This window comes from Halichoeres trimaculatus, unplaced genomic scaffold (assembly GCF_033239565.1).
Source record: "Halichoeres trimaculatus isolate MK-OKI-2021-1 unplaced genomic scaffold, fHalTri1.1 fHalTri1_scaffold_18, whole genome shotgun sequence".
Taxonomy (NCBI): Eukaryota; Metazoa; Chordata; class Actinopteri; order Labriformes; family Labridae; genus Halichoeres; species Halichoeres trimaculatus.
Genome location: NW_027437196.1, coordinates 21,073,867 through 21,358,411, shown reverse-complemented (window position 1 = coordinate 21,358,411; position 284,545 = coordinate 21,073,867). Strand labels below are relative to the sequence as shown.

The 284,545-nt window shown below is 41.5% G+C and overlaps 11 protein-coding genes and 1 non-coding gene across 18 annotated transcripts; 8 read left to right on the top strand and 4 right to left on the bottom strand.

Moving 5' to 3' along the window:
• The first annotated feature begins 52,846 nt into the window (after positions 1-52,846).
• rps20 (ribosomal protein S20) lies at positions 52,847-54,704 on the top strand. Its single transcript, XM_074693891.1, has 4 exons — positions 52,847-53,004; positions 53,916-54,015; positions 54,190-54,263; positions 54,480-54,704. The coding sequence occupies exons 1-4, from the start codon at positions 53,002-53,004 to the stop codon at positions 54,660-54,662; spliced, it is 360 nt and encodes a 119-aa protein (XP_074549992.1). The 5' UTR covers positions 52,847-53,001; the 3' UTR covers positions 54,663-54,704.
• On the top strand, positions 54,058-54,126 carry LOC141807876 (small nucleolar RNA U54). The gene has a single exon (XR_012599873.1). It is a non-coding gene; the product is annotated as a small nucleolar RNA U54 (small nucleolar RNA).
• Positions 54,705-55,772: 1,068 nt separating the features above from the next.
• Positions 55,773-63,967, top strand: LOC141807715 (kinesin-like protein KIF20A). 2 transcript variants are annotated; one of them, XM_074693890.1, is made up of 18 exons: positions 55,773-56,115; positions 56,338-56,433; positions 58,829-58,948; positions 59,030-59,168; positions 59,245-59,429; positions 59,549-59,642; positions 59,808-59,978; positions 60,078-60,189; positions 60,271-60,333; positions 60,628-60,774; positions 60,865-61,030; positions 61,110-61,289; positions 62,382-62,521; positions 62,662-62,827; positions 63,035-63,155; positions 63,255-63,322; positions 63,404-63,523; positions 63,631-63,967. In XM_074693890.1, exons 1-18 carry the CDS (start codon positions 56,014-56,016, stop codon positions 63,844-63,846), a joined length of 2,406 nt encoding a protein of 801 aa, XP_074549991.1. In that variant the 5' UTR covers positions 55,773-56,013; the 3' UTR covers positions 63,847-63,967. The 2 variants fall into 2 exon arrangements, with proteins under 2 accessions (XP_074549991.1, XP_074549990.1); XM_074693889.1 differs by having other exon boundaries at positions 55,774-56,115; positions 63,252-63,322.
• A 690-nt stretch (positions 63,968-64,657) lies between these two features.
• On the top strand, positions 64,658-69,722 carry rgs9bp (regulator of G protein signaling 9 binding protein). The gene is made up of 3 exons (XM_074693938.1): positions 64,658-64,935; positions 67,847-68,153; positions 69,346-69,722. The coding sequence occupies exons 1-3, from the start codon at positions 64,840-64,842 to the stop codon at positions 69,720-69,722; spliced, it is 780 nt and encodes a 259-aa protein (XP_074550039.1). The 5' UTR covers positions 64,658-64,839.
• Positions 69,723-73,032: 3,310 nt separating this feature from the next.
• On the top strand, positions 73,033-115,723 carry prkdc (protein kinase, DNA-activated, catalytic subunit). The gene is made up of 87 exons (XM_074693099.1): positions 73,033-73,094; positions 73,171-73,364; positions 75,085-75,161; positions 75,243-75,347; positions 75,624-75,698; positions 75,850-75,958; positions 76,031-76,143; positions 76,334-76,433; positions 76,686-76,741; positions 77,396-77,426; positions 77,877-78,034; positions 78,115-78,261; positions 78,575-78,739; positions 78,869-79,037; positions 79,386-79,435; positions 79,544-79,654; positions 79,977-80,126; positions 80,328-80,437; positions 81,662-81,821; positions 82,436-82,522; positions 82,605-82,724; positions 83,384-83,543; positions 83,631-83,740; positions 84,565-84,652; positions 84,747-84,910; positions 85,023-85,175; positions 85,820-85,927; positions 86,045-86,271; positions 86,402-86,496; positions 86,712-86,814; positions 87,531-87,664; positions 87,775-88,005; positions 88,124-88,350; positions 88,429-88,637; positions 88,770-88,902; positions 89,312-89,470; positions 90,432-90,635; positions 90,885-91,073; positions 91,255-91,359; positions 91,481-91,648; positions 91,735-91,862; positions 92,849-93,056; positions 93,256-93,434; positions 93,515-93,683; positions 93,765-93,830; positions 93,909-93,972; positions 94,243-94,391; positions 94,778-94,918; positions 95,636-95,755; positions 95,838-95,981; positions 96,079-96,230; positions 96,549-96,680; positions 98,759-98,870; positions 99,048-99,172; positions 99,262-99,411; positions 99,530-99,703; positions 99,920-100,018; positions 100,290-100,500; positions 100,593-100,767; positions 100,867-101,070; positions 102,451-102,566; positions 102,705-102,836; positions 102,929-103,105; positions 103,283-103,491; positions 103,582-103,720; positions 103,805-103,993; positions 104,509-104,733; positions 104,868-104,976; positions 105,389-105,491; positions 105,623-105,785; positions 105,863-106,037; positions 107,140-107,333; positions 107,569-107,752; positions 108,024-108,184; positions 108,318-108,529; positions 109,930-110,017; positions 110,105-110,248; positions 110,475-110,682; positions 110,779-110,846; positions 110,929-111,149; positions 111,287-111,379; positions 113,232-113,318; positions 113,507-113,578; positions 113,681-113,882; positions 114,347-114,535; positions 114,672-114,811; positions 115,307-115,723. Exons 2-87 carry the CDS (start codon positions 73,217-73,219, stop codon positions 115,509-115,511), a joined length of 12,315 nt encoding a protein of 4,104 aa, XP_074549200.1. The 5' UTR covers positions 73,033-73,094; positions 73,171-73,216; the 3' UTR covers positions 115,512-115,723.
• Positions 115,724-117,905: 2,182 nt separating this feature from the next.
• Positions 117,906-130,999, bottom strand: garem (GRB2 associated, regulator of MAPK1). 2 transcript variants are annotated; one of them, XM_074693722.1, is made up of 6 exons: positions 130,643-130,999; positions 127,287-127,427; positions 126,197-126,327; positions 124,682-125,872; positions 124,001-124,155; positions 117,906-123,033 (listed from the first exon to the last, which is right to left on the bottom strand). In XM_074693722.1, exons 1-6 carry the CDS (start codon positions 130,761-130,763, stop codon positions 122,187-122,189), a joined length of 2,586 nt encoding a protein of 861 aa, XP_074549823.1. In that variant the 5' UTR covers positions 130,764-130,999; the 3' UTR covers positions 117,906-122,186. The 2 variants fall into 2 exon arrangements, with proteins under 2 accessions (XP_074549823.1, XP_074549824.1); XM_074693723.1 differs by having other exon boundaries at positions 117,906-123,030.
• Positions 131,000-131,033: 34 nt separating this feature from the next.
• ncf2 (neutrophil cytosolic factor 2) lies at positions 131,034-137,102 on the top strand. The gene is made up of 16 exons (XM_074693863.1): positions 131,034-131,094; positions 132,055-132,253; positions 132,468-132,550; positions 132,826-132,934; positions 133,187-133,321; positions 133,700-133,807; positions 134,118-134,177; positions 134,311-134,354; positions 134,558-134,699; positions 135,238-135,294; positions 135,432-135,486; positions 135,587-135,630; positions 135,941-136,089; positions 136,169-136,280; positions 136,600-136,717; positions 136,815-137,102. The coding sequence occupies exons 2-16, from the start codon at positions 132,080-132,082 to the stop codon at positions 136,901-136,903; spliced, it is 1,479 nt and encodes a 492-aa protein (XP_074549964.1). The 5' UTR covers positions 131,034-131,094; positions 132,055-132,079; the 3' UTR covers positions 136,904-137,102.
• A 141-nt stretch (positions 137,103-137,243) lies between these two features.
• Positions 137,244-141,744, bottom strand: dph2 (diphthamide biosynthesis 2). Its single transcript, XM_074693862.1, has 7 exons — positions 141,627-141,744; positions 141,096-141,262; positions 140,196-140,308; positions 139,842-140,062; positions 138,508-139,197; positions 137,692-137,871; positions 137,244-137,523 (listed from the first exon to the last, which is right to left on the bottom strand). Exons 2-7 carry the CDS (start codon positions 141,243-141,245, stop codon positions 137,393-137,395), a joined length of 1,485 nt encoding a protein of 494 aa, XP_074549963.1. The 5' UTR covers positions 141,246-141,262; positions 141,627-141,744; the 3' UTR covers positions 137,244-137,392.
• A 527-nt stretch (positions 141,745-142,271) lies between these two features.
• Positions 142,272-148,308, bottom strand: mcur1 (mitochondrial calcium uniporter regulator 1). The gene is made up of 9 exons (XM_074693649.1): positions 147,960-148,308; positions 146,445-146,561; positions 146,258-146,361; positions 145,542-145,643; positions 144,951-144,992; positions 144,614-144,685; positions 144,000-144,053; positions 143,680-143,794; positions 142,272-143,334 (listed from the first exon to the last, which is right to left on the bottom strand). Exons 1-9 carry the CDS (start codon positions 148,195-148,197, stop codon positions 143,279-143,281), a joined length of 900 nt encoding a protein of 299 aa, XP_074549750.1. The 5' UTR covers positions 148,198-148,308; the 3' UTR covers positions 142,272-143,278.
• Positions 148,309-150,693: 2,385 nt separating this feature from the next.
• arhgap29a (Rho GTPase activating protein 29a) lies at positions 150,694-193,027 on the top strand. Of its 3 annotated transcripts, XM_074693695.1 has the most exons (23): positions 150,694-150,857; positions 151,802-152,186; positions 170,243-170,386; positions 174,737-174,833; positions 176,675-176,747; positions 177,128-177,188; positions 179,017-179,163; positions 179,902-179,966; positions 180,064-180,174; positions 180,309-180,389; positions 181,193-181,375; positions 181,823-181,960; positions 182,046-182,236; positions 184,231-184,400; positions 184,947-185,075; positions 187,082-187,180; positions 187,361-187,524; positions 188,418-188,606; positions 188,974-189,111; positions 190,104-190,339; positions 190,504-190,819; positions 190,930-191,038; positions 191,131-193,027. In XM_074693695.1, the coding sequence occupies exons 2-23, from the start codon at positions 151,889-151,891 to the stop codon at positions 192,081-192,083; spliced, it is 4,092 nt and encodes a 1,363-aa protein (XP_074549796.1). In that variant the 5' UTR covers positions 150,694-150,857; positions 151,802-151,888; the 3' UTR covers positions 192,084-193,027. The 3 variants fall into 3 exon arrangements, with proteins under 3 accessions (XP_074549796.1, XP_074549797.1, XP_074549798.1); XM_074693696.1 differs by lacking the exons at positions 150,694-150,857; positions 151,802-152,186 and adding an exon at positions 156,551-156,681; XM_074693697.1 differs by lacking the exons at positions 150,694-150,857; positions 151,802-152,186; positions 170,243-170,386 and adding an exon at positions 172,734-173,045.
• Positions 193,028-195,279: 2,252 nt separating this feature from the next.
• abca4a (ATP-binding cassette, sub-family A (ABC1), member 4a) lies at positions 195,280-235,461 on the top strand. The gene is made up of 49 exons (XM_074693404.1): positions 195,280-195,345; positions 196,628-196,721; positions 196,830-196,971; positions 197,171-197,310; positions 199,719-199,846; positions 202,832-203,029; positions 206,797-206,886; positions 209,123-209,354; positions 209,608-209,747; positions 213,615-213,731; positions 215,674-215,871; positions 217,367-217,572; positions 217,681-217,857; positions 217,976-218,198; positions 219,721-219,942; positions 220,225-220,429; positions 220,533-220,610; positions 220,753-221,082; positions 222,570-222,747; positions 222,858-222,989; positions 223,092-223,231; positions 223,368-223,505; positions 224,278-224,456; positions 224,666-224,762; positions 224,938-225,143; positions 225,491-225,545; positions 226,510-226,685; positions 227,419-227,543; positions 228,134-228,232; positions 228,322-228,511; positions 228,749-228,843; positions 228,988-229,020; positions 229,286-229,391; positions 229,477-229,551; positions 229,639-229,808; positions 230,153-230,330; positions 230,524-230,639; positions 231,084-231,231; positions 231,318-231,441; positions 232,110-232,239; positions 232,401-232,521; positions 232,623-232,685; positions 232,771-232,877; positions 232,952-233,093; positions 233,578-233,712; positions 233,800-233,903; positions 233,977-234,069; positions 234,185-234,434; positions 235,342-235,461. Exons 1-49 carry the CDS (start codon positions 195,280-195,282, stop codon positions 235,459-235,461), a joined length of 7,011 nt encoding a protein of 2,336 aa, XP_074549505.1.
• A 3,546-nt stretch (positions 235,462-239,007) lies between these two features.
• Positions 239,008-252,143, bottom strand: tecrl2a (trans-2,3-enoyl-CoA reductase-like 2a). Of its 3 annotated transcripts, none has more exons than XM_074693511.1 (13): positions 251,989-252,143; positions 246,499-246,549; positions 246,194-246,245; positions 245,955-245,999; positions 243,572-243,675; positions 243,293-243,402; positions 242,764-242,869; positions 240,836-240,908; positions 240,361-240,404; positions 240,210-240,267; positions 239,566-239,654; positions 239,445-239,490; positions 239,008-239,372 (listed from the first exon to the last, which is right to left on the bottom strand). In XM_074693511.1, the coding sequence occupies exons 1-13, from the start codon at positions 252,091-252,093 to the stop codon at positions 239,263-239,265; spliced, it is 993 nt and encodes a 330-aa protein (XP_074549612.1). In that variant the 5' UTR covers positions 252,094-252,143; the 3' UTR covers positions 239,008-239,262. The 3 variants fall into 3 exon arrangements, with proteins under 3 accessions (XP_074549612.1, XP_074549610.1, XP_074549613.1); XM_074693509.1 differs by having other exon boundaries at positions 239,008-239,356; XM_074693512.1 differs by having other exon boundaries at positions 239,008-239,335.
• Positions 252,144-284,545: the final 32,402 nt, after the last annotated feature.

Here is a 284,545-nt window from a genome sequence, read left to right as displayed (position 1 = left end):
ATTTTGGCTCCAAATTTCAGGTCCGGCCCTTACGTTCTGGGCTCAATGTGGTAAAACCCGAAACAGAGGTTTTAGCCCTCAGACTTGATTCAGGATGCATTTTTCTCACCTGGGGTGGCATGGGCTTCCACGGGGGACACTTATTTCATGCAATTTCAGCCAAAGTGAAAATTTCAATTTTGGCTCCAAATTTCAGGTCCGGCCCTTACGTTCTGGGCTCAATGTGATAAAACCCGAAACAGAGGTTTTAGCCCTCAAACTTGATTCAGGATGCATTTTTCTCACCTGGGGTGGCATGGGCTTCCACGGGGGACACATATTTCATGCAATTTCAGCCAAAGTGAAAATTTCAATTTTGGCTCCAAATTTCAGGTCCGGCCCTTACGTTCTGGGCTCAATGTGGTAAAACCCGAAACAGAGGTTTTAGCCCTCAGACTTGATTCAGGATGCATTTTTCTCACCTGGGGTGGCATGGGCTTCCACGGGGGACATTTATTTCATGCAATTTCAGCCAAAGTGAAAATTTCAATTTTGGCTCCAAATTTCAGGTCCGGCCCTTACGTTCTGGGCTCAATGTGGTAAAACCCGAAACAGAGGTTTTAGCCCTCAGACTTGATTCAGGATGCATTTTTCTCACCTGGGGTGGCATGGGCTTCCACGGGGGACACATATTTCATGCAATTTCAGCCAAAGTGAAAATTTCAATTTTGGCTCCAAATTTCAGGTCCGGCCCTTACGTTCTGGGCTCAATGTGATAAAACCCGAAACAGAGGTTTTAGCCCTCAGACTTGATTCAGGATGCATTTTTCTCACCTGGGGTGGCATGGGCTTCCACGGGGGACACTTATTTCATGCAATTTCAGCCAAAGTGAAAATTTCAATTTTGGCTCCAAATTTCAGGTCCGGCCCTTACGTTCTGGGCTCAATGTGATAAAACCCGAAACAGAGGTTTTAGCCCTCAGACTTGATTCAGGATGCATTTTTCTCACCTGGGGTGGCATGGGCTTCCACGGGGGACACATATTTCATGCAATTTCAGCCAAAGTGAAAATTTCAATTTTGGCTCCAAATTTCATGTCCGGACCTTACGTTCTGGGCTCAATGTGGTAATACCTGAAACAGAGGTTTTAGCCCTCAGACTTGATTCAGGATGCATTTTTCTCACCTGGGGTGGCATGGGCTTCCACGGGGGACACATAATTCATGCAATTTCAGCCAAAGTGAAAATTTCAATTTTGGCTCCAAATTTCAGGTCCGGCCCTTACGTTCTGGGCTCAATGTGGTAAAACCCGAAACAGAGGTTTTAGCCCTCAGACTTGATTCAGGATGCATTTTTCTCACCTGGGGTGGCATGGGCTTCCACGGGGGACACTTAATTCATGCAATTTCAGCCAAAGTGAAAATTTCAATTTTGGCTCCAAATTTCATGTCCGGCCCTTACGTTCTGGGCTCAATGTGGTAAAACCCGAAACAGAGGTTTTAGCCCTCAGACTTGATTCAGGATGCATTTTTCTCACCTGGGGTGGCATGGGCTTCCACGGGGGACACATATTTCATGCAATTCCAGCCAAAGTGAAAATTTCAATTTTGGCTCCAAATTTCATGTCCGGCCCTTACGTTCTGGGCTCAATGTGATAAAACCCGAAACAGAGGTTTTAGCCCTCAAACTTGATTCAGGATGCATTTTTCTCACCTGGGGTGGCATGGGCTTCCACGGGGGACACTTAATTCATGCAATTTCAGCCAAAGTGAAAATTTCTATTTTGGCTCCAAATTTCAGGTCCGGCCCTTACGTTCTGGGCTCAATGTGATAAAACCCAAAACAGAGGTTTTAGCCCTCAGACTTGATTCAGGATGCATTTTTCTCACCTGGGGTGGCATGGACTTCCACGGGGGACACTTATTTCATGCAATTTCAGCCAAAGTGAAAATTTCATTTTTGGCTCCAAATTTCAGGTCCGGCCCTTACGTTCTGGGCTCAATGTGGTAAAACCCGAAACAGAGGTTTTAGCCCTCAGACTTGATTCAGGATGCATTTTTCTCACCTGGGGTGGCATGGGCTTCCACGGGGGACACATATTTCATGCAATTTCAGCCAAAGTGAAAATTTCAATTTTGGCTCCAAATTTCAGGTCCGGCCCTTACGTTCTGGGCTCAATGTGGTAAAACCCGAAACAGAGGTTTTAGCCCTCAGACTTGATTCAGGATGCATTTTTCTCACCTGGGATGGCATGGGCTTCCACGGGGGACACATATTTCATGCAATTTCAGCCAAAGTGAAAATTTCAATTTTGGCTCCAAATTTCAGGTCCGGCCCTTACGTTCTGGGCTCAATGTGGTAAAACCCGAAACAGAGGTTTTAGCCCTCAGACTTGATTCAGGATGCATTTTTCTCACCTGGGGTGGCATGGGCTTCCACGGGGGACACATAATTCATGCAATTTCAGCCAAAGTGAAAATTTCAATTTTGGCTCCAAATTTCAGGTCCGGCCCTTACGTTCTGGGCTCAATGTGGTAAAACCCGAAACAGAGGTTTTAGCCCTCAAACTTGATTCAGGATGAATTTTTCTCACCTGGGGTGGCATGGGCTTCCACGGGGGACACATATTTCATGCAATTTCAGCCTAAGTGAAAATTTCAATTTTGGCTCCAAATTTCAGGTCCGTACCTTACGTTCTGGGCTCAATGTGGTAAAACCCGAAACAGAGGTTTTAGCCCTCAAACTTGATTCAGGATGCATTTTTCTCACCTGGGGTGGCATGGGCTTCCACGGGGGACACATATTTCATGCAATTCCAGCCAAAGTGAAAATTTCAATTTTGGCTCCAAATTTCAGGTCCGGCCCTTACGTTCTGGGCTCAATGTGATAAAACCCGAAACAGAGGTTGTAGCCCTCAGACTTGATTCAGGATGCATTTTTCTCACCTGGGGTGGCATGGGCTTCCACGGGGGACACATAATTCATGCAATTTCAGCCAAAGTGAAAATTTCAATTTTGGCTCCAAATTTCAGGTCCGGCCCTTACGTTCTGGGCTCAATGTGGTAAAACCCGAAACAGAGGTTTTAGCCCTCAAACTTGATTCAGGATGAATTTTTCTCACCTGGGGTGGCATGGGCTTCCACGGGGGACACATATTTCATGCAATTTCAGCCTAAGTGAAAATTTCAATTTTGGCTCCAAATCTCAGGTCCGGCCCTTACGTTCTGGGCTCAATGTGATAAAACCCGAAACAGAGGTTTTAGCCCTCAGACTTGATTCAGGATGCATTTTTCTCACCTGGGGTGGCATGGGCTTCCACGGGGGACACATATTTCATGCAATTTCAGCCAAAGTGAAAATTTCAATTTTGGCTCCAAATTTCAGGTCCGGCCCTTACGTTCTGGGCTCAATGTGGTAAAACCCGAAACAGAGGTTTTAGCCCTCAAACTTGATTCAGGATGAATTTTTCTCACCTGGGGTGGCATGGGCTTCCACGGGGGACACTTATTTCATGCAATTTCAGCCAAAGTGAAAATTTCAATTTTGGCTCCAAATTTCAGGTCCGGCCCTTACGTTCTGGGCTCAATGTGATAAAACCCCGAAACAGAGGTTTTAGCCCTCAGACTTGATTCAGGATGCATTTTTCTCACCTGGGGTGGCATGGGCTTCCACGGGGGACACTTAATTCATGCAATTTCAGCCAAAGTGAAAATTTCAATTTTGGCTTCAAATTTCAGGTCCGGCCCTTACGTTCTGGGCTCAATGTGATAAAACCCGAAACAGAGGTTTTAGCCCTCAAACTTGATTCAGGATGCATTTTTCTCACCTGGGATGGCATGGGCTTCCACGGGGGACACATATTTCATGCAATTTCAGCCAAAGTGAAAATTTCAATTTTGGCTCCAAATTTCAGGTCCGGCCCTTACGTTCTGGGCTCAATGTGGTAAAACCCGAAACAGAGGTTTTAGCCCTCAGACTTGATTCAGGATGCATTTTTCTCACCTGGGGTGGCATGGGCTTCCACGGGGGACACTTAATTCATGCAATTTCAGCCAAAGTTAAAATTTCAATTTTGGCTCCAAATTTCAGGTCCGGCCCTTACGTTCTGGGCTCAATGTGGTAAAACCCGAAACAGAGGTTTTAGCCCTCAAACTTGATTCAGGATGAATTTTTCTCACCTGGGGTGGCATGGGCTTCCACGGGGGACACTTATTTCATGCAATTTCAGCCAAAGTGAAAATTTCAATTTTGGCTCCAAATTTCAGGTCCGGCCCTTACGTTCTGGGCTCAATGTGATAAAACCCGAAACAGAGGTTTTAGCCCTCAGACTTGATTCAGGATGCATTTTTCTCACCTGGGGTGGCATGGGCTTCCACGGGGGACACTTAATTCATGCAATTTCAGCCAAAGTGAAAATTTCAATTTTGGCTCCAAATTTCAGGTCCGGCCCTTACGTTCTGGGCTCAATGTGGTAAAACCCGAAACAGAGGTTTTAGCACTCAGACTTGATTCAGGATGCATTTTTCTCACCTGGGGTGGCATGGGCTTCCACGGGGGACACTTAATTCATGCAATTTCAGCCAAAGTGAAAATTTCAATTTTGGCTCCAAATCTCAGGTCCGGCCCTTACGTTCTGGGCTCAATGTGATAAAACCCGAAACAGAGGTTTTAGCCCTCAGACTTGATTCAGGATGCATTTTTCTCACCTGGGGTGGCATGGGCTTCCACGGGGGACACATATTTCATGCAATTTCAGCCAAAGTGAAAATTTCAATTTTGGCTCCAAATTTCAGGTCCGGCCCTTACGTTCTGGGCTCAATGTGGTAAAACCCGAAACAGAGGTTTTAGCCCTCAAACTTGATTCAGGATGCATTTTTCTCACCTGGGGTGGCATGGGCTTCCACGGGGGACACATATTTCATGCAATTTCAGCCAAAGTGAAAATTTCAATTTTGGCTCCAAATCTCAGGTCCGGCCCTTACGTTCTGGGCTCAATGTGATAAAACCCCGAAACAGAGGTTTTAGCCCTCAGACTTGATTCAGGCTGCATTTTTCTCACCTGGGGTGGCATGGGCTTCCACGGGGGACACATATTTCATGCAATTTCAGCCAAAGTGAAAATTTCAATTTTGGCTCCAAATTTCAGGTCCGGCCCTTACGTTCTGGGCTCAATGTGGTAAAACCCGAAACAGAGGTTTTAGCCCTCAGACTTGATTCAGGATGCATTTTTCTCACCTGGGGTGGCATGGGCTTCCACGGGGGACACTTATTTCATGCAATTTCAGCCAAAGTGAAAATTTCAATTTTGGCTCCAAATTTCAGGTCCGGCCCTTACGTTCTGGGCTCAATGTGATAAAACCCGAAACAGAGGTTTTAGCCCTCAGACTTGATTCAGGATGCATTTTTCTCACCTGGGGTGGCATGTTTTTCCACGGGGGACACTTAATTCATGCAATTTCAGCCAAAGTGAAAATTTCAATTTTGGCTTCAAATTTCAGGTCCGGCCCTTACGTTCTGGGCTCAATGTGATAAAACCCGAAACAGAGGTTTTAGCCCTCAGACTTGATTCAGGATGCATTTTTCTCACCTGGGGTGGCATGGGCTTCCACGGGGGAAACATATTTCATGCAATTTCAGCCAAAGTGAAAATTTCAATTTTGGCTCCAAATTTCAGGTCCGGCCCTTACGTTCTGGGCTCAATGTGGTAAAACCCGAAACAGAGGTTTTAGCCCTCAGACTTGATTCAGGATGCATTTTTCTCACCTGGGGTGGCATGGGCTTCCACGGGGGACACATAATTCATGCAATTTCAGCCAAAGTGAAGATTTCAATTTGGCTCCAAATATCAGGTCCGGCCCTTACGTTCTGGGCTCAATGTGGTAAAACCCGAAACAGAGGTTTTAGCCCTCAAACTTGATTCAGGATGAATTTTTCTCACCTGGGGTGGCATGGGCTTCCACGGGGGACACATATTTCATGCAATTTCAGCCAAAGTGAAAATTTCAATTTTGGCTCCAAATTTCATGTCCGGCCCTTACGTTCTGGGCTCAATGTGGTAAAACCCGAAACAGAGGTTTTAGCCCTCAGACTTGATTCAGGATGCATTTTTCTCACCTGGGGTGGCATGGGCTTCCACGGGGGACACATATTTCATGCAATTTCAGCCAAAGTGAAAATTTCAATTTTGGCTCCAAATTTCAGGTCCGGCCCTTACGTTCTGGGCTCAATGTGGTAAAACCCGAAACAGAGGTTTTAGCCCTCAGACTTGATTCAGGATGCATTTTTCTCACCTGGGGTGGCATGGGCTTCCACGGGGGACACATATTTCATGCAATTTCAGCCAAAGTGAAAATTTCAATTTTGGCTCCAAATTTCAGGTCCGGCCCTTACGTTCTGGGCTCAATGTGGTAAAACCCGAAACAGAGGTTTTAGCCCTCAGACTTGATTCAGGATGCATTTTTCTCACCTGGGGTGGCATGGGCTTCCACGGGGGACACATATTTCATGCAATTTCAGCCAAAGTGAAAATTTCAATTTTGGCTCCAAATTTCATGTCCGGCCCTTACGTTCTGGGCTCAATGTGGTAAAACCCGAAACAGAGGTTTTAGCCCTCAGACTTGATTCAGGATGCATTTTTCTCACCTGGGGTGGCATGGGCTTCCACGGGGGACACATATTTCATGCAATTTCAGCCAAAGTGAAAATTTCAATTTTGGCTCCAAATTTCATGTCCGGACCTTACGTTCTGGGCTCAATGTGGTAAAACCTGAAACAGAGGTTTTAGCACTCAGACTTGATTCAGGATGCATTTTTCTCACCTGGGGTGGCATGGGCTTCCACGGGGGACACATATTTCATGCAATTTCAGCCAAAGTGAAAATTTCAATTTTGGCTCCAAATTTCAGGTCCTGCCCTTACGTTCTGGGCTCAATGTGGTAAAACCCGAAACAGAGGTTTTAGCCCTCAGACTTGATTCAGGATGCATTTTTCTCACCTGGGGTGGCATGGGCTTCCACGGGGGACACTTATTTCAAGCAATTTCAGTCAAAGTGAAAATTTCAATTTTGGCTCCAAATTTTCAGGTCCGGCCCTTACGTTCTGGGCTCAATGTGATAAAACCCGAAACAGAGGTTTTAGCCCTCAGACTTGATTCAGGATGCATTTTTCTCACCTGGGGTGGCATGGGCTTCCACGGGGGACACATAATTCATGCAATTTCAGCCAAAGTGAAAATTTCAATTTTGGCTCCAAATTTCAGGTCCGGCCCTTACGTTCTGGGCTCAATGTGGTAAAACCCGAAACAGAGGTTTTAGCCCTCAAACTTGATTCAGGATGAATTTTTCTCACCTGGGGTGGCATGGGCTTCCACGGGGGACACATATTTCATGCAATTTCAGCCTAAGTGAAAATTTCAATTTTGGCTCCAAATCTCAGGTCCGGCCCTTACGTTCTGGGCTCAATGTGATAAAACCCGAAACAGAGGTTTTAGCCCTCAGACTTGATTCAGGCTGCATTTTTCTCACCTGGGGTGGCATGGGCTTCCACGGGGGACACATATTTCATGCAATTTCAGCCAAAGTGAAAATTTCAATTTTGGCTCCAAATTTCAGGTCCGGCCCTTACGTTCTGGGCTCAATGTGGTAAAACCCGAAACAGAGGTTTTAGCCCTCAGACTTGATTCAGGATGCATTTTTCTCACCTGGGGTGGCATGGGCTTCCACGGGGGACACTTATTTCATGCAATTTCAGCCAAAGTGAAAATTTCAATTTTGGCTCCAAATTTCAGGTCCGGCCCTTACGTTCTGGGCTCAATGTGATAAAACCCCGAAACAGAGGTTTTAGCCCTCAGACTTGATTCAGGATGCATTTTTCTCACCTGGGGTGGCATGGGCTTCCACGGGGGACACATATTTCATGCAATTTCAGCCAAAGTGAAAATTTCAATTTTGGCTCCAAATTTCATGTCCGGACCTTACGTTCTGGGCTCAATGTGGTAATACCTGAAACAGAGGTTTTAGCCCTCAGACTTGATTCAGGATGCATTTTTCTCACCTGGGGTGGCATGGGCTTCCACGGGGGACACTTAATTCATGCAATTTCAGCCAAAGTGAAAATTTCAATTTTGGCTCCAAATTTCAGGTCCGGCCCTTACGTTCTGGGCTCAATGTGGTAAAACCCGAAACAGAGGTTTTAGCCCTCAGACTTGATTCAGGATGCATTTTTCTCACCTGGGGTGGCATGGGCTTCCACGGGGGACACTTAATTCATGCAATTTCAGCCAAAGTGAAAATTTCAATTTTGGCTCCAAATTTCAGGTCCGGCCCTTACGTTCTGGGCTCAATGTGGTAAAACCCGAAACAGAGGTTTTAGCCCTCAGACTTGATTCAGGATGCATTTTTCTCACCTGGGGTGGCATGGGCTTCCACGGGGGACACATATTTCATGCAATTTCAGCCAAAGTGAAAATTTCAATTTTGGCTCCAAATTTCATGTCCGGCCCTTACGTTCTGGGCTCAATGTGATAAAACCCGAAACAGAGGTTTTAGCCCTCAAACTTGATTCAGGATGCATTTTTCTCACCTGGGGTGGCATGGGCTTCCACGGGGGACACTTAATTCATGCAATTTCAGCCAAAGTGAAAATTTCAATTTTGGCTCCAAATTTCAGGTCCGGCCCTTACGTTCTGGGCTCAATGTGATAAAACCCGAAACAGAGGTTTTAGCCCTCAGACTTGATTCAGGATGCATTTTTCTCACCTGGGGTGGCATGGACTTCCACGGGGGACACTTATTTCATGCAATTTCAGCCAAAGTGAAAATTTCATTTTTGGCTCCAAATTTCAGGTCCGGCCCTTACGTTCTGGGCTCAATGTGGTAAAACCCGAAACAGAGGTTTTAGCACTCAGACTTGATTCAGGATGCATTTTTCTCACCTGGGGTGGCATGGGCTTCCACGGGGGACACATATTTCATGCAATTTCAGCCAAAGTGAAAATTTCAATTTTGGCTCCAAATTTCAGGTCCGGCCCTTACGTTCTGGGCTCAATGTGATAAAACCCGAAACAGAGGTTTTAGCCCTCAGACTTGATTAAGGATGCATTTTTCTCACCTGGGGTGGCATGGGCTTCCACGGGGGACACATATTTCATGCAATTTCAGCCAAAGTGAAAATTTCAATTTTGGCTCCAAATTTCAGGTCCGGCCCTTACGTTCTGGGCTCAATGTGGTAAAACCCGAAACAGAGGTTTTAGCCCTCAGACTTGATTCAGGATGCATTTTTCTCACCTGGGGTGGCATGGGCTTCCACGGGGGACACATATTTCATGCAATTTCAGCCAAAGTGAAAATTTCAATTTTGGCTCCAAATTTCAGGTCCGGCCCTTACGTTCTGGGCTCAATGTGGTAAAACCCGAAACAGAGGTTTTAGCCCTCAAACTTGATTCAGGATGCATTTTTCTCACCTGGGGTGGCATGGGCTTCCACGGGGGACACATATTTCATGCAATTTCAGCCAAAGTGAAAATTTCAATTTTGGCTCCAAATTTCAGGTCTGGCCCTCACGTTCTGGGCTCAATGTGGTAAAACCTGAAACAGAGGTTTTAGCACTCAGACTTGATTCAGGATGCATTTTTCTCACCTGGGGTGGCATGGGCTTCCACGGGGGACACATATTTCATGCAATTTCAGCCAAAGTGAAAATTTCATTTTTGGCTCCAAATTTTAGGTCCGGCCCTTACGTTCTGGGCTCAATGTGGTAAAACCCGAAACAGAGGTTTTAGCCCTCAGACTTGATTCAGGATGCATTTTTCTCACCTGGGGTGGCATGGGCTTCCACGGGGGACACTTAATTCATGCAATTTCAGCCAAAGTGAAAATTTCAATTTTGGCTCCAAATTTCAGGTCCGGCCCTTACGTTCTGGGCTCAATGTGGTAAAACCCGAAAACAGAGGTTTTAGCCCTCAGACTTGATTCAGGATGCATTTTTCTCACCTGGGGTGGCATGGGCTTCCACGGGGGACACATATTTCATGCAATTTCAGCCAAAGTGAAAATTTCAATTTTGGCTCCAAATTTCAGGTCCGGCCCTTACGTTCTGGGCTCAATGTGATAAAACCCGAAACAGAGGTTTTAGCCCTCAAACTTGATTCAGGATGCATTTTTCTCACCTGGGGTGGCATGGGCTTCCACGGGGGACACTTAATTCATGCAATTTCAGCCAAAGTGAAAATTTCTATTTTGGCTCCAAATTTCAGGTCCGGCCCTTACGTTCTGGGCTCAATGTGATAAAACCCGAAACAGAGGTTTTAGCCCTCAGACTTGATTCAGGATGCATTTTTCTCACCTGGGGTGGCATGGACTTCCACGGGGGACACTTAATTCATGCAATTTCAGCCAAAGTGAAAATTTCATTTTTGGCTCCAAATTTCAGGTCCGGCCCTTACGTTCTGGGCTCAATGTGGTAAAACCCGAAACAGAGGTATTAGCACTCAGACTTGATTCAGGATGCATTTTTCTCACCTGGGGTGGCATGGGCTTCCACGGGGGACACATATTTCATGCAATTTCAGCCAAAGTGAAAATTTCAATTTTGGCTCCAAATTTCAGGTCCGGCCCTTACGTTCTGGGCTCAATGTGATAAAACCCGAAACAGAGGTTTTAGCCCTCAGACTTGATTCAGGATGCATTTTTCTCACCTGGGGTGGCATGGGCTTCCACGGGGGACACATATTTCATGCAATTTCAGCCAAAGTGAAAATTTCAATTTTGGCTCCAAATTTCAGGTCCGGCCCTTACGTTCTGGGCTCAATGTGGTAAAACCCGAAACAGAGGTTTTAGCCCTCAGACTTGATTCAGGATGCATTTTTCTCACCTGGGGTGGCATGGGCTTCCACGGGGGACACATATTTCATGCAATTTCAGCCAAAGTGAAAATTTCAATTTTGGCTCCAAATTTCAGGTCTGGCCCTCACGTTCTGGGCTCAATGTGGTAAAACCCGAAACAGAGGTTTTAGCCCTCAAACTTGATTCAGGATGCATTTTTCTCACCTGGGGTGGCATGGGCTTCCACGGGGGACACATATTTCATGCAATTTCAGCCAAAGTGAAAATTTCAATTTTGGCTCCAAATTTCATGTCCGGACCTTACGTTCTGGGCTCAATGTGGTAAAACCTGAAACAGAGGTTTTAGCACTCAGACTTGATTCAGGATGCATTTTTCTCACCTGGGGTGGCATGGGCTTCCACGGGGGACACTTAATTCATGCAATTCCAGCCAAAGTGAAAATTTCAATTTTGGCTTCAAATTTCAGGTCCGGCCCTTACGTTCTGGGCTCAATGTGATAAAACCCGAAACAGAGGTTTTAGCCCTCAAACTTGATTCAGGATGCATTTTTCTCACCTGGGGTGGCATGGGCTTCCACAGGGGAAACATATTTCATGCAATTTCAGCCAAAGTGAAAATTTCAATTTTGGCTCCAAATTTCAGGTCTGGCCCTCACGTTCTGGGCTCAATGTGGTAAAACCCGAAACAGAGGTTTTAGCCCTCAGACTTGATTCAGGATGCATTTTTCTCACCTGGGGTGGCATGGGCTTCCACGGGGGACACATAATTCATGCAATTTCAGCCAAAGTGAAGATTTCAATTTTGGCTCCAAATTTCAGGTCCGGCCCTTACGTTCTGGGCTCAATGTGGTAAAACCCGAAACAGAGGTTTTAGCCCTCAAACTTGATTCAGGATGAATTTTTCTCACCTGGGGTGGCATGGGCTTCCACGGGGGACACATATTTCATGCAATTTCAGCCAAAGTGAAAATTTCAATTTTGGCTCCAAATTTCAGGTCAGTACCTTACGTTCTGGGCTCAATGTGGTAAAACCCGAAACAGAGGTTTTAGCCCTCAGACTTGATTCAGGATGCATTTTTCTCACCTGGGGTGGCATGGGCTTCCACGGGGGACACATATTTCATGCAATTTCAGCCAAAGTGAAAATTTCAATTTTGGCTCCAAATTTCAGGTCCGGCCCTTACGTTCTGGGCTCAATGTGGTAAAACCCGAAACAGAGGTTTTAGCCCTCAGACTTGATTCAGGATGAATTTTTCTCACCTGGGGTGGCATGGGCTTCCACGGGGGACACTTATTTCATGCAATTTCAGCCAAAGTGAAAATTTCAATTTTGGCTCCAAATTTCAGGTCCGGCCCTTACGTTCTGGGCTCAATGTGATAAAACCCGAAACAGAGGTTTTAGCCCTCAGACTTGATTCAGGATGCATTTTTCTCACCTGGGGTGGCATGGGCTTCCACGGGGGACACATATTTCATGCAATTTCAGCCAAAGTGAAAATTTCAATTTTGGCTCCAAATTTCATGTCCGGACCTTACGTTCTGGGCTCAATGTGGTAATACCTGAAACAGAGGTTTTAGCCCTCAGACTTGATTCAGGATGCATTTTTCTCACCTGGGGTGGCATGGGCTTCCACGGGGGACACATAATTCATGCAATTTCAGCCAAAGTGAAAATTTCAATTTTGGCTCCAAATTTCAGGTCCGGCCCTTACGTTCTGGGCTCAATGTGGTAAAACCCGAAACAGAGGTTTTAGCCCTCAGACTTGATTCAGGATGCATTTTTCTCACCTGGGGTGGCATGGGCTTCCACGGGGGACACATATTTCATGCAATTCCAGCCAAAGTGAAAATTTCAATTTTGGCTCCAAATTTCATGTCCGGCCCTTACGTTCTGGGCTCAATGTGATAAAACCCGAAACAGAGGTTTTAGCCCTCAAACTTGATTCAGGATGCATTTTTCTCACCTGGGGTGGCATGGGCTTCCACGGGGGAAACATATTTCATGCAATTTCAGCCAAAGTGAAAATTTCAATTTTGGCTCCAAATTTCAGGTCCGGCCCTTACGTTCTGGGCTCAATGTGATAAAACCCAAAACAGAGGTTTTAGCCCTCAGACTTGATTCAGGATGCATTTTTCTCACCTGGGGTGGCATGGACTTCCACGGGGGACACTTATTTCATGCAATTTCAGCCAAAGTGAAAATTTCATTTTTGGCTCCAAATTTCAGGTCCGGCCCTTACGTTCTGGGCTCAATGTGGTAAAACCCGAAACAGAGGTTTTAGCCCTCAGACTTGATTCAGGATGCATTTTTCTCACCTGGGGTGGCATGGGCTTCCACGGGGGACACATATTTCATGCAATTTCAGCCAAAGTGAAAATTTCAATTTTGGCTCCAAATTTCAGGTCCGGCCCTTACGTTCTGGGCTCAATGTGGTAAAACCCGAAACAGAGGTTTTAGCCCTCAGACTTGATTCAGGATGCATTTTTCTCACCTGGGGTGGCATGGGCTTCCACGGGGGACACATATTTCATGCAATTTCAGCCAAAGTGAAAATTTCAATTTTGGCTCCAAATTTCATGTCCGGCCCTTACGTTCTGGGCTCAATGTGGTAAAACCCGAAACAGAGGTTTTAGCCCTCAGACTTGATTCAGGATGCATTTTTCTCACCTGGGGTGGCATGGGCTTCCACGGGGGACACATATTTCATGCAATTTCAGCCAAAGTGAAAATTTCAATTTTGGCTCCAAATTTCAGGTCCGGCCCTTACGTTCTGGGCTCAATGTGGTAAAACCCGAAACAGAGGTTTTAGCCCTCAGACTTGATTCAGGATGCATTTTTCTCACCTGGGGTGGCATGGGCTTCCACGGGGGACACATATTTCATGCAATTTCAGCCAAAGTGAAAATTTCAATTTTGGCTCCAAATTTCATGTCCGGACCTTACGTTCTGGGCTCAATGTGGTAAAACCTGAAACAGAGGTTTTAGCACTCAGACTTGATTCAGGATGCATTTTTCTCACCTGGGGTGGCATGGGCTTCCACGGGGGACACAGATTTCATGCAATTTCAGCCAAAGTGAAAATTTCAATTTTGGCTCCAAATTTCAGGTCCGGCCCTTACGTTCTGGGCTCAATGTGGTAAAACCCGAAACAGAGGTTTTAGCCCTCAGACTTGATTCAGGATGCATTTTTCTCACCTGGGGTGGCATGGGCTTCCACGGGGGACACTTATTTCAAGCAATTTCAGTCAAAGTGAAAATTTCAATTTTGGCTCCAAATTTCAGGTCCGGCCCTTACGTTCTGGGCTCAATGTGATAAAACCCGAAACAGAGGTTGTAGCCCTCAGACTTGATTCAGGATGCATTTTTCTCACCTGGGGTGGCATGGGCTTCCACGGGGGACACATAATTCATGCAATTTCAGCCAAAGTGAAAATTTCAATTTTGGCTCCAAATTTCAGGTCCGGCCCTTACGTTCTGGGCTCAATGTGATAAAACCCGAAACAGAGGTTTTAGCCCTCAGACTTGATTCAGGATGCATTTTTCTCACCTGGGGTGGCATGGGCTTCCACGGGGGACACTTAATTCATGCAATTTCAGCCAAAGTGAAAATTTCAATTTTGGCTCCAAATTTCAGGTCCGGCCCTTACGTTCTGGGCTCAATGTGGTAAAACCCGAAACAGAGGTTTTAGCACTCAGACTTGATTCAGGATGCATTTTTCTCACCTGGGGTGGCATGGGCTTCCACGGGGGACACAGATTTCATGCAATTTCAGCCAAAGTGAAAATTTCAATTTTGGCTCCAAATCTCAGGTCCGGCCCTTACGTTCTGGGCTCAATGTGATAAAACCCGAAACAGAGGTTTTAGCCCTCAGACTTGATTCAGGATGCATTTTTCTCACCTGGGGTGGCATGGGCTTCCACGGGGGACACATATTTCATGCAATTTCAGCCAAAGTGAAAATTTCAATTTTGGCTCCAAATTTCAGGTCCGGCCCTTACGTTCTGGGCTCAATGTGGTAAAACCCGAAACAGAGGTTTTAGCCCTCAAACTTGATTCAGGATGCATTTTTCTCACCTGGGGTGGCATGGGCTTCCACGGGGGACACATATTTCATGCAATTTCAGCCAAAGTGAAAATTTCAATTTTGGCTCCAAATCTCAGGTCCGGCCCTTACGTTCTGGGCTCAATGTGATAAAACCCCGAAACAGAGGTTTTAGCCCTCAGACTTGATTCAGGCTGCATTTTTCTCACCTGGGGTGGCATGGGCTTCCACGGGGGACACATATTTCATGCAATTTCAGCCAAAGTGAAAATTTCAATTTTGGCTCCAAATTTCAGGTCCGGCCCTTACGTCCTGGGCTCAATGTGGTAAAACCCGAAACAGAGGTTTTAGCCCTCAGACTTGATTCAGGATGCATTTTTCTCACCTGGGGTGGCATGGGCTTCCACGGGGGACACTTATTTCATGCAATTTCAGCCAAAGTGAAAATTTCAATTTTGGCTCCAAATTTCAGGTCCGGCCCTTACGTTCTGGGCTCAATGTGATAAAACCCGAAACAGAGGTTTTAGCCCTCAGACTTGATTCAGGATGCATTTTTCTCACCTGGGGTGGCATGTTTTTCCACGGGGGACACTTAATTCATGCAATTTCAGCCAAAGTGAAAATTTCAATTTTGGCTTCAAATTTCAGGTCCGGCCCTTACGTTCTGGGCTCAATGTGATAAAACCCGAAACAGAGGTTTTAGCCCTCAGACTTGATTCAGGATGCATTTTTCTCACCTGGGGTGGCATGGGCTTCCACGGGGGAAACATATTTCATGCAATTTCAGCCAAAGTGAAAATTTCAATTTTGGCTCCAAATTTCAGGTCCGGCCCTTACGTTCTGGGCTCAATGTGGTAAAACCCGAAACAGAGGTTTTAGCCCTCAGACTTGATTCAGGATGCATTTTTCTCACCTGGGGTGGCATGGGCTTCCACGGGGGACACATAATTCATGCAATTTCAGCCAAAGTGAAGATTTCAATTTGGCTCCAAATATCAGGTCCGGCCCTTACGTTCTGGGCTCAATGTGGTAAAACCCGAAACAGAGGTTTTAGCCCTCAAACTTGATTCAGGATGAATTTTTCTCACCTGGGGTGGCATGGGCTTCCACGGGGGACACATATTTCATGCAATTTCAGCCAAAGTGAAAATTTCAATTTTGGCTCCAAATTTCAGGTCCGGCCCTTACGTTCTGGGCTCAATGTGGTAAAACCCGAAACAGAGGTTTTAGCCCTCAAACTTGATTCAGGATGCATTTTTCTCACCTGGGGTGGCATGGGCTTCCACGGGGGACACATATTTCATGCAATTTCAGCCAAAGTGAAAATTTCAATTTTGGCTCCAAATTTCAGGTCCGGCCCTTACGTTCTGGGCTCAATGTGGTAAAACCCGAAACAGAGGTTTTAGCCCTCAGACTTGATTCAGGATGAATTTTTCTCACCTGGGGTGGCATGGGCTTCCACGGGGGACACTTATTTCATGCAATTTCAGCCAAAGTGAAAATTTCAATTTTGGCTCCAAATTTCAGGTCCGGCCCTTACGTTCTGGGCTCAATGTGATAAAACCCGAAACAGAGGTTTTAGCCCTCAGACTTGATTCAGGATGCATTTTTCTCACCTGGGGTGGCATGGGCTTCCACGGGGGACACATATTTCATGCAATTTCAGCCAAAGTGAAAATTTCAATTTTGGCTCCAAATTTCATGTCCGGACCTTACGTTCTGGGCTCAATGTGGTAATACCTGAAACAGAGGTTTTAGCCCTCAGACTTGATTCAGGATGCATTTTTCTCACCTGGGGTGGCATGGGCTTCCACGGGGGACACTTAATTCATGCAATTTCAGCCAAAGTGAAAATTTCAATTTTGGCTCCAAATTTCATGTCCGGCCCTTACGTTCTGGGCTCAATGTGGTAAAACCCGAAACAGAGGTTTTAGCCCTCAGACTTGATTCAGGATGCATTTTTCTCACCTGGGGTGGCATGGGCTTCCACGGGGGACACATATTTCATGCAATTTCAGCCAAAGTGAAAATTTCAATTTTGGCTCCAAATTTCAGGTCCGGCCCTTACGTTCTGGGCTCAATGTGGTAAAACCCGAAACAGAGGTTTTAGCCCTCAGACTTGATTCAGGATGCATTTTTCTCACCTGGGGTGGCATGGGCTTCCACGGGGGACACATATTTCATGCAATTTCAGCCAAAGTGAAAATTTCAATTTTGGCTCCAAATTTCAGGTCCGGCCCTTACGTTCTGGGCTCAATGTGGTAAAACCCGAAACAGAGGTTTTAGCCCTCAGACTTGATTCAGGATGCATTTTTCTCACCTGGGGTGGCATGGGCTTCCACGGGGGACACATATTTCATGCAATTTCAGCCAAAGTGAAAATTTCAATTTTGGCTCCAAATTTCATGTCCGGCCCTTACGTTCTGGGCTCAATGTGGTAAAACCCGAAACAGAGGTTTTAGCCCTCAGACTTGATTCAGGATGCATTTTTCTCACCTGGGGTGGCATGGGCTTCCACGGGGGACACATATTTCATGCAATTTCAGCCAAAGTGAAAATTTCAATTTTGGCTCCAAATTTCATGTCCGGACCTTACGTTCTGGGCTCAATGTGGTAAAACCTGAAACAGAGGTTTTAGCACTCAGACTTGATTCAGGATGCATTTTTCTCACCTGGGGTGGCATGGGCTTCCACGGGGGACACAGATTTCATGCAATTTCAGCCAAAGTGAAAATTTCAATTTTGGCTCCAAATTTCAGGTCCTGCCCTTACGTTCTGGGCTCAATGTGGTAAAACCCGAAACAGAGGTTTTAGCCCTCAGACTTGATTCAGGATGCATTTTTCTCACCTGGGGTGGCATGGGCTTCCACGGGGGACACTTATTTCAAGCAATTTCAGTCAAAGTGAAAATTTCAATTTTGGCTCCAAATTTTCAGGTCCGGCCCTTACGTTCTGGGCTCAATGTGATAAAACCCGAAACAGAGGTTTTAGCCCTCAGACTTGATTCAGGATGCATTTTTCTCACCTGGGGTGGCATGGGCTTCCACGGGGGACACATAATTCATGCAATTTCAGCCAAAGTGAAAATTTCAATTTTGGCTCCAAATTTCAGGTCCGGCCCTTACGTTCTGGGCTCAATGTGGTAAAACCCGAAACAGAGGTTTTAGCCCTCAAACTTGATTCAGGATGAATTTTTCTCACCTGGGGTGGCATGGGCTTCCACGGGGGACACATATTTCATGCAATTCCAGCCAAAGTGAAAATTTCAATTTTGGCTCCAAATTTCAGGTCCGGCCCTTACGTTCTGGGCTCAATGTGGTAAAACCCGAAACAGAGGTTTTAGCCCTCAAACTTGATTCAGGATGAATTTTTCTCACCTGGGGTGGCATGGGCTTCCACGGGGGACACTTATTTCATGCAATTTCAGCCAAAGTGAAAATTTCAATTTTGGCTCCAAATTTCAGGTCCGGCCCTTACGTTCTGGGCTCAATGTGATAAAACCCGAAACAGAGGTTTTAGCCCTCAGACTTGATTCAGGATGCATTTTTCTCACCTGGGGTGGCATGTTTTTCCACGGGGGACACTTAATTCATGCAATTTCAGCCAAAGTGAAAATTTCAATTTTGGCTCCAAATTTCAGGTCCGGCCCTTACGTTCTGGGCTCAATGTGGTAAAACCCGAAACAGAGGTTTTAGCCCTCAGACTTGATTCAGGATGCATTTTTCTCACCTGGGGTGGCATGGGCTTCCACGGGGGACACTTAATTCATGCAATTTCAGCCAAAGTGAAAATTTCAATTTTGGCTCCAAATTTCAGGTCCGGCCCTTACGTTCTGGGCTCAATGTGGTAAAACCCGAAACAGAGGTTTTAGCACTCAGACTTGATTCAGGATGCATTTTTCTCACCTGGGGTGGCATGGGCTTCCACGGGGGACACATATTTCATGCAATTTCAGCCAAAGTGAAAATTTCAATTTTGGCTCCAAATTTCAGGTCCGGCCCTTACGTTCTGGGCTCAATGTGGTAAAACCCGAAACAGAGGTTTTAGCCCTCAGACTTGATTCAAGATGCATTTTTCTCACCTGGGGTGGCATGGGCTTCCACGGGGGACACTTGTTTCATGCAATTTCAGCCAAAGTGAAAATTTCAATTTTGGCTCCAAATTTCAGGTCCGGCCCTTACGTTCTGGGCTCAATGTGATAAAACCCGAAACAGAGGTTTTAGCCCTCAGACTTGATTCAGGATGCATTTTTCTCACCTGGGGTGGCATGGGCTTCCACGGGGGACACATATTTCATGCAATTTCAGCCAAAGTGAAAATTTCAATTTTGGCTTCAAATTTCAGGTCCGGCCCTTACGTTCTGGGCTCAATGTGATAAAACCCGAAACAGAGGTTTTAGCCCTCAGACTTGATTCAGGATGCATTTTTCTCACCTGGGGTGGCATGTTTTTCCACGGGGGACACTTAATTCATGCAATTTCAGCCAAAGTGAAAATTTCAATTTTGGCTTCAAATTTCAGGTCCGGCCCTTACGTTCTGGGCTCAATGTGGTAAAACCCGAAACAGAGGTTTTAGCCCTCAGACTTGATTCAGGATGCATTTTTCTCACCTGGGGTGGCATGGGCTTCCACGGGGGACACATATTTCATGCAATTTCAGCCAAAGTGAAAATTTCAATTTTGGCTCCAAATTTCAGGTCCGGCCCTTACGTTCTGGGCTCAATGTGATAAAACCCGAAACAGAGGTTTTAGCCCTCAGACTTGATTCAGGATGCATTTTTCTCACGTGGGGTGGCATGGGCTTCCACGGGGGACACATAATTCATGCAATTTCAGCCAAAGTGAAAATTTCTATTTTGGCTCCAAATTTCAGGTCCGGCCCTTACGTTCTGGGCTCAATGTGGTAAAACCCGAAACAGAGGTTTTAGCCCTCAAACTTGATTCAGGATGAATTTTTCTCACCTGGGGTGGCATGGGCTTCCACGGTGGACAAAAATTTCATGCAATTTCAGCCTAAGTGAAAATTTCAATTTTGGCTCCAAATCTCAGGTCCGGCCCTTACGTTCTGGGCTCAATGTGATAAAACCCGAAACAGAGGTTTTAGCCCTCAGACTTGATTCAGGCTGCATTTTTCTCACCTGGGGTGGCATGGGCTTCCACAGGGGACACATATTTCATGCAATTTCAGCCAAAGTGAAAATTTCAATTTTGGCTCCAAATTTCAGGTCCGGCCCTTACGTTCTGGGCTCAATGTGGTAAAACCCGAAACAGAGGTTTTAGCCCTCAGACTTGATTCAGGATGCATTTTTCTCACCTGGGGTGGCATGGGCTTCCACGGGGGACACTTATTTCATGCAATTTCAGCCAAAGTGAAAATTTCAATTTTGGCTCCAAATTTCAGGTCCGGCCCTTACGTTCTGGGCTCAATGTGATAAAACCCGAAACAGAGGTTTTAGCCCTCAGACTTGATTCAGGATGCATTTTTCTCACCTGGGGTGGCATGTTTTTCCACGGGGGACACTTAATTCATGCAATTTCAGCCAAAGTGAAAATTTCAATTTTGGCTTCAAATTTCAGGTCCTGCCCTTACGTTCTGGGCTCAATGTGATAAAACCCGAAACAGAGGTTTTAGCCCTCAAACTTGATTCAGGATGCATTTTTCTCACCTGGGATGGCATGGGCTTCCACGGGGGACACATATTTCATGCAATTTCAGCCAAAGTGAAAATTTCAATTTTGGCTCCAAATTTCAGGTCCGGCCCTTACGTTCTGGGCTCAATGTGGTAAAACCCGAAACAGAGGTTTTAGCCCTCAGACTTGATTCAGGATGCATTTTTCTCACCTGGGGTGGCATGGGCTTCCACGGGGACACATAATTCATGCAATTTCAGCCAAAGTGAAAATTTCAATTTTGGCTCCAAATTTCAGGTCCGGCCCTTACGTTCTGGGCTCAATGTGGTAAAACCCGAAACAGAGGTTTTAGCCCTCAAACTTGATTCAGGATGCATTTTTCTCACCTGGGGTGGCATGGGCTTCCACGGGGGACACATATTTCATGCAATTTCAGCCAAAGTGAAAATTTCAATTTTGGCTCCAAATTTCAGGTCCGTACCTTGCGTTCTGGGCTCAATGTGGTAAAACCCGAAACAGAGGTTTTAGCCCTCAAACTTGATTCAGGATGCATTTTTCTCACCTGGGGTGGCATGGGCTTCCACGGGGGACACATATTTCATGCAATTTCAGCCAAAGTGAAAATTTCAATTTTGGCTCCAAATTTCAGGTCCGGCCCTTACGTTCTGGGCTCAATGTGGTAAAACCCGAAACAGAGGTTTTAGCCCTCAGACTTGATTCAGGATGCATTTTTCTCACCTGGGGTGGCATGGGCTTCCACGGGGGACACTTATTTCATGCAATTTCAGCCAAAGTGAAAATTTCAATTTTGGCTCCAAATTTCAGGTCCGGCCCTTACGTTCTGGGCTCAATGTGGTAAAACCTGAAACAGAGGTTTTAGCCCTCAGACTTGATTCAGGATGCATTTTTCTCACCTGGGGTGGCATGGGCTTCCACGGGGGACACTTATTTCATGCAATTTCAGCCAAAGTGAAAATTTCAATTTTGGCTCCAAATTTCAGGTCCGGCCCTTACGTTCTGGGCTCAATGTGATAAAACCCGAAACAGAGGTTTTAGCCCTCAGACTTGATTCAGGATGCATTTTTCTCACCTGGGGTGGCATGGGCTTCCACGGGGGACACATATTTCATGCAATTTCAGCCAAAGTGAAAATTTCAATTTTGGCTCCAAATTTCAGGTCCGGCCCTTACGTTCTGGGCTCAATGTGGTAAAACCCGAAACAGAGGTTTTAGCCCTCAGACTTGATTCAGGATGCATTTTTCTCACCTTGGGTGGCATGGGCTTCCACAGGGGACACATATTTCATGCAATTTCAGCCAAAGTGAAAATTTCAATTTTGGCTCCAAATTTCAGGTCCGGCCCTTACGTTCTGGGCTCAATGTGGTAAAACCTGAAACAGAGGTTTTAGCCCTCAGACTTGATTCAGGATGCATTTTTCTCACCTGGGGTGGCATGGGCTTCCACGGGGGACACATATTTCATGCAATTTCAGCCAAAGTGAAAATTTCAATTTTGGCTCCAAATTTCATGTCCGGCCCTTACGTTCTGGGCTCAATGTGGTAAAACCCGAAACAGAGGTTTTAGCCCTCAGACTTGATTCAGGATGCATTTTTCTCACCTGGGGTGGCATGGGCTTCCACGGGGGACACTTATTTCATGCAATTTCAGCCAAAGTGAAAATTTCAATTTTGGCTCCAAATTTCAGGTCCGGCCCTTACGTTCTGGGCTCAATGTGATAAAACCCGAAACAGAGGTTTTAGCCCTCAGACTTGATTCAGGATGCATTTTTCTCACCTGGGGTGGCATGTTTTTCCACGGGGGACACTTAATTCATGCAATTTCAGCCAAAGTGAAAATTTCAATTTTGGCTTCAAATTTCAGGTCCGGCCCTTACGTTCTGGGCTCAATGTGATAAAACCCGAAACAGAGGTTTTAGCACTCAGACTTGATTCAGGATGCATTTTTCTCACCTGGGGTGGCATGGGCTTCCACGGGGGACACATATTTCATGCAATTTCAGCCAAAGTGAAAATTTCAATTTTGGCTCCAAATTTCAGGTCCGGCCCTTACGTTCTGGGCTCAATGTGGTAAAACCCGAAACAGAGGTTTTAGCCCTCAGACTTGATTCAGGATGAATTTTTCTCACCTGGGGTGGCATGGGCTTCCACCGGGGACACTTATTTCATGCAATTTCAGCCAAAGTGAAAATTTCAATTTTGGCTCAAAATTTCAGGTCCGGCCCTTACATTCTGGGCTCAATGTGATAAAACCCGAAACAGAGGTTTTAGCCCTCAGACTTGATTCAGGATGCATTTTTCTCACCTGGGGTGGCATGGGCTTCCACGGGGGACACATATTTCATGCAATTTCAGCCAAAGTGAAAATTTCAATTTTGGCTCCAAATTTCAGGTCCGGCCCTTACGTTCTGGGCTCAATGTGGTAAAACCCGAAACAGAGGTTTTAGCCCTCAGACTTGATTCAGGATGAATTTTTCTCACCTGGGGTGGCATGGGCTTCCACCGGGGACACTTATTTCATGCAATTTCAGCCAAAGTGAAAATTTCAATTTTGGCTCAAAATTTCAGGTCCGGCCCTTACATTCTGGGCTCAATGTGATAAAACCCGAAACAGAGGTTTTAGCCCTCAGACTTGATTCAGGATGCATTTTTCTCACCTGGGGTGGCATGGGCTTCCACGGGGGACACTTAATTCATGCAATTTCAGCCAAAGTGAAAATTTCAATTTTGGCTCCAAATTTCAGGTCCGGCCCTTACGTTCTGGGCTCAATGTGATAAAACCCGAAACAGAGGTTTTAGCCCTCAGACTTGATTCAGGATGCATTTTTCTCACCTGGGGTGGCATGGGCTTCCACAGGGGACACATATTTCATGCAATTTCAGCCAAAGTGAAAATTTCAATTTTGGCTCCAAATTTCAGGTCCGGCCCTTACGTTCTGGGCTCAATGTGGTAAAACCCGAAACAGAGGTTTTAGCCCTCAGACTTGATTCAGGATGAATTTTTCTCACCTGGGGTGGCATGGGCTTCCACCGGGGACACTTATTTCATGCAATTTCAGCCAAAGTGAAAATTTCAATTTTGGCTCAAAATTTCAGGTCCGGCCCTTACATTCTGGGCTCAATGTGATAAAACCCGAAACAGAGGTTTTAGCCCTCAGACTTGATTCAGGATGCATTTTTCTCACCTGGGGTGGCATGGGCTTCCACGGGGGACACTTAATTCATGCAATTTCAGCCAAAGTGAAAATTTCAATTTTGGCTCCAAATTTCAGGTCCGGCCCTTACGTTCTGGGCTCAATGTGATAAAACCCGAAACAGAGGTTTTAGCCCTCAGACTTGATTCAGGATGCATTTTTCTCACCTGGGGTGGCATGGGCTTCCACAGGGGACACATATTTCATGCAATTTCAGCCAAAGTGAAAATTTCAATTTTGGCTCCAAATTTCAGGTCCGGCCCTTACGTTCTGGGCTCAATGTGTTAAAACCCGAAACAGAGGTTTTAGCCCTCAGACTTGATTCAGGATGCATTTTTCTCACCTGGGGTGGCATGGGCTTCCACGGGGGACTCATAATTCATGCAATTTCAGCCAAAGTGAAAATTTCAATTTTGGCTCCAAATTTCAGGTCCGGCCCTTACGTTCTGGGCTCAATGTGGTAAAACCTGAAACAGAGGTTTTAGCCCTCAGACTTGATTCAGGATGCATTTTTCTCACCTGGGGTGGCATGGGCTTCCACGGAGGACACATAATTCATGCAATTTCAGCCAAAGTGAAAATTTCAATTTTGGCTCCAAATTTCAGGTCCGGCCCTTACGTTCTGGGCTCAATGTGGTAAAACCCGAAACAGAGGTTTTAGCCCTCAGACTTGATTCAGGATGAATTTTTCTCACCTGGGGTGGCATGGGCTTCCACGGGGGACACATATTTCATGCAATTTCAGCCTAAGTGAAAATTTCAATTTTGGCTCCAAATTTCAGGTCCGGCCCTTACGTTCTGGGCTCAATGTGGTAAAACCCGAAACAGAGGTTTTAGCCCTCAAACTTGATTCAGGATGCATTTTTCTCACCTGGGGTGGCATGGGCTTCCACGGGGGACACATATTTCATGCAATTTCAGCCAAAGTGAAAATTTCAATTTTGGCTCCAAATTTCAGGTCCGGCCCTTACGTTCTGGGCTCAATGTGGTAAAACCCGAAACAGAGGTTTTAGCCCTCAGACTTGATTCAGGATGAATTTTTCTCACCTGGGGTGGCATGGGCTTCCACGGGGGACACTTATTTCATGCAATTTCAGCCAAAGTGAAAATTTCAATTTTGGCTCCAAATTTCAGGTCCGGCCCTTACGTTCTGGGCTCAATGTGATAAAACCCGAAACAGAGGTTTTAGCCCTCAGACTTGATTCAGGATGCATTTTTCTCACCTGGGGTGGCATGGGCTTCCACGGGGGACACATATTTCATGCAATTTCAGCCAAAGTGAAAATTTCAATTTTGGCTCCAAATTTCAGGTCCGGCCCTTACGTTCTGGGATCAATGTGGTAAAACCTGAAACAGAGGTTTTAGCCCTCAGACTTGATTCAGGATGCATTTTTCTCACCTGGGGTGGCATGGGCTTCCACGGGGGACACTTATTTCATGCAATTTCAGCCAAAGTGAAAATTTCAATTTTGGCTCCAAATTTCAGGTCCGGCCCTTACGTTCTGGGCTCAATGTGGTAAAACCCGAAACAGAGGTTTTAGCCCTCAGACTTGATTCAGGATGCATTTTTCTCACCTGGGGTGGCATGGGCTTCCACGGGGGACACTTAATTCATGCAATTTCAGCCAAAGTGAAAATTTCAATTTTGGCTTCAAATTTCAGGTCCGGCCCTTACATTCTGGGCTCAATGTGATAAAACCCGAAACAGAGGTTTTAGCACTCAGACTTGATTCAGGATGCATTTTTCTCACCTGGGGTGGCATGGGCTTCCACGGGGGACACATATTTCATGCAATTTCAGCCAAAGTGAAAATTTCAATTTTGGCTCCAAATTTCAGGTCCGGCCCTTACGTTCTGGGCTCAATGTGGTAAAACCCGAAACAGAGGTTGTAGCCCTCAGACTTGATTCAGGATGCATTTTTCTCACCTGGGTTGGCATGGGCTTCCACGGGGGACACATAATTCATGCAATTTCAGCCAAAGTGAAAATTTCAATTTTGGCTCCAAATTTCAGGTCCGGCCCTTACGTTCTGGGCTCAATGTGGTAAAACCTGAAACAGAGGTTTTAGCCCTCAGACTTGATTCAGGATGCATTTTTCTCACCTGGGGTGGCATGGGCTTCCACGGGGGACACATAATTCATGCAATTTCAGCCAAAGTGAAAATTTCAATTTTGGCTCCAAATTTCAGGTCCGGCCCTTACGTTCTGGGCTCAATGTGGTAAAACCTGAAACAGAGGTTTAAGCCCTCAGACTTGATTCAGGATGCATTTTTCTCACCTGGGGTGGCATGGGCTTCCACGGGGGACACATATTTCATGCAATTTCAGCCAAAGTGAAAATTTCAATTTTGGCTCCAAATTTCAGGTCCGGCCCTTACGTTCTGGGCTCAATGTGGTAAAACCTGAAACAGAGGTTTTAGCCCTCAGACTTGATTCAGGATGCATTTTTCTCACCTGGGGTGGCATGGGCTTCCACAGGGGACACTTATTTCATGCAATTTCAGCCAAAGTGAAAATTTCAATTTTGGCTCCAAATTTCAGGTCGGGCCCTTACGTTCTGGGCTCAATGTGATAAAACCCGAAACAGAGGTTTTAGCCCTCAGACTTGATTCAGGATGCATTTTTCTCACCTGGGGTGGCATGGGCTTCCACGGGGGACACATATTTCATGCAATTTCAGCCAAAGTGAAAATTTCAATTTTGGCTTCAAATTTCAGGTCCGGCCCTTACATTCTGGGCTCAATGTGATAAAACCCAAAACAGAGGTTTTAGCACTCAGACTTGATTCAGGATGCATTTTTCTCACCTGGGTGGCATGGGCTTCCATGGGGGACACATATTTCATGCAATTTCAGCCAAAGTGAAAATTTCAATTTTGGCTCCAAATTTCAGGTCCGTACCTTACGTTCTGGGCTCAATGTGGTAAAACCCGAAACAGAGGTTTTAGCCCTCAGACTTGATTCAGGATGCATTTTTCTCACCTGGGGTGGCATGGGCTTCCACGGGGGACACATAATTCATGCAATTCCAGCCAAAGTGAAAATTTCAATTTTGGCTCCAAATTTCAGGTCCGGCCCTTACGTTCTGGGCTCAATGTGGTAAAACCTGAAACAGAGGTTTTAGCCCTCAGACTTGATTCAGGATGCATTTTTCTCACCTGGGGTGGCATGGGCTTCCACGGGGGACACTTAATTCATGCAATTTCAGCCAAAGTGAAAATTTCAATTTTGGCTCCAAATTTCAGGTCCGGCCCTTACGTTCTGGGCTCAATGTGGTAAAACCTGAAACAGAGGTTTTAGCCCTCAGACTTGATTCAGGATGCATTTTTCTCACCTGGGGTGGCATGGGCTTCCACAGGGGACACATATTTCATGCAATTTCAGCCAAAGTGAAAATTTCAATTTTGGCTCCAAATTTCATGTCCGGCCCTTACGTTCTGGGCTCAATGTGGTAAAACCCGAAACAGAGGTTTTAGCCCTCAGACTTGATTCAGGATGCATTTTTCTCACCTGGGGTGGCATGGGCTTCCACGGGGGACACATAATTCATGCAATTTCAGCCAAAGTGAAAATTTCAATTTTGGCTCCAAATTTCAGGTCCGGCCCTTACGTTCTGGGCTCAATGTGGTAAAACCCGAAACAGAGGTTTTAGCCCTCAGACTTGATTCAGGATGCATTTTTCTCACCTGGGGTGGCATGGGCTTCCACGGAGGACACATAATTCATGCAATTTCAGCCAAAGTGAAAATTTCAATTTTGGCTCCAAATTTCAGGTCCGGCCCTTACGTTCTGGGCTCAATGTGGTAAAACCCGAAACAGAGGTTTTAGCCCTCAGACTTGATTCAGGATGAATTTTTCTCACCTGGGGTGGCATGGGCTTCCACGGGGGACACATATTTCATGCAATTTCAGCCAAAGTGAAAATTTCAATTTTGGCTCCAAATTTCAGGTCCGGCCCTTACGTTCTGGGCTCAATGTGGTAAAACCCAAAACAGAGGTTTTAGCCCTCAGACTTGATTCAGGATGCATTTTTCTCACCTGGGGTGGCATGGGCTTCCACGGGGGACACATAATTCATGCAATTTCAGCCAAAGTGAAAATTTCAATTTTGGCTCCAAATTTCAGGTCCGGCCCTTACGTTCTGGGCTCAATGTGGTAAAACCCGAAACAGAGGTTTTAGCCCTCAGACTTGATTCAGGATGCATTTTTCTCACCTGGGGTGGCATGGGCTTCCACGGAGGACACATAATTCATACAATTTCAGCCAAAGTGAAAATTTCAATTTTGGCTCCAAATTTCAGGTCCGGCCCTTACGTTCTGGGCTCAATGTGGTAAAACCCGAAACAGAGGTTTTAGCCCTCAGACTTGATTCAGGATGAATTTTTCTCACCTGGGGTGGCATGGGCTTCCACGGGGGACACATATTTCATGCAATTTCAGCCAAAGTGAAAATTTCAATTTTGGCTCCAAATTTCAGGTCCGTACCTTACGTTCTGGGCTCAATGTGGTACAACCCGAAACAGAGGTTTTAGCCCTCAAACTTGATTCAGGATGCATTTTTCTCACCTGGGGTGGCATGGGCTTCCACGGGGGACACATATTTCATGCAATTTCAGCCAAAGTGAAAATTTCAATTTTGGCTCCAAATTTCAGGTCCGGCCCTTACGTTCTGGGCTCAATGTGGTAAAACCTGAAACAGAGGTTTTAGCCCTCAGACTTGATTCAGGATGCATTTTTCTCACCTGGGGTGGCATGGGCTTCCACAGGGGACACATATTTCATGCAATTTCAGCCAAAGTGAAAATTTCAATTTTGGCTCCAAATTTCAGGTCCGGCCCTTACGTTCTGGGCTCAATGTGGTAAAACCCGAAACAGAGGTTTTAGCCCTCAAACTTGATTCAGGATGAATTTTTCTCACCTGGGGTGGCATGGGCTTCCACGGGGGACACAAATTTCATGCAATTTCAGCCTAAGTGAAAATTTCAATTTTGGCTCCAAATCTCAGGTCCGGCCCTTACGTTCTGGGCTCAATGTGATAAAACCCGAAACAGAGGTTTTAGCCCTCAGACTTGATTCAGGCTGCATTTTTCTCACCTGGGGTGGCATGGGCTTCCACGGGGGACACATATTTCATGCAATTTCAGCCAAAGTGAAAATTTCAATTTTGGCTCCAAATTTCAGGTCCGGCCCTTACGTTCTGGGCTCAATGTGATAAAACCCGAAACAGAGGTTTTAGCCCTCAAACTTGATTCAGGATGCATTTTTCTCACCTGGGGTGGCATGGGCTTCCACGGGGGACACTTATTTCATGCAATTTCAGCCAAAGTGAAAATTTCAATTTTGGCTCCAAATTTCAGGTCCGGCCCTTACGTTCTGGGCTCAATGTGGTAAAACCCGAAACAGAGGTTTTAGCCCTCAGACTTGATTCAGGATGCATTTTTCTCACCTGGGGTGGCATGGGCTTCCACGGGGGACACATATTTCATGCAATTTCAGCCAAAGTGAAAATTTCAATTTTGGCTCCAAATTTCAGGTCCGGCCCTTACGTTCTGGGCTCAATGTGGTAAAACCCGAAACAGAGGTTTTAGCCCTCAGACTTGATTCAGGATGAATTTTTCTCACCTGGGGTGGCATGGGCTTCCACGGGGGACACTTATTTCATGCAATTTCAGCCAAAGTGAAAATTTCAATTTTGGCTCCAAATTTCAGGTCCGGCCCTTACATTCTGGGCTCAATGTGATAAAACCCGAAACAGAGGTTTTAGCCCTCAGACTTGATTCAGGATGCATTTTTCTCACCTGGGGTGGCATGGGCTTCCACGGGGGACACATATTTCATGCAATTTCAGCCAAAGTGAAAATTTCAATTTTGGCTCCAAATTTCAGGTCCGGCCCTTACGTTCTGGGATCAATGTGGTAAAACCTGAAACAGAGGTTTTAGCCCTCAGACTTGATTCAGGATGCATTTTTCTCACCTGGGGTGGCATGGGCTTCCACGGGGGACACTTATTTCATGCAATTTCAGCCAAAGTGAAAATTTCAATTTTGGCTCCAAATTTCAGGTCCGGCCCTTACGTTCTGGGCTCAATGTGTTAAAACCCGAAACAGAGGTTTTAGCCCTCAGACTTGATTCAGGATGCATTTTTCTCACCTGGGGTGGCATGGGCTTCCACGGGGGACTCATAATTCATGCAATTTCAGCCAAAGTGAAAATTTCAATTTTGGCTCCAAATTTCAGGTCCGGCCCTTACGTTCTGGGCTCAATGTGGTAAAACCTGAAACAGAGGTTTTAGCCCTCAGACTTGATTCAGGATGCATTTTTCTCACCTGAGGTGGCCTGGGCTTCCACGGGGGACACATATTTCATGCAATTTCAGCCAAAGTGAAAATTTCAATTTTGGCTCCAAATTTCAGGTCCGGCCCTTACGTTCTGGGCTCAATGTGGTAAAACCCGAAACAGAGGTTTTAGCCCTCAGACTTGATTCAGGATGAATTTTTCTCACCTGGGGTGGCATGGGCTTCCACGGGGGACACATATTTCATGCAATTTCAGCCTAAGTGAAAATTTCAATTTTGGCTCCAAATTTCAGGTCCGGCCCTTACGTTCTGGGCTCAATGTGGTAAAACCCGAAACAGAGGTTTTAGCCCTCAAACTTGATTCAGGATGCATTTTTCTCACCTGGGGTGGCATGGGCTTCCACGGGGGACACATATTTCATGCAATTTCAGCCAAAGTGAAAATTTCAATTTTGGCTCCAAATTTCAGGTCCGGCCCTTACGTTCTGGGCTCAATGTGGTAAAACCCGAAACAGAGGTTTTAGCCCTCAGACTTGATTCAGGATGAATTTTTCTCACCTGGGGTGGCATGGGCTTCCACGGGGGACACTTATTTCATGCAATTTCAGCCAAAGTGAAAATTTCAATTTTGGCTCCAAATTTCAGGTCCGGCCCTTACATTCTGGGCTCAATGTGATAAAACCCGAAACAGAGGTTTTAGCCCTCAGACTTGATTCAGGATGCATTTTTCTCACCTGGGGTGGCATGGGCTTCCACGGGGGACACATATTTCATGCAATTTCAGCCAAAGTGAAAATTTCAATTTTGGCTCCAAATTTCAGGTCCGGCCCTTACGTTCTGGGATCAATGTGGTAAAACCTGAAACAGAGGTTTTAGCCCTCAGACTTGATTCAGGATGCATTTTTCTCACCTGGGGTGGCATGGGCTTCCACGGGGGACACTTATTTCATGCAATTTCAGCCAAAGTGAAAATTTCAATTTTGGCTCCAAATTTCAGGTCCGGCCCTTACGTTCTGGGCTCAATGTGGTAAAACCCGAAACAGAGGTTTTAGCCCTCAGACTTGATTCAGGATGCATTTTTCTCACCTGGGGTGGCATGGGCTTCCACGGGGGACACTTAATTCATGCAATTTCAGCCAAAGTGAAAATTTCAATTTTGGCTTCAAATTTCAGGTCCGGCCCTTACATTCTGGGCTCAATGTGATAAAACCCGAAACAGAGGTTTTAGCACTCAGACTTGATTCAGGATGCATTTTTCTCACCTGGGGTGGCATGGGCTTCCACGGGGGACACATATTTCATGCAATTTCAGCCAAAGTGAAAATTTCAATTTTGGCTCCAAATTTCAGGTCCGGCCCTTACGTTCTGGGCTCAATGTGGTAAAACCCGAAACAGAGGTTGTAGCCCTCAGACTTGATTCAGGATGCATTTTTCTCACCTGGGTTGGCATGGGCTTCCACGGGGGACACATAATTCATGCAATTTCAGCCAAAGTGAAAATTTCAATTTTGGCTCCAAATTTCAGGTCCGGCCCTTACGTTCTGGGCTCAATGTGGTAAAACCTGAAACAGAGGTTTTAGCCCTCAGACTTGATTCAGGATGCATTTTTCTCACCTGGGGTGGCATGGGCTTCCACGGGGGACACATAATTCATGCAATTTCAGCCAAAGTGAAAATTTCAATTTTGGCTCCAAATTTCAGGTCCGGCCCTTACGTTCTGGGCTCAATGTGGTAAAACCTGAAACAGAGGTTTAAGCCCTCAGACTTGATTCAGGATGCATTTTTCTCACCTGGGGTGGCATGGGCTTCCACGGGGGACACATATTTCATGCAATTTCAGCCAAAGTGAAAATTTCAATTTTGGCTCCAAATTTCAGGTCCGGCCCTTACGTTCTGGGCTCAATGTGGTAAAACCTGAAACAGAGGTTTTAGCCCTCAGACTTGATTCAGGATGCATTTTTCTCACCTGGGGTGGCATGGGCTTCCACAGGGGACACTTATTTCATGCAATTTCAGCCAAAGTGAAAATTTCAATTTTGGCTCCAAATTTCAGGTCGGGCCCTTACGTTCTGGGCTCAATGTGATAAAACCCGAAACAGAGGTTTTAGCCCTCAGACTTGATTCAGGATGCATTTTTCTCACCTGGGGTGGCATGGGCTTCCACGGGGGACACATATTTCATGCAATTTCAGCCAAAGTGAAAATTTCAATTTTGGCTTCAAATTTCAGGTCCGGCCCTTACATTCTGGGCTCAATGTGATAAAACCCAAAACAGAGGTTTTAGCACTCAGACTTGATTCAGGATGCATTTTTCTCACCTGGGTGGCATGGGCTTCCATGGGGGACACATATTTCATGCAATTTCAGCCAAAGTGAAAATTTCAATTTTGGCTCCAAATTTCAGGTCCGTACCTTACGTTCTGGGCTCAATGTGGTAAAACCCGAAACAGAGGTTTTAGCCCTCAGACTTGATTCAGGATGCATTTTTCTCACCTGGGGTGGCATGGGCTTCCACGGGGGACACATAATTCATGCAATTCCAGCCAAAGTGAAAATTTCAATTTTGGCTCCAAATTTCAGGTCCGGCCCTTACGTTCTGGGCTCAATGTGGTAAAACCTGAAACAGAGGTTTTAGCCCTCAGACTTGATTCAGGATGCATTTTTCTCACCTGGGGTGGCATGGGCTTCCACGGGGGACACTTAATTCATGCAATTTCAGCCAAAGTGAAAATTTCAATTTTGGCTCCAAATTTCAGGTCCGGCCCTTACGTTCTGGGCTCAATGTGGTAAAACCTGAAACAGAGGTTTTAGCCCTCAGACTTGATTCAGGATGCATTTTTCTCACCTGGGGTGGCATGGGCTTCCACAGGGGACACATATTTCATGCAATTTCAGCCAAAGTGAAAATTTCAATTTTGGCTCCAAATTTCATGTCCGGCCCTTACGTTCTGGGCTCAATGTGGTAAAACCCGAAACAGAGGTTTTAGCCCTCAGACTTGATTCAGGATGCATTTTTCTCACCTGGGGTGGCATGGGCTTCCACGGGGGACACATAATTCATGCAATTTCAGCCAAAGTGAAAATTTCAATTTTGGCTCCAAATTTCAGGTCCGGCCCTTACGTTCTGGGCTCAATGTGGTAAAACCCGAAACAGAGGTTTTAGCCCTCAGACTTGATTCAGGATGCATTTTTCTCACCTGGGGTGGCATGGGCTTCCACGGAGGACACATAATTCATGCAATTTCAGCCAAAGTGAAAATTTCAATTTTGGCTCCAAATTTCAGGTCCGGCCCTTACGTTCTGGGCTCAATGTGGTAAAACCCGAAACAGAGGTTTTAGCCCTCAGACTTGATTCAGGATGAATTTTTCTCACCTGGGGTGGCATGGGCTTCCACGGGGGACACATATTTCATGCAATTTCAGCCAAAGTGAAAATTTCAATTTTGGCTCCAAATTTCAGGTCCGGCCCTTACGTTCTGGGCTCAATGTGGTAAAACCCAAAACAGAGGTTTTAGCCCTCAGACTTGATTCAGGATGCATTTTTCTCACCTGGGGTGGCATGGGCTTCCACGGGGGACACATAATTCATGCAATTTCAGCCAAAGTGAAAATTTCAATTTTGGCTCCAAATTTCAGGTCCGGCCCTTACGTTCTGGGCTCAATGTGGTAAAACCCGAAACAGAGGTTTTAGCCCTCAGACTTGATTCAGGATGCATTTTTCTCACCTGGGGTGGCATGGGCTTCCACGGAGGACACATAATTCATACAATTTCAGCCAAAGTGAAAATTTCAATTTTGGCTCCAAATTTCAGGTCCGGCCCTTACGTTCTGGGCTCAATGTGGTAAAACCCGAAACAGAGGTTTTAGCCCTCAGACTTGATTCAGGATGAATTTTTCTCACCTGGGGTGGCATGGGCTTCCACGGGGGACACATATTTCATGCAATTTCAGCCAAAGTGAAAATTTCAATTTTGGCTCCAAATTTCAGGTCCGTACCTTACGTTCTGGGCTCAATGTGGTACAACCCGAAACAGAGGTTTTAGCCCTCAAACTTGATTCAGGATGCATTTTTCTCACCTGGGGTGGCATGGGCTTCCACGGGGGACACATATTTCATGCAATTTCAGCCAAAGTGAAAATTTCAATTTTGGCTCCAAATTTCAGGTCCGGCCCTTACGTTCTGGGCTCAATGTGGTAAAACCTGAAACAGAGGTTTTAGCCCTCAGACTTGATTCAGGATGCATTTTTCTCACCTGGGGTGGCATGGGCTTCCACAGGGGACACATATTTCATGCAATTTCAGCCAAAGTGAAAATTTCAATTTTGGCTCCAAATTTCAGGTCCGGCCCTTACGTTCTGGGCTCAATGTGGTAAAACCCGAAACAGAGGTTTTAGCCCTCAAACTTGATTCAGGATGAATTTTTCTCACCTGGGGTGGCATGGGCTTCCACGGGGGACACAAATTTCATGCAATTTCAGCCTAAGTGAAAATTTCAATTTTGGCTCCAAATCTCAGGTCCGGCCCTTACGTTCTGGGCTCAATGTGATAAAACCCGAAACAGAGGTTTTAGCCCTCAGACTTGATTCAGGCTGCATTTTTCTCACCTGGGGTGGCATGGGCTTCCACGGGGGACACATATTTCATGCAATTTCAGCCAAAGTGAAAATTTCAATTTTGGCTCCAAATTTCAGGTCCGGCCCTTACGTTCTGGGCTCAATGTGATAAAACCCGAAACAGAGGTTTTAGCCCTCAAACTTGATTCAGGATGCATTTTTCTCACCTGGGGTGGCATGGGCTTCCACGGAGGACACATAATTCATGCAATTTCAGCCAAAGTGAAAATTTCAATTTTGGCTCCAAATTTCAGGTCCGGCCCTTACGTTCTGGGCTCAATGTGGTAAAACCCGAAACAGAGGTTTTAGCCCTCAGACTTGATTCAGGATGCATTTTTCTCACCTGGGGTGGCATGGGCTTCCACGGGGGACACATATTTCATGCAATTTCAGCCTAAGTGAAAATTTCAATTTTGGCTCCAAATTTCAGGTCCGTACCTTACGTTCTGGGCTCAATGTGGTAAAACCCGAAACAGAGGTTTTAGCCCTCAAACTTGATTCAGGATGCATTTTTCTCACCTGGGGTGGCATGGGCTTCCACGGGGGACACATATTTCATGCAATTTCAGCCAAAGTGAAAATTTCAATTTTGGCTCCAAATTTCAGGTCCGGCCCTTACGTTCTGGGCTCAATGTGGTAAAACCCGAAACAGAGGTTTTAGCCCTCAGACTTGATTCAGGATGAATTTTTCTCACCTGGGGTGGCATGGGCTTCCACTGGGGACACTTATTTCATGCAATTTCAGCCAAAGTGAAAATTTCAATGTTGGCTCCAAATTTCAGGTCCGGCCCTTACATTCTGGGCTCAATGTGATAAAACCCGAAACAGAGGTTTTAGCCCTCAGACTTGATTCAGGATGCATTTTTCTCACCTGGGGTGGCATGGGCTTCCACGGGAGACACTTAATTCATGCAATTTCAGCCAAAGTGAAAATTTCAATTTTGGCTCCAAATTTCAGGTCCGGCCCTTACGTTCTGGGCTCAATGTGGTAAAACCTGAAACAGAGGTTTTAGCCCTCAGACTTGATTCAGGATGCATTTTTCTCACCTGGGGTGGCATGGGCTTCCACGGGGGACACTTATTTCATGCAATTTCAGCCAAAGTGAAAATTTCAATTTTGGCTCCAAATCTCAGGTCCAGCCCTTACGTTCTGGGCTCAATGTGATAAAACCCGAAACAGAGGTTTTAGCCCTCAGACTTGATTCAGGATGCATTTTTCTCACCTGGGGTGGCATGGGCTTCCACAGGGGACACATATTTCATGCAATTTCAGCCAAAGTGAAAATTTCAATTTTGGCTCCAAATTTCAGGTCCGGCCCTTACGTTCTGGGCTCAATGTGTTAAAACCCGAAACAGAGGTTTTAGCCCTCAGACTTGATTCAGGATGCATTTTTCTCACCTGGGGTGGCATGGGCTTCCACGGGGGACACATAATTCATGCAATTTCAGCCAAAGTGAAAATTTCAATTTTGGCTCCAAATTTCAGGTCCGGCCCTTACGTTCTGGGCTCAATGTGGTAAAACCTGAAACAGAGGTTTTAGCCCTCAGACTTGATTCAGGATGCATTTTTCTCACCTGGGGTGGCATGGGCTTCCACGGGGGACACTTATTTCATGCAATTTCAGCCAAAGTGAAAATTTCAATTTTGGCTCCAAATCTCAGGTCCAGCCCTTACGTTCTGGGCTCAATGTGATAAAACCCGAAACAGAGGTTTTAGCCCTCAGACTTGATTCAGGATGCATTTTTCTCACCTGGGGTGGCATGGGCTTCCACAGGGGACACATATTTCATGCAATTTCAGCCAAAGTGAAAATTTCAATTTTGGCTCCAAATTTCAGGTCCGGCCCTTACGTTCTGGGCTCAATGTGTTAAAACCCGAAACAGAGGTTTTAGCCCTCAGACTTGATTCAGGATGCATTTTTCTCACCTGGGGTGGCATGGGCTTCCACGGGGGACACATAATTCATGCAATTTCAGCCAAAGTGAAAATTTCAATTTTGGCTCCAAATTTCAGGTCCGGCCCTTACGTTCTGGGCTCAATGTGATAAAACCCGAAACAGAGGTTTTAGCCCTCAAACTTGATTCAGGATGCATTTGTCTCACCTGGGGTGGCATGGGCTTCCACGGGGGACACATATTTCATGCAATTTCAGCCAAAGTGAAAATTTCAATTTTGGCTCCAAATTTCAGGTCCGGCCCTTACGTTCTGGGCTCAATGTGGTAAAACCCGAAACAGAGGTTTTAGCCCTCAGACTTGATTCAGGATGCATTTTTCTCACCTGGGGTGGCATGGGCTTCCACGGGGGACACTTATTTCATGCAATTTCAGCCAAAGTGAAAATTTCAATTTTGGCTCCAAATTTCAGGTCCGGCCCTTACGTTCTGGGCTCAATGTGGTAAAACCCAAAACAGAGGTTTTAGCCCTCAGACTTGATTCAGGATGCATTTTTCTCACCTGGGGTGGCATGGGCTTCCACGGGGGACACTTATTTCATGCAATTTCAGCCAAAGTGAAAATTTCAATTTTGGCTCCAAATTTCAGGTCCGGCCCTTACGTTCTGGGCTCAATGTGGTAAAACCCGAAACAGAGGTTTTAGCCCTCAGACTTGATTCAGGATGCATTTTTCTCACCTGGGGTGGCATGGGCTTCCACGGGGGACACTTATTTCATGCAATTTCAGCCAAAGTGAAAATTTCAATTTTGGCTCCAAATTTCAGGTACGGCCCTTACGTTCTGGGCTCAATGTGATAAAACCCGAAACAGAGGTTTTAGCCCTCAAACTTGATTCAGGATGCATTTTTCTCACCTGGGGTGGCATGGGCTTCCACAGGGGACACTTATTTCATGCAATTTCAGCCAAAGTGAAAATTTCAATTTTGGCTCCAAATTTGAGGTCCGGCCCTTACGTTCTGGGCTCAATGTGGTAAAACCCGAAACAGAGGTTTTAGCCCTCAGACTTGATTCAGGATGCATTTTTCCTCACCTGGGGTGGCATGGGCTTCCACGGGGGACACTTAATTCATGCAATTTCAGCCAAAGTGAAAATTTCAATTTTGGCTTCAAATTTCAGGTCCGGCCCTTACGTTCTGGGCTCAATGTGATAAAACCCGAAACAGAGGTTTTAGCCCTCAGACTTGATTCAGGATGCATTTGTCTCACCTGGGGTGGCATGGGCTTCCACGGGGGACACATATTTCATGCAATTTCAGCCAAAGTGAAAATTTCAATTTTGGCTCCAAATTTCAGGTCCGGCCCTTACGTTCTGGGCTCAATGTGGTAAAACCCGAAACAGAGGTTTTAGCCCTCAGACTTGATTCAGGATGCATTTTTCTCACCTGGGGTGGCATGGGCTTCCACGGGGGACACTTATTTCATGCAATTTCAGCCAAAGTGAAAATTTCAATTTTGGCTCCAAATTTCAGGTCCGGCCCTTACGTTCTGGGCTCAATGTGGTAAAACCCAAAACAGAGGTTTTAGCCCTCAGACTTGATTCAGGATGCATTTTCCTCACCTGGGATGGCATGGGCTTCCATGGGGGACACATATTTCATGCAATTTCAGCCAAAGTGAAAATTTGAATATGGCTCCAAATTTCAGGTCCCGACCTTACCTTCTGGGCTCAATGTGGTAAAACCCAAAACAGAGGTTTTAGCCCTCAGACTTGATTCAGGATGCATTTGTCTCACCTGAGGTGGCCTGGGCTTCAACTGGGGACACATATTTCATGCAATTTCAGCCAAAGTGAAAATGTCAATTTTGGCTCCAAATTTCAGGTCCGGCCCTTACGTTCTTAGCTCAATGTGGTAAAACCCGAAACAGAGGTTTTAGCCCTCAGACTTGATTCAGGATGCATTTTTCTCACCTGAGGTGGCCTGGGCTTCCACGGGGGACACATATTTCATGCAATTTCAGCCAAAGTGAAAATTTCAATTTTCACTCCAAATTTCAGGTCCGGCCCTTACGTTCTGGGCTCAATGTGGTTAAACTCGAAAAAGAGGTTTTAGCCCTCAGACTTGATTCAGGATGCATTTGTCTCACCTGGGATGGCACGGGCTTCCATGGGGGACACATCTTTCATGCAACTTCAGCCAAAGTGAAAATTTCAATTGTCACTCCAAATTTCAGGTCCGGCCCTTACGTTCTGGGCTCAATGTGGTAAAACCCGAAACAGAGGTTTTAGCCCTCAAACTTGATTCAGGATGCATTTTTCTCACCTGGGGTGGAATGGGCTTCCACGGGGGACACATATTTCATGCAATTTCAGCCAAAGTGAAAATTTCAATTTTGGCTCCAAATTTCAGGTCCGGCCCTTACGTTCTGGGCTCAATGTGATAAAACCCGAAACAGAGGTTTTAGCCCTCAAACTTGATTCAGGATGCATTTTTCTCACCTGGGGTGGCATGGGCTTCCACGGGGGACACATATTTCATGCAATTTCAGCCAAAGTGAAAATTTCAATTTTGGCTCCAAATTTCAGGTCCGGCCCTTATGTTCTGGGCTCAATGTGGTAAAACCGGAAACAGAGGTTTTAGCCCTCAGACTTGATTCAGGATGCATTTTTCTCACCTGGGGTGGCATGGGCTTCCACGGGGGACACATAGTTCATGCAATTTCAGCCAAAGTGAAAATTTCAATTTTGGCTCCAAATTTCAGGTCCGGCCCTTACGTTCTGGGCTCAATGTGGTAAAACCCGAAACAGAGGTTTTAGCCCTCAGACTTGATTCAGGATGCATTTTTCTCACCTGGGGTGGCATGGGCTTCCACGGGGGACACTTATTTCATGCAATTTCAGCCAAAGTGAAAATTTCAATTTTGGCTCCAAATTTCAGGTCCGGCCCTTACGTTCTGGGCTCAATGTGATAAAACCCGAAACAGAGGTTTTAGCCCTCAAACTTGATTCAGGATGCATTTTTCTCACCTGGGGTGGCATGGGCTTCCACGGGGGACACTTATTTCATGCAATTTCAGCCAAAGTGAAAATTTCAATTTTGGCTCCAAATTTCAGGTCCGGCCCTTACGTTCTGGGCTCAATGTGATAAAACCCGAAACAGAGGTTTTAGCCCTCAAACTTGATTCAGGATGCATTTTTCTCACCTGGGGTGGCATGGGCTTCCACGGGGGACACATATTTCATGCAATTTCAGCCAAAGTGAAAATTTCAATTTTGGCTCCAAATTTGAGGTCCAGCCTTTACGTTCTGGGATCAATGTGGGAAAACCCGAAACAGAGGTTTTAGCCCTCAGACTTGATTCAGGATGCATTTTTCTCACCTGGGGTGGCATGGGCTTCCACGGGGGACACAGATTTCATGCAATTTCAGCCAAAGTGAAAATTTCAATTTTGGCTCCAAATCTCAGGTCCGGCCCTTACGTTCTGGGCTCAATGTGGTAAAACCCCAAACAGAGGTTTTAGCCCTCAGACTTGATTCAGGATGCATTTTTCTCACCTGGGGTGGCATGGGCTTCCACGGGGGACACATATTTCATGCAATTTCAGCCAAAGTGAAAATTTCAATTTTGGCTCCAAATTTCATGTCCGGCCCTTACGTTCTGGGCTCAATGTGGTAAAACCCGAAACAGAGGTTTTAGCCCTCAGACTTGATTCAGGATGCATTTTTCTCACCTGGGGTGGCATGGGCTTCCACGAGGGACACTTATTTCATGCAATTTCAGCCAAAGTGAAAATTTCAATTTTGGCTCCAAATTTCATGTCCGGACCTTACGTTATGGGCTCAATGTGGTAAAACCCGAAACAGAGGTTTTAGCCCTCAGACTTGATTCAGGATGCATTTTTCTCACCTGGGGTGGCATGGGCTTCCACGGGGGACACATATTTCATGCAATTTCATCCAAAGTGAAAATTTCTATTTTGGCTCCAAATTTCATGTCCGGCCCTTACGTTCTGGGCTCAATGTGGTAAAACCCGAAACAGAGGTTTTAGCCCTCAGACTTGATTCAGGATGCATTTTTCTCACCTGGGGATGCATGGGCTTCCACGGGGGACACATAATTCATGCAATTTCAGCCAAAGTGAAAATTTCAATTTTGGCTCCAAATTTCAGGTCCGGCCCTTACGTTCTGGGCTCAATGTGGTAAAACCCGAAACAGAGGTTTTAGCCCTCAGACTTGATTCAGGATGCATTTTTCTCACCTGGGGTGGCATGGGCTTCCACGGGGGACACTTATTTCATGCAATTTCAGCCAAAGTGAAAATTTCAATTTTGGCTCCAAATCTCAGGTCCGGCCCTTACGTTCTGGGCTCAATGTGATAAAACCCGAAACAGAGGTTTTAGCCCTCAGACTTGATTCAGGCTGCATTTTTCTCACCTGGGGTGGCATGGGCTTCCACGGGGGACACATATTTCATGCAATTTCAGCCAAAGTGAAAATTTCAATTTTGGCTCCAAATTTCAGGTCCGGCCCTTACGTTCTGGGCTCAATGTGGTAAAACCCGAAACAGAGGTTTTAGCCCTCAGACTTGATTCAGGATGCATTTTTCTCACCTGGGGTGGCATGGGCTTCCACGGGGGACACTTATTTCATGCAATTTCAGCCAAAGTGAAAATTTCAATTTTGGCTCCAAATTTCAGGTCCGGCCCTTACGTTCTGGGCTCAATGTGATAAAACCCGAAACAGAGGTTTTAGCCCTCAGACTTGATTCAGGCTGCATTTTTCTCACCTGGGGTGGCATGGGCTTCCACGGGGGACACATAATTCATGCAATTTCAGCCAAAGTGAAAATTTCAATTTTGGCTTCAAATTTCAGGTCCGGCCCTTACGTTCTGGGCTCAATGTGATAAAACCCGAAACAGAGGTTTTAGCCCTCAAACTTGATTCAGGATGCATTTTTCTCACCTGGGGTGGCATGGGCTTCCACGGGGGACACATATTTCATGCAATTTCAGCCAAAGTGAAAATTTCAATTTTGGCTCCAAATTTCATGTCCGGACCTTACGTTCTGGGCTCAATGTGGTAAAACCCGAAACAGAGGTTTTAGCCCTCAGACTTGATTCAGGATGCATTTTTCTCACCTGGGGTGGCATGGGCTTCCACAGGGGACACATATTTCATGCAATTTCAGCCAAAGTGAAAATTTCAATTTTGGCTCCAAATTTCAGGTCCGGCCCTTACGTTCTGGGCTCAATGTGTTAAAACCCGAAACAGAGGTTTTAGCCCTCAGACTTGATTCAGGATGCATTTTTCTCACCTGGGGTGGCATGGGCTTCCACGGGGGACACATAATTCATGCAATTTCAGCCAAAGTGAAAATTTCAATTTTGGCTCCAAATTTCAGGTCCGGCCCTTACGTTCTGGGCTCAATGTGGTAAAACCTGAAACAGAGGTTTTAGCCCTCAGACTTGATTCAGGATGCATTTTTCTCACCTGGGGTGGCATGGGCTTCCACGGGGGACACTTATTTCATGCAATTTCAGCCAAAGTGAAAATTTCAATTTTGGCTCCAAATCTCAGGTCCAGCCCTTACGTTCTGGGCTCAATGTGATAAAACCCGAAACAGAGGTTTTAGCCCTCAGACTTGATTCAGGATGCATTTTTCTCACCTGGGGTGGCATGGGCTTCCACAGGGGACACATATTTCATGCAATTTCAGCCAAAGTGAAAATTTCAATTTTGGCTCCAAATTTCAGGTCCGGCCCTTACGTTCTGGGCTCAATGTGTTAAAACCCGAAACAGAGGTTTTAGCCCTCAGACTTGATTCAGGATGCATTTTTCTCACCTGGGGTGGCATGGGCTTCCACGGGGGACACATAATTCATGCAATTTCAGCCAAAGTGAAAATTTCAATTTTGGCTCCAAATTTCAGGTCCGGCCCTTACGTTCTGGGCTCAATGTGATAAAACCCGAAACAGAGGTTTTAGCCCTCAAACTTGATTCAGGATGCATTTGTCTCACCTGGGGTGGCATGGGCTTCCACGGGGGACACATATTTCATGCAATTTCAGCCAAAGTGAAAATTTCAATTTTGGCTCCAAATTTCAGGTCCGGCCCTTACGTTCTGGGCTCAATGTGGTAAAACCCGAAACAGAGGTTTTAGCCCTCAGACTTGATTCAGGATGCATTTTTCTCACCTGGGGTGGCATGGGCTTCCACGGGGGACACTTATTTCATGCAATTTCAGCCAAAGTGAAAATTTCAATTTTGGCTCCAAATTTCAGGTCCGGCCCTTACGTTCTGGGCTCAATGTGGTAAAACCCAAAACAGAGGTTTTAGCCCTCAGACTTGATTCAGGATGCATTTTTCTCACCTGGGGTGGCATGGGCTTCCACGGGGGACACTTATTTCATGCAATTTCAGCCAAAGTGAAAATTTCAATTTTGGCTCCAAATTTCAGGTCCGGCCCTTACGTTCTGGGCTCAATGTGGTAAAACCCGAAACAGAGGTTTTAGCCCTCAGACTTGATTCAGGATGCATTTTTCTCACCTGGGGTGGCATGGGCTTCCACGGGGGACACTTATTTCATGCAATTTCAGCCAAAGTGAAAATTTCAATTTTGGCTCCAAATTTCAGGTACGGCCCTTACGTTCTGGGCTCAATGTGATAAAACCCGAAACAGAGGTTTTAGCCCTCAAACTTGATTCAGGATGCATTTTTCTCACCTGGGGTGGCATGGGCTTCCACAGGGGACACTTATTTCATGCAATTTCAGCCAAAGTGAAAATTTCAATTTTGGCTCCAAATTTGAGGTCCGGCCCTTACGTTCTGGGCTCAATGTGGTAAAACCCGAAACAGAGGTTTTAGCCCTCAGACTTGATTCAGGATGCATTTTTCCTCACCTGGGGTGGCATGGGCTTCCACGGGGGACACTTAATTCATGCAATTTCAGCCAAAGTGAAAATTTCAATTTTGGCTCCAAATTTCAGGTCCGGCCCTTACGTTCTGGGCTCAATGTGGTAAAACCCGAAACAGAGGTTTTAGCCCTCAGACTTGATTCAGGATGCATTTTTCTCACCTGGGGTGGCATGGGCTTCCACGGGGGACACTTAATTCATGCAATTTCAGCCAAAGTGAAAATTTCAATTTTGGCTCCAAATTTCAGGTCCGGCCCTTACGTTCTGGGCTCAATGTGGTAAAACCCGAAACAGAGGTTTTAGCCCTCAGACTTGATTCAGGATGCATTTTTCTCACCTGGGGTGGCATGGGCTTCCACGGGGGACACATAATTCATGCAATTTCAGCCAAAGTGAAAATTTCAATTTTGGCTCCAAATTTCAGGTCCGGACCTTACGTTCTGGGCTCAATGTGATAAAACCCGAAACAGAGGTTTTAGCCTTCAGACTTGATTCAGGATGCATTTTTCTCACCTGGGGTGGCATGGGCTTCCACTGGGGACACATATTTCATGCAATTTCAGCCAAAGTGAAAATTTCAATTTTGGCTCCAAATTTCAGGTCCTGCCCTTACGTTCTGGGCTCAATGTGGTAAAACCCGAAACAGAGGTTTTAGCCCTCAAACTTGATTCAGGATGCATTTTTCTCACCTGGGGTGGCATGGGCTTCCACGGGGGACACTTAATTCATGCAATTTCAGCCAAAGTGAAAATTTCAATTTTGGCTTCAAATTTCAGGTCCGGCCCTTACGTTCTGGGCTCAATGTGATAAAACCCGAAACAGAGGTTTTAGCCCTCAAACTTGATTCAGGATGCATTTGTCTCACCTGGGGTGGCATGGGCTTCCACGGGGGACACATATTTCATGCAATTTCAGCCAAAGTGAAAATTTCAATTTTGGCTCCAAATTTCAGGTCCGGCCCTTACGTTCTGGGCTCAATGTGGTAAAACCCGAAACAGAGGTTTTAGCCCTCAGACTTGATTCAGGATGCATTTTTCTCACCTGGGATGGCATGGGCTTCCACGGGGGACACAGATTTCATGCAATTTCAGCCAAAGTGAAAATTTCAATTTTGGCTCCAAATTTCAGGTCCGGCCCTTACGTTCTGGGCTCAATGTGATAAAACCCGAAACAGAGGTTTTAGCCCTCAAACTTGATTCAGGATGCATTTTTCTCACCTGGGGTGGCATGGGCTTCCACGGGGGACACATAATTCATGCAATTTCAGCCAAAGTGAAAATTTCAATTTTGGCTCCAAATTTCATGTCCGGCCCTTACGTTCTGGGCTCAATGTGATAAAACCCGAAACAGAGGTTTTAGCCCTCAAACTTGATTCAGGATGCATTTTTCTCACCTGGGGTGGCATGAGCTTCCACGGGGGACACATAATTCATGCAATTTCAGCCAAAGTGAAAATTTCAATTTTGGCTCCAAATTTCATGTCCGGCCCTTACGTTCTGGGCTCAATGTGATAAAACCCGAAACAGAGGTTTTAGCCCTCAAACTTGATTCAGGATGCATTTTTCTCACCTGGGGTGGCATGGGCTTCCACGGGGGACACATAATTCATGCAATTTCAGCCAAAGTGAAAATTTCAATTTTGGCTCCAAATTTCAGGTCCGGCCCTTACGTTCTGGGCTCAATGTGGTAAAACCCGAAACAGAGGTTTTAGCCCTCAGACTTGATTCAGGATGCATTTTTCTCACCTGGGGTGGCATGGGCTTCCACGGGGGACACTTAATTCATGCAATTTCAGCCAAAGTGAAAATTTCAATTTTGGCTCCAAATTTCAGGTCTGGCCCTTACGTTCTGGGCTCAATGTGGTAAAACCCGAAACAGAGGTTTTAGCCCTCAGACTTGATTCAGGATGCATTTTTCTCACCTGGGGTGGCATGGGCTTCCACGGGGGACACATAATTCATGCAATTTCAGCCAAAGTGAAAATTTCAATTTTGGCTCCAAATTTCATGTCCGGACCTTGCGTTCTGGGCTCAATGTGGTAAAACCCGAAACAGAGGTTTTAGCCCTCAAACTTGATTCAGGATGCATTTTTCTCACCTGGGGTGGCATGGGCTTCCACGGGGGACACATAATTCATGCAATTTCAGCCAAAGTGAAAATTTCAATTTTGGCTCCAAATTTCATGTCCGGCCCTTACGTTCTGGGCTCAATGTGGTAAAACCCGAAACAGAGGTTTTAGCCCTCAGACTTGATTCAGGATGCATTTTTCTCACCTGGGGTGGCATGGGCTTCCACGGGGGACACATATTTCATGCAATTTCAGCCAAAGTGAAAATTTCAATTTTGGCTCCAAATTTCAGGTCCGGCCCTTACGTTCTGGGCTCAATGTGGTAAAACCCGAAACAGAGGTTTTAGCCCTCAGACTTGATTCAGGATGCATTTTTCTCACCTGGGGTGGCATGGGCTTCCACGGGGGACACTTAATTCATGCAATTTCAGCCAAAGTGAAAATTTCAATTTTGGCTCCAAATTTCCGGTCCGGCCCTTACGTTCTGGGCTCAATGTGGTAAAACCCGAAACAGAGGTTTTAGCCCTCAAACTTGATTCAGGATGCATTTTTCTCACCTGGGGTGGCATGGGCTTCCACGGGGGACACTTAATTCATGCAATTTCAGCCAAAGTGAAAATTTCAATTTTGGCTTCAAATTTCAGGTCCGGCCCTTACGTTCTGGGCTCAATGTGATAAAACCCGAAACAGAGGTTTTAGCCCTCAAACTTGATTCAGGATGCATTTGTCTCACCTGGGGTGGCATGGGCTTCCACGGGGGACACATATTTCATGCAATTTCAGCCAAAGTGAAAATTTCAATTTTGGCTCCAAATTTCAGGTCCGGCCCTTACGTTCTGGGCTCAATGTGGTAAAACCCGAAACAGAGGTTTTAGCCCTCAGACTTGATTCAGGATGCATTTTTCTCACCTGGGGTGGCATGGGCTTCCACGGGGGACACATATTTCATGCAATTTCAGCCAAAGTGAAAATTTCAATTTTGGCTCCAAATTTCAGGTCCGGCCCTTACGTTCTGGGCTCAATGTGGTAAAACCCGAAACAGAGGTTTTAGCCCTCAAACTTGATTCAGGATGCATTTTTCTCACCTGGGGTGGCATGGGCTTCCACGGGGGACACATATTTCATGCAATTTCAGCCAAAGTGAAAATTTCAATTTTGGCTCCAAATTTCATGTCCGGACCTTACGTTCTGGGCTCAATGTGGTAAAACCTGAAACAGAGGTTTTAGCACTCAGACTTGATTCAGGATGCATTTTTCTCACCTGGGGTGGCATGGGCTTCCACGGGGGACACTTAATTCATGCAATTTCAGCCAAAGTGAAAATTTCAATTTTGGCTTCAAATTTCAGGTCCGGCCCTTACGTTCTGGGCTCAATGTGATAAAACCCGAAACAGAGGTTTTAGCCCTCAAACTTGATTCAGGATGCATTTTTCTCACCTGGGGTGGCATGGGCTTCCACGGGGGAAACATATTTCATGCAATTTCAGCCAAAGTGAAAATTTCAAGTTTGGCTCCAAATTTCAGGTCTGGCCCTCACGTTCTGGGCTCAATGTGGTAAAACCCGAAACAGAGGTTTTAGCCCTCAGACTTGATTCAGGATGCATTTTTCTCACCTGGGGTGGCATGGGCTTCCACTGGGGACACATAATTCATGCAATTTCAGCCAAAGTGAAGATTTCAATTTTGGCTCCAAATTTCAGGTCCGGCCCTTACGTTCTGGGCTCAATGTGGTAAAACCCGAAACAGAGGTTTTAGCCCTCAGACTTGATTCAGGATGCATTTTTCTCACCTGGGGTGGCATGGACTTCCACGGGGGACACTTATTTCATGCAATTTCAGCCAAAGTGAAAATTTCATTTTTGGCTCCAAATTTCAGGTCCGGCCCTTACGTTCTGGGCTCAATGTGGTAAAACCCGAAACAGAGGTTTTAGCACTCAGACTTGATTCAGGCTGCATTTTTCTCACCTGGGGTGGCATGGGCTTCCACGGGGGACACATATTTCATGCAATTTCAGCCAAAGTGAAAATTTCAATTTTGGCTCCAAATATCAGGTCCGGCCCTTACGTTCTGGGCTCAATGTGGTAAAACCCGAAACAGAGGTTTTAGCCCTCAGACTTGATTCAGGATGCATTTTTCTCACCTGGGGTGGCATGGGCTTCCACGGGGGACACATATTTCATGCAATTTCAGCCAAAGTGAAAATTTCAATTTTGGCTCCAAATTTCAGGTCCGGCCCTTACGTTCTGGGCTCAATGTGGTAAAACCCGAAACAGAGGTTTTAGCCCTCAAACTTGATTCAGGATGCATTTTTCTCACCTGGGGTGGCATGGGCTTCCACGGGGGACACATATTTCATGCAATTTCAGCCAAAGTGAAAATTTCAATTTTGGCTCCAAATTTCAGGTCCGGCCCTTACGTTCTGGGCTCAATGTGGTAAAACCCGAAACAGAGGTTTTAGCCCTCAAACTTGATTCAGGATGCATTTTTCTCACCTGGGGTGGCATGGGCTTCCATGGGGGACACATATTTCATGCAATTTCAGCCAAAGTGAAAATTTCAATTTTGGCTCCAAATTTCATGTCCGGACCTTACGTTCTGGGCTCAATGTGGTAAAACCTGAAACAGAGGTTTTAGCACTCAGACTTGATTCAGGATGCATTTTTCTCACCTGGGGTGGCATGGGCTTCCACGGGGGACACTTTATTCATGCAATTCCAGCCAAAGTGAAAATTTCAATTTTGGCTTCAAATTTCAGGTCCGGCCCTTACGTTCTGGGCTCAATGTGATAAAACCCGAAACAGAGGTTTTAGCCCTCAAACTTGATTCAGGATGCATTTTTCTCACCTGGGGTGGCATGGGCTTCCACGGGGGACACATAATTCATGCAATTTCAGCCAAAGTGAAAATTTCAATTTTGGCTCCAAATTTCAGGTCTGGCCCTCACGTTCTGGGCTCAATGTGGTAAAACCCGAAACAGAGGTTTTAGCTCTCAGACTTGATTCAGGATGCATTTTTCTCACCTGGGATGGCATGGGCTTCCACGGGGGACACATAATTCATGCAATTTCAGCCAAAGTGAAAATTTCAATTTTGGCTCCAAATTTCATGTCCGGCCCTTACGTTCTGGGCTCAATGTGATAAAACCCGAAACAGAGGTTTTAGCCCTCAAACTTGATTCAGGATGCATTTTTCTCACCTGGGATGGCATGGGCTTCCACGGGGGACACATATTTCATGCAATTTCAGCCAAAGTGAAAATTTCAATTTTGGCTCCAAATTTCAGGTCCGGCCCTTACGTTCTGAGCTGAATTAATCAAGGATTCAATTGATTATATGGGTTTACTTGAATGTTCTTTTTCACTATTTTCAAAAATATATTTCAGCAAGTTAGGATTTTTTTGACAAGTTTATAACCATTTTTTGACTTCTCAGGTTAGTTCGGGCCATGGTTACTGTTTTTTCCTTTAAAATAAGGACATTGTGAAGGAGATTTTATTTAGGGCTTTGTCAAGACCATTTTGAATGGGGTGGCCCGACCAGGGCACAAATTCATGCAGGGATGACAGGACATATTCACAAACATCGTGTGGCGAGGGCAAGAGGGCTGGGGCATGCACACTGCATGCCTGGGAGTTTCACACAGGAAAATATTCAGATACAACCTTAAGGCATTCAGGTCCGTTCCACAAAGGAGATCATGAGACGTGGTTCTTATAGAAATCCCAAAATACTTTATTTTCAAAGGTTATTCAAATTCATTTCTCTTAAAAGACTCTCACTCATGCAAAGGGCAGAAAAGGGGGCCTGGCAGGGCTAGAGCTTACCAGTGGGAGGACTGGGGATCACAAGGAGGAGGAGAACCTCATAAGGGGAGCACCCGGGTCTGTGACACACCCACACACACACTCACTAGTGAAGGGAAAAAAGAAAACTCAAAACCACAGGATCCACGGCGCACAGGGAAGGGACACCACCACCAGAACACCAGAACCACCACCATATAGCTCCAGTCCTGTAGGGAGAGGGAAACTCAGTGGGGTTGGACACAAATCAAAATATACAATCCCCAAAAAATTAAAAATAGAAATATTTAACTAAGGCCACATGTGGCAGGAAAACAAAGTATTTGAAGAAATGATTAACCCAAAATTAAGCCTGTGAAAATAGCAGAACTCAACTTGCCAAAAATAACAACTATTAAACAAGACAATTTACCAAAATTGTATTGCAAACAAAAATCCCAGTCTAAAAAAACAAGAGAATTTTAATTGTAATTAATCGCAAGTTGATAACTTAACAAACAAACGAAAAATAAATCAAACAAAAGGGAAATTAAGGAAATAAAACCTAATGTTAAATCAGGCTGTAACAGTAACAGAAAATTACGGTGGGCCAACCCTGCTACGTGTAAACATTTAAAATGAACGCAGGCCTATCAGATGACAGCACATACACAATTTCCAAAGGCTACACTAAATATCTGTAGCTGAGCCGCACCATGCAGAGCACCACTGAGCCGAGCGCAGCTAAGCAAAGCGGAGTAATGCCGGGTGAAGCGAAACAAGAAGTGTTCACAGCAAAAGTAACTTGGTTTTTACTTGCCTGTTTTGGGCTACATTTTATCTTCCTTGAGGATTTATCTTTCATTCTTGTGGATCAATGTCGTTTTGTGTTACGGACTTAAGAGGATCAGAAAAAACAGGATTAAAGGAATTTAAAATAGTGTGAAGAATGACAGCTTGTATTTTTTCGTTAGATGGGAACTTTTTCATGATTTTTGGTTTATGAACATTGAGATTATTGTTTTATTTTGGTTGTGATTTATTTTTGAACTGGGAATATGCACGGGCTGCGCAGGGGTTTAATTTATTGAATAAAAGATTAACGTTGAGTCCGGCTCCTGGGTATTTTTCTTTAGGATTATAGAACACACATACACACACACACATACACACTCTGCAAATGCGCAAATGGGCGCTCCTTACCACAACAGAATTTAAGTATATTTCGAAACTGTAAAAGTTTGATGTTATGGATAAATCAATATTATCTCCTTTGTAAATTGCTTCCTGCCTGTCAATCTGCTCGTGACTGATTAGATGGTGATTTTACATTATGTTCATGCCATGCTTTAAAGTGAAGTTGAACAAGAGCAAGCAGCTGCCGCTGTGAAGAAGTCCTCTGTGCAGCTCCTTTAAATGTCACGTGACAAGCGGCCAAGGCGGCTAAAGTATTTAGCCTCTGTCCACTTTCTCGGGCGGGCTTGCCGCATTTGCCTCTTTTGGTGTGAACGCATAGTAAGGCAGGCACAGCAAGACAAAAGCCAAGATAAGGCGAAATACAGCAAAGCAAAGCAGCAGTGTTTCAATCGTTCCCACGATCCAGCAGTCTTTAATGGCACACCAGATCACATGCAGGAACGCGGACAGAAGAGCGGCCTGCTCATGTAGCTTAGCCACAAAACCCAGCCGGAGTATTACCGTAGGCAATTTTTTTTTCCCTAGGATGAAATCGCCTCATTTCCCTCGGAGACCGGTGGTGGCGCATGTAATGCACTCGACGTCAAATCAGCAGCATTACACAGAAGAAGAGGAGACTTTGCAGGAACCAATCACATGGGTTGGGGGCGTGGATTTCTCGATTTCATCCTAGGGAAAAAAATCTCACGCACCGGTACGGCTTGAGGGCAGAAGTGAGGCGACCAAGGAATGGACTGACCCCAGAACCAGAGAGAGAGAACGACCAGCGGGATAGTGCCTGACTATATAGAGTCGCCGCATGCGCTGATAGGCTAATGAGCAGAGGCAAGAAACAGTCACACAGGAGCAGAGGTGAGAAAGCACCTCCTGCTACAATGGGCTAAATCCTCTAGTCTTAAGTTCAAAAAGAACAATTGTGCAAAGGAAAAATTAGAGTTGCCTCCAGTCCACAGAAGACTGCAGCAAGCTCCTACATATTAACAGTGTCTCTATGCAACATTATGCCAGTCTACAAGAGTTGGCTTATATAATAGACTAATCCCTTTCTCACACACCTGTCCTATGAAAGAGGTGTGTAAATTATTGTTCTGCAGTTTAAATACTAAATAAATGTTAGACATTTGAGTGGGAAGACAAAGGTAACAACCTGTTTGAATACAATTTCCTGAAGACAATTTTAATCCTGCCTTTGATAGAGAAAATAGCTGATCCCCCCCAGAGGTTTTCTGTCTGAAGTGACTAAAAGCGTATATCGTTATTCTTTCTAAATTACTCCAGGGGTCATGAGCAAGAAACCAAAAAGACTAGTGTCACACTTTTCACCTGCATTGCTTCTTTCAAGATTTTAAAATTTTGATCAATCACTTTTGATTCCAAAATGATTTATACTCTGTACTTCATGTTTTACTCCTCAGAATTAGTTTTCCCATTAAAAAAATGGGACAAAGGGATGATATACCCCCACCCATCAACCTATATCTGTTCTCACCTATTCTAAAAATATGATATTTAAAATAATAGAAGTTAAAACAAATTAACAGCCTGATTAACATCTCTGCACTTGGGGTGGGTAGCCATTGAGTCATTCAGCATCATGAAGGTTTTTTTAATGCATGTGAACCTTAAAGGACAGTCATCAATCATGACACCCAGATTTCAGGCTGAGTTTGTGGGCACAAGATGATTGGGATCAAGCAGGAGAAAATAACCATGTTAATCTAACATAACTGACTGGGTTGTTTTAAATATATAAATAAATATTAAATTTAATTTTGTGTGTGTGTGTGTGTGTGTGTATATATATATATATATATTAATACACACCAGATAAACACAAATATGTTTTGATACGCGTATGTAATCTGGGCGCGCTCGTCTGTGCGTGTGTCTGTGTATAAAACAATTCAACCACTAGTTGGCGATAGTGCACCTCAAGCTGGTTGCCAACTACCAATATATCAAATAGAAGAAGAAAAAGCACTCACCCGATTTGAAATGGGTAGAAAGGAAACTGTGGTGATCACAAGACTGAGGATAGGGCACTGTACTTTAAATCATGGGCTGGCAGTGATTGGTAAACATCCTGATGGAAAATGCACCTGTGGAGAGGTAGAAACTGTAACTCATGCTCTAACAGCATGCAACAACTATGACTCAGAGAGATCAATCATGTATGCATTCCTGGAAGCATCTGGCATTAAAGACAGATCGTTGAAGTCACTCCTCAGCTGGGAACATCATGAGTCGGCAGAAGCCCTCATTAACTTTCTTTACTCAACCGGACTGTATGGAAGAATTTGAAGCGCTGATAAGCCTGCGCTAAAAGACCAGTGGAGGGCAGCAATACGCCTTTGCCGCGTCTACACTGCCGGAAATTAACAAAGAAGAAGAAGAAGAAGAAGCACTTACCCGGATGAACAGCTTCCACTCGTTCTTTCTGTGAACAGCTCACCACGAGTGTGGCGTCCGTTCCTGGCTCACCGCTGTTCGTCTGAATTTCTCCCGAATAAGTCGGTCAGGAATAATCACAATGGTATGTACTAATGAAGTATAAAATATTATTCATCTTTATTATCTTTTTTTGTATTATATTCGTGAAAAAGTGCTCTTAGTCGTTTAAAATTTAGTGGTCGGCTAGCTCGTTTAGCATTTGTCGCGTTGGGTCGACGTCCAACCTCGGAGCTCTCACCCACCACAGACAGATTAAAGTCACAAACTGGAGTCTGGCAGAATCCAAATCTAGTTTACTCACAGTGAGGTTATTAATGCTTATTTCAAAGTTTTGTTTAATCTTAACAATTTATTTTAATTGGAAATTACCGGAATACTGTTTGCATTGCATGCGTGTAACTGGTTAACAAATTATTCTTTGACGTAAGCATAAATCCGTGTTAACTTACTTTGACTAGAGTTAAGATATACGTTTGACATATGCGGGATAAAAAATGAAGCTTAATATGTCTATGTAAAAAGTTCTAGACCAAATGTCTTCATTGTGTTTTGAACGGATTTCCTCTTTAAATTAAATGTTAATAACTAATATGTACTCCAAGGAAACTGTTTTGTGAACTTAAGGACATGTTTTGGCCATAATCATCCCTTAATCATTGAGTAACAAAACAGATAAATTGAAGTTCAGCCATTAAGAATACGTTGTACATTGAAATGTACTTAAGATAAGTTTGTTTGTTCATATGTTAAGAACCTCAAAATGCTGTTAAAAAATAAAAACAGTACCATCAGCATTTGCCACAAAGTCTTTGTTTCCATGATTTTAGGAAACCATAAAAACACTTTAAGAATACTCTTTGTTCCTAAATCATTTGCAGGCCTTCAAAATTTTAGCCCTTAAACTTCCTTTACTGTTTACACTGTAAAAAAAAAAAAAAATCTCAGGTGTCTTATCTCAACGCTCGATAACATTTTGGTTCTCCTCACCTGCAGGCTTTCAAAGACACTGGTAAGGCACCTGTTGAAACCGAGGTCGCCATCCACCGCATCCGCATCACTCTCACCAGCCGCAACGTCAAGTCTCTGGAGAAAGGTGTGTCACCAGCTTAACTTAAGGCTGAGGATGAGACAGATCTGAGCTATGAGGATAAAGTTCATACCTGATGCACCCTGTTGACCATATACGCTATTCTGAGCTGCAGCTTTCACAAAGCCATGCAGAGAATTCTTGTTTTTTGGTCTTTAAGTTGGTTTTTGTGTTCCCCAGTGTGTGCTGATCTGATCCGTGGGGCCAAGGAGAAAAACCTGAAGGTCAAGGGACCTGTCCGTATGCCAACCAAGGTAATGATATAAATAGACCTGTGCAACAAGTATTCAGGTTAGCTGGTGTAATCTCAGAGAAGCAGACACACAAGGGAGTTGAAGAGTGAACTATGAAATATCTACACCTGTATTGAAAACAAAGGTGTGTGGATGCTGAGAAGCCTTTTTGATTTAGATTTGGGGGATTTTCACATTGGTCTGGCCTTAACCTGTGATTTACTCCTCCCCCTGCAGACTCTGCGTATCACCACCAGGAAGACTCCCTGTGGTGAAGGATCCAAAACCTGGGATCGCTTCCAGATGAGGATCCACAAGCGCCTGATCGATCTGCACAGCCCATCTGAGATCGTCAAGCAGATCACCTCCATTAGCATTGAGCCTGGTGTAGAAGTGGAGGTCACCATTGCAGATGCATAAACAACACAAATGAACCAATAAAGAGAAAAATAAGGAAACGTATGCTGTGTGTTGGCTCATGTCCTTTATTTTACAGCATAAATAAAAGGCATAACTTATAATATAAAGAAGGTAATGATGTGGAAAACATCCTAGTCCCACTCACTGAGCTAGAAATTATCTCATCTGAAAAAAAAACTAACAGAAGTACAGAAAATTTATTTGGGTGTAGCTACAGAATTATGCCACCTGTAGATTCATCCTGCCAAGTCAAGTCCACAAAATTACATCAACTCATTGCACATTAAAAAAAAAAAAACTTTTCCAGACCTCTAAAATACTGATTTTGGCTCAAGAACCCTGAAAATCTGGCATTGGTGTCTCAGATTATCAGAATGATTCACAAGAATAATCATTAAAACATATTTAGGTTTCAGAAATTTTTTACTTCTGCAAAGTTCGATCTATACTCAACACAAGATTGGGGCTCTTCACCATGAGGCTATTATTGGCCAACATGTTTAAAACCCCCAAAATGCAATGTTTAAGCATGAGCCTAGAAGTCCATTTCTGACTTTCTTAAATTGCTGGTGAAACATATTTTTTATGTTTGGGTCAGGGTTCTTTTTAATGTTTTTAAAACTAGTTTAGAAGTGCCTGTGAGTCAGAAATCATGGCATGTTATTGAACATGTAAATGAAAGACACCTAAAGGGGGGGAATAATTTTAAACATGACTGCTTGTTGTCCTTTATCTAGAGCAGATTATGCTGAAAATTACTCTTTGGGGAAATATATATGGTGTGAGTCTCTATCATGCTACGATCTCTTTACTATTCATTAACCTGTGGTGATTATGAGTGCAGCCCATGTGGATCTTTTCTGTATCTCTTTAATCTGACATGTGCATTAAGATTAGAGCACTATTATGATGAGAACACCTGAAATTTTAAAAGCTACAATGTAATATTCATACCGCAACTCATTGGTGTGTTTGTCTTAACCCAGACTAAACAACTCTACCATAAACCATCAAACTGATTTCAGGACACAGACCACTCATGTGTTTCCTGATCAAACCTGAAGCTGAACTGTTCTCAGCTCAGTGACCTCTGATCAGAGTCTGAAGCTGTGCGCTTTGATTTGTTTGACTTCACACCTGATCTCACTTAAACCTGATGAAGAGCTCTGTGATGGTTTCAGTGGGAGAACATCAGCAGGTCCGCACGGTACTCAAACTAAAGACAAAACATCCTTGAAACTGTCTGTTTTTTTTTTTTGTTTTTTTTTAAATAGGGGCTGGTTAAGTTTTAGGTGGGAACTTTTGTATGAAGACATCGGCACATGAATTAAGGGACACTTAGGAGCTGAAGATGAGTGAAGTTATTGATCTGACCCATGAAAGAGACAATATGGAGATTGTGGACATGGATATTACGTGTAATGATCCTTCCTTCAGCTCCTCATCCCAACAGGTAAAGCTTTTTTTTTCTTTAGCTGAATGTTTTTAAACTTACTACTTAATGACCCATTTTGGGTTTACTGAAAGGCTTTGGTGTAGATATTTGTCATAAGACCAATGACTAAAAGAAAAAAAAAGTCAGTTCACTGACTTGAAGACTAATTTTTAGTCAGTGTGTTTAGATCCTATTTTGGTTGATCTGACTTTTTGGTGGCTTGATGGTTGGTCTCTGCAGGCTGAAGCTCCAGATGTTGCAGAGCAGCAGACCATGAGGGTTTACCTCAGAGTCAGGCCTTTCTCCAAGGAGGAGCTGTCTGAAAACAAGGAACAGGTACAGAACTGGATGGGTCATAAAGGCTTGATAGCATACCACGAGCATCAAGTGTTTTTAAAACCTTAAAAATACACAAATGGTCCACAGGTGCTACAGAGGGAGCCTGCTTCTTTAAAAATTTGAATAATCAAGTTTATTCTCTAGATTTTTCAAACTCCCTGCTGTCCAAAGCCCAGAGGTGTCTGTTTTTATTTGCAAAGCTTACTCTGTTTTTAAGCAGCAACAAACAAAAAGCTCTATCTGAATTAGTTTCTCTCCTTGTTGCATTGCAATGAATTTTAGTGATCGTACTTGTTACTGTAAAGCGTAATTTTCCTATAATTTGCTCTTTTGGATCGTGTGAATTTTTAAATAATGTCTTTTTATGAGCCCAACATACTGTAAGCGACGTGGGTGTAGGTGTAGGAATAAATCAGTCCAAACACGTTCTGGGTCTTTCTCATAACTTTTAGTTAGCTTCTCCAACGTACCGAACCAACCCAAAAGAGCAAGGCTGTGTCCGAAATGGCATACTAACATACTACATAGTACATGGTCGTTGTGTATATACTGTATACTACATACTAAAAGTATGATTAGAGTGCCAACCGTTTACACCGTAGTATACTACTCGATTTCCCATGATGCATTTCAAAACCTCCGACGACAAAAATTGGAAGCACACATAAGTCTATGGAAGCACACCAGGCTATCAAATATCTCTGTTGATTCGCCACATTTGAAAGTTTTAAGAACATTTTATGCGAGAAAGTCATCACGTAGAAAACCAAAATGTGGTCATTTGGGCCACAAAACGCACGGATACAAATTTAATTTCGACATTTCGGACATTCTGTTAAGAGCGCCAATATGCTATCGAAGAAACTTCCGGTTCGCTCCAAAACAAGAGCCCAATTTACAAAAGCGTTAAAGAACTTAAAGGAGATAAACGGGTGCTTTTATTTTGAAAACGGGATAGTGGATGATTTTTAGCTAACACCAGTCTCAAGACGGATTCATCACTCTTCAAAAAGTGAAAAAAATGTTTACTGCTCGCAGACACCGAAGACGATCCGTCCGTCGCCTCAGGCACTTTATTTCTTTGTACTTACGTTTAGGTTTCCCTGTAGAGCTAAGTCCATTTTAGTTGCTTCTCATCTTGTCATCTCATTCTGTATTTACGTTTATAAATACGGGGTTCGCAATGCATTATGGGGCGTGTCAGTACGACTAGTATGCCCACCTCCCATACTTAAAATTTTTACCGATATAGTATACATCCGGGTATTTCTCGCGCACACAATCTTTTCATACTATTTAATGTGAACGCACTACATACTATTTTTGACGTCATACTTAGTATGAGTAGTACGTTAGTATGCCATTTCGGACACAGCCCAAGTCTGCCCTCTCTCCCTCACTGCTCTTCTTCTCCTCTTCTCCCTAAACCCCCTCCAGTCTCCACAGCGCCCACTAGAGGGTCAGATTATAAACATGTTATTAACATTACTGTTAGCCTTTACAAACGTCATTTGAAACAACACATTTCAGTTTTCTCTAAATAAAGAGGGAACATAATGAACATGTTTCTAACTTAAACTTTCTTTAGTATCCACTTTTTGACTATTACAATACTATTGTGCGCCCCCTAGTGTTGGGATTTCGGGTCGCCCGCTTTTGATTCATCATATCCGTGCTATATTGCGTGAAATTAAGTCCGTTTTCCACGATAAAGGGTTATTTATTCTTGTGGTATATCTGTGAGGGCTTCTATATTTAATATGAAACATTTCTGTTGCGAGATGAGTTTTCTGCAGTTGAATTTTTCAGCTCAACAGGTCATGATTTATTAGCTTCAACACTCCATGTTGTAGCAATGCTAGCACACGGTTAGTTCGACTTGCTAAGTATGTTGAAACATTTTGATGAGCTTGCAGCGATAAAAGTTGCCGTTAGAAACCAAGTCTGTCTTTATCAGATAAAATAACTTTGAAATGGAGCTTAAAATCAATGTTTATGTCGAATTGAGAAAACTAGCAAGAGCCTCCTGAACATCTATTTATAATTCGCACATACTGTTAAAAATTGTCACCTCTGCTAAAAAGTGTATTTTAGTTGCCTTTATTTTTAGATAAGGTAATAATATTTTGAGATGTTTGCTACAGCCATCATATTTTATACCAGTTCCTTTCTATTATAAATCTGCAGTAAAAGGGAAAGAAAATAAAACGGCACTCCTCTACTCTTCCATCTTGGATTTTAAAGCACCTTGCTTTTTATTTTTTCCAGTTTCACATACATTTATTGCTACATTCAGTTTGTCACCACGTTTTGCTTAACACCAAAAAACTTTCTCTTATTTATTTATTTTTCTTTGTCCAAGGCAATTTATTCATTGTTACTTCTTTTTCAGGGCTGTGTAGTGATTGAAAACAGCCAGACTGTTACCCTGAACGCACCAAAAGGTTCTGCCACCTTGAAGAGCAGCGAGAGAGGCATCGGCATGTCGATCCACAAATTCTCCTTTTCTCAGGTCAGAGACCTCTGAGACCGTTGTGCTGTTTACCTGGATGTTTCTCCTAACACAGAAGAATATCCTCTTGTTTCATTTCAGGTTTTTGGTCCAGAGACGAGCCAGTCTGAGCTGTTTGAAAACACTGTCAAAGGTCAAATATCTGATTTCTTGGATGGAGAAAATGCTCTGATATTCAGCTATGGAGTCACAAACGCTGGGAAAACCTACACTATCCAAGGTGAAGATGCAAACAGCAGTGTTTCAGTAATGCCTCTTAACTTCCTGCACGTACAAGTGTGCTTAAAATCTTTCAGGAAGTCAAAAAGAGCCAGGGATCCTCCTTCGAGTGCTGGACGCCACCTTTCACCACATCAGCGGGCGTCAGTATGAAGCGATGGACCTGAAACCTCACCTCAGGAATGACGCAAAACAACTGGACACTGAGCAGGTCAAGCAGGAGAGGAGCACTAAAGCTGCTGTGTTCGCTTTAGCCAAAGATGTGAGAGAACTTCACTTTCCTCTCTGAATGTTCAGACACCATAAGAATACAGATGAAATCACAGCTAAACCGTTTCCTTAGATAAAACTTAAATGCAGTATTTCTCTGCTTCAATCCAGGATTCTGATTCGCTCAGAGTCAGCAGCGGACCAGAGTCTTTATCCTGCTGCAGTCCAGCTCTGTCAACCTCTGCTTTGTGCTATAACCAGTCAGGTAGTCCAAATCAAGCTGATAGTTTCCTTTATATTGTTCTGAATGTTGAGTAGAGCTTTTTTTCACAAGTAAAAACAATTGTAACCAGATAGGTGACATGATCCATTTTTCCTCCGGTATCTCTTCTTTACATCTCTACCTTTTCCTCTGTGTATTCATCTTTAGTATCAGCAAGCAACCAATCAGACTGCACCCTGTTCGCCTTGTGGGTTGCATTCTTTGAAGTCTACAACGAATGTGTGTATGACCTGCTTCAGCCTTCACTGTGTTCAAAATCTAAGAAACGTGCTTCTTTGAGAGTGTGTGACGATGGCGCTGGAAATGCTTACGTTAAAGGTAAGAGCCTCACTTTATCCCCTGCAGAGTTCGAGAATCATCAGAGCTTTAAAGCCATAAATAAGTATGGATCATATAATGTTTGATTGTGCTTTTTAGATCTGAGATGGATTAACATCCAGACTCTGAGCGAAGCCAGCAGACTGCTTCAGTTTGGAAACAGGAACAGAAGTGCAGCAGCCACAAAGATGAACCAGTCATCCAGCAGGAGGTAGAGGGATGTTTCATTGCACATTTACTTTGAATCTGTTCATTTACTGTTCAAAACTCCCCACTGCTCTCCTCCCCACAGCCACAGCATTTTCACCATAAAGTTACTGAAGATCGACGGCAGCACAGTCAAAAGGAGCTCAGAGTACGTATTGCACTATAGCGTTACCTTTATCTGAGCAGATCCAGACTCACGTTGAACATCTGGAGTGAGTGGACCACCTAATTTTTATTAAAAATAAAACCGAGAATAAATCAGAGATTAAATAAACTGTTCAACAACCTTCAGACAACTGGTTACAGAGGGAGAGCAGCTCCTGTAGAGGGCAAATTGTAAATAATTGTATTTGCTGCCTGAAATTTAAACTTTCTAATCTCCAGCTTCATAAAAAGAATGTAAACACAGATATCCCCTGTCATAAAGTGAATTCTGTTTCAGGTTTTCTCTGTGCGACCTGGCCGGCTCAGAAAGATGCAACAGAACTAAAACATTTGGCGAGAGACTGAAGGAGGCAGGGAACATCAACAACTCCTTGCTCATCCTGGGGAAATGCATCACGGCGCTCCGAAACAATCAGACTGACAGGTACAGGTAGCAAGATATGTTGACGTGTCTGTCACCCTCTACAGATGTTCATGAAACCTGCTTCTTGTTCTGCTTCCTCTGTCTCACCAGGATGAAGAGCAGCTACATTCCCTTCAGAGAGAGTAAACTCACCAAGCTGTTCCAGGCGGTTTTCTGCGGTAAAGGACGAGCTTCAATGATCGTCAACATCAACCAGTGTGCCTCCACTTACGACGAGACGCTGCACGTGATGAAGTTCTCTGCAGTCGCCAAGCAGGTCAGTCTGAGTGTATGGTGGCCACAGAGCACCTGAAGCAGCTCCCTCTCACCTTCTAACGCACCTCTATCGTCTGCAGGTGATTCAGGTGATCCCAGACAAACACCTGGAGTCTCTGGCTCCCTGTTTGGTTGGCAGAGATGGGAAATCTCTGGTGAAGAACGGGATGATTGACAGCCAGGCCCTGGAGAGCTACCTGTCTGAGGACGAGCTGCTGGATGAGGAGGATGAGGCTGACATGACAGTGCTGCCTCAGCAGGTAGACTTTAGTTAATAGGTCCAAATCAGACTATTTTATGATTCTCTCAGGTTGTACATTAAAAATCCCTCGGATTCAGTCAGCTTTGATCTTTAGTCTCTGAGGTTAGAGAGTCAAAAGTCAAGCTTTGTCAGGTCTGGCCTCAAGAGGAGAAGGAAACTACTTTTTCAATGTTTGTTTGTTTGTTAAATGGAGGTGGATCATTATTTCTGATGCATTCAGGAAGTCAAGAAATCTAACCACTGACAGTCTTTAGTGACTCAGTATCAAGCAGATTTGTGTCTTAGTGTAAATGTTTGTTCTAGGACAGATTGTTAGCTGCTCTTCATGCAGATATCTGGTACATAACACTCAAACACAGGGGTTCCCAAAATTTACTATTGCCAAGGCCCCCCAAATAACATTTGCTTCTGGGTGGAGACCCCCTTTGGAAACCAACAGACTATGCTACAAAATATAAAAAGAAATGTCACCTTTAAGAATGTACTTCTAAACTTTTATTCACTTTTCAATAATTATAACATTTGTTAAGAATAAGAGAATATAAAAAAATGCCAGCAAAAGTCAGACTCACAAGTAGGTTATTACAAAAGAGAGTTTGGCATTTCAGGGCTCTGTCAGCCAATGTGGGATACTCCTTTCTTATTTGTAGTCAGTAGTTAGACAGGGAAAGAGCCTCAAAGCTCAGTTCATTTTTTTGGATAGCTTATTAACAGGTTCAAACCACCAGGTCAGCATGGATCATGATATTGTCATGTCACTGCAGCTGTCACCTGAGGTGTGGTCAGGTACAATCAAAAACTTAAGGATCCGACAATTACGGCACTTTACGAGTTACATGTTCAGGACAAATTGTTATAAAAAAAAACCCAACCAGTTTCTATTTTTTCCTTTTCCTCCAATTTTCTGAGGCCACCCTAGTGCCTCCTGGCAGCCCCCACTTTTAAAACCACTGCTCTAACATCAGCATGTTGGTGCATGGTTGTTTGAGGAACCACTGCATTTAAATACTCATTCACAGCGCTTTCTATAGTCTGCTGCTTTGATTTTTCTAAATCTTCTCCAGTCAATGTTTACTTCCAACTCTTCCAGGACCTTGTAGGTATGATTGAGAGTCTAAAGACAAAACTTTTGGCTGAGCGGAGAAAAAATCTAGTTCAGGAGATGGAGATCCGCAAGGAAATGGGAGACGCCATGTTACAGCAGATCATGGAGAGTGAAGAACTGCGGAGGTAACTTCAACTTTAAGTTTGCATTACAAAGGAAGAAACCACTTCAATGATAGATTCCATTTTTGTTATTTTGTTTTGAAATTTGGTTAACCTTCTGCAATCATATCTCAAAGTAAATGTGGTTTAAATGTGAACTTTAGTCAAGAGATTGAAAAGCTGAAGGAGAGCTACCAGGAGAAGCTGGAGAACACGTTTGAGATGTACAAAGACGCAATCAAAGAGCACGCCTACCAGAGCGCCATGAACAACCTGGAGGATGACTACGTACCTCTGGATGAGTTCATCGCTGAGCAAGAGAAAGTAGAGGTTTGTCGTTCAGTCTGCTGTGAAGGGATCAGGAATAACAGACAGCCTCAGATACTATAACCTCAGATGTCTCGGGTCAGGGCTGTGTTCGTCCTGTTTTCACTGTATGATTAATGTTGAGGTACTTTGAAGCAACAAACTGTCATTTTAAATCTATCATCCCCTGTTTCTACCACTGAGCTTTACGTTTTATTAATTACTGTGTAGACCCTGAAACGTAAAGTGTCTGAGCTTGAGACCTTGGTGTCAACTGACAGAGGAGTCTGTGCAGCTTCCCCAGTGGGCCCTTCACGCCAAACTCAAACACAGACTGTGACAGATTCAGCAGGTTTGCACTATGTGGGCTGTTTTCTGTTCATTGCCATATGATTTGTAAAATTTTGCGCTTTTCTCACCAAACCAACATCTCACTGCGTCCTGACAGCAGATGAACGATGCAATCGACTGTACAGAGAAAAATGTGCCATGGAGACAATGTGTGAGGATAAACAACAGGTAACGAGCACAGAATAAGAATCCTCTATCAGTCACACCTGCGTTATCACATGCTTAGATTTCTGTCCACATTTGGTTCAGTTGATTCTGTGTCTGGAGAGACGGCTGATGGAGCTCAACGGCACTCTGCAGAAGGTCAGAGATGGATTCCTGGAGAAATCTGCAGACCTGGAGGCTCTGCAGAGAAAGGCTGATGATCAGGTGAAAAATAAATAGATTAATACCCAAACACATTTGACTGTATCTATGCACAGTGAAGGAAGTTATTGTGTCCTGCAGTTTGACCGTGCACCTCGTTTTTCTTCCAGGCCAAATCTTTGGAGGATGTCCTGCGGCAGAACGCCGAGAAAGACCGTGAGATTTCTTCACTGAAAGCTGAACTCTCAAAGCTCTCCCAGAAGTCTCCTGTGCAACCAAAGACCAAACGCAGCCTGCTGGCAAACATCAGGGAGGCTGTGACTTCTCCTCGCAAGACAACGACCAGCCGAACGCTCAGGAAGACGCTCAAGACCCCACATCAGTGAAAACTGGGCATCATGAGGGCTTCTTTAAAGTTTTAACTACAAACTGTGCAGTCAATTAGTCTGTATTTATATTTTATTTTACTCAGCTGGATTTTTGAAATATTTTATGTGTTTTCTTTTAATAAAATCTATGGTGTGGAAACTTTTGAGGCATTTGTCCTTTTGAAACATTGTTTCTGTTCACCATTGCTTCAAGGTCATGTGGCCACAACGCACTCAGATATTGTCTCTTTTCTCGTGCAATGCTTTCCCGCTGTATACAAATTCACCACTATACAAAGTCACGCTCCAAAAGCACTGAACCTCAAATCAACCTGGTCAAATGAGGCCGTCCATTATCTGGAGCCTGAGGGGAAAACCACAAAAGGCCCCAATGGCACAAAGAAATCACGTGTAACGTTTCCTTTTCCTTAAGTGCATTACTATTCACAGTTTGCTTATTAGACTTGGTTATAAAATTCAAAGGTTTTCATCAGATGTAAGAGTATTTCCACTTTAATGATGACACTGTTTTGTGTTTTGTCAACCAGTGGAGAGAGTGTGCAGTGTTGCTGCAGAGTGCAGCCTCCTCCCAGTTATGGGTCATTGTGGCAGAGACAGCCAGCTGCTCATCTCTCTCTGGTCTCAGTGATACTTAATGAGATTAGCTGTTGGTGAAAGCCTGCGTCAGTCCAAAGGGGTCAATCACAGGATTAGCACCTTGCTTAAGACTTACATCAGTTTATTACACTTTTTCCTCCTCACTTTCTCCACATTTCTGGCTCTTTGTGTGATGTTTTTCAGCCCTTGAAGCATGTTCACCTGTGATTCTGCTTCAGTCTGTGGAGAGAGGCTTTCTGATGCAGCATGTCGCTCTGGGACTGAGTCTGTCTCTACCTTCAGCTACTGAATGAAGCATCTTCCAGGGGACGAAGAGGAGCAGGGGCAGGCGGAGAAGTGAAGTGGTGAGAATCTGGTCTACTGTGAGTCTGAGACTCTGGACCGGTCCTCCTCATGCCGCTGGTAAACAACAAGGTGGGCGATGGATGCACGGTCGGCACGGAGAAGGCTTTGGCTGATGGAAAAGCTCTGGTGGATTCTCTGGTGAAGGTGAGCTGCTGCAAGTTTTGACTGGCTCTATCCATGTTGTAGCTTTTTAACAAGAAAACAACTGCAAAAAAATATATTGACATCATGTGACATGAGACCTTTTCCTCATACCTGTGCCCTGGTGTCCTAGTTTGACAGTTGGGAGGAGGTAAATATGGCAGTGTGTTTCTTATGTAGTCAGATTGTAACTGCAAAGTATCCCCAAATGATAAACAGCACTCAAAAAATTGTACTCACATTATGACTGTTCTAGAAAACAATAACAAACTTTATGTGCTGCTGAGCTTTGCTGTTAAAAAGTTTCTCTTGAAGAAGGTCTTTGCTGGTTGTCAAGTGATGTTTCTTGAATTTTCCCCTTATTCCGCTTCTTTTGCAAATTTGTGTCCTTCACAGAAGAGTTTACAAAGTTTGATTCAAAGAAAAACATATATATTTTTTATTTTCAGCTGTAATGACTAAACCATCATATCTAATAATTTTTTAGGAATTTGGTGGTGTTATTCCTCAGACCAAACCAAAACAGGACACAACAGCATATTTTCCCCCTGCAGCTGAAAAAGCACTCTGACTGAAAAGATTTCTTTGCTTCACTGCATCTGTATAACCCTCTACTGTCTATGTTAAAGGTGCAGACTTTATTCTGCATTACAGGCCTGTTTTCTGTAGTTTGACCCACAATTCTTTGCAGTATTTTCACTCTAAACAGCGTGTAGTTAGTCTATTTATAGGCATAGTCTTTACATGGGAGGGTAAAACAAAAGCAAAAAAGCTGTACCCACCATCAAATAATCTCTGTTCAGTGTGCATGAGCAACACAAAATGAGACATTTTCTGTATAAAAAGTCTATATAGGAAAATGATTGATAAATATGACTCAGACAAACCAAAGCTAATTAAAAGCAAAGGTTACACGCATGTTCATAGACAACATCAAGAAAAAGGAGCGTATATAAAGTTTGATCATTGTTTTTAGGTAAATGTGATTTTCCATTTTCTAAAGCTCTGATTGTACAAGATTCTTGGGCTTATCTAGGAAAAGATCATTCATGATTAGATATTAAATTCATAAATACACAATGTTTTCATAAAAACTATACCTGTCAATCCGTTTGTATTTAGCTAACACTCAATACATAACTGAACCTTTCCAGATATTGTTTCAGGTTGTTTTTCATGATATGTGGTTATTTGTCATATCTGTTTAGCATAACATTCAACTTAAAAAAACACTTTCTACAGCTTTGATGTGGTTTTAGTATTTCTTCAACCACTGAATCCATGAAAATGTAGGCCCAATACAAAAAACGCAACTGCTGCTCCACTGAAGGTCTGTGCTCTACATATGCATTATCTAGCTGAATCAAAACCATCCCTCCATCCAGTCCTTTCATAGGTCTCCTCAGAACCACTCTGTTGTCAGAATCAGTAGTCTATCATGATACAGATCATTTGGCTCAGATCAGCTCTCAATGGCTCTCTGTTCCCTTTTTGTTTTGTGTTAAATCAAACATTGCATCACTCACAGATTTTCATAATGTTAGTGTTAAAGCATCCATATCATATCATTCCTCTGAACACTGATTGCCTTTTCCCTGCATCTGATTGGCTGTGTGGACAGTGAACAGAGTTAGGGAGTGGCCAGAGGTGACCATCTCAAAATCCCAAACCATGATTTTTCTTTTAGTCTCATCTGATATGGCACCTGTACTGAAATCAGTACTACTGATTGTTTTTTTCAAGCAGCAACCTACCCCCTAGGTCAGGAGTTCCCAAAATTTTTAGCCAGCAGCCCCAAAATAGCCAGAGACCAGCTGGTCTCTGCTGTGGGAGTGCACTGACAGACCATGATTCAAGATGGCTAAGGCTTCAGATGCTAAATTTGGCTGATATGTATAAAACTTTAAAATCTAAATGCACGTTGCTCCGTTTCCTCAATTATGTGCCTCCACTGATACTGTCATTATCCTGGTTTAGTCACATCAGGGATCTTTAACAAAGAAACATGTCTGAAGGATTAAACATTTTCTCTTTAGGTGTGTCACAACCTCAACTCTGTGCACCATGGTGCTACTCCTCATTGGTTGTCCACCTCTTTGTATTTCAGTTTTGAACATTTTCTTCACTTGGCACTTTGATTTAACATCTCTTTAAGTCCACAAAGAATGAAGTTCATCTGAATGATCTAGATGTTTTCAGCCTGAGTTATCTTTTTAAAGTTTAATCAACCTGTGTTTGAGTTCTATTGTATAAGAAGTTTAAGTAGATGTGTTTAGTGAAGATAACTCTCCCACGTTTGTGGTCATTACCTATTGGCCACCTTTACAGAAACCTATTTTAAAGTTTGCCTGAAAAATGATGTTTTGTTAATGTCATGCACTCTGATTATAGAGAGTGATGTAACATCTGTGTGTGAAAAAGAATCGTCCTCCTCTGTAACAAAAAAACCTCTCTGTAGACGTCATTCTTTGACACTTTTATAATAACAATATTAGCCTGTCAAAGACAAACACAAGAACTTAAAGATGCCAGAAACATCATTTATTGCGCTTCAAGGAGTGTCTTTTATTGTACAAGGGAAACTTGATCAGAGACATGCTTTATATGTGAATATGCACAGACTGAAAACCTGGGGTTGTCACATTTTTGGAAATATGCAGATTCTGCTTCCAGTCTGTAAATGGAAAAGTATCCATGTCTAAGTTTTAGAAGCGCAGCAGCTCCCAGGCGACTTATTGTTCATTAGGTAATCTCCTCCCTGACATACATTGACGTCAAGGACACTGGAACACATAATGGCCATATTAACTCTAAGCAGCTCGACATGTGTCTCAGTTCTCAGCACTTGGCTTCAGGTGCTCTGTGCTCTTTATGAGCACAGCTAACTCTTCCTCTCCTCCGTCTTCTAACACAGGTAGTGGCGTGTTACCATCACCTGGCCTCGTGTGTTGGTGGCTCCACAGACAGTTTGCAGCTTCGGGATGAGCTGAGACAAACACGAGAGAAGGCCCAAAAGTTGGCTGTGGACATCTGCAGTCACCTGACCTCACACCTCAGGAACAAGAGCCTCCCAGAGGAGCAGCGGAAGGAGATGGAGCTCCTCTGGGTGGCCTTCTCCTCCAGCCTGGAACTCCTCCATGTTGACATGTGCAAGGTGTTCAACATGGGAGACACTTTCTGTCTGGCCAACACAAAAAACCTGGTGAAGACCGGCTTACAAGGTGACTTACTCAGACTAACAGCAATGAGATGGTATTATGGTGGTCATTTGAGTTTTGACCTCTTTAAATCGACTTAAAACAACAGACTTTAGTGGGATCTACACTCCGTTAAATGAAATGCTCCTAAAGCAGAGGAACTTAATGGAGCTAAATGTTTTCTTATTTTCTGGGACCTCTGACTGTAAATCAGTTGCTCTCCAGTGAAAGCACGTGTTCTTTAACAATGAAAAGACAAAATGTGACTTTAAAAAATAAAATAACACCACAATGAGTTTTATGTGGGTTAGAGGGGAGTTAAAGCTTTATTCTGGTGTCTCTCTCAGATACCGCAGGAGATGATGTGCATGTTAAAGTGCCACTTCTCTGCACAATTGCTGCTATCTAAAATCTCAATACAGCTATAAACAGGGCAAACCAAAGCCATCTCCACAGTCTGTCTCTCTGTCTGCCTGTCTGGTAACAGTGGAATTAAAGGGCACTTATTGACTGGCCTAAGCTACAACCTCCAGAGCCGAGTGATAAAGCGTAACTGCAGTTTCTGTGGTGTCCATTTTTCTAACCAGGCTTTGAACATGTTCATTTCTGCTGTAATTTTGCCTTTTTGAATGGCTGAGTATGTGGTTTCTAGTGTTTCTGCTGCTGGCCTCAAGTTCACACTGAAGGAACTGCAGTTATGAGCACTTGCAGCTTGGAAAACAGCCCATCTCTATGTGTCCTTTGATGCTTTTCATTACAGAGCTTTACTGCCAACCACTGGTCCTGCATTTCTGGAATTTTTTGGGAACCAAGTAGAAGCGATCCTACTCACAACTTTGTCCCATAAATTTGCAAAGGAAGGACTTCTTTCATTTTTTAATGTGGCTGCTCTTGTTAAACAAGCCTAGAGGTTATCTCCATGTTTGGTACTTTATAGCTTTATAAACTTAAAGCTTGTGAAAAAGCTTTAATCAGATAATATTAAAGTAGTCTGAGATGTGTATTGAGGGGAGGGTTACAAAAAATGATTTTTCTCTTATGATTATTGTTGCCTTTCTGTTATTTTCACTTCCCTCACCAATATAAATAGATGATTTCTTCATCACTTGTCTGTTGTGTTAGTTACTCTATTTATGTGTCAATAAAAAAACACATTGAACCCGTGGAACTGACTCAAGAAGTCTTTACAATAATTTAATGATTCTCGTTTTTCCAGGAGGTGGCAGTGAGGTTGCAGCTCGGGCTCTCAGCCTGCCAGACCTGAACCAGGCTCAGACCTCCTCCCTCCCTGCAGGTCTGGAGATCCAAGAGCGCAGCACCATGGAGAAGGAGATCAGCCGAATAGATCACATGATCGACGACATGGAGATGAAGGTGAACGTGCTGCGCTGGATGGTGGAACCTCGTGGGCCCAAACAGGTGGACCAGCTAAGCGGCTCAGACAGCATGTCACTGGCTCTGATGTCTGTGGACGAGGAGCAGCCTGAGCAGCGGTCTCTGTGTCAGCGCAGCCCCATCTTTGTGCTCTTACTGCTGCTGGTGGTGGTTTTAGTGGCAGCTTCACTGTCTGTCAGTATTGTTCTTTTTTCCTGAGCAAAGCCTCCAAACACTCAACCCACTGTGTTCTGTAAAACTATTCATAAAAGAACGAAGAAATAAATAGTTTACCCTGCAACAAACTATTTGCATAATCATTCAAGAACAGTTTTGAGTTTGATTCAACAGTGAAATGAGATTTAGTGCAAAGGGTTGACTATTTTATGCTGAAATGTAAGCTAGCTAATTACTGTAATTGTATCCCCCAGAAAAAAAGGTTTATTGTGTCAAAAATGAATCTTTGTACTGTTCAGGATTAAAGAAGCCTTCAGATGTGTTGGCTTCCCATGCCATGGACTATTCAAATTCCCAGACTATCAAGGATGTTGGCTTTGAACTGTGAGTTGATAACAAGCTGGGTGCTCCCTCTCCTGTTTAGAGTGGAGGACACAGCCATTCATGATTCAGATTTATTAGACCACAGAACAGTTTTTCACTTCCCTTCAGTCCATCTGAAGCAAGCTCAGGTCCAAAGAGGTCTATGATGTCTCTGGTTTTCCAAAGTTGCAAGAAAAAATATGTGATCCCTTTGGAATTACCTGGATGTCTGACAAACTGAAAATGTCTTCCGTGCAACATCTAAGTCACAACACTAGACAAACATAAACTGCTTAACCCAATACCACAAAAACATTTCATGTTTTGTACGCGCAATGTTAAGATTTCACAGTGCAGGGAAGGAAAAGTCTATGAACCTTTGGATTAAGTAACTGGTTGACCCTCCATTGGCACCAATAACCTGAACCACTACACCAGACATTTCCTGGAGTTGCCGATCAGACCTGCAAAAGAAGAATTTTCGACCATCCCTCTTTACAAAACTGTTGCAATTAAACAATACTCTTAGGACGTCTTTTTGAATATTTTTAGCCTGATTTTTTTTTCAACTTAAAAGCCTCGACTTTCCCATTGTTCTTTCATGACGTTCTTATCTATTCTGTGAATCATTAGGAGAAAACTTGTCACATTTGTTCCCTGTTGCCATCCAGAGGTCATAGGTGCTAAAGCTTTGTAACTAATAAGATTTAATAAGAATATACTAATAGTAACTTTCTTAATGAACCTTTTCTGTATATAAACTCTGTCATAGAAAGCTGACCTTGCTATGTATTCTAAATAAATGAACCTTGACATGAGGCTGTTTTGTTGACACTGGTGAGTGTGTTTTTAGACTGTGGTAGGAAGCAGGAGAGAACCAAAGCATCTACAAGGAAAACACAGAGAGGCTCCTTCTCAGCCAGGGTATCAAACCAGGAACCTTCTTGATAGGAGGCAACAGTTCTAACAAACCTCTGCAGAACTCAAGATTCTCAAACTATGCAATGAGAGAGATGTATAGCAGAGAAAAAGTCAGATGGAAGGGTGAAATTCTTCAAAAATGTACTTATTGCATATGAATCTTTTATCACATAATTCTGACTTGAATCTGTTTTTCTTTAACATTAAAGTTCTTTTAACTTATCCCAGTGTTTTAAATTTTTATCACTTTTTCATGAATAATCGTATTTTAATGACTAAAAACTGGTTGTATTTATCTTATCTGTCAGGAATCATTGATTATATTCTTTCAACTGCAGAAATGGAATTAATCATGTGAAACCATCGTTTTAACATCAGGTTAAACCTCTGGGAAATGTCAACATTGAGCAACATGACAGAAATATAAAAGTGTTTTTCAGTGTATAATCAAATATTACATTTATTTTTCATTTCATGAGAATGTTCAGTTTAATGATCATCAGACAACAACAATAACATTTTTATTAAAAATAAATAAACAAAATGACTTTCTGGCTTTGTTCAATTTTGTTTATTTGCATGCAAATTAAAAACAGTAGTAAGCACTTTGGCTTTGTGCAGGGAGGTATGTAGCCCCCCAAAAGTGCAATGAGTTACAAAAAACAGCAAAACAGATAAATTTAAAGGAATGGCAACAGTTCTACATTTGTATAAAAAGGCATTTCACTGGGACCCAAAAGGCTGTCCTGAGAATGGAATGAAAGTCCTCTGAATGTCATTAATACTATAAATTAAAGACTAGTTTTTTTTTTTTCTTTGGTTACAGAAAATCTCATTCAGAAAGCACGAACAAACATCTGCCCTCACAGCCTAAAGGTACAAAGTGCAAAGAGAGTAAACAAGTATAAATCAAAGTACAGGAATGATTTATCAGTGAGCATATTTCCTCACAACCGGAGCTCACTTCAGCTTTCAGCACACTTATATGGCTGAGCTTTGATCCATTAAAAGTAACAGTCAGTTAATGGACTGGATTCAAGTTCTTTGAATACCCTTACATTATAATCTGTGGATATTTTGGCTTTTCTCTTGCCCATTTTTTTATTTTTTTATCTTTGTCACATAATATCATAGAATTTTATTTATTCATGTTGAGGGAGAGTTTGTTTTCCTCGGAGAAAGCTTGTAGATGGATTACGTATTACAGAAATGACAGAGGTCAAAGGATGAATTAGCGATACCAATAGTTTTTTTTTTAAGATCACTTGGTACAGCACCCTTTCAGGTTGTTTTTTTTCTAATCAAATCAGCATTCGCTGACTTTTTATTTATTTATTTGTTTTTATCTATTTTTTTTTATTTGCAAAGGTATACATCTGAACAAGTTCTATTATCATCATGGCGTCGATTGTACGGTGGGTCAAGAAGAATCCTGGTAGGTTTAAATTTTGGACGACAAATCAGATAAACGATCAATGTAATACTAGAGCTATTTGTTTAGGTCTACATAAAAATAGACTATTAAAGTCATCCCTCAATTTTACCCTCTTTTTTAATAACTTTAAATTGTACCTCGATTAGTAAAAGGAAAAAATAGCTGAAACAAGTTAAATCCCCAAATTAATTTGAAACAAAGGAAAACAATTCACAAAACGCAAACACACAAACGCTACACGAAAAGCAGCACGTCATTCATGAAGCATTCTTTTTGTGGAAATTTCTGTGAATACTGAAATAATTTCGCGTTTGTGAAAAGTTTGATGGAACGTTTCGGTATGATGAAACGAAATTAGCTACATTTAATGACATAAAAACCTGAAAATGAGAAATTTACTTTAATGTATATGATAAAGCCCGTGCAGCCTACCCGAGGGCCGAAAAATCATACCGGATACTTGTTTTTGCTTAATGGTGGCATTGCTTATATTCATAACTTAACTTTAAACAAGTGTAATTGTCGAATTACTTGACATGTATTTAACCCATGGTCCTTACAGGAGTAAATAAAACACATTTGCGATATCAATGCAATCTCAATTAAAGCGAGGACTTTTATTTTGGAGCACATGCAGTGTGTATCCGGTCCCGGCTCTTCCTGATGTGCGTGGGGATATGAGATTCAGTGCGCAGGCAAGTATAACTCAAAGGAATTTATTTTGTGTTGCCTATCCGTCTGAGACTTTTGTGGTTGTGTTTCATCATTCAGGGCACAGCTTGTGGTGCTAATGTTGGCTTAGCACAAGGTTGCAGTCATGTCTACAGGAGGGATTCATGGGCTCCTCCTCAAACTTCATGAATCACTTTCAGAAGAAGACTCGAGAGCTGCTGCGCTCAAATGTCACGATATAGTCGGTGACTTGGGGCAGGAGTGCATGCTAGCACCAACCGAGAATGATTTAGGTAAGTCCTCAAAAATATCACGTCTTTATAATAACTTTAAAAACTCATGGAACGAGCACCAAACCCCATTCACAATCTGGTGATTCTAAGTAGCTTATACGCGTGTGGTTGACAGGCAGGTTGAGCACGTGCAGATTAAATTGGTCAATACTCCAAGAAGTTAATGCTTAGATCGGCGTGCTTAATTCACCCTTATTCTATCGGTAGTTGTTTTTTTAAATTCAGTTTTGGTATATTGGGACTGCATGCACCGCCAAAACTGGATCATGGTGGGCGTTTCGCTCTGCAGAGCATAATAAACAAACCACGTGATACTTTCAGAGTTTACTAAATGCATCTTACTCAGACCGACGTGATTTTACTTTCAATATATCCCCCCAGAAGTACAACCAACACCAACACAGATAGTTTTGGATTTCATTTAACTACATGATCGCCCCCCCTCCCTCCATTCCACCTGACTCTCTCTGTGGTTAAAAAGACACCTGCAACTGCTTGTAGAAATGTTGTCTGTGGTTTGGAAAAAAATAGATACAGTGCCTTCAAAACTATTCTTTAAGATCCTGTATAACCCAAATTCCAAAAAGCAGGACGTTTCTAAAACATTTGATGGTTCAAAGCCTTCTTAGCTGATAATAATGCAAAGACAATAAAATAAATTTTAAGAATAAAATAATGATTTTTTAATCAAATTTGATTATATTTACAGATGTGTGTCAACAGCTCTTTTTTTAAACAGCACTGTATATATTTATGAAGTTGTGAACCCAGGAGACCTGTTTCCGGAGTTTGAATGTAGAATGTTGTTTTGTATTGCCTGATAGAGGATTTTAGCTACTCAACATTTCAGGGTCTCCTTTGTCCCTAAACCTGTACCTATTGATTAGAATTAATAAAGCATCCACAGATGTGTAAGTTCCCCACGCTACGGACTCTTATGACCCCCAAAACCATCAGGGATGCTGGTTATGAACTATGAGCTGATGAGAAGCCAGTTGTTCTCTTCTTTTTAGAGAGAATGACACAGCATCCATGGTTTCCAAAAAGAATGTCAGATTTGGATTCATTAGACCACAGGATAGTTTTTCACTTCCCTTCTGTCTATCAGAAGCGGGCTTAGGTCCAAAGAAGTCTGGTGTTTATGGTTTATGTTCTTATGTTCTTTGCAATTTCGCTGTACTTGTGCAGTGACAAATAAAGTTCTATTCTATTCTCTATTATCTGGTTGCATATCCTTTGGATGCAGTCCGATCTTGCATTTGTGTAGTAAATGTAGTGATAAACTGTGTTCACAGGCAGTGATCTTTGAAGTGACTTTGAGTCCATGCAGTGATTTCTACTACAGAAACATGCCTGTTTTAAATGGAGTGCTTCCCAGGGGCCTGAAGGTCATGTCTGTCCCATTATTGATTTTAGTCCTTTTCCTTTTTGTGCAGTGATTTCTCCAGATGCTCAGAACCTTTTAATGATTTGTTCAATGTGCCGTTCTCATTTTACTTCAAGGAACCTTATTCTCAAACTGGTGAACTATTTCCCGGCATTGAATTTAATATTAGTATATATTTTACATCAAAAAGTAAAAATCCCTTTCTACAAACATTTAGCACAGTCTCACTTTACTGAAGACTGAGGCATGTATATTTATTTTTTCTATTATTGTTAAGATTTAAATATGGGCGTTAAGATGTTCTCTTTATCTGATTCCATCCTTATTCTTAAGCTTTGCAGACATCCTTATTGTTCTCAAAAGACCATGGACTGCTCGTCTTCCTCAGGAAGTCCCTGCCATCAGATGAGGTAGAAATGATATAACATTGAATGAACGGTAAAGCCAGAGAGCAAAATGAATCCATATTGACAGAAACTTCTCTTTTCCAGCTGCGGGACACCAGAGTCGACATCTTGTGTTTTATGGAGAAATTCTTGGACAGAGTCTCTCCAAGAGTCAAAGGATGGGAGAAGACATATGCCATTGACATCAGAGTAGGTTCTACATGTAGAAATCGGTGCAACTGTATTTTATTAGCTTTCTTTGCTTAGAAAATTACAAATTGTTCCGTGGCTTATGACACATTTGTATGTGCATGAGGAAGAATTTGAAAAGTAACCGAGAAGTAGCCTCTTATTTCAGATTTATTTAATATTATACCCCACAAACAACACTTTGATATATTACAAGAAATACCCTAATAATACTGTCTTCATAAAAAGTCATTTAAACATTTTGTCATTTATTTGATCCTTTTCTTCTTTATGCAGGACACATGCATGGCTGTGTACACAAAGGAGAAAGTGGCCAAATGCAGGACCCCAGCTCTGGAGCTCCTCATTAAGGCTAGTCTCTTTGCACCACAAGTGCCATTTTAGAGCAGTGATCCACCGTCCACAAAAGTTCTCATTTACGTGATTTATTGAGAGACTTTTTTGTTTTATTAGTGTACATTTTATTATTAACTTACATGCTAATTGGACCTTGTTTTTGCAGGTTCTCTATACCACGAAGGTGTCCACTGTGGCTGCAGAACTTCGAATCTGTGACATATTCAATAGATTTTACAGCGAGCTCTGTCAGAAGAGTAAACTGTCAGATTCAGGTGAGTCTTTAGTTCTAAAAAATAATAACAATTAAGTTAATTTTACTCACATTTTCCCATCCTTTCCGACAGTCCTTGGAAAAATCTATGAGCTGCTGGGAGTTCTTGCTGAGGTTCATCCCAGCGAGATGGTGAACAACTCTGACAAACTGTACAAAGCTTATCTCGGAGAGCTGAAAGAGCAGGTATGTTCACAGGGGACACAGCAAAGACAGCGAGAACTTTCTGTTATTTTTTTTTATTTACAGGCAGTTCACTGTTCTTCACAGGATTTTTTTTTTCTGTTGATCCTGTTCTGGGTAAATGCAGCCAGTTTAAAAATGATAGTAAATGTGTGAGTTTGATGAATTTCAGGATTTATTTTTCATGTTTCAGATGACCTCAGCAACGAAGGAACCGAAACTCCTTGTTGTTGCTGGATGTTTAAGAGGAATCACAGCTCTGATGGTCAACTTCACTGAAACCGTGGAGGATGGTGTGTGTGTGTGTGTGTGCTTGAGTGTGTTTGTGCATGTTTGCGTGTGTGTTTGTTGTTCACATATTTGGTAGTCAATATACCCATATATGAATTTGTCAATGATGAAATCTACTAATACCATGTATTGAGGACAGAGTCAACAAGTACTTGAAAAGTATATAAATAAATATATTTGTTTTGCATTTACAAAAAAAATTAAAAAGCTGTTTTTAAGTCTGCATGTTGACTGAACTAGTGCTCCACTCGCAGATCCAGTCATGTCTAAAGACATATTTCAGTATGCAATGAAGGCCATCAGTCCCCAGGTAAATGTCATTAAATTTTACTTTACAGCCCAGGCTTTCAGTTAACATAAAAACAAGCATTTGAAATACTTCCGCAATCCACAAAAAGCTAAAAATTTTCATGGGCACAATAAGGGTTTGAAGTATCTCATGCATAAAATCCACAAAGTTGTAAAAGTGTTTTTGTGTTTTATAATTTTTTGGCTTCAAGTTTTGTTCTGCATTAAATATTTTTGTTTTTTGTCTATTTTTTTTCAGTGTTTTATTATATATTTTTTAGTACAACAATTGAAATTTCACAATTTTTTTTTTCATTTTGAAGAGGTTGAGCTTCATGTAATACTTTGTCAGACTTCTTTATTATATTATTTTTTGTGCTTAAATTTTGTTTCTAATGGAGTATGTTTAATTATTTGCATTGTATTACTGTCTTAGAATTTTTTGCAGTTCAAATGGATTTTTAGGTGATTTGATATTTTTCAGTTTTTCAAATGTGTTTTTTATCATAGCAGCTAAAACTATCTCTATGTCTAAGCCAAGGAATGCTATTTAAAAATTTCCTAAGGTCTTTCAGTTTGATAAATATGTTTATTGCCGCACTTAACGTAAACCACTTGTGTTTACTGACCCTGTCTTTGTGTTTTAACATGGCATGTTCTTTCTGTTCTGTCGTAGATGGAAATGACTCGCTATGCTGTCACATTTGGTAAGTTTGACCTCCAGCAGAATAAAGACAGATGCACTGTTTAAAAAAAACAATGATAATTCTTTGACTGCTGGTTTAGTTTGCTATACAGTCGTCATCCTGAGTAACGCCACTTGTATCATGAGCCATGTGCAGTTTTATTGATCACTTTTCATCATCAACAATTACGTTAAGCATCTTATTTTGCTGCCAGAGGAGAAACTGGGCAAAAAAACTGCTCTTTAATTTTTCACCAACATCCAAATTGCACTAACTTTTACAGCTGTTCTTTGCATCTTTGCACCCAGCATTCATTCCCTTTAAACATCATTGTACCCTGTATATGTTTTAATATTTAATGTGTACTTGTTCCCCTTTTTGTTGCTCACATTTTGTGCAGTGAGCTTGTAGCCATCTGTCCCTAAAACTTATTAAAGATTCTGTGAGATGACATCTTCTCTCCTCCCACAGCCGGGCTGCGGCTGTTTGCCCGACACGCTGCCCAGTTCAGCAGCTGCCTGATGGATCACTACAGAGCTCTGTTTGACGTCATGTCCAAGCTCTGTGGACACATCAATGCCGAGATGAAGAAGACGAGTTACAGCGCACTGGAGGCCTTCCTCAAACAGGTCAGGCTGACAGGCTGTTTGTCTCACCAAATATGTTTGTCTTTCCAAATAAACCTCACTTTTATTCTGTGATCATTCAGGTTTCACTGCTGGTGGCTGATAATATCGAAGAGCACAAAAGCAAGTTGAAGTTCTTCATGCAGAAGTTCTGTGGCATCATAAAGACAATGGACTCGACTCATAAGGAGCTCTCCATTGCTATACGTGGATACGGATTCTTTGCAGGCGTACGTTTCATTATCTGCTTTGCTTTAATAGTGACACCAAAACTTGCGTCATGGTTTTTCTAAATCAGAGAATGGACCGTCAGATCTGTGGTTCAGTTTTCTCCATCCTGACCTTTCCAGGGATGTTTGCATTTTAATTCTGGGTTGAGATTACCCACTCCTGTAGTGTGAGGCTCTTGGATCTGTGTTTTTATCAGTTAGTTTTTAAAAGTGCTTGGTTAATGTAAATATGTCTTTGTGTTTTGCTGTTTCTGTACAGCGTTGGCAAATTATAGGATTATAATTTGTTGAAAATCATTTTTTTCTCCTTCAGCCGTGTAAGAAGGTGTGCCCACAGGACGTGGACCTGATGTACACGGAGCTGATTCAGCGCTGTAAGCAAATGTACCTGACTGAATCTGATGGAGAGGACGACAGCTTCTACCAGCTGCCCAGCTTCCTGGATTCCATCGCCAGCGTCCTGATTCACCTGGACAAGGTGAGATACAAAACACACACAATCTGACAAACTTCAAGGATTTCCAGCCTTTCAACTTCTGCAGAGAAGCATCAAAGACTCTCCTCTTCCCAGTGACCATCTCTCTCTGTTTTGTGTCCATGCTCTCAGGTCCCAGAGGTGTACACTCCTCTGCTGGAGCGCCTCCTGGTGGTGCAGATCGACAGCTTCCCTCAGTACAGTGAGAGGATGCAGACTACGTGCTGCAGGTCCATCCTGAAGGTTCTGGTGGCCATGGCCTCTAAAGGACCAGTTCTGTGGAGTTTCATCAGCTCTGTGGGTGAGTCCATCCCAGGTCCTTGAAGCGCTAATTTAGAAAATGAAACATTTAACAAAAACAGAGCATCCCCTTGCAGTGCTACATTAGCTGTAAGAAAACAAAAGAGCCTGCAAGAGATCCCTCACACCTCACAGTTTGACAGTGGTAAAGTTCACAGGGACAGTCTCACTTTGCAGGGGAGGATTTTCATGCACATCAGGACCAAATCACTGAACATATTACCCAGCATTGAAACACTTACAAGCTTTGCACAGGAGCTACATTCATTTACATTTATTTTTCTTTCATAGATTTATTGTAAACTTCTTGCTCTTCATGCTTAAAACATTCACTTTGTCCGCCTTTCAGTGCACCAGGGCCTGATTCGCGTCTGTTCCAAACCCATCATGGTGTCTGAGGTCAGATGGATGTTTCCTTCACTGAATTCACACATGTATATTTAATCAGCTGTATTCTTTATTTTGGTGCTATGCTGATTAGAAAAATATTTATTTCTCCCCTCTCAGGATAAAAACAGTGCTCCTTCCTCAGAGGTTCGAACTGGAAAATGGAAAATTCCCTCCAGTCAGAATTACCTGGCCCTGTATAAAAACCTGCTGGACTGTGACCGGCTGAAGGTGTGTTGTTAGTTTTTTCATACATTTGTTTATTATATAAAAAAAGCTGTGAACATGCTCTATGTATTTATTGACTAGTACAACTTTAAAATCATTTATGGGGATTAAGCTGCCTCCTCTATTAATCTAAATGTTGCAGTAGTGCTTCAAAGGTTTTCATGCACAGATATTTGAAGGATTTGAGTTGGTAGTCAGCATTATACTCACTAAACTGGAGCAGGAAAGATAGTTTCATCAGTCTTATTTTATGTGCACAGTATTTCTTTTGTGCACTCAGAGTAACTTTATAATTTCTGCTCATGCTGTGTTTGATCTGCTGCAGCACTCAGGGTTTTTGGACGGAGCTTTTGAAAGTCAGAACGCTGCTCTCCTCGCTCTGAGTCGTCTCCTTTACAACGAGCTGGTGAAGTCAATTCTCAGGATTGTAGAGAAGTTGGACTTGTCTGTGGAGAAGGTGACTGCAGGAGAGGAGGTGAGGAGACTTCTCAGATCTCACTGATTACAAAGTCGATGTGAGGAGCACATAACATCCAGGTCGGCTGGTAAAAACTACATGATGATCTGTCATCATGATCATGTCCATAAAACTCCTTCATTTTTCAAGGGAGTTTTTTTTAAGTCTTATGAATTTTTGCATTTGGAACATTTGAATTGTTTCCTCCTTGTCTTTCAGACTCCAGATGATGCAGCTCATGCCCTGCCCTCCTCAGACCCCACAGCTCACCTGTTACCCAATAAGATCAAAGACTTCACTGCTTTTATCAACCTGGTCGACTTCTGCAGGTAAAGTTTTTTAACTCCTGCTTCATGATTAAAATCTAAAATGTTCTCTAAAGTTTTCCGCTTTAAACAGCAAGCATCCACACCGCTCAAACAGATTTTTAAAATAGTCTCTTGAAATAATTTGTAAAGTGCTGGAATGATTTGTATTACATGATGATAACAAACATGTTAACATGCTTTGATAATTAACAGGGGCCAGCTGCTAAGTGAACACTCAGCTTTCTGTTTATTCCTTCATGCAGATGTTTGATTGGGTGTGTATTTGAGTGGGTAGTCATGTGACGCATCAGGGTTAAGGCAATTTATTTTAGTACCCACTGACCTTAAAGGTCAGATATGTCTGACCTGCCTCCACTTTTTTCATTATAAAATATGTCTTTACTCTTTTTGTGATCACCACAGTATGAGAGGTTTGTTCATTGTAAGGGTTAGAACAGCAGAGACTTACAGACTCCCTCGTTGTTGATTGTTTTTTAAACAGTCCAGCTTTTAACCTTCATGAGGTCATATTTCTGTATTCCTGTCTCACTGTGGTTGAGTAACACTTAAAGTCACTCATCCATCACAGTTTGGCTGCAGCTACTGAAAACTAATTTAAAAGAAAAATCCAAAGCTTTTGAAACCTTGACTTTGCACTTATTTATTTTTTTATTTATTTTTATGTCTTTTCTACATTCTATGGATTTGAAAGACTGACAGAGTACAAAAAAGTACAATTCCTTGAGTACAGTGGTCCAGTCCAGTTGTAATTTACCTTGCAGAACACAGAGGACGCTCATATTCTATTTTAGATTCAAGCTGTAAGATGTATCACAGCTCTTATATGTGCGAAACACAAGGTTTTATGATCTGCTCAGTGATGAAATGTGTGACCATGAAGTAAAACAGATCAACCAGCGATAAATCTCTGTGTGGACTCTAAGTTAAAATGAAGAAGCCTGAGTAAAGGCGTCTGATCAGTTTATCAGACAGAGATAATCACAGAAGAGAATTAGGTGAACTTTTCTGCTGGCTCCAACACAACATGCAGCTTCCTTTTTATCTCCATTTTTTGACTCTCCAGTCTTGCAGTTTTAAAAATCTTTAAATTTGCAAAAGAATTCAGTTTCTGAGCAGGTTTTGCTCTGGGATATAATGTTCACATCAATGACGTTGAAGTAGTGTCTGTATACTTCCGTCCTGAAAATGTCTGTCTGAACACTTCTCCTTTCTTGCTTTTTGCAGCGAGTTGTTGCTGAATAATCACGTAGAGTACTTTCAGTCCTGGGTCTATCCTCTAAGCCATGAGCTCATCCTCCACTCCATCAGAAACCCGCTCGTCAGTGGATTTTACAAACTGCTCTCTGTCAGCATGAACATTTCCAAGAGAATCAGATACTACCAGGTGCATTTTATTTTCCATTTTAAGTTTGTCTCTGCACTTTAGTCGAGAGGATAGGACGCTGTTAGAGCAGGAAACTGCAGGTGACATGATAGGTCTGCAGGTTCGATTCAGACCGGGGTGTAGACTTCAAGGACTGTAGTCTCTTTTAGCTTCCTAAATGGGGTTTGTGATCCATACGTCAGGCCAAAGTGATGCTCCAATTCATATTTTTTACATCACATTTTAAAAAGTGGTTGACGATACCGAACATGGGAAATGTGTGTTATCCCAGGATGAGACCACAGGCTGCTCTGAGAGGCTTGTTTGGAAAATAAATTGAGTATTACATGAGAGGGATACAAGATGAGCCTGAATCAGAACATTTCCATGTGGTCATTCTAATCCAAAGCATAATAAACATCATATTTAACATACTAAACACCCAACAGACTGTTATCTTCAGACTTTGTAACACAGCAACAGCAAATGAAGGTTTCTAAACACAGCAGCCTGAGATCAGTAAAGGATTTAATCTGTGAGGCCTACAAATAAAGAAACTCAGAGGAAAAGTAGTCACATGTTGTGCTCTCTTCTTAAACATCAAATAAAATGATGAAATCTTCTTCCTGAAACAGGGAGTCGGTCTGCAAAGCTCCTCGCCCCCTGAGGTTGACTCGGTGAAAAGCGCCAGCTTCGCTCTCTTCTCCAAGTTTGGAAAAGAGGTAACGTTTCTCTTCAGTCTGTCCTGAAGATGTAATAAATGTGAATGTGGTTAAAGATGTGACTGACGTGGTTTTCTTCTAGGTGTGTGTGAGGATGAAGCAGTACAAAGACGAGCTGCTGGCCTCCTGCCTCACCTTTGTCCTCTCACTGCACCACAACATCATAGCCCTCGACATCAAGGCCTACTGCCCAGCTCTGGAGGTGGGATGGGTTTTACGTGTTTCTGCACAAAGCAAGCAAGATGTTTGGAGATGTTTCATTAAGAAAATCACATGGAGTGAGTCAGAGTCTGTGAGCAAAAACAGCAGAGCAGCAGTCACTGTTAGCTTGTGGTTTCGTGCATGGTGTCACCCAGAGATTGTTTTGGATGAGCTGAAACCTCGGTCTGTTATGTAAGTTAAAAACAAAAGGTTGTTCTGCACGAATGAGCAGAAACATCTCATCCTTCATGAAGTATAAAAAGAAAATTACAACATGGATGAGTACAAGGAGTTGAGACACCAAAAAAAAAAAACAGGAAATATTCAGGCTACACAGTGAATTTTCAAACTGGGTAAGTGAGCTGCTGTCACCTTTTATCCTTGCAATGCAAAACGAAGATTTAAGATCTGTGCAGATTAGACAGACACTGATTGATCTGTGAGAGACGCTCATCAACTGTTCTGTGTAGTAATGTCATGATAAAGCGTGTCTTCTTTAGCATTTTCAAACATCAGTGTCAGCCTCAAACGTCTGCATATGAAACAGAGTAAAGAGAAGAAGCTGTCAACATGTGAGTGAGTTTAAATGGAAACCTCAAAGAGCTGATGTGGTGAAGAAATGTGTATTTTTGTGTATGTGTGTGTGTGTGTGCACTCCAGGCAGCTCTGAAGTTGGGTCTGAGCCATGTTCCACTCGCAAACGTAGCCCTGGATGCCCTCGAGGACTGGTCCTCCCACATCCCCCCGGAGACGATGGCCCCGTGCTACACCAACATCCTCCCTCTGCTAGACGGATATCTGAAAACCACGTCCACTGACAGTAAGACCAGAGAACAGAGTTCACTTTACTTATGAAGGATACCAGAAATTTGATGCTCTGATGTCTCATGTTGTGGATTCTCTGCAGACAAAGACGACAGTAACTGGGAAGTGATGTCCTCTGTGTCTTCAAGAAATGATCGAGGATACAGCAGAGTGTTGACGCGACTGCTGAAAAAGTCCAAAGAGCTCACTATGGTACAGGACATAGGAGAGGAGAGCATAAGGGGCTTTGTATTGAAGTTCTAATTTTTAACCTTCGTGAGGTCATATTTCTGTATATACTTCCTGTCTCACTCTGGTTGAGTAACACTAAAAGTCGCTCATCCATCACAGTTTGGCTGCAGCTACTGAAAACTCATTTATAAGAAAAATCCAAAGACTTAAAAAATTGACTTTCCTTTTATTTTTAATTTATTTTTATCTATCTTTTCTACACTCTATGGGTTTGAAAGGCTGAGCAGCCTGTGTAGAGTCTAAGTGACAAGGAAGCAGTGTGAGTAAAGGTGTCTGATCAGTTTCTTAGATGGGGACAACAGCAGAAGGGAATAAGGTCCAATAGAAAGTTAATTCTGGAGTCCAGATGGACAATTACTTTATAATCTGAGTTATTTCTATTTTGACTTTTATCTTTTTTTTTTCTGTTGGCACCAAAACAACACATCACTCTCTCCTCATTCTTTGATTTTGCCCCACTGTCACACCTCTATGCATTACAAGGCGCAATAGTGCCGTAATATCCTGCCTGAAATGATGGCATATGAGAAACTAACAGAACTCACTCCTGCAGATTCAGATTCAAGTCATTTATTGAAGAAATTTAAAAACTTTTGCATCTATCTATAATCAAAAACACTCACAAAATTAGAAAACAAGGTCAAGATTAAAAATATGCAAAAGGCCTCGAATTACATCTGCAACAACAGTGAATAGAGTCATATTTAATGTAACTACAGAGAAAAGCTGTGCTGAACTGAGAGGTCCTGTGCTGAAGCTCACCTGTTGCTGTTGTGTGCTCGTAGGAAGATGCTCCTCTCGTTGCGGTGAGGCTCAGGGTGGTCAAGTTACTCGGCCACCTGGGAGGGAAGCTGAACAGGAACCTTGTGGCTGGTGAGGATTAATAAAACTGATGGTGTTGTGCTATGAGAGGACAGATGTTTAGGCTGAGAGCTTAGAAATGAAACAATTTGTTTTTGTTCATCAGTGGTGTCATCAGAGGAGATGATGAAGAAATTTGTGGCATGGGACTCAGAGAAGAGACTCAGCTTTGCTGTACCGTTTGCTGATATGAAGCCAGTCATCTACCTCGATCCATTCCTCCCTCGGATCAGTGAGCTGGCTCTGTCCACCAGTGACCGACAGACCAAAGTATGTCCTCCAGTCTCAATGAGGTTTAACTACATGTGTGAACAACATAAGACTGTTCTCTGGGTGTAAAGATTAGTGACATTTGTAACCAGCCTGTCTGTGTTTGCTGCAGGTTGCAGCCTGTGAGCTGCTGCACAGCCTGGTCGTCTACATGGTGGGAAAAAGTGCTCAGATGGTTGAAGGGACAAACACTTTACCCCCCATGTACAAGCTGCACAAGAGGCTGTTTCCCGTCCTGCTGCGTCTGGCCTGTGATGTGGATCAGGTAGAGTGTTAACATGTGACTGATCTAAGGTCTAATAGATCAGAAGAAGCTTTGTTTAAGAAAATATAAATGCTTATAGCTGAAGCATAATTGTTTTCAGTATTTTTAGGCCCTTTTTTTTTATCACTTGTTTCAGAATAATTGCAGTATGTTTCTTAAACTGTGTGGCGTGAAATAGGTTAAATGGCTGCATTGCAAATTATCATCTACTGCAGCAGTTTAAGCAGAACCACCTGGACATCCCTCTCCCCAGCTCCAGTACCAGCTCCTCCTGTGAATCCTTAGACTTATATTTTCTCTTTGGCTACTTTGCAGCTACTGTCTTAGTCAGAATCGATGCACTTGACGTGAGATCAAGTCAAAGAGTGAGCCTCATTTGAGACTAACGTGCGATTGATTTAGTTTACACAGAAACGGTGCATTTAGACCCTTCGACTGTGATGACTAGGTAGAATTTTATCTTTCTTTTCTTTTACACATGTTGGATCTAAAAAATAAAGATAATACATAAAACAAAATAATACTTCTCTAAAAACTCAGACATCACCTTCATGAGCTCCTGTTGTGTTGATTATATTGTCATCAGCCTTGGTCAGAGAGTAAATAATGATGTTTAATGTTGTGTACTTAAACGTCCTCCCCAGGTGACCCGTCAGCTCTTCGAGCCTCTGGTTATGCAGCTGATCCACTGGTTTACAAACAACAAGAAGTTTGAGAGTCAGGATACAGTCGCTGTCCTGGAGGCCATCATGGTGCGACTTTTTTTGGGAATTTGAAATAAAACTTGATGCTCTATTTGTGTTTTTTTCTGACTGCAGTGTTGTTTTTTCTTTCTTCTGGTTTATTTATTTGTGTTTTCTTTCTTCAAGGATGGGGTGGTTGACCCGATGGACAGCACTCTCAGAGACTTCTGCGGTCGCTGCATCGAAGAGTTTGTCAAATGGTCGATCAAACAGACGACTCAGAAGCAGCAGGAGAAGAGCCCTACGAACATGAAGTCTTTGTTTAAGCGTATCTACAGCCTGGCTCTGCATCCCAACGGCTTCAAGAGACTCGGTGCAGCTTTGGCTTTCAACAGCATCTACAGACTCTTCAGGTACCATAGGTTTATCCCTCTGTTTTGTCTTTGGATGATTACGTTAAAAGATGAAACCTTTCAAATCAGTTCATATGAACAGTGAGTTGTTTTTGATAAACCAGCTCATATTGTTGTTTTATTTCTGCAGGGAAGAAAGTTCACTGGTGGAGCAGTTCATCTTCGAGGTTCTCGTCATTTTTGTTGAAAGTCTGGCTCTGGCACACTCGGACGAGAGATCCCTGGGTAAATGTGCTCAAACTTAAGATTTAAAGGCAGGACACTCAGAGTCACATGTCAGATGTATGGACATGGAGAAACAGTTCTTATGTTTTTTAAAGAACCTTATTTTCATTTTGATGGACTCAACAAACAAGGATGTAAACCTTTAACAGATGGTTTTAAAAGTAAAATGATAGATATGGTAAACAGTGTGTCTGAAGCTTTTCCTCTGTTCTCAGGTACGCTACAGCAGTGTGGCGCTGCCATCGATCACCTGAAAAGAATCATCAAACAGAAAGCTCCCAGCCTCAACGAGCCAAGTGCAAAGAGAAGAATCCCCAGGTCGGGGCTCTGCAGAGATAATTTGTTGCTTATCAACAACATCTTCTCATGACAAACATTAGCGGACCTTTGATAAACATATGGATAGTTTTTTTAATAAGATGATAAGGACATAAAAATGACAGTGGCAGGCAGCCGAACATCCAAAATTCATGTTTTTCTCCACTGTGGGTCTGTTCTGTTTGTCCGTTAGGCTGAGTTCGTTAGCTGAACATTCAAAGTGTTAACTTTGTTTCTTACCTGTAACAGGTTAAGCTTGGGTACAAGTTCTCACTGCCTTCATGCCAATTTCTTGTTTTCATTGATCCTTTCTTTCCTTTTCTCCTCGCAGTTTTAAAAAAGCAGCTTTTAGTTTAGTTAGAGTTTAATGAAAACTTTAACTTGCTGATAGCAGCCTCTCTAGTTTTTGAAATATTTCAAAGAGAAAAACATCAGAACAGCAAGCATTAAAGAAAGTTCAACATCAAGTGAAAGTCTCCTGATTAGAGAAATTATTTGGTTCAGCAGGTTGATGGCACAGGTATAGAAATATTTAGTAATGCATGTTGGTGCAGTGAGCTGACACATGAGTGATATTTTTGAAAGCTCAACCAGCTACAGTAAAGGTAAAACTCAGTGTAGGCACAATGTGTGCTGCTTCATGATACTGTGATGTTATAATGATCCTATGAAATGCTGAATTGCTCAAAAACACACATATTTTCCTCTTCTTTCAGAGGCTTTCCCCCCGATGACAAGCTGAGCCTCTCTGACGTGGTTTTATGGCTGCTGGAACAATGCGGCCGGCCTCAGACTGAGTGTCGACACAGATGTATGGAGCTCTTCTACGAGTTTACACCTCTCCTCCCAGGTGAGCGATCCGAGCAGGTGCTCCAGCTTCACACACATATCATTCACCTACACTCTGTATGACTGACCTGAAACACACACAAACTCATTAATGTGTGTTTGTGGCATCAGGGAAGAAGTCTGCTCCTCAGTGGATGGACGGCATGCTAAAGGAGCAGGGTGTTGGATTCCTGATCTCGCGGTTTGAGGGAGGAGGTCTCCTCTCGCAGCCCACCCTCAGAGACCTGAGCGGTCCTTTCAGCGTCAGAGCCACCCTGCAGTGGATGGACCTGCTGCTGGCTGCTCTGGACTGCTACAACACCTTCATCAATTTACACATTGTCAGGCCTCACCACTTGATGAGTGAGTCCTGTTTCTTCAAGTGTTGCAGGATAAACTGATAAAATATGGGTCAGTAAGTCTGGGTTTTTTTCTGACAGTCTTGGTAGTAACAGTAGTTTTTTCTTTTTGTGTCTGAAAGATTTGAAAGAGAAGTCGACATTCCTGAAAGCTGTGAGGTTCTTCCTGACTGAGCTGGCAACTCGTGGCCTGGCAGCAGCAGAGAGCTGTTTCCCTCACGGAGGGAGGATGTCTCACTTCAGCCCGAGAGAGGTTGATCAGTACAACTTCAGCAAGTGCTCCATCATCGTCCGCCTGCTGGAGTTCTCCACCATGATCCTGTTGAAAGGAGAGCAGGACTTTTGGAAGGTATTGCTGAAGTTAAAGACACTCACAGGTCAGAAACACTCTGACTCTTTGCTCACTGTTTGCTGTCTTAACCCTCAGCTGCTGGAACAGGACGTCTTTGTCTCAGCGCTCTTTGAGCTGACAGCGCTGGTGGTGTGTGAGCCGTCATCTGTTGGCTTCAACATGGCCGACGTAGAGGTGATGAAGAACCTTCCAGAAGTGTGTGTGCCTTTACTGAAGGCGCTGCTGGCCTCACCTTACAGTTCTCGTATTGAAAGCAGTCTGCAGGCGAAAATCTCACGTAAAAAGTGAGTTTGTCGCCGCTGTGTGCCTCAGCTGTGCAACCGTCATTTAAGATCTTTTTTTTAGACATGCCTCTTGACTTCTGAGCCTCTTCTAATAAACTTTTCAAACTCTGATCACTGTGCTGTTTCCTGCAGTGTGGAGGAGCTGTGTGCTGTGGACCTCTACCACTGCAGTGCTGTGAGCCATCAGGACAAGATGGAGATGATTCTGTCCTCCTGCAAACAGATCCACAAAGCAGGCCACCTGAACTCCGTCCTGCACAGTCAGGTAGACAAACACATATGATCACGTTTCATCAAACTGAATACACTCTGCAGTCAGCCATGATTGAAACAGACACACAGATATTTGAAATGTAAAATATAGTTCCAGTCATCTCATGTCTTACTGCTTTTTCCAAAAACAAAGACCTTATTTGCCGATATAAGATAAAAATGGTCCCACACAGTGGAAACCAAACTTTTCTTTCGGGCTTCGTATCACAGTGGCTTGAAGGATAGAATTATGCTTCACTCTATGTGCTCGACACACGTGCTGAGGCATCAGTGTTGCCGGACCCATCACTACTAAAAGGTTATAGACATTAGGAGTTTCCTTTGTGAAGATGTTTGTTTGCAGAGTGATGTTTCTTTGAGTTCTTGGTACAAACTCCTGTTGTGTTCTTACTGAATTAAAGGATGCCGTCTATTCCAAATCCCTGGGCTCCAGACTTCTGATGATGGTGTATAAAGGCATCGCTCCAGGTGAGGACAGGAAGGCGCTTCCATCTTTGGACATCAACACCAAGAGGCTTGCTGACGGCCTGCTGCAGCTCTCCTTCTCTCTGAGTGAACAGGTGAGTAATACCTGATTAGAAGGCAGGTCATGTGACTCTTTATCCCTTTTGGGCCATGTCCACACGTTGCCGGGTATTTTCAAAAACGTATATCCCCCCCTCGTTCGTTTTTAAAAATACTTTCTTCCACACGCAGCAGGTGAATCCGCCGTTGAGTGCAGCTCCAAGCGTGCCAAACCCATAATGGGCAGTATTTTCCTGACGTAAAACCCGTGTCAGCCAATCAGAATGAGCCCCCGTTATTCAGCTGTGATGTTTAAGAACTGAAAACTCTGTTTACCGGCGTCTACACAAAACCATGAAACCGGAGTTTTCCAAAATCTTCACTTTGGCCGGAGTTTTTAGAAAACATCGTTTTCGGTGACGAAAAACTGCGGTTTCGTGTGGACGACAGGCGTAATCGTATAAAAATGCATTTTCCTAATTACCCGGCTACTTGTGGACATGGCCTTGAAGTGATTAGCTCTGTGTGTTTCTGTTCTCAGTGTGTTTGGTACTTTTAGTGTTTTGTATTGTTTTAATTCACTATCGGCTGTAAAACACATCGTTCTTCAGGGTGGGCTCTACTCTTTTAATAAAGCTGCTTAATAACTTTGAATTTAAAATATTTTTGGTGAAAGACAAGGTCAACTGATCACAGCAGAAAACATTGGATTGGAATAAAATCTTGCTCTTTATTATTTCTGAAACCATGTGAGGGGATGATATCAGACAAGTGAAGCATACCATTTTCAAAAACAAGTATTCACAATGAGTGACACATGTGAGTGTTAAATAATAAGATGGAGCTTTATGTCAGAAAAGTCATGTTTGTATGCTAAGAACAATATCAGCCAAACTTCAAAAAGAAAATGGGCTCAACTAAAATTTCTCCACAGCAGACCACAGCGTTACTCTACATATTTCACCAGTTCTTCTAATCTATGTATTTTCTGCTCCCGTGTGTCTGTGTTCTCTGCAGAGTGAGCAGCTGGTGGAGTTATTGTTGAACACCATCATGCTTTCTGTGCCCATATCTGGGAGTCACAGTCACAACTTCCTGAGCTTCTCACACGGCGAGTACTTCTACAGCCTCTTCCAGGCGACGATCAACACCGAGCTGCTGAGACATCTGAACACCACTGTCCCTCGCCTCATGAAGGCCTCATCTCAGAACCCCAGCATGGTACTCAGGCCCTCGCCTTGTTTCCTACAAAACTTTAACAAATATTTCTGTGAAGGAGTGTCAGTGTATGCAGCAGCTATTAGAGTGAAGTTCCAGCATTTTGCAGTCACCTGTTTAAGAATCATTCTCAGCAAGGCCATTACTTCACCAGATTTAAGTGAAATGTGAACATTTACAAGCTCAGGAAAATGATTCTTGCTCCATTTTCTATCCTTGACTCCTCGTTCTCTGTTGTTGGTTTGTCATCAGGTGAGTGTGTTGCTGAACGGCATGCTAGACCACAGCTTCAGAGAGCGCTCTGTGAGGAAGACTCAGGGGAAGCAGCTGGTGGAGGAGGTGCTGAAGAGATGGGACAACCTGAAGTCTTGGTGGGAGGGATCGTCCTCGACTGCTGAGAGCAAAACAGCCACTCTTCTGCTGCTCTCCAAACTGTTGCAGGTAACTACTGCCTGGTCAAAGGAGAAACAGCATGGTTTTAAATACATGGTTTAATGATACAAGTAAAAATGTTTTAATCTGATTTATTCTCGTTGAGTAAATCCCTGAGTGTTGCCATTATTCATTTGTAGTTTGATGGAGTCTAAAAACTTTTCCTGTGCCATGTTTTCCTCCTCGTCAGATCGACTCCTCAGTCTGCTCTGATGTTAACCACGAAGCCTTCAGAGCCGTGTTTTCCACGTTCACTCTGCTGTTGGTTGACATGACTCTGCCTCTCAACCTGAAGGTAACAGAGTGTCTGTGTCTGTACTGTACAGTCTTAACCTCTTCTCTCTGTTTGTGTTATGTTACAAGTTAAAGCTGAAATGTGATTTTTTCTCACAGTGTGTTGTCTCCTCCCTCCTCAGAGTCAGGCCCTGCTGGTGTTGCCTTTTTTCACCGTCCTCCCCGAGGAGCCGCTCGCTGAGCTGCAGAGAAATCTGGACGCTCTAGTGGCCTCTCACTTCCCCATGACGTCAGACGAGTTTGCTAAAGGCTCGCTGCACAGAAACAACTACATGGACTGTGTCAGGAAGGTAAAAAGCAGACTCACCTGTCTTTCTATCAGATTTCTGTAACATCTTTAACCAGGTTATCCCTCTCTCTTACTGTTTTGTTTTAGCTACTGGATGCTCTGGAGCTCTCTCAGAGTCCTCTCCTGCTCAAACTGGTGGCAGGAATCCTGTGTCGAGACAGAAAACACATCATGGAGGAGAACTTCCAAACCTGTTTCCAGAAGATTGCTAAGCGGTGAGTAGCATCTGCAGTGCTTCATTCATGAAGTCTTTTATTCAAACATGAATTTACTAGTGCTGTCAGGCAATTGAAAAAAATGATCTGATAAAGTACAGGATTTATAATTAATGAATCAAATTAATCTCATTTTAATGAAAAAAAATGAAATCCAGGACATTACAAAATTGTTGTGTGTGACTTATCAAATGAATATACAAAGAAGGGTAGATTTTTAAATCCACATTTTATTGGTGATTGAATAAAGCCTAAGTCAGGGTATCTTGTCCAAAATATTCTATATTCTATAATGATATGTCAGGCTGGAGCAGCTTTGGTGATATGAACTTTTTTTTTTTACACAAGCTAAAAATAGCTGTGTTTTTGTTGACTGCCTGCCTACCACTACTACACTACTACCACGTCATGTCTATAGACGGCAATTCGATTGCAACTGTATACTGTGTCTATTGAAGTAAATTGTGTTTTGGCTGCGGGAGGCGAGATTTGGCAGAGCTTGTCGAAATCATTCTGGTAAACTACTGTGGGTAAGAGTGGTGTGCTCTTTGGATGAGACATCAGCATGGATATGAGGAGAAGATGTGAGATGACAGAAATAGCAAATCGCTGCAAGTCAGAAAGTTCAGACAGCTCACGCTCTAACTGAGGATGTGTCACAGCAGATCAGAGAAAAAGAGTGGCGCGATAGTGACAAAAGATGAAAGAGATCATGAAGGGGATCAAAGGGTGGAGCGCCCGAGATGAACCATGCTCCATCCTTTGATCTTTTATCAAAAACAGGAAGAGAGGCGTAAAAGAAAACAATATTATTTGGGTCTTGAAAGATCATTCAAGATGCTCTGTAAATGGCTGGCAGCCAATGAGTCAATCTTGCATTAATCTTTATGACGCCCTAACTTGTGGTGTAATTAATTAATCTAATTAACACGTTAAAGTGACAGCCCCAGAATTTACACCTCCTTCTGCTGTCCCTCTGTTTGCAGGTCGAGCCCTGAGCGTCAGCTGCAGCTGCTGTGTTCGGTCTATCAGACGATCCAGGTGGGTGATGTGCCGATGAGCTTCATGCTGCAGGGCATGATGGACCGAGTCCTGCTGCCTCTGGCATCTCACTGCAGCACCAAGGCTCTCAATGATTTCTTCGTGGGGAACATCTCTGACATCACCGCTTTCATGCTCAGCCGCTTCACCAAGGTGTGCTCCTTCACTTTGTTAGTTTGGGGAAAATATTTGAGTAAAGGTCGGAGAGATGATCACAATTTGAATATGATTTAAAATCAAGTCAAACTTTGTGAGGTGTGGTGTTCTCTTTTGGATGAAGGATGTCAGTTTAATGGATCAGTTTAATTTTTCTTGCACTGCGAAAAATAACTTTTGATTCATTTTATTTCAGTCAAACGACACAGCATTTGAGACTCAGCTGCTGAAGAAGAACGGCTGCTTCAAGCTGATGGAGCTGCTTTATTCTCGCCTCCCTAAAGAAGAAATTTACTCCAAGGAGTCTCGCATCAACCAGGCGTACTGCGGCATACAGAAAACTGAGGGCAATGAGCTCTCCAAGATGCTCATCAAGTACGACTTATCAACACCCTCATACCCAAATATCCCATGACTGTCGTTCACTTTGAATTAATGATGTTTTTCTCCAACAGGTCCTGTTTTGAAGCCTTCACCGAGAACATGGCAGGTGAGACTCAGCTGCTGGAGCTGAGGAGACATTATCACTGCGCTGCGTATAACTGTGCCATGGCCGTCATCAGCTGCAGCTTCAGCGAGCCCAAGTTTTATCAGGGCTTCCTCTTCAGCGAGAAACCAGAGAAGGTATCGACAGCGCTGTGTAATAAACTCTACATAAACACATTTCTTCTGGTGCTGGTGTTCATGTCCATCTCTCCTGTATAGTCTCAGTTCATCCTGGAAAACATCATTGACGTTGGAAGGACCTACAACTTCCCCATCGAAATCGAGGTGTGTGTTTAATTTAGACGCACTTGTTGGTTAAACAGATTATTTATGATATATTCATTTATTTCATCATCCTTGTAGGTGCCACTGGAAAGAAAGAGGAAGTACTTCATGATCCGTAAAGAAGCTAGTGAGGAGAGCGGAGGTATTTACTGCCAATCATGTCACATACGACTTCATCAACCTTCAGGACTAAATCATAAGTCCTGCACTTTAACTGAAGGTTTAGTCTATATCTTTTTACAGGTGTCTACATACCTGTAGATATATTCATTAAAGTCATTCACACCTAAAGAGCCAGGGTTGAAAAATCTCAGGCTTTATTTGAAATGAGGTGGAACTGACCTTAATGATCCCAGCATCACAGAGCCTTGTTCATGCCTGTTGATGATTTAGTTCGTCGTGGTTTCCACAGAAGCTCCGGTCTATCTGTCCTCTCAGTCGTACATGGCCGACAGCAGCCTGAGCGAAGAGATGAGTCAGTTTGATTTCTCCACTGGAGTCCAGAGCTTCTCCTACAACTCCCAGAATCCTGAGGGACACAGACGCAACGTCGCCAAAAGAGTCAGTAAGATTATAACTTTTATTTTCAGTTTGTGTTTCAGATGTTTGTCCAACCTGCAAAGAAGGCAGTCAATATGTCTTAGTGAAAGGTTTTTATTCTAGGCTTTGTTTGGAGGTGGGGTACAGTCAATGAGTGTAACACACTGACAACCCATAACAACAATATCATGGGATAATACATCACCATATCTGATCAAGTGATTGAAACAGAATACTTGTAAAGAGCAGGATTTCAGTGAAACAAACTGAAAAAAATCTATTGAAAGAGCCTTTTTAAACTCTTTTATTTTAAAATGTAATTATTTGGAGCTCCCTTTATGTTTTCTCCTGCCCTGGTTCTCGACATTGATAGGGAGGATGTTTTTTTTTTTTTTTAATCCGTCCAGGATCCCGAGGAGACAAGCCAGCATCAGGACGCGATGGTGGATCTAGAAATGGATGAACTGAATCAGCATGAGTGCATGGCGTCTATGACTGCTCTCATTGGACACATGCAGAGGAACAGCATCACCCCCAAAGTTGAACAGGTCAGTGCCACGCCTTCTCTAGAACTTTTCTAGTTGTGTCCACATGTGAGGAGACCCTGAGTAGTCTCAGAGCTCACCTGGAAGGATTATTTATTTTATTTAACCCCACTGCTATAGGATCCTCCAAGAGGAGCGGGAAAACACCTCAGGAGAGACATGTTTGATTTTTTGGTCTGCTGCCTTTGCTGATTAACCACATTGAGTAGAAGGAGATGGATAGATGGAGAATGGAGGTGTGGTCATCAAAGTACTCGTCACATATTATGAAGAGCTTCAGCTACATTTTCTAGCCGGATCAAACTCTTCAAGTTTGATCCAGAGGTAATTTATATGAATCAATCAACTTTAAAAAACAAATAAAACAAAAGTTGCTCTATGACTAAACAATAACAACCCAACCTGAGAGGCCCCTTATTTCAGCAGATTAAAGAATAAATGTTATCTCAGCTCTTAATTTAAAAAAAAAATCACAGCTATTTAGATAAAGCCTGCATGACCCAGCAAATATACAGTCATAACATTAGACATTTAATCAATTATCAGCTTGAAAAATTGCTCTTTTTTCAGGAGAGCTTTGACCAGGAGCAGCAGGCCAGATCTGATTCTTCACATCATTTGAAACGCCAGTGTTGGCAGGAGCTCAAACAGAGAGCTGCTCTGACTCAGTGCAGCAGTCTCTAAATTCAGAGCTTGATTTCTTGTTTTTTGATCAAACAGGGAAACACATCCCCTGACCTCCCTCCATGGATGAAATTCCTGCACACCAAACTTTCCAACCCAGCGACGCCTCTGAACATCCGACTCTTCATCTCAAAGCTGATCATCAACACAGAGGAGGTTTGTTTTCTTCTCTGCTGATGTTTTTCTCTCACACTCTGCTTATTTTATTTGTCATGGGTCTTTGCTGCTGATCTTCCAGGTGTTTCGACCGTATGCTAAACACTGGCTGGGGCCGCTGCTGCAGCTCGTCGTTTCTGAGAAAAACGGAGGAGAGGGGATTCACTTCATGGTGGTTGAAATTGTGGTCATAGCGCTCTCCTGGACGAGCATAGCCAGCCCAAAGGTATCTGATGACAAATACATTTAAAGAGAGCAAACAGAAATCAGTGATGTGTATTTTTATGGTTTTACCATGATTTAACTGTGGCGTTGCATCTCAGGGTAACCCCAGAGATGAAGTGCTGGCGAACCGTCTGTTCGAGTTCCTGATGAAGAACAGTTTTCACTCTAAGAGAGCCGTTTTCAGACACAACCTGGAGATCATTCGCACGCTGGTGGAGTGCTGGAAAGACTGTCTGCATGTGCCGTACAGGTAATGTGTGCTCACTCGCACTGAGCAGGTGATGACTCAAGCCTGAAACACTCTGAAAACAATCTGTTCAGGTGCATGTTTGCTGAAGGTAGAGCTGGATGCAGAAACCCAAAAAGATCTTTGGTGTAGGTTGTTCCTCTGTTGAGCATGTTGTCGTGTTTTTTTGTTTTTGATAAGAGCTCTTTGTTTGTGGCTTATCTGATGGTTGAATAAGACATTTTTTGAAGTGCAAGGGCTCTTATAGCAGATTAAAACCCTGCAGTACAGCTTCCTCTTTATCAACCACCCTGATCTGTATGTCTTTGTTTTTCCTTGTAGTTTGATTTACGAGCGATTTTGTGGCAATGATCCGAACAGTAAAGACAACTCTGTGGGACTCCAGCTGCTGGGAATAATCCTCGCCAACAACCTCCCTGCTTATGATGCCACATGTGGCATTGAGTACGACAGGTAGGAGCAGAGGTTACGCTAGATTTTTTAATTGTCTGTCATTTTGACAGACGGGATTGTAAAAATTTGTCATTACAAATAATGATCCATCAATTAAAAAAATTGATGTTGATATCTATGATTTATATATTTTAGCATGTCATCACAAAAACGACTCAAATACAACTTGTAACTAGGGGTGCACCGATCACAGTTTGCTGGCCAATCACCAATCTTTAAAAAGCCTGACCTGCTGATACAGAGTTAGGCCAAGACCGATTCTTATGTTTTATTTTTTATAACTGACAGCATATACCTTCAATGCTCCAATCTTATTTTATCTTATTTTATCTATCTTATTTGAAAGTCATTGAACAATACCTATAAAACAATAAAATCTTTATGTTTTATGTTTAAACAACCAATAAAGTGCCCTGAGTTTTAGGTCTCAGAGCAAAAAGCAACAATGGCTGGCTGTCAGACCTTCCTGGAGGTACATAAGATCAGTTTCATTTGTAAGAATGGGGCGATCGCCAACCCCCCAAAATTGAGGAAATTGGCATCAATTGATTGACTGACCGATCGATTGGTGCATGTTTACTTGTAACATTAATTATGCAGGGCTAGGGATAGGTACCGAATTAGGTAGTTTTATAGGTACCGACCTAATTCAGTCAAAAGTATTGGGTATTGATTCATGTAACATCAAAAGGTACCATGTTTAGGTACCGAAACGCATCCTTGTGACTGTGAGGCAGCGAGGAGTAGGTTATTTTCCATGCTGGTCATAAACACAGCATTGCAAGGTTATATACTGAAGAATAAATATGTCAAATTGAAAAAAATCTATACTTAATCATTAAACAAATTGATATTTTTCACCACATAAACACAAAAAAAGTACCGAAAATTGGTACCGTTGAGTACCGGTACCGATGGCCAGGTACCGGCCATCGTTACCGTATCGTTTTAAATTTGAAAGGTACCCATCCCTATGCAGGGCAATTTTATTGCTTATAGGCAGAAAGAGGAAAAATAATAATGATACGGACCCTGCTGTCGACAGCTTTGTAAAGCAAAAAAACACCCTCACAGTTGGCAGAACGCGCTTTTATCAATTAAACAGAAAAACCTGAGAACTGTTTTCACAATAAGTTTCAAGTTGAGTTTTTAGCCAGTTTTTTTTTTGTGTTCCAATTTGCCTGAGCTTATACTTTTCTCCTGGGCCTCATGGATTGAAAGTGGATGCACATTTTAGCGTAATTGAGGTCATGAAGCAAGAGTGCTGCAAAGGAGATCAGCATCAGATTATGTGATTTTGCCTCAGACAGTCGACTTCTTGCATCTATTTTGTTTTTATAGAAGCCAAAACCTCATTCTGCTGCTACACTACAGACTGGAATGAGCACTGCTGCTTCAGTGGGTGTTTTTTTAAGTCTGAAAACATTTCACCCAGTGGAGTAATGAAAAGTCGGTGCGACTCCTAGAAAGACTGGTTTCCAGATCCTGCCAGAGCCTGCTTCACTAGGAGGAAATCCTGATGTATGAGACAGGCCGCCTCAGAGTCGTAGTGGTCACCGATGCCCCCCAACGCATTATCTCTATAGATCTTAAGCACACTGTTATCAACAACCCGTGGCAACAACATAACATAATACCTAACTAATTAAGCACACTCGCCATCAACTGGACAGAGGGTCAACTGCAGGTGCTGTATGTGATTATTGAACGGTTGTGTGACAATGGAAGTGATGGACTGGATCGCTTTAGGGTTTTCTAATCCGTCAAAATGACAGACAACCTTGAGATTTTTCCATCATTGCTCAAAAAATTCTGTTAAAGACGGAGAATAACCAGTTAAAGTGACCCCTGGGTAGGAGTGTATGTTGTCATTAAATAATCAGATACTGTGTTTGTTTACTGATACAGAGATGAAGGTTTACATTAAAAAGGCTGCAAACAGGGAGGAATCTAAAGTTGTCTCTGTGACAATGCTGCCATTAGCTTACACTATATCGTTTGTGTGTGTGTGTGTGTGTGTGTGTGTGTGTGTGTGTGTGTGTGTGTGTGTGTGTGTGTGTGTGTGTGTGTGTTTTCAGGTACATCCAGTCTCTCACCAACAACGTGTCTTTTGTGAGGTACAAAGACGTTTACGCAGCTGCTGCTGAAATAATTGGCCTCCTCCTGAAGAGTATGACCAACATGGAAGACGTACGAGTCTTTCCTTAATTTAATTCAGTTCCTTTTCATTCATTTTGCAGAGAACCTAAGATACATTCTTGATTGTTGTTGTTAAATTTTGCTATTTTTTGCTGTATTTTACTGTTTTGGATTCACTTGTTTTGAAAAAAACGCCCACTTCAGTCTCATTTATCTTTCTCTTCTCAGCATCACCAGAAGCTTTTCAGTCTCACTGCAAGTAAAATAACAAACCTGAAGAAGAAAGAAATGGATGACAAGTTCATCGTGTGTTTGAACAAAGTGTCCAAGCACTTTCCTCCTTTCATGGATCGGTCAGTTTGTGGCTCTTTACAAAAAACTTTTACAAAAACTTGGGCTGAAATAAATTTATTTTTGAACTTATCTCTGTTTTTCCTCCTAGGTTTGTGAACTTTGTGTTCACCTTGCTGCCAAAGCTGCATGGCATCTTAAAGACTCAGTGTTTGGAGTGCGTGCTGAGCCGAGCTGAAGTTATTCCTGAAATCTTCATGAGACTGAAAACCTCAGGCTTTGTTCAGATGATGAGCCACAGGTCAGACTGTGACTGTGTTTTTAATTACTCGTCAGATAAAACCCTGCATCGGTCGAGTTGAAACACTTTGACATTCTCGTGTTGGAATCATGTTTTCTTCTCTTCCCTGTTTCTCCAGGGATGAAGCGAGGCAGAGAGTGTGTCTGGACATCATCCATAAGATCATTGCTCTGCTGACTCCAGCTCAGCTTCAGGAGCTGCTCGGAGCTGTGACGCTGTTTGTCTCTCATCCCTCTCCTGTGTGCAGAGAGAGGATGTATGACATCCTCATGTGGATCCAGGACAACTACAGGTGATTTCAGCTTTCTTTAGCTTCATTTATCAACCAGATCATCAGCTGACTTCAAATTCACACCAGGTGCTCAATGCTTGTCAAAAGATTGTCACACCTACTCAGAACTTTGATGTAACCCACTGCCTGTACCCAATGCGCTGACAGGTGAGGAGTTGGTTCTATTGCTCTGTAACTTCAGTGAGTAACTACAGTTTCTGTTTTTTCATCTTGCAGTGATGCAGAGAGCATGCAGGACAACACGTCAGTGGAGGTTTTGAACGCAGCCAAAGAGACACTTCTTCAGGGACTGTCTGAGGAAAACCAGGGACTCCAGTAAGAACATGATGTTTAATCTTGATCAGAGTAACTGAGGCCAGACCCAACTTGTGTTTACTGCATAATTTTGCATCGAGCCTCTTTCAGGAGGGTTCATACACAATAATGTAGATACTCTTTGTAGAAACATTTATTTAAATCTAATGTTTTATGGACCAAACACTGATTTCATTCATTTCTTTATGTTTCTCATATTCCGCAGCTCAGTGGGATGCCAGTAAATGATGAATAGAAAATGAAGACGTTGTCTCTGTTGTTTCTTTTTCAGGCTTTATGTTCGTAACTTCTGGAGTCAGGAGAAGCGTCTGCCCACTGCCACACTGGAGCGGATGCTGACTGTGCTTCGCTCTCTCTACTCCTCTCAGATTGAGAGATGTTTCTTAAGCCTGGCCACAAACCTGCTGCTGGAAACCACCTGCCAGAGCCCAGACTTCTCCAGACACATGTTTGAGTATCCTCTGTCAGAGTGCACCTTCCAGGTTTGGTATCCTGCAGTATCTGTTGCTCTGCTCTCACCTTTTTTATTTACGCCGTGTTACTGATGATATTTTCACATCCATCCTCTCTCCAGGACTACGTCATCGACTCTAACTGGCGCTTCAGGAGCACAGTGATGACTCCCATGTTTGTAGAAACTCAAAGCTCTCAGGGTCCAGAGAGCATGGCGGCGTCACAGTCTGGATCCATGAAGGGGAAACTCAGGGCCACTCAGACCACACTGGAGTTCTCTCAAACCCAAACAACAGGTACCGCTTAATGTGATACCATGATACGCATAAACCTGAGCTCTTCCTGCTTCATTATCAGCAGCTCTTATTTAGTGTATTTGTCTGATTTATCCTCAGGTCGGAGCACGACTTATAACTGGCTGACAGGCAGCAGCGTGGATACTCTGGCAGAGTACTCACTGGGCTCTGAGTCTCTGTCCTCACTGATGGTGTTTGAGAAGAAAGCAGAGAGGCAGACCTCAGCCAGGAGACCCGTGGGAGAAGGATTCGGCCTGAAGCGTCTGACGGCCTCAACAGATGAGGTGGACAGTCGCACCAGAGGTGAGTTTGACCATGTTTGCTCCTTTGGTAAGCAGCTCACTCCAACTGTCACTAAAAGCATTTTCAGAATTTTTCTGGGCAGCTGATGTTCTTAGTTGGTTGATGAATTGTAAGTGATTCCTGAAAAAGTAAACCTTTTAAATTGCTGCAGCATATTCATGTGGATATAGTCTATGCTAGGGTTTCTTCCCGGGAGACTGGATTCCCGGGAAATCTGAAAAATCTGTTTCTCAATTCCCAGTAAAGGTAAGTCGGGAAACAGGGAAAAGAATTGCGCCTCCATTATAGTGTTACGGTAATGTTAATGCAGGCTGCAGTGCCTTGCTGTAGTTACTGTTATACACAGGCTCGCTTACACAGCAGATGTCTTGTGTTAACTTTGAATGATACCTCTTGCAATATAAACAGCAACAGAATCGACTTGGGCTATATTTTGCGCTATGTTTTGGTAGAAAGTAGATTTTAAAAAGCAGATTTAGTTAGTTTATATAATAGAGCTCTAATGTGTATCTTTAAATGGTTTTCTTCAACAATTTATATGAAGTTAAAATTGCAGCCAGGGTGTTTTTTTCTGTTGCAGATGTGCAGTTGTGCCGTTTTTTTTTTTTTTTCTTTTACACAGTAAAATCAAGACTAAAAATTTTTTGTGTTTAAAAAAAACGAACATGTGGTGTTTTAGTTTTTTATTTTTTGATAAATTTGCAAATATTCAAAAGTAAAGAAAATGTGTTATATAAATTTCATCAATTTAAAAAATTGAAGAAATTGCAATAAGTTGCAAAATTTTCAAAAAATTGCAAAATTTGGACAAAAATTCAAAATTTTGAAATTGTAATAAATTTGCAAAAAACAGTAATTTCAGAGATTTACTAATTTTTCAAAAATTGTTAACATTTAGAAAATCTGCAATTTTTTTGATTAATTAAATTCAAATAAAATCTTCATTTCAATTTTTTTTAAGCTGCAAGGAGCCACTGCAAAGTAGTCAAAGAGCTACATGAGGCTCCAGAGCCACAGGTTGAAGACCTTTGGTTTAGTGTAACCTCTAGGTTATGTGTTAAAAAAAAGAAATATGCATGCCCTGCTCTAAAAAGGAATATTTTGCTAACTAATGATTATAACTGTTTATTATTCCTGTTTGCAGCCCTTCATAGCCTGTGTTGATGAACAAAAACAGTTTTCGTGCGCCTAATGATAATTATAACATACAAAAAGTGTTATCTTTGGATTGACATAGAACTACTGGCCTAGCTGCAAAAAAAAAAAAAAAAAATGCAATTTACCGGGATTCTCGGAAAATTAATTGTATTTTCCGCGGATCTGATCCCTCTAATTTTCAGGATTAATATTAAACCTTAGTCTGTGTCTGTATCTCAACAGCAGCGAATGAGCAGCGTACAAACATCCTGAGACTGAGACGCCGATTTCTGAAGGATCAGGAGAAAGTCAGCCTGAACTATGCACAAAAGGAGATCCAAAGTCAGCGACAGAAAAAGGTATCAAATGTGCAACAGTGTTAAATACTGACACATGTTCAACCCGATTGAAGCACATGAACTTTTGAAAGTGCTTGCTGTGTCCAACCTCTTAAGACTGCGTGTGTCTCTATCAGCCAAATGTTTTGTCTGCTACAGGAGGAAAAAGCTGATCAGCGGCTGCGAAAAGAGGCTCAGGTGACTCTTTACCGTAACTACAGAGTGGGGGACTTTCCAGACATCCAGATCTCCTACAGCAGCCTCATCACCCCCCTGCAGGCGCTGGCCCAGGTGAGACTGCCTGTATCTTTTTAAGATACTGGACAGAAGACCAGAAAAAAATTACTATCTTTGTTCAATCTGTTTGATCCCATTACCCTCAGAGAGATCCCATCTTAGCCAAACAGCTGTTCAGCTCGTTGTTTGCTGGCATAATCCAAGAGATGGAAAGACAGAAACCCAGAGAGAGTGTCGAGATTAAGGAGGAGCTGCAGTCCAACATGAACACGTTCCTGAGCAAGAGCACCACCTGCTTCCCTCCATTCATAGCCTGCATACAGGTAACACTGTCATCTGACCATCTTAACTGCATATTTCATATTTCAGCCAGCACACCTACAGTGTGTGTTTTAGTCAAGCAGCAGTAAAAAACTGGCTGTTCTCCTGACAGAAACTTGGATAGAGTAACTTTAAACTCTAAACCTGAAGGCTAAAAGTGTGACTTTTTGTCCCACCAGGAAATGTGCTTCCAGCATAAAGAGCTGCAGAACCTGGACCCAGCTAACATCAGCTCCACCTGCCTGGTGAGTCTGCAGCAGCCGTCAGGGATCCTGCTGCTGGAGGAGGGTTTGTTACACGATCTGGGACACGATGAACCACCGGCAAAACGGCCGAGAGGACGCAGAGAAATACCCCCAGACACCAAAAAGTGGATCCACCTTGCAAAGTAGGACGGTTCAGACTGAGCAGTATTCAGCCTCTGAGGATAAAACTGTGAAAACGGTGTTGGTCACTGAGCGTACTCTCTGTTCTGCAGGCTGTACAGATCTTTGGAGGACTATGATGTTGTTCGCGGCATCTTTGGAGGTAAAGTTGGGACCAAGTCGATCACCTGTGCGGCGCTGCAAGCTGAAGCCAGCTCAGACTTTGCCGAAGCTGTGAAGCTTTACAATGAGGTATTATTCTATTCACTGTGGCACATCTTTATTTGGCAGTGAGTGGAGGAGAAGCTGTAAAAATAAATCCTCTCTTACCCTCAGGCTCTGAACACTGAGGAGTGGAGCGACGGTGAGCCCACAGCGTCAGAGAAGGATTTCTGGGACGTGGCTGCCATGGAGGCGTACGGTCATCTGACAGACTGGAAGTCTCTGGAGTACTGCTCCACAGTGTACATCGATGACAACACGCCACCCAACCTGGACAAGATGTGGTCAGAGCCGCTCTACCAGGTGTGTGGTCTCATGTTGGCTTTTCCTGTAAGCCTGCTGTGGCTGTTACTGATTGGGGTCTCCCCCCTCTGCTGTTTGTGTTTTTAAAATTCCCAGACTGCATGAAAGAACAGCAACCTAACAACTAAAAATCTAATAATGGCAAGTGCCAGTTAAGATTTGGATTATGCAAATAGGGAGCAGTAAGGTTGTCTATTATTACACCAAAAGTGCATGATTTGGTGTCTTATCTATCCTTGTTTGTTACTCCTTGATTCCCCACGAGTTTCCTCCTGATAATATCTTGCCAACAGCCCAAGAACTGTGACAATTTGAAGGGCTACAAACAATTAAGAGAGATTTAGAGAGACACGTATAGCAGACTGGACATTTCTCCTGCCTTTGGTTTAGGCAGGAAGAGTGTAGTAAGAGTAAGAAAGAGCCGACATCCTCCAAAAAAAGTTGAATGTTGTTGGTATGGAGGCCGTGCACTGAGCTGTTGTCCTTTTTTCACACGTTTTGTGTGTCTGTGTCAGGAAATGTACCTGCATCACATGATTCGCAGCATGCTGAAGCAGCTGCAGCTCGGAGGGACGGACCAATCTCTGCTCAGCTTCGTGGACAAAGCCATGAGGGTGGAGGAACACAAGAAGCTGCTGGAGAGTGAATACAGCCAGGAGCTGAGCCTGCTTTACATCCTGCAGGAGGACTACGACCGAGCAAAATACTACACCAACAACGCCATGCAGCTCTTCATGGAGGTCTGCTCTGAATCCTCATCATCTAACAACAAGAGAAAATATTTAAGTCTTCATACTGCTGTTAGTGTCTCATTTTTATCCAGTCAAAGACAGAACCGATTTGATACCCCTCATCTTTTGTGTCTCTCTCATAGAATTACTCCAGCGTGGACTCTCTGTTGACTCAGAGCCGGCTGTCCTCTCTGCAGTCTGTGCAGGCTCTGACTGAGATCCAGGACTTTCTGCTCTTCATTAAAGGAGAAGGTGAGCAAAGCTTTAATAGCTGAACAACATTAAACCTTGGCCAAGTTTAAGATTTCTAGTCTGACAGGGACAAAAAAAGTATTTGAACTGCTCCTTTGTAACAATTATAATGATGGCTGCATTATAACTCCATGTTTACATGCATTACGATGTGTTTGTTACTATTGAACCTTCATCTGATTGGCCTTCGATGGTGCTCACCATAACAACCAACAAACAGCTTAGCATGAGGCTAACTGGTTATCTCAGGATCTTTCTACATATTTAAGCTGTTTCAAAATCAGCCATTTAAGACTGTGTCAGAGCTGCAGTCTGGGGCAGAGTAATAAAACAGTTTAAAAAAGTGTACACCCTATATTCTTTCAAATGTTGGCCGTGTTAAAAATAAAATGAAACATTTTCCTTGAATTAGTGTCCATGAGCTCTTTAAAGCGGCTCATCAGACTCTGGACCGAACGCTATCCTGACACCAAAGCAGATCCTATGAACCAGTGGGATGACATCATCACGTCACGGTGAGAGGAAAACTGTTAAACTTTTTTAAAGGTGCTGTTTAATAAAGTTGTTATTTTCATCTTTAGATTATTTAATCCCCAGGTTTCTTTCTTAAAGTAGCTCAGTGTGAAATATGTCATCTTGGTTTCAGGTGTTTTTTCCTGGATAAGATCAGAGAGAAGCTGCGAGGTAACGCTCCTGATGACAGCATGGAGGTGGACGATTCACAGGACGCAGCAGCTGACGTTGACACGTTAGTGAACAACTGTAAGTTCAACATGAAGCTGCAGATGGCCGACAGCGCATGGAAGCAGGTGAGGAAACAGTGAGAGGTATCTTTAATACACTGTCATACTTTTACCACAAACTCATCTTAAACTGTTGCTTTCAGAATAACTTTCCCGTGGCCACCAAGCTGCTGAAGGAGCTCCACAGAGACGCCAAATCAAACAGACGCTGGCTGCTGCGCTGGGTCCACAGCTTCAGCAGATTCAGCCACAGACGCAGCCAGACACAGGGAGCTGTGGAGCAGATCAGCACCATGATGAAGGCCATCCCACTGCTTGGTGAGCAGAGCCAAGAGTCCTGCAGATTATCACCTGGATTACACCGCTGAGCAGTGACAGAGATAAAGCATCACAGAGAGTTAAACATGTGCACACAGTTAGTTGTCTTTTTTTTAATTAAGCTCAAACCAAGAGAGTCGATCAGTCAATCATTTAAACTTTATTTATAAAACACTTTTGATGCACAACAGTGGCAACACAAAGTGCTAAACAAATGAAAACAAGAAAAAAAAAAATTAGAAAATGATAATAACCATAAGTGACCTGATAACCCCCCATTAACACACACATCAGTGTACAACACTCTACATCCAACCCACACCCTAAGACCACCACAAGATAAACACAATTTAATCAAAATCCATGCAGATGACCTGAGGAACTGTAGAAGCACTATCTGGAGACCCTAATGAGGAAAGGGTAAGTAAAATGTTAAACTCAAAATAAGAAAATAAAACAACCAAATCAAAAGAAACAAATAAGATAATAAAATATGAAAGGACTAAAGCAGTAAAAGAGAAAATGATGTAAACCTTCAAGATACAGAATAAAAAAAGCTGAAAGGAGCAGTGCAGTAAATAGGAAGATAGATAATTAAGGTAAAACAGATAAAAAAGAAAAAATATATTAAACTAAAAGACTAAGATTATATGCCCTTAAGAAGAAAGAGATCCAAACTTATTTTGATAAATAGATGAACAAATAAAAGTAAAACTCAGTTTAAAGCTAGACTAAAAAGGCAAGTTTTAAGAGAAGAGTCCCCAAACTACAGAAGTAAGTTGTGAAAAAATCTATTTTAGCCAAACGGGTATTTAAAACCTCTCTGTAGTGCAGTTATATAAGTTATCTTGCTGTCTTTCTTCTCTCTTCCTTTTGATGATGCACAACTGCGACGCAACTGCACCAGTTTATGAGCTAAATAACATGAAACCACCTCAGGTTATGGCTCCTATAGGATAAGAAAACTCCACTCTGGACTTAAGAATGTCAAAAGAAATCCTCTGGGTTTAAAAATTCAACATAAAGATTTCTAAGTCCAAACAGGCTCATGGTTTTGATTCTTTTTTTTTTTTTTTTAATGTGAATGTCTGATTTCTTACAGACGACCTGCAGGCTGACTGTCAGAGCGCCTCCTCTAAAGTCTTCAGAAACCAAAAGATCCTGCAGGGTTCATCGTTCCACATCCTGGCCTCAGCTGTGAGCAGGAGTCCCTCGGTACTCGGAACCATCGGTGCTGATAAGGCTGAAAAAGTGGTGAAGCTGTCTGGAGCTGCCTGGCCAAATGCAGACCCAAAGGTTCTTCAAGTTCATGATCTGTAGCTTGTAACATTTTCAAACTCATTTATAACAAAAGGAGGAGGAGGTGAGAGGGTGTTGGAGTCCAGGAGTTCCTGTATGCTGTAATGTGACATCTGAATGAATGGACTGAATTCTATCGAGTGTTAAACCCTGATCTGTAGTTTTTTTAGATAGATATGTAGGATGAGTCTTCATAAATGAACAAGAGGGTTTTTACTTGTCTTTGCTGCAGACTGTGGAAGTGGGACTGCAGATGAAAGCTCTGAAGCTTCTGCGTGAAGCCTCCAGAAAAGCTGATGAAGAGCTTCAGTCGTTCTCTCAGGACTGTGTGGAGAGCAGCAGCATCATCGAGACCTACATGGCTTTGGCCAACTTCTGTGACAAGATCCTGAGAGTGGAGGAGCAGAGGGAGACAGGTGAGGAGCCTTCTGTCATCAACCTGTGAATGCAACTTAGAAAAAGTTTATTTAACAGAAGAATGCTTCACAGAACTAAAACACACCCCGTCTTAGTACTAAAGTTGGGCCTGCTCAAAACGCATCAAACTCTCATGTTTTATGGAGACTTTGTTCCAGTGATGCAAGCTTTAGTGTTTAAAATATAAAGTCTGACCTGGCTCAAACAGACAAGTTGTATGTTTTGTGCAGATTGTTGTGGGGTAGTTCACTCCTTCATGTGTGTCCACAGAGAGCCAGTTCCCAGACCTGATGTCGCTGCCCGTCCACGTGGTGGAGACCATGCTGAAAGCTCTGAGGATGAACTCTGAGGAGGCTCGACTAAAGTTTCCTCGTCTGCTGCAGATCATCGAGTCGTATCCATCTGAGACTCTGGACCTGATGACCAGAGAGGTTTGTGTGTTAAGAAGATGAAAACTGTTGGTCTCAAACAGTGTTGACAATTCTAGGATATGACAGAAATTATAGGAATCTGCTTTGGAAAGTAAAAAAAAGAGAATCAACACTTCTGTGTTTTCACATCCAGATGACGTCAGTCCCCTGCTGGATGCTGATTGGTTGGATCAGTCAGATGGTGGCTGTGTTGGATAAACCTGAAGCAGTGGCGGTGCAGCACTGCATCCAGCAGATCGCTGAGTCTTACCCTCAGGCTCTGGTATACGCTCTTATGATCAGCAGCGAGAGCTACTGCTTCGAGGACTCAGCTACAGGACACCAGCAGCAGCAGTTTGTCGACAGGTAGACTGAAGATTTAGGAGCCTGATCTCCTGGGTTCAAAGAGCAAACTTTTTTTTTTCCAATGGAAGCAAAATCATACCAATAATATACAAAACAAATATTGAAAAATTATATGACTATAACTTAAACTTTCTTATTGAAGACCAACTTCATAAATATCCGATTATTTTTATTTTCAAGGCTTAATTAATCTCAATCTTTATTTGTATAGCAACATATCACAACAAATGCTATGTACCTCTGATTGGGTGAGCTCGCAATCTTAACATCCTCTGAATGGCCGAGTCAGAAAAATATTTACCTTCCCTACCAATAGTAAATTTAGTGATTCAGACAGGAGATGTTTTTTGAACCAGGCTGTAAATAGGTGAATTTCTGCTTTGAAAACGTCTTTTTTTGGCTTGGTGTGTATGTGACTTCCGGTACTTCTGGAGCCAGCCTCAAGCGAGCACTCGAGAAACAGCAGATTTTAGCTCTTCCTCAGTGTCTCATATTCTTAAACTGGAGGTTGTTGCTTGGAGTCCAGTTGTGGTATGTATACCTATAAATGTTATCATGGGACGAGTATTTTGTATGGCAAAATAGTGCCCCCTGCTGGACACAGTTGAAGGTTGTGTTTCATGTCATATAAATGAACAATACGCTCGTGTAATATGTGATTGGGTCTGTTTCTCTCTGTGAAAGTGTTATTTTAACCTGGTGGAGTGTCTGTTTGAACCTCCGACTTTAATATCAAGCATTTAAATCATGAAATAGAGAGATCATAGCAGCAGCATTGATTTCAGTGGGGGCAAAGATCTTTTACAGTTAGATAAATCAAAACTTTTCATGTTCATCTTTAGCTCATGCCTATAACAGAGTGGCCTGTGAGACACATGTTCCTGTTGTTACCAGATTAAACAGCTTGATGGAGCCAAAAGTGAACATCAAGCTCTGTTTCAGTGTCGTCTGATTGTAAAACAGGCTCACCTTGCTATGTTTAATGATCACCTGACAGGCTGTCAAATGAAGATTAGCTGCTTGAATTTTTGCGGCATGAGTGATAAATTGGCTCATAACAGCTAGCGACAGACGGGTTGAGAGTACGCTGAGATGAACGACCCTTTCCTTTTTGTGTTGCTGCTTGATGGATTAGCTTTGTTTTCTTTGGTCTAAAAGATATAGCATCTTTAGTTAACTATCAGTCATCTTTTTCTGCCAATTAAAGACATAAATTATAAGAATTCATTTGGAAGTTCAGAATTATCTTGTTTGCAATTTAACAAAAGTGTGGTGTTTATTCAGACCTTTCAATATTAGACCAAAGTGATATGTTTCAAATTTGTGTGCTTATTAACAGTCTTATTATTAATATTGTTATTATTATTATTATTATTGTTTGTGATTGTGTGTGTGTACAGGCTGAGAAGCATGTTGGATAAAGGCGGAGCTCTGAAGAAGTTTGTGGAGGCTCTGCAGCAGCTGACAAACCCTGACATGATATTTAGGGTAACATTTGCAAAATTCAGGTTCTGACTTTGACGCCTGTCAGCGTTACCTGTCGCTGAGTTTTGATTAACATTTTCATTCAAACAGGATTGGTGGGAGGGTGTGAGGAACGAGCTGGAGAAACCAAGCTTTAATAAAGAACAGATGATCCACATGTACGAAGAGATGTACTCGTCACTCGGGGATCAGAAGGTGGAAGGACACGGGATGTTTCGCAAGAAATTTATCAAGGTTTGTTGAAAAGTTGCTCAAAATCAGATATTCATATCGTGATTATCCTTACTAAAATACTGACATTGTGGAAACTATTGTGGCATCTGTAAAATTAAAAATCCAATTTTGATCAACATTGTGATTAACTTCAGTCATAAGCATGAGTTTGAGTCGTATTCAATGGTCAAAGATTGTAGTTGAAACACATTTTATGGGCTGTAATTGTGGATCGCTTTTTTTGCAGAACTTTTCCAAAGAAGTGGAGAAAGTGCTGGGCCCTGGAGGCAGCAAGCTGTTTGAAAAGCGAAAGGACAAAAACATGATACAGCAGGTGGAAAAACTGGTGGCATCTATGCGAGAATCCCAGAAAGAGCCTGGGAACCTGAAGGAGTACTCGCCCTGGCTGAGCGCATTTAAAGCTGATGCTCTCAGCAATGAGCTGGAGATCCCAGGTCAGCAACTTCTCATACTGAAATCATCAGAACTATGGAAATTTTGTCATTTTATGCCAGTTTACTCAGGTTTATGTGGTATTTCATCTTTTACAGGACAGTATGATGGCAAATCCAAACCATTGCCAGAGTATCATGCTAAGATTAAGGGCTTTGACGAAAGGGTACGTCTACTATAAACAACAGGAACGTTAAAATGCTCTGACAGCACACAGGTCTGTAAGCCAGTGTGTGTCTGCCCTGCAGGTTAAGGTGATGTCCTCCATACGTCGCCCCAAACGTCTGACCATACGAGGGGATGACGAGCGGGATCACCCGTTCCTGGTGAAGGGTGGAGAGGATCTTCGTCAGGACCAGCGCATCGAGCAACTTTTCTCTGTCATGAACATTTTGCTGAGTCATGACGCTGCCTGCACGCACAGAGGCCTGCAGCTTCGCACCTATCAGGTCATCCCCATCAACACCAGGTACAGAGGCACGGACACCACGCAGAGAGTTGGAGTAGAAACACATGAGGAAAAATAAGGGCATTGGTTACTGATCATGCAATCATGGTTCTATGATTTAGAAATTTACCCAGCATGTGATTTTCACTTCCTTCCAGGATCGGTTTGATTGAATGGATGGAGAACACCTGCACCCTGAAAGAGTTCCTACAAAACACCATGACTGCAGAGGAGAAGAAAAAAGCTGAGGGGTACGCTTTAAACATCTCACTATGATTCTTACTATGATTAAATGTTTATGGGACTGTTCCTTTGAATCTCACTTTTTAAAACTCATTACCACAGCTCTGAGTCCAATTAAGTTGGGATTCTAAGTGAAATGTTGATTAAAACAACTAATTTTGATGGTTCATTAAGAGCATATCAAATGATTAAACTGGAAAATCAAATTGTCTTTAAAAAAATGTATGCTTACTTTTGATTGCGAGCCTGGTACGAGGAATAAAGAAATACAGGTTAGCCAGCATTGCATTAAAAACAGACTCTGTAGTGGAAATCACTGCATGAGCTCAAAACACTTACAAAAACATTACTAGTGTTTTACAGTGTGAACATTAGGCTGTCACTTCAACACTTTAATTAGAGTCATTAATTACACCACAAATTAATGCGTAAAAAAATAAAGTGATTAACTCATTGTCTGCGAGCCATTTTCAGCACATCTTAAATGATCTTTCAAGACCCATATAATAATGCTAAAAATACCTAAGAAGGGTGCATGATCTCTGTCATCTTTTCTCATGATTGCGCCACTCTTTTTCTAAACTACCGTGACACATCCTCAGCTGGAGGGTGAGCTGCCCGAACTTTTCTGACTTGCAGCGACTTTCTGTCATCTCACATCTTCTCTTCATATCCGTGCTGATCTCTCATCCAAAGAGCACACTGCTCTCACCGACAGTCGTATACAAGCATGATTTTGATTGACAAGCTCCACCAGACCTGACCTCCCCCTGCAGAAAACATAATTTACTTCTGTAGACGCAGTAAACAGTTGCACAATACCAATGGCAGCAAACAGACATTTTAATATTGACCAGTTGAAAAAAATCTGGATTTATAAATCTTCTTTTCCTCGTGTACTCATTTGATTAGTCATGCACAACAATTTTGTAATGTCCTAGAATTCAAATTCTTTATTTGGGTGAGGACCTTCAGCAGATATGAGATTAAAATGTTATCAATTTGATTGATTAATTACAAGTCCTCTAATTAATTAGATTAATTTTTATCATCTCCTGACAGCGCTAGAGAACACTGTTCATCACTGGATCCATAAATGCAGGTTCAAACTGAAGCATGGAAAGAGGAAACCAGATTTACACACAAACCAGAAATACAGGCTTTATATCTGGACCTGAGCCCGGTGTACTGAGAAGAAGTTTAAAACTGTCCTGTGATCTAAAGAATCTGAATCTGACATTCTTTTTGGAAATCATGGACGCTGTGTCCTCGACTCTAAAGAAGAGAGAGGGCATCTGGCTTGTTATCAGCACACAGTTCAAAACCAGCATCCCTGATGGTCTGGGATCATAAGAGTCCATGGAGAGCCCATGCATAAATGCTTAATGATAGTTAGAGGTTTAGTAGCAACATGTGCTGTCATGCAGACAATGACTTTTCAGAAACAACTTCCATATTTCAGCAATGAAGACGACAATCCTGATCCTGGACAGAGCCCTGTCTTCAAACTTTTAACTACAACATCAACATCTTACATTGATATTATTTGATACAGGTTGTTTTTCTTTTATATTTAGGCACATTTAGGCTTCAAAAACCATCAGTTTTAGTTTCTGGCTTTCTGTTAGTGGGTCTGTGTGAGAAAAACACTTAATAGATTTCAGAAGAAGCTCTGAAATAAATGTAGTGCAAAGAAGTGAATTAAAGTGTTTAAACATGTAAAAACAACATTTCTGCAGACATGATCCTCTTGTTTACGTGTCGTAGTGTCAGTTACATTTTTAATATTTAAGCCTTTTGCAGATTCTCACTAATGAATTATTATGCTCTGAGTAATGCTGGTGTTTTTTTTTCTTTCAGGTCTGTTGATAGCTTTAGCAAATGGCTCTCAACATACGCTTCACAAAAAAATCAAAACTTGGCAGGGATGTACCTTCCAGCTTACAAGTAAGCTTCTGTTTTCCACAAAGAACTGCTGATGGTGAATGTGACAGCTCATTGAATGTGTTCTTGATAGTTTGAGTCTCAGCCCATGTTGTCTGCTCAGAGGTGTTTTTATAGTTTTTGTCTACCATCGAGTTACGGTTGCCGCAGAAAGATAAATCAGGCTTGTTGTGACATTTTAATTTTTCCAGGAAAGCCAAACGCACAGAAACAGTCAACAACTTTTTGAAGGTGATGCAGTTCTGGCCCACTGACCTGCTGAAGTACGCTGAGTTTCTGTATAAAGTGATTAATTATTCAGAGTGTATTTTTTCTTTTTAATCTGTAATGGAGCATTTTGAACCTTTGATCCTCCTCTTTTTCAGGCGAGCGTTTCTGAAGATGTGTAACAGCCCAGAGGCCTTCCTCTCTCTGCGCTCTCACTTCACAAGCTCTCATGCTCTGCTGTGCGTCAGTCACTGGATCCTCGGGATCGGAGATCGACATCTGTCCAACTTCATGATCAACATGGAGACCGGAGGAATGATCGGCATCGACTTTGGTCACGCCTTTGGTTCAGCCACACAGGTGAGTCCTGCTCACTGATGGGAAACCCTGGAAATGATGACAGCTTTTATTCTCTGAAACAAGGAATCATCCTTCCCAACCTTTCAGTCAATGTTTTGTGTCAGCCTGCTTCATACATCTGAGCAACCGGTCAGACATTTTTACACTGCTGTGTGAAGTAAAAACACTCTGACTCTGACACCTGGCACAAAAGCAGCTTTATTTCTGTTTCAGATATTTGCAAGCATAAGAAAACCTCTGGAGTCTGAAATGTGGCTCATTACTGTTTCAGATCAGAGTTATTAAAGTGTTGGAAATTATATTAATAAATATAGTTTATACATCCTCCAGCCTCCTTCAGCAGACATTAAAATTATTATTTTTTCTTTGCACTCTGATCTCAAAACTTTCTAAAGATTATCTACTTGATAAAAGTTAATGTGTCTTCTCAGATCCTGTTTTGACTCCTCTCTCTGTCCTCTCAGTTCCTCCCCGTGCCTGAGCTCATGCCTTTCCGACTGACTCAGCAGTTTGTGAATCTGATGCAGCCGCTAAAGGAGTCCGGTTTGATCCAGAGCGTCATGGCCCACTCCCTCCGAGCGTACCGGGCCGAGCCTGACCTCCTGCTCAACACCATGGACGTGTTTGTGAAGGAGCCATCTCTGGACTGGAAGGTAACGCCCCTCTCTTTTCAGGATCCTGAAGCAGAAAATGTGTTTTTACTGTCACAGATAATTTCTGTCAATGATTTATAAAATTTTAAACAGCTTTAACCTCTTCATTAAAATGCATTTCTAATCTGTGTCTCAGAACCTTGAGCTGAAGCAGCTGAAGAAAGGAGGAACGTGGACTGAGGACGTGAACACTAAAGAAATTAACTGGTATCCTCTCCAGAAGGTCAACTTCGCCAGAAGAAAACTAGAAGGAGCGAATCCATCAACTATAACCAGGTACAACTTCAGATTACCAAACATGAGAGAAATCTACGGGATTAGACCAGGCTGAGGGATTTTAGTCCAAGATAACCAGATAAAGAGCTGCACAGTTAAAATGATTTAAATTTCTCCTCTGTTGGAAAATTTGCAGTTAAAAGTGTTATGGTCTTTTTTGTCAGAGATCTTAAACTGAACTCGATCATCACTATTAGGAAATAAAAAAACATGTTTACCAGTAAACAGAAGATGTTGAATTAGCAACTAGCAAGATGAAGGTGGTGTAAGATGAAAACTTCAGCCTTAGCAGAAACAGGTTATGATGGAGGGACAGTAATGAGATTAGAAAGGAGTAAAGATGATGTAAAACAGATTGCAGTGGTTTTTATTTTACAAACCACATCAGGTTGATTATTTCTTTAAAAGAAAAAAGTGTTTTCTGATTTCTCACAGAAACTTTTTTTTTAGCCTTGACTTTCGCCACTCTTATTTGAATCAATGTGTTTTTATCAGTGAGGAGCTGAAGCTGGGCTTTGAGAAGACCGATGCTTTCCCGGCGATGCAGTCTGTAGCTTTGGGGTCTGAGGAGCACAATATACGAGCTCGTCTTCCAGCTGCAGGCCTGAGCGTGGAGCAGCAGGTGGACTGTCTGCTGGACCAGGCCATGGACCCCAACGTGCTGGGCAGGGTGTGGGTGGGCTGGGAGCCGTGGGTCTGAGACGTAATCAGTCACAGTGGTTCCATAAAAACAAGGCTCATTAAGGGTGGAGGTTCATATTTTAAACTGAAAATGTGTAGAATAAAGAAAGGTTAGTGTTTGCTAAGTTTGTAACTCTTTTAAAAACTCATGAAATGTCAAAACGTTCTTTTTTCTCTTGTGAAGGATCTGCTGGTCAAACATAAAAATAAACTAAAATAAAAGTTTCTGGGCTGGGAATGAAGAATGCCTACGTGTGATATTTTTTATTAGAGTGACTCTAATTCATCTTGTAAACAAATATTTACAGTTCAACAGTTCTAAAGTTTCATTTAGCAGACGCTTTTGTTCAAAGTAACATACGACAGGCAAGAATTTAGACTGAAGAATAACCTAGTTAGTGCGACAACAGTGCTACAAGTTATTTGGCTGCAGGTGCTGCATTAAGTGCAGGATTTATTTTTAGTATTGCAGAATAATCAAGCCTATAAAGTAGAAAGCAACTCTGCGGATCGTATAGAGTTTGGTAATTCATTCCACCATTTGGGCACAAGAGAGGAGAAGAGTCTGGCTAGTGATTTGGAGCTGTGTCTTGCTGGGAGCACCAGGCGTCTCTCACAAGCAGAGCGTGGTGGGCGAGGAGTGTAGCCCTGAATGAGGGACCCCAGGTAGGCAGGAGCCATTCTTGTCGATGTTTTGTGAGCCAGAAGAAGAGCTTTGAATTTAACCTAAGTTTCAAAACATTTCTTCAGCATTAATCCAGATATTTCTCGGTGGTTTGCAAGTTTATCTCAGCAGTGAAATCTCCAAACACAGGCTATAGTCCCCCAAAGCAGGCAGCTGGGGATTGAATCTAACAATACTTTGCCCCCCCTCTTCCAACATGCATCAATAAAGGCTTGAAGAGCCACAGAAAGCCACTATTCAGTTTGAAGGAGTTCTTTGGTTTTAAACAATAATGATCATTTTTGAGCTTTAACCTTCAATTTTTTAATGAACTCATGAGAGCTGAGAGCTGAAAGCAGAAGTGGTGTATCCTCTGAGATGTGTTAACCTGTTGATGTAAGGCAGGAAGCAGACGCTGCAAGAGCAGAAGCAGAACTAAAGAAAGAGCCCAGCTGCAGAGCTCTGCTCTTATCAAGTTTCTAATTATGTCTTAATCTGACTGATGGTTACAACCTGAAGTTCTACAGTTCAACAGTTTCATTTAGCAGACGCTTTTGCCCAAAGCGACGTACAGCACAAGCAAGAATTTAGACAGAAGGAAAACCTAGTTAGTGCAACAACAGTGTTACAAGTTATTCGCCTGCAGGTGCTGCCATTAAGTGTAGAGGTTTTTTTTTCAATAATTCAGAATAATCTAGCCAACAACCCACATTTATTTGCTGCAACAATATTCAACCTTCAACAGCATTCAGTAATAGTGCTGAAAAATCAATAAGAGCTAGGTCTTAGACTTTCTGACTCATTCTACCCCTGAAGTCTGTAATGAACACAACTGTTGTAAAATCAGAAGATTACAGATCACTTTCATCAGAGGTTCCCCAAACCTTTCAGCCAGGAAAATATAAAACAGTGCGGCTAAAGGCCAGCAAACCCCTGCTGTGCCACCAAAACAAACAAGCCAATCCAAAAATGTTATTGGATGAAATATAAAGTGGTGAGTAGTTCTTGATCTTGGAAGGCATGCTGTGATCCCCTCCACTGGGAACCCCCGTGTTGACTAAATCAAGAAACATTTTGTTTAAATGTCCACTCCGAAGAGGAATGTCGCCCAGCTCCCGTTCTAGTTCACTTGATAGTTTCTGTTAAGAAAGGTGGAGCTGGGGCAGTGTTGGTGCCTTTTTTTTTTTTTTAAGGTAAACCCTGGACAGGTCATCAGCCTAACACAGGGATAACATGTAGAGACACAGAAACATTCACACCTTCTGGTGAGCATTAGCCTGTCTTGGGACTACGGGAGGAGAACTGAGAACATGAAAACCAGAAAGTCTGATTCTTTTGGACCTGTTCTTTCCGTCATGTAGCCTACTTTTTTTTTTTTTTGCAGTGCATTGCTTTTTAATGAACTGGCTTGGTTTCAACAGTTTTCTGAGTTTCTGGAACATCTCTGTTTGCTTTTACATTGGGTTTATGGCCAAGGAAGACCTCTGAGTATATAAGTCCACGCTATGGCTTGTGTTGCTTTTGGGTGTTTGGTTGTTTCATGTAGCTGAATATATTCTTAATGATTTTGTGCTCAATTTCTACAAGGTTTAGTTTTCAGTGTATTTTGGGCTTCAAAATGTGTTACCAGATAAAATGACAAAAAAAGACTGGCTTCTGAAAATAAAAAAGTGACTGAGCTTGCAAGTATCAATCAGGCTTCCGTAGGCACAACTGATTTACTATTTTACCTCAAACAAACTCCACAAACATCAGTTAATCCATTTTTAATAGATTATACAATCAAAAAAACAGGAAACAGGAGTCAAAAGACGACTGTCGGCCAGTCCAGAGTTCAGTGATGCTGAGAAATGTCAAACCCAGTCACAGAAATTCAGGTGAGCCTCAGTCCAAGTGTACAGGCGTTAATAATGTCAAAGATGATGTTCACAGTTCAAATCTGAGATTTATTCAGGTTCAACCACGGATCACGAATCCTTTGGCTTTTTATCCCCCCTTGTCAAGAACACTGAGGCTTATTTTGACACAGACACAATACTTTCTTTTTTCAACTTTTGGTCTTCTTGCCTTGACTTTGCATAGGACATAAACCCCTTTACAATAAGAGTTAAAGAAACTGTTGAATCTTAAAACACGATACTGAGACCACCGTACAGTAAACCTGCAGTTACCTGGACAAAAGGTGTGTTAGCGTTAATGTTTGGTCACTGTGCATGTAGTGTGACTGTAGTTTAGTGTTATTTTAATGCATGTAGTAAGAAACCCAAATACAACCCCAGTTATACAGAATCATACACGATTAACAAAAGACAGAAAATTTGAACATGAGCTTTTCTTCTCAATAAAAATAATTTGAACATTAGTGATCACTCTCTTTTAAAAAAATTACATTATATCTGCACTTACATCAAAAATAAAAATATCAAGTAAAAGATGTAACATCCCACTGCACAAAGAATCAGAGGGAACAAAACCAGACAACAGATCAGACCGGAGTCTGCAGCTGCTGCTGAGGCACCTTCATAAACCAGCCACACTGACACCAACACCTGCAAACTCTACATCCTGTTTCATGTAGCTGCATAAATAAAATACTTCTGAGTTAATATAAGAGTTTGGTACCATCGAAAAACAGTAATTCATTTGAGCAGGTCAGGTTTTTTTTCTACCTCTCAGGGAAACACACAGAGTGTTGTTCAGTTTGGATCAAAAGCGTCTTCTAAAGATGCTCAGAAGGTGTCAAACATTTCATCTGTTAAGGTCTCTGGGTTTAAGGCGCAGACATGTTGCATTACACAACAGTTATAAATCGCACAGGGAAAAGAGGACGTACCTTTTTATAAAACATGCTTTCACACTTTACAAACACTTTTATAACTTCAGATTTAATGACCTCTGTGTTTAACTACTTTGAAATCTACCAAAGTGCTTGATGCATAAATCAGATTTCTGGAGAGTCTGTTCCTCTGGAGGATATCTGCATGTTAGTTTGAGAGTTAGGTACGGTGGCCCTGAAGGTTGTGTGCACAAACATTTCACAAAGCAAAAAAACTATTTACTGAATGCCAAGAAAAAAAATCCTTTACAAAACACTTTACAAAACTCCAACAAAAAAATACAATCAGACTGTCAGAATTTTTTTTTCTGCACTTCACAAAATATTTACATCTCGTGAGATGTTTTTGCAGTCAAATATTTATATAATTTTGACTTGTTTCAGCTTCAAGGTAATACTTTTTGTTTCAAATGATACAAATGTCTTACACTCATGTAATGTTTGTGCATTTGACCTTTAGGGCCACCGTAGATATGACATAACTATCTTAGCCCAGTTTGGTTAAAGCGTCCATGTCTTTAGTTAAAGCAAGAAGAAAACAGGTTAATTTAACTTCTAGAAGGCTTCGAATAGAAAAAATATTGTTGCATAAAGACAAAAAGTGACATCATGTTAAACACAAAGACACTGATGAGCGTTTCAGTTTGCACAATCTCACCAGCAGAGGTCGGTAAAATCACTGAGTGCAGAGTCAAACAGGTTAACGAGCCCACATCAGAGGACAGACGCTTCTTCACTTTAAAACTTCTGTTTTCACGTCGATATTATTATATTCATCCATAAATAACCATAAATGTTCAGGCTGTCGACCATATACTGACTGAAAGTTAGTGTTCATTATTCTGACACAACAGACTCTCAGAGAACTTGAACTCCTGTCTGTGTTTATCAGTTACTGATGCAGACTCAGCTCTGAGACAAACAGCTTCAAGCTTTTTCTTTTTTAAATAACACAAGTACATCTCTGAGGGTATTTCTGTATGTTTCAACCTGCTATTTTTAATAACTTGAGGTTTTTAATATGTTTGAATTGTTTTAATGTTGATGTAATACCTTAAGGATCTAATAAAAATGTATTTTGGTCACTTGATGTGCATTATGTATAAGTTCAGATTAGGGCTGTCAAAACTGACGCGTTAATTCAAACTTCTCTTAATGCCACTAATTTATTTGATGCGCAATTCATGTGCATGCGTTCTGTGTACGACCCTCAGCCTGCCCCATAGGTTGGAAAATCAGGAATCCATACAGCACTAATATGGCCAAACATACAGGGGCTGCAGACACAGTGTATGACAATTTTTTCAAGTGTGAAGTGTCCAGGGAATTATCTTTTTTTTCCTGACCAAAAGTACTTGTTAGACAATGCGTCTGTTGTTGTGATGAATGAGCTCTTTCCGTTTGTGTTTAGCTGCAGAAAAAAAGACTGTTTAGTTTAATAACTTGAAAATTATCCTTTTAAGATACATTTGGAAAAGATTCAAATAATGTGTGATCAATTTGAGATTTATCACCAGTTAGCTATGAACAATCATGCAATTATTCACGATTAAATAGTTTAATCGACTGACAGCCCTAGTTCTGATGTGTAAAATAAAAATCTCAGTTTTAGACTTATCTTGCAGTGAGCCTTGAGCTGTTTTGAAGAGGACTAAATTATATCTTTGAGTTGTCTTTCTATTCAAGCACTTTTACAATTTGAGTTTGCTTTGAGAGACTAACCTGAAACAAAAGCTGCGTTTCCATGAAGCAGACTGGTTTGTTCATCTCGGTATGGCGCGTATTTTGTGGCGTTTCCACTGACTTATCCCGGACAGATCCCCAAACAACCGAGACATGCAGTCCCACTTTTTGGGACCCTTTCGTATGGGTGCCAGACTGAACCGATCCGCTCTCGGAAGATGGGGCTACAACACTGTAGAATGTTGATTGGTCGAAAGAATCGTCACTTACTCCGACAGCGGCATTTCTCCTGGCGGCACACAGACTTCTATGAAACAAAGCTTGATTGCGCTTTGTATCAAAGAGCTACATGCCAATCACAGAGAAGACGAAATGCTGCATGTCTTCCATCTATTCTCTTTGTTTACGTCTCGTTTTTGTTCTTCGTTGGATTTATTCGCGGGGTAAACTGTGTTGCTCTGCTACGGCATCACGCCATTATTTAACAGCTGCGGCTTTCGGCATACAGCTTACATGCCGCCTACCACAAGAGGGCACAGTTTTACTATGGAAACACAAACGGGATCAGGGTCAACTGTACCAAACCGTGCCAAACTGTCCTGAACTGAACCAGACTGCTTGGTGGAAATGCTGCTTAACTCCAATCCTAATCTGAGATGTCGGTGCGACGAGTGCCTCAAGATAACAAAACAATCTAGCACACCAGGAACTGAGTCTTTGAGTCGTTCATGCTTTGAACTGCAGGGGGAAGTTATTTCTGTGCATAGAGTCCTGTGGGTTTGAAGAGTGATGTAACTCATGAAGAAACAGTTCTGTCTCTGTAACGACTGTATATGTCACAGCCTGATGCTTACTTAAACAGTCAACAAGAGCTATTTTTAACTGCTGTGTCTATAAATCATTAGTCCCCAGAACATGAACAAAAAAAGCAGTTAAAAAATAACAGGTCACCCTCAGGATCGTCTCGCCTGGTTGAAGTTGTAAGAGAATACCAGTGAGCCTTAAGCTGTGTCTGCTGTGGGTGGGGCTTTGCTTCATTCAGGAAGAAAAATGATAGTGATGTTCAGAAATATGTCAGTAACATCCTCTGACTGTCTCTGTAAACAGGCAGCAGGAATCAACCCATCTCCTCATTATTAAGCTTCTTTTATCCGAACAGTCCTGTAGTCTGACATTATTTTAAAATCCTACACTGTAAGGGAAGTTGTGATCAGTATCACAAGTCCTCCACTGATCTGTATTTCTGTCATTGCAGCATCACTTGATGGTTTGATAAATGTTGTGAACACTTTTGGAGAAAATAAGAAGCTGATGTGAAAATGATTTTAGGAAAGTGCCAAATGACTCCGTTCAGAGAGTTAAGAGCCGTCTGAGACTCAGAGACCCACATCACTGCAACAAGGAACAGTCCACTTTAAAAACAAACTCTCTGTGGCTTAGTGTGCATAGCATATCAACTGAAGGCGTACTGTCTCTGCGTGAACACAGAGCTGACTGTCACATACTGTGAGTTAGATTTTGGGTCTCCACCCGTTTATGAACTGCATCAGTTTCTTCACCTGCAGCTTGCTCAGTTTGAAGTCTTCAGACAGAATCTCCTCCGTCAGCTGCAGGAGTAAATTCCCGTCAATCTTCTCAGACACAAACAGAGACACAATGTCGTCCGTCAGGCCGATGAACCTGAGAGATTTCGAAACCTCTTCGATGGACAGTCCAGCCAGACTGGACGGAGGCTGCCAGGACGGACATCCAGGAGTCAGTGAATTAGAGATGGAAAATATCTCTTGAGGGCCGGGCTCCTGTTGAGTCAGTGAGCTGCTGGATGTTTCCTGTGTGCTGTCACAGGTCGATCCTGGCAGTACATCTGTGCACTTCTTTAAAGTGTTTGATTTTGGTGTCCTCGGGGGTAAAATGGGGCAAGAGAGGCTCTGTTTAGTGTCTGATTCTTCAATCCGTTTGTCTCTGTACATTTCTGAATTGTAACTTGAAGATTTGGTGCAGATCTGGTTCAGAGAATCTTTCTGCAGCCTGAACTCTTTACTGCTGTGTGCAAGCTCTTTACTGTCAAAGTCCACCAGGCTGGATGTGCAGGTCCTCGTGGTGCTCGGGGTCCTCTTTCTGGGGTAGCTGTAGTAGCTGCGACAGCTGGCAGGCAGGAATTCATCCATGCCGTGGGAATCTCCTCCGCTGAAGTTATTTGGCCAAGACAGCCTGGAGGACATCCCATCGGACGGCAGGCTGCCGCTGGACAGCGTAGTGTTTGGTTCAGTGCTGCTGGACTTCCCCCAGTTACAGGGGTAACACACAGGACTCTGCTCCTGTGGTTCAGCAGCTGGCTCCTGCTCACTCGTTCCGCTGCTGGAGGAAAAGTACAAGATTAGATTGCAGTACAAGAACAAATCCAGGAAGTTTTGAACTGTGGGAGGAAGCCAGAGAAAACATGCAAACCAGGATCCATGTGGCGCTGAGGAGTAGACCTTTTCAATAAGAACCAAGTTTTAGGAGGCTGTCAGACACGAAGAAAAAATCTGTGTTCTGACATAAAACTGCTCCATCATGTCTTTTAATGTATTCAGCCTCTAAAGCAATCCCTCTGTGGTCTCCAAAGAGATCTTTCAGCTCTCATTGTTTTTTATTGCAGCAAGACAAAACCCATGGTGCTCACAATGTTTACCTTCTCAACATTCACTGTGTCAAATTCACAATAAATAAGAGTAATGGGCAAAGTAAAGCTGATCAGAGCCCTGCAGGCAGAGGACCATGCATGTATACGTATGATGTATCTATGAATAGCACTGAAACAAAATGACTTTCTGACATCAAAGTAAAGTGCTAAGTGGATTGAACACTTAGACAATGTTAGTGTTTGTGTCAGAGTAAGACTGAGTGGCAGACTTGACCTGTCTGCAGCTGTTGTTAGCTCAGCTCCTCTGCTCTGGTTCCTCTGCAGGATAAAATGATGTTTTTCCTGAAAGGGGCCCTAAAAGGAGGAATACATCTGCTGCCTCTGGATGATGCTGTATGCAGCTGAAATTTACGAAACAATTTTAGATCTTTCTTTTGTCTATTTTTCAGGCTTTTTAAGCCTTTTTTGAGAGTATGGGACAGTGGATAGGAGAATTAATGTGGGGAAGGTCAACTTCAAACCCAGGCCTCCTGCTTGAGGACTACAGCCTCTGCAGACTGGGTAGGTAACTTACTCTCTATGCAAAACCAGCAACAACACCAGTAGCAAAACTTTTTATACTTGCTGGTCATTTTATCCCCAAAATATGTTGATCCTATATTTGTTGTGCTGCTTGAATGAAGAGTTTGTAGTTCTTACATGTTGTGGAGACCAGAGGAGTAATAGGAGAGCGTTGGACTTGGAGACCGGGTGTCCTGCTGCCGAGGCTTGGACAGGACGGGGACTGAGGGCATCTGTTTCAAACTGCGTGGAGGGATCGGCGGGGCGTTCAGAAGACGACACTCTTCCTTCACCTGGCCAAAAAATAAAGAGTTCAAACCAACAGAATCTTTTCTCTTCAATTACATCTATTTCTAAAGACGTCCATCAGATCACATGATGTTTTTGATGGTTTTTAGATTCCCTCTGCTCAAAGAATTCAAAGCATTACCAGCCTTCAGACGTGTCAGTCATATCCATAAGAGGAGGGTGTCAGTGTCAGGCTGCCTCAACATAAACATGGTCATATCATCACTGTTTATCACCAGCAGAGATTTTTAGAAGCGTCTCAGAGTTGAGAAACAGAAACAGAGAACCCACACTGCAGTCAGGTAACAAATTTTAGACGGTTGACATTTTACTTCAGTATCTTTTCTTCAAACAGTAAGTCTGCCTGGTGTTGTAACCTGAAACACTAACTCTCTCTGCTGCTCAGGAGTGTTTGCTTAAGTGTTTAACTCCTCTTCCTGTTGCAAAAGTAACCATGGGTGTTACCAAACCAACCAGGACTGAACCCTTATGATTAACTCTTAAAGCATCACAGATCACAGGTCTACTCACAGCGTCAGACTTGGGTGGTACAGGTGGTGGAGTGAGAGAAACCTCTGAGCTGAGGGGACAGGTGACAGGGAATGACAGAGCTGCAGTCGAGGAGCAGCCGTTGTTGATGCCTCTCAGCCCCTCACTTAAAGACGGTTTAGTGTTCTGACTTCTGAGGTGATCTAACCACAGCTCCTCGTACGGGATGTCAGACTTGTTGAGGGCTGTTTGTTGGTTTGAGGTCTCCATAAGCTCAGGGAAAAAGTGTTCATTGTCTCCAGAGTCTGAGGGGATGCTGTCAGACGGCAGAAGAGTCCAGTCTCCACACAGCGTCATGCAGCCCTGCAGGTTCACCTCACTGTTACCGTGCAGGTTGCTGCCGTAGACACACACAGAGAGTCTGTGGAAGGACTGTGTGAGTTCATCACGGGCGTAGGTTAAAGAGCTGGGGATGTGCATGTGGTTCGGACACCCATTGGTGCTGTTGCCCCCTCCGCTGTTTCCACTGCAGCTTCCATTCCCGCTGCTCTTCTTTGGACTCTTACCCTCTTCGTTCCAGTCTGTCCGTACATCCCTGACAGCTCGAGAGTAGTCATCGATGTCGAACTGTTCCTGACAGTAAGAGAACCAGCGGTGCACCATGGTGTCCAACCACAGCTCCCCCTGCAGCAGCTCCTCTGGGATGATGAACCTGGGCATGGCCAAGTGGAAGGGGAAGTGGGTGGGGATGATTTTGTTGCTTCGCAGAATGCAGCACACAACCACCGTTTTGGTTTGAATATTGACCAGTTTGTAGCGATGACCCTCACGGATGAGATGGAGGTCGTGCTGGTTGCGGGGTGGACTGCTGGGGACTGTGACGTTGACGGGGAGACGTGTTTTCTCCACGATGTTCCTGATGGTGTGCTCGCCGTCCTGCATCTGGAGCTCCAAAGGACTACAGGTGCTGAAGCGGCCTTTGCACTGGAAGGGCAGGCTGATGCTCTCGTTGGTCCGATGGTTCATGCAGATCAAACAGGGCATCTTTCCTCTACCGATCTTACTGATGGAGTTCAGCTTTCCAATCTTCTTAAAAATGGTGTTGAATCGTGATTTCTCTTTGGACGTTTTGGCATAGAGGATCTCAGCCTGACCCATCAGTGTCAGCTCATCCCCGGTGCTCAGTGTGATGTTGTAAACTTCAGTGTCTTCATTACATTCTCCTGATGCCATCTATGAAACACAACATGTGGGAAGCATTAAACTAATAGCTTTTGGTTTTAAATCACTTGTCTAGAATAAGGTTGGTGTATTGATTAATTCATCTTTTGTGTGGTGACAATGAATGGTTTTAAAAATAAATATTATATACATTGAACTTCTTGAACAATCCTTCTGTGGTCATTAGGTGAAATCAGTTTGCATTTTCAACATCTCTTTGAACTTAGAGAGCATGTCTTAAAAATAACTGACTCATTTCCCAGCTCTGATTTTATTTCATTAAAGTTACAGACACAACAACAAACCATTATGATCTCTTTAAACGTTTTGATATACCTTCACATTGAAAGTGATTTCTTCCATGACGTAAACCCTCTCAGGGAATGCTTTTGCAACTTCCTCCACACTGTTGAAGTACTGGACCGGCTCCTTGACATCTCGGTCCTGCTCCAGAAGCTTAAACTGACCTGAAGAAGAAAGAATGACTCAGAGCCAGCTGTGCATACAAACACAAAATATTTAACATCCATGTTTATCCATTAGGATGTGTAACTGAGTCTGGAATGATCCTGTACTGACGAGGGATGAGAGTCCACACAGGATGTGCTCTGTGTTTCTGTGCCAAGTCTACTTTAATGCATGACTTACTGCATGTCTCCACATACTAAAGATATGATCGTGGGATGTCCCCGCGGGCGGGTAATAAAAGTTATAATAAATCAACATAATGGTGATACTGATGCTTGATAAGATGATCTGTGTGAGTAACAGAGACCTCAGTGTGCTGTGTAGTTTTTACATCTATCTGATAAACCACAGATATGTAGAGGAACATGAGGCTCCTAGACCAAATAAATTTTAGTATCACACTGACACCATTATTTCCTTTTCCCTCAGTACAACAGAAAGCTTAAAAATATTTGGGAACATGAGTACTTTTTTACAGAAATTGATTCCGCGGCAGTATCCCTAATATTTAGGCAGTAAGTTGCTGTTTTTAAAGAGTATAATCTTTGTAAATTAATGTAAATATAGTAGTCATTTATAGGGGAACAGAATCTAAAGAAGGTGTCCAGTTTCATTAATTTTCTTCATTTTGAAAGGATGGAATATGCATCATTTTTGTTTCATTAAATTACATACTTGTATGAGTATCTGTTTTGCACAATTATGCTATAGGCATATTTAATATCGTGCACTGCAACGTAAATGTTTGGGCACCCCTGATTTAAAGTCTAATGAAGCTTTGTCTTTATTTGCATACAAACAGAGAGTACTCACACACACACAAGATCAGATCACTGAGGACAAGTTCATTAACCAAGTTTAAACAGGGTTTCTGGTTTTTGATTTATATAGAAAATAAAACATCCAAAAGAGCATCAAGCAAATCTAAAAGCCTCCAGCCTCCACAGTGGACCCTCACCTTCATAGTGAACTGGAATCTCTATTTTGGGCCCGATGACGTAGTGTCCCTCCTCCAAACTGTGAGCAGTGATCGTCGTCCACTGACGGCAGGAATGAATCAAGAGGTAGTCGTTGTCCCTGAGCCCTTCAACCAGCTGACCTACAGATACGAGCACAGAAATAACACCTTAAGATACACTAGACAATGATACACTGCAGAGTGCACTAGACAAAAATACCAAATGTCAAGTCAATACTGCAAATTTTAGTTTGTTAGCTCTCCAAATAAAGAAACCTTAATCGTTATTAAACATCAACATCTGTCATGTTACGCACTGTGCGCCTGTTGCTTCCTCTCAGATGAAAATGAAACCAACTGTTAAACCCACTATTAACGGACAATTACTTTATCAAACTGAGACCAGCTGGCACTGGAAATGATTCGATACTGTGGATAATCATATGAAAACTGCTGTGAAACTTCCAGTTTATACATATTTTAAAGGTTTTTTCAGGGATCTGGGAAATCATCTTGGAGGAATGCTATAAATACTGCTCAGTCTGTGGCTGCTCCACTCATGCCAAGGCATTGGATTACTCAGCACACTCCAGCCACTATTCTCCCCGGACAATGACTAATACCTTAATCCATACCTTTCTAAAAGCAAGCACTACTATTTTAAAGTGCAATGCACCATCACAACCCTGCAGCAGAGGCTCAGCAGAGTGTGACAGAGGAGGATAGAGCACAAAACATGGCTTCAAGTCATCGTGCACGCCAAAGTAAACATGCTTTAATGAAGGTGGATAACCATAAAGCAGTCATCTGAAGTTTTTATTCAAAGTTCACCTTTAATATCTTTGCTGCATCATGTTGAAGTGTTCGGTTCGACCAGTCATACTTTGCTTCATGGGTGAGACTCAAGTTACATTTAGCAAATACTGATGCTTACAGCTCTTTCAATTTTCTTTTCTTTTCTTTCAAAGATCAAGATTCATTTGTCACAAAGGGCTACACTTTAACAACTGTATGACACATGGACAAGCTCCTCCAAAGACTAAACACTATCATGACTGCAGAGTGAAAGCAGAGAAGTTACAGGACATCTCGTACTAACACTGGCTTTATAAACATTCATATTAAGAAGTATTTGAGGGACAAACACAGAGCTTAAAGGATAAGTTCGGTTTATACAGCTTTTACATTGTTTATAGAATGAAGTAGAACAAAATACTCACCCAGAAGGCTTTCCTGATCCAAGCAGTGCTTCAGGAGATATTTAGATCCAAAATCGTGCAGCGGACGTCCGTATAATGGGATCCATCGGGGCATAGACAGCGCTGCTCCTAAAACTGCATCAATCGTCCAAAAACTCATGTTTTTCCAATATTCCATCATGGTCCGCTCAGGGTCAGTCCTCTGCTGCAGTCTGTGTCACTCCAGACAGCGCTGTGTGGCTGTAATGACCTCTGAACTGACGAAGACTTTGTTTACATTTGCCCCTCGGCACGTTGTCATGTAGCCTGCCGTCTTCCCCTGAAAGGATGAGCCGCACTGCACATGCGCGGAGGGGCAATCGTAAACAAAGTCTTCGTGAGATCAGAGATCAGTACAGCCACACAGCGCTGTCTGGAGAGACACAGACTGCAACAGAGGACTAACCCGGAGCGGACCATGATGGAATATTGGTGAAAAACACGAGTTTTTGGACGATTAATGCAGTTTTAGGAGCTGCGCTGTCTATACCCCGATGGATCCCATTATATTGATGTCCGCTGCACAATTTTGGATCTAAATATCTCCCGAAGCACTGCTTGGATCAGAAAAGCCTTCTGGGTGAGTATTTTGTTCTACTTAATTCTATAAACAATGTAAAAGCTGTATAAACAGAACTTATCCTTTAACTACAGGGGGATAGATTTCATAGTTGGAGCTTCTGAAATGTTTACTAGATAGTGTGTTGAGAGAAAAAGAGATTTGCAGAAAAAAAATATTAGCAGCACAATGTTTAGGTTATTTCGCAGCTATAAATACCCATATCAATAATCATAACTGCAATATACCCTTTATTACGTCACTACTGTCAATATATAGACTTTATACCAGGGGTCACCAATGCGGTGCCTGCTGGAACCTGGGCACCTGCAACAACCACTAAAGGCATGTTCCAAAAAACGGCACTAGTTCCTTCCAGAAATTTCCTTCAATAATGATAATCATCATGGAATAATTAACATTGACATGTGAGCAGTGTCTTCCCATAGTATTCCTACTTCTTGTATTATTATTGTTATTAAAAAGTGATCAATGCAATTTTGTTCAGGAGGTTTGTTTCAGACCAGTAGCCCTTGGAATCACTCAAAACCCTTGAGATAGCCCTTGGTCTCAAAAAGGTTGGTGACCCCTGCTTTATACTGTAATAAATTATCAAAATGGCTTTGTATCATGATCCTGACTTCTGTGATACCATCAGTTTCATCAGATTTCAGTACTTTGGTTCAAAGCCAGATTTCCCCTCCAGTATGACTCACTGTGTCCTTCTTCATGGTTTCTTGTCATGGCACTAATGAAATAAACACATGCACTTTAGCTTCTACAGACATATTGATGAGTCCTGCGATTTTGCTTTTGCGTTACTGGTGAAAACCAAAATTAAATTTGAAGAGTGTAAGTAGTTCTGTGTCCTCATGTCAAGAGATGAGAGAGTAGATAAGGTGACAGACAGGTAAATTACAGCCACATGGTAGTCACTTACACATTAAGGAATAAGAGTCATATAAGCCACTGGTCAAATCATAAACAAAACACAAATATCGCAACACACACTTAACCTCAAACACACAGAGGTACTGTCATAGTGTGAGATTCTGAGACTGCTACTGTTGTTGACATAACCTGCTGCTATTCATCATACTTAGTCACTTTTCTCATCACTCCTAAACTTTAAGCTACTAAGAGGAGCTTTATTTTGATTTAGACATCCTTTGGACACAGTTGTTGGTCTGGTATCTCTTTAATTTTGCTCTGCACATGTGCAAGCAAAAAAGTTCATCTTCTAGTCTGTTTGGATGCCAGATGAAAATTCCTCACAGTGACTCTTAACTGCACGGTTTTCATTCCCACATGAAGACCCGTTAATGTATACACCTTAGTTATCTAATCTTAGTTTATTTGCATGGACTCGTGCTGCTGTTTGCTCCTTGTAGCAGCAATCTTAATTAACCCCCTGGGAACCAATGAAGGTTAATCTAATCTTTTTTCATAGCTAACATCACTTAAGTAAAACAAACGGGCAAGTGTACCTCAGCTAACAGCTAACAAGCACTTTAGCAGCTATCATTAGACACAGTTAGCATTGAAAGGGAGTTACTAACCGTTATCCAGCTTGACAATCTGCGGCAGCCTGTAAGCACTGACCAGTTGATCTAACGGCAGGGACGTCGTGCTCCAAGTAACGTCTTTTAAATTGTTGTACAACATTGTTCCAAGGTCCATCGTGCTAGCTTACTTTAGCCAACCTGAGTTGTTGGCGATGTGTAAACACGGTCACAAAAGGCTACACGAAGGTAACAAACACAATAACACACCCGCTCTCCATCTACACCTTCGTGCAGTATGTATTAAATAAACTGTTGCATATTTTCTGTGCAATATGTCTACGTATCAAAAAGGTCCGATATCTGATAAAGTAGCAGAGCCATGTTTGTTTAGCTCGCGACGGCTGCATCAAGGCGACTGGTCCACATCAATAACGGAAATACGTCATTTTCCTTCAAAAATAAGAGCACTATTTACTTTGCGGTACATGTGAGGTAGTTTGAGACTGGTAAGTGTCAAAAACTTTTTATATTGTTTCTCTAAATAGTTCAGTCGTCTTGAAATAAACAAAAAGCTAGCGTTTCCTTGAGTGAACTGTTTTGACCAACAGTTAACTAGCTTTGTTTGCGTGTTTGAGCCAAAGCTTTGGTTAAGCGTTGCACTCACTGATAGCAAAATATTTAATTGAACAACAGAAAAAGATGCGTTTTCCGGGTGTTTTTATGATACTATAATTACAAGAGAGATATCTCTAGTATTTTATTAATCTGCTCAGAATTTATGATCTCATTTTAGGATTTAAAGTTTTGGTACTTTTGGTAGGAAACCATTCTTTTTCAGGACTGACTTAATAAATAAAACATATGCTCTTAAATCCAAACAAACACAACCAAGAAGGGTGAACAGCTGTTAACTTTTTCCCTTTCAACCTGTAAATTGTCTTTGTTTTCTGAGGTCTATACAGAAAAAAAATACAAGGAGTTTGTATGTCCAAAGAAACCTATCATTTATTTTTAAAAATACATTGTCAGTTTGATTTATTCACACAGACCAAACATCAAAATAAGATAAGTGGTAAATGTTATGAAAAAAGATGGGAGTCAGCTTTATCTCATCTAAACCCGTGAGTACAGCACTTTGCAGCATTAAGCAAGTTACAGTAACAAGGACAAACTTCCATTGACAGGCAGAAACCTTGAGAGATGGCCCAGACCAAAGCCAGCTCAAACTAAACTTTATCTAAAAGGAAAATATTTGGGTCTGCTCTTTAAAGTAGGAGAGTGTCTGACCCTGACTGGTAGATGAATCTAAAGGAGAGGAGCTTGCTAACTAAATCTCATTGGAGGAAATAATTTACTGTCATCATGCCTGAAATCTGTGACGGTATTGAAATACAAGCACCATCAGTGACTCACTTCCTGGGTCTCCCTGATTTAAATAAAGGCAACTTCCTTAATTTTCTCTACAGCTCTGTGTGCTCTCAGACTGCCGACATGACTTTCCTGGACACTCTGCGTCAGTGGGACGAGGCTGTCACCTGTGTGGACAGAGGAGAGCTTTCAGAAAGTCTCAGGATTTTCCTTTCCATCCAAGAACCAAACTCCAAAATCTATTTCAGCATCGGCTGTCTACACCTTCTCAACCAAGACCTGGAAGCAGCAGAGAAGGTAGTCCTCTTAGACATCACATACATACTAACTGAAATTCTATTTGTTTATTATTTTTTTTGCGCTGTCATAAAAAGTTGTTAAATTTTGATGCTGAGATAAAATGCTGCGATATTTTGGAGTCTGAAAGTTGAGGTCACTAAAAAAGGAGAAGTAGAGTTTGCCGTTTCTCTTTTCCTCCGGAGGAAGTTACATTGTTTCTGATATTTCACAGGCTTTTGATTGCAGCATTGGAAAAGATGAGCATTTGGCTGTCGCCTTCTTTCAGAGAGGAGTCACATTTTACAGAAAAGAAAGGCAAGATGCACCCGTCATCCTACTAAATGTTCACATTTGTTCCTTATTTTACCAATCTGGTGTCACAGATGGTGGTACATTGCTAATTTTTTTTTTACAAAAACAGATTTTGTAAGTATGTCAGTAAGTAAGACAACATATCAAAAGTTGAAAGTGAAACATTGTTGCTTAGTAATAATACTGTGCAGAAGACACCCTGGGATACATCCAATCCTTAATAACCACTTTTCTATCAGTCCACCAGAGGTCTTTGATTGTATTGTTTATTTTCAAAGGTACGAGGAGAGTTTAGGGGATTTCAAGCAGGCCTTTAAAACACTGCGAGGCAACCAGCTAATTGATTACAAAGCTCTTGGTCTCAGATATAAATTATACGCATGTGAGGTAAGATTTTAAAAGCATATATTTTTAATGACTACTGCTCTTTATCATGACTTTTACTAAATTCATACATTTCTGAACACTTCAAATTCTGCTCCATTAATGCCCTGATGCACATTTTAATACTGTTTCTCCTTTTAAAATTTAATTTAACGGAAGTTCATACATGTCAGTGAATTGTATGGTCTTTTTAATACATTTTAACTCCAAACAAGTGAAGAATTTAAACTGTAACATGGATGTTTCCTGCTTCAGGTTCTTCACAATGCTGCTCTTTGTGAGGCTCAGCTGGGCAACTGGGAGAAAGCTCAGGAGAACCTTGTGAAAGCTCTCGACTACAAGACCGACACCAAGCTCAATGCTATTGACAGAGCGCTGCAATCAACACTGGTCAGTGAACACATCACAATTTTACCTTAACACACAGACTGTGTGTTGGGCTGCTAAAAGAAAATAAAACAAGCTACACGGAATGTAGCAAGTGTAGTGTGTTGAGGGAAATTTATATGTACAATACAAAATTATAGTTTTACAGTTTTTATACAAATGTAATTTTAGTCTGAACGGATCAAACTGAAACAAAACAAATTAATTAGTAACTTTTGATAAGATAGAATTTTGGAAAAAGGTGATGCATTTACCCAAGTCGGAAACAAAAGAAGATTTTTTAAAGAGTACTTCTGGAGCGTTTACTGAAAGAATGGCTGATTGTCAGGAAATACGGAAAGTCTGACATGTCAACATTTTGTGTTTTCATTTCCTCAACAGAAACAGAAACTTTTCAAACTGGTGGAATTTCCGTCAAAAGTTATTTTCAAGCCGAATAAGCACTATGTAGCTGAGCTGGAGAAGAAGGACTATCTGGGCAAAGCAAAGGTAACACTTGTAGTGCAAGTACTGAGCAATGAAACACAATTTGAATTTAAGCAGAGATGCAAACAAGCTTTAAGATGCAGGGTAAAGTGGAGCAAGCATTGATAAATGGAAGTAAACAAGTAAACACAGGATGCGCATAACAGCAGCACATGAAGGAGACTGAGGATGGCTCTGCAGGGTCAGTAAAATGTCAGTCCAGCAGATGATCACTGATTTTATTCTGTTTTGTTTTGTAGGATTAAAAACTTGAAGAGAAAAAGAATGCAAGTTTTGACACAGTAACCCTAATTTCTTTCTTGGTTATCTTTAGGTTGTAGCTTCTGTGGTTCCTCAGGATCAGTTCTCTGGTTTTGCTCCATTACAGCCACAGGTGAGCCTTTTCTTGTCCTTCATTAAAAAAAAAGGGTAATCAAACTTTGAGTAGAATCAGTCATCACTGATGAAAATCATAGTACTATCATGTCTGGAGCTGCAGATGACATGTCTTTGATCACCCCTGACAGGTAGAAGATAATCCAGTTCGTCCAAAGGAACCTGAAGTCCTGAGGTAGTGCTCTCACTGTGGAGCAGTAGAGACCCGACACCAAAAGATTATCAGAATTATTAAAAAACTATAAACCCTTTAAAGATGCTTTTGTTACTGAAGAGCTATAAACCTCAAGATGAAGTAGAAATGTTGGCTCAGCATTGAAATATGAACAGCAGGTTATCCATATAGTTATCATATTTTTAATATTTGTGTTTCTGCAGGGCTTTGGAGGGAGAGCCTCACACAGTCCTGTTTGAGTTTATTCCTGAGACCAGTGATGAGCTCGCTGTGGTGCCGGGAAACATCGTGTTTGTGCTACAGAAAGGAGCTGACAACTGGGCCTCTGTCATCTTCAATGAAAGAGTAAACGTTTTCTTTTTCTTGGTGTTCACATATACCCATGAATCACATTTTAAAATCTTGTCCTCTTGTGCCCCTGTTGTAGCTATACATGATTTAAAGCTACAAAAAATCTGAATTTTAGAAAAGCCCTATTTTAGCCTCAGAGTGAAATGCTTCATTTTATCACTTTAGCTCTCTGAGGCCCCCTGCTGCACTAACCCCTTTCTCTCTAATTGGCCAGGAGACCTGTCATGGGGCAGAGCTATGGACAGACAGCTGTAGTTTAAGTCCCACCCCTCCAACATGTCACAATCCTTATGTAATGACCTTATAATTTCAGCAAGTCTTGTGTGGATCTTGGGCTATTTTTTTTTTTAGAACAGAGTATTTTAGTCATTTTACAGACAGATTCAGTGATTTCCTCAGCATTAAAATGTATAGAGGTTTGAAAATCTGCAAACATTAAAAATGAACACTCAGAACTGTTACTTTATATCAATGTTGACGATATGAGAAGCAGAATACCCTCTTTAAAGTCAATAAATCGTTTCTGTTACAGAGAGGACTGGTTCCTTACAACTACCTGGAGCGTTTGGAGATCTCGTTAGCCTCTGAGGTGGGGAATAAATTTATTTCTCATTTTCTGGATAAAATCTGGTTGCTTTAACAATATTTTTTAAGAGATAAATTTTTCATCTTGAGATAATAATCTTGTATTTGTGAAAGCATTTGTACGCTCTTCACCAACTGCAGGGTATCACTATGCCTCCAACCCGAGAACCACCGACCAGACCTGAGAGGAAACAAGGTTTACCCACTGAACATGACTTTATACAGACTTTGATAAACATGCACTGACTCTGTTATAAGATGGTATCACTTTTTTTCTTTCACACTTTGTCTTTCAGATATGACTCACAATGATAAGAAGAATGGAGATAAACAGCCTAAGGTACGCTGACTCTCATCCTTCATTTGTTTACTCACTGTACACCTTTGATCCTCTGACCATGATGTGCTGTTTGAGGAGGATTTTTACTGACTGTCAGAGCAGAAGTGCTTGTTTCAGTTTCAGTATTATTGTGAAAAAAGCCCAAGGTCGTATTTAGTTCACAAAGTCTTTAGACATGAGTTGTTTCCTCTGAGTTAAATTATTTCTCTGCCTTTTCCAAAGAAGTCTGGGTTTTGTGCAAAGCATCAGTATAAACTTAATTTCAGTGATTACATGAGGAACCAATCTTAATGACTTTCATTATTTCCAGGACTCACCCCCTGCAGATGATTTGTGTATCGTGAAAGTCCGCTTCACCTTCACCTTCGCTGTCTCAGTCCCGGTTGGATTCACGTATGAAGTACTGGTCGATAAAATCAGCAAGAAACTGAATCTCAGGAGTACCACCATCACACTGAGGTGAGGAGCACGTTTAGATAAAAGAAGTTTTTGTGTATACAGTGTTTTAGGCAGAATTTGACCCTCCTGTTTGATTTAGTCTGACCTCTGAGGTGACAGAAGAAAGCCTCATTGATGCAGATTCAGAGATGGAGAGTGTGTGGAGTCGAGTCAAAGGTGGACACATCACTGTGTGGTGTCACGCCAAAGAGGTGAGAAGAAATCTGGGTCTGAGCAAGCTTACTAAAGGGCTCATTCCCAGTTGCTCTGCTATTTATCAGGTTGTTATGAAAAAGATCTGCGTATAAATATCAGGATATAAATTAATGAGCTCCTACAGCCGGCTCAGTGAATCTACCGAAACAATTGTAAAACTCTGTTCCAGAGCTATGATCAGGCTCCATCCAAATCCCTAAATGATCATCTTGGACATACTAAGTAAAATAACATAAAATCAAACCAAATCTTTTGTTTCAGCTTGTGTTGTGAGTAATTCACATCACAAATTCATTTTGTTCTTTTTGTTTTCAGCAAACTGACTCAGAGCCTCAGTCTGAACTTTACTTTGTTGCTCTTCACTCCTATGAGTCTGTGAATCCAGAGGATCTCAGTTTCCATGAAGGGGACAAAATTGCGTTCCTCTCCAGAGGTAAGACTCAGTCTTTTAGGGGTTATTACTATAAACAAATTAATAAAGCGTGATTAATCCAAGTATACATTTTTTATCCTTATTTTCTTCTTTTTAGTTAACCAGGACTGGTTGGAGGGTCAGTTGAACGGGAACACTGGAATATTCCCTGCAGCCTTTGTGGAAGAAGTTCCTCTCAGCGCCTAGTAGTTTCAACAAAATAACATGAACAGAAAATGTCATAAATAAAGCCAGTGAAAGGGTTCAATGGGTCAGCATAGAAAAGATGGCATGTACCTCAAACCCACAGCTAAACTTTGAAAAAACTGTTGCCAACTTTTTTTTTGTAAATCTCTCTTTTTCTCAGAATTTAAACTCAAATCTCAACGTTTTGAAAATAAACAAACAAAAAGGGAAAACTTTGACTTCAAGGTCAGATGATAAAAACAAATATGTAATGAAAATGCTGTACTCCTCTAAAGAATGATGAGCACATTATTCGTTCATAAACTGATCTGCTGTTGCAGCTCTAAGGTATTTTCTTTTTAAGTGATGCAGGAACAAAAAGCCACCATAAGTTATATGAAAAGGTTTAATTATTATTTAAATCCGACAATAATCACAAGCAATAAATCTGTAACATGAGAGCAGACAGGCATCATTAAATAATCAGCTGTGGACTGCATCAGTGTGAAATTATGATGAAGATGTTCCCTCCTCCTCGTAGGCGATAGCTATACCTCTCCTTCCCTTCACCGCCTTCACCACCGGGGTCTCTCCCAACTTCTGCTCCAGACCCCGCCAGCTCCGCTCTGCCAGGAAAGACGCTGAGAACAAAGACACATGTTAATAAAATTGGGTGTATGCTGTTCAGACTAATGCTAAAAGTGGAACAAGTACTGTGTGTGTTTGATATTCTATAATAAAGATGTATTTATGCAAAAAGCGAATCAGCCTGTGTCCTTTCAGCAGCAGGGTGTTTGTGCATCTCGTACCGGCTGAGTTTGTGTTGGCTACAGTCAGAGTCTGGTTCCTGAGGACCACAGAGGAGTCAGACGAGGACTCTGCAGGGTCACTGATCAGCAGGTTGCGGCTGCGCAGAGCTCCCGTGATCAAAGAAACGTCTGTCTCATCCTCTTCCTGCTGATCGGCCAGAGGAACATGACTCCGCCCACCTGGTGTTGGTTTTGATGAAAGAAAAAAAATCGAAAGTCAGAAACAATCAAATAATGATACAAAAATAAATCCCATTATAGTTATTGATTCAGAGAGGAGGGCTTATCAATATTTTCAGGGACCTTTAACTGAGCAGAAAGAAATTCCTTCACCTTTAGAAAAATGGAAAATACACATAGAATAATGTATTTACGACTTAAAAGAGAAGAGTGTATTAAAGGGACAGTGTGAGATCAATTATTAAGTGTAATGTCTGTTCTCTCATTTATAACCCAGCAATCTCTCTGTGTAATAAACACACAAGAAAGCTGATGTCTCATTACACAGATGTGCTTTCTTATTGTTAAAATCACCAAGAGAAAGGCTGAATTATGAATTTGGGTTAAACTAGAAATAAAAATATCCTTCACAGCTCAATAAAATTGATAAGAAAATATTCAAATCAAAAAATGTTTTAATATGACTGCATGAAGATTTTAATCTAATATTAGAAATTTGAGGCCTTTAAATCTTGATCCTTGGGTGTAAGAAAGTCTGACAAATGTGAGAAAAATGTAAAAACAGCCATTCTGTCCAGTCTTCCTCTTTAATTTGGATTTAGTTTCTAAAAACAAAACGTGTGCGTTCCCTCTCACCTGGCAGCAAGTGTCTAAAGTCTGTGACGTATTCTTCTGACCACTCCCTCTTCCTGTTGCAGGCCACCTCCATCTCAAACGGAGTCACCACAGGTTTATAAAACTGACTGGAGTACAGCTGGGAGTTCTCGGGACACGCTATCAACACAAAAACATCAATCTCCAGGAAGTTGGCTAGTTTAGGCACGTTGAGTTTGCCCATGGCGAACATGTAGCTCTTCTTCCCGGCTCGGCGGATCGTCTCCTTCAGCTGCTGGATGACGCTCAGGTAGTCAGCCACACCTAGAGTGCCCACCAGGATGCCAACCACGTTAGCATCTTTAGCTCTCTCTATGGCGTAATATCGCTTCATCAGTGCTCGGTTTATGGACACTGACTCAGTCCTCCCCGTCAGTGTTATGGGGTCAAAAGAGGAAAAAGAGCAGCGATTCCAAGTCATCATGAAGTTACTAAGGGTGGGCCCCTCCTGTCCCACATAAAACACACTGTAGTCCTTCATGTTTAATCCACTTTTTAACAAGAACTGGCGTCCAAACTGACAGATCACCTGTCTGTTGTCTTCCTCTGACTTGCTGCTGTGTTCCTGCCGTGTTTTAATCCAGCCGTGACTGTAACACTGCTCCCCCTCCACAACCAGCTCTGAGACCACCAGGTTAGGATACTCAGGTGAGAGCAGGGCCTGAAGATCCTCTGGAAACAAGGGAAAAGATATGTTCAGGTACAGAGAAGAAAAAATATGATATATATATGAAGTAAGAAGTTAGAAAACAAGTTTTAAATTCTTTCACTCCTGACAATGAGTATACAGCAGCGTTAAATTAGAAGCCCAGCTACAAAAAAACTCATCTTTCTTTCTAGTGAATCTACAAAATCTCTGATTTTGATATGAAAAATTAAAAATCAGAAAGTGTAATTGTGTTTGGATTATGTCCATTTCAGTCTGACAGCTCACGTTTCGATGCTTTGAATGCTTATTGCAGCAGCAGTTTGTCATTTGTGTTTGACATCCAGGCTCCCCCCTCATCACTGTGTGCAGATGTATTTCATGTGCCTAAATGTGACCAGTTACTTTCTAAGACCCACTGCAGACAGCACCAGAACAGGTGAATTCAGGGAGGTGATGGAGCTGTAAGCTTATGGGTGCAGCATGTGCAGAGGCAGGGAGCAGAAATCTGTCAGCTCAATTAGACCACCACACTGGGAGGATATATTTTTAGGATGACAGTGAGATGACACAAATCGGTGAAGCTCAAAATACCCTGAGCTACCTCACGCTTTAATTTAACATTTAATCTTCATACTGTTTTGATATTTCAGATTTGAGAACAGCTTACCCATAGCGTGAACATAATTGACGTCGTAAAGGATGATGATGTGACTCTGTGTGTCCGGGTAAAGTTCTCTGAAGGCAGACGAGCACTTCTCCAGATCTATGGCTCTCCTCTCAAACACGTACATCAGTGGCAGCCGCGTGGACGGGCTGAGACAGGCGCTACCATAGTGAATGATGCAGTCAGCTCCAACATGCTCTGCAGCGACTTCATCCACACAGCAGCTGAGAGAGAGTTCAACAAAATTACTAACTGCACAACAAACAATACAACACTTAAATCAAAGTGTTTGTCACAGAAAACATCAGTCACATTTATGTGTAGTTTATTATCCCTGATTTAAATGTGTCATGTTACCTGCCGTAGGATGTGTCTCCTAAAATGAACGGAGTGGCTTTACTGTTCCTCTCGATCTCTGCTGCGACTGCAACTGAATCCACCAGCAGGTCATCAGGAAACTGCAGAGTGACCTGTGAACAGACAGGATCCCGGACATTAGGCAACCACAACACTCACCTAATGTTATTTAGTGTTTTTTTTATCTTATACCGTGCTTTCTGTCCTTGTGTAGCTCCTCCATCTAATCTTTCTCTCATTTGTTTAGGTCTGCAGCCTAAGAGCTATATGGTTCAAGACAACACAATAAAAAAGTAAAGCAACTAACTTCCCAACTAATTAAACAGAAACATGGATTCTAACTCCCAAGCCAAATAGTCTACAGGTAAACAATGTCAAATTGCTTAGGAGATTATGGCTAACACAAGCAGAGCTAGCTCCAGTAGCCTTCAGTTCTCCTTGCTGGTTAATATCCTTTTACCTATGCTCGTTACTCATTGCTCAGGTCGAGTGGTTATGTCGGTTTAACCAGACGCACAACCTACATGCAACTTTAACTCTGTATACTAAATCAGCATACTGACAAACCATGCCACGGTGCCAGATAATATCTGTCACCTATGACCGTTTACATCCAGGTAGTGGAGCAGTATAACTTAGAAACAACATGTGACCAACATTTCAGGCCTGCAATTAAAAACATACCCTCTATAGGACATTAAACTTTGATTTACTCCCAGCATCAAAGCCACGATGTGTTAGTGACATTTAATTAATGATGCATAGTTCACATATAGAAGCATCTCAGTACAGTCCATAGCCCACTTAGAGTGACAGCAGAGGACCTGTGATGTTTGGTATATGACAAATAGGGGGCATACAAACTGATTGCATTGGACAGTAACAACGATAATTGCTCACCTTTTTGAATTGACGCTCATTGATGAAGTCACAGGTCTCTCTGATCTGATACAGCTCTTCAAGTTTCTCCTCAGGGGTGTTTGTCTTCAATGAAACATCGACAAGACGCTGCAGCACCGTTTCCGAGCTGCTACTGAACGCATCAGCCATGTTTTCATAGATACAACCTGAAAAAAATCTCTTATTAAACAGAAATTCAGAAAGTAGTGACAGAAAAAAACAATCTAAAAGACACATTATGAGTCACAAACATTTGCACGTCCATCCCAGATCGCCAACGTTTTGAATTCGGGAAGGTCACGATTAAACGTGTCGATAATCTTAGTTGCAAGTACTATTAACCCTGATACAGAGAATGACGCAGTGTAAAATGTACAGCTCACCATCATTACAGAAATGGTTGTTTATGCTAACGTAGCTTCGAGTTAATCTGACTCCAGTGGTCTTTTTTGACCAAAGTCATCCCAAATTATTGTGTTTAGCATAGAGCACTGTAAATCTTTTTAGAGAAGACAGTAAGTAAACACTTACTTCGATATCATGTGGATGAGTGTTTCTTTGACAGCTACACACGTGTAAGTGTGGAACTACTCACAACGCTCACAAATGAGCCGAAGTTCAACCCGGACGATCATTTCCGGGTTGAATTTTTTCCCAAGTTCCGGTTCAAGCTTTTAAAAATAAAAGCACGGTAAGCCTTTCGTTATTTCTAGAGGGATAAATATATATATATATATATATATATATATATATATATATATATATATATATATATATATATATATATATATATATATATATATAATTTCAAGTTAATGAATATATGACAAAAATAGCTACAGTACGTAAGGAAATCGGGGTATTAATGTAATAAGTTTAATATATCAAAAGGAAATTACTATAATCTTAGCAGGATACTGTGCCCCTCTGCTGTGCCTCAGTGTCTTAAAGACAGAAGTTCAAAGACGTGTGGTCCCTTGACCACTGTGATGACAAGCACTGTTAACAATTACACCCCTTCACAGAAAACCCACCAGGAAAAGACAATTTCTTTAATGACACGGCATTGATATTGGTTAAGATTTAGTTTATTTAAAAATAAAAGGTCAGGTTCAAACATTTCTCAAAGTAAAAACAGAAAATTTTCATGTCTGTGATAATATACAGGAGTGCAGTGACCGTATTTGTTTTTATACCAGATTTATTTAGCTTGATTAGCACATTTAAAAATAGCTTATCAATATTTTGATATATGTTGAAGTCCTGTTTCAAACACTTAAAAAAAAGGCACCCCTCAAATTCAGACATTTTGACCTTATATTAGGGTGTCTATAATATGTATGTTATACAGAACAGCACACTGGATTTATAAACGTCAAGGAATTTGAAATAAAAAACTCACACATTTGTGGCCATCTTGTGCAACATATTCTGGGTAGTAATGTCAAAGGGTTACTGCACCTCTTCACTTGGGTTGAAACAAAAAATAAATAAATAAAAAAAAGGTGAATTTATTCTATAATTTTACTCAGTTTTTAGTGTGCATTAAGAAGACACATCTGTCTATCTTTAGCGCCACTCTGTGGACAAATGTTTCTTAGCTGATTTCATTCTTACATGAGCTCATTATGTTTATGTCAAAAATTCTCATCTTGCCTTCTTTTACCAGTTGTATGGAGTATTGTCTAAGATTTTTTGATGCAGAAAATGTATAGAGAAAATTTGTTCATCAGATCTGACTCCAGTCCTCCTGGCAGCAGATTTGGTCACAAGAGATAACTTAGAAAATAAATCAGTCTTGTTGCTGATAGTCTTTTTTGCTTTTGAAGCTCTTATAAATACACAAGTATTCAGTTTATTCCATGTCATTAAAAGCTAAAAACTTATCACAGGATCTTTAACTTGAATGTACTTCACTTTGTTTGATTGTTCAGTTTTCTCTTAATTCCCTCGTGAATAAAAATCGTTCTACAAGAAAAAAAAAGAAAAAACAAACCAGGCAGCTTTAAATCATCGTCCTGAGCCCCTGACATAGCATAAGTCAAAACCTGATTGTTAGAAATCTTCCTTCAGGGATACGACAAGTGCAAACTTATACTTTCATTTTAACACGGCACCTAGAAATGTAACTGAAACTTCAAGTGTTCCCAGAGTTTATAATAAAATTAAAGTTTCAATGGAGCTCACATCCAAATACGATAGAAACCCAAGACCACTGTGAGACAGGTGAACACTGAGCCTGGAAAACAAAAACAGAAAGGTCAATCATTTCTCTGCTGGATTAAGTCACTATCAGATATATTTATATTATTTTATCTTTCTTTATTCAACATGTAATGATGCCATGGAAGTTCATTTCTAACAGGTTAAAAACAAAAAAAGGAGACTTGGACTTAATGAAAAGAGATCACTATATCAATTCATGATAACGAAAGAGTAAGTGAAAATGACAAGAAAAGTCATTTTAGCGAGATAAATAAGCCAAAAAAAGATAGAAAATGATAATAAGTGGGGAAAAAAGTAAAACCTATGATTTAAAAGTGAAGTTATGAAATTAAGAATCCAGTTAAAAGAAAAAGTTCACCTGCAAGGTATTTTATAGTATCCAGCTTATGAGACTCCAACATGGTTTTCAAACCGGCCACTTCAGTGTCTATCTTCATGTTGGTCTGAGTTAAATAACGCTCCTGCTCTGCAGTCTGTGACAGAGGAAACCAGAGAGAAGCATTAAAAATGATCTCACTTACAGGATATTTGCACTGACAAACCTTTACTTTTCAGAACTGTACCTAAAAGTATTTCTACGCAGGTGTCTGCCCTGTCCTGTGGATATTTTTAACAAATAACAAGATAATGCAGAAATCAGATGGGGTTAGATATTATAAATACTGAGTGAGTACAAACCATTTCCATTATGTCAGTTCGGGTTTCTAAAAGCTTCCTCTCATGTTCTGCTTTCTGTAAATAAAAAAGAGGTTCAAATTTTGTGCAACAGAAAAAGTTTTAATCTTGTTTCCTCAATCTCCTTGTCCCAGCTTTTCAATATCACATTTTAACACAAAATGCAAGAAATCATCACCTGACAGTGCATAGACATTCAATTCAACAGTCCTTCACATGTCCTGATCCACAACAGCACTGTGCCACCTCTTAACTTCTAAACTGATCCCACAGACAAGGCACAAAAGACCTGATGTGCAGACTCACAGCAACAGCTTCAGGAACACACACAAACACACACACATACATATATATACACACATACACCTAGTAATGTTCTGCTCTGCTTGTTTTTATGCTACAAATTGTCACCAGCTTGCTCCTGCTGCATCTGTCTCTACCTCTGCTGCTGAAATAGTTGCAGAACAGCTTCACCCAACTACTCTTCTCTGCGTATTTCACACTGCAGATGAGAATAAAGAGAGAATAAATGTCCCACTTGGAGAAGATTTAGGTTTAGGAAGGACAAGACTGAACTAACTAACTAAATTTATGAGTGATCTACTGCAAACACTTACCAATTCTTTGACACGACTTTTCTCCAGATTCATGTCCAAAATAGTATCTGAGCGCACTTTGTTCATGACATCCTGCAGAGGCAAAATAACAACAAATCAATTAAAAGTAAGTGCAATTTAGAAACAATTGAGTTGTGTTCTCATTTCGATTATTGCAATGCACTGTTGTTGCAGTAATGGAAACCTGCACTCTGTATCCTTTGGTATTACTGTGAATGCCTCAGCATAAAATTCAGCTGATTTTATGTAAGACAGATTTTTTTTAAGTGTGTGTATTGAGTAAATACAATTAATTCAAGTAATAAATTGATTTGATTAAATGGAAATAACTACTTACGGCCAGTTGGACCTTGAGCTGCAACAGCTGGGTCTTGAGTTTCTAGAGATAAAGTGAAAATGTTGAGAAGATAATGTCATTTTGAAAAAAACCTAAACAAAGAGAAGATACTAGAACTGTTTACAGTAAAATGTCATCAATAATAAAATTTCACTATTATGTTTTGTAATTGTAATTTTTAATGTGTGGATGATTTGAACCTAAAACATCCATATCAATCTAAAATGTTCCTCTTGTCACTTGCATGTGCAGAAAAACCAATGGATTCATGTGTGAAATATGTCCCTGCCTCTGACTAATCTTGGCAGTTTGTTGTTTGTGCCACCTTAAATGTGTAAATCTGTTTGTGGTTTTTCTCTGTCAACAAGGGTGAAGAAGAAATTGATCTCTTCGCTGATTCCAGCATGCTTGTTTCAACACGTACCACTGGCAGGTTGATAATTGTGTGCTACAGTTCTAGTGGATATAATTGAAACTGCAGATTCCAACTGGAATTGAAACTGCAGATTCCAACTGGAATTGGAGAGCAGACATTCAAAGCAAGAAAAAGCTCTGAATTAATTTTTGGATTAGGACGTGGAAAACACAAACCTCGTTCTCTGCCAGGAGAGTAGAGAACTCGCTCTTTTCCAAGATAATCATGTCCTTCTTTACAGCTGCGATTTGAGACATCACTCGCTGCAACATGATCTCCTGAAAAAAAAACACACACAAACACGACCATAAGTTAGAAAAATAAAATAAACTTATTGGGACAAAAACAATCCTCAGACACCAGGAGAACCTGTCATTATGACACATTTCATATCAGTGCAGTTTAAAAAGTTGCTCTCTAAAGTATTTAAAACTTTGAGTGACTTTGTTTCTGCTTCTAAACATAGCAAAGCTCATAATTTGCAGATTAGTGACACGTGCTTTGTTCAAAGGGAATTATCTGCATGTGTTCTGGGGTTGTTCCTTAGTGTTTATTGTATTAGGTAAATTGAAAAATATACTCCTCTGTTTGCAAAGAAGTTTGATTTTCCTGTTTAAAGAGCTATGACAACTTGGCCCGGAAGGCGCTGCAAACTGAAAAATAAGAGCATTTTGAGCATTTTCTGATACAAGTAAGACAGTGTGCAGTCCTTGACCTGATTATGGAGGCAGTGGTTCAGGAAGAGCGTCAGAATTAGAGCTAAATTTTGCTTTACTCTGCAATATCTGCAAGGGTTTCTCACAACTTACCTGCTCGGACTGAAATAAAAAGGCTGAAAATCAGCTAAATTTCCTCTCGGTAAACATTTTGGTTCTAGACAACAAAGTCTCACCTGCTGCACTTTGGTCACCATGTCCCCGTAGATGACCTCCATGTTGGAGTTTGTCATCTGCACCAGAACTTTCACCATCACCTCAGCCTGCTGAGTTGTGAAGCCTGAGGAGAGAATGTGTTTGTTATAGGAGGAAAATCCACAACCTGTTACAGACATTTTTTTAACTTAAGAAAAGATGTCAAACCGTTTTCCTCAAAGAGTCGAACCACTGCGTGTGTGTCAAACATCAGTCTGCCGGCCTCTGGAATTGATGCTCCAGGTTTCAGATCGTACTGCAGAAATTTGGCAGAGAGACTCAGATCTGAAATCAAAGACAGAGAGGAGAAGTTATTTTCTCCAAAGATGACAATATGTCTCAGAAGTTCAAGGTCTTTACAAAAATTTTCACTGAATCAATAATCAAGATTTTTTTGTGCTCCTGATAAACATCAGCTGTTCTGTTAAGTTATAGATGACTTCATGAAACATTTGTATTTATTAGAATAACCCTGACACAGTCAGTGACCACGCACTCTGTGGGGACACGCCTGAAAATATGAGGCTGTGATGCATGTTGTGTAAATACAGACGAGATGAGGGAAAAGGTTTCTGTTGAAAACAGGACCAAAGATCAAGGCCTGGCTTAGAAATAAACATTGTGATAATTATGTTTGAAGTCAGAATTGTTTTTTCTCAAGTGTGGCCCTTCTTGTCTTTTGTGAGTTTGTTCTACTTGTGATGTGATAGTTTTAAAGTCTCTGTTAGGATCTTGTAGTTTATGTAGATTTTGGAGCCCCCCATATAATGTAGTAGCAACAGTAATCTATTAGCTGATTGTTCCTGTACATTTGCAGAAAATGTTCAAGGGATACAGTACTTTGTAAAAACAATCAGTCCTGTTACTGAAAATCTTGTTTTCCTCTATGAAGAGGAATCTTGATACATTTCAGTCTGTTTTATGATTAACAAAACTCCTCTCACAATAGCTTTAGCTAAAAAAAAAGGGGAAACAACACTATCAATACCTGAGTTTGCACTTCAAAAAACAAAAAATCTATTTTCATGAAGTTATACTGGGTCATCTTAAACTTTCCAACAACAAAATATTCTGATGATCTAGCAAACTAAACAATAGTCTAGTCACTGTATTAGGTTACACCACAATATGCTGCTAAAGTAGTGAGTTTCTGACTCTTTCTCTGTGTTATTCTCTCAAAGTTTAGGAGAACAAGTTACAATCATCTAGTGCCCAGATCTCAAGGGGAAAAAGCTTTATTAAACACAGAGCAAATTAAATGCATGGACACATGTCCACTCAGGGCTTCCATACACAGGCACTGTGATAACAACACGCTCGCAACATGTGTAATAAGCCCCTAAATAAATACTGGTGAATTAAATCTGACAGCAGCAACTACATTTGAACTTTCCATTCTCTTATTTTTGTCTTTTACGGTCATGAAAACAGAGACTAAATCAAAACAAAAATCAAACGCCCTAAGAGACAACTTGGAGGACTTTTAATGCAAACCTACAGCTTTAACTTTCAATGCCTAACAATGTCATAAGAAACACTAAGGTCACAAACTCTCAAGAGAAGAAAATGGCTCCATTAGACATAATTGTGCAAACTAACATCGCTGCATCCAAGGACAACAGGTCATTACAGAGGAGGTTAATCTGTTTGTTGCTATTCGACTGTTGATAAGCTCAGCATTACCTCTGGTGGGTATTTGTCCCATCTTCAGTCCATGAGCTCGTCTCTTTCTCCATGTCGGCCTCTCAAAGTGTCTGTATGGATCAATTACACGCCGGGTACACGGTGATGTGCTGACAGCTGCCGTCACCGAGGATCGTGACAGCACAGAGCTGTCATAACTATGGGAAGGGTCAACCCATTTTTCAGGATTCTTTACACAGAGGAGTTTAAACCGAGAATAAGTCTGTTTCAAGACCATTTTCAAGGATGTTCCCCTCCGGCAGAGAGGCTAGACTTCCGCCTGTTAAACCGCGGACGGATTTTCTGTCGTTACGGAGGCAGTTTGTCAACTTTTCACCCGGTTTCCACCATCAAGTCAGCTCCAATGAGAACTCACCGTTACACATCCGGTTAACTTCAAAATAAAGTTCAACTTCAATCTAATGCTTGACAATAAATAAATAAATAAATACATACATAAATAGATAAATAAATAAATAAATAAATAAATAAATAAATAAATAAATAATAAAAAGGGCGGAAATTTCAACTATTTCTTGGCGTATTATGGTTCTGTTTGTGTTTATTGAATAAAGATTTTTTGTTTATTATCATTTTTTTTCACAACACATTTGAAATTTTAACAATATGGTATATGGCAGTTTTGAATGATAATGGCCTTCAGCCTGCACCTCTACCTGAATAGTGAAAGAGAAATCTTCACCAAAACCATGACAAAAACCATGTTTAAAAAAAATGTAGAAAATTATTAGAAAATACTTTTTTATGATTTCTATTTTGATTAACATTAAAGAAAATATAACACAATATGTGGAAAATAATGTTTCTTATAGTATAAATAACTTTAAACCAAACGTTTAAACACAAGAAAGAAATTGGCAACATTTACCACCAGGCCTTTAACTGGAGTCATAAAAATATTTAAAGGTCTGGCCCTACATTTCAATAATAAGGATTTATAATTTGTTGTGAAGGGAATTTTTAAAAATTCAGTTTAAGACCTTTAGACAAAACCATGTTTCCTAATTTTATGTCTTCACTGCTCAGTTAATTTGAACATTTTGAAACCCCATTCCTAATAAATGCAAACCATAAGGTTGCCCCAGATATTCAGTTTCTGCTAGAAATGAAGTGATTAGACTAACTTGCCCTATTTCCTCCGGGTGTCCTTTATGAGAGGCAGCTTTCACCGGCTGCACTACCTTTAGTTTACCAGCAAGTGTCAGTCATGTGTTGTACTCAAACCCTGCTGTCATTTGACTGTATATATATATATATATATATAATGATCACTGTATAATTTAATTTATTTAACCCCCCCCCCCTTCCCACTGGAATGATAATCTAAGACAAGTCTTGCATGTGTCAGTTTCTCTGTACATGGATTTAATGTTGCTATTGGATAACAATAATGCAGACAACTCATTTGTGCGGACAAGAGCTTTGACTTTATAACACAATCTTAATAAAACAGGCAGATTACCTTTGGTTTTGAATGATAGAGATATGAGTGTGATTCCAGTTTCTTCGTCCATAAGGAGTTAAAACTCCGACAGAAAGTAAACTGAGGCTACATCACAGACTGCAGGGATTTATGATCTGAACAAACACATTAAAAAGTGTTTTCTGTCTGGGTGCTTGTGTGTGTGTGTGTGTGTGTGTGTGTGTGTGTGTGTGTGTGTGTGTGTGTGTGTGTGTGTGTGTGTGTGTGTGTGTGTGTGTGTGTGAAATTACTGTACAAAGCACACATGAACAAACTGCTTTTTGGCACATATGAAAACACCCGTCTGTCAAATTTCACTTCGATATTTTTCAGAGTTCCAGTTGGTGGAGTCCGTTCTCATGCCCGAGAAAATACCGGAAGTAGCAAAACACTGATTTTCAAAGTAAATGCAAAAATTCTCAAAAAAATTCATTAAGATAAAGGTTTGGTTCTTCAAACTAAAACTTCTCTTTAGATAAAGATTTTATGGTTTTCAAGTCCGCCTGTAGTCTTTTTGCCATGTCATTGAGATACATGATTGTTCTTGAAAATCTGATAAAGTTGATTTGAAGCAAACTTTAATGTTGCTTATTTGTGCGACTCCTTTGTCGTTACTAGTTCTGTTATTATAATAAGAAACACCAAGAACAAATGACAGGCCCTTGCATGTCCTAACTTATTTTCAGCTGTAGTATTGGGACTGCACCAACCTCTTTTATCTATCAGTTCTGTACATATCTTCCTTTGGACAACCTAATTTATTTTAACAAATTTTATTGTAATGTTCAGTAACAACTTTGCTGCTGTACCACTGTGAACTTCCTAGTTGGGAAATGAATAAAGGATAATCTCATGACTAAAGACAGGTATCAAAGAATCAGCATAAAGATCAACTTTTTGTGCATTACTGTTTTAATTGTGTGACACTTTAGATGTGAATAAATCAAATCCCAGCTGATGAAACAGTTCATTTCCTGTTGATTATTTGTAAATACAGCTGTTACAATTACATTGTTTTAATTAAAGTACGTTACAGAAACCAAATAAAAATGTTTAACTCTGTTCATAACTGGTGCTTAAATCGTCACATTAAGAAATTTTAGTAATAAGGCTTTGAGGATTGTGTGGACGCCATAGCATGCATTTTATTTTGAAACCCTTAACCGGATGTTAGATGTTACGCTTTGTATGCATTGATGTTTAAAACTCCGGCACCTGTTGCCGGGAGGTTTACACACACAGGCACTAATCACTAGTCACAGCTTCATCACATGGAGCGGAGCGGAGCCGGGAATCAGTGGATCTGAGTCGGGGACTGAGAGGGGTCCGCCGGGTCTGGGACGCGCGCTGTGGATGTGGATTAATTTCTCTTTCTCAAGATTACTTTTGGACTACTTCCACTGAAATGTTTCAAGGTATAAAAACAGGTGTTATCTGTCTGATAATATGTTACATACCGTGCGTCTGAGTTGCTATGAAGCGGTACGTAGTCTAATTTTGCTACTTAAATAGCTGTCTTCTGCGAACAAAAAGTTAAAGGTGACTTTTTTCTGATAGTAACTGGTTTTTGACTGGTTTTATTTCACCGGAATCATCATTGCGACATTTAGCTTACAGCTTTTAAGTATGATGTGTCCGTGGGTCACTTCGCTGGGAGACGAGTGTAGATAGTGGGCTCGACCTGACAGCAACAAATGTTTTCACCGTTGAAATTGAATGACTTAAAGGAGGCTCGGCTGTTTTTTTAAGATGCTGAATTAACTACTTAAACTCCTACAATGGTTATGAGGGTTATTTTTTTTTTATCTTCTGAGTCAGTAATAAACAAGAAGAAGCAGCTTTTTGCGACTTTATTTTCCCGGTAATTTCATATAGGGGAGGGGAAAAAAACGCATATCCTCCTGTTTTAGCACGTTTCTCTTCGTGTTTCTCTTTATTGAGTAGCTTTAAAAAAACTCCTTTAGTGTTTGGTGTACATTTCAAATAAAATGTTGTAAAAATGTACAGCACATAGTCATTTGATATGTTGGAAAACACCATATCCTGTGTCAGATGTTGGATGTGGGCACAGAGGAACAAACATATAGTTAAATCTCAGTTACAGACAGGTTTCTCTGTTTGATGAAAAAGATAAAAGGCATAAAGACTCATTTAAGACCACTGGAGCACTGCAATGCTGTCTCTAAGCTGACCTCTTAAATTTAAATGCCATGGACTTGTTTAAATTGTCTGCAAAGCTGTTAATGCCATCTTTGCGGGAAACACAGAGAAGTAAAGTATTGAATTATGTCAACAAAAGCCTGAAAGAACCCACTCTGAGTCACAGCCTATTATTAACAGTGGTCCCTCTCCTTCCCAGCATCCTCCATCCCTGTCGTGGTGTGGTTCTCGCCCTGAGATCTGAAGGATATCTGTGACCACCCTAAGGGACACTGGACTATAAGACATGCTGGCTGCCATGCTGCGCCAGAGCTCTGGTGGAGGATCAGGAGGTGGAGGTAGCAGCAGCAGTGGGACAAAACTCCCTTTAGGTATCTCCAGACTCTCCAGCACTGGCTCGGGGTCAGGGAGCCCGGCCAGTGTGGGCCCCTGGGGGCCGGGCAGACTCTCTAAGAGCAACTCAGTGAGCTCGGAGAGTCCGGATGTTCCCGCCTCAGACCCCAACTACATCATGCAACTGGTCAACGATGTGCGCAAGTTTGCTGATGTGCTTCTGCAGCTCAAAGAAGTTTTTAACTCCAAAGGTAAGACTGGACAGAGATCAAACAGAGCAAACAATGTCTTCTTTCTTTATTCTGATCTTTTTACAGAAAATAACAGATTTTTTCTTTACTTTGACACTGTTCTAGATTCATGCTGCACTTTAAGCTCTAACTGGGGCTGTGGGATAGCATTTATCCACTTAAGTTTTATGATATTGTATTTACTTGGGAGAGATCTGCCAATATTTTAATAGACAGTTTACATACAGGGTTCTTTTTTTGCTGATATCACTTATATCTTTGCTGTGAAAATGGTGCCTGGATGCTGTATGTTACAGGAATAGACAAATTGCTAGATCCCACTGTTTGATGATATGATCAAATGTTACCTCAGATTTTGAAAAATCTTAATATCTTCTTATTTATGTGAAGATCTCATAGAATGAATCATAGTCTCTGTGTTGTGAAATGACTCATATCTCCAGATTTAGGACAGTTTATACCATAATATCAGCTGGTGTTTTAAATATCTTTGTGTGCAACCTTTTAATGATCAGTCTTGCTGCTTGTCATGTAGTCACACTGTGTGTCTGCCTGTTGTGTCATCTTGTTCTCTGCACACTCACATCGCTGTTTAAACTTGTCCTCTCTCTTGTAGTAATTTTTTACTTGTGACATTTATGAAATCCTGCAGAGTAAAAAAAGTCATAACATCCCTTTAGTTATGTGGAGATCTCATGTCATCCCTAGTCTGTGTGTTGTTAAATGATATCTGCAGATTATCAGCAGGTAGAAAAGGTAAAACAGCGCGGAGGGTTTATAACAGTCTGCAGCTGCCTGTCAGCTTCTGTGTACACACTGTTGTTTTCAGCACAGTGTACACAGTCCCATGGCTGTCTACCTGTTTTCTGCTGCAGCGGCCTTGGCTGCTCGGTCAGTCAACCATCCTTATCTCCCTGTCAGCTGGATTCTTGCCCTTCTCCTCATCTCTTTCTGTGAAGTGGAAACATCCATTTATTCATTATTTATTTTTAAAACTTTTATTAAGTGGTTTAATGAAGTCCTGCACATCAAAAAATACAGGAAAGTATATATTTATGTTTTAGGTGAGTGATTGATTACCTTCATATTACCTAAATAGTATTCACTGATCAAATTGCACAAGATGTTATTTTACACAGATGAGACTTTTTTTTTTTTAAATTTCAGACCAAAACACCTTTTTTGTTTTTTTACATGGCTCACATTGCAGTAGAAAACTCCTGACACGTCCGCACAGAGCCTCCAGGTAGTGCATCTGATGAAGGAAGTGTGAAGGAGAATGGAGTAGTTTTTCACTTCTTTTAGAATAGAATAGAATAGAATATTCTTTATTGATCCCCCTCAGGGGGAAATTTTTTTTTGCCACAGCAGCTCACAAAAAAGGGCGGTAATGCAATAACAATAAAAATAGAATAATGATAATAGAATATAAAATTAAAAATTCTAAGAAATATAATGAATAAAAGAAGTAGAGAAAAGTAGAAAAAATTATTACTATTTACATATTTATATAGGAGTGAGGTATATATACAAGATTGGCTCTGGAGAATGAAAATGAAAAGCACTTAACAATGAGAATTTACAGTGAGTATTGAATGCGGTGCAGAAAGGAATGTGTTTATTAAATGCTTGATGTCATGGTGTGAGTTCAGGTTTGTGTGTTATGAAGTCTTATTGCAGAAGGGAGGAATGACCTGCGGTAGCGCTCCGTCTTGCAGGGTGGGAGTCTGAGTCTGCTGCTGACTCTGTCTGCTTTTGTGATATTCTTATTTGATCTTGGGTTAAAAACATGTCTAAATGTTTTTTGAAATAAGTATTTTTAAAAAGTTTGATGCTCTTTTCTTTAGATAATTGACTAAATATGTAAATGAAAGAACTTCCCCTCATAACTAATGAGTCACATCATGTAAAGTCGTGTTGGAGCGTCGAGACAGAGTTCAGGCTCGCTTCTGTTTGTGTCGATCTGTGTAGGCAGTTCATAAATTCCTGAAATGTTATTATCTGCGGTGGTTTTGGATCAGATCCAGATTTGTCAAATCTAAAGCCTGCTAAGGACAGAGTGAATGAGATGCTCCATCCCATGACTCCTGGGCGTCAGAGAAAAGCATTCCAGGCTTTTTTGTGTCTACAGAGGTCGGCAAGGTGCTTGACCCGGCTGGACATGTCGGCCTTACAGAGAGGAAGACTTGCAGTGGGCACTTTTGAAGCTTGAGAGACTTTTCAGTGACCTGCCAGCGTGTCAGGGATCAAAGCAGTAAATCATCATGTGCCAGAGATCCCCGTCTGCAGCCGTCTGAGGCAGAAAGCTAGAGACATTCACCTGTAATGTCTGTCTGTGGCTTTTAAAAGTGTGATCAAACAATGATCCAGGTGTTATTTTTTCTGCTTTGTTTAATTGAAAGGTGATAAATGTATGCAAACAGTCTTACAATGTAGGGAGGTTGCATGTCTGTCGTTGTCGACGTCTTGCCCTCGTCATTAAGAAACCGGTTTGTAATCTTTTGTCTGTCTTTATAACAACAGAGAGCAGAAATCAGAGCCTTAAACAGGCTTTAAAACAAACTTCAACTAGCAGCCCTGTGCCCTCTCTGCTGTATCCACAGGTTCAATAAGCTCAGGCTTATTATGCTAATGTCGTCACTGAGATGCTGACACGTGATTGTAAAGCACAGTATTCCCATCAGAGGCTTATTTGGGCTAAACACAGGAAAGGGCAGATTTGGGGGAGTAGGCTGATTAGGATGTAGAAAACAGAGCTCCGAGGAGCAAAGAGCTCATTGTGTCGCAAAGTGCACACTCACAGAAAAGGTGAAGATAAATATCACATTTCAAACCATGGAAATTTCCTTTTTATACTGAGAGTCTGAATGAACGGCAGGTACCAGAGTTTGGGAACCTGTACTTGCATCTTCACACTGATGCCACAGTGTGTGTTTGTTCCTCCCAAGGTCTTATTTTTGTCCTTGACAGGCCCAGACTTTGGAAAAATCATTCCTATAGAGACAGACCTTTCTCCCTGCAATTCTGCAACAGCGTCTTATTAGAGTTTTACCATCACTGTGTGCTTGTACCTGCACTTTGTACATGAAATGTCGTATTATTGGTGGAGGGTGTGATTTTGCTTCACATTTTGGAGGCGGGGGTGCACGGCTTGAAAACACACAGTGGCCCCCCACCTCACACACACACACACACACACTCAGAAATGCACACAGCATTGTTCTTCAGGTGCCAGTTCCATCACTACAGTTCACCTCCGTCTTCCTCCATTCCACCTCTGTTACAGCCTCAGAGGATCACAACACGGAAGTTGCTGGTCTACCCCTGTACAGATGTTGTTTTTTTGTGTCGAGAAATGAACCAACCTTTTGGAAAAACTCAGAAACACAATTTCACCAACAGCTAAACCCACCCAGGTTGAGGTAGATCAACAACTCCTGTTTGCTGTGAGGTAAAATCACTGTTTCGTCTTTAAGGCCAAAAAAGCAACACATTTGTTGTTTTCCAAAACCTCAGTTTCTGTAGAAATCTTTTCTGTGATGTTTTTTAGACTTGTGGATTAAAATTATGAGCTCGTCAGCGAACAAACAGGAACTTTAAGTGGATAGTTTTTGATTGTGTGCAGGATTTCATCCAGCCTGATTTTTGCTACTTACTGAAAACTTTTGTAACTTTGACTTATGTAGATCCCAAAGTGAGTGAGAATGAAAAAAGAGCTCTTAAAATCAGCAGAATTCTTCTTTGAACTTAGTAAAATAAAAATAAAAATGACCTCATAACTCTTTGGTTTTCTTCTGGTTGTCATTAAACATCTTCAGAGTGTCATTGTTGAGGTCTAACACTCTGAGGCTTTAGCAGAGCTCTGCTAACAGATTGTTGTGAGTCACTGACTTGTGCTGTGATTGGATGTGATTTAAATCCCCCCTCTAATTTATGGCCATATTGTCTCTGCAGGGCTTGACAATAGTTCAAACCTCTCATTACCCTGGGCTGCTCACTGAAACCTCAGTGAACCCTCCTCCACCAGAGCAATATTCAGCTTAGAGCCCTCGCAACACTGACTGCATTCACAGTCAACGATGTGAGTCTGACACCCATTGTGCTGGAGGAATCTCCAGACTAGCATGCTGCTGCTAACTGGCAGCTTCTGCAGAAATGATACTTTCCCAAGTCAGGAATAGCTGCAGCCTGTGGGATCGCTCCCAGGGGAGGGCTTCTTCAGGCGGGTCCATTAAGAGTGTTTTTGAAGAAGTTTGTTTTCCTCCCAATGCACATCATCCTTAAATGGTAATTATAGCATGCTGCTGTTCAGCTGGGCTCCATGACGCATGACTGAATCTTGTTTTTTTACTACCAGAAGGAACTGTTGATGTGCCGTCATTGTCTCTGCACAGTCTGAGGATGAGTATCTTCATTCTTCTTTAAGGTCGTGACCATGTCTGCTGGGCACTCGTGAAGGACATGTCAGTAATTGGAGGGGATTATTATCTTGAAGGTGGGTCTAAGCTGGGGTCAGAGAGGACGTTTGGAGACCAGACGAGCTGTATCCTTTGTGGCGCTGAGCGGGGCCTCTGAAGCCCTCCATCATAAGATTAGTGAACATTTGGTTCTGCTGTTGTGAAGCGGCCGTGTTTTGCAGGAGATGATTGTGCCTCTAGTCATCTATTTTAAGCTTGAGGGTGTTTGTTGTGATGGGACAGGTGTGTCATCAGTGTTTTTCATGCTTGGAGGCTGCCAAGCAGAATGATGGCCAACTTCTGTGCGTCAGCTCCAAGAACTGCATGGGCAAGGTACCCGGAGAGGTGAAGCAGGTGTCACTGAAGAGTTTTAATGAAGGCTTATCTTCAGATACAAGACAGGCAGTTAATTCAGCCTTTAGCTTCTCAATGTGTCTGTTTGATGTTTCATTTGAACTCAGTGATTTTAACTTCAGCTGCCTTCGCTTTGTGTATCAGCTCCTTACAGACGGTCTTTGCTACTCCTCCTCGTCCTCATTGCTGTTGCACACACACCTCTGATGTCATAACAAGTATGCTAAGTATACTTCCTACAGGTGATTAAAATCTTTGCGCACAGCTTCACCTCTTTTCACCGACCCACATTCCCTCCATACTGAGCGAACACACACCCACATGCTGCTTTACAGCCTCTGATTCACAGCCCAAATAAGCTATGAGCAGATATAAATCATGCTCTGTCAAGCTGACTGAAGATTGGCAGGTCATCTTTTCAGCCTGCAGCGAGAAAAGAGGTCATAAAAACTACAAAAACATCCTCGAAGGCAGAAGGGCATCCTCTAAAAGTGTGTGACAGAAGTTGGGAATCTGCAGAGAAAGAGGCGGCTGCGATCTTCAGGCATGTGTCAGCTCTCCGTCCTCCGCAACAAACTCTGAACTTTGAGGACAGAGGCTTCAGTGTGGCAGCCTTCACACTCAGGAACTCCAGCTTCCTCCAGTTAAACACATTCACACATCTCAGGGAATGAAAAACAGCTTCAACCTCGCCTTTTCAACAAAGCTGTTTTGATGTGGAAGCTATCGTCTGTCAACAACTGTTATGAGAATCTCTAATATTAGTATTAATCACTGATTGAAGTGTGGGATGAATTTTTTTTTAACTACAAACTGCAGTTAAAATATTATGGTTGCAGCTGCCAAACTTTTGTTTGTTTGCAGTTAAAATATACTCTTCAAAGCTGCCAAACTTTTGTCTCAATTCTCAAACTGATTCTAACAGACTGATCCACTGAAGCAGAGGTAGAGCAGCAACTCCTCCGTCCTGTGAAGTAACATTTTGTGTGATGAACGCTGGGTGGCTTTTGAGAAAGCAAAGCAATTGCTGCTGTTTTTCTCTCATCCTAAAAGAAGTAAGAGATCAAATTTTACTTTGCAGAGTACAGGAGTTGCTGCTCTGTCTTCCTTAGTTGCTGCATTAAGATGCTGTGTTATCATGTGACCTGGGTGTACTACGTAGTCCAGATCCAATGCAATACTTGTGCATTGAACAAATTCTGATAAATGAAGTCAGAGGCAGACACACTTTGAAAGAGCAGAGTCCAAAGGGAGAACAGGAGACAACCAACTCCTAGGCTCTACCAGGTTAAGGATACAGCATGTGGAAATTAGAACAGTTAGTGATATCTAACTGTCTCCTTTGCTCACTTATGTTGATGAAATGATGGTGGCCTTCAACGACAGAAAGCTCCTGTGATGCATATTCAATCTGATCCTTCAGATTGCAAATTTCACCATGAAAAACATCCATCGAGATGAATTAATCACACAATAGCAACCACTCACTTCCTCTTCATCTTCTTTTCTGCCTTCATGGGACCACAAAAAATTAAAACATGTACTAATTTGATTGTTCTGTGCTGCTGTAGAAACATGGCAGGGCTTATAATTAAGGGAATACCGATCAAATTTTCTGGCCGATCACTGATCACCGATCTTTAAAAAGCCTTACCTGCCAATAATGATTTGGGCCGATACCAATGTGTATTTTTTATTTTTTGTAACTAACAGCATATACCTTGAATGTTCCAATCTTGTGTTATCGAAAATCATAGAACAATACCTGTGAAACAATAATATCTTAATGTTTCAACTTAAACAACTGATAAAGTGACCTGAATTTTAGGTCTCAGAGCAAAAAGCAACAATGGCTGGCTGTCAGACTGACTGATCACCGATCCCCCGAATTAAGGAAATCACATGTCGACTGATAATCTTGATAATATTCTACACACTGCATCTTTCAATGACAGTTTCTGTCAGATGAATCTGGCTGCTTCAAATAACTTTGTGTTTTTGTGTCATTCATTTAAGTCTAAAAGTGCAATCAAATTAGTTTAATTTGAATGCAGCTCATACTGAGCTATGAAAACCTAGTCAGGGTGATAACTCCGAATCAGTGAAAGGAAATGCTTCTCAGTCTCGGGCGAAGAAAAGACAGGGTTGTGTGTTTGCATCAAAGCTCATCAAAGTTCCTTCATCATTAGTCAGACTTTAATCTAAGAGTGTGTGACTCATGTATCCGCCTTCTTTTTTGTCAGCTGTGTGTTTTCCTTTGAGTCATAAGAGTCCTCAGTTAATCAGTGTGGAGTGTGTGAGCTCTCTGCTCACTCTGAGTGTGTGTTTCTGGATTGTAATCATTAACAGGATCCCACTAAAATTGTCCTCAGGTGTTGTGTAACGTTCAGTGTCACACTGTAATGCACCTGATCATTCACTGAGTCGTAATATTTTTACTGCTGTGCCTCTCTTCGTCAGAGAAATGTAACAGTATTGTCATGACTGTTAAACTCTATGTGCTGGTTTTTAGTGAATACGTGGGAAAGGAGCTTATTTTCTCTATTTTGAGTCTGTGGAGTGTTCTGCTGTGACGCTGGAGCTTTGTGGGAAAGTGACTCTGTTCTGGGTCCTCAGAGAAAGCCTGAATGCTATTTCAGTGATTTGTATCCTAAATCACCCCGTGTGAAATACCAGACTAAAATTAGCCCTACTTGGGCTTTTCTCTGACCATTCCCAACTTTCTTAATGGCTGTAACTGAGTGCTGTGTTTAGACAGACGATCCCACAGGGTCTGGGATGCACTGTAAAACACTCCACGCTGCGTCTTCCCTCCAAAACGTTCCTTTTATGGTTCTTTTTACTGAAGCCATATTTAAAGTGACTGTAAATAACCCTGAAGCACAGGACAACCTGCTCTCCTCTCTTTAAAGTAGACTCTTAAAGATCAACTTCTTGAGTCTGAGCCTAAAACTGACGTTCCCAAAGAGCTCGATTTAATCATTCAGTACATGATCTGGATATGTAAGCCTCCTAGCGGGATTAATTAGCTTGATTGTTTCGGTCATTTTACTGTAAGAGCAGAGCGGTTGCGTGCGAGGGCGTGTGGATTGTTCCCCTCCTGGGATTAAAATGCACAGTGTTGGACATATGGCACTCCATTTATCCTCCTTAGGGAAGAAAACATGAAATCATAAAGTGTGCAGTGTCGCAATAATGTCAGATTAATCTCACTTTGTCGCCCCCTGTATTCAGGTGTACTCCCTGCTGACCTGTGGCGTTTAAAAGAGCGACTACACGTGAAGCTTTGTGAGTTGTTTTCAAGCTGTAACCCGAGGGAGCTCCTCTCTGTGTCTCTCCTTCCTTCCCTCTGGTTGAGATTTATAGTTATGGGCTCTGTTTTTGCAGGGACAGCTTTGTTCCAGGAGGCTGTCGATGTCTGCCACACACTGAGATAAAGCTCCCACAGTACACACCAGGAGCAAAGCATTGTGGGCCCTGAGGGGGCTGCAGTTTGGAGGCTTTTTATAAACACAGTCGAAGCTTTTTGTCCAACTTAGAGTATTTTGAAGAAAGTCGTATTGTTCCAGTGTGACACATTTAACTAACACCCGTTTGGTTGCGTGACCACGAGACCTCCCCTCACCCTGCCTGGATTAGAGCTTTGAAACAAAGAAGGCAAATTTATCCTCAGAATAATCTTCAGTAACCCCTGAATCTGGGGTCTCTACCCCCGCATGGGATTAAAGTCATGTGGAATTAGGCAGGGTGGCATTAATTTGAGATCCTGCACTTTGAAACATGCAGTGAGAATGAGTCCTTTGCTTATACTGCCTGCAGATTGGGAAACCTCTACAAGAGGGAGTATGTTTACACAGTTTATCTCCCTCCTGTCTGTGATTAATAATTCATTTAACAGATAATCTTTATATGAGTTATGGACATGGGTTTGCAGGCTTTTGCAATCACATTCTTATTAGTTTTCCTTGACAAATGAATCTAAACATTGACTGAAATATTATTCCATCAGTCCAGTTGCTTCCTGTCTTATTCAAAGATTGAACGCTCCTCCAACAAAACACTGGATGCAAAAAAAAAAATGCAATACTGGTTATGTATGAAAGGGGAAAAGCAGCTGCTGTCTTCATCTTTACTTTTTGTAACTTCAGAAGAAGAGTCTTGAAGAAACAATGATCTAGCTTGATGTGGAAATAAACACCTCAAGTGTGAAGCAGCCCTGGGACCAGCTGGGGTCTGCCACTCACATCCATTTCCTCCGTTAGCTTCTCTGAAGTGATACCAGCTTCCAGGAATAAATCTTTTCAGCTCAAAAAGAGCTCACAGAATTCACAAGCTTTAGGATCTGGATACTGCAGAAGATGAAGCCCCTTTTGCATCAAACAGTTGAAGCCTTTGAGGAGACTGGCAGGTGGGTCAGCACCGCCTCTGAAGCACCTGTAAGTCCATAACCACCTGGTTAGAAAATACAGACCCTTATTATCTACAAGCTTATCATTTTCTACAGCTAAAATGTGCTGAAGAAAAGGTTCAAACAAGTAAAACGTTCACAGACACATGGAGGGAGGGAAGTTTGTTTTATTCGGACATCAACCAAAATAAAGGTTCTGACAGTTATGAGGCTGAGCTTCAGTTTAGCGCAGACATTCTTGCACACAAAGCCCATTCTGTCAGGATTAGGATGCTAGTAAAGCTAAACAGTGTCCTCTTGTTCTCAATGCTGTGTTTGCCCCCAGCCTCAGCCCCCTCACCTCCCAGTTCAGCCTCTTGACAGGTGTACTGAAGGGGCCCATCTTTGTAGTGGTGGGACAGCTCTGCCGTCTCTGCGGCCCGCTGATGTTCCTTCAGCTCTGAGAGCAACTGTAGTCTCTTCTAATGCCTGAGTGCTTTGGCTGCCAGCTAGAGGTTGCACGGTGGGGGGATTTGCAGTTTTTCTTAAAGAAAGCATAGTTGGAATGCCAACCTTCAGAGCTTTGCATCAACAGTAGGCGGCGGAGGTGGTGGTGGTGTGTGTGTGTGTGTGGGGGGGGGGGGTCAGGAGAGAAAGGTTGCCTGTCTTTCCTGGCTGTGACAGACAGCTCCAAAGAGAAATGAAAGAGGGGGAAAAACAAAATTCTTCACTCCACACTGAGCGTCTCATTTATATGCGAAGGACTAAAGGGAGAAATATCCTAGGGTTTGTTGACTTGAAAGAAATCCTGGAACATTTGGCTCCTTTGGGCCCGGATGTGTCCTCTTATCAGATCTGAATTAACTGACAACACATATATCAAATGTCATCCTCAGTCAAACTTAATGTCACACGTTTCCTCCAGTGCCCATTGAGCATATATTTCATTCACTTCTGCTTCCTTGAGCTAACAGCTAACAAGCCCGACAAAGGCCGACGCCTGCAGAGAGGCAACATAAAAGCCCCCCACCTAGGTGGAAGGTGCTGTGTGTCTAGCCCGGGGCTCTTTTTTAAACGCCGGCTCTTTGTGCAGGCAGTCATGGGAAAAAGAGCTTCAAAGGTGAAGCTACAGGGAACGCCTCGGTGTGAGCAGAGAGGTCTGGGATGGCAGAGTTCCCCCGGCCTTTTACCAGCTGCATGTAATCTGCTAATCCGCAGAGTGGACCGCCGGTGGTCTGTCGACAGAGGTGGACCAGGGCCACTGACCACAGGAAGTCCTTGAGGGAGGGGGGATATCAAGGCATGTATGGGCCACCCATTGCACTGACCCTGCCCGAGTGTTAAAGGTTAAGTGGACCCATTTTGCGAGGTCCAGTTGTGGTTGGGCATTTCTCACATTGCACATAAATTGAAGATGTGGTGCTGAGAGTAATGTGAAGAATGTGACATTTCTTCTCCCAACTGAAGAGGAACAAAACAAAAGGTTACTGAGTCACGCAGTGATTGATTATTAGACCTACGTTTGGTTGCTTTCTTGAAGAGCCTCAAAGAGTCGTTGAAGCCTCACTCAGCCGTAGCTTTTGATGAATCCTCAGTCTCTTTGAAGCACTGCCGCGGTTTGAGTGATCTGGGTGAGTCGCAGGAATGTCCAGCTGTGGTCTGACTCAGGAGCTCACATTCAGAGGTTTGATTGACACTGGTCATGGCGAACCTGTCCAACATCCTCTCCAGCCCCTCCGCCCCTGCCTCCATTTGATCGGACCTCTGCAGACTCAGTTGTGACATGTTTAGTGATTTCACACTTGCTTTGTAGCAATAAGCACCCCTCTGCTCCCTCAAATGTTTTGAACCATAAATAATACATTGCTCCCAACGTTTGCTATGCATGACTGAGCATAGCTAGGGTCAGGGCGAAAGGAATGTTGCCAAGTCATTTTGTGTCAGGTCCGAGTGCTTTAAAGAGTCAAGCAGTTCATGTTGAGCTAGAAAAAGTTACCAGGGTCAGCATCAGCATCTGTTTCAAACACTTACTAGTGGATTTATGACACAGCAGTCCACACGCTGCAGACAAACATAAACCACTTCAGACTCGTGAATTAAAAGTTTGATGTCAACTTTTGTAAAATACTGAACTGACCCAACAAATGTTTCAATGACTCAAACACTCAGCATTTGTTTTCTTTGCACAGCTTTGATTAGAAAGAAACATTGCAAATTTGACCTTACATAAGACTCATCTTATCGTCACAAAGATTCGTGTGTGAATCAAAGTTCAGGATGGATCAAGCTCTTTCCAAATCTGTGACATCTCCTGCAGGACACTGTTAGATCCAAATCTGTTGTGACGTGAGCAATCTTGGATCTCATGAGCTTTTTCCTGATGACGATTAAGCCTTTCAGGGCATCGGGCAACATTTAACAGCTTACAATGATGCCAGCAGATATTCGGATAAAGCCAAAAACAGGCTTGAAATAACCTAAAGACCAAAAGACGTGGGAATGGAGTGCACACATGGATAAATCTAGTTATGGAAATTAAGAAAAGCAAAGGTACAAGAGGTCCAAGGTTGCAAATAGTGATTTTTTTTTAACATCTTCCTTTTAGTTAAATGTGCTGTTTTCTTTAGTTTCACGTTGTTTCAGCCATCTTTCGCTTCTTCTTCTCATCGTTTGACGAGTTAGCTGTCCATATTTGAGTTTTCATTTTAGGGATGAAGAAATAAGACGCACAGAGCATCTCTTGTGAACTACAATCAATGAACGGTGGCATCATGTTTTCTTTAAATCCTGCTAATCATATCAAAGGAATAATTAACGTATAACTGGACAAAGTGAAGTAAAGCTCCCAGCAGGAGAAAGTCTTTATGATAACGTAAGTATATGATCAGTTCTGATGTTTTCCTTCTGGACTGAATGTTATAAGAATGGTCTGTGGTGCCCCATGTATGTATGGATGAATGGATGAAATTAGTCTGTCAGATCTGCTCTGCGTCAGAGTGTTTTGGTATTTAGTTGTCATCTGGACAGCGAATGATCCGACAGTGTTTTCATTATGGATCCCCCCTCACCCCTTGCTCCTGCGTCCCCCATCCCCGCTCCCAAACAAGAGGCAGGAATGTTGGGTTTCCATGACGCTAATGAAGTAAAAACCTGGCAATGTGTTACTGGCAGCCTCAGAGCGGCTCCTGATCCGCGGCCTCCTTCTCATCAGGATCAGACTCTGATCCCCCTGCAGCCTTCATTCAGCACGGCTTATTATGCCCAGGAATGTCCCTCTCTCCACCTCTCATAACCCCCACTGGTGCAGGGAAGTGGGGTGCAGGGGTAAATTTAGGACAAATCCCAAAGGAGAGTAGTACCCCAAATAACACCCCCACCCAGCAGAACTCCTCCCCATCACTCCTCACAATCCTCCCACCGCTGACCATCACACACGGACAAAGACACGTACTCAAATCCCTCTTTCCCGTGCAAAGTGAAAAGCTGCCGTTGTGATTTATTGTTCCATAAATGCTTCGTGAGGCAGGCCCATGAGGCGACCGGTTCCTCTGTTTGCTCGCGGCCCCCGGGACAATAGTGAGTTTTCTGCTCTCAAACAACTCCTGAAGGAAAACTCAGCGGCCTTCCCAGGAGAAAACAGAACTTCCCTCAAACCTGTTTGTTTTCTCCAGTTTGGTCAGGACTAATATTTGCATTCTGAAACACCTTCTGTTATGCAACTTTAAGCACCGAAAACTTCCTTTGAGACTTTCTGTCTGTTCCCGAACACAACAAAACCACAGCTGAAACAAAACCCACTGATCAGCTGTTCCCTCTAATGGGTGGGAATGGGTCTTCTTCCCTTTGTGTGTGTCCCAGAGTGGCAGTGGAGGGGTTAAATAATCACTCTCTGTACATTATCCCGCATCCTGCTGGGCTGGTGGATGCAACCATAATGTCTTGCTAATTAGCCTCCATTTAGGCTGGTCCAATAGGCCACACAGCCGCCATTGATTGAAGACTGAAGCCCACGGAGCTTTGCAAAGGAAGAGCCAGTGTCTCGTGGGCATTCATGGTTCAAACTTGTCCTTAATAAACCTCCGGACTGCCGGGTCTGATGCCTGCAGGACTCAGGGTTCAGATGCTCTGTCCATGAATGGGTGCAAAGCCTGAGCAGGGAAGATTTAGGCCATTGTGTGTGTTTTGTCATTGAAAGGATAATGTCTATAAATGGGATCTAAACTGACCAGGACTGATTGACGGCTTCAGTTTAAGGCTGCTCATTGTAAACCGTGAACCTCATCGAATTATTGTAAGACGGGCTGTGAGAGGGAGATCTCTTCTGAGGATCAGCTTCTGTCAGCATCAAACAGGCTGATATTTCAATTCATTTTACAACATTTGAAAAAACTTTACTACTCTGGAAGTTTGGCTGTTTTTGTTTTCTGTCACAAACATGATGTCTTTGTTCGTTTACCCTCCAAAAAGGTGGAGAGGTGACACTGAAAAGTGTGTAGGTGTTCTAAAAGTTGAACAATTTTCTATGGCAAGCCGTTTTAACATTTAAAGGTGTTAGACTGGATATTTGGTGCAGATATCTGTAGTTCAGTTTTGCCTTGACAAAAAGAACATTCCAGATATCTGAAAATACATTCTGCCTTGCCACAACTATCATTTCAGATATCTACAACACCATTTTGTCACTTTTCGCCTTTCATGTGTTTCTCATTCAAGATACTTACTATGTCATTTTGAATATCCAAAACGTGAATTACGGATATCTGCAAATCAATTGTAGATATCTGTTCTTCCAATTCAAGATATCTCTAACAACATTTTTACTTGACAGAATAAGAATTACTTTTTTTAAAATTAAAGTTATCTGTTTTTCTAATTCTAGTCTAGGCAAAATTGAGCATTTAAATGTTGAAACAGCTTGCCATAATTTTCAACCAAGAGCGCAGCGACAAAAGCACAGATGATGCTGAGGGGTTTTGGCTTTTGGAAACACTGAACTGTGATGGTTTTGTAAAGGAAAAAGGTGCTGGCAGCACAAACGACACAAGCTCTTAGAAAAAGTCCAAATAATGAGCACTCAGTTTATACCAAAGCCAGTTTAGGCACTTTTTTAAAGTTTGTTTACATGACAGATTACATGATTGAAACACCTTGAACTCTGCTAGGAACTCACTGGAAGTCTAAATAGTTGAGTTTAATCACACCTGGAGTGCTGAGTTGTGAGTAATATGTTGTGTCTGTTTTTTTTAGTTTCACTTTCAGTTTTGTTCTCCGGAATATTTTCTAAATTCATTAAAATTTTAAGACAGATGTTGTCAGCACTTTGTATATCTTTAGTGACAGAAATTTGAACAAATTGTTTTTGATAAATTCAGTTAAAAGTGTGAAGAGTGTAAGAATGGCACGAGGGAGCTGTTTAAACTCCATCAAGTCAAAGAGAGCTGTAGAGTAAAGCAGACTTCCTTCACATTTTACTTTTTCCCTATTTGTGTCAGATTTTCTCCACTAGCAGTAAAACTAAAAACACTATATTCAACAGTATTGTTAAGAGAACTCTCAACGAGTCACATCAGCGTAAAATAAGCAGATGATCCTTTTCACTCGGGATTGTTTACGGTCATTTTTCAATGACAGAGTACTCTGAGCTCTTCTGTGTGTCGGCTCTATGGGATTGTTATTGAGTCCCAGACCGATGTGTGGCAGTGCCAGGGCTCAGCACCGGCCCTTTTCCTGCCTCGTGGGGAGCTGGGCAGCCGAATAAAAGGACGAGGAGCTTTCGTCATCAAAAAGCACTCTGTCCCTGGCACGAGGGAGCTGTGCATGACATGTGATGAAGATGGATGAAGGTGGTTGCCATGGTGGAGGAAAGGACTCTGCAGGTCCTGTGGAGCAGCTCTCTGCCGGCTGGGAGCGAGTTGGCAGAGAGGAGTTCATGTAGAGAGGGACAGTCTGCGATTTGTGCACATCTTATGTAATCATTTCAGAGTGTCGGTGTCTGTGTCTGAGTCTGTCTGGGACTTACAGGCGGCTGTTTGAGGTGATGTGTTTCTGTGTGGATCTTTTCCCTCTCACCTGGAAATACCTCTGACCTTCCTCAGGTGTTATTTTCTCAGCTGTATTTCCACTAACACAATCAGTTCAGTGCTCTGAGTTGATGTAAAGTGGGTCATTGTTGATGATCAGAGAGTCCTGATTGGCTGCAGTGAGGTTGTCAGTGAAGCAGCTCATAAGTTCACATTATGGTCTCATAATAAAACTTACTTTCTGTCAGCTGATTGATCCAAAACACACCTTTACCTTGTCTTTAAAGAGTCGTCTTTCCTTAAGGTGTCTCCTCAGGTGTGTCCAGTCTACAGCAGATACAGCTTATGTGGGTTTGAAGAGTACACTCGTGGTTTCAGATCATACTTTGTTGTTTTCAGTGCAGTGTTTGATAACCCTGTGCTGTGGAGACCTGCTGGTCAAAGTGAACTTGTCACTTGCTGCTCCGCTGGCTGGATTTCCGGGTCAGGGCCTCAGCTGGCATTGTGACGGTGGACACACAGACCCAGAGTTATTAGCCACGCTGGCGGCACTGTTTGTCCCGCTCCAAAAAAGAGGGCTAATGAATAAAAGACAAAATGGGAGACAGCTAAAGTCTTTCTGATCCCTGCTTCCATGAGGGGGTAATCCAGGGCTGATCGTCAGCACAAAATGACCGCCTGTGTCCATTCTGTCTGTGTGTTTGTGTGTGCGCGTGTGTGTGTTTGCTCCTGTATTTGCAGGGGAGTTGCAATGAGACCAGGCCTAAAATAGAACCAAATGCTGCACGTGAATATGATTACCACATTTAAAGCATGAATTACAACAAAGTGCCAAGCAGCTTACAACATATTTAGTGTGATTACAGCTGAGCGGCCTCACACTTTAAATGTGTGTCTTAAAGTGTGTGTGTCAGAGCTGTGTCACTCCTCTGCAGTTTTCCTGTAAGTAGTAAAAATCATCAGAACTGTTGGTCATGACCTCATTTCTTAATCATTCAGGAGTAAAGATGTCAAGGTTAGTGGGTAGCAGAAAGCAGCTCGTCTCTTTGTGAGCGGTGGTGACTCAGGGTGAGTAAAGACCTGTTAAGTTCCCACAGCCACATACCTGAGATAAGAGCTCCTCACTGACCAACTAACTGTTAACTGAGAGCATGAATAAACAGAATTACTGTCAGAAACTCTTCAGTTCTGTGTCAGAGTCTAAACAAAGCTTCACTGTCACTCAGTAATCCTGTTTGCACTTTTGTTGCTCTGTTCATTGAAGGAGAGGATTGTTTAAAAGCTGCTCAGCCTTTTGGGCACATGATTGTGAAGCTTTGTTGCTGCAATACAGAAAACCTCGATTAAAGCTCTGTGGGAAATGAGGGCATGAAACAGCCTCAGAAAGGTGGGATTTTACAGCCTCTGCGGATATCTTCATGTTTAGCAACTGCATGTTTGTATCTTTGGACACCAGAAGATACAGATTTCCCTCTCACTAGTATCTTATCTGTGAAAGGATAAAAAGGTTGTGGGATCATTCTGTCAGAGATTTGAGAGATGTTTTGTCATCTTATGTAAGATGATGTGCGAGTCTGATAAGTTAACACATCATTTTAGTTTAAATATTTTAAAGCATGAACACTTTTTCTGGTATTACGACACAGAATAACCAACACATACATGAAAAGTTGAAGACACCTGTCCAGGGTGTACCCCACCTCTCACTCAGTGACAGCTGGCATAGGCTGCAGCTTTCTGCCACCCTACAAGAAGAAGTGGTAAAGATAATATCAGTTATCCCACAGCTAATAGTTTGAGAGCAGGTCACCTGACTACATATTATGTTGTTGGATCTGAACTAAAACATTTAAAACACCTAAATCACAAAATGATACAACCAGCGTCCCCTGAGTAAGATATGGTTACTGAAGTCCAATGGCTTTAAAGAGAGGACGAAACAAAGGGAAAATCATGAGTCTACTTTTTTTACAGTGCACAATAAGCATTTCTGCTCACTTTCTGCACAGGAAAATAAACTTTTCCAGTTGTTTTAGAGACCAATACCCAGGTTCAAAGACTAAAACAACTCTTTTACCTCCGCCAAGGGGCTTTTGGGAGAGTTTGTCTGTTTGTCTGTGAACAACATAACTCAAAAAGTAACAAATAGATCTTGATTAAATTTTCAGGACATGTTCAAAATAGGACAAGGAAGAAGTGATTAAATTTGGGAGGTGATCTGGATCTCTATCTGGGCCCAAGATTTCTTTAAAGGATTCTTTATCATTGTGAGATTGGGCTGTTTTCACCATATGTGTATATAACTCCACAATAAATGGTCGGATTACTTTGCAAAACAATATAAGACAAGGTCACAATAATTTCTGACAGATGTAAAAGTATGGTCCAGATCCTGGCAATAATCTGGAAACTAAGATCTGGAATATGAAATATGTACTGGGTCATCATAATTTTCAACACTGTCAGGTAACAAATTATCTTACAGACCTGAAACTAACAGCAAGTTGTAGCAGACAGTCTGCTGAAAGGGAGTATAACATTAAAGTAGGACTAAAGTGTTGCGTGACAATCACAATATGCTTGGAGGAGGTCTGCGCTCTCTGAGTGCTTTTCTAGTTTTTGTTTTGCTTTCAGTATTTCACTCAGAAACAATAATGAAAGAAGATACCTTGTGTTCAGTCTTGCAAAGTAAGTAACCTGCTTTGAGACTCCTGCATCCTGCTGCAGAGCCTTGCTTTGTTTTTTATTCAGTTGAATGGAAGTTAATGAAAAATCAGAGCATTGTGACACAGGAAAGTTGGCTGTGTTTTTTTCATGTTTTTTTTTTAATCTTTTCAGAGCACCAGGACTGCCTCCACCAGGCGGTCCACGAGCGTCTGGGCGAGCTACTGCGAGTCCTGAAAGCCATCATCAGCAAACACCAGAGCCTGAACTCGGTGGACATCCTCAGTACAGCTGGAACCGTCATCGCCACAGTCAAAGGTCAGCCATGATGAGCCGGTCTCCTCAAACACACAAACACACACATATAACTCACAGCTTTCCTGTAAAACATCCCAGCTACTCCTCCACTCCTCATTAGCTCTGTTTTCTGTCTCTTCTTATCGAACCCCCCTCTGCCCTGACAGTTTTATCTCCTGGACGTCCACTAGGACTCTGTCCTCTCTCTCACACCGTCCTCCCGAGCCCTCCTCCCAGGGAATGTTTCTGAAAGCTCTCATTCAGCTTCAAAGTAATGCAGCTCTTCAGAAGTCGGTGTTTAAAATGCAGCAGCATGAGTTCAAACCTCTCACCAAACAGAGTCAGAAAATAATATTTGGAAGTCAGATTCAGGAGCGGGAGACACGGGTGTCCTTTGTCTGCCGGTCCCGAGGGAACTACACAGAGGCATCCTTTTCTCATTCCCTGAGATTATGATCTGGCACGCAGGTCGGTTCTTAACTTGGCCAGCACACAAGAATCCCCCGAGTTTACCTCGTCTCCGTTTGCATCGCGGAGACGAGCTGCACAGCTTTCTGCAGAGCGCTCACTTAATAAGAACAGTGACATGGTGAGGAGAACAAAGCACGAGCAGGCGCGGTGTGTGAATGAAGCCTACCTTCACTGAAATATTTGGAACGAGTCCACACACATACACACACACACACACACACACACACACACACTCACACACACACACACACACACACACACACACACATGCACACACAAATGGGTGTGTACATTTGTGCGGTATAAACAATTATTAGTTGCATGAGAGTCTGGTCCTTCGTGCAGCAACATGACGATCATTCAGACGTGTTTAAACACTGTGAACACTTCAGGATAACAAAGCCTGAGCTTTGGCGGATTATTATTTGGATTTATTGCTTTAATTATGGATTCTAAAGAATGCAGATACATAACTAGGTCTTTTCCCAACTTGTCTCATAAAATAGGTGCAGTTTAGCCTGGTCTCTGTCTCTAATACGGCCTAAATGAAGAGTAAATGCGATTGCAGGTCACAGCTGAGACACACAGGCACAGCAGAACTTTTGCTTGATTGACTGTTCAGTCCAGGTGAGCTTAAATAGTTTTATTAGGTAATGAGGATGGGGTACTGTGTGCAGAATCAGATGTCTTTGTATTGCTGTTTATATCACCACACCTTAGCAGTTACATAAGCAAGAATACAAGCAACACAACAGCAGAAAACAAACAAACAGAAAACATCTCTTACTGCTGCGTTCCCTCATCACCTCAACTACAGACAAACATTTTCAGAGTTAAAGTCAAGGTGCTTGGATTTGGTGTTTGCATTAATATGTCCAGTCCATCTTTGTGTTGTGAGGGCTGTTCTGCTCACCCTAAAAACTCTCTGCACACTGTTTCAAGAAAAGATAGATATATGAAAAAGAGTCCAAATCTTTGGATTGGAAAGAATTATTTTATTCATGGTTTTACTGTCACATGTTTTCAGCAAATTCTGTTAAAGAAGCTGATTTTTTTTAACTTTGATACAGTCTCAGTGGTTTTTAATTTTGCTGTTTTTTTCTTTATTTTTAATTTTACAGCTTAAATGTGAAACAAACGTCCATTTTATTAAAGGTGTGCAGTGGAGCATGTTGTATCACCTTACTGCGGCCACCAGGTGGCCAGAATTACTCATTTCCTGACCCTCACTTACACACACACACACACACACACACACACACACACACACACACACACACACACACACACACACACACACACACACACACACACACACACACACACATTCATTTGACTTTTTGTAAAGTAAGTTCAACATGTGTCCCTGCGTCTGTGGGTCATGTGACCAGGAGATCAGCTGTCTTCAGAAACAAAGGATTAAAAAAGGACTTTCTGTAAGTTCAGGTGAGGTAGTACAGTGAATGTAGACCTTTTTCCTCCTCCCCCCTCTATGAACATCCAGAGGGAGATAACTGCAGCTGTTCATGCAAACTTTGGTCACATCCTTCCTTCTGTGATGCTTCTCTAGATTTCACTCCTACACTGAGTATCTTCCCCTTTAGTTGCTCTGTATCAGAAGAAAAAGTCCCTCTTCGATGTGACTTCTGCGTAGGACCGTGCACTTGGCGAGTGTTTCGAGTGCGTTGGGCTTTTCCACTGAAACAATACCATTTTTCCTCGATGATGTAACTTCCACGTTTGGACCTCTGGTTGGGGCCTGAGCGAGTTCGAGCATTGTGTTCCAGCGAGCCTCAGGATGTCCTGTTGGAGGTGGGGGCTTGTGGGGGTGGAGGGACAGAAGAGGTGGAGATGTAGCAACACAGGAGAGCTAGGAGATTTGAATGGTGGAGGCTACTGTATGTGACCTGGGTTAGGAGAGGCTCCAGGGCCCCGGGGACAGTGGACCCCATCACACTCCTCTTCTTTTTTATCTCTCTGACCTCTTCTCTTGATTTGGTCATGGTTTGATTCAAAGAATTTTTATTCTTGGATTATTTTTCTGGTTTCTTCTGCTGGACAGAAGAACACTCTGTTGGATGTCGCAAAGATTCAAACTTTCACAGCAGGATTTTAAAAAGTTTTCAGATGAGGAAAACAAGATTAAGCCAACCAAGACTCATGATCAATAACTTCTGTTAATCTGTGGAGAGGATGGAGACACTTTGAGGTGGGTATTAAGCACTTTATTCTTTAGAAGATGTAAATGTCACCTCTTCAGAAAGCCTGGATTGAGTGCAGCTAAAGAAACATCCAGGGATTGAGTAGGTGTTGGTCTTTGGAGTAAATCTTGCGTCAGACAAACAGAAAGGTTGCTTTCCGAGTCAGTAAATGTCTCAGGCTGGATGGAGGAACAGACTAATGGTCTTATTAAAGACCTGTAACTTTTCCAACATCACTTTGAGAGTTAAAGACAGAAAAGTTGACTGTTAGCAACTATCAGTGGCTTTTCTTCTGCTAACCAAAAAGTTTCAGAGGGAGTTTTCTTTTTTTGTAGTTTTGCCATTTTGAAGAATGTTTACAGCTTTGGAAAAAGATTGAATTCAATGCTTTATAATCACTAAAGAAGTGTTTGTAGTTTTGTGTCTACAGTTTAAATTTGGCAACAAACAGTGCCTGTATTAAGGTGGATAAAGTAGCTTGTGTTTGTTGAATTTGCTCTGGGAACCTGTGAAGTTTTTATGCTGGGGACAGGTGAGATATTTGGCCCTCCTTAAAGACCTGAAACTTTCAGTTCACCATGATGAAGGTGTTGTAAAGAAAAGTTGAACTCCAGTCACTGAAGAAGAAACCCTTTGAGGTATTGAGGGCTTTTTAATTTTTATGTAGGCTTAGGAGACTATTGAGGGGCGCAAAAGGACCTAAATGCTTCAGCCATAAAGCTGGTGTTTCGACGTACGTCTGTTATACTTTAAGGATAATAACTGAAAGTGTCAGTGAAACTTTGTCTGCTGGGATATAGACTTCTGAATCAGATTTCAGTCAGAGGGAAGAAATGAGAGGAAGATAATTCAGAGAGTTTTTGATTGGTTGAAGTTCTGTATGATATGGATGAGTTTTCCTCTTGTGTGACTTTTTGAAGGCCTGTTAAGTTAGAAGAGGTTTTAAATGAGAATTACCGAGGATTTGATATAATGTCATTCTCTTCTTCTGCTACAAGTGCAAACATTTGGGTTGAAAAACTTTCGGGTTAAACTCCAAATAAAGCTCTGACATCAGGTTTCTCTGGAGGATCATCTCCTGGAGGATCTGAACTCTAGAAATACCCATTGTTCTCCAGAAAAGGAAAGAGGGAGGAAATGATGGAGGCAGCAGATCGCTCCGTGACATCACTGATTTATTGCTCTGAGTTTGGGCTTGTTTTCTGAGCATCTCTCTCTGCTAGTTTATTTTCTCCTCACGCGCTCAGAGCAGGAAGTTTACTGCAAGGACTGATTACAGCCGTATTTACTCTGCTGTTTTTCTCCCATTCTGCGCTCAGTCATTGCTGTGTTTGGACTCGCAGCAGGAAACTACTGGCTCTCCAGATTACAGCCAAACGTACACACTCTCAGTCTGTGCTTATCTTTTCTGATTTAAGGTACGGGGTTGTTTTTGGATTCCTCTGAGGGGCTTTTCCAGTTCCACATGTATAAAAATACAGAGTGAACAGTCCCGGAGCGCTCAGTGTGGTTTAAGGAGTACTGTATGACTCAAATGAGAGTTTAATTGACGTCATGCACAGGATGATGAATCACAGCGCCAGATTCATGCCTCAAAATGTCTGTTTCAGTGGCGCCAGTGCAGGATGTCTTCAGAATGAAGGGTTTGAGTTTGTTTCTAAACTCTGACTCAGAGGTTTTCTCTCTCTTCATCTGACAGGAGTGAACTTTAAAGAGGTGAACGAGGAGAACAAACAGAAGCTCTTTGGAGAGATCTACACAGCTATCGACACCTTGGCGTTCACCTTTGGAAATGTGTAAGTATTATGTACTCACCGTTACTCCCATGGATCATCCGACTTTTCTGGAGGGAAGTTATTTATTGCACAATATAAAACTTTGCCCATATTTCACTGTCTGCTGGAATCTTTGGAGCAGGAAATATGAAACATGAAGTTTAAGAGCTGATAAAATAAGCTTTAAAGCTCCTGTGAGGGAGGTTGAGCTGCCAACTAAACAGACTAAGACAAATGATGATGCCTCCGTTTGGCTTACAGCCTAAAGCAAACCAGACCATCAGAAAGAAGACTGTTATTTTTCTTTTCCTCTCACCCTCACCACAGCGCAGGTGTTTGACAAGGCCATTTCAACATTATACTTTCTTACAGGAGCTTTAAAGGTTCAGTGTGTAGAAATATGGACTTTTAGAGACACCTGACAGGTGGATTCTAGACTAAAATCCTCCCTTGCTCATGCTTGCTCCCAGGGATGGGTACTTTTCACATCTGAAACAATATGGTACTGATGCCTGGTACCTGCCAATTGGTACCAGTACTCAACGGTACTGATTTTTGGTACTTTTTGTGTTTATTTGCTAAAAAATATCAATTTGTTTAATGATATATTATATATATATATATATATATATATATATATATATATATATATATATATATATATATATATATATATATATATATATATATATATATATATATATATATATATATATATATATATATATATATATATATATATATATATATTTTTTTTTCAATTTGACATATTTATTGTTCAATATATAAACTTGCAATGCTATGTACATGTCCAGGATGAAAATATCCTACTCTTCCACTCCCTCACAGTCACAAGGATGCATTTTAGGTTCCTAAACACGGCACCTTTTGATTTTACCTGAATCGGTACCTGGTACATTTGACAGAATTTGGTTGGTTCCTATACCAAATTCAGTACTCCCTGCTTGCTCCTGTTTGTGAAGTTACGGCAGGCTACAAGGACAAGAAGCTCCTTTGATGCAACACAAGACTTAATCAACAAACTCTTCCTCTTCTCCTCTGTTCATCACACACAGCCTCTGAGTAAATACAAAAATATGTGTGTTACTAGTTACTAGTTACTGTAGAAACATGGCAGTGTGAGACGGCTGCCTCTGTGAAAGCAGGCCTGCTCCTCTCTAGATATAGGAAACTTCCTCCATGATTACTCTTCCTTCTTCAGCCTCTGTTCGTACACCTCTCAAAGAAGCTTTGATGAAAGGAAGCAAAGGATTTCTTGATTCAGCAGTAAGTTAGAGACCAAGTGTTAGCTCAAAACAAATAAAAGGAGGAGTATCTGTCCCTTATTGACTTAAAGACACACTTTCATTCAGCTTTTCTGCTTCACTGATTGGACTTGTAAAAACAACAGTAGCATTCAGTAGGACAAGACTTTTGGATGGTGGGTGATGCAAACTGCAGCTGCATGTGAGCCACTGGAGTCCTCAGATTAAGATAGACCCTCTCCTGACAGCTGGGATCTCTGCTGCTCCTCAGTTAGCTCAGGAGCTTCCTGAATCTCTTTCCTTCAGTGCAATTCATCACCTTATCCTCAGTAAGAGGGAATGAACCACAATAAATGACACATCGTTGTCTCTGTCATACTTTCACTTAGTTGGGGTGTATTCTGGTCTCTGTGCTGAAACTCTTCTGAATTTTGAACCCTTAAAGTTTCAGAGATTTTAAATCCTGATGCTAAAACTGGAGAGTCTTTCTGAACCTTTAAATTTTAAACACAGATGATATCAGAAAGTTGCCCTTTTTTACTTTCCTTATCAGCTTAAGTCTTTCTTTCTCAAACAGTGAATCTGTTTCCTTCTCAGAGTGTCTGACTTCCTTATGGGAGATGTAGAGAATGGATCGGTGCTGGGGCTCCCCCTGATGAAGAGGAGCAGGGTAAGAACTCTCTGTTACATCAGCATTTATCGATCACTGAAGGTGTGTTTGCAGTGTAAAGCACATTCATCATTAGTTAAATCTGTGTCTCCAGGATGTGCCCCACTGCCCCTGAATTGTTAGACTAAAGATATGAAACATTACCAAGCAGACTGCAGAGGTCAAAGGTTAAGCCAACACTTGCAGGTTGACGCATGTTCCAGAAATGGACCCTACTGGTGATGAATTGATGTAACGTTTTGTTGTTTTCCTGCTGAAGGTTTCATAACAGCTCGACAGAGGAAGTCTTGTTTAAAATATGATAACAGAGTGTGTCAGGCATTAAGTGGAGAGCACATCCGCCTGAATTAAATTTTGTTTTCAATCTCTTTGTAATTCAGTCTTTTGAGAACGTCTCTGTGGAATCTGGAGGATCCGGTCCAGAGAAAGATGATCCGCCAGGTAAGACGCATCTCTGAAACACACAGCTGCTCCTGTTCGCTGGTACAAATCAAAGGGTGGAGTTTGAGAACTTGGATGTTTTGACCTTTGTGTAGTTTTTTAACCTATGAAGATTTGTTGACAACTTGTTGGAGTAGATTCAGATATGGGCTCCATCAGAGTCCTTGTTTTTGTTCCTGATGGACTCAGATTGTTTTAATTTTTGACAACATTATGTAGAGCATCCCTGCAACGATAGATTAGTTGTTTTTAAGAGGAGTATGATTTCCTTCAACAAAATACAGATTTTAAATCCGTCTCTTATAACTCAGTCAGAATCTACTGATATGTTCAGTATTTTTGCCTCACACAGAAGGTGCTCTGCTGCTTCTCCATTTGGTTGGTTTGTGTATTCTGCAGTTTTTCCTGCAAGACAAAGATGTGTGTCCTGCCCTTTTTGATTTAGTCTTTTACATGCCAAGGCAGGATATTATTTTTTTGTGACAGCTTTTTTTTTTTATTCAATTTTGACTGACTTTGCATATTGTTAATTGCCAGAATTATGAATTTATTGCTACAAATAAATAAAATGAAATAAAAACAAAGCAGTTTATTTATTGATTGATTTACTTACATATTCAGGCCCAACCTTTAAATGAAAATAAATTGACCTGCTCTAATCCTCTACTACATGTTTTGTTTTATCCTGGTAAATGGTTACTCTGTCTTATGAGTCTCAGCCAAGGTTATAATAGTTTTGGATTTGTCATTATAGTTTAGGTTTAGTTAGTTTTGATTTTTTTTCCCCATTACAGTTTAGTTTTAATCAGTTTTAGAGCAGGCATTCTAGTTTTTATTTAGTTTTGATTTTTGCAACGCGGCATTAACCAGGTGCAGGATTCAAAAAGGTCAGAGTAAATATTTTGTAATACTGTTTATTTTCCAGTCCATCATAGTGCTCACTGCTCAGTCAATGCTGATACTGAACTGTTGGCTGCTGCCTTCATCACAAAAAAATAATATAAACTTAATATAAAAAATATAAACATAAATTATATGAAAAATAATGATAACCTAAATTACATAAAAATAATATAAACAAAAACTATAAAAAACAATATAACATGAGCTTAAATCTTTAGAAACTTGGACTCTAACAAGAAAGACAGACTTAAAAACAATTAAAGTCAGACTAACACGCAATTAACCTATTACAGATGCTCTAATTCATTGTTCCTCTATGTTTTGTCGCAGCACAGCGCACAGCGCGCAGCGCGCAGCGCGCAGCGCAGTAAACAAGTATGTCCCAGTACGTCACTATGATGGTGCTGTGCAGCTCTAACAACTGCCTAAAACTGTTGTAAAATTGGATGGGAAAATGTGTCGGATTAATTTAAATCCTAAAGGCTATTAACATTGTCAGAAACTAAAACTAAGGGCATTTTCTCTATAATTTTAGTTCGTTTCAGTTAGTTTTGTGAACACAAGATACAGTTTTAGTTTACTTATCGTTTTTGTTTTCTTTTCTAGTTTGTATTAGTTTGAGTTAACTGCAATGTATTATAAATTTTAGTTTTCATTTTTAGTTTCGTTTTAGTTAACTATTATAACCTTGGTCTCAGCAACCTATTCTTTCATCTGATGACCCATCACCTGTGAGAAGAAAATAACTTCAGATTGTTTTCATTCAAATAGCACTCAGCTGAAGTGTGGGCTTCTCCCGCTGACTCACACTTACAGATAAAGACATTGTTACGAACACGTAGCACTCTCAGGATGACTATCTGAATGGGCTTCTGTGGAGTGTGTCTTAGCATCATCACTGAATTCACCTGTATGCATCTCTCAGGGCCGTCTCCGCCCATGCGAGCAGAGGAGGTGGACCGTACGCTGCAGCAGCAGGATGGCGGGGTGGAATCAGCGCTTCTCTACGCCAAGGCCTGGTCCAAATACACCAAAGAGCTGCTGGCCTGGGTGGAGAAACGCCTCAGTATGGGTTAGTTTGGAATTTAAATGTTCTCTCTCAGACTACTCTAAATGCAACAGTGTGTTGATGAAATCATGGTTTTATTGGGTATGTTTAAAGTGCACAAGTTAAACCAGGCATGTACATCACTCTGCAAATATTCCACCTGTTCTCAGACTGAGCCTCGTCAAACATTTTTATCTTCAGTGAGTCATCCTTTTTTACTTTCACAGCACTTCACAGTTTGGCTCAGTTATATATAAAAAAGGATCATTCCTGAAGCTTTTTTTAAACATGTACTGAAATAAAGCCTCCGGCAGCGACAGGTGTTTAAAAATTTCACATATTAGATTAAACTCCACGCTCAGGTTTTTACACCTTTATTCCTACGTAACGCTGAGCTGAGAAGAACGGGATTAAGACGGGATTAATCAGGATTCAGTTTCCTGAGAAAATGTTCTTACCTGAGCTGGATTTGAAACAATGCAGTTTTATTCACGCTGTGGGCTGAGTGTGCAGTGTGAGGGCCTTTTGTTCAGCACACCGGTTAATGAATACTTTCAGTTTAATACTTAATCACTGAGTGAGTCCACACAGTGACACAGAGCGCTCAGTCAGCCTGTACAGCGGGTTTGTTTTCAGGCAAACATACATGTTAGTTTAACACGCCTGCTGTGGTTAAAGCTTTCTGCACTAAATAATTTCATAGGTTTCTCTCAGATGCATTGACTGATCTTTTAAAGTAACTGAAGCATGCTATTTTTGCAGATATCGAGTGTGCAAAGAGTTACGCCAAGATGGCTGAATCAGCCAAGGCACTCGCAAGCCAACAGGTGCGTGGATTCTTCCAGTGATTACAGGGATTGCAGATTTGCTGCCTTCCAGTTAGAGGTTAGGATTAATGTAAAGGCTTTCTCCTCTTGGTTTCAGGAATTCATGCCTTTCTGTGAGACCTACATGACTGCTTTTAAAAACGACATTGAGTACAGCCAGCTGGTACTTCAAACTGCAGCGATACTCCAGAGCAACAAATTCATGCAGGTAATCCAACGAGACCAAGGACCCATTTCTGAAATGAGACTTTAGGAGTATAACAAAGGACTCACTGGCTGTGTGTGTGTGTGTGTGTGTGTGTGTGTGTGTGTGTGTGTGTGTGTGTGTGTGTGTGTTTCCAGCCTCTCCTGACCAGAAAGAATGAGCTGGACAAACTACGAAAGGAGGTCAAAGAGCAGTGGCAGAGGGAGCAGAAGAAAATGGTGAGTGAGCTGAGTACCATTGTAGAGGTAAACATAGTCTGAAGATGTTTACTCACCTGGGGGCTCAGATCAGGAACACTCTCGAGATGCCTGAGGGTCATGATTACATGCATGTGCACCGGAAAACACATACTTTTTTTTCCACGACTTGCAAGAATAGTTAATTTGTATCACTCAAGACAGAACAAGCATCAATAACTGAAGTTAAGATACTAAACTATTAAAACTCTAGATTCTAAAGACTTCTGGATCAAATCAAACGCTGAACCATGTGTTTCTTCACCTCTCCTTTACAGAAGCCTTCACTCTTTTTCTGATGTGCACCACCTCAAAACTTTAATCATGCATCATAAAAAGCAAGTCTCAAGCCCTGTATCTGCATTTGCAGCATCACAGTATTGTAGAGTGACCTTAACACTCTGATGCACAAGGATGTTGTGCTCATATCGGCATAGTCCACGATGGTTACAAACCAGCGCAGACTTTAAATAGTGGTAGTTGAATTCATTTTTAAATGTTGAACAGTTTTTAATGTACATTGGACAGAGTAAAGCTCCTTCACTTGGAATCAAATAAAAAAGCTCATGACTTATTTTAGGCTGCCTTAATTCATGCTTGTGCCAAATGTCACTTTGGTCAAAAGGGTCTGATAAATGAAATTGTAGAACTGTAGACTGTTTGATATTCATCAAAGGATGACTGTGACATTTTCAACACATTTTTACACACACTATGTTCACACTGTGTTGGGTGTAATGTCTGTTGGTCGGTTTGAGTCTGAATTTGTGTCTGCACGCTCACAGAACGAGGCAGACAGCGCTCTGAGGAAGGCCCGGCTGCTGCAGGCTCAGCGGCAGGAGGAGTACGAGAAGGCCAAGGTTTCCACCAGCAGGCTGGAGGAGGAGCACATTGGTGGAGGAGGAGGAGCAGCAGCATTCAAACAGCTGGAGAAGAGGCGACGGCTGGAGGAGGAGGCTCTGCAGAAGGTACAGCACCTTCACTGGCGTTTCATGTTTTGATACGTTTTTTCTCTCTGCAGAACACAGACACATTTTCAGTTGCTCCATTATCACAGCAGCAAATTAATTGAATACTGTGCTTACATGTCCCTTTCTTAACTTCTAAAGTAGTGATACATTGCAGAATTCACATGCCCGATGGGTTCCAAAAATGAAACTGCACACGGAATACACTGAGTTAGTTTACTAACAGCTCTCAGATACACAGCAAAGATTTGCGTAAGGTTAAGTATAGAAAGAAAATGTCAGGGTGGAGATGAGAGTTCTGCTGCAACACCTTATCACATGTAGTTAAGAGATTCATGAGGGATGAATCAGAGTTTCAGAAGTTCAAGATTCACTTCAGAGTTGTGTTGTTGTTACCTTTGGTTGAGATATAATTATTGAGAACCATTTGTCTTTCCTTGTCTGCAGGCCGAGGAGGCCAAAGAGCACAGTGCAGCCTGCCAGCTGGATGTCAGCATGAAGAGAGTGGATCTGGTGAAAACTAAGAGTGTGATAATCACTCAGATCAGAGAGATGATCTCTCAGTGTGACCTCACCTTCAAGGCCGTAAGTCTCGATGTCTCTGCTTTGAATGTTTGTGTCAGAAGTAACGAGGACAGAGTGATGAGGAAGAACTTGTTTCTGGTCTCAGGTGACGGTCAACTGGTTCCAGCTCCAGCAGGCCCAGGTGGTTTCTCTCCCCGTGAACCACCAGACTCTGTGTGAAAATAGCAAACAGTACGAGCCAGGCCAGCGCTACATCGACTATGTGAGGAGTCTCCCCACAGATGCGCCTCGCCTGGAGCCTCACTCCTTTGACTTTGCTGTCACACAAAACGCAGGGTGAGGCAACAAAACACTGCTGAGAGAAACACCAGTCCCGTGACACACTGAACCAGCACAGGCTGGTTCGAGTAAGATTCACATCAGACAGTCATTTTCTAGAGTTTATTTTCCTTTGAAGGGTGACAAAAAGATGGTAAATTAAAGTGCACAGTTACAGAAAATCCACATTAAAAAGCCATTATTCTTATCTGAGTGTCAGCTCTCAATTCAGCTGGAATCTGATGCTTTCAGCTGAAGTCTAATTTTAACTGCGTCAGTCCACTGAGTTATCAGTGTTTATGTTTACTCTCAGATTTTATCAAGGAAGTGATGGAGTTATTTTTGTTGGATAGATAACAAGCAGCTCTTAGTGGAGCTCACATTCTCAGACAAAGTTTCTTACTATTAATTTCACTGGAAAAATGTTTCAGTTTCACCATTTTTGGTGTTAAAGTTTTAAGAGTCATGAAAATATCAACAGATTGAACCACAAGGACATGGAGCCAGCTTCGATCATATTTGGCACATGATAAGCAAATGTTAGGTCGTCTGTTGAGACTTAAAATAAACGACAATTATTTTGGGGCTGAGTGTAGAAACTGTAGAAGTCTTCTCGGACGATCTGTTTGTTGAATTCGGTGCACAGACGGACAGATAATTCCTCAAAAGGCTCCAAAATCACAAACATGATGCCCAGGTTAAGTTCAGGGGCTTAATTAGCTGAGGGGACATTTAGCAGACAGTTAGTTGCTCCCACCTGTCAATCAAACAGGCCACGCCCCTGAGTATCTCTCTTTAACCCTTAATCTGTCGTTAACAGGTCAGTTGTTTATAATTTCAAGTGTAATTTTGTCATGGAAAGAGAAATGAACTATAGGGAAACAAACTGTCTTAGTACCAGGATGTAAACAGGTAAAGTTGGACTTTTTAACCCCTGTGGGAACTGACTCAATGCTTCAGTGCCATCTCTGATTTCATGACTCCTCTGTGTAGCTTTCAAACCTCGGTGAGTTGGAGTTACTGCAGCAGTCTTTGGTGGAGTGATAGAGGGTGCAGCTTGTTATGGAAAAGTTAAAACAGTGTGTTGGTCAGAGCTTCCTGTGGAAATGGCTACGGTCACGGGAGAAAGGAGAAGGGGCAGAGGGCTGATGACATGAAAGTTTTCAGTAGCTTTCAAACTAAGTATGCAGTATGCACTAACGTCACATGACCATCGATGGCTCTTTGCTCCTTTGAAGCCCTTAGTCAAAAAGATTTGGTTTCTTTTTTTACAGGGCTGTTATTAGAGGTCTGCAGTCACACACACACACACACACACACACACACACACACACACACACACACACACACATACACAGATAATAAGAGTGAGCTTTGTTCTTGCTATGACCCCCCCACCCCCTCACCTGACACACACACACACATGCACGCACACTCTGATCCCTCTGATCAAAGAATTCGGCTTTCAAAACAGGAAATGAAACTTCACACTCACATTCACATGCACACACACACATACACACACACACATACACTGCGTCAATCCTGAAAAGGTTAAAATAAGCCCACTGACCTACTTTCTTTGTTTCTGAGAAACTGTGATTAACAATGGTCTGTATGGTTGAAACATCAGACATCCACAGTTCTGTCTGAGTCGTTGGTTGGCGTTAATTATAACAGTCTGCTGTTTTTAGTTTAAAGCTTGGTTGATATTAGATATTATTCAGATATACTGATGATATAGTCTTCTACGCTTCAGCAAACACACTAAACGAGGGTACTGAGAGATTCTCATCATATATGAACAAGGTTTGTATGTGGCTTTATCAAAACAAGATCACTTTGAAACTTTGAATACACGGAAATGTCTCAGCTCTTAAGGCCGTAAGTCAAAACATCAAACACGAGACATGAGGACCCCAAAACTCACAGTGTCTGTATTTCTGGTGTTAAAATATCTCTTAAACCTATTTTTTCAACTAATCACGGAATCATCTCTTTTTATTCCCCAGAATCCCTCTAAACAAGCGCTCTCTGAGTGCCAGCCACTCCTCCCACAGTAACCTGTCCCAGGGGTCCGTGACCTCTGACCCCCTCTGTGCAGAGGACGTGGACAGTCCCGTTAACGCTCAACACGCCAAGATTGCAGAGAGGCGCTCCAATAGCAGCACTGACATCCAAGGTATGCAAACTGAACCAGAGAGAATAAAGGTATTTGTAAATCATTGTGCAGCTGTGAAGCTAATGGACTAGGACAGATGGAAATTAAAAAAATGTTCTAAGTTGTAACAAAATATGATAACTAAAAAATACTTTAGGCCTCAAACTGAAGGCCTGTTTCTCATGAAGTTGTCTTTTTTTGTTTTGATCATCTCAGGTGGCATTAAGCTAATAGGTGCCTCAGTGGCTAATGGAATCACAACTTAAAGGCTTGTTTAGCTCATGTAGGCAGCAGGAAGCCCCATTGGTAGACAATAACAACGCCAAATAGGAGCCAACTGGCCAGTGGCCAAGGTTGTGTGTCCACCTGTGTGTACTTTCATGTGATGTTTTGGAAATTCAACACAAGCATCTGATGGCTGGAGATCTTTTATCAGCCTGCGACATATTGTTGTCTGTGGGTCTTGAACCAGAAGATGAATAAAAGCATAAACAGGAGAGTGCTCACTATCTCAGAAATAAATCAGCTGTGATTGAATCTAAGTTCATGTAATGTGTTTTCATGCAGCCCTGAGGATTCAGGCCTCTTTTCGTCCCTGGGCTTCAGCCAGTCAGGGTGGGGGGATGTGCAGTGACTCAGAAAGTGCTGGAGGGAGCAGCGAGTCCAGATCCATGGACTCACCCACCGCGAGCCCAGGTATGACTGCACCCTCAGACAAATAACATTGTTTCTACATGACAGTTATTTACCTAAAGTTTAGTTTAAGTTAGGGTTGGGGTTTTATTTCTCTCTGCAACATCTTTCTTTGACTTTCTGTGGTCAGTGTTTGGTTTTAAGTAACATCTAACTCACAGGTAAGTTATCTAATAACTTTAATCTCTCGAGGAATCTCTGTGATGTGACATCCAGGGAACTTAAAACACCTGAACTTCCTCTTTTCTTTCATGTTGATCACTCAGGCGTGAAATCAAACTCACCTGGTTGCCCTCAGCTGTTACACAACACAGGTTTCTTAATATCAGGTGTATCAGTGTGATGTCACTGATAAAGGAACCAAAAACAACGGTGATAGACAGCAGGAACATTCCTCAGCTCTGACTCCAACACTCTCTTTGAAGAGATGTTCACTCAGCTTTGTGTTCGCAAATTATCTCAGAGTCAGATCACAAAGTAACCACTGACATTAATGCCTCTTTGTTTAACATTATGTAACTGTGTGTATCGACACAAAAACAGACTAAATTAGTGACTGGTACAGGTGAGGCTGAGCTCTGTGTTACAGAAGGATGTCTTTGTAAACCAGCATCCTTAGACCCTTGACACATTAGCTACAAGTTGGCTCCAGGTGTGAACACAGAAGATCAACTTTTGCACCCCACCTTCAAGACGACTTTCTCCTGCTTGCCTTCTTGTAAAACATATGCAAAAAAGGGGCAAGCGTTCACTCAGACAGGCAACAAGCCAAGCTTTTACTGGATGTATTGTCACTGATGCTTAATCTGCACATGTACAAGAAAGAGAGGGGAGGTGTGCTCTTCTCACTTCAAGCTTTGGCATGCCATGTAGGCAAGTGAAAGGGCAGGGAGCTCCCAAAACATAACCATGCTATCGCATCTAACTAATGGATGCTGTGTGCCGTGAGAGGCAAGGTTATAATAGTTAACTAAAATGAAACTAAAAACTGAAATTTAAAATACATTGCAGTTAACTCAAACTAATAAAAACTAGAAAAGAAAACAAAAACGATAAGTAAACTAAAACTGTATCTTGTGTTCACAAAACTAACTGAAACTAACTAAAATGATAGACAAAATTCCCTTAGTTATAGTTTCTGACAATGTTAATAGCCTTTAGGGTTTAAATTAATCCGACACATTTTCCCAACCAATTTTAAGACAGTTTTCAGCAGTTGTCAGTGCCGTATGGCACCATCATAGTGACGTACTGGGATGAGCTTGTTTACTGCACTGACTGGCTGTGCGCTGTGCTGCAACGAAACGTGGTGAAGCTATGAATCAGAGCATCTGTAATAGTTTAATTGCATGTGAGTCTGACTTTATTGTTACATAGTCCAAGTTTCTAATTATTAAAGCTCATATTTTATTGTTTTACATAGTTTATGTTTATATTTGTTTATTTAAATTTATATTATTTTTTGTGTTGAAGGCAGCAGCCAACAGTTCAGTATCAGCATTGACTGAGCAGTGAGCACTATGATGGACTTGAAAATAAACAGTATTACAAAATATTTACTCTGACCTTTTTAAATCCTGCACCTGGTTAATAAGGTATGAAAAAACTAAAACTAAACTAAAACTAAGCCTTGTTGCAAAAATCAAAACTAAATAAAAACTAGAATGCCCGCTCTCAAACTAATTAAAACTAAACTGTAATGGAAAAAAAATGTCAAAACTAACTAAAACTAAACTGTAATGACAAATCCAAAACTATTTTAACCTTGGTATGAGGTCCTGACTGAAGTCGGGGATTCACTGAATACATCTTTATACATGTAGGAGTGTTATGAACACAGAAAGTGGAGCTGCTGCTGAACACTCCCACACTCTAGTAAAGGAGTTTTTTTTGGTGCTCCTGTTTCCCATCACTGTGTTTTGAATAAGAGAAACATAATAAAAGGTAGATTTGACTTTGAGTAAATGGGTTGATTTGGACTCACGAGAGTGTTGTGCATCACTGTGCAGGAGACTTCAAGAGGAGATTACCCAGAACCCCCTCCACTGGCACCATGTCGTCTGCTGATGACCTGGATGACAGAGAGCCTCCCTCGCCCTCTGATACAGGTGAGTCAAACTGAACCCAAAACTTCTGTGATTGTGAAGAGTTTGTTGTGCACTAGCTTAGCATCATTTAACCCCTTTATTAAATGTTTTTTATGTTCGACACAAATATTTTCCTGGAAAAGAAGTAAAGACCCGTCTAATGGCACTCATAGTCCTTTTATTTCCCCGTCCTCTCTGCAGGTTTGAATGAGATGATTATTGAGACAGCCAGCTCCCCAGGGCCCTTCAGAAACACACAGATGTCCAAAGCTGCTCAGACCCACAAGCTGAGGAAGCTCAGAGCTCCATCCAAATGTCGGGAGTGTGACGGCCTGGTGGTGTTTCATGGAGCCGAGTGTGAGGAGGTAACCTTGGTTTCTTTTCTTCTGCCTTTGCTTAAGAAGTAGTAGAACAAAACGCCAACCAACCATAATCCTCTGTTTGGACCTTCAGTACACACAGCGAGTCCAAAGCATTCACAGGGCGGCATGTCCAAGACGGACGTTGCCAAAGTTTATAATGGCGTCTTTATCAGTCATGGTGAGCTGGAATCAAACAAAAACAAAAGCAGGAGACCACCTCTGCCCTCATCAAACCTCTGAGCTAAAGGAAAAACTTTAACCAGCCAAAAGTCCTCCTCAGAGACCAAATCCAGCGACTGGTCTCAGTCGGGAATGGGCCGTGGAAACTGAAGACCTTTTGTTATCTTCTGAGGAGTCTCCTCCATCACCCCAGTGCCCCCCGCTGGTTTATTTCAGATCCAGTTTCTTTCCATATTTATAAAACGTTCAGACAAAAACAAAACAGAGCCTGGAAGAGGTTCAAAGTTATGTAATTCTGGTGGATGAAAAAAACTTGAAAATGCAGCTCTGCAGTGTGCTGGAATCCATCTTCTTATCAGTTCAAAAGGTCTTAGACATAAGGGTTTCTTTGTTGACTTTTAAGCATGAATTTCTTTTGTTTTCCCCCCTTTTTTATACTATTATTAGGTACATTATCTATGTAAACATGATCCATGCAGGTAAATGCATTTAAGCAGAGTTTGTCCCAAAAACTTCCTGTTAGCCGAGCTTTATCAGCCACATTTACCCAGAAAATTTGCTTCACAGCTTTAAAAGGCTGTTGTGCTGCAGACTTGAACCAAAACACTTCCATTTTTAATCCCTCTGCTCTGTTTGAATTTTCTCTTTTGAACACACTATTTCTCATTTTTCACTTGTCCCCTCAATAACTGAGTTTTGTGATGATCTCTGTGCAGTGTTCATTGGCCTGCCATAAGAAGTGTCTGGAGACTCTGGCCATCCAGTGCGGTCACAAGAAGCTCCAGGGGAGGCTTCACCTCTTCGGCATCGACTTCACTCAGGCGGCTAAGAACAGCCAGGACGGCATCCCTTTCATCATCCGGAAGTGTACATCAGAAATCGAAAACAGGGCGCTCAATATTAAGGTAACTCCAGTCAGATATTAGGATAAATTCATCTGACTACAAACTGTTTAAGTCAGGTCAACACAGGGTTTAAAAGTGAGTAAAAATCACTCCTCAGGCAGGAAACTATTGTTCTTGAATAACCACAAAAACACTTTTTTATTGCGGAATACAGAATACAATATCGCTTATTGAGAAATAATATAATATGCTTCCTTGTTAACACAGAAGATAAAAAGAAACGTGGCTTTTTAAATCTTCAAATATATTTCACTTTGTTGTTTCTTTAAATTAATTTTTATTCTTCTGTTTTAATGGTGCATGTTTTGACACAGTAAAACTTCACTTTCCCAAGCTCAAAGCATGATGTTTTTTCTTCTTTCTGAAGGGTATCTATCGTGTGAACGGTGCAAAGTCAAGGGTGGAGAAGTTGTGCCAGGCATTTGAGAATGGAAAGCACCTGGTGGAGCTCTCAGAGCTTTATCCCCACGATATCAGCAACGTACTCAAACTCTACCTGAGACAGGTGAGCAGCTCTTTTACCTCATGGATGAAAAAACAAATTAAAACCTTGGCCCTGTTTCGTCCTGCGAAAAACTTTTTTAAATTTCTCTAGTAGATTGCTTTAGCCTACCACAGTGACACAGTCTGTAATAGCTGCAGTGTAATCTTCTGTGGGAAATGCATTCAATCACTCAAGATGCTCTGGTTATTTACAGGCTGTGACAAACAGTAGTTTAATAATGAACTTCAAAGTGCCCTTTAGGTGAACTGTTACCATCCTGCAAAAGGAGTTGGGAATCAGTGGTTGGAATTGTGACTGGGAGAGATCATATTTGCTAGCATTTGTACCAAAATCAAGCTTTATATGAGAAATTATGAGTTATTTCGAAGTGGCCAAAAAAACATCAACTTTTATTTTGAACTGTGTGCAAGTTCATTGTCTCACTGCAGTTTTCTCTGTAATAATGCTCAAAAGTATTATTTTAGGTCAGCAACTATCATCTGAAATGTCAAAATAACTCATAAAAAACAGCAAACTTGTAGATTAAGGTGGAGATAGACTATTAAGACATGGAATTGGAAAGAAAAAGAAAGAAAAATGTTTTTCTTTTTGTCTTGTATGAAAATTAGGAATATGGCAATTGTTGAAAATCAAAACCTGCTCAAAATATTTTCTAAAAAATAAGATAACTGTGGTCCAGATTAAAAGAGATACTTTAACATATTGAATATGAAGTTTTGTTAACACATTCACATCTGCAGAAAATGTTATCCAAATAAGGAAGTTGATCGGTTAATTTAGTTCTCTGCAGAACAAAGCAGCTGTGATATTTATTTGTCTATGTTTATTTTGGAGCATAGCTCCAAACTCTCTCCATCTCATAGTTAAACACATTTCTAATTCTGTCACCGATGTTTATTTACTCACATAGTTCAGCCGCCTCTGTTTATTATTAACTTCCTCTTTTTATTTTTTTCCTCTCTCTTCTTTTTTCTCTTACTTTCCATCCACAGCTTCCAGAGCCACTCATCCTTTTCCGCTACTACAACGACTTTATCGCCCTGGCCAAGGAGAGTCAGAGTATCATTGTGGAAGAGCTGGAGGCACTGCGACTCAGTCCCACACCTGTAAGCCCAGCCCAGGTCAGCGTGGATCTAAACCGAGTCCTCTTTAAGATCAGGGACTTACTGAGGCAACTCCCATCCGCTCATTATAAGACCCTGCAGTTCCTCATAGAGCACCTGCACAGGTAAAAAAAAACACAGACACAATTAACCTTTTAATTAATAAGAATTGAAAATAAAATAATTACTTTAATTTTTGATACCTTTTACAAGAAGAGGAATTTAAATGCCATGAGACTTTGTCTTGTTCAGGACTCACAAAATTAATTGACCACTCTCTTCTCCTCAGAGTGACGGAGCGATCAGAGGAGAACAAAATGACAGCAAGTAACCTGGGCATCATCTTCGGCCCGACACTGATCAAACCGAGGCAGGCGGACGCAGAAGTTTCTCTTTCCTCCCTGGTGGATTACCCCTATCAGGCCCTAATCATCGAGCTCCTGATCAGACACTACCAGATGATCTTTGACGCCCCACTGAGTCCCCTCAGCCCCTCCTCGCCTACAGAGATCGATGCCCACACGCACCCTGACACCCGCCTCAGCCAGCAGGAGAAGGAGCAGCAGCTGAGCCGCCACTCCAAGTCACTTGGAGACATCAAGGAGGTAAATTTGGGATTTTATCACTGTATTTTGACAGTATTAAGTGTGAAGGTCAGTTTCCTTAATAGGAAATGATGTTAAAGACTTTCTTCTTTCCTGTTTTAACTTTACAGCAGAGCTCTAAGGCGTATAAGAGGCATTCCTCCATCATCCCTTCTTCACACTTGTTGGCTGAAGTTCAGGAGACGATGCCCAGTCTTGATGGAAGAGACTTTGAACCTGGTCAGTATTTTCATAAATCTACAAATGCAATAAAAACCTAATTTCTTTTCATGTGTTGGCATTCACCTTCATGTTTTTCCTCTCATCCAAAGCTGATCAAGTGGACTCAGAGACCTTCAATGGAGTTTTGTCATCAAGCGTCCCTGAGGTTGAGAAACCATGTGAAGGACTCCTCCGCCGTTATCAACACAACACCGTTACCAGAGTCCAGCTCCGACACCCTCGACACAAACTGTCCTCCCGGCCTGTGAGCATGCCTGCCGAGCATATCGTCAATCGAGGACAGGTGGATGAGAACAACAGCAGGAACAGCTCAGAACAAGAGGAGAGGAGAGGAGGAAGCTGCGACCAATCCATCGAAGAGGTGGACGAGTCTGAGAATAATAAATCACGAGCGGGAACACATTTCAGGAGTACTTTCATAGACACCCAGACTTTGCGGAGGACTTGGGACAAACAGTATAAGCATGAAGTTACCACAAGAAGTGTCAAACTAATGACCACTTCTCCGCCAGAGAATACAGGAGCAGATGCTAGCAGCTTATCAACATCTGTGCCGTTGTCCTCGTCAACATTCTCTTTTGGTGGGAGCGCAGTTTGCAGCATATACCCAAACAGACCTTACACTGTCGCAGTGCGACCTAGCAGGACTTTAAGACGAGAGGACAACGTTACCAAGTACAACCCTGTTGCTACAGCTTTCAGGGCTCCAAGAACTCTCCAGCCTCCCCCAGGGACCTTCTACAAGCCTCCACCGGGGAGCAAAGCTAAAACGCTGCATAACTTTGCTTTGGCTAACAGTGCTGAGGAGGAAGAAGAGGAAGATGATGATGAGGAGGATGAGGATGATGAGGAAGAGTTGGGGATTGAAATAGAGGTGTCAGTAGATGAACCTCTGGAGGAAGAGACAGAGCAGGCGACCATCTCTCAGTCTCCCAGCTCCAGCCCTGAGGAACTGGGCCCAAACCAGGCCAAACCAGTTTACCCGAGACTGAGGCCCAGACGCCTGCAAGAGGTTGAACATAGAGAGGCTCACTTCGTGTGATCATCTGGCGAATTTAAAGAAAAAACAGAGACCATTGTGTTCACAAAGGGTAGAAACATTTGCATGGACTCTACAGAGACGGCTTCAGATGCTTTGTGAATGTGTGCACTGTGTGGACAATGAAATGTACTTTTTGGTCCTCTGATAGACAAACAAGATGCACTTAAAATGCTGTACATTTTCAAAATGAATCACCAACATTTCATTTACCAATCACCGACTCAGTATGCTCTGTCACCAGGTCAGAATATTTATAATTCTCTTTTTTTTAAAAACAGTGCAATTACATTTTATCTGAGTATTTTGTACAAAGTTCTTACAGGCTCACTGTGTATGTTTATATACCAAAAAATAAAAAAAAGCAGAAAAAACTATCTTCAAATTGTTACAAAAGTGCAGTGAGACAATGTTTGATGCACAAATCTGACTTCAATACTATCACATAAATCTTCTCTGAGTCCTGTTTTACCTCAGATGAGATGTTTTAACCTGTTACATTTAGAAAAAATAGTTATTTGTTAATAACAGATGTAAAAAGCAACTTTATGACCTTTGTTACATTCTGTACCGGGTATCTGTTTTGTCATTTGAAACAGCAGTTGCAAAGGGTATCCTGTGCATTCACTTGTTTTTATACTGTTGAACTGAAATGTTGTAAACTTCCACTGATCTGAAAAGCTTTTAGAAATGGATTGTATATTGACACATTCTTTCATATTATAGATGAAATCTACATTTCATGATAGCCAAAGCCTTTTTTTTTAATTCAATTTTTATCAGTAACCTAAACCTTACAGGTTCCATGTAAGTAATTGGAAGTGCATCATGTATTTAAATGATATCTGTTTTTCAAAGTAATGTACAAGGTAAATAGAATGTTGAAAAGTTCAATGTAAAAACAGGTACATGAAAACAAACACCCTTTTGTAACTTATTAAAATATATCTGACAAAAATATGATTCCTAGTGGTCTGTTATTTCAGGGGGATTAGTGTATTTTAAACATGGCCTTTGCTTTTTTTATATTTTATATTTTAGGGGGTTTAGAACGATATTATGGGCAACAAATGTTGGTAACTGTCATAAAACTTGGAGAAACAGTCGATACAAAGGCAAATTTTTGGTTAAAATCACACATAGCTGTTAAATTGCTCCCTTTAAATCCACCTGATATCATTGCCCAAACAGTCGACTGCTGGACAGGAGTTGCGAGTCTGACTCGACCTGTTGGTTTATTAATGGTAAATTTTGTTGTTGCAAGTTACTATTGTTTGTCTACAGTTAATATCGTCTGTATATATAATTGTTTTTTTTATAGTTCAAATCCGCTCTTTTTTAGCTGTATGTCACTGGCTTACCATGGCTAACAGAGGTGCTTTGCTAGCTTATCTAAAATAAGTCAAACCCGAGGTAAGTTGCTGTAAGGTGTCCAAAAAACGTGTTAATTTCTGATTAAAAGCCTGTAGAATCAGAATTTTCTGACTTAACTTGTCTAAACTATTGTAGAATGAGGCCGCGACTGGGTTACTTTGTTTTTTACATGGTTAGATGTCTGTAAGACAACATTAAACGCTCATTAGCGTGCTAGCTGCAGGCTAGCTTCGGTGCTAAAATCACTTCCCACTTTGAAGTTTGCTCCAGGAACTGCTCATGTAAGTCAAGTCTTATTCTGTTCGCGTTTTTTCCACATATACTTTGTACTACTGTAGTTATAATTCTCAGCTCAGTGTATAATAGACATGCTAAAGTTTACTGATTGAACTGCTGGATAACAGTCCTGTTCTGTTCCTGTTCAGAGGTTTAATGGAAGCATAAACAGTCAAACATCCTCCTTCATAACACATAAAGTCCGGGAGCTTATGCTTTAGGATAGTTAGCTTCAGGTGAGTAACATTTTGCATACCCAAAACAATATTTTAATTTGGTAAGTTCAAAGCAACAAAGAAAAACTGACACCACAAATAACTCCTTTATCCAAGGTTAGACCACTGTTTTTGTTAGTAGACAGGTGTTTTTGAAGCTCTCTGTATTCACGTTTCTGGGTGGGAAAATCTTTAACTTTAAGGTCTGTCTCTGCCAGGGGCTCAAGTGTTATTTTAGAAAATAAGAAAAACAATGCAGTTGACCCTTTTGAATCTAGCAGCTCTAAGTTACATTCAGGTTTCTTCACCTATCAGCTAAATAAGTTATGTCTAACTTTAACCTACTGCCTTCTCCTTATTAAATGAGAGCCATGTCAGCCTTCATCACCATACTAGAAGAGTCCTAACTCACTGTTATTGGTCATTTTCACACATAGTTATGAGAAGTTAGGTCCATGGAAAAAAAATATGAAAAAAGAAATATGCATGGTCTATTGACTATTACAAGCAGCATGAATAAAACATAATTACAAACAGGTGCTTTGTCTTGTTCAATATGACATTAAGATGTGCATATTTGTCCACCGCCGGTGTTGGGATTATAACAGCGGTAGGATTATACTGTGTAACCTAGGCCAGGGGGTTAGGTCATGTAGAGCTCTACAAATGGATAAGAGTGTTGGCAGTCTCCCAGAAGTGAGAAAGGAGATTAAAGCAATCTGCTTAACTATTCACAAGGTCTGGGTTCTCGGTGTGTTTGCAATCAACAAGGCGTGCCAGTCGGATACGTGTTGTTATGCTTTATTTATCTATCGTCTATACACACTCCAAGTCTTCCTCTGAGGTAGGTGATCATACTTGTTTACCACATACTGGATGTAGTAAGGGTCAGAAAAAGTCACAGGCTGAAAATGGAAGCTGTTAAATTGCGCAACAGTTAAGATGAAAGCCAGCATTTTTTTTGGTGCCCAGGGCTTCATGTGGTGTTCAGTTCTTTTAGTTTGTGTTAGTCACAACAGTAAAATGAGTGAAAAGACTCAAGAAGTTTCTGGTAATTGTTCTGACCATGTAAAGTGTCTTGAGCTCTGTAAGCTTGTTACAGGACTAAGTCTAACCTTCACGTTGAACATTCGCTGGTTGAATGAATGGACACCTTCATGTTGAATCTTTGCAAGATTTTATCCACAGAATGTAGCTCTCTGATTGAAAAAATGTTAAAAAATGTATCCTGAAATTTGATGAGGCTTCATTTAGCTTATTAATTGCTTTGTGTATTGGTTGGACCCAGGTCTGTCGGCTGGTGCCAGCCCCTGCGGGGGTGAAGAGGTGGAGTCATGGGGGCAGGACATCAGGTCAAACTCCTGTTGTGGAAAAACTGGACTATACGCAGGAGGCAGAGGGTAAAATCCATTCATCTCATCCTTCAACAGCACATGTTGACCATTAGCTAAAATACTATAAAGTTTGAGTCTTTCCAGTCCATCAACCATGCTTCTTTAAAGGCATGGAGTCACCATTGGTTGTGTTTGTGTTATTGTTGGGGTACTGATCAGGGCCAAAGTTATGAACATTTATGTTACTTTTTAAAGTCAGCTTTCTGTTTAATGCACCTTTCCTTTATTAAATAGAAAGGAAACAACCTAGTATCGACCACAAAAATATTATAAGACTTACAGAATGTTTCAGTCAGAATGATAAAGGAAATTGATTAATGAGTCATACTGTTTACCAATCTTTGCATGCCTGTGTGTCCTTTTCTGCATCATATTGTAGGACTTAGGCTTTGGTCATTTGGAAAATGATGGACTTCAGAACACAGGAGTGCACTCAGACCTTGTTAGACCATAGACCTCCACTTTTCTTTCTCATGATGTCACTCAAACTGCTGAATTTATATGAGATTGTCTTGGAATCCATCTGCAGAGTCATCAACTCAATTGTGCATGTATTTAGTATTTTGATTCTGAGAAACTGGAAATATTTCATGCAGAGAATCCTCATTTCTGACAAGTAGAAAAATATTTCTTTAATCGTGTTGATGGACAAACACTGTCTTCTTGTATTGAATCAACATCATGAGCACTGGAGCTTGTGATAAAAACTGTTCATGCCAGGTCAGACCTGCGTCAACTTAACATGCATGAAAATTACTAAAAAAAAAAGCACATCGGAAAAGATCTATAAGAGATCTACAATCAGTCTTTGTTACAGCACCACTTTATGGTAAGAGTCACTAATCCTTGTATGGTATGTTTCAGTTGATAATTATAAACTTTGCGTTCACTTCATGTTGTTGTACAAGACTCGGGTAACTCCAGAGCCATTTTTACAGCTCTGTGTTTGAGAAGTACAGTCCCATCTGCTCCTCAGTCTGACTTACACCACATCCCAGTGTGCACCAAACCCCATCATGCTGCTTCAACCAAAATGCATCGAACCCTTACTTTTGTTCTACACTCTGACATGAGCAAAAAGCGTTCAACCCCAGTTTTGACCTGGGGATGGATTTTGTTCCAGTCCGAATTGAAATTTCTCTCTGCATGTTCATGATTTAACCATCCCTGATGTTTTGTTAAAATGTCGTGGAGTTTTCCATGTTATTTTTGACTCACAGGACAGAAAGATGAAGCTTTCATGTATGTCTTTGAAATGTATAAAAATTTGGTTGTGATCTCTGACCAGGTGCGTTTTTTCATGGAGATCATGTGGCCTGTGATGCTCTTCATGGGTCTGGTGTGGCTCAGAAGAGTGAATCCACTCTACCGCCAACATGAATGTAAGAAAACACCTCAGCGCATGAAGCATTTGTATCCCGAGAGAGAATTGAGAAAGGGAATGATGTTTTTTTTGCATCTTTTCTCTCAATATTCATGATTACCCACAGGTCACTTCCCCAACAAAGCCATGCCCTCTGCAGGGATCTTACCGTGGATCCAGGGAATCTTCTGTAACGCCAACAATCCCTGTTTTCAGTACCCCACCAGAGGTGAATCTCCAGGCCTGGTATCCAACTATAACAACTCTATGTAAGCATCACCTGTAGAGTTGGCTGAGCGAGGGTAAATCAGCTGGGGATATATTTGATCTGAGATTAAAGGGGAGAGTTATGTAACCCAGTCAAAGAGAAAATGTTTGAATATTTCTGTGTTTTGTTCTGTTTTTTCATTCCTTTTCATGATTTATGGGCTGTTAATCTACACGATTTGTGTTTCATCTTTATTTTAGTTTGGCTCAGTTCTACTCAGATGCTCAGGAGCTTCTCTTCAGCGACCCAGCCTTTCTGCAGCTCGGCCGTCACTGGGATGAACTGATTGCCCTGAGTAACTTTATGGACTCCTTACGCACTCATCCTGAACGTTACTCAGGTCAGTGCTTCAGTCTTCTCTCAACATGCTGCACAAAATCTTCTTTCTTTAAGTGCAAATTCAGTATGTCCTCTAGATGTTTGTTCCCATCCAGGACTCTTACAGAGGCAGAAGGGCCCCATTCATCTTGACACTCACAGTTAGCGTAATAGTTAACCTTTTATTCGAGAGAGAAGACAGTTTGTTCAGTCAAGTTGGATTTGAACCTGAGCCTCTAGGTTCAGTCTCTTTAAATGGGACTTTCTTTGTATTTTTATCATACAGATAGTTTCTAAAATTCTTGAATCTGAAAAGAAACAGTGGACCTCTACGGTGGTTATAATTAATCACTCCTAAAAACTGTGACCTGTCTAAATCCAGGTCTCAATCAGTACCACGCCTCCGTCATTTCTCTGTCAGCCTGTCTGTGTTGTACACAGTGTAACAGGATTACATGACATGGGTTTAAGGAGGCCCGTAAGTTAATCTGCTTACTTTCACCACCACTGTGTGTTTATTTGGTGGGAAACAGATTCACGTGTTTCCCCGTCCATACTGCGCCCCTCATGAGGGACACACAGAGGAACAGTGATCCAATCTCTGGAGACTCCCTGCAAACATTTCTCTGTTAGTATATACATTACATGTTCATGTACGGCGTATATATAGCGTGTTTCCCTGCTGGTAAAATAAACCTCAGTGCTGGGAGAGGGATGAGGCTCAGTGCATTCCTGCCTGTGAGTGATTACGTCTGGTTGCACTCAGTGCTGCCGCTCCCATGGAGGACGACGTGGACGGACAAACAGAGCTCACACAGATACAGATCCACATTCCACCAAAGTTCCCATGAGCCCCCGAGGGAGAAAATTGAATCATGTTGAGGAGTGAGTTATGTAACTGATGTAACAGATTCAGGGTGAATGCTCCGATCGATCAGGAGGCTTGAATGGAGGTGTACATTTATATAAGGCCTCTGAGAGTGTGCAGGTGTGTGTTTGGAAAACTGATAGTATATACTTAAAACTGCCAAAGCCTAAGAGAGCACTAACTGCTCAGTGAAGGCAACGTGGGGACGGGAATGAATTTATGGCTGATATCAGATCAGGTACCAGGTGATTTATAGAAAATTTTGCATCATTTTTAATTAAACAAAAAGGCAACGCATACAGATTTCTGATCTTACAATAATCCACTGAAAGTCTGCAGTTGAAATTTTTTAGAGGGTAGATTTCCCAACCTCAGGCATGACTTAAAAAACACACCTTTCTGATCAATGCAGCTTAATTTAGTCTGATATCATGATTAAAAAACATTTCCATTTGAGGATTTGTGAAGCATCTTTGATCAAGAATCTGACTTAAGCTCAGCTGTTCGACAGTCCCCACCAATGTTGGCACGCTGCGTCGACACAAAACGGTGACATATGCTTGAAATTTTATCAAGTATTTTTCCTCCTTTCCATCAGTGTATTTCCTGTATTGGTTCTGTTTTTCCTCCCGCCCTGCTTTATCTTCTTTTTGCTCCAGTTCTTCATTCTTTTCTTCTTTTTCACTTTTTAAATTTCTTCTCCTACCCTTCTTCTTCTGCTGCTTGTCTTTCTTCTTCATCCGCCTCTTCTCTATCTGCTTTAGTTTCTTCTTCTTGTTTATTCTGGTCTCCATCTTCCTTCTACTCTTCACCTTTTCTGTTGCTTTATTTTTTCTGTATTATTTTCTCTTCATTTTTGTTCTTCTATTTTCTTCTCTAATTCGTATTCACCTGGATCTTCCTTTTTTTCTGTTTTACTCCGCTCTTCCAGCTCTAATTCTTGTCTCTTTTGCTTCCTCTTGCTACTCTTTTTTTATCTTCTGTTTCTTCTCTTTCTTTTTGGAGTCAGCTCCTCTCCCTCTCTCCTCCTCCATTTCTTGTTGGTAGATAAGAACTTTATTCATCCGGCAGAGAGAGTTTAGAGTCGAAACAGGATTTTAAGCGAGGGCAGCACTTAATTTGTTAAAGAGAAACTGATCATGCTCAGACAGGCAGCTGGGAGCGATGATACAATGAGGTGTTTCTTCATCCTAAATACCTTTGCTTGTAATCCTTAGGATTTGTTACAACTTGCTCCCAATATTTGCCAAAAGGTTTATCCTGCTCTGTCCGTTGTATCCGGTTTCTGCATGACTCATTTCAGAACTTTATTTATCTTCAGGGAACACCAGGGCAAGCACCAAACACAATTAGTCAAAATAAGGAATAAAAAACCACCTGAGTGCAGATTGAAAACTGTTTTATCTGTAAATGAATAGATTATTTATTTAATTATAAGAATAAGATAAACTCAAAATTTCTATAACTAAAATATTTTTGTTTTTGTACACAGTCTTTTTACTCGAGCTCCCCCTTTATCTGTCTCTCTCTGTCTCTTTCTGTCTCTCCATCTGTGTCTGTAGGTCGAGGAATAAAGGTGGAGTCAATCCTGAAGGACGATGAGCTGCTGACAGCGTTCCTGCTGAGAGACATTCCTCTGACAGCTCCTGTGGTGAATCAGCTCATTAACGCCCAAATAAGGCTTGAACAGGTACTAACACCTCACACAGGAACAAAGACAGAGGGTGTCGCAACTCAAATTTGATCCATCTGTGTTTCTGAGGCACGTTTGCCCTGTCCGTCATAAAATTAAACTTTTATGTTCAATTTTTTTAACTACATTAGCAGTTAAAAAAAAAAACACAGACAATCCAGTCCTTGTTTTTACTAGTGCTGTGAGATGAATGTTGATCATTTTATTTTTGGACAGAAATATGAAAAACAAAAACATTTGGCTGAGTTTTTGCAGAAATAACACTTTAACCAATTTACCAGCTCCCTATCTAATAACACGTTCACATTTGTTTTGGGGGGGGGGCAGTGAAAATTTAGAAATGGTCCGAACTGCTTCTCATGTGTAAAAACACAACTAAAGTGTAAAACCAAGGCATTTTTGAGTTAGTAAATGAAAGTTAAAGCCACTCAATGATGAGTATGATAAAAGAGGATGCATAATAAAAGTAATGTTAGGAACAAAGTATGAAGAGTAAAATCGCTGCGTCCGCCTTCACATTATGAGAGGGCTGACCATTGTGTGAAGTTATATTTTTGTAAAGGTTTCATAGATAACTAAATACTCAACAAGGGGCTCAAACAGTAGGCCATAGCTGTGCCTGTGTGTGGGCTTTCTATTTTTGCTTTTCAAACCAAATATCTAGAAACAAACAAACAAAAAATATTTGCGTATTAATGTTTTTCTAAAACAAAACTACAAACTCATAAATTGAGTTATTTTTTCCATGCGTTACTTTATCCTTTTAATTTTATGAACTAGTTCTTAAAATATACTTAATAGTTATAACTTAATGACTTTGTCTAGATATAATTACCACTTAGTTCTTAAACTATCAGTTCTTTTTGTTCATCCTTATGTAGCCACAACCCTTTCATGACCCTAACACATCACAAAACTTCAGATTTAGTGTTGCTAACACAACAAACCCAGAGCGAAAGTTGAGATCATTTTCCAGACACAATCAAACTTTTGTCTCTTGTTACATTGGATGAAGATGTGTACACGATTTATACTGTCAAAGAACAGGAAGTACTCAACAAGCAGATACATGTCTGTCCTCTGCTGTCTCTCTGGGAACTCTTTGTGTGTGACATGTTGACTTCAGGTATGTTGGATGAATCTGATGCCATGGTGTCAGTACAAGTGGTGAATCAGGAAAACAGCTGTAATTTATCTCCCTTTGGCAGTTCACACACTGTAAACACACATAAATCCAGTCCAGTTATCTAGACACAAGTGGCTTCCTGACAGACCCTCCTCCCCCTCTGTTGTAGTTTCGACTGTTTGCTGAATCATTGATGCACCTGTGTGTCTAACCAGCAGGCAGGAAAACTGTGTCTGAGCTCAGGTATGTCAGGGTTGGATACATGTTTGAGTTTCTCTCTCCCATGCAAGGCTTTGTGGGAGTTTGAAGTATAAATGAGTCAAACATAAGAAAATAAAATAACTGTTTATATGCAGGTTTTTGGATTCAGACATCTTTAACTGTGTCCACTTCATACTGCCATAGGCTCTTTTTCAGCCTTGATGGCCACAGCTGAAAAATTCAAAAACATAGAAGACACTTTGCTTTGGTAATATGTAACAGTCACTGATAGTTTTGCATCTGGCAAAAATACTCACTGTTTTGGGGCTGACCTGTCTTATTGACCTAATCTAGCAAAAAAAAAAAAAAAAAAAAGAATAAATAAATAACTTACTGAATTATTGTGAACATTGTTTGTAGTTCAACTACTGAGAATTGTGTTTCAACCACTAAACTTCCATGATTTTTTGTACTCTTCATTCCTTAAGTTTTCATATCTGCAGCATGTTAGACTTTTTATCCTGAAAGAACAGCCTCAAATTCAGATTACACTGTCCAGATCCTGAGATCATTTTGACTGCACTCTCACAGGTCAGAGGCCTGCAGCTGTCAAAGAGTCAGTAAAGGTTTTCCTAATTAAGATCCGTGGTCCGATCCTGAGCTCCTCAAGTCCGCACGTCAAGTGTGCTTTGCCAAGATACTGATCCCAAAATTGCTCCTGAAGCTGGGTCACCAGGTGTGAGCATGTGTGATTGGATCGCTAAAAAGAGAAGGATCTACTCTATGCAGTCTAATTGATGAATGTGTGTTTGGAAGGATGCAAAGTGCTGAATGATGAAAAGACTTATGAGGCACAACATAAGAACCAATCAACCATTTCATCCTCCATTGGTGCCTTGAATAACAGCTTTTGACATTTGTATGTTTGTCTTAAAAAGAAGCAAAGTCCAACATTGTCACCTCACAAAGCATCTAAGACATTTTTTAGAGGAACAAGAATCCCAAAGTAACCGCTTCAGGGAGGAAACCCTGGGCGTCTGAATTTATTTTAGATGTAACGACAAAATCTGTGAAAATTGATCTGTAAAGAGAAAACCAATTTATAGGTTATTTTTTCCTCAGCTTACTCCAGGGGCGCTCTGTATAGGAGCAAAAACTGGGAAGAAGTTTTGGTTTTGTGGGAGAAGAGAAAAGAGAGAGCATCAACAGTTTGGTGGGACAGGATTTAAACTTTGTTTGGGTTTGACCTGTTGATGAAAGAAGAACCCACCAACAAAAAAAAAATCAAAATTCTGGCGTTAACAAAAAAGGTTTGATTGATGAATTGTAACTATTGGTTTAAGGTAATATATAACCATATGCTTTATTAGCTATCATTTTAGCCTATGAAATTTACAAAACTAAAACAGGTACAACATTTTCCGAGTTGAATTTGAACTCAGTAAAATACCCATCCCATTACACCCTCATTTCACTATTAATCTACTGATGCCTAACAGAGCCTTCCTATGGCCCCTCATACCCCACAGTGACAGGGGTCTGAAAAGAAATGTACAACAGAAAAGAAGATATCACAATGCAGTGTTACCAACATATATACCCAGTGCTGACATGAAACCGGGCTGACCCATATTCACTTCCTTTATTTTTTTCAGTTTGCCTTTGGGATCCCAGACCTGCGTTTAAAGGACATCGCCTGCAGCCTGACCCTGCTGGAGCGATTCCTCATCTTTCCGAGCCGCCGTGGGCTCTATGCTGTTCGTAACGCCATGTGCATCCTCCCTGCTCAGCGGCTGCAGATCATTGAGGACAAGTTCTACGCCAATGTCGACTTCTTCAAGCTCCTCCGGCTGGTCAGTGTTGGTGGGGATTAAGAGTGCTGACACGGATGTTTGTTCCATAGGATTAGAAAGCTGTTTTTGATACTAGTATAAATGACAACAAAGGTAAACATAGTGTTTATCTTAGCTAAGTAAAACCTTCTACAGTAGGTTGTGGAAGTAGTTGAGGTCTTAATTATTTAACCTTTACTCAACCTGTTTTCTCAGTTTAAAAGGGAACTACCCTTAACTTGTCTTATAATCAATGCTCTGTCATATTTTGGGGTCTAGATCAATGATGGGTACATTTAATATTGAATTTAATCGACTATAGTCTGTAGTAACTGCAATGTAGTTGATTTGGTTAATTCATACTTCCTGCTCTTTCTTCCAAAACTGTTGATGCAGCTGTTCTAGCGGTTGCAGCACTTTAACTGCCTGCACCTCGATAAGTCTATCAGACCATCTTCAGTGTTTTTATCTTTACGTGATTCAGACCTCAAAATGTAAAATTAAGAATTCACCCTCACTCTGTGTTGGGCTATAATTCCATTCTTCATATTCACCCTTTGCCCATACAGAGACTTTGGACGAAATAACTCCTGAGGCTAAACGCTTATAAAAACATCATGCTAAAGAGTGAGACACATTATTTGACATCATTTGGCAGAGCACTGGCGTAGCTCATGAGTAAGAGAGGACAGTATGGAGCTGCGGTTGGATTAGTACCATTTGGGATGTCACCAGCTTAATTATCTTGTTAACAAAGCTTCAATGGCAGAGCACAGAAGGCTGAGCCAACAGCTGGCCAAAGGTCTTTAAGTTAAGCTGGCATTAGGCACAATAGTATTTGGCAGGATATGACATTTGTAAAAAAGTATTAACCACAGAGGGACTCTTATACATACATTAATGTGATTTATTACTACGTTTACACGTAAGTTTACATGTTAAAGCAGTAAAGATGATAATATCACATTTATTAGTCTATCCTTTACTGTTTGTTATACTCTCCTTCTGTTGCTCATGTCTGACTTCACATCAACCGTCTGTTCTCAGGTCACATCTGGATCAACAGGCTCACACAGACCTGTCATTCAGCAGGTTTACAGCCAGGAGACACAGATAAACAGATGTTCTCATTTTTCAAGAGCTCTGACTCACACAGGGAGGGACGGATGTTTCTCAGGGACATGGAAGTGTCATTCAAAGTAAATAAAGTCAGAATTAAACTGTCAAAACAACTAAATCATTCAGCCAGACAGTTGAGTATTCCTTAGATGAACCTGTCAGCTGAGGTTCAAGTGGGAAGTCTTACCAAGTAGGGTGAAATGCTTTTGATAAAGGTACCATCATGAAGTTTTTCATATAAGGAATGCTATAGAAGTTAGATTAACAAAAAAGAACACAACCATAACTTTACCAAAGCAAACTTTTCTGAATCGTGTAAATTTGGGCAAGAAAAAAAAAATCATTTTTCCAAATTAATAAAAATGTTTGTCTTCTTTCATACTTTTATTAACAGACAAAGCATGGTTCACAGTCTGTCTACATCCTTTGGTAGATGGAGCAATGTAGAGGATTGTAAAACACTCAAAAGCATTAGCTTGGCCTTTGTGGGCAATTAGCAGTTACTCCTTGGTTTGTAATCAGAGAGCTAGAGAGTCAACACATTGCAATAGAAGATGACTCCTGCTCCTCACCCTTCACAGTGAAATAGACTAACATACTTTTCATTGTCTGTCCCCAGGGTTTGTCATTATAAGCTTCTTTTTATGAAATATTGGGTTCAAACATTACAAGCCATTTTATTAGCTTTACTCTTTTTGTCGTTGTTGGCTAAATGAAGTTGGTGTCAGCTGAGAAATACAATTCTTTAGTTTGCTTATGGCCCAGTGAGATGTGCAAATGTTTTGAACCCTAACACTTAAATCAGTTAAAACGAAAACATGTGATGACGTTTTGGGTCCCTGTCTATCCTCACCAACGGCTCAGTAATATGCTGAATCCATGTATCTGAAGAGGAAGGATGTCTTCTCTGGAAGTTCTTGGCCTTGGCCTCGTGTGCTTCCTGAACCTTTAGCCTATTGTGTGGTGAGCTGCCTGGAGGATCTGTGTGCAAAGCAGCAGAGCCTCTAGAGACAACAACACCAGCAGATTTGAGGAAAAGATATCACTCGTGGATGATGAATCCAGTTCTCAGAAAATGTTTCAGTGCTTCTCATTTCCCCCGTAATCCATTCACAACATTAAGATATATGTGTTAAACATTATCACTTTTTACATGTACAACAAAAAAAGGACGACAAAGAAATGTAAAATAGATAACAGTTGCACCATTGTGTTACATGTATAACCTCAGATGTTATCATTTATCATTTATCTTGTCATAATCACATCTTAAGCCGCGTTTCCACCAAGCAGTCCGGGTCGGTTCGTCTCGGTACGGTGCGCTTTTAGCGGCGTTTCCACTGACTCATCCCGGGACGGATCCCTAAAATCCGAGACGAGCTGTCCCACTTTTTTGGGACCCTTTCGTATGGGTGCCAGACTGAACCGATCCGCTCTCGGGAGGTGGAGCAACACACTGCAGACCGTTGATTGGTCAAAAGAATCGTCACTTACCCCGACAGCGGCTGCATTTCTCCTGGCGGCACACAGACTTCTCTGAAATGAAGCTTGATTGAACTTTGTAACAGAGAGTTACATGAAAATCACAGAGAGGACGAAATGCTGCATGTCTTCCATCCGTGCTCTTTGTTTACTGTGTTGCGTTTTCTTCTTTGTTGGATTTAATAGCGGGGTAAGCTGCTACGGCGTCGCGCCATTGTTTACCAGCTGTGGCTTCCGGCATCCAGCTTATACACCGCCCACCACGAGAGGGCACAGTTTGCGGTGGAAACGCAAACGGGATGAGATTTAACTGTCCCAAACCGTCCCAAACCGTACTGAACCGACCCGTACTGCTTGGTGGAAACGCAGCTTTATTCTATTCTGGCTTTTATAAACAATACCCCCTCAGTGTGCAGATTCTTATTTTTTTTAAGTAATGTTAGCAGCAAAGTCAGGGCACAACCATTCCGTACCGTACCGTACCGTACCGTTCCGTACCGTATTGTATCGTACTGTACCTTATCGTAACGTATCGTACCGTATCGTACTGTATCGTATCGTACCGTACCGTACCGTACCGTACCGTACCGTACCGTACCGTACCGTACCGTATCGTATCGTATTGCACCGTACCATACCGTACCGCATCGTACCGTATCGTATTGTATGGTATGGTATGGTATGGTATGGTATGGTATGGTATGGTACTGTATCGTATCGTTTCAAAGCTTATCGTATCGTATCATATCGCATCAAAGCTTGTACTGTAATGTACCGTACCGTACCGTACTGTGTTGTATCACATTGGATCTAATCGGATTGTAACTTTCCGTATCATAACATAATCATCATAACATTGTGTTGTATCGCTCTGTGCCTGAAAATCCTGATCAGTTTGCCGAAACTGCTACGAAGGTTTGCCACTCTGGTGCGTTTTTACGTGAGTCCTTTTATTATATCTAATCACACGGTGACATGGTTCAATATCCTAAAATTCTCTGTTACTGAAAGAAGACAGGATGCCAAGAGCTTTTCCCTGTCAGGAAGAACTTAGTTTGACAGGAATCTGGAGTGAATGTGAGAAATGAAATACTGCATGTTGACAGATCTGGAAAGTTTTCACCATGTAAAAGTAAAAAAAAGTGTATGTTTTCAATTTGAGATTATGTATTTGTGTTTCTTTCCAGCTTCCTCTCGAGCTGGACAAACAGACTGAAGGCATCGACATCCGCCTGTGGGTCCGGGTCGTCTCTGCTGCCTCAGACAAACTGAGAGAGGTAATGCTCACGGCTGACACCCAGCCTCAGTCCAGCTCCATTCAAAAGTTCACCGCCTGCTAATTTTAGACGCCAGGAAACAGTTGCTTCCGCTTGCCTGAGTTTTTACGCAAACACAGACAGTGGGGGATATCATGTACTGCGTATGAGGAAGGCTAAATCCAGAACAGACCTCGTTAGCTTCAAAAACAGATACATCATCATTAAGGGAGAATCCCAATGAAAACAGAACAGAGCAGGTGAGGCCTGGAGACGTGGAAAAGGTGCTGACTGAATCGCCTGAGTAGGCAGTTTAAGCTCGGTCACATTTAGAGAGGTTACACGCATGGCCAGGGTTCAGTATCTGGAGTAACAGACTTATGTAACAGTGACACATTTGTGATTGTGAAACTGTATCCCAGTAATCTGAGGTCTACCTGTGCTTGGGACATCAAGTGTACGTGTGGGCCTGGTATTACGGTTTAATTTGTTTGTTGTGATGTTTCCATGGGACATTTGGAGTGGCTGACAGTCTCACATCCTGTTGGCAAGACTGTTGTCTCTTTGTCTACAATGGTCAGTCTGATGTCGAGACAAACGACAGGAAGACACCAATTCAGTTATTCGCCTTTTATATCAAAGGAGGAAGATTTCAAAGAAAACAAAACAAACTGCAACTAGGAAAGTGTCAGATCAAACCAAAAAATATCTCTTGGAAGCTGAAAAACATTTCTTGATCGGTCATATTCTCAAAAGTTTAAGGTTCTTGTTCTTATGGCCTCCTCAAGGCCACCTGACTCATTTAACTAAAACAGAAAAAAGGAAAATCGATAAAACCTTTTATTGTCAGTGAATGTTCAGTTTTTTGGATTCAGAAAGAAATGAAGTTGCTTTTTTGGCAAGATTTAAACATCTCATACTTCAAATTGCAAAAACTAAAATCAAAACAAGTGTTTAAGACCCCATCCATCCATTCATTTTCTGAGCCGCTTATCCTATTCAGGGTTATGGGTGGCTGGAGCCTATCCCAGCTATCATTGGGCGAGAGGAGGGGTACACCCTGGACTGGTCGCCAGCCAATCACAGGGCTGACACAGAGACAGACAACCATTCACTCACACACTCACACCTCACACAATATAGAGTGCTCAATTAACCTGGTGTGCGTGTTTTTGGACTGTAGGAGGAAGCCGGAGGACCCGGAGAGAACCCAACATGCAAGGGGAGAACATGCAAACTCCACACTGAAAGGCCCACTGGCCAAGCTGGGAATTGAACCAGTGATCTTCTTGCTTCGAGACTGCAGTGCTACTCATTCTGCTCTGCGCAGCCCCGTCTAAGCCCCCCTTTGTTTGTAAAAATTGTCTTATTAGACTTTATATGAGCTACATTCACCTGAAAAGCTCAGAAAAATGTCTTATTACAAGATATTACAAGACAAAAATGGCGCCTAAATTTCTTGTACAGAGAAAAAAAATCTGAACGCAGCTCATATTGAGTCTAGTAAGACAATTTTTACTTAGAATGCAACAAAAACACCTGCTAAAATGTCAGTTTTTGCTGTGAAACAGACTATAAACTATTGACGTAATCTCTGTAGTCTCTAAAGAGGTGTTATAAAGTGTAATAATTGGTTGTCTACATGCTGGAAATATTGCCTCAACCTGCCTTTTAATACGTTAAGACAAGTGAGAACAGGTGTTTCTTAACGTGGATATATGTGGACCTGTCCTCTTATTATCGAATGTATGTATAACCCGTAGCCTTTTTAAATTCTTATAGGACATGCTATGTTTTTGTAATGAGGGAAGAGGTTTAACAAATATGGATGAATTGTTTAAGAACAACAGCTAAATGTGTGAGTTTATAACTGTTTTAAGTAAATTTAAATGAACACTAAACTCTTCTGTTTATCAACAGAAATCAGTGTGTTTCATCTGTAAGATTTAAATTGTTCACTTGAAATGGACAAAGGTTATTAGGGTGGGGGAGAAACATTTGTGTTTCCTTCCTGATCAGAAAATCAAAGCTATGGGGCATTTGTCTCTGTTTATTCTCTGTACTGAACAATAAACACACAATGAATCCTGCTGTTCATCTCACCCCCTATGCTGTGACTGTGGCATCCACTGTAGATTTTTTTTATAAAGAGCAACAAAAAAACTTTATGCATCATCATCACGGATGTTCCCTCTTACTTATCCTTGTCATAAATCAGTTATTTTATTGAAGTCTCTCTCCTCCTGTGTCCTCACAGCTGTACCAGAGGAACAGCTCCAGGGAGCTGCTTCAGGTGGTGACTCCTCTCCTGCAGAACAATCTGACCTTCAGGCAGGTGATGGCTGCTGCCTCTAGCCTCGTCTGTGGATACTCTGAGGGCGCTTTCTCCAGAGTTACTTCTTTTAACTGGTACGAGGACAATAACTACAAAGCTTTCCTCGGCATCAGCAGTGAGACACAGGACCAGTACGCCTACGACAACAGCACCAGTGAGTAGACAGGCTCTCTTTGACCCTCAGGGAACCATAGGCTTTGGAGCTTTGTTCCTCTAAGGTCTACCAGTTGGTAGAAAAATAAGTTTAGTTGAAGCAATTTATAAATCCTACCATGGCTCATACACCCAGTCCACAACCTGAAGTATTTCCTGTAGCTAAACAATATTCTGCATCTTAAGCTTTCAGCGTCAATCATTTCGACTCATAATGTCTAATATGCATGTTTGATCTTTTTCCTTCTCTGCAGCCCCTTTCTGCAATGATCTGATGAAAGAGCTGGAGTCAAACCCTGTCTCCAGGATCGTGTGGAACTCTGTGAAGCCCATGCTGATGGGACAGATCCTCTATGCCCCCGATTCACCGGCTGTCAGGAAGATCATAAGAAATGTGAGCTGCAGTTATTTAAAACATGGTGTGCTTCTGTGGTTTACTGCATTTCTGAGAGTAGAGATCAGATTCTTTCTCCTTTGATTACTGTGTGACAGTGTGTTATTTGGTAACATCCAGCACAAGTACAGCCTTAAAGCTTTTCACAAGTACACTTTTACCCTTTGGTTAATATTTATTAAGGTGCTGTTTAAGGTTTTGAGAACAAGATGTTAAGAATTCCACTTAAAAAAGGCAGAAAAACATCTAAAGCAGCACTACAATTGTTTAAATTGATAGAAAATCTTGACAGATTTATAACTTTAGAGGATATCTGTCGCTCCATGTCGGCCATGGCACAAGCGGGCATTCTGCAGTGAACAAAACATTTGAGCTAAAAAGAGGATCAGCTTTCCTGGCCTCATGTCCAGCCCTTTGTGAGTGGATGTAGATACGTGCTGGTCAAAGCCTCTCGGGGGGGCGCAGTCATGGATGGTTTGGTAGCAATGGAAGAACACAAGCCGATCGGCTGTGGTGACTGCCACACATCCACTGGCGCCATGGTGCTTTCACGGCGTTATGTAAGGAGTGAGATTCTGTCCTTTAAGACCTGTGATCGCACAAAGAAAGACACACACACACACACACACACACACACACACACACACACACACACACACACACACACACAGGCACGCACGCACACACACACACACACACACTGGTGCTTCCTGGTTCTTGACCTTTAATGCCCTCTTTGTTTTCCTCTTCCCTTAGATTGGGATCTTAATTGCACTAAGACCAAGTAATGACCAAGGGGTTAATCTGTTACTTTAAAAGACCAAAAACATGACCTCTGCAGCCTCTTTGTCTTCTTCTCCTCCACTCTGTCATCTTTGTTTGTGGAGGAAACATGTTATACTTATGTGCTGTTAGGCAGATCTCACCTGCATCCTGCTGTCAAAGACTAACTCCTCAAACTGACCACATCATCCAGATCCGTCAAAAAGAACCATCCTTAATATTCCTGCAGGTACAGTTTGATAAAATGTTTTCTGCGGTGCATTGGTAAAACTTACTGCAAAAGGGAATTCAGTATTTCACTCTGGGCCTTTATTTTCCCAATTTTGGGGTCTGATCACTGATGTGTACAAGTGTTTTCCAGTAAACAGCTTTGGAACAGGCTGTAACGTGTTTTGTCAGGGCTAACTTGCCACCAGGGCTCAGATTTTTATTAAACAATTAACAATATTTTCATATACAAAAAGACAACAACAATTATTGATCCATTAAACTGTCTGCAAGATTTTCAAAAATGCTCCCAAACTTCATCAATAAAAGTAGCTAAAACTTAGAGGTTATGGAGCTGCTTGTCCACAAATGCTTGGTGTTTTTTGTTTTGTTTTAATGCATTAGAAATAACCTTTACAGCACTGAAGTCATGCAGCAACAAGAAACACGAAAACAGGACCATATTTCTACATAAAATGTCTATTTTTGAATAATTTCAGTGAAGTTAATCAGCACCTGTCATGTGGCAAGACTTGCAGACTGCAGCACATTTTTTCGCTGGTGACCACCACTGGACGCCAGAAATGAGAAGTCAAATGTTGGTGAAGAGCAAAATATACTAATGTTGCTGGTGGATCTTTTAGCAAGCTGCTCTCTATTTTAAATCCCACCACCAAGAAGCAAAGATGATACTTTTAAATGATAAATGAAAACAAAAAACCTTTTCTTATAGTAATCACTTTAGTGTGAAGTTTTCCCCGTAAGTTGGGCAAAAAAAAACACACAAGATCTGCAAGAGCCCTCAACTGACCCCTACAAGAATTCACCTTATAGAATCCCCCTCCCTCCTCCTCCTCCTCCTCTTCCTCCTCCTCCTGCTGTTTTAAACCGCCCAGGGGAATGAGGAAGCGCTCACTTGTGGGAACCTGACTGGGATTCACTGGGCCAGCCCGAATGCATTCGGCCAGTTGTCACCAACGGCCCCCATTGTCACCCCAGCTCCATTGTCCCCATTGTCGCCCAAAATCAGACACACACAAGAGGAAGGCGTTTAATTGGGTGTACTCTTGAGGGCTTTCATCCCCCACTGCACATGACTGAATGCTGAAAGAGCCAGCCCGTGGTATTTGCCTCACAAAGCACTGTACCCACACACATCCAGGCTTTTTTAAATGATAAGCGTGTAGTTAATATTTGACAAATTTGGCACAGGGAGCATTTGTTGCACAGTTTCTGGTTATCTGTCTGAGCCTGCGGGAATTCTGTGTGTGAGAATGTGTGTGTAGTCTTTGCAAAGCCTGTTTTCACAGAGAGTTTGATGTGGGAATGGTATGTAGCAGGAGATTAGGGGATCTGTGACACTGTGTGAATTTCACTGTCTGAATGTTGTGTAAACACATGCACGTGTTCACAGGCTGGAATGTTCCCCACCAGGGAAATTTCTCCTGCACACGTTTGTATTATTATGTTTCCTCATATCATCCCCAGATTTCTGATCCCGTTTGTTTTTTGGATGTAACTTTGTGCATCATCACTTACAGGGAACTGCTCTGTCACAGCAGCCAGAGAAGAGACAGCACAGCTAAAACCAAGCAAGCAAACACTGAGGCACATGAAAACTACACATGAAAATGTCCAGAATTAAAAAAAAAAAAAAAGGACAAAAACTGAGACAACATAAATACATTTTAGAGCATGAATACAGAAACAAATGTGGACAAGCACGTGCTGCTGAAACTTGTTTTTGTGCAATTGTTTTTTTAAAATCTGGCATGTTAAAACATGCTTTCATGCTTTAATTCTTTAATTCACTGATAAACACATATACACTCTAATAGCTGAATTTACACACAGTCAAACCCCCTGTAATTTTTGGTGAATTTCCCAGATTTTATCAAAACTTTTTTTTTTTTCAACCAAAGTAAAGCCCGACCGATATGGGATTTGTGGGGCTGATGCCGATACTGATACTGGGGGCAAAAAAAAGCGGATATCCAATGTATCGGCAGATATCCGATATATTGACCGATATCCAATATATCGGTTGATATATATCTAATAAATTCATTGATATACACAGCATATATACTGTATATAATCACAAAATATTATAATACCCATATGATTCAAGACAGAGACAGAACACTATTAGATTAAAACAAGGGACTTTAATTATAAAACTGTCAACATAAGAACTGTAGTGTTAACCAATGATAAATAAGAACAAACTGTAAACACAATAATAAATAAATAAGTCAAACTTTAAACAGTAAGTATAAATAAAATTAAAAAATGTTAACACAATGAGCTACTTACACAATGTTAAAACGCTGCATGATAGTCTTACATTAGATAATGGTGGGCGTGTGAATTAACAGTAGCATTTATCTTTTTATCTCACAAAAAAGCGACTAACACAATGTAAAAACGTCATTCTATAGTCTTACATTACATAATGGTGGATGGAGGGGGCGGTCACTCGGGTAGTGTGCAGCCCAACACACAGACACACAGGGGCAGGAGCGACAGAATCTCAGAAGAGCAAAATTTTTTATAATCGGCTACATTTTGGCCGATGTTGATTAATCGGTGACAGGCATAAACGGCCCAATTAATCGGCCCGACTGATTAATCGGTCGGGTTCTAAACTAAAGTTTCTGCAAAATGTAAGATTGCAGCGCAAGGTCCAAAGAAATTCATAAAAGTTCATTTGAATTCATTCATAAATGACGCCATCTTGGATCTTTTGAATACATTATACAGTAACTGCTACAGCATACTTTTGTGTCATGTCCTGATAGTCCCCTCCTGACCAAAATTCCTGAAAGTTTTCAGGAGTATTTGAGATGTCTTTTCATATTCTTATCTCTCCTGCAGGCAAACACAACCTTTGAAGAGCTGCAGCGTCTGAGGACGATGGGAAAGGCCTGGGAGGAGGTGGCTCCTCAGATCTGGTCTTTTTTCCAAGAGGGAATTCAAGTCAAGATGGTCCGGGTAGGACAAAAAAAAAGACTGTTCACTTTTGCAAAACAGAAACAATAAGCTGTTTGAAATGTGTCTAAAATCACTTTGAATTACAACCAAACACTGCAAGAGTAAAAGAATAAAACATAGACAGGCATTCAAATTTGAACAGAAAGGATCAAGATCTGCTGTAGTGTTGTTCAGACTACATCAGATGATTATTTAGGAGGGAGTTTGCTATAGAGCTACTGCTCCTGATATTGATGCCTCCTGGATGCATAGACCTGAAAGGAGACCCGTGGGCTAGACCCAGAGCTCAGTGGATAGATTATATACCCCCTCTAGCCTGGGATCCCTCAAGAGGAACTAGGAAACTTTACTGGGGAGAGGGACGCCTGGGTTGACTTGCTTTGACTGCTGCGCCCACAGTATGAACTGAATGCGCTGAGGAAAACAAATGAAAGTTATTAATGATGTCTTTCTCCCCTTTCTTTTTCTTTAATTTCAAGTTTGCTGATAGGTTTTAAAACCTTATCTTTTCTTGGCGATGCAATTTTTTTCTGCCATCCAGCCCACTTCTCTGTCCGTGCTTACCTGTAACTTTTCTGTGCTTACTTCCCTTTTCTTTTAAATTCACATTTACACTTATATCCATGTTCTTCTTTCTGAACTGTAAAGCTTCTTTTAAAGGGGGACTCGGATATCACTTTACCTGCGTCAAAATTACCTGTGTTGGGGTCCAAGTGACTTATACCGCAGATAAAATAAGTTCTGAACTGCCAACAATGTCCATTTGCGATTTTTAATTTTTTGCCACTTACAGATAGTTCTAACAGAAAGGATCTGTTCAGAAATAGATCCTCTGTTAAAAAAGGGAAGTTTTTAAAACCAGAAACAGCTGTGCAATCACTTTCCCACAAGCCACAAAACTTTCTTTGCAAAACTTCTGTCCTCATTTAGTGCCCCTTTTTCTCAGAGTGCGAACACTGACTCACCTTTGAACAGAAATGAACCAAACGTGGCAGCACCGAACATTGTTCCTGTTACCACTACCTCTTGCCTGAAGTGACTTTGTAGAGACCAGTAGCTTTCAGAGTCTCTCATCAGCTTTGCTGTGGTTGTCTGGATTGCAGGACAAGATGCTGATCCACTTTTCTTTATTAGAGATGTTTGGGGTTCAGTGGTTCCTCAGACTGCTCTCATTTAGTTACCCCACTCTGAAGGCCAGCCTTAGATGGGCAGAAATGTTTTTTTTTTTTTTTTTTTTTTTTTTAATTATTTTTTTTACCACAGGGTCAACAGGCAAGGAGGGAGCAAGACAGACTGCTTTTTGTGGATAAATTTGACATGCGTGTGGTTATGTCTCAGGTGTTTAGCTTTAGGGGATTACTCACTGTCAAAATAGTGAGTAGAGTAATAGTGAAATAGGATCAAATACTAAACATGCTGGATGATTAACTAATTTCATGTTTCCTTTCATGTCACTTATGTCCAGTGGACATAAGAATTATGTTAGCCATCAAAATAATGGACTTAGACAGTGGTGACTGTTTTCTTTAAATGAGTCTTGAAGCTTTGAATAAGTGTAATATAATAGCTGCTTTAACACGCTTTAATAAGCTTATAAGGTATTAGGTCTATCTCTTTCTATGATCTCATCTGACATTATAGAAAAAAACAGCCAAAAATTAAGAACTTGAGTAGATTGTGCAGATCCTGAAACTCTGTGAGCATATTTTGTTTGGTTACAAAGAGCAGAGTTTTTTTTTAAATTATCATAATTCCCTGTTCTCTTATTTTTTTCCTGGAAAACACAGTGAAACAGTTTCATTTAATTAACTTTACTTTGATCTTTTGGCACTGTCCTCTAAGACGTGATAACAGATTTGACTACACTTGCCTTTCCTCAGAAAGGCTCTCAGTAGAAAAAGGAGTTTCTTTGAATTAACTTTACTGCTTTCTTTCGTCTCAGGACACAATTGGCAACCCGTCAGTGATGGATTTTATAGACCGGACCCTGAAAGATGCTCCGTTCTCCTCCAAACACATCCTCAACTTCCTGCATAATGGCCCACCAGAGGAGCGTTCTCCTGATGTCCCTGAGTTTGACTGGAGGGACATCTTTAACCTCACTGACCGGGCCATTCGGACGCTCAACCAGTACGGGGATGTGAGTGCCTCTTTACTCTTTAATCCTTTTCTTCATCCTCTGTCCCCTGAAATACTGCAGGGTGTGAGGAATGTTGGTAAGTGTGTGGAATTATTCTGACTAGTCAAAAGAGGCCCCAGGTTTCCAGATGACAATAAAGTGTCAGGATTGTTTTACCAACCTCTCTACCTTTTCTCCCTTTGGACTGAAAGAATGCAATGCATGAAAATCGCTTCACCTGTGTGAAGTTCAAAGACAGGCGTATCCATCTTATAATACAGTTTATTACAGGTCTTGTCACTTGCTGATTGCAGGCTGCCAAAAGAATCTGTCCTCAATACCATGCTTGATGTGATGTGAGCATTTAGATAAGCCCTCCTCGGTCTCTGCAATTTGTCCCCCCCTCCAGAGACACGGCGATCTGCCCAGGTGGGCGAGAGCCAGAGCAACAAACAAGCTGTCGAGCCTCCTTTGTCTCCAGCTGATGGAGTGGAGGGTAAAAAGAAAACCCCAAAACACATCACAAACCTTCTCCTGTGAGGGCGCTACACATTCAGAAGAGCGATGCATTGGAGACAAAGTTAAAATCACGCCTTTCTCTGCGGAGGCTAATCAGGATGAGAGGCCTGTCGCTCTGGGGGGTGACATGGGGGGCACCTCGGGGCACGGCTGGGTGGATGGTTGGTGCTCTTTGTTTTTGTCCAAGTTGAAGCTTACAGCACTTGAGTGTGACAGAGAGAGTGGGAAGGACTCAGGCCGATTAGATACAGCTGTCACTCCATCCTGCATCTTTTATACGGCGGAGACAATGACCGTGGGCTTGATGGCTGGTTGGCTGCACGTTGGTGGCATGCATGAGTATCCCTCCTTAGCAGGGCCGTGGTGTTTGTAGGTGAATTCCTGGCTGAATTAAAGGGGGTGGGGGTCTTTGAGATTTGAATAATTAGTTAGGCATGCTAAGTGTACATTGTGTCCATAAATGCATGTATGCATGCATTCAGCTCTGTAAGCACGGTGTGTATGTGTGTTTTGGGTTTGTGGAGATGCCTGTGCAGAGAATCTTGGAGGGTAAACTGTTGTTTTGGATTGTTTCCCTTTGGATTGAGGCCCTCCTTATTTGCATTAGTCTACAGTGAATGGCTATGTCAGACACGCTTTGCAGGGAAGAGACATCACGGTGTGGATCAGAGTGACTCCAGCCAACATTTTTTACTCTGAGACATTCAGCTCCTGTAGGAGACTCAAGGTTTGTGTTGGTTGACCACTGTTATTCAGACTAAAATCTGTGGAAAACAGTGTTTGTCATTTTACTCACACATGCTTTGTTTAGAGGATTTTTTGGTGAAGCCCAGATTCTTTTTCTAGCACCAGGAGCAGATTTGGTTTAAAGGATTTTCTGTCCTTTAGCAAATCTTTAAAATCCAAAAACAGCTCTGTGTTGGTGTTTCTGGAGCTGATTTATGCTCAGGTGTGCTGCACTAACACCTGTCTGTGTCCCTTTTTGTTTCCTCCTCAGTGTGTGAACCTGGACAAGTTTGTGGCACTTCCTGATGAGGACTCGGTCACTTTTCAGGCCTTGGACCTGCTGAAAGACTCAAAGTTCTGGGCAGGCCTCATCTTTGTGAACATGTACCCTTGGACTACCAAAGTCCCACCTCATGTGAAGTTCAAGATCAGGATGGATATTGATGCTGTAGAACGGACCAATAAGGTCAAAGACAGGTCAGTCTCAAAGTGAAGCTGAAATGAGATAAAGTGATACTTTATCAGCTGATTATTCAGAAATAAACTGTGTTCAGAAACTTGAGCACTATATGTTTGTTTTCTCAGGTATTGGGACCCTGGCCCTCGAGCTGACCCAATGGATGATCTTCGCTATGTTTGGGGCGGTTTTGCGTACCTGCAGGACATCATAGAGCATGGCATCATCAAGACCCAGACTGGGAAGGAGTGGCCGCTGGGGGTGTACCTGCAGCAGATGCCCTACCCCTGTTATGTGGATGATCTGTGAGTAAAGAACTTGAACATTTTGTAAAAATAAGCATGAAGAGTTTGAGACACGTACCTTTGTTGATCACTTGAATCACCTCTTTGATTTCATTCATCCCCTTACTGCTCTGTGCAGCTTCATGCTGACGTTAAACCGCTGTTTCCCGATCTTCATGGTGCTGGCCTGGGTCTACTCTGTGTCCATGATCGTGAAGAGTATCGTCTTGGAGAAGGAGTTACGTCTGAAGGAGACCATGAAGGCCATAGGGGTCACAAATGGTGTCATCTGGTCCACCTGGTTTATCGACAGTTTCCTGATGATGGGCGCCAGCACGGCTCTCCTCACTGCCATCATCATGGTGAGGAAGGAGTTATGAAAGTGATTCAAAAGATTCTTATTTATTCACCTCCTGTTTTATATCATATCCAGAGCTGCATGTTAGCCTGATGGTAATTATTTGTGAACTTGAACCTTATTGTTTTATAATGATGCAATGTTTTGGAATTACTGCTTGCTAGATATCTGGCTGTAAGGTCTCCAACACAATCCTAAAGGAAGCAGAGAATGTCCACTAAAACATTACCGAAAAAAATCCCTACTAAAGTAAAAGAGGATTCTCCTTAAACCAGAAACAGTTGTGTAATTGTATCCTGAAATAGACCAAACACTATTAACAAATATATGAATTTTAATTGAGAAATCCTGCTGTTCAGACAGTGCATTTTACTGGCTCAAAACACACTCAAAAATCTAACACACTGAGACAATGATAGGCCAGCAACTTTTTTATTATGACAGGAAAATAACTTTAAACTTTAGCTTTCTGTTAAAATGTGAAATTATCATGTCCAGTTCAAAAAGCTATGGCAGTCAAAGGAGAGAGACACAGGGAAAAATGCTTCAACTTATTGATTTTTATTTTTTATTTGCAAAAACATAACTGTATATTTGAAGTGATGATATGTGAATACTTGTTAACCAGTGTTGTAAGTGAGGGGGTGAGTGGTTAGAGTGGTGTTCAAGTGTTTGTGGAAAAAGAAGGAGAGCATAAAAAGAGTCTGGCTGAAAAACTCAAGCTGGAAGCCTTCAGATCACCTGCAAACACTGGGCTCATGTGCTTGCTCACAGTCACTCCTACAAATTGCTTTTACCTGCAGCATAAAAAAGAGCAAACAAACAAACCAAGAAGCCATCAGAAGAGACTTAAATAAACTGTCTCAGTCTCCGTCATTAGTCTGTTTTGATACAAAAGCAAACTTAAAGTAGGCAAACTTGGATCCAGCTCCCTGATGAAGCTGTTACAGCTGTTTTACTGCTGCTGCCTGATCCCAATGTGTGCAGTTAAACCAAAGAGTTTCCTTTTTTGAGTCATTTAGTCTTAAAAAATAAACAACCTACAATTTTTAAGACATATCTTGTTGTAATTGGTATAAAGTACAGCTGCTCCCTCTGAAATCACTGTAATGATTAATCCAGTGGGCCTTCATGTCTGATGTGTTAATGCAAAGACACCTCATAGTCAATCATTGGCAGATCTCTTCCCTGAATAATGAATTGATACTAGTATCCACTGATTGTGTTCTGATAAATGATTAATGAGTGAATTGTGAACACATGACATCATGGGAATTATGTCAACAGTTGTGGAGGAAAGAACCTTCAATGATTAACAGCTGCACCTCATCCAGTCACAAGTCATCACTTGTGTTCAGTCAGAAGCTCAGCTGATAGTCAAAGATGGACCGGTCTGACCTCTAGCGGACAAACAGTGTACTGCAGTGCTTTGTATCAAGATGACAGGAGTTTTATCCAAACTTCCTTTGCACCAATAGTGTTAATTTTCAAACCATCACCTGTGTTTCTCTGTCTCTGTTCTGCAGGGTGGAAGAGTCCTGAACTACAGCAACCCTATCATCCTCTTTCTTTTCCTGCTGACCTTTACTACAGCTACCATCATGCAATGCTTCCTCTTCAGCATCTTTTTCAACCAGGCCAACCTGGCAGCCGCCTGCTGTGGGATTGTGTATTTCACCCTCTACCTGCCGCACATCTTCTGCTTTGCCTGGCAGGAACACATCACCAAAGACATGAAGATCCTGGTGGTGGGTGTCGCATCAGCTCTACCTGCCCTCTGAACTCATGAAAGCTAGCACATATGATGACTGCCTGGCTGGCAGCGAAGCTGAAGTTTGGATCAGATTAGCTCAGTTGGTGAAATGCAGGCCCTGTTCAGAGTCTAATTTATGTAAAACTTGTAAGTTTTTAGTCATCTCAGTGGATGTGGCTGACCAAAAAAACAAAACAAAGTTCTGTACGCTTTAGGCCACTGATGGTTCAGATTGAAGTCTACAGAGTGAAAAATCATTCTGTTCTTCTCCCCTCAGAGTCTGCTGTCCCAGGTGGCTTTTGGTTTTGGGACTGAGTACCTGTCCAGGTACGAGGAGCAGGGTCTGGGTCTGCAGTGGGACAACATCCAGACAAGTCCTCTGGAGGGCGACGAGTTCTCCTTCCTCACCTCCATCTGCATGATGGGGCTGGACACTGTGCTGTACGGCGTGCTGGCCTGGTACCTGGACAACGTCTTCCCAGGTCAGTGTATTAGCAGAGACAACTGAAGATTTGATTCGGAAAGATTCATTTCTGTACATTTTCCTTGAAGCCAACATGTCAAATTTCTGCTTTTTCCTCTCAGGACAGTACGGAATTGGTCGACCGTTTTACTTCCCCTTCCTGCCATGTTATTGGATCAACAGTGTGTCTCCAGCTAAAGGTATGCTCACTTGCCAGTTTAACATCTCACATGATGCACAAAAGAAAATGTATGTTCAGACTAACATTTGCTATTACTTCCAAAATAAACAATTCCCAGGGCCTGACCCAGTCTTTTTTTTTCTCTTTAAAATGTGGATCAGACAAGAAAAACTTTGATAACTTGATAAACAGAGAGCAGGCAGAGCAGCTGAAAACTGAAGGGAAGGAAGATAAGGAAATTCAGGATCAGGAGAAATATGAGGAGAAAAACCAAGGTGAGAAAACAGACCAGGAGAAAAAAGAAGACCAGGACCTGAATGAGGAAGAAAAACAGGAACAGGAGCAAGACCAAGATCAAAAGGAGAAACAAGAGGATGAAGAGGAGCAGGAGAGACTCAGACTCCTGGAGAGAAACACCTCCTGTGAACATCAGAGTGAGCGTGAGAGGATGGAGAGGGTAAACCAGGCCGAGGACGACCAGGAGAAAGACGGTACCTTTTCAGTTTCTCCTCTTAGTCCTCTTGTCCTGTCTTGAGGGTACATAGCTTTAGATTTGCTTGAGCAAATAGTTGAAATCATCAGCAGAGATCACAACCTGCTGGAAAGCTGCAATCATATAATGTTACAGCTGTGATTGTCTGTCCACAAACTCTTGTTTGACCAGGTCATGTTTGTAAATGAGAACTGGTTCTCAAATGTTTCTACCTGGTAAAGTAAAGGTCACAAAAAAGAAAAAAAAAACTCATGGAGAACTAGTTAGCAGCATAGCTCCACTTATAATCAGTTACATATCTCATTAAGTATGTTGAAGAAACAATTATCCAAGCAAACACTCACTCTGTTTATTTTTGTCACATTCATTTTGTGTGAACTCAGTGTCCTTGTGTTTGTGTGTGTGTTTGCTCTTTGACATGTGAGCACACACTTGGTGAGCTGCAGTTTCACACTGAGTTAATGAATGATGGAAACTGTTTTCTTCACACCTTATGACATTCCAATGCCCTGATATCATAAGTCGCTGACCCCTTTTATGTAAACAGAGGGTATAAAATGAGTTTTCAGCACTTTCTGGATGAACAGAAATGATAAGCTGTGAGGTTAGTCTCCTTTGTGTTATTATGAAGTTGTTTGGGAAGTTTTGGATATAGTTGTCACTAAACTAATCTGGACTGGACTCAGCTAAAATGGATTACAATAGACTAAACCTAACTTGACAACTGTAGATTAAAACTGAAAAGAAACAAGCTACACTAAATAAAACTTCACTAAACTTAACTCAACTCAACTGATCTAGATTAAAATCACTGAAAATGTATTTGAATAAAATAGCTTCATCCGACTGGACTAAACTGAAATACCAAATTCAACTTAGACCAACAGAGAAAAAAAAGCAATGAACTTAGCTTAAATAATACTAATTCAATTATACTTGGTGAACCCAAACTAAACTTACCCAATCTAAACAAACCAAATGAATCTTTATTAATTAATCCATCCTTTAACTTTATTTAACCCAACTAAGCTTAATTAAACCAGACAGGGCTTATCTAAACTGAAACAAACTTGATTCAACTGTTAGCTAAACTTACCTTGAGCTGATGTAACTAAATTTATCAAACCAAACTACACTGAACCAGGGTCTGAAGCTTTATGGGTTAAAATGTTAAATGTACATGTCAATGTGTCTCATCTTACTTTTGTATATAAATAAAAAACCCCTCTTGCAGTGATTCTTTGTTTTTGTCCAGGGTAGGCTCAGATTATTTAAAGAGTATGACAACATGGCAGGGATGAATCTCTACAGAGAAAGAGAAAGCTTTTTTCTCCCAGAGGAAAACACAGACAAAACTGTTACTTTGCTTTTTTAAGCCTCCAGACGCGGCAATTTAACTTCACACCACAAGGTGTATCCTCTCAGGCCCACATCCTCTGTGAGGTGATTTTAAAGTCTCATTTTGTTCATGCTTGCTGTTTGCAGGTCAGCAGTTCTTTGAAGCAGAGCCAGCTGATCTGGTTAAAGGTGTCTGCATCAAAGACCTGGTCAAAGTGTTTACCAGAAGCTCCACACCTGCAGTGGATGGCCTCAGCCTCAGCTTTTATGAGAGTCAGATTACTGCTTTTCTGGGTCACAACGGAGCTGGGAAGACCACCACCATGTATGTACAGATTCTCTACGCTCTGACAAACAGAAACAACCACCTGTAAAGTGCTGAAACTTTTAGATTTGTCAACTCTCTAATCAACTTCACAAATCTGTCCCTCACAGGTCCATCCTTACAGGTATGTTCCCTCCCACCTCTGGAACAGCCACCATCTACGGACACGACATCTGCACGGACATGGACACCATCCGTCTGTCTCTGGGAATGTGTCCTCAACATAACATCCTTTTCCAGCAGTATGTATCTCTCCACAGACTCAAAAACACACAAAGTGAGATGCAATAAAAAGCTTTTTTTAAGTTTTTTTTTTTCCCCACATTCCTTCTTTTTTAATACAGTATGACTGTAGCAGAGCACATCCTCTTTTACTCGCTGCTGAAAGGCCGACCATTAGCAGAGGCCGAAGAGGAAGTGGAGAACATGTTGCAGGATCTGGGTCTGCCTCACAAGAGGGATGAACTGACCCAGAACCTCTCAGGTCTGTATGGTTGAACCCATATCCAAAGCTGCTCTAAAGTCAATTCACTTTTTATATATGTCTTTTACACGTGTATAAAATTCTCCTTTACACTCTGATCAGTGCATCAACTGTACTTTCTGATGTGTTATTGTAGGAGGAATGCAGAGGAAGCTATCAGTCGCATTGGCTTTTGTTGGAGGGGCTAAAGTGGTGATTCTAGACGAGCCAACCTCAGGTGTGGACCCGTACTCCAGACGCTCCATTTGGGACCTGCTGCTCAAGTACCGTGCAGGTATGCTGACCTCTAGTGGCTAGAAGGGAGAAAGAAGCCTCCACTGCATGAAGAGTTTTTACATTGAGCTGACAGAAAACAGTTTCTGTAAAATAAAAAAAACTCTCCGTTTGGTGTTTGACATGACCAAGATGATTTTTTTTTCATCAAGTCGATTAAACAAGTCAATCCCTGCATTATATTCCTCAAGAGCTTCTAAAACACTGACTTATGCAGTTACATATATGTCACTTTCTCTGCATCACTCAAATAAAAGTATTTACTTACACTCTTAGGTTAATTACAAGTGTGTGCTTTACAGAAAAACTTATAAGAGAGATCTGCATTACAAATCCAGTTTTCTTTCTTGTAGTACTTCATGCATAATTTGAACCTGAAGGAGATCTGTGAATATAAGCAGATTGACTTTCATGCCTTTTTAACTGGACATGCGGAGGTTTGATGATAAATGAACTTAACAGGTTTGAAAGACCAGCACGACAATAATTCAAACTAGATCCTGAAAAATTGAGTCATAGATGTGTGACCTGGCATCAGGTCCTACAGTTCATCCAGCAACCCTGATAAACCCAAAATACTAAGAAAAACAAAGTGATCCTGTAGAAGATACATTTATTAAATTGTGTTTAGGATGGCTGTACTAAACTTTCCATGTTAAAAACATAAGGAAGGATTTTTTTATCTATTTATTTTTACCCATTTGTCTGTCCCAGCACATTTCAGAGCAGTTATGTTTCTCTATTAAGCCGATCTTACCTCCCCTCTCCTGCAGGACGCACAGTGATCATGTCCACTCACCACATGGACGAGGCAGATCTGCTGAGCGACCGGGTGGCCATCATCTCTCAGGGCCGTCTCTACTGCTGCGGCTCACCCATCTTCCTCAAAAACTGCTTCGGAGCTGGTTTCTACCTCACTCTTGTACGTCGGATGAAACACGAGGCTCGAAAGGTGGGTAAACATGGAGTTCTTCAAACGTCTATTGGGACACGCTGTCATGATTTAACTTGTTTAGCTAGCACAATGTAGTGAAAGAGGAGACATATATACATACAGAACAACCTCACATCTCTGGGTCTTTGTAAGATGCTGGGTGGAAATGCATGCATGTTACAAAAAGGGGAGTCAGTCATGTTTTCTGTTCGTGTTTCATCCTGCAGGTCAGCTGTGACTGTACAAAGGATTGTTCCTGTAAATGTTCGAGGTGTTCAAAGTTTAAAGCCGATCAGGAGAAGAAGACTGACCGACAGCTGGATGGTGAGGCAAACATTAGGTAGAGTGTGGCCAATCCACAGATCAGTTACGAATGATTTTCATTTGTTTAATTTTTTATCAGATGACCAAACGGAGCTACATCTCTCTAAAGTTACAACTGATACACAAACAGAAACTATTAATGTATGATGGATCCCCCTGTGCCTTTTATGTCCAGGTAATATTGAGACCATCACAGCTCTGATCCATCACCACGTGCCGCAGGCTCGTCTCATCGAGGCTATCGGTCAGGAGTTGACCTACCTGCTGCCCAACAGAAACTTCCAGCCTAGAGCGTATGCCAGCCTGTTCAGGGAGCTGGAGGAAACTCTGCTGGACATTGGCCTCAGCAGCTTCGGTGTGTCTGACACATCCCTGGAAGAGGTGAGTAGGAAGGAAGCACACAGAGGTCATAAATAGTGATTATTTTTACAAATTCACACAGAAACCATGCAGTTGGAATAATACGATCATGCATCAAACAGATCTGAATGAGACAGTTTCTTATTTATGTAAGTATAAACAATATTTTCATTCCCAGCTCTGATCAGCAGTTTAATAACAGGTACCAAAGAAAGTAATGAGAGTTTTATTGAAGCAATCTGTCACACCACCGCTGCCTGACGTTCACCTTCACAGTCATTAGGCTGTGTTTCATGAGGCTTTCTAATCAGGAGCATCTGTTCATCTCTGTTCCCCTCAATGAAATAACATCAAATATTTCCTCACAGATCTTCCTAAAGGTCACCGCTGATGGAAATGCAACCAACAGGAAATGTATACAAGGTAAACAAAAGACACAGATTTGTTTTTGACTCTTTTTCTCATCCTGTAAATGAGCTGAGTGGTTTTATTGCTGTTGTTCTCTCCTTTGTATTTTCACAATTTATATCCGACTTTTTGACCCTTTTGGACAATAAATCATTGCAGCAGATATCTGAACTTTACTCTGTTGATTCAACGCAGTGTTGGTTAATTTGGACAGGCACAGGTGGCCTTGAGCTTGGGTTATTACTGCTTCCATGGGAAAAACCTGAAAGTAATCCCTCAGATTTAGAAATGAAACCACTCTTTATTTAACACACAAAAAAATCTAAATAGTTTTACACACTGAGAAAGAACTTTTACCTCTATTTGGTAAATATTATTATGACAGACGCAGCCACAGAGGTGGGAATTGAGATCTTCTAGATAAAAACTGGTTCCAACTCAAGGTTCAAGTTTCTTGACAATGCCTTCCACTATGTTCCACTCACCTCACAAAAAAATAACATCATGCATCTCTAGAGGCAGGTGTAACAAACCACAAGCAAGGAGTTGAGGGAGTAATCATTACTGACAGGAGACTAAAACAGTGTCTTTATTTTACTGACAGGAACACGGTTAAATGTCAAGAGTGCTTGACTCCAGACTTGCTCTACTCCACTGGTGTTTTGGTTCCTGACCCTCTTATCCAGTGACTTTCAGGTCTTTACCTTACAGTCTTCGTGGATAGATACTCTGAATCCTCAGGGTGTCCTGAAAACACAGAGTAAATTAAATGTCTGTGCATTTCTCTGGTGAGATTTCACATGGGTTTTCACTATCACTGCAGTCACGATCAGTAACTAGGTCCCTGAGGCAGGTCGAGGTCTTCTGCTTTTGGATGGCTGTTCATAGAAAGGGTTTGGCTCGCTGCAAGGCCTCTTTAAAGAAGAAAAGAACAGAAAGTGTTTAAACATTAAGTTTTGACCTGAGCTCTTCTCCACAGAGACAGACGGGGCTTTGCAAACCAATGGCCAGGCTCAATGTGACGTTCCAGGGGGTACTGATGGAAGGGGGTCATACCAGGTCAGAGGTCTTCATCTGACCATCAAACAGTTCCTGGCTCTGCTAATAAAGAGGATGCATCATGCAACTCGCTCCTTTAAAGACTTCTTTGCTCAGGTAACATCACTTTCTTTAACATACAGTATTCTCTGGTCCAAGTTTCTCTGTACTGTATATTGTGCCCAACCTTTAAAGCAGTTGAGATGATACTCCATGAAATACTGTTCAACAAACAGTTCTCTACAAACAGCAGCAGCTCAAAAACACTTATTTTCTCAAACAAAATAATGTTAACTTTCACAAAACAAAACACTTCAAAAGATTAAAAAACACGAAAATGAACATGAAAGACAACATGAAAAAGAACATGAAACAACGCTAAAATCAGTTCAAAAACAGAAGATTGTCCTAACAGAGGAGAGACGGCTTTAAGAAAGCAAAGCATTTATTCATTCAACGCAATATTTCAATAAACAACACATTTTATAACACAATGATATTTAAAAAAACTGATGGCTCCCAAACAGACACTTAAGAAATTGTAGCATCCAGAACAAAATGATGTTGGAGAAACCACATTTCATAATACACAACACTTCGCACTACTCATAACATCTCACAAAATACCACAACACGACACAAGATAAGTTTAAGTTTGAAAAAGAAAAAAAAAGCTTTCAGGAAAAACATCATTTACCTTAAACATTTGTAAAAGACATTTCAGTAAATATAAAGATGTTCCACAAAAGAAACCCACAAAATTTCACACATTACGTAAGTCAAAAAAAATGGCAACATGACACGTTAGTCACATAAAACTTATCTCACAGTCCTCTCTTTGTCTTTGTAGATCGTGCTTCCAGCCAGTTTTGTTTTCCTGGCCCTCACTTTCACTCTGATCGTCCCACCTTTTGGGGAGTATCCCAGTCTGACTCTCAGTCCATGGATGTATGGAAGACAGTACACCTTCTTCAGGTGAGCAAGTCAAATACAGGATCACCTGGGGCCACATGATGGCAGCCATCAGGAGCTACAGAGGGGTCTTAGTATTCTGGTTGCTGGGCTCTAGAGCCGCTGCAGTTCTTTTTCAGGGAGACACAAAGAAGAGGATTGCAACAGCCGGTTTAACAAATGATAAAAACGTGAGTTTAGGTCTTTTAATTGGTTTGAGAGAGGAACTGTCACTCTAGTTGCGTGTTAAGGTCATTTATTGCCTCTTTTTTCATTTCTTGGAAAGATGACACCTCACTTCTTTCCCCACTGACGTGTATTAAAATACAGGGCATGATTTCTTCTTAAAGCTCCAGTTTCAGCGACTTAAGCTTAATTTATTGCGATGATCTACAGGACGTACTTTGTGCGTCCTTTTCCTTTTTGAATAAGAGCTTGGTTTGTCAGAACAAGAATAGAAAACCTAAGCAGGAGACTGTAACAATATCAAAACAAAAGAACCAGAAATAATATTTTTGAGGGGAAGTCTTCTACTAAGTGTTGCATTAATTGGATTACTTATACATTTTCTGATATTGGCACAAAAACACATTTTAATTTTGTGTCCGTTGTAGTAATGAACGTCCTCTGGATGCTCAGATGAGATACTTTGGCAAGGTGTTGTTGGACAAACCCGGCTTTGGGACACGCTGCATGGCAGAGGAACCTCTGGAGTGAGTCACCTCTAACAAAGTCAAATGATCTGTTTAGACCTTGTATGTTCAGACTGTTGGGCTAAACCTGGATTATTTGTTTCTGACAGAGATTTCCCCTGTAACAACATCACCACAGAGTGGGAGATGGGGCTGATTAACCCTGTCCTGATCGAAATGCTCACTGGTGTGGAGTGGAATTCTCTGAAACCGTCTCCAGACTGTCAGTGCAGCACACCAAAGAAACTCACCATGCTCCCTGTGTGTCCTGAGGGGGCTGGGGGCCTGCCACCTCCACAGGTAGCACACTAACACTGAAGAATACTGATCTGTCTAAGATTTCCCTCTAAAATGATATAACCTCCATCTTGATATGATGAGCAGTAAAACTTTTCACATCCGTAGTTTTATAGACACTTTTAATAATATCATCTTGGTACAGAGAAAAGTAGAGTTGGGTGTCGTCAGCATATCGGTGAAGCTTTACTAATCAGTGTCTGATCTTTAATGAAAATGTTGTATTATTTTGTGCATCAGAGGATTCAGTCTACAGGAGATGTTCTCATGGACCTCACAGGCAGGAACATCTCAGACTACCTGGTTAAGACTTACCCCAGCCTCATCAGAACCAGGTACAAGATTTTATGCACTGATGTTGAACTGTTAAGAAGTGAACATAGCGAAAAATATGTATTCTGACACAAATTTTTACCTGAAGGCACATCATAGAAAAGGGGACAGTTTTTGTGTTTAAGGTGATATTTGTGTCTTTTCAGCTTGAAGAGCAAATATTGGGTGAATGAACAAAGGTAATTTCAAGTTTTTTCAATCTTAGTTCAGTACGGTAAAGAGTGTATATAGAAATGTGCCTTTTGGTGGTAGAGTTACTGTTTTAAGTGTCAGTTTGTCAATGTGGCTATCACCATTTAGCATAATTTTAAGCAAGTGGGATCGTACTTGCACCAGATGGTTACTATGCAGTGTTTCCCTCCCATTATATTAGAGAGGCTGGTTGTTTCTTTCAGCGGTATCAGGAGTGTCAGCAGATGTGATTTTTTTCTCTGTGGTGTTCAGGTATGGAGGTATCTCAGTGGGAGGACAGCTTCCTCTCTTAAACGTGGAACCAAAAACCATCCAGGATGTGGCAGCACAGCTGGGTGGACTGCTCAACCTTACTGGGGTATTCTTTATAATCCAGATTATGTGCTTATGTGCTGTGGGGTATTGGCCTTTTTGATTATGAATTATTCCATTTTCCATCCCAGGGGCAACACTCCAGAAAAACTCTGGAGGACATCGGGATGTTTCTGAGATACATGGAGACTGGAAACAACGTCAAGGTCAGTCAGAACAGCCCAACCCCCAGAAGATACATGCTTTTCACAGCTTGATAAATACTTCAACACATCATTCTATGTCTTCCTCAGGTTTGGTACAACAATAAAGGCTGGCATGCCATGGTTTCCTTCATGAACGTCGCCAACAATGCAATCCTCCGTGCTAACCTGCCCAAAGAGGCTAACCTTAACGAATACGGAATCACAGCCATCAACCATCCTCTGAACCTCACCAAAGAGCAGCTGTCTGAGATCACTGTGTAAGCAAAGGTTCAGCTTTGGTTGAATATATTTTACAATTTCTTTTTCGCTCTTCTAGGTTTCTGATTGATGACAGAGGACATCTAAAGCAGGAGGACCAGGTTATTATTCCCTGAAGTGATGTCAGAGTCTTGCAGTATTAAGGAAATGATGGTGCTTATTTTGCAGCTGGCTCTTGAAAGGACAAATGTTGCCTCACCGGAAACAGAGCAAAGTTTTCCATTTTTACTAAGGGATCTATCATCAGACATGAGTTGATGTGTTCCAACATAACTCCTTCATACCGACACTTTATCTTGATATTTCTGCTGCTAATCTTCCTCTTCTCTTCTCTTCTTTGCAGCCTCACCACCTCAGTGGATGCCGTGGTTGCCATCTGCGTCATATTTGCCATGTCCTTCGTCCCAGCCAGCTTCGTCCTCTATCTAATCCAGGAGAGGGTGACCCAGGCCAAACACCTGCAGTTTGTCAGTGGTGTCAGTCCATTGATTTACTGGATCAGCAATTTTTTCTGGGACATGGTACAGCAACCCTAACACCTTCTTAAATGAGAATTCTTACCTATCGGCTAACTTCAGCAGTACCACAGTGCTCTGAGCTGTGACGTTCTTAAAAGAACCAGGTCAAAACACTGAATGTCAGAGTTGATCTAATCTCTGCTCATGAAAGCTGCTCTATACACTTTAACGTCTGCTGTGACGCTTCTGTTTCCAGCTGAATTACACCCTGAGTGCAGCCATGGTGGTGGAAATCTTCATCTTCTTTGATAAGAAGTGCTACACATCACGACACAACCTCCAACCTCTTATCTCCCTGCTCATGCTTTATGGGTATGTTTTCTATCCAAATGTATTTGTTCCTTATTTTTTAAACTGTTCATTAAGCTAACATCAGGTTGTTTTTGTGTTAGAGAGAAATAAATACACTTGGATTTATTTACCAATAGGCTGGTACTAATCTACGGGCTTGTAAAGATATCTGTGTTTCTTACTCCACATGAGTGAGTTTGTGTCAGTGTCCATTATGCTTAAGTGTTTTCCCAAACATGACATTATGAAAATGTATTTTTAGTAGATGTATTTCATCATCCAGCTTAAATAGAAGCATCTAGCCTCACCAGAGCGTGTAGAATAATCAGGCATTTATTTATCACAGTATTTGACCTTTTTGTTTCCACTTCAATGTTTTTCTCTCATCATAATTTTTTTTATTGCTCCCATATCAAAATATTTAGACTCTTGTCAGGCATTTGATTGTTTCTCTGTCTCCCTCAGCTGGTCTGTGACTCCCATGATGTACCCCATGTCCTTCATATTCAGCGTCCCCAGCACAGCGTACGTCTCTCTGTCATGTATCAACCTCTTCATCGGCATCAACACCAGCGCCATGACCTTCATCTTGGACCTGTTTGAGAGCACGACTGTAAGAGCAGCTTGATTCTCTGAACGTTACCGCTCTCTGTAACTTTTTGATCATCCTTATTTGTGTAAATTGATTTCCTCTTACAGACTCTATACAAACTCAACCAGCTGTTGAAGACTGTGCTGCTGGTCCTCCCCCACTACTGCCTGGGCCGCGGTCTCATCGACATGGCTATGAACCAGGCCATGACTGATGTCTATGCTCGCTTTGGTAATTACCAGGCATGAACTAATGAGACTTATTCCTCACTGTCAGGCCATGGTTAACTTCTAACAGAATACACTGCAAGCCACCAACAAAATATTCTGAAGTGTTTGGTCATTAGCTTCATCAGGATTTTCATTTTCCACTTCACTGAATGACTCATGTTTAGGTTTTTCTCTGAAGGACGGATCACACACTCAGAGAACAACAAATCTGTGTTAAACCTGTAAAGCCTGATCTGTCAAAAAATAGCTAGAAATTTTGATTTTGTTGGAACTGAGATATTTATTAACACTTTGAACAAAATCCACAAAGAAAACATTACTGTATCATTTTGTTTAGGGTATATTTGTTGTATCCCATTTAAAAAATTGGCGATTTGATAACTTTTCAAGTGAAGTTTATTTGTAAAATGCATTATTTCAATGCAGAAAATACTCATTTTTAATTAAAATTAGTAACAATTTAGATGTTGTTCTTACTGCAACTTCTTAAAAGTTAGTAATGATTTAAAAAAAGTGGGTAGAATACTTTTTTTTAACAGGTTTTTAAGTAAGCTGTTTATTACGTTTATGAGATGGAGGTCTCTGAAACTCATATCATATATGATACCTTTAGCAATATAGGGTTGAGCATGGTAGCTTGATTGACAGGTATGACCTGTTTCCTCTCAGGTGAGAACTACAGTCCAGACCCCTATGATTGGAACTTCATTGGGAAGAACCTCTATTGCATGACTCTGGAGGGGTTTGTCTATTTCACCCTGAACCTCCTCCTTCAGTACCGATTCTTTCTGGATCACTGGTGAGGAAAAAAACAGCTGGATTGACCAGAGAAAGTATTGAATACTTTCCTTTAGCTGGAAGAAAAAATAAATGGTTTCTGTATCAATTTCTGCCCCTTTAACAGCATGTAAGATATGTAAGTACAGGAGTTGTGTCTGAGAGTTTTATCTCCTTCTGCAGGATCTCAGAGTGCTCGCAGCCTTTGATCTTAAATGAAGATTTAGATGTGGCTCAGGAGAGAGAGCGGATCTATGAGAGGGAGAACTCAGATGACATTTTACGCATACGTGACCTGACTAAGGTGAGACACTGCTCTTGTTGAACTATGATCAGTGATTGAGGATTGACTTTCCAGAAATGAGCTCACGTTTGTCAAACTCTCCTCTCATCTGGACTTTCTAGACGTACCCGGGGACCATCATTCCTGCCGTGGACCGCATCTGTGTGGGAGTCTCAGCAGGAGAGGTTTGTGTCGTTTTCCAGGTTAACAGAAGGGACTTTCTGCTTGCTTTCTTGTTCCCATCATTTATCAGATCCTGATTCTCTACAGTGCTTCGGCTTGCTGGGAGTAAACGGAGCAGGAAAAACCACAACATTTAAAATGCTGACTGGAGATATAGACGTCACCTCAGGGGAGGCCTCGGTGGCTGGTCACAGGTTGGTGAAAATAGAAAAGTACAGACATTTGAGCTTTGCAATCGGTGTTTTTGTGATATATTTTCCTGTCTCAGCATTTTGACCAGCATCCTGGACGTCCATCAGAACATGGGTTACTGTCCACAGTTTGATGCCATCGATGAGCTGCTGACGGGAAGAGAACATCTGCAACTCTACGCACGCCTACGAGGAGTCCCTGAGTACGAGATCAGCAGGGTGAGATTTGACTTTTAATCATTTCAACCTGCTGAAAGTTGCTCTTTAAAATAATTATGATAATTAAAATGTGTGGAGCATATGTCCTGAGATTATCCAGAGGGTACAGGGTTGTTTTAGTTATTCACTGTATGTTGTGTATCTCTTGATGGAAGGAAAATGTCAAACTGATAATTAATGAAAAGGCAAAGTTTTTATATGTGAGCAGAAAAAAAGAGGCAAAGCTTGTGTCTGTCTTTTGTCAGAAACAGAACTTGCCTCATTCAGCTCCCTTTCTTCTCAGAGCTTTGATGTGACACACCGTGAAACAGAAATAAGTCAAATGTTCCAGCTTTGAACATTGTTGCTGTTATCTCTCCCCTCTCTGATAACTTCTTAGCTTTGCCTTTGATATTAAGAATTGTATGATTCGTATTAAGTTTGCAGCTTTTTCCGTGCTTGAGTTTTTCTGAGTAGTTACATGTCTCGTCCTCCTCATGCTCAGGTTGCAGAGTGGGCCATCCAGAAGCTGGGTCTGTCCGAGTACGCTGCTCAGAGCGCTGGGACGTACAGTGGAGGAAACAAGAGGAAACTGTCCACAGCCATCGCCATGATTGGCTGTCCTGCTCTGGTGCTGCTGGTGAGAAACACAGAGAGGATCAGCGTCATGTTTGGTGTCACTCTGTGGATGTTAACGCGCCTGTTCTTCTTCATCACTATGCTTCAGGATGAACCCACCACAGGTATGGACCCTCTGTCCAGACGCTTCCTGTGGAACTCCATCATGAGCGTCATTCAGGATCGACGAGCCGTAGTCCTCACCTCACACAGGTCACCTCTCTGCTCTTTCTGCACGTGCTTTTGTCCTTGTGAGACATGTTTTAACTTCATCGTCTGTTTGCAGCATGGAGGAATGTGAGGCGCTGTGCACACGCTTAGCTATCATGGTTAACGGGTCCTTTAAGTGTTTGGGAACTATCCAGCATCTCAAATACAAGTCAGTCATGTTTGTTCTTTATCTTGGATTAAATTTAAGAATCAAATCTTCACATTTATACAACTATGAAACAAAAAAAGCTTTTTTGCATCCTTCATTTTTAAACCTGAATCAGGTTTGGTGACGGCTATGTAGTGACCATGAAGATCAGGTCAGCAAGACCTGGTTTCCCTCCTGACCTGAACCCTGCTGAAGCATTCATGGAGAGCACGTTCCCTGGTTGCATCCAGAGAGAGAAACACTACAACACGCTGCAGTACAAGATCTCCTCCTCTTCGCTGGCTAAAATCTTCCAGATGGTCCTGGCAAACAAAGAGAAGCTGAAGATAGAGGATTACTCTGTGTCACAGACCACTTTGGACCAGGTCAGTGATGTCAGGGATCAAGTTTCCTCACTTTGCTTTTCTGTAATGAGACCAAACTGCTCCACTGACTGTTTCAACCCCAATCTTAAAGTGCGCGTTACTTTCACACAAAAACACCGCTCAATAAGGCTCTAGTTCTCATCGTGTCGTACAACGGCGCTACCTCCACTGCAGAGCCACAGCTGGCTACGAGGCGCTTGCCGCATCAGTCCACGTGCACGGCGTGCCAGATATAAACAAACGCTGGTAGTCTGCCAGGACGAAAGAGACACGATGAGAACTAGAGCCTTATTTAGCAGGGTTTTTGTGTGAAAGTAACACGCTGAAAATTCTCTAAATAAAGCGTGAATGCAGACCGATATCAGATTTTTTGGTGGGAGTCCGTTTATTTGTGTTTTTGGTCAAGTAAAATATGGCCCCGACTGAGTGCAGAGGAAACCGGCACAGGAGCAGGGAGGGGGTGTTTGGTACAAGCGCTCTGGGCTTCTGCTGCACAAAAACACTGCTGTAGGGGTAATTTCTGCCCTAAACCTTGTGATAGGACCCAACTTGTTCCATCCCAGAGTATCACTTTAAAGCGGAACCCTTTCCCTCCAGAGTCTGGTTTATCTGTTGTTATCTCAGAATCAGAGTCTGGTTTTATTGCCAAGTACATTTGCACATACAAGAAGTATGACTTGGCGTATTGGTGCTAACAATTAAAAAGGAAATAACATGAGACTAACAACTGCTTTAATAATACAGAATTAGAATTAACAGAATTATCTTTTCATTTATATACACAGGACCCTGATCAGTTATCACAAAGAAGTCAATACAAAGCACTGACGATCAAACAACCAACCTTAACAGAGAGGTTTGATCAGAAGAGGCCAGCAGGTTAATGTCAATCTTTTTGTCTCTACAGGTTTTTGTGAATTTTGCTAAACAACAGTCGAGAGAGGATGACGCCATTGTGCTGCATCCGAAAGCTGCAGGAGCTCAGAGAATTGTTGAACACATTCCCCTTAAATCTGTGGACAAGTGAACACACTGAGGAGCATTTCAAAGAAACACTGCATGTGGTTTCTGCAGTGTTCAGAACCCACTGCCTGAGGATGAGTGTGTCGATCAGGACTGATTAATGCTCTTTGGTATTAAAAACAGAGGATGCTCTCCAAAAAGGACTTTGTGCAGGGGTTTTTTGGTGCTTTTCCTTGACATACGCTCCATGATGGAGGCAGCCACTTTGCTGGGCATTGTACTGTTATCTGACATATGGCCACGGTGCACATGCTCTACCCTTCTTTTTAAATCAACTGTTACTTAATGAAGCATTAATGTGCCTGTTATTTTCTGTTTTCTTCTCACCTCATAGGCCTTACAGAAGTGTTAAACTGAGTTAGGACGTAACTGACGACATGTTTTAATGATGGTGAGAGGAAAGCTCTGTGTGTATTTTGCTTCAGATGCCAAGCAAAAAACTTCATGTGGCCTTTTTAGAGATTTACAGAGAAGCAGTTTTAGCACTTTACTGATGTAAAATTAATGCATCAGTTTTATTGAGATAATTTCTAGAATTACCTTTTGCTGCTACAAAGTTATTTGATGTTTTTATGCCAACCTGTTGTTCAATCTTTAATTTTCATCATTTTGATATGTGACTTGTCTTCTTTCCACCAGCACCTGTTGTCAGTAAAGATAACTCTGAAACAAGCATCATGTTGATTAAAGTCACAATTTCCTTTTGAGGTTTTGATCCTTTTTTTCTTGGTTCCTTGATGTTACACAGTCAGATAAAACAGTTTGATCAAACCTAAGGCTGAACTGTTAAACTAAAGACAGTTATCACTGATTCCCTATTAAGCCTTTTACACATTCATGTCTCACCAAACAGTTTCAGTTTATCAAAAAAAATGAGAAACATCAGTGAAGCTCCTGATTAGTTTTTATAGTGCCAAATCCTGCAAGATCGAGTAGGATACTGACATGGGGACAGCTCGAAAGCTTATGCAACTGTGTTCACACACTTTTTGACATAGAAGAAAAACTGCTCCTGAGTGAGCAGGTCAATGTTTTGATACAGGAGAGAACAGAGCTTTGGTAAGAGGCAGGTTTTGGTCCTCTCAAAGATTTCCCTGCAGTCTGCAGCATGGAGACTCTACATGTGAGTGCTGGGAAAGCGCTCCCAAAACTGGTATGTTTGTAGAAAAGGCTCTTCTTAATGTCTCAGTGAGCATCTTTTTTCTCATTGGAATCATAATAAAACCATATATTTGCATAATAAAGGGACTCCTTGATCTTCATTCTCTCTGAAAAGTCAACTTTTTCTTGCTCAAACACATATCAGGACACTTCAGATTATGTTCCTAACATACTCAAAAAAAAAAAAAAAAAAAAAATCCTGATTCCTAATTAGCAAGATAATTGATTAATTTATTTTAATCTGAGAACTTCACTAGTGCCTAAAGCAGATTGTGATTACAAGTAGTCCATTGGCCACCATGATGCTGTCTTTCAGACTAAATATCTGAGTAAAAATTATGGATCCACCATCAGCCAACATAGTAAAAGTAGTGTTCTCTTCCTCTTAAGGTCAAACATAACAAAGCTTGAATTTGGACCTTTTACAAAAATGCATCATGATGTGTTTACTTCAGTCAATTTAAGAGACGTTAATTAAAAGAAAATCAATTTCCTGTTTTAGCTTCATGCCACTGAAGGATAATAGAGTGAAGCCTCTGAACTGACTACAGTGAAACTGAGACCCAGCACAAACAGGGGAATGGGAACTCCTCTGGGGATATAATGAAACAAAAGTCTGTGTTTTGCACATGTATTGGCCAGTGATCATCTACAGCTGCTGATTAGACTGCAAACAATGCAGGGTGTAGAAAATGAAGTCTTGACAGGAAGTTGTTAATCCATGATAGTTTGGTGACTGAAAATGTGTCCATTGTTCCAAGATGTTTGTATCGTCACCAGAGGAAAGCCAACAGGTTTTAAAAGTGTAGTCAGCGATCGTCTAATCTGCACTATTGGTCGTATTTCTCCTCTCCATCCACAAGATATCAACACTGACAGCATGTTGAAAAAAGTCTGGTTTAACTAGACAGCCTAGGCTCTGAATTTCAGCAGGTAAATACTGTGGCACAAGGCACACCCCCACACACCCAGGGGGCGGATCATACTCATGCGCAGATCAGACAGAGGGGGAGTAGTATGTTGCGTAGCGTGTGCAGTTAGCGCAAGAAAGCAGTGCGATACCAACAGTAGCAATGGCCGAAAAACAGCCCTAAAGAAAAAGGACAGAAGAGCATAAAATGAAAAAGAAGGTCTATGACCACAAAAGAGAGTAGACCCGGGTCAACATTGGTGTGGCTTTCCAATAGTGGAGGGAACTCCGCGATTTAACAGAGCTGAAAACGGACGCGGATGTCGCCGTCTTTCTGCTGGACAGGTGAGCAAGATTAACTTTGTGGTGCTTCACATAACAGTAACAGCCGTCGGGCATTTACCTTATTTTCTAATCTGCCAAAATGTACTGCTGTTGTGATAGTATTAGTTATGACAGTCGAGTTGTGGCTACTGTTTGACAGTCAGGTTTACCTTAGCTTTGCAGCTTAGCAGTGTGCTAACCCAGAGTCGGCGTCAAACAAAATTAAACAGGGGGCAGTATGACAGGTGCAGGGGGCACAAAGTCTTGTTCATTACTGGATTCATAATCATTGTGTAAAGTTCTTCACATAATTCACATATACAAGGCACTGTACCACAACGAAAGCCATGTCCCTCCCTCTCTTTTATCTCCCTCCGGTGCGCACACAACCGAGCGCCTTTAGCGCACCACGATTAGAGAGAACATCAGACACTATTCAACAATCAAAGAACCATGAAACCCAAACAGTAGTAGCGAGCTAAAGATAGAAATACCTTTAAAACAGTTGGGGCCGGCGAGTGTTGCAGCTAAATCTCCTGAGGACAGCGTCCTCCCTCTCCGTCATACATCTGCGGGTCAAGTCCCCTTCAAAGGCAAGCTCAACAACCTGGGCCTTTCTATTGTGGAGCATCGCACGTCTTTGATCGGAAAATGTCTATATATCTAAATATTATAATATATTTTGCTTCAATACTACTAAAACACGTAACACCACTTCTACTACTTTCAAAGCAATAAATGCGGCTTCACGTATTATAGCGAACTGAACCTCGAGCATTTGCTGGTCCGCCCCCCGCCATATTGGTCAGCCACGCAGTTTCTACGGTTGTTACCATGACGATGCACGTCCATCATCTTTCGGGCGTGGAGCCAGGGGTGGGGCATAAAGGGAGAGGCGGGTCTAAATTTGTTTCTCAACAACCTCTCCATTTGTTTTCTCCCAGACCGCTGACTACACCTTTGCAACGAACCAATAATAGATGTCATGTGTCTAACATCAGCTGATAAGATAATTGATGAATGATGATGACTCAAATCTAACCTGTAGGTCAAATCATTAAAGGAGCCACACAGTTATACTCAATAAATATATTTAATATGTGTAAAGGCAGTTTAGAGAGGAGAATATTACAGCAGTAGAGATTTATTTCACCTTATAACTGAATGTGAAGTCAGAGTCATTAAAAACATTAACCACCACTAACACACAGTGGACTGACATACCCAATAACTTTTACACACTCCTCTTTATTGCTATGGTATTATTGCTTTCAATTCCTCCCTCTACATCAGTGTATAAAAAACTTGCATAGTTGTGTAAATGTCTCTGTTGAGTTTAGAAAACACCCCTAGACTTTTCCATGTTCCTCTTCCTGTCAGAGGATCAGAGGGATGATGGCCGTCCTCTGGTCAGGGTAGTCTTTGAACTCTCTGCTGTATGCTCTGTGCTTCCCTTTGGCCCAGATGCTCATCTGAAAGAAGCCTAATAAAGTGTACAAGGCCACTGCAACACAAACAAACTGATATAAAACAGCTCAGCTCAGGTTATTGGTTTTATGTGTGGATGTATGATAAAGAATAACCATACGCACCTGGAAGACACTGGGTCATTATGGAGAAGCTCACCCAGGCTCCGACCTGTGACATGAGGACAAACACAGTCAGAGGAGTGATGCTCTGCTGTATTGAACCAATATGAACTTTTTGTTTTACCTCATACGTGTAGTTTGGACAGGACACAAAGTAAAATAGCCAGGTGAAAGGGTTTTTAGACGGAACAGGAAACTTTCGGCCTCTGGATCCTGACACAGAGCAAAGATTTTTTAGCTCAAAAAACAAACAAACAAAAAAGCAAACAAAAAACACAACAGATCCTCCTGACTTCACTTTGTTTCAGTCAAGATCGAAATTTGTTTGCTAATGAATGATAAACTAAGTGCAATTTAGCGCTTCTGATGGTCATGTCCTGATGATCATAAACTGTCTGAACAACTTGGTGTTTAACTTCTTCAAAGATGTAGAATGAAGGATGTGGACTGCAACACACTGATAACTCCTTCCTTTCCAAAACCGACCAACAGAGGGCGCTAATCTCACAGAAAGAGAGCCTTTCTCTGGAGCTAGTGTCTGGTTTGACCATTCCAGGCTACTGTAGCAGCATGGCTGTCAGTGGTAACACTGCACACACTTTAGGAGTTCAGACTCAGGTGACATGTCTTTTTGAAAATATCCCTGCACTGAGTCATATTCGGTTCTACATGTATCATAGTCCAATTCTGCAATTCTGCAGGCAGGTCCCTCTAAACCTCTGAATTGAAAAAAAAAAAAAAGTAAAAATCAACCGGTCAGTAACTCACCATCTCCTCTGAAGTTATTCAGAGACAGATGGATGGAGAAGTTTCCCAGTTCACACACCTGCAGCAGAAATAGTTTTTACTCCGTCTGAGCTGAGCATGTAAACTGATATGACTGCGTGAGGACGTCATGGACACCAGGACGTTTACCTACCACAAATAAGACCAATGCACAGTTAACCTGAAGTTCTCCGTATGCTGTGGAGATAGAAGGGGATGAGTGTGTTAAAGGAACACTTTTTACTGTGTTGTGTGAGGTATTTGTCAGTGGTAAGTGTATGACCCACAGGGGGCACTGGTGAGTCACCTTTGTTAAGAAACCAGAACAGAAGCTACACTGTCACCCTCTGATGACAGGGCATTGACTGTATAAGTGACATGGTCAGCTTTACCCTGTCATTTTAAGGAGGATGTCAGTGTTGGTGTTCTATGCTGCTTTAAGGAGGATATGACACATTCATGCCCCTTTTCCTACAGGCAGGAAGGAGCTGACTGACGCTTTCACCTGACAGGTACCTCATATACATATATATATTCAAAAAAAGCACTAACTCTCTCTTTGATGTGGTGCAGAAAATATCAACAAAGAGCAACATGAGTGTGGGTGTGTGACTGTCCGTCTGTCTTACATGGAGGTGTGTACAGAGGGTGGTTGATGTAGTAGGCCAGCCAAGCTGAGAAACCCCAGTAGTAAGCGCAATTCTAAGAGAAAATACAAGAACAATGAAGATGTTTAAATAAACAAAGCGGCAACCTCTGGTCTAAGAATATGAGACAATGATAGAGAGCAAAAATCTGCTGTTTCTCGAGTGTCAGCTTTAGGCTGGCTCTGGAAGTACTGGAAGTCACATATACACCAAGCCAAAAAAGCTGTTTTCACACATAGACTTATAGAGTGGACAGCGTGGCTCCGCCATCACTGTACGGTTTTGAAGCCAAAATATCCCGTAACAGGCGCAGCCATTGTAGCAGTTTGCAGCCAGAGTCTGCGCAGTAGAGACGATGAGGGAGAATCTGAGTGGAGCTGACAAAAACAATATATATTTTTTTTTTCTTTTGAGAGTCTAATCACTTCTTGACTCTACCTCCCAACATATTTTACAATCCCTGGAAAAAATACACGAGACCGGCATTTCTTAATCATTGTTAAATATTATGTAAAACCTCGTTTTTAACCTCGTATAACTAGTGAAAACAAAACTTTTCAGAAAAAAGAGGACTTGGATACAAGACAGCCAAATGATATCTTTAACTCACCACAACAATCGGACGTAAGAAACATTTCTACGAGGTGTACTAATTTTCTAAAGTTTGACCACAGCCCATCTAGAATGAGTGGAAAGCCAGATTTTTTAACCTATACTGCAGCCAGTCACCAGGGGGAGCAGTTTTTGTGGAGACCTCACTTCGAGCTGAGCTAGCGGATGTCCATTTTTTTTTTTTACAGTCTATGTTTTCACACAGTAATCAACCTATTTACAGATTGGTTAAAAAAATTCTCCTGTCTGAATCACTAATGTCACCATCAGCACACACTGTACCGGGGTGAATTCTTTCTAACTCAGCAGCTCGGAGGATATTAAGATCACAGGCTCGCCCAGTCAGAGGCACAGCTCAGGTCATGTGACTGTTGGGCACCCTATAGCTGTACTTGAAGCCGTTGCCACTTCCATTATGGCTGGGATAGCCGATTTGATTCAGAAATATGTTTCAGAAACAGGCAGGTGACGTTGGGGAGACTATGTCCATTAGTTATACAGTTTATGGTAGAAATTTAAGTTGGAGTTGATGCCTAAAACCTTGTTTTAACTTACCATCTCTTTAAATGCCACTAGGGGGAGACTCCATTGGTTAAAGTGGTTACAAAGAAAGCCTGAGTGTATGAAAGTCTATGTAGAAATTAACCCACAGTGTGCTCCTGCCGTTAAAAAGTTTATAGTCTGAATCTAAAGTTTTGAGTCTTCTTCAATCTAGCGTGGTTTAGCCTATTTAGTAAATTATGGTCCCATTCAGAGTAAGACAGACCCTGAGTTTTAGAACAGAGCTACCAGTTATGAGTTCCTGCTTTGGTCACCTGAGCCTTGGTTGCATTAAGAGTCTCTGAGGAGTCTGCTATTTGTTTTTCTATTTGTAGATTTTTTTTAAAGCTTGTTTTTTTGTCAGTTTATAACTCAGCATTTGTTAATCCTCAAGTCATCTCCAGCTCCTCCCTCTGGCTCCAAAGACAAAGATGTTGATGTACAAAATGTTAACCTGCTGGTCTCCTGACATAGAATCCACAAACCCTTGAATTTTCTCCTTTTGAAGAAAAACATAAATCTTTTCATGTAGGACAAACTGGCTAATTTGTTTTTGATCAAATTTCTAAGATTAGACAGTAGAGGATCTGAACCATTGAGCTCTCCTCATCAGTGTGCAGTGAGACTGTTGTAAGCAGGTTTCTGTATCAGAAGAACACCTCGGGCTAAAAAGCAGCCTGAACAGCTGCTGTGGGACGAGGAAAAGAGGTGAGCGTGCTATAAGAGGTTCTTCTTTTCAAGGGTAGTGACGTCCTCACCCTGATTATGGTCCTGAGAGGCATGGTCCCAGGAGAAAACCGATGTACGAAGATCGTCTCTATCAACCTCTTCACATAGTGGGAGGTGTGACAGGCACAGGCGAGCCTGACAGACAGAGAGCAGGGAAAAGGTCAAATATGAACAGTAAACTGAGGCTTCTGTATCCTTCATCTTCAGAATATAGATCTACAATTTATAAGCTGCTGCAACTAAACATCTGTGGTTCTGCAAAGACAGAACAAAACAACACAGCATGATTTAAACATGTACAACCAAATACAACATGTCAGGGCTTGTTTAAATAGAAGGTGGTGCTCTTTACTGGATTTTTGTTTTACGACAAAATCTTGTTTAATCCCCCTCAAAATGTAGCATCAATCATATCTCACCACCTTATTCTTAAGCACAGGAAAAACTCCTCCTGGTCATTGTTAATCTTTAGGAAAAGAAAAATATAACCAAACCTCCTCCACGGCCCTGTCATAACCCAGCATACAGTCTGATATTCCACAGTTTGAGTTTCCTTACTTGACGACAGGTTGGGAGGTAGACGTATATCTGTGTGAATAAATGAACGGCACCCGGAAATAGAAGAGGAGGTAGGTGAGAAGAGCCCCGATGCTCTCTGCCAGAAACACCTGCAAACAGAGGAACAGGAGGCGACGTGTTTACAGTTGTCTGAGCAGAATCACTGAGCTCAAACTGAGACAGCAGACACAAACTGAGGTGGAAATAGGAAACCTGTGTGTCTAACAATGATTTCTTTTTCCATCTTTTTCAGCTTTGGCTCGTCTGTGATCTTCTCACCATCGTCCAGCCCAGCTGTGGACCCAGATCTCTGAAGTAAAAGGTGGCGGACGTCCCCACAGGTAGATTCTGTAAGATCTCATCGTCTCTGAGGGCTTTGTCCTCTGTGAGGAAGAAGGAAGAGTTTATGTGCTTAACATAGCATAATATAATCTGTCAGAGCAGTTTTGCTGGTCACTGAGCTTTAACCTGCTGAGGTTTTTATCTGATCACTGTCTGTTGTCTCCTCCTGCAGCTGGTAAATGTGTTGAACTAATTGGATGACATTTTTAGCTCGTCCTCAGAGAGAAATGATCCACATTTTCACCAAAGCTTCTGCTCCTGATTTCTAGTGCCAAAAGAGCACTCATTGAGGTTAAAAAGTGTTATTTTATGTATGTTTCTGAAAATGTTTAGATGCTCTGTTCTTCCATGTCAAACTTTAGGACATAGAACAGGTGGTGGTTTGGGAGAGAGACTCTCTAAGGTGTGACCATGTCTCCCTCAAAACTGCACACCAGTGCAGATATTATTTCAGACTTTTGATTTCACTGTGCAGAGACACTGACTTCATTAGACTCACTGATCAAAACCACCTCTGACACACCAACCTGGTAAAAACAATGTGCTCAATATTTTCTACAAGATCAAGTAAAAACAAAACAAAAAGGTGCTCCATTCAGTGCAAGAAAGCTTTTAACAGTGTGTGAAACAAATAACAAGTCATAGTTAAGTGATGGCTGATAAGATTTTGATGTGATTCATGCCACCCCTGACCACCCTCCTGGAGGATTTATTTGTCCTTATCCACAATACTTTGAGTATTTTCAAGAAATACAGTTTACAGTTTGAAGAGATATTAGTGCTCTGTGCACAGAAGCTAAGGTCCTTAAAGTGATACTCCGGGATGGAACAAGTTGGGTCCAATCACAAGGTTTAGGGCAGAAATTACCCCTACAGCAGTGTTTTTGTGCAGCAGAAGCCCAGAGCGCTCGCACCAAACACCCCCTCCCTGCTCCTCTGCTGGTTTCCTCTGCATTCAGACGGGGCCAATTTTTACTTGACCAAAAACACAAATAAACGGACTCCCACCGAAAAACTCTGATATCGGTCTGCATTCACGCTTTATTTAGAGAATTTTCAGCGCGTTACTTTCACACAAAAACACCGCTAAATAAGGCTCTAGTTCTCATCGTGTCTCTTCGTCCTGGCAGACTACCTGTGTTTGTTTATATCTGGCACGCCGCGCGCGCGGACTGATACACTAAGCTGAGAGAGTCTCGTAGCCAGCTGCTGCTCTGCAGGGGAGGTACAACATGATGAGAACTAGAGCCTTATTTAGCGCTGTTTTTGTGTGAAAGTAACGCGCTGAAAATTCTCTAAATAAAGCGTGAATGCAGACCGATATCAGAGTTTTTCAGTGGGAGTCCCTTTATTTGTGTTTTTAGTCAAGTAAAAAATGGCCCCATCTGAGTGCAGAGGAAACCGGCAGAGGAGCAGGGAGGGGGTGTTTGGTGCGAGCGCCCTGGGCTTCTGCTGCACAAAAACACTGCTGTAGAAGTAATTTCTGCCCTAAACCTTGTGATAGGACCCAACTTGTTCCATCCGGGAGTATCACTTTATAGCTGGCTTTAATTCTAATCCGTAGCCTTCAGCCGCTTATCCTTAAGGAAAGGTGCCAAAAAACCAAAACAAATAATATTTAAGAAATATATTTTTGAGGTAATTGAGGTAACGTTATCGGTATTGGCCAGTTTTGGCTCAAAGATACAATATTGGATATGGGCCATCACTTTAAATTCCACTAATATAATAAACCAATACAACAATGGGCTGAAGCTGCAAATATTTTTTGAGTTTTTTTTGACACAATTCAGATCAATCAGTCCCATATTTGGCTCCTCCTGAGTGCTATAGGCACATTTACCATTTACCAGAGTAAACCATTTTATTCAATTTGGGTTGAATTGCTGTACAGTTGGACTTCTCATTTGTTCCCTAACAGAGGTTATGTTTATGGACTGTCAATTATGAAATTTTGTCAAATTTTCCTAGTTGTGGATATTGTTATGATTTTTCTTAGGAGCAGCCTTATCGAGCTTTCAAGTTGGATTTATTTTTTTGAATTTTTTTGTTTGAAAGCAATGGTCATAAATAAATTAATAGCTTCAGGTATATATATTTTCCTATTTAGCACAAGAAGTGAAAATTACATCACAAATGTAATAAGAGCATGCACCATAATACAATATGCCCCCTCCAATACAGAAGACAGTAGATGATTTCTGCAATTATTTGCGCAGAAAAAAATATTGGTACCGGTCTCGGCTAAAATGAGTTGCTAAATATTGGCATATCAGATATCAGCAAAATCCAAAATCATGCATCCCTATTATGTACTTACTGGGGTCAAGCTTCAGCGCCTGTCTTGCTGGATACCAGTGAGGATCTAACACGTGCACACAGATACACAGCTTTAGACAAGAGAGGTACACATAAAGACTTTGTCTCCATGCTTGATAATGACTGATTGCAGTGGAGCAGCTTGGGCTCTGCAGCTCTGAAGCCAGTTGATATTAAGAACCGTGTATCATAAAACCAGTTTGTTCTTTCACTGGTGTAGATTTGCAGTTACACACTCACATGATTTGTGGATCAGGCTCTTGATGTCTCCGATTGTTGAGTGCGGCTCCACCTGAGTCAGATACAAACACACAGGATGTCACCTTTATTCCTTCACAGTGCAGAGGTCAAACATTCACAAGCCTTAAAACTCAGTGTGCTGCCAAAAACTAAAATCCACAGAGGTTCATTGTAAGATCTGAGAGATACGAAACATGTCTGCCTGAGTGTGAGATAAATGATGTATCTGAGGGGCAGTGTGGACAAAAATAGAGCTCAAAAACAAACAGAAAATAAAAAATATAAACAGTGAAAACAAAGCGTACCTTCTCCAAGAAACAGAGCTGCTCTTTGGTCTTTGCATCCAGGATCTTCACCTGAAGAAGGAACAAAGGAGCAGGTGTATTACTCTCACAGCTGGGTCTTTTTGTCTTTTACTGAAGTGAGTGATATAGATGATTCATGCCTCAGATTCTTTCACAGATGATCAGACACTTCGCCTCTGTGCAGCCTCAGCTTTAAAACTAATCTGAGTAAGAGCTGTACCTCTCTCCAAACTCAGTCAGCAGACTGTAAAAAATGTGTTTATTCAGAGCTGGACGACTGGAGGAGTATGGCACATTTATGAAAATTAAAACTCAGATGAAGACTTGGCCTGGCCTAAAAAGCAAATGATTAATACATACATACATTTTTAATTTGAAAACCAATACTTACACGTTGTTTGGTTTCTACATATAAGACAAGAGTAATCACAGCAAAGTTTGAACAATCAATTAGAGAGAAGGGCAGTGTTTTCATCTTTGGAGGACTTATGTTTATTCAAAAATTAACAATTTACTCAATTAGTCATATGAACATTTATTTACAGATTTTTCAAGGTTTATATTAAAGGTTTTAACTCTGGACTACATTTCCCATGATACTTTGTTTTGCAAGCATAAAAATACACCAGAACAAGACAAACACAGTTCATATCATTCATCTTATTTTGTTGAAACACAAGCTTTTAGAAGTCACTTGCTTGCTATCATTTCCCAAAAACAAGAATTTTGGGAAGTGTTGTAACACTGTTAAAAGCTCCACATCTGATCACAGCTTCATAATGACATTGGGACCACTGAAAAACTATAAAAACTATATTGAAATGGCACCTTTAGGTATAAACTTTACAAAGAACTGTCAATAAAACAACAACAACACAACTAAAACACAAGACATTTAACCTTTTAGAAAATATAATGGATTTAGTGTGAGGTGGACTGGTGTAACTATTATCACATCAGCAGCAGTCAGAGAGTAAATCAGAGTAAGCTTAAGTTTATAAAACATACTAAAACAGATTTATTTAAAATCCTGTCTTAAAAGAATCTGTTTCTGCACAGGTTATAAAATAACATGTTGATAGTTCATTTCATATTTGTTACAGTCATACTTTGATTCAATCCTCCAAGTCTAGTCATCTCAGTCTGAGTAATGAGTCCGGTTGAGTCACTCAGGAAGGAAGTGGTCGTGTTGTTGTCCTGCTGCTCTCTTCTCCTCTTCTTCTTCGTTTTAATTAGACCGTGTCAGCTGTGATCTACGACATATGCAAGCAGGACGGTGGGTGGCGGCCCACAATTTGCCCTGAAAGCACTGCGTACTGTGCTGCTCAGCAGAGCTGTCCTCGCTAAATTGGTTCCTTTACTGGACAGTGTAATAACCCACTAATGGATACCCAAAGATCTGCTGAGTGTACACAGAGAGACAGAGAGGAGAGAGGACAGAGGGATTTGTGCATGTACCATCTGCTGTTTGCATTGCAAAAACAACGATTTGTGATTAAGTTTTGATAAAAATATAAATTTAACTGAGTCTTCAGCCTCCGCCTTTATAATATAAACCTTCTCTTCTACAAGAAACCCCTTTCTCTTTTTCTTTACACTGTTGTACTGTGGCCAATAACTCATCTGCAATGACCCCAACTGTCCCAAAATGGAAAAACTTGCTGCTCAGTTTGTTGACTGACCTCATTTTAAAATTGCTTTCTCCTGCCAATCATTGGAGGTTTTGCAGAATGGATTTGTAGCAAAAATGTGATATTTTCACAATATAGACCCTGCAATACACTTAAGAACTCCAGGTATGAAATAAGAATATTTCATGTCTTGTCTTTGTTCAGTGTGTGTTCACGCTCTGCAGGATGAGAGGCTCATGCACGCTGACGTCTCGGTGAAGTGCACCCTTGGAGATTGCTTTGTTTTGCCTTCCATCTGCTAACCTGCTCAGCTGTATTCTCGGGGCACATGTTGATGCATCTGTGTTCACAGAGAGCATCGTGAGTGTCATTAAGGCCGTGTGTTGTAAAATGGTGTGCACTCGGATGTGCTGTGCCCTTGTAAATCTGATTATCAGGCGCTCTGCTCCTCCCAGGGGAGTACAGGGCTCTGCTGACAGCACAGGTCAGACTGAACACGTGCCTGCGTGCTTCACAGGGCTTCACAGGGCTTTGTGTGGGAGTGTGAGAGGAATTCAAGTAGTTTGAAAATGAATACATATATAATGTTTTCACTTCTTTAATTCTGAGTTTAACATTAAAGTTAAAACATTTGTCAAAGTTAAAACAGTGACATTCTCTTAGCATACCTGGTTTTATTACCAAAGTAATGGATACTAAGTGAGAAGGTCTCTGCAGTGATGACTCCTCCTGTGAGAGCTGATGAGTGTAATGGCTGATCCTGGACCTCAGGATCATTAGCTCTATCACTGAACATGAGGATGTTAAAGATGATGAGTTTAATGCTGCTTCCAGGCCTCAGTTGTTGACATTTTTGCTCCGCTGTGGCACATACTTGACCGAGATTATCTTTCAGTCATGGACAGAGATCATCACAGTCCTGACCCTCTGCTTGCTAATTCACAGACTGTTCCTGCATGCTCTAAGAAAACATTACAGACACATTTCCTGATTACAGGTCAAAAATGTCAAGTGTGAGCCTCAATTTGCCCCTAAGTAACCGATAAAGTGTCTCACAGTGACTCAGGCTATCAGCACTGTGGGAGCTAAATATGTGAACTTAACATCACCTTGCATGATGTTTGGCTGAATGTCCTGTAACTTTTTATGAAAAGCTAGACTCTAAAGTACTAACAGGTCTTTGACAGTTTCCTTCAGAGTGAAATTCACGCCAGGAGGGGATTATCCCAAAACCCTAAAACTCAACAAACACAGATTGCTTTTTCACAGATCAGCTAACATATTTATGCAATTCTCAAAGAAAAGGCAGGCAGCAGTGGACTGAGGAGAGTGTAAACTTTAACCACACGAAAAGGTTACTGGATGCTGATTTTAAATGGCAAAGATGGAAGTTCAGCTCTTAGGGGCCGTTTACACAACAACAGTTTTAGGGTGAAACGCAAAAGTTTTGTTGCGTTTCAGCCTCGCGTTTACACGGAAACGCTGTTTCAGCCGACCTAAAACGCAAACTTTTGAAAACAGCCTCCAGAGTGGGACTTTTCTGAAACACGCCCGACACCATTGCCGTGTAAACAGTAAGCTGGCGTTTTCAGCACCGTTGTAACGATCCTCGTGAACTACCGTGTTGTGCTTGTGCTGATCAATCTGCTGTAGCTGCTGACTGTCTTTCAACAAAATGTGAATCTGCTGCTCCACTTTTTAACGAAGTATTCCCCAATACACCAGATGACCGACTCAACTCTATTTTGGTGGAGATCTCCCAAAAGCGGCTTCTGGACAAGACAGTAATAGCACCACCTACAGGCCTGGCATGCTTACTACAGCGTTTTCAGTCCATCAGCGTTTCCGTGTAAAAGCTGATTTGTTTCACTGCGTTTTTACAGCGTTTTAGCGTTTTCAGATAAAATGTTCACGTGTAAACGGGGCCTTAATTTCAACCACTTTCTACATAAAAACACAGTTCAGTGTCCTGTACACTAAACTCGGTTGATTCCTTATTTTCCTGAGCTCTCGCTTAGAGCAGTTCTTCTGTGTCACCAGTGAGAACCAGGAAGGGACCAGACTTCTGATATAAACTCCACAAATGTAGAGGAGAAACTTATTCACCGCTGATCTTTGTCAAACAACCTCAAACAGACCATCTGAGTCTGAAACAACCATCATCCACTCTTCTACCAAACGTTAATGTTCTCCTCCTCTTTTCTTCTCACATGGTTTCTTTCATTCAACCAGTTTTTTAAGGGTTAACAGTGCCAAGGTGCAGAACCAACACAAGTACTTCATATTCTCTCAAGTTTCTCTTAACAGCAAACATGAACAGAGAATAAAAACAGACCCAAGACCAAGGGTCACCAACGTGGTGCCCGGCAAGAACCACTTAAGGTGCCCGGCATGTTCCAAATAACAGCACTGTCACAATGGAGCTCCTTACTACCATCAGTGTTCAAGTCACTGCGTTTGACTGCGCATGCTCATAAAATTCTTCTTCTATGGTTTTCACATTTTGCTAACCTGCCCCTTATCGGCTAGGCATGGCATTGCAGGCTTCAGAGGCGATCGTTTTCAGTTTGGCCTCTTCGTATGAACAGAGATATTTCTGTGGTGTGGACGGAGATTTTTTTTTTTAAACAAGGACAAAGATATCCAATCAAAAAAATATCCATATACATGTGGTTCAGGCCTTAATCAAGCGACAATAAGCACTGGTGAGGAGTGCCCTAAAAGTCATTTCTGAATGGGTTAAATAAAAGAAGCTGTTCCTCTCCTGAACAATGTGCAGGTGTAAAACTGATGACTGTGTCAGCAGGAAGGTAGAGAAGTTTGTGTGCAGGGAGCAGACCCCAGCTTGTTTGCTTTTAACCTCACATTGTTTTGAATCCAGAAGGCTGTAGATACAGATTAAAGATGTCATTGTGATAAGATGCATGTTGTTTTTTAGCCACAGACTTTATCTGAACAGATGTGATTAGGCTTTGCTACCTGATATTTGCACAGGATGGAGCATGCTGTTAGCTTTTGCTAAAGTGGAGTGACTTATTTCTGACTCATGTTAAAATGAGCTAACCAGCTGCTAGCTGTGGCTTCATACTTTGAGTTCAGACGTCTAACAGTCAGTTTTAAACTTTCAGCCCCAGCGTGAATAAATGTTTTCCACTCTCATTAACCATTTAAATATTTGCAGCCTCTCTGTAGCAGACAGTGAAAGTGTGGCTCCGGCCCCACAGCGTGCTGTAAATTACCCTGAGTTCAGAGGCCCGCTGCACTTAAAGAGAATTACTCGTCTGCCTCTTCATTAGAGCTCATCAGGCCTGAGAGACCGGACTGAGGGCAAAGAGGAAAACCATGAAAAGGCTCCAGTTTGATGCTGAAACTCGGACTTCATAATCCCCACTGACACTTCAGAGGAACTCCTGCAGACTTTTAAAAGTCAGGAAGCCATAAAGTAGAGTTTTAATGAGGCTGCAGAGAAACATTTCTGTAGGCGTTTAAAAAGCCACAGATTTAGTTCTTTAGATTTCCTGCAGTTTCTTACAAGATAAGCATCAACACATGGACATTAATGGAGTTTCATGCTTCAGAATACAAATTATATTTTGACAAAAGATGTTCTGAGCTGATGTAGGGTTTTTCGAAAGGAGCCGTTTTTGCAAAATAAGTCTTTTAATACGTCAAAACCATTAAGATAAAAAACTGATTCAAGATTAACCCTGCGCTCAATAATCCTGGAAGTTGGTGTCTCACTGAGGTGAGGCCTTGTGAAACGAACAAATGTAAAATATTCAACCATGCATGAAAACATGAGGATAAAGCCTTCATTTAGTTCAAATCGTGTAGCTTTGTTCTGCACATGTCGACTTACCTCAAAGAAGGTGGTCCTGCTCATGGCGTTGTGTTTCCTGTGAGTCCTCTGGGTCCAAACCAGAAACATTAGACAGCAGCAAGTCAACAAAACACACACACTCATCCCTCTCCCTCACACACACTCACACATGCAGCAGCAGATCCTCTCTTTACCAGGACGATCCCTGGACTGACCCTTTATTCCCAGCCTCTCTTTCTCTCCCCTCCCTCCCTCTCTCTCAGACAGGACTGGGACACCGAGTCACTCAAGGCTCTCCACAAACCACTCTTTCCCTGCTGCCTCTCCTTCCTCCTTCTTCCCCCTCATATCTCTCTGAGGAGCTCTTGGCAGAGCCTGACTTGGCTCAGGTAAGCACAGTCCCACCTGAGAGGGAGGCAGCTAAGCACAACAAGGATGAAGGAGAGGGCAGAATGAAATGAAATACAGAGAATAACAGATGCAACTAATGAAATCACTGCTAAATGAACTAATTAAAGCAAAAATGATGCTATGAGGGTTTAACAAATGAATTCCAGGTTTTAAACAATCAAAGGAAAACAAATAGAGATCATTCTATTTTATCTTATTGATAATCTGATGTTTAATCAACCTTTCTTAGCCACTGTAAATAGCCAACATTTTAAAAACAAAAGTAGAACTTTCAGGACTTAGATCAGTTAAGTTAGACCCTAAATATATTGTAAACTTTGGCATGTAAAAGTGTGGTTTGAAAAAGGGTTATACACTGCCTGGCCGAAACAAGTCGCCTCCAAAAAGAAAGGTCACACATTCTATTATTTTGTTTGACCACCTTTAGCTTTGATTTAAGCACACATCCACATTGGCATTGTTTCGATAAACTTCTGCAATGTCACAAGATGTACTTTCATCCAGTGTTGCATTAATTTTTCATCAAGATCTTCATTGATGATGGTACAGTCTGATTGCTGAGCAAAGTCTTCTCCAGCACATCCCAAAGATTCTTAATTGGGTTAAAGGGATAGTTCAGGTTTTTTGACATGAACCTGTATGGCATCCTCATCTATAGTTATGTACATCAGTGCTGACTTACCCCTGTCAGCGTCCTGTGACCCGAGATCTAGTTCGGTTTTGGTCCAGACGAAAGTAGTCCGGCAACATGGCTGGGGTCACGAAAATAAAGCGTTTTTCCTCTCAAAATCCTCTCCTCTCTTCCTCTCCGTTATCGCTTGGCACTACTTTCTGGTGCGTATCACTGCCCCGCACAGTGCATCCAGCTGACCGGTGCGCGTTGTCACTGTCATTACAACTTAAAAAAATTAACGATAACATGTCTGACTACAACCCTGATGAAGATGACATTACATTTAGCACAGAGCCAAGGGGATATCTTTATGAACCCGAATATACTGATGCTGAAATTCGTCAGATGGAGTTAGAATGGGTAGAGAGAGACGATCACAGTCATGTCGCTCCTGGAGCCACAGCTGGAGCCATGAAAGAGAGGGTGACAGACATATGGTGGTGCACTTGTCAGAAATGTGAACTCATGCGGACAGAGGTGGAGTGCTACTGCTTTCTCCACGTACCTGGGTAAGACACCCTCATTCAGTAGTGCTGGGAAGTCATTATTGTTTGTGATGCAGGCAGAAGCTGCAACGCTGGCCTCCTCATCAATTGAAAGGTCTTGCATCTGTGGCATGATGAGGTTCCATTCGTGGCAGCAGTAGCACTCCACCTTTAAGGTCTGGACTCTGTGGTGGCCAATCCATGTGTGAAAATGATGTCTCATGCTCCCTGAACCACTCTTTCTGAGCCTGATGAATCCTGGCATCATCATCTTGGAATATGGCCGTGTCATCAGGGAAGAAAAACTCCATTGATGGACTACCCTGGTCATTCAGTATATTCAGGTAGTCAGCTGACCTCATTCTTTGAGCACAGACCGTTGCTGAACCTAGACCTGACCAACTGCAGCAACCCCAGGTCATAACACTGCCCCCACAGGCTTGAACAGTTGGCACTAGGCATGATGGGAGATCACTTCATCTGCCTCTCTTCTTACCCTGATGCACCCATCACTCTGGAACAGAGTCAATCTGGACTCATAAGACCACATGACCTTCTTCAACTGCTCCAGAGTCCAATCTTAATGCTCCCTAGCAAATTGTAGCCTTTTTCCAGTTAGCTTCACTGATTAGTGTTTTTCTGAAGGCTACACAGCTGTTCAGCCCCAATCCCTTAAGTTCCCTTCGCATTGGGCGTGTGAAAATGCTCTTACTTTCACTATTAAACATAGCCCTGAGCTCTACTGTTGTTTTTCTTTGATTTGATTTCACCAAATGTTTAAGTGATCACTGATCACGATCATTCAGGATTTTTTCCCAGCCACATTTCTTCTCGAAGATGTTAGGTCCCAACTATCCTTCCAGTTTTAAATAGTGCATTGGACAGTTCTTAACCCAATATTAGTAGTTTCTGCAATCTCCTTAGATGTTTTCTCTGCTTGATGCATGCCAATGATTTGACCCTTCTCAAATAAACAAACATATTTTCCATGGGACTCTGGGATGTGTCTTTTGACACAGTTGTTTAAGAAATAAGAACATTGTACCAGTTGGGGTTAAATAACTTGTTGGCAGCTGAAAGATAATCACCTGCACAGTAATTACCCAATAGGAAGCTCATACCTATTTACTTGCTTATTTTTATTTAGTTAAATCCAGCTAGTGCCTATTTTTTTTTTTTTGGGCTGGGCAGTGTATGTAGTCAGTATGGAGTCTTTGCGTGCCTGCTTTCGACTCATTGCTTCTCAGACTTTGAAGTCTTGATTTTGGTGTTTATCTGCAGAAACACTGCAGACTTTTAGAGAAGAACAGGTGAATTTTGACCTTTTGTGGTTGTTTCATTTAAAGAAAAGTCAGTTCAGCATGACAGGGGAAATCTTGCTTGTGTTTTTGTAACAGGTTTTCATTTTTCTTTGTTGAATCTGCTCCTGTGCTGGTTTTGTTTCTGCTGTGCGCTCATGTGGAGTGGGTTGCTGTTTGCTTTGTGAGCATGCATTCACGGATGGATTGTTTACAGCTGGTCTGAGAATATACTGAACACTAGTACTATGTGGCTGCTATAAAGAACTTACTGTCTGCTTTGTGCAATGTATATCATTTTTTTCTATAAGTTTTTGGCTTTCGCTGAATAAAAACAGCCTGATGCACTTGGTAAAGTTGCAGTTCTGAAGCTGTTTTGCATTTGAGCTGCATTAAACCTCCAGGATCAGGATCACTTTGTTTGACAGTGTGCCTGGGAAGTGACATCAGGGATACAGCAGAGTAAAACAAGAGAAGTCAAGAGGTCAGGGTCAGGTTAGAGCTCAATGATTGAGCACAACATGAGGAAACAGGTTAAGAATATAAAACAAGCTGCATTATGCTGCATTGACTTATTGATGCAAGAGCGAGTTAAGTGACCTGTGAGTAACCTTCCTTTAAACACCCGGAGAAGAGAAATTCAGTCCTCTAGATATGTCTGTTAAATAAAATTTGAAATTTCTTGGCCCTGTTCATCTGTTTGTGGTAAGTACTAGATCATGCAGATTTGTACTTATACTTTCTATTTTGTGTGCACAAGTGTGTATGCAGTGACAGGATGGGAAAAAAAACAGTGCACTTTGATTTCTCAGCTGGCCCCATAGACTGTAAAAAAATGGATGTTGTCTTGCTTGGCTCGAAGCAAGGTTGCCACAAAAACTGCTCCCCCTGGTGGCTGGCTGCAGTGTAGGTCAAAAAATCCTTCTCCCCAGTCATTCCAGATGTGTTGTGGTCATAAAATTAATACACCTGGTAGAACCTATGTATCCATCTGATTGTTGTTAGGGTGGTAGAAAAAAATTGAAAATCGATATATAGGGATTTTTTTTTTTAACTGAATTGGAAAAAAAAAAAAATTCTCCAGCAGAGGGTGAAATGTTTCTCTCTGACTCAGGTCAATTTATGTGAAAATATGGCTCCTGATGTAGTCTGTAGTCATTGTCATCTAACTTTTTCACATGATCTGGTGTTAAAAAAGCAAACTAAAAAGCAAGCAAAAAATGTTAGTATTTAAGAATCGCTATTTAAATTGAATTGGCACCCTTAAAATTAGAAAAGTATCGTATCGTGAGAATACCATATCGTCCTAACCCTAACTGTTGTGGTGATTTAAAAATATTATTTGGCTGCCTTGTGTTCAGGTCCTCTTTTGTCTGAAAAGCTTTGTTTTCATTAGTTATAAAAGGTTTAAAATAAGGCTTTATGTCATGTTTAATGATGATTGACAGCTGCTGTTCTTGTGTATTTTTTTTTCAGGGATTGCAAAAAACTTTGGAAGGGAGAGTCAAGAAGAGATTAGAGTCTCGAAAGAAAAACGATTGTTATTTTTGTCACCTGGCTCCGCTCAGATTCTCTCATAGCCTCTACTGCGCAGACTTTGCTGCATAACGGCTACCAATGGCTGCGCCTGTGACGGGGGTACTTTGGCTTCAAAACCGTACAATGATAAATGACGGAGCCATGCTGACCACTCTATCTACAGTCTATGGCTGTTGCACTCAAAGTGGTCAAAAAGTTGAGGGTGGAATGCCGGAAACTTTTCACACTATATGGTCTCCATATTGGCTACCTAGAGGTTGAGTTGATTTGTGTTTGATTTGGGATGAGACTAACCTGTAAGATTTTGTGCACTGTTTCAGTAAGTGAAGCTTGTACACAGTGCACTTCATCTAAGTGTACCAACGAAAGTACGCAATCATTTTCACTTTAAACAGTCAGTTCAACCGAAGCTCTCTTCTTTCTTTAGGGGTTTGAAGTTGAAGATAGAAGAGTGAAGCTGATTTCCAAATGACTTTTAAGTTTTATGAAGTAACAACATCATGATGGCAATAAGTAAAAGTTTAAAAGTCATGCTTTGTCAGGTCTGGCATCAAGAGGAGAGGAAAAGTACTTTTACAATGTTTGTTTGTTGAATGGAGGTGGATCCATCAGTTCTGATGCATTCAGGAAGTCAGGAAATCTAAACACTGATTCTATCGAGTGACTCAGCATCAAGCAGATTTGTGTCTCAATGTAAATGTTTGATTGTTAGCTGCTCTTCTTGCAGATATCTGTTAAAAGAGAGAAATAAATCCTCTCAACCAACCACAGGATTTTGTTCCCCCTGCTTTTGCTCTCCATACAGATTGTTTTTTCCTGCAGACTACAAAGCACACTGAATCCTGACAGATCAATAATTCTCAGACTAAAAACAGAAAGAAGAAAAAACACTTTTATACATTTGTTTAAAATCGAATACATCAGTGTTGAAGATTACTGAACTATGGATGACTAGATGTATAGATGTATAGATGTATAGAACAGAGAAGAAGCTGTTTGCTCTGTCACACACACTTTTCAAAGGAAACGTCTCCAAGTTTCATTTTCTTTTCTTTCCTGTGTGCTGAGATCTTTTTCTCTTAGCCTGTTTTGACCTCTTGTCTTTCAGACGTGCTTACTCAGCTGTGTTTTTTTTTTTCAACTCGTCCTCTTCAAGTTGAGCGTGCAGTCACTCTGCTGCCTGAGGGGATTCAATTTGCGGAGAACGGGGAGATACAGACCCTGAAGGCCTCAGGCGAATGCAAACCAGCAGATCTCAGAGAGGAATGAGACAGAGAGAGACGAAAGGGGACATGTTTCATTCAATGTAAACACCCCAGCATATGTACAGACTTTATTCACAGTCAGGATATAGACAAGAACTCCCTGGATACCTCCATGTTGACATGTTGATGTAAAAACAGAAGCATAAATATTTCAGTCTCTGTTTGCAGTCTAAGCCTAAAACAGACTTTCAAAAGGCAGAGATGCTTCTCAAAAAACAGCCGTCAGCAGAAAAGGAGAGATATTAAACTTCTCTCTGGAATAATTCTGCAGAGTTTGTGAATCATTCAGGCTGCTTCTACTAGAATTAGTCTTGTTTTTTTCAAAAGTGAGCTGAAGTTGGAAATATTTAGGTCAAAGACACATTTAAAGTTCTCTAATGATGAAAACTGCTAAAAATGTGACAACCTTCATATTATCCTCATCCTTTCTAAAGTTTACAGTGATATACGATTACAGTTGTTGTGTAAACCTAGAGGATTGAGTCTGCTGTTTCCACTGGACTCTATTTACATTTTTCACTAATATGTTCTTTACTAAATCATATAATCTACCAACTCTTGTTCAGTTAAAGCAAAAACGTCTCCATCTGCTCAGGTCTTCTCCTCCAGTCTCTAAATTAGCTGACACTGTCCCCTGCTGGTCAGTGCGGTCAGTAACAAGGCTTATCATAGACCACACATTCAGACCATACACACACACACACACACACACACACACACACACACACACACACACACACACACACACACACACACACACACACACACACACACACACACACACACACAAACAAATGATAAAAAAGTTTATTTCCATTTAGCTCAGCAGATACTCTCATCAAAGTGTCTGATTTTCACTCAGAATGTCTCATCACACTTCATATGAACCCTCACCCAACCAGTCTCTGAGGTCAGACCAGACTTAACACAGGAGACATCCTCATATAACCATAGACTGTTTATTTAATGGACATAGTCTCGCCGACGTCACCTGTCTGTTTCCTAAACTGATTTTTGAAGCAAATTGACTATCATAATGAAAGTGACGGGGGCTATGAGTACAGCCATAGGGTGACCATCAGTCACATGACCTGAGCTGTGCCTCTGGTTGGGCGAGCTCGTGATCTATATCCTCTGAACTGCTGCGTAGGAAAAATATTACCCCCATACAGTGTGTGCTGATAGTGAAATTAGTGATTCAGACAGGAGACGTTTTTTGAACCAGGCTGTAAAAAGGTTGATTTTTGCTTTGAAAACAGCTTTTCTTGGCTTGGTGTGTATGTGACTTCAGCTACTTCCTGAGCCAGCCTCAAGCGGAGACTCAAGAAACAGCAGTTTTAAGCACTTCTGCTTACATTTTTAGACTTGAGGTTGCTGCTTGCATATTACTCATCAGTTAGTGTTAATAAATTATGCTTGTGTTTTTTGTTAGTTTTTCAGGTACAAAAAGATCATGATTGTGCCTCAAAAACTCATGATATGGTATGCATCATGATACTTGAGTCACAATACAATAATATCACAATATTGTGATTTATTGCTATATTCAACACTGTTAGCTAAGAAAAAAATAGAGATGATTTTATGTAAATCAAACAATATTACTCAGTGTTGAAAGGACAAAAACTAAATGATTAAAAACAACTTTTTTATTTCTTTGTTTTTGAAATACTGAAAGTTAAATGCAGTGTTACATACATACACTTAACTTGAAAACATAAAATGCATCAAGTCTGTCACTTAAACTACTGAGACATTCAAATAAAAAGTTGTTGGAAGAAAGACTTGTCCAGTTGGTTTAACTAAAAAAATGCTGATTGGTGTAACAATGTTACTCATAAATAATCTAATAATAATAATCTAATAATACACAAAAAAGTTATCAGTCTGCTACACTGTAAAAGTAAAATTTAAAATGTTTTGAACCAACTGGCCCAAAAATAGAGAAAAAACACTGATGTCCATGGCAAATGGACGTGCTCAGTACAACAAAAGCCCAGATTATCAAGTAAAGAAATAAAATATTATAAATATACTTTGATATAGTATGTATTATACAGTCATTAGTGCTTCAGCACCATGTACAGCAGTAGAGGTGCGAAAGTCATATTTACTCTCAGCTTGGCTAAAATGGGAATTTTATTTACACAAAAATGTCAATATTAAGAGTGGCGGTCAGAGTATTATGATATTTTGCTGTCTTATTTTTTTTCTTCACACCTCTTGTGGAGAACTTTGTGTCTCTTAATATTTATAAATGGACATAAGTTGAAATACATCAAGTCATTTTGTTTAATTTGAGCAGGTTTGTAGGAGTTTGAGTTTGAAGCCTGGTGTCTCCAGTTTTCATCCATGATGTAAAGTTTGAGCCTGAATCAGAGCTGTGGTGGGTTTCCTGCTGGTCTGCAGCATCATTATTGATTCTTCCATCAGTCTGCAACCTCCATGGTGTCTGCAGGGATTTGTAGTTCAGGGCTTTTTGTTGTTGTTGTTGTTGTTGGTCCTCATAATGATGAAGCCTTAGAGGCCGATGTGAGGAGGAGTTTGGATGGACAGGAGCTCATGGCAGAGCCTGGATGTGAGCGGCACTCTGCAGGGTGTCTGTGTCTATCTTTTTTTTTGGGTGCGTGTGTGTGTGTGAGAGAGAGAGAAAGAGAGGGTGTGTCCTTCCAAACTCCCTGCAGAGATCTAAAACTCTCTGTAAAAATGTTCTTTGTGTTTAGGCCTTCAGTGTTTTTTTTTTTTTTTACGTCTATAAGTCTATTAGTGTTGAACAATTTGATCAAAATGAACAAATCTTCTTGGTAAACAAACTAAAATGAATCACTCACTAAAAAGAGTCATTCATTTCTAAACTTCAGTTGGTCTTTCCTCTCTCCTGGCTCATGTCTCTCTCTGTAGATCAGTCGCTAAAGCCTGCCCTCCCTCTCCCTTTCATGTCAGTGATACATACTGACTAAACTAACAGGGCAGAGTTAGTCGGGTGTCTTGTGTCACTCAGCCCGCCCCTAAATCTCCCTCTCACGTCTTTAAAATCAGTGAAGTCACAAACATGTTTTGTAACATTTAGGTGTCGCGAAAACCTGTCTGTTTTACACATAGCTGCTGTCAGTTTGCAAACTTACCTTCACTCAGCCGACTGTTTTAACATCCACCAATACAGCCAAAGATTTGGTCGTGTTTCAGCCTATTAGATTCTGATTCACAGAGCTGCTGAACAGTTCAGTGAACAAATCTTTGAACAAATCACTTTGTTGAACTGAGTCAGTCCACTAAGAAAAACTTCTTTTCGCAGCACTACATTCAACGGTTTAATGAAGAACATTTTTAATACCTAAGTGTGCAAAAGAAGAGCTCCTGCTGCTGAGTTTACTCACATTAAAGAGAAACAGATTCAACCAAACTAAAGCCCTGTTTCCACCTAGCAGTCTGGTTTGGATCAGTATGGTTTGGTACAGATTGGATTGGTAAAGCCTGATCACGTTTGAGTTTCCACAGCCAACCACATCCCCTCTTATTAGGCAGTGTGTAAGCCAGATGCCGATAGCTGTGTCAGTATGGTCCTGTTTACGTGACAGCGTTTCACCCCAAAACGCAAAAATGCACTGAAAATATTTGTGTTTACACGGAAACGCAGAGGGACTGAAAACGCTGTAGTAAGCAAGCCAGGCCTGTAGTACCGTTGTACTGATGTATGCGCATGTATGAGGTGGGGAGTGACGTCAATGTTTCCATTGAAAACGCCGGCTTGCCGAGGAATGGTGACGGCAGCATTCCAGAAAAATCTCGCTCTCATGGCAGTTTTCAAAAGTTTACATTTTAGGTCGGCTAAAACATTGTTTCTGTGTAAATGCAACTCCGAAACGAAACAATACTTTTGCGTTTCATCCTAAAACCACTGTTGTGTAAATGGCCCCTTATAAATCCAACTAAGTAGAAAAATGCAACACAATGAACAAAGAGCAACAATAGAAGACATCCAGCAATTCACCTCCTCAGTGATCGCCATGTGGCTCTATCTTTACAGCCATTGTCACACAAAGAGTGAGAATTCTTTCGACCAAGTAACAGACTGCAGTGTTGTACCTCCACCTTCTGGAGTCGGATCGGTATGTCTGGCACTCCAACGGAAGGGTCCCAAAAAGTGGGACGGTTCAGCTCGATTATTATTGGGGATAGCCACAAGATGTGTGCCGTGCCAGGACGAACCAAACTGAACCGCTTGGTGGAAACGGGGCGTAAGTCAACGTCGACCTCAGCCTCTGCCTCACCTCTTGGTCTGTTTCTTGCCATCATTCAGCTTCATTTTCATCCTAGAACTCAAATATATTGAATCATACATCACCAAGAGTCTATATATGGTTTCCATGTTGCTATGGTTAAAGGCATATCCAGCAGCTGACTGGTTGACCTCGGGGCTCTACCTGTAATGTGAACAAAGAGAAGTTTGACCCGGTGAAAGAAGAACAGGTGTGATGTTTCTTTTTGTCGGCAGCTTTTGAACCAGCTGGGCTGACTCTCCTCCTGCATTCATGCATGTTGGCTTTAAGTTTCATTTCAGCTCCACGCAACACGTCAAAATGATCCTGCCTCACATAAGCTGCTTCAGTCTGTGTCCTGAAAGACTGAACACTGACAGAGCTGAATGAAAAGATTGATTCATCACTCACAAGAAGCTGGAATAATTTACACCTTTCATTCAATTAAAGACATTTCCTGCGTTCTCTGCTCCCTCTTAATGATTCTCAAACATTCTCTTGGGATGATATTTTCTCACCTACCTCTAAACTGACGTGGAAGGTTTGAGGCCTTGCAGTCATCCCCCCCACCTGGTCCCCTGTAAGCCTCTCATGGCAGTGCTTGAAAGGTGACAGAGGCGTGGACTGGAATACAAATGAGTCCTGTGTATAAGAGCCTGCTGTGCATTAAAACTTGAGCACGCTTTATATCATTTATTTATTAATTTTATAGTCCAACAGTTACACAGCTCAGCCTCTTGCTGCAGAGAGCTGGCTGCAAATTACGATCTGTAAACTAATCTACAGACTTTATATTAGTTCAGTACGGTCTGCTGCACACTGTGTGATCACATGCACTCATACCTGCTGTGATTGTCCAGTAGGGGGAGATGCTGAGCCAGGGCTGGACTGACCAGACTGAAACTCTTTAGTGTGTTTCTCTGTCTGTGTTTCTCTTTGATCGTCTCTCTTATGTTCTGCTTTGTGTTGCAGGCTGTGGCTCAGGAGGGAGGCTGTTCACTCTGTCTTTGACTCTGGCTTTATGCTCATATGGCACACTGTGAGGTTGAAGTAAATTACTTGTAGTGTCAGTGAACTTCTGCAGCAGGCACCTCCTTAACTGATCAGGTCTGATGCTGTGCAGAGCTGATCATCTCTCTGAAACATTTTCACACATGCTGCTTTAAACAAGTGAAAAGAAGAAATCAGTGCATATCTCCACACAAGTCGGACCAGGATCATCACAGACGTTGAACTTCAGTGTTTCATGCAGTTTAAGTTTCTCTCTATCCCTCTCCCTGCTGCACACCTTTTATTTGTTTCCTCCCTCCTTAGATTTCAGCATTCTCCTCTAGCTCCTTCAGCTAGTTGTTTTTTGTGTTTCTCGTTTTTTTCTTCATGTTTTGGCCAAAGACCACAGGTGTTCTTCTTATCTACCTCTACCTGAGGTCAGTTTTTGGTTCTTAGTTTAGCAGAGACTATCAGATGTTAAACTGACCTTCCCATCTTTGGAAATCTTGGCTGAGAACTCTGTGTCTTTTGTTTCCCTTGTTTTGTTTCTTAATTTAAGATATTTTAGAGTATTTAGAGAGTTGGTTTCTTTGAATAATGTTTGTGGATTTTATTTTGTTCTGTCTCCCACTGATTTGTTTGCCTTCCTCACAAGTTTAGGTCTTTACTTATTAGCCTTGGAGTTTTTTAGGAGACTAACATAAAAAAATCTGATTTTAAGCGGCCTTTGTTTGTACCACCTCCATTTCATCAGTGAAGAGCCAAGTACATCATTTGACTTGTGTACCTTCCAAGGCAAAAAAGGCTTTCATTAAATTTGTGAAAAGAGAGTAATTATAATTTGGTGGAGTGACCTTAATCAGAGTATGTTTGCTGACAGACTGCCAGGTGAGTCTTTGAACTGAGTGATGGAAGAATGGAGTTTCAGGAAGTGTTGGGCTTTCATTCTGTTTGGGATTAAAAACACTCAAAGCTTGTAGCTTTTCAAAATTCAGAGCAGCCTGTAATCACTTCCTTTCATTTTAAAGTTATGTTTTTGAAATTTTGCCTGCGTTGATAGGACAGCTGATGACAGACATGAAATATAGGAAGTAGAGAGCAGAAGAAGACATAAAGCAAAGGGGTGTAGCCAAGGACTGTAGCTTCTGTTAATGAGGCGCTAGCCAACCAGCGTCCATGTAATGACTGTCTTTACCACCACTCTGCTTCAGTAACATTCATAGTTTGGTATGTGGGGTCTGTAATAAAAGTCTAAAGAGCATGCACTAAATGCAGTGACTTAATCTGCACAGGTTTGTCCTAATACTCTGCATTCAATGCTCACACTTTAGAGACATACATTGCAACAAAGTAACCAACTCCTGATCTAGCATTTCCGCAGATGTAAAACATGAATGTGTGAATGATTGAATGACTTTATTTCTGATGACAAGTTTAACAGTGAGTAATACAAATAAATGGTAAACGAAGAAAAATGAAAACAGAACAAGAAAAAAACTGATTTAGCTTCTCGGTTTACATGAGCGAAAAGGAGCAGGAAGAAGTATCAATTTATCTTATCCTACCACTTTGTAATGTGTTATATTAAATTATATTATATACTGTCCTTTGTTTACAAACATTTTTCAAAAATGTACAATGTATCATTTATACAAGAAAATACATTCGTACAGATGTCTTCTTTACAAATGTAGTTACCATTCCCTGTAAATTAAGCTAACATCTTATGATATTTATCCACTGACTTGCTTCTGGAGAATCATCTCTTTCTGCCTTTTTTTTAACAAACCTATACTTGAAATTTGTTTCACTTGCACTCATTCTGTTCCATAGTTTAACGCCATGAACAGCAGTACAGAAACTTTTCAATGCAGTACGCGCATTCCTAACCTTTAGGTTTGCATTACAACTGCCTCCTCTACCATGAAACATTTTCTGTATGTTTTTTAGCAGCTAATTCTTCCTCAATTTGTAGAATAGTTGAGCTGTTTTGTGGTCCACCAAGCCATAAAATTTTAGAGCTTTGGTTTTAAAAAAAGAAGTCATTTATCTGTGCCAGTGAGTAATATTACGGAAACACATCTTGGAGTTTGATGATGAGTGTTTTTATGAAGGCTCCAGTATGCAGGGGCCACACCGAATGCAAATTTGGGAATTTGAACGTGCGCCAAGCCTGTAACAGGCCGCATGAACGCCCGAGTCTGGACGCTGGACTATTTTGACAAGCTGAGGGGCTGACGCGCGACACTGTGCCGGCGAAGTAGAGAGCCCACTCATTTAGGCCCCATTTACACGACAGTGTTTCATCTGAAAACGCTAAAACGCTGTGAAAACGCAGTTAAAAAAATCTACAATTACACAGAAACGCTGATGGACTGAAAACGCTGTAGTAAGCATGCCAGGCCTGTAGGTGGTGCTATAACTGTCTTGTTCAGAAGCAGCTTTTGGGAGATCTCCACAGAAGTAGAGTTGAGCCGATCATCTGGTGTATTGGGGAATACTAAGTTAAAAAGTGGAGCAACAGATGCACATTTTGTTGAAAGACAGTCAGCAGATTGAGCAGATTGAGCAGCACAAGCACAACACAGTAGTTCATGACGATCGTAACATCGGTTGTCCTGTTGTATATTCGCGTGCCTGAGGCAGAGTATGATGTCAGCGTTTCCACTGAAAACGCCGACTTACTGTTTACAAGGCAACGGTGTTGTGAGCTTTTCAGAAAAATCCCACTCTGGAGGTCATTTTCAAAAGTTTGCGTTTTAAGTCAGCTGAAACGCTGTTTCCGTGTAAACGTGAGGCTGAAACACAACAAAACTTTTGCGTTTCACCCTAAAACCGTTGTCATGGAAACGGCCCCTTGAAGACAGAAAGCCCAAAAGAGCATCTGAAAAAACAATGAGCTGTGGTTTCAAAAGCATGACAGGAGAGTGTGTGAAAGCCTTGGGGATCACAATCAAGGCCTGATGCCTCTCCCTGGTAATCCACCTCCACTGGCCCTGCCTGGCTGTTCCCTGCGACCTCATCCTCTACCCCCCGACCCATGTTCCCAGAGGTCTCCCTGGGGATAATGAAGGGGTCGAGGAAAGAGAGGACCACAGAGAACTTCCATCTTTACCCTGGCTCTGCCCCGCCCGCTCCTACCTCCTCTCTTCCAGGCTCTTCCATCTTTTACGACAAAACTCCACTTAGGAAAACACAGTCAGACTCAGTGATGACCCGTGCAGGCAAATCCAGCTGGAAACAAATATTTACAGAACTTACCTTCAAAACCCAAAGCAATCTGACAGGTGGCGCTACAGGACTGGCGCACTTGATCAATGCTTACCTTTTCCGTGAAGGCTCCCTCAGGTGTTCAGTCCAGCAGGACAGATTCTTGTGTACATTTGAAGCAGACTCTCATGGTTATGTTAAGTTCATTGACTCTTGTATTAGTGTTTGTTACGTTTCCTCTCTCTTTTCCTCTTGTTCTTTGATAATCAGGTGCACATTTTGGTGCCTGTATGAAAAAAATGATTAACTTTTAATGCAGTGCTTGTTCAAAAGTTTGCTTTCATCTCAGTTATGTTTTATTAATGATTAAATTCTACAAGAAGCACATGAACAAAGAGAGAAGTTGGTCTTAAAAATAAACAAAACCACCATCCGCTTCTGTCTGCAGGAGTTAAACAAACAACAGAGCTGCGATGAAATTAACGTCTGTTACTAACAACACTAAAACCTGCATCAGGACAACTGTGAGGTAAATGATTCAGCACATTAACCACAGATATGAGCCTCATAGGAAGTGTGTTTGTGTGCGTGTGTGAGCTTGTGAGTGCTGCAGGGAGGAGACATTAGCATCACTGAAGAGGAGATCTTCAGTCATCCTTCATGGTATTACAGCGTGTCACTGAAACCTCACATGATGGTCCTCATCAGTTTAACCCTCCTAAGTGAGTCCAGACACACGCTGCACCTGCTCTGACAGGTGATATAGAAGTTTTAAAGAAGCCCACCGGCTGGAAACAAACTGCAGCCTGACCCCCAAACTCAAATCCTCCAGCCTTGCAGGAAAATCCATCTGTATCCTTTGGCATCAGATTTTTAGGATCAAATGCTTTGGTGTCTGTGGTGTGTGTCTCTGCTGAGTGCACAAACAACTCCAGATACCAAGTGCTGCTTTGAAGAACACTTTCACCAGGCTGACATGAGATTTTCAGGCTGATTCATATTTTAGAGGAGAATCACAGTTATGGCAGCAGATGTGGTGATTTTCCTTCTTAAAGCTGTAATGAGAGTTAACTTTATCTCACATGGTTTAGACTCAAAAAACCTCTGAGGGGTTTCTCATGAGGCTTCTCTCAAACAACTGCAGCACAGAGAATCCAACATTATGTATTTACAAACAGCTATAGTACAAACAATGCTTACAGACAGAGCTGAGAGGATGTCCTCAGCTGGGCTAACTACACTCTGCTTCTTCTTTTTTCATCTTGTATGTGAGCCTGGAGTCAGTTTTTAACTTTATCAGAGAAATAACTTGATACCAGCAGCTACAGCAGCATCCACACTACTTCATAAATGAAACACCCAAACTCCCAGAGCCCATTTCAGGAACAGTGACTATAAAACATCTGTGAGGTGGTAATGAGCTGTTATTCAGTGACAGTTACTCTGTGATCGTCAGACTCAGAGTTGGATTAATGTCTTTTAACAGCCCTCTGTGACTTTCCTCTAATTTTAGGACTAAAAGACCAAAACTTGGGCTTTCAGAAGCTTCAACATCTGAACTTCACTGACCTGTGAGAGCAAGGTCTAAGCTAGCATATTAAGCTTCCATCTGAAGCTGGTACGTTTAACACCCTTTATTTTTCTTTCTTACTGGTCCTTGTTTTAGCTGTTCTCATACTGTCCTAACTCAGCAAGAAGGCTCAGTATCTTTACCCCCTTTCAGAATCAAAGCCCATTGCTCTTTAAAGCAGGAATAGATTTGTTAAACTGTAAGACAGGAAAGTGGAACAGTTAAAGCATTCCAGATTACAGTTTGATGAGGCAACATTGTCTTCAAAGCTTGCTCATAAACTGCGTCACTAGCAACTTAAAAATAACTTTGATGGAATCGTTGTGAACTTATTACATCATGGTTTGAGCTTACAGTGTAAAAACTGAATTATGAGCAAGTGTTTATGTCTTATTTCTAGTAAATACATCTTATCACACTAAACACGAGCCGTTCAGCTGACAAGTCCAGAAAATGTCTTATTTTAAGACACTGCAAAAAACTGAAATCTTATCAAGTTTTTTTTTTCTGTTTTTGGTAAAAATGTCTTTTTAGACTTGTTATGAGCCCCTTTCACCTGACCAGTTCAGAAAGTTGTCTTATTTCAAGTTATTTACAGACAAAACGAGGTCAAAATTGCATGAAACAAGTAAAAAAAAATCTGCCAGTGGTTTAGTTTAGTTTAGTTTCTTTAAACAACTTTATTTACCCCAATGGGCAATCCTGATTTTGCAGTCCATCCAGGCTACACATATATCTATGCACAGCAAAAAGAGAAAACAATGAACAGAATATAGATAAAATAAAAGTCAGTACATGACACAGAGCACATCGATACCCAGTAAATCTTACCTCACTGACCGTCAACAGTTCATTCACATAAACAACTGCTCCTCTCACACTGCTCCTCTGACTCAAGGCGTCCCCCAGGGTTCGGTGCTTGGTCCCCTCCTTTTCATCATATATCTGCTCCCCCTTGGTGACATTATCCGCCATCATGGCCTTCACTTTCACTGTTTTGCAGATGACATCCAGCTATACATATCCACCAAAGCCATAACCCCAGACACACACTCCTCAATCATAAACTGCCTCACTGACATAAATATTTGGATGAATCACAACTTTCTATCACTCAGCTACGACAAATCTGACCTCATAATCATTGGCCCCAAGTCCCTCACTAACCCCACCCAGGACTTTGGTATCACTTTCAATAACTCACTTCTATCTCCCTCACCTCACATCCGTAATCTTGGAATCATTTTTGACAGCAACCTTTCTTTTCACCACCACGCCACTCAGCTCACTAAAATAGCCTTTTTCCATCTCAGAAACATAACCCGCCTTCGTCCATTCCTCTCCTTTTCTGCTGCTGAAAAACTGGTTCATGCATTTATCACATCACGCTTAGACGACTGTAACAGCATCCTCTATGGCTCATCATCCAAAGTCCTCAATAAACTACAGTACATTCAAAACTCTGCTGCACGCCTCCTCACCTGCACCCGCTCCCGTGACCACATCACTCCTGTCCTCCAACATCTCCATTGGCTTCCCGTCCCCTTCCGCATACAGTTTAAAATTCTCCTCCTCGCCCATAAAGCCCTCCACCACCAGGCCTCACCGACCTCCTCCACCACCACCACATTCCCTCCCGTAACCTGGGGGGACAGAGCATTTTCCATAGCTGCCCCCACTCTCTGGAACTCACTCCCCACACAAATCCAAAACTGCTCCGACTTCTCTTTATTTAAATCTCTGTGAAAAACTCACCTTTTTAGATTAGCTTTTAATTTGTGATTGTACTGTTGTTTTGCTTTGTTTTGTTTTGTTTTGTTCTGTTTGACTTCTGTTTGACTTCTGTTCATTGTTTGTATTGATTTTAACTGTTGTAAAGTGTCTTTGAGTTCCTGAAAAGCGCTATACAAATAAAATTTATTATTATTATTATTATTAGCCTTCAACAGACCCATCCTTATCCAGGGTCAAGCAGATGACATTACACATCCACAATTAGTGGCAGGTCAAAGAGGACATGGAGATACCCAACAATGCATTAAAGATACCATACAGTTACAACAACAAAAAACAAAAAAAGTCAAGTATGTCAGTCTAACAGACTGCTATCAAGGTTAAGCAGCCTGATGGCAGAAGGAATGAAAGACTTTGAGTACCAGTTTGTTCTCCTACTGGGGGCGATAAAGAACAAACCAGTACTCGAAGTCTCTCATTCCTTCTGCCATCAGTGGGGTTAGAGAAATGCTCTTTTCAAGATGAGAATAATTTCTTAACACAAACAAGACATTTTTCTGGACTGCTGAGGTGAATGTGGCTCATATTGGGTCTAAAAAGACGTTTTTACTGAAAATAAGAAAAACACTTGATAAGATTTCAGTTTTTTGAAGTGCATTGAAAGATAAAAATGATGCTTGATTAGCTTGAAGTGAGTGAAAATGTTTTCTACTGGAAATGTCTTAATTTAAGAAACCTAACTGGTAATTTTCTCATTTTATTTTTAAAAAAATTCAGGCAATTTTCTTGGTGAATTTGGCTCATATTAAGTCTGCTGCAATGTTTTATTGACAGAGCCCCCAAGCCACCTGTGGGCTCGCTGTGCATGTTAGCAGGTTGATCAGATGTTTCTCCCTACAGACTTGTTGTTAAGTAAGAGCCACCTGAGAGAAAATCAAAGGAAAAAAAAAAGAAAAAAGAACCCTCAGTCAAAATGAGGAAACAGACATAACCTTCTGGAAAGTAAGCAGCTGTTTGCGCTAAAGGTCAGACTCAGAGGAAAGAAATGGAACAGCTGAGACCAACATGGAGGAATAAAAGCTGCTCACACAGGGCGCTCAGAACAGGCAGGAAGTAAAAACAAGAGTTGAATAAAGTGATGAGGGACCAGACAAAACCATGAGCCATGGAGGAAGATTTGGGAAGAGTAAAGAATGCATCAAGGCAGAGAGGGAGGAGAGACATAAGATAGGAGAAAGGACAATTAGCACAGCTAAACAGAGAACTTTAAGATTCTATTAGAGGAGAAAGACTGACACTAGAGACATGAGAAACAAAAGCAGAAAAAACAGATAATCAAGATAATCGAGCACAGATGAGACTCAAGTTTGGAGTAAGAAAATAAACTCAGAAGAAAAATGCAGAAAAGTTGGAGTTAAAAAGCTAAACTGAGCTCCTCTTTCCTTAAAGTGGAGTTTCACTCTTCAGGAATTTTTACATTTCTGTCTGATGAAGATTATTTTCTGCAAAGCCTTCAAGAAACATCATCAGATACAGGGAATCATAAAGAATATACAGCTTCTAAGAAGAAGAATCTGAAGAGAACACAGACATCAGTACAGCCAACACAGAAGCTCATGCGGTTGAATATAGACTCCGTGAAGAACATTTTTAATTTTGTTTAATTACATATAAACAGATTATCCTGTGCGTTAACTGGAACCAGCACAGCAGGGCAAAAGTGTCTTCTAGATTTCCATGTTTTTTCACTCGGAACTTTTCCAACTTTTCTCTCCTCTCCCTGTAGAGCCCAGAGAAAACAGCACACCCCTCCATTCTCTCTGGAGGACCAACCACTGCTGGTTTGTTGTGGGTTTTTTCAGAAATTTTTGCCTTCGTAATCCCACAGAGCACTGCAGCGCTGTGTGCAGAGCAGGTTTGATGGGAAAGTTGGTTTTGGTTTAAAACCTGAAAACTTTTTTGTGAAGAGTTGGTGTCTGTGTCTGTAACAGAGCCTCGTAGACACCAACTCTTACCTTGAGTCCTGAAGTGACACCGATGTAAAAATACTTCTCTTTTTTATTACTTTATTTCTCATTTGATTACTTAGCTGTATTGAAATCATCTCCCCTGTGCCCTCATTATGAACTTCAGTAATACATCTGATTGGAAAAGCAGATGAGGAATCCTCTGCAGTTTTTGATTATTCATTAGACTGTTCTTAATATTTCACTGGATTTCATCAGACTTTCTCCAAAAAGTCAACATCCAATCAACACTCTGTTTCATCTTGGGGATAACTAAAAGTGTAGCTCAGAGGGTTTTTGCTCTGCACTGAAGGAAAAACAATCTGAGGGAGGTGACCGTCAGGAGGAGCTTGTGAAAACATCAGAAAGAGTTTATAAAATGCAAGTTTTGAGCCAGGTTGATGGTTGTCCTCCCTTCACTCTGCATCTCTTTATTTTTGCTGATACCAGTCACAGCCACTAACCTGCTGTCAGCTTGGTGCATCCTCAGGCTCTGACTCTGAAAGCTCTCCATACTTTAGCCCGAGGCTGCCCCTCACCAGGGGGACTCATGCATCTCTGCTGTCCCAGGCCACGACATACAAAGCGTGTCCACACATTTAGACTCATAAATGTTTATTCAGCTCCCTGCTGAGGCTCTCTGTGGATGAAAGGAGCGTCATGTCTCCGTGGGGTGAGGGCGTTCATCAGAATTCTTGTTCTTCACACTCTGTCAAAGTGCAAAGACACTTGCTGGTTAGGATGAGGGGAATGAATATTAATCCTGCAGAGCTGTGCAAGATTAACTTAAGAGAGGGCAACATGAGCATCAGTCACAGCTGGACATTGATGACCTGTCTCTGAGGTATGATACAACAAACACAGAGGGGGGTCCTTGGAAATGCAGCCTAGTTTAGTTTTTGATTCAAATGTCCAAATCATCTGATCTGATAAATATTTAATGATCATCTAAAGATATTTGAGAGGGATTCATCGCTCATCGCTCTTTAAACTTTAACACCAGTTGATCTCTTTTTTAAAATCTGTCTTCTTGATTTAAGTCGATTTAAGTTTACTGATAGAGCACATTTTAAACAGTTTAAATTGACCAAAATGCTGTACAGATTGAAAGTATCACAAATAACAAAATGTGTCCTAAGACAAATAAAAACAAAAAATTGGAAGGGTTATAAAATGAAATAAAGTAGAACAAAATAAATTTAGATTTATATAAATAAAGCCAGATGTCCATTCAGCTTTGATTAAAAGCCAGGGAGAAGAGGTGTGTCTAAAGAGAGGATTTAAAAACCTCAGTTGATCACTTCCAAATGTTGATTCATTGAATCCCTTAACAATAAAATAAGATCAAAAGCAGCACAGACAGAGGGTTACTTGTGCAGTCATACATGACGATGATGGCTTGTCTGTCTTCTTCAGTGGTGTCATCTTTGTTGTATAGCCTTCGTCTCTTAATGATTGCCATCTACTGGTCTTGTGATGTAGTGCAGTTAAGCTTGGTTTATGCTTGATGTGTCAGCGAGGTCTGCTTCGTTCTGTGTAAACCCATGAGGTCATTTTAGTATCCTCGCCCCATCAGGTCGCACACATCCGAAAGTTTCTTATCAGAGATGCGTGGACAAAATGGCGAATGACCAGGTGCTCCTAGTGTCTAAACTAAAAATCCTGGTGACTACATGATGCATCATGCATGGTTCACTGTGATGACCATGTGATAAAAATTTACGGTGTAAAGTTGTGCCTGTACTTGACAAAGAAGAGAAATTGGTGGGGAAAAAAAGGTTGTAAACGGAGTAAACAAACTTCTACTCAAGTGGTTAGCGTGTGTTTATGGTACATTGCCCCCTGCAGTTTGGGAACAGACGCTGATGGATGCCACATGAAAAAGCAACATGCATTCTCTTGTGTGGATTCTGTTGGTGCCATTTCCATGTGTGATACTGTAATCCAGCCTTAACACTTCTTTATTTCTCCATTCCATTCATTCAGTGGACGACTCACGTCTGTGCGCTGCTGGACAGAGAGATACAGAAGATTGTTCCTCCCTGCAGCCACCAGAGTCTTCAATTCTTTAATATTTGGAAGATGAGCTACAAACCAAATGAATTTCCCTTCTGGGATTAATAAAGTATTTTTTATCTTTATCTTTATCTTTATCTTCACTGGCCTGATTTGGAAACTAGGAATTGGTTCTGAATAAGGTTCTTTTATAGGCACTGACGAATTCTGTCTGTAGTACTGAGTGCCAATTCATGAAAAATCAAGTGTACCATTTTTGAATACCTAAACGCATCCTTGTGGCTGAGGGAGTGAGGGGGTAGGCAATTTTCCATGCTGGACATAAACTCAGCATTGCAAAGTTATATGTTGAGGAATAAAAATGTTACATCAAAAAGCATTGAGATTTTATTGTTAAACAAATTAATATTAATTACCACATTACCAAAAACAAAAGTATCAAAAATTGGTACTGTTGAGTAACGATACCATTGCCAGGTACCAGGCATAGGTACCGTATGGCTTCAAATGTGAAAGGTGACCATCCCTATTGGAAACCTTCACAGACTTCAGACTGGGGTCAAAAGCAGACAAACTTAATAAGTTCGTAGTACCTTTAGTGGAAAAGCACCTTTAACTAATGCACTGTTCCACTATAAGGTCAGATAAATTACTGATAGATAATCCAGAAATGTTTTCATTCTCCTGCATGACTTCATGATAATGTGCTACCTTAACGTTTTATTTTTCACTTCTTTTTAAACTCTATGGATTTGTCCTCTTTGTAAGTCTGGACTTCTTCAGCAGCATCACTTCCATCGGTCTTCGAGTTTTGCTTTGAATAATGGTAGACCTGTAGGGGGCGTTAAAAATTCAGGTTTCATTGCTCTAACAGTCTTGAAACCCTGCTCCTGTTTCAGAGGAGATTTTTGGGACTGCTCTGAAGTTTTCCATGATTCTGAAAGACTTCAATAATTTAAAGTCTTTGTGCTTTAATGTCTCATCAGACCAAACTCTCTGGACATTATTCCAGCAGTAAAGAGACTCTGACAGTAAAGGTGACCTGAAGCCTATTGTTCTCCTGCTGCAAGCAGATTAAAGCTTTATGTATATGGCACAGGGTGACCTCGCCTGGGGCTAAATGATCTGTGTGCGTCCCTAAAGTGATTGTTACCCAGCTGAGAGAGGTACCTGCGCTTGAACCATCGTTACACATGAATTTTCAAACTGAGCCCATGAACAGAGCTGCAGCTGACACGAGACCTTCAAATGAGCACTTCCCCTGGTGTTTAAGCATAAATTGCTGCTCTACTGTGTGCAGCTAATGAGAAAAGGTGAAGTGAGATGAAGCTACCAGCAAACCGCTCTGCTGATGGGGAGCAGCCTGAATCCATAATGATGCGCCTCTCTGTTGTGGCATGCCTTTATAACTGCATCCTGTTTCATGTTTCATGGCAAACAGAGCTAGCCTGCTGTTCCTGCACAGCTGCAGTATGGGAGCGTCTGTGAGTGGGGCTGTAAGAAGAGCAGTGAGCTATAAGTTCAATCACTCCCTGGGTTTCTGCACAGCGCCCCCTGAGGATCGTCAGAAGCTGGAAAGCAGGAGGCAAAGACAAAGCGTCGCCTAAAGGCAGAGCTGAGCCGCCTCAGAAAGCAGCGATGGAGACAGTGCTTCCTTGCATGTGTTTTCCTCATGCTGCTAGCTTGGTGCCACATAATGCAGATGATTCGAGCATGGTGTGATTTATTAGCTCTGAAGACAAGAGGCAGCTTCTTTGAAGCCTCAGAGTGTGTGATGTAGCTCCTGAGGCCTCGGATGAATAAATCTACATGCTGCTGTGTTGATGTGTCTGAAATTAAAGGTGTGTCATCTACCACCCAATATCACTTTTTCATCCTTTCACTAAAATAATCTCTGCAGCACGAAATGGACTTGATTCTCAGATAGCACTTCACAAATGTGACCTGTGTTCTGCAGTTTGATTCATTTCTCTTCCATCCAGACCAGTCACTGCTTTCAGATTTATCACTCTGCTCGGGAAGCGTCTAAGTTCCCAGCGTGAGTGTATAATTTACATTAACAGGAGGACAGATGAGATGAAATTCAAGTTGCAGCCTCGACACCTGACATGCATAGAAACACAGGAGTACTCCTTCCTTCACTCTCTGCATATGTTTCTGTCTCTCCTCCTCGGCTGTTGGAGCGTGATAAGGAGGCGTAACCCAGCAGAGTAATGATTTCCCTCCATCTCTCCTGTTCTTGTCTTTTATAGTTGACCCTAAAAAATGTCACTGCAGCTCCAGAAATCTCTCCGTCATTTCTATCGACAGTTTATGGATTATTTTATGGAGAGAAGTGTTTCATCCTCGTGGTGCTGCGTGGTGGAGAGGGTGAGGTGGAGAGTCACGGCGAGGAAGCGGGTGGCTCTTTCAGATAACGACTCGATTGACTCTTCGATTTAACCCCGAGTCCTCACACCCTCCAGCCTCTTTCTACTCGGTCATCAGAGCTGCTGTGAATTAGGCTGTAAAATACATGCTGGTGCTGTTTCTTATGAAAATGCACCGTTAAACTAAACATGATGCTGAAGTTTGCTCCTCTGAAAGGTAAAATACTCTGTGACCTCAGAATGATGGAAAAGGAAAGAGACATAAAACACGGAGCCTTATTGTTTGCTGACTTGTATTCTTTCTTGATTGATGACATGGATCCATTGTGTGCAGGCTCATCCTTTCACATCACCGTGCTAATAACCTCTCTTCTCTCTTTGTCTGCAGGTAGAGCTCCTGTATAAATGAAGCTCTGGTCACATCAGCGTCCTGGTTTAATCAACAAGCAGGTAGAGAAGGTAACTTTCAGTCACTGCTCTGTGTGAAATAGTAAAGAATGAACTGACAACAAACAGCAGACCTGACGTGGAGGCTGTCACTGGCTGCTCAAAATATGCTATATCAGTGCAAAGGCATGAATAGTTATGAAATCCTGGCATCCTGATGTTGCATCATAATAGAGAGTATGCACTGACATCACTTTCCTGCAGAAACAGACTTCAGCCTGACTGATGAGAAAAACATCCTTCAACACAGCTGCTTTCACCAGGAGCGGAGAGGAGGAGGAAGACAAATATCTGCTGAAATTAAGGTCAGTGTGACTCAGCAGATTACTCGATGGTTTACCAAAAGCAAAATGACGATTGGACATAAATTAAGCGTAGCGATAGTTCAGGCAGGTCACGACGTCAAGCTCTAACAACATAGCTGTCATCATCAGTGCAGATCAGCTGATGGCTCGGCTGACTCCCGTGTCCACCTCCTATTGGAAAACTGCTTTTAGAGCGGGCTATTTAAGCTGCTCCTGTCAAACCTACTTCCTGCTTCCTCTGCTGGCACTTCACAACCCACCTCCACCCCAGCTCCTCCTGTCATTTTATTCATGTTTGCTCTGCTCTGTCTGGGTTTTTATTTTGCTGCCGCGCTCCCTGTTTATGGCGTTCACGATGGCTCATGATGGGCAGGAAGGTGTGCTCTTCCTGCCTCAGGCTTTCCACGCAAGCGCGTGGAAGAGCAGGGAGTCCCAGAACAGAACCATACCGCCAAATGAAAATTGTGCAAGTTAATAAAGTTTATTTTTGACAAAGTGGTCCTGACTGAAATGTGAAAATAAATCAAGACTTTTTTTTTTTTTTTAGATATATAGAATAAAATAGAAAATACTTCTTTTTTTTATCCCCAAGGGGAAATTCAGGAGTCACAGCAGCAATCAAGAAAACAAAAGTAAGAAAGTGTACAGAAAGTGCAAAAAGGTCCATTAGACAATAGATGATGACAGCTTGTCCATCATTCTCCAGTTCAGCCAGCCTCCACCTCCACAGGGTCCAGGACTGAGCTTCTTCAGCAGTCTGTTCAGTCTCTGTCTCCTGTCTGGTTATAGCATTGGAGATCCTCCAATGTGGCGTTGGTGTCTGGTGTTAGCTCCATTAGCCATGTCTGTGAATAGCATGATGCTACTCTGCCTTCTGGTATTCTCTCTGTTTCTGGGTTAGCATAGCTAGCTCGTCCATCTTATTGGAGATAGATCTTATGTTCGATAGATGAAAGGACAGGTTGATGTCCTCACTTCTTAGCTCACACCTGAGAACCAGCACTACATCCTCACCTCCTTCTCTTCACCTTATGGGGAAACATCAGGCCTTGCACTAGATAGCATTGACATGCTACAGGCTGCTTACAGCTGATTTCACATGTTTACAATGCACCCATGGTTACATGTAGGATCTCCAGACTAACACAGGAGAAAAAGTAGTAAAAATATCACTGAAGACAAAACCAGTTTGGTGTCCATGACCAACAAATGAGCCATACAAAGTAATGATCCACTCCAAATACAAAGATGATGAAAAAGAGATGAAAAAATTACAAGAAATGGACAAATAAGAGAAAGCTGCTGCAACAGGCTGACACAGCCAACCGGGCGGCGCTTAGCAACATATATGAACATATATATCTGAACCTGATTGAAAAAAATCCCAAAGTACACGAAGCAAGGCCTGCAAGAAATGGAAAAAGGTGTTTTGAAAATCCTCTGATTTTACTATCTGATGAACTGTCGCTGCTTCTATTTAATCTCTAACTTGAAGGCTCCACACAGAACACAGGTGTTGTATTCAATGGATCAACATAGTCTGAAGAAGTTGTGCAACATGAGGGACTTATTTTGCAAGTGAAGTGTTGCACAGTGAGCTATGAGTGAGGGGAGGGATCCATAGAGGTTACATTTAGCACTTAAATTATGTAAAGGGTAATTTTGGTACAATCACTGTCTGCCCTGATACTCTTAAAGAGCCAGGTGCAGGTCTAACTTGCTCTTGATGTGAATTCTAATACACCTGTATTACACATGGAGTATGGTGAAAGTGGCCATGGCTGTATTTGTTCTCTAGATTTTCAGATACTGACTTTGAAATCAGGACATTGAAAATGAAAGTTAATAATCATTTGTTTTCTTCAAATTCCATAAAAATAAACACATATAAACACATCACTTTTTGGGATGTTCTTTCAATGTTTCCCTTTGTGGTGGAGGATTGTGAGAGAATGACCATAGTCAGTAAGATTCATCGTGTGAGGGCTATGACTTCATGACATTTTACTGCTCTAATATTTTTGATATAACTTTATCTGGACCAAAGTGGTGGACATTGTAACCTTGGTGTCGACTGATCTGGCTGGTTGCCCTGATGGTATATGTCTGTGCCTCATTTAAAAAGGCTTTTGTCCTCCTCACAGTGGTTGCTAGTTAAATTTCAGTTATGACCCTTTGTGAAATATTTTCTCTTACCCTCTGCTCCCTACTTTTCTTGTCTCTCTTCAGCTTTCCTGTCACACATGGATAAAAATGCCCCCTACTACTTACTAGCAGCTTTCAGCTTCTCCACTGACTAGACATGGGCTGGTATTTCAATCTTTTCCTCTCATTGTGTTCACAAAACACAGTAAACATCCATGTTGATGCATTCAGGATGGTCTGTTCACACACAAGGCTACAAAGTCATCTGCAGAACAAGGGAAGCATGGGGAGAAAAAAATGGAATTCAAAGACTGATGAAATAGAAAAGAGAAGCATGGGAAGGTCTAATGATTAAAAAAAAAGGAAAGAAAATAAATTCATTTAAGTGCATATAAACACATGCCATAATGAGTTACCTCTCCTCCTCTCGGATCTTATTCAAGTCTGTTTAGAAACCTTGCTGTTGTATTTCTAATGAAACTGTATTATTTCTCAGTTTGTGATGATAATAGAGGTCTGAGCAGTCCTTTCACTCAGTCAGCTTTACAGTCCTTAAATACTTGACAAACTCACTCAGGGTTTTGTTTGGCAAAGTTTTACGAGCAGAGCACAGTGAGAAGAGAGGTAAGAACACCTGCTTAGTTTGTGCAGAATGTAGAGGTGTTTAAAGACTTTTATACAGCAGTGAAGCTACAAGTGCAAAAACAGAAAAACCTCCAGAATGTGGAGCGGTTCAGAAAAGGTGAGCTTTTAAAAGTAGAGAAAAGGATTCACTCAAGGATCTTTGGTTTTGTCAGGAGGGTTAAAATGATGCTGTGAAAATGATTAGTTTGCCAGGATGTCTTAGTTTAAGTGTTCCAAAACGTAAAAAAAAAAAAAAACCCAGGTAAAGAGTTGAACTTCTACAGTCTTGCAGATGTTGACCACAGCTGACTGAAGTTGTTACACACAACTGATGATGTTGAAGATGTTAAAGCTGTGTGAGGTCAAAAAGCCTGCTTCTGTTAGATTCCCCAACATCTCAACAGGTATTGGTGTTCAACCGATAAAATAGAGTCAGTTAATTTAACTCAAACATGGGAGTGCAGCTTTCAGTCACCCTCTGGTGTCACTGAACTTCAGCTCCATCTTCCCTGTTCAGACTGTGAGCAAAGCAAACACTCTGAAAATACGTTTTAGCAAGTGTTATGCTGAAAACTGCCACCCATTGAGATGAGTCACTGGGGCAACAACCCCCAGGTGCTTCTCATAATGCATCTTTGCTGATGCAATCCTCCTGACAAGAATGAATTTAGCATAACACTTTTCTCCCTGTCCTCTTAAAATCTGAAATAAAAGGGACCAGAAAAAGAAAGGACAAAAAATGTGTGGTTTATATGAAATAGGATCCCACACACTGCTGTGATTCATGGTTGCTTCCAGTTTGAGCACACACAGAGCTGTAAGAAAGGAACCACAACCAATGTCCTCCTCTTTTCTTTAACTGGTCAGCACCAAATATTTTTATTTAGTTTTAAGCTCTGAAAACAATATCAAAAAGTTCCCTTTATGTTGATCACCTCACTTACTCGATTTAAGGTGTGTGATCCCCTAGTCCACATATGTCAAACTCAAGGCCCACAGGGTTCCTTGACCATAACAGAGTGTATGATAAAATCCTGAGGTTGATTTCAATACCTTTTAAAGACTTTAAAAAAAAAAAACTTTCAAAAAGTTTAAAGACTTTAATGCAACTTTAAGTTGTTGTTGTCAACCCCTCTTTAACACTTATAGTTTGCATTTTTAAAGAAATTATGTAAGCTGAGAAGGAATAAAGCTTGAAAGAATAAATAAAACTAAAGGCAGGTTTATTGACATTCCCACAACAAGAAACAGCAGTTTTTCAAGGCCAACTTGCTAAAAAAAAAAATAGTTTCATCATTTTTAAAATTTAGGACATGTGCCTGAGATTGTGTGATTTGCTTTAATGTTGTATCTAATTTCTTGAGTGAAGTTAAAGTTGTATTTAATTTCTCTTTTTAAAACTAGAAACTTAAATTAAAATTTAATACCTCGTAAAACCACAATAAAGACTTTTTAAGACTTAATTTTCCCAAAACTGATTTAACAACTTTTAATACTTTTTAAGACCCCGCGGACACCCTGCATAAACTATGATTCCCATAATACCTACCCTTTATGTTACCCGCGAAGTCACAGTATCCCACCAGCAGGTCACAGTGTTTTCACATCAGTGTCATTTCCTGAACAAGTGATATTGAGGAATAAAACAATGATCCCAAAATGTCCAGGAAGAGAAAAGTTGATGCAGATAAAGGCTGTAACAAGAAAGATGGGAAGGCCAATATATGTTTGTGCTTCAAGGAGAAAAACTGTCATGTCTTTTGTGTTATGAGTCCGTGGCGGTTGTCAAAGAGTACAATCTATGCTGGCATTTTGACTACAGTTAGCCAAAGTGAGCCTTCAAGTAAAACAACAAATAGTACAAAATTCAAAATGCAAACTGCAATCGCAGCAGGATGTGTTCAAGAAAGCCACAACCAAAAAACAGCACGGCAGAGAAAGCTAGCTTAATTGTGGCTGAAGAAATTGCTTGTGCTGCAAAGTCTTTTTCAGAGGGTGCATTTTGAAGCAGTAGTTGCATTTATTTTACATCATATTTAATTACATTTTATTCTTTCTTATGGTTACATCTGGCCCTTTGAAGGCAACTATTATACTGATGTTGCCCTCAGTGAAAATGAGCTTGACACACCTACGTTAGTCCCTGATGTCGCTCTGGCCTTTCAGAATCAATCACAGTCGATATAGCGTCAGAATCAAGCATTGAATGGCCAAGTGATAAAGAAGAAAGCTGGGTAATAATGGTGCGTTTCAGACAACTCAGGTCAGGATTTTCCGACTTCTGGCTTGAAGAAGTGCACTGGAACGACCGCTCCGACTCCCAAACTCTGAGAATTATTTTTGTCCCACCTTCACTGGTTTGGTTCATCTTACATCACGCAACAATGGCAGTCACCACAGAAGAGACACAAGTAAATGGTTAAATGTCAAAAACTATCCACATTTTTTAGTTTTCCTTTCAGCAACACAGAAAAAATGGTTCTTATGTAAGTAGAAATCATAAATGTTGCTTATTTGATTAGCTAATATGTAACTGATTTGATTTAGCAACAAGTTGTTGCAAAAAATGTCTAAAATTAAAGAGAGCTCGCACACAGAGAACATGATCTAGTTAATTTAAATATGCCTTAAAACTGAAGTTTTCACTGTTTCCTTGCCACCTGCCACAACTTGACCTTGTCATTTACAGCCATTTTTTTTTTAACGTCTGATACAGTACATCTGGAATGCTCTCAAGTCGGAGCTCAGGGTTTACAACTTGGAAAATCCTGACCTCGAAATTGCCTAGAATGTAGGATTGAGCCTTTTTATGTAGCCTGAAAACATGCTCCTCATAGTCTGACACTGCATATGGTGTGAGTGTGTTCACTATTGAATGTTCATGTGCATCATCATGGGCAAGACCAGCTTCTGATACAGGTGGCCCGCCTCATTACTATCACTTTACTCTTTTTGCTCTCTCGGTTTTCACACTGGCAACATGAATGAAAACCATGATTCTGAATGCTGAGATATCTTTCACATTTTCTGCTCCTGAATTCTTAGAAAACAGCTGAGGATAAAACATGCTCGCCTGTTTTTGTGCTCTTGGTCTTTTATCAAGATAGTGGATTCATGACCACATCTTTTCATTTATCATTTTCTCACTGTGATAAAACATCACTGATCTTTATTTCTATCAAAAACCATAAAGGTTTCACTGATGCAGCAGCTTACAGCGTTAGCATCCAAGAGCACAAATGACACACACACACACACACAAAAAAAAACTGAATCAAAGTTTCAAAATAAACAAATGTGAAAAACTTTTTTTAATCCAAAGAGAGCATTTTCTCCATCGACAGGTCAAATCAAAGTGCTGACTAATGCAGGAACTTCTACAGGAACTGGTGCTTCAACAGAAAAAAACAACATCCTTCACATTTGTTTATCTCCTGCTTTGCGCATTAAATAAAAACATGTTTTTCTGTCATCCCACCTGGATGAAACCGGTACTTGTCCGTTCTTTTATGGATAAACAATGCAGCTCTGATCTTGGTAGGAACAATGCGTGGGTTTGTTAATCCGTCGTTTGGTGTGAAAAACAAAATACTCTACCAGAGTCTGAGCGTGTTCTCTCTTTACCTGCTCTTTTTCTCTCTACAAACAAATATTTTCCATCTCTCCCTGTCACAGAAAAGCATTTGAGAGTGCGCAGAACATCAGGAGCTGAAAGAGAAGAAGTCAAGGCAGGTGGAGTCAAAATGTGGCCATAGAGAAAATAAATTACAGTGCTTCATCACAAAATAAGTTCTGGGCACACACCAGTGATACCAGACTGGGGATGTGGTGCAAAGAGAGGTTCTTTTTGTCTTTAAGCCACAATCTGTGCTGTTATTACCGAGCCCACCTGTCTTTGATTACCTTCACACAGAGGCTGCAGTCTGTCAGAGTCTATGAGCCAAAGATGCTGTGCACAGGATGGTGCTGATGTTTTGTAGCATTAAAAACATTTTTCTCCTTATTGGTAAGAAGTGGAAGTCTTTCTAAGACTGAAGCAAAAGTCTGTGAGATGCTGTGTTGTATCAAAGCAGGACAGACACAGGGACTGACATGGAGATAAATCACTAGAGGTCAAGTTCCTGTTTTGCTTGGAGTCATTATCAGATTGACATTTACTTTCCACTCAGTACCACTTAATTTTATTCACCAAATGAGAAGCTTTAAAAGACATCACCAAGTTTTCTCTTTAGTTTGGATGCAGTATCTGTTGGTCTGATAATTGTAATATTTATATTGATTTAGTCTGCACTTTTATTCAATCAGAACAACTTGTATCAGTTGCTGTCATTTACTTAACTTTACTTAACAGGCATATACACTCACCAGTCACTTAATCAGGCACACCTGTTCAACTGCTCGTTAACGCACATTTCTAATCAGCCAATCACATGGCAGCAACTCACTGCATTTAGATATGTAGGCATGGTCAAGACGATCTGCTGCAGTTCAAACAGAAATTAGATTGGGGAAGAAAGGTGATTTAAGGGACTTTAAACGTGGCATGGTTGTTGGTGCCAGACGGGCTGGTCTGAGTATTTCAGAAACTGCTGATCTACTGGGTTTTTTTTGCAACCGTCTCAAGGGTTTGCAGAGAATGGTACCAAAAAGAGAAGATATCCAGTGAGCGACAGATCTGTGGGCCAAAATGCCTTGTTGATGCCAGAGGTCAGAGGAGAATGAACAGACTGGTTGGAGCTGATAGAAAGGCAACAGGCAACTGAAATAACCACTGGTTACAACCGAGGTCTGCAGAAGAGCATCTCTGAACACGTCCAACCTTGAGGCAGATGGGCTGCAGCAGCAGAAGACCACACCGGGTGACCCTCCTGTCAGCTAAGAACAGGAAACTGAGGCTACAATTCACACAGGCTCACCAAAACTGGACAATAGAAGATTGAAAAACGTTGCCTGGTCTGATGAGTCTGGATTTCTGCTCCACATTTAGATGGTAGGGTCAGAATTTGGCGTCAACAACATGAAAGCATGGATCCATCCTGCCTCGTATCAATGGTTCAGGCTGCTGCTGCTCGTGTAATGATGTGGGGGATATTTTCTTGGCTCACTTTGAGCCCCTTAGTACCTACTGAGCATGGTTTAAAATCCACAGCCTACCTGAGTATTGTTGCTGACCATGTCCATCCCTTTATGAGCACAGTGCACCCATCTTCTGATGGCTACTTCCAGCAGGATAACGCTCCATGTCATAAA

What these genes read in the sequence shown, in the direction of transcription:
- prkdc (XM_074693099.1), top strand. Translation starts at nt 73,217, where the DNA reads ATGTCTACAGGAGGGATTCATGGGCTCCTCCTCAAACTTCATGAATCA. An exon ending in TCCTGATTCACCTGGACAAG is followed by an intron (nt 78,740 to 78,868) that starts GTGAGATACAAA and finishes CCATGCTCTCAG; the next exon opens with GTCCCAGAGGTGTACACTCC. An exon ending in AAGTGGATCCACCTTGCAAA is followed by an intron (nt 103,492 to 103,581) that starts GTAGGACGGTTC and finishes TCTGTTCTGCAG; the next exon opens with GCTGTACAGATCTTTGGAGG.
- ncf2 (XM_074693863.1), top strand. Translation starts at nt 132,080, where the DNA reads ATGACTTTCCTGGACACTCTGCGTCAGTGGGACGAGGCTGTCACCTGT. An exon ending in AGATCTCGTTAGCCTCTGAG is followed by an intron (nt 135,295 to 135,431) that starts GTGGGGAATAAA and finishes CACCAACTGCAG; the next exon opens with GGTATCACTATGCCTCCAAC. An exon ending in TGTGGTGTCACGCCAAAGAG is followed by an intron (nt 136,281 to 136,599) that starts GTGAGAAGAAAT and finishes TTTTGTTTTCAG; the next exon opens with CAAACTGACTCAGAGCCTCA.
- mcur1 (XM_074693649.1), bottom strand. Translation starts at nt 148,197, where the DNA reads ATGGTCTTGAAACAGACTTATTCTCGGTTTAAACTCCTCTGTGTAAAG. An exon ending in CTCTCCTGGCAGAGAACGAG is followed by an intron (nt 144,993 to 145,541) that starts GTTTGTGTTTTC and finishes CTTTATCTCTAG; the next exon opens with AAACTCAAGACCCAGCTGTT. An exon ending in AAAGTCGTGTCAAAGAATTG is followed by an intron (nt 144,054 to 144,613) that starts GTAAGTGTTTGC and finishes TTTTATTTACAG; the next exon opens with AAAGCAGAACATGAGAGGAA.
- tecrl2a (XM_074693509.1), bottom strand. Translation starts at nt 252,093, where the DNA reads ATGAGTGTGTGTGTTTTGTTGACTTGCTGCTGTCTAATGTTTCTGGTT. An exon ending in AGCTCTGTTTCTTGGAGAAG is followed by an intron (nt 246,246 to 246,498) that starts GTACGCTTTGTT and finishes TATCTGACTCAG; the next exon opens with GTGGAGCCGCACTCAACAAT. An exon ending in GAATAACTTCAGAGGAGATG is followed by an intron (nt 239,655 to 240,209) that starts GTGAGTTACTGA and finishes GCTCTGTGTCAG; the next exon opens with GATCCAGAGGCCGAAAGTTT.
- abca4a (XM_074693404.1), top strand. Translation starts at nt 195,280, where the DNA reads ATGGGGGCAGGACATCAGGTCAAACTCCTGTTGTGGAAAAACTGGACT. An exon ending in TTAAAGACTTCTTTGCTCAG is followed by an intron (nt 226,686 to 227,418) that starts GTAACATCACTT and finishes TTGTCTTTGTAG; the next exon opens with ATCGTGCTTCCAGCCAGTTT. An exon ending in GGGGCCTGCCACCTCCACAG is followed by an intron (nt 228,512 to 228,748) that starts GTAGCACACTAA and finishes TTTGTGCATCAG; the next exon opens with AGGATTCAGTCTACAGGAGA.
- LOC141807715 (XM_074693889.1), top strand. Translation starts at nt 56,014, where the DNA reads ATGAGTGAAGTTATTGATCTGACCCATGAAAGAGACAATATGGAGATT. An exon ending in GAAAACCTACACTATCCAAG is followed by an intron (nt 59,169 to 59,244) that starts GTGAAGATGCAA and finishes AAAATCTTTCAG; the next exon opens with GAAGTCAAAAAGAGCCAGGG. An exon ending in TTTGTGCTATAACCAGTCAG is followed by an intron (nt 59,643 to 59,807) that starts GTAGTCCAAATC and finishes ATTCATCTTTAG; the next exon opens with TATCAGCAAGCAACCAATCA.
- garem (XM_074693722.1), bottom strand. Translation starts at nt 130,763, where the DNA reads ATGGACCTTGGAACAATGTTGTACAACAATTTAAAAGACGTTACTTGG. An exon ending in AAATCACTTTCAATGTGAAG is followed by an intron (nt 125,873 to 126,196) that starts GTATATCAAAAC and finishes TGTGTTTCATAG; the next exon opens with ATGGCATCAGGAGAATGTAA. An exon ending in TCCTCTGGTCTCCACAACAT is followed by an intron (nt 123,034 to 124,000) that starts GTAAGAACTACA and finishes CTTTTCCTCCAG; the next exon opens with CAGCGGAACGAGTGAGCAGG.
- rgs9bp (XM_074693938.1), top strand. Translation starts at nt 64,840, where the DNA reads ATGCCGCTGGTAAACAACAAGGTGGGCGATGGATGCACGGTCGGCACG. An exon ending in TGGTGGATTCTCTGGTGAAG is followed by an intron (nt 64,936 to 67,846) that starts GTGAGCTGCTGC and finishes CTTCTAACACAG; the next exon opens with GTAGTGGCGTGTTACCATCA. An exon ending in GGTGAAGACCGGCTTACAAG is followed by an intron (nt 68,154 to 69,345) that starts GTGACTTACTCA and finishes TCGTTTTTCCAG; the next exon opens with GAGGTGGCAGTGAGGTTGCA.
- rps20 (XM_074693891.1), top strand. An exon ending in CGTCAAGTCTCTGGAGAAAG is followed by an intron (nt 54,016 to 54,189) that starts GTGTGTCACCAG and finishes TGTGTTCCCCAG; the next exon opens with TGTGTGCTGATCTGATCCGT. An exon ending in CTGTCCGTATGCCAACCAAG is followed by an intron (nt 54,264 to 54,479) that starts GTAATGATATAA and finishes CTCCCCCTGCAG; the next exon opens with ACTCTGCGTATCACCACCAG.
- dph2 (XM_074693862.1), bottom strand. Translation starts at nt 141,245, where the DNA reads ATGGCTGATGCGTTCAGTAGCAGCTCGGAAACGGTGCTGCAGCGTCTT. An exon ending in ATGAGCGTCAATTCAAAAAG is followed by an intron (nt 140,309 to 141,095) that starts GTGAGCAATTAT and finishes GTCTGTTCACAG; the next exon opens with GTCACTCTGCAGTTTCCTGA. An exon ending in GGAGACACATCCTACGGCAG is followed by an intron (nt 140,063 to 140,195) that starts GTAACATGACAC and finishes ACTCTCTCTCAG; the next exon opens with CTGCTGTGTGGATGAAGTCG.
- arhgap29a (XM_074693695.1), top strand. Translation starts at nt 151,889, where the DNA reads ATGCTGGCTGCCATGCTGCGCCAGAGCTCTGGTGGAGGATCAGGAGGT. An exon ending in GCGTTCACCTTTGGAAATGT is followed by an intron (nt 174,834 to 176,674) that starts GTAAGTATTATG and finishes TTTCCTTCTCAG; the next exon opens with AGTGTCTGACTTCCTTATGG. An exon ending in ACAGGGCGCTCAATATTAAG is followed by an intron (nt 188,607 to 188,973) that starts GTAACTCCAGTC and finishes TTCTTTCTGAAG; the next exon opens with GGTATCTATCGTGTGAACGG.